Source organism: Leopardus geoffroyi, chromosome D4 (assembly GCF_018350155.1).
Source record: "Leopardus geoffroyi isolate Oge1 chromosome D4, O.geoffroyi_Oge1_pat1.0, whole genome shotgun sequence".
In the NCBI taxonomy this organism is placed as follows: Eukaryota; Metazoa; Chordata; class Mammalia; order Carnivora; family Felidae; genus Leopardus; species Leopardus geoffroyi.
In genome coordinates, this window is record NC_059342.1 from 90535455 (window position 1) to 90814139 (window position 278685).

The 278685-nt window shown below is 54.7% G+C and overlaps 6 protein-coding genes and 1 long non-coding RNA gene across 42 annotated transcripts; 5 read left to right on the plus strand and 2 right to left on the minus strand.

Annotated features, from left to right (window-relative positions):
• Positions 1 to 10526: 10526 nt before the first annotated feature.
• AK8 (adenylate kinase 8) lies at positions 10527 to 143097 on the minus strand. 6 transcript variants are annotated; one of them, XM_045467365.1, is made up of 14 exons: positions 142972 to 143097; positions 142238 to 142360; positions 137655 to 137739; positions 132187 to 132236; positions 129383 to 129496; positions 119679 to 119747; positions 96387 to 96468; positions 95568 to 95639; positions 94768 to 94968; positions 91487 to 91618; positions 83482 to 83571; positions 62964 to 63105; positions 11971 to 12051; positions 10527 to 10844 (listed from the first exon to the last, which is right to left on the minus strand). In XM_045467365.1, exons 2-14 carry the CDS (start codon positions 142277 to 142279, stop codon positions 10607 to 10609), a joined length of 1398 nt encoding a protein of 465 aa, XP_045323321.1. In that variant the 5' UTR covers positions 142280 to 142360; positions 142972 to 143097; the 3' UTR covers positions 10527 to 10606. The 6 variants fall into 6 exon arrangements, with proteins under 6 accessions (XP_045323321.1, XP_045323320.1, XP_045323317.1 ...); XM_045467364.1 differs by lacking the exon at positions 142972 to 143097 and having other exon boundaries at positions 142238 to 142423; XM_045467361.1 differs by lacking the exons at positions 142238 to 142360; positions 142972 to 143097 and adding an exon at positions 140433 to 140694.
• On the plus strand, positions 140629 to 149541 carry SPACA9 (sperm acrosome associated 9). Of its 13 annotated transcripts, XR_006709760.1 has the most exons (7): positions 141095 to 141238; positions 142431 to 142581; positions 145855 to 146033; positions 147611 to 147813; positions 148537 to 148684; positions 149260 to 149359; positions 149474 to 149541. XR_006709760.1 is itself a non-coding variant. In XM_045467376.1 (6 exons), the coding sequence occupies exons 3-6, from the start codon at positions 145890 to 145892 to the stop codon at positions 149302 to 149304; spliced, it is 540 nt and encodes a 179-aa protein (XP_045323332.1). In that variant the 5' UTR covers positions 141095 to 141238; positions 142431 to 142581; positions 145855 to 145889; the 3' UTR covers positions 149305 to 149541. The 13 variants fall into 13 exon arrangements, 12 of the variants coding, with proteins under 12 accessions (XP_045323329.1, XP_045323330.1, XP_045323327.1 ...); XM_045467376.1 differs by having other exon boundaries at positions 149260 to 149541; XM_045467377.1 differs by lacking the exon at positions 149260 to 149359 and having other exon boundaries at positions 141100 to 141238.
• An 888-nt stretch (positions 149542 to 150429) lies between these two features.
• Positions 150430 to 201359, minus strand: TSC1 (TSC complex subunit 1). 15 transcript variants are annotated; one of them, XM_045467389.1, is made up of 26 exons: positions 201233 to 201341; positions 190867 to 190929; positions 189222 to 189286; positions 186765 to 186788; positions 186010 to 186265; positions 183579 to 183764; positions 181647 to 181750; positions 180516 to 180668; positions 177944 to 178088; positions 176267 to 176421; positions 175824 to 175897; positions 169483 to 169658; positions 168667 to 168782; positions 168240 to 168351; positions 167635 to 167753; positions 165961 to 166030; positions 165208 to 165312; positions 164391 to 164949; positions 163320 to 163363; positions 162566 to 162732; positions 161515 to 161697; positions 160308 to 160418; positions 159299 to 159421; positions 156339 to 156526; positions 156095 to 156256; positions 150430 to 155723 (listed from the first exon to the last, which is right to left on the minus strand). In XM_045467389.1, exons 6-26 carry the CDS (start codon positions 183682 to 183684, stop codon positions 155159 to 155161), a joined length of 3537 nt encoding a protein of 1178 aa, XP_045323345.1. In that variant the 5' UTR covers positions 183685 to 183764; positions 186010 to 186265; positions 186765 to 186788; positions 189222 to 189286; positions 190867 to 190929; positions 201233 to 201341; the 3' UTR covers positions 150430 to 155158. The 15 variants fall into 15 exon arrangements, with proteins under 15 accessions (XP_045323345.1, XP_045323342.1, XP_045323346.1 ...); XM_045467386.1 differs by having other exon boundaries at positions 201204 to 201284; XM_045467390.1 differs by lacking the exon at positions 201233 to 201341 and adding an exon at positions 200900 to 200916.
• On the plus strand, positions 201331 to 202465 carry LOC123592419. The gene is made up of 2 exons (XR_006709763.1): positions 201331 to 201433; positions 201915 to 202465. It is a non-coding gene; the product is annotated as an uncharacterized LOC123592419 (long non-coding RNA).
• Positions 202466 to 219421: 16956 nt separating this feature from the next.
• Positions 219422 to 231178, plus strand: GFI1B (growth factor independent 1B transcriptional repressor). 4 transcript variants are annotated; one of them, XM_045467396.1, is made up of 7 exons: positions 219422 to 219595; positions 226113 to 226232; positions 226693 to 226830; positions 227273 to 227535; positions 228126 to 228263; positions 229283 to 229547; positions 230364 to 231178. In XM_045467396.1, exons 2-7 carry the CDS (start codon positions 226133 to 226135, stop codon positions 230540 to 230542), a joined length of 1083 nt encoding a protein of 360 aa, XP_045323352.1. In that variant the 5' UTR covers positions 219422 to 219595; positions 226113 to 226132; the 3' UTR covers positions 230543 to 231178. The 4 variants fall into 4 exon arrangements, with proteins under 4 accessions (XP_045323352.1, XP_045323354.1, XP_045323353.1 ...); XM_045467398.1 differs by having other exon boundaries at positions 219428 to 219595; positions 229382 to 229547; XM_045467397.1 differs by lacking the exon at positions 219422 to 219595 and adding an exon at positions 220961 to 221716.
• Positions 231179 to 248232: 17054 nt separating this feature from the next.
• Positions 248233 to 264310, plus strand: GTF3C5 (general transcription factor IIIC subunit 5). Of its 2 annotated transcripts, none has more exons than XR_006709764.1 (11): positions 248233 to 251086; positions 253218 to 253437; positions 254699 to 254897; positions 257869 to 258064; positions 259126 to 259230; positions 260326 to 260440; positions 260933 to 261013; positions 261198 to 261295; positions 262186 to 262272; positions 262931 to 263073; positions 263648 to 263761. XR_006709764.1 is itself a non-coding variant. In XM_045467411.1 (11 exons), exons 1-11 carry the CDS (start codon positions 250940 to 250942, stop codon positions 263800 to 263802), a joined length of 1542 nt encoding a protein of 513 aa, XP_045323367.1. In that variant the 5' UTR covers positions 248233 to 250939; the 3' UTR covers positions 263803 to 264310. The 2 variants fall into 2 exon arrangements, 1 of the variants encoding a protein (XP_045323367.1); XM_045467411.1 differs by having other exon boundaries at positions 262186 to 262268; positions 263648 to 264310.
• Positions 264311 to 266353: 2043 nt separating this feature from the next.
• On the plus strand, positions 266354 to 274097 carry CEL (carboxyl ester lipase). The gene is made up of 11 exons (XM_045467410.1): positions 266354 to 266486; positions 268523 to 268673; positions 268766 to 268888; positions 269001 to 269198; positions 269799 to 269929; positions 270093 to 270200; positions 270324 to 270441; positions 271574 to 271760; positions 271943 to 272146; positions 273073 to 273270; positions 273599 to 274097. The coding sequence occupies exons 1-11, from the start codon at positions 266421 to 266423 to the stop codon at positions 274008 to 274010; spliced, it is 1896 nt and encodes a 631-aa protein (XP_045323366.1). The 5' UTR covers positions 266354 to 266420; the 3' UTR covers positions 274011 to 274097.
• Positions 274098 to 278685: the final 4588 nt, after the last annotated feature.

Genomic DNA, 278685 nt, shown 5'->3' on the forward strand with positions numbered 1-278685 from the left:
CCAGGCACAAAGTACCAAGTCCGGAGAGGTTCTGAGACGAGGCAGGAGTAACCACCTAAAGAATAATAAGGAGGTGTATGATTCAGCTAACAAACGGGGGAAAACTAGAACTTTTTTTAAATAACCCAAAACAGGAGACAGAAACCTAAGATGGACTAGGCTGGGAAAATGAAAAGCAATTAAGATCATCGATTTACACCCAGTACAGCACTAATTACATGAAATGTAAATGAACAAGGGATCCAAGTAAAGCAAGGGTTGACAGAAAAACAAACCATGTTGCTCGGAAGTGATAAATGGAAAATATGTAAAAGTTTATAAAGTACAGAAGCTTTTGAAGCATGGAAAAGGTAGCTGAGGTTCCACTCTGCCCCCCCCCCCCCCCCCCCAGCCCTCAGGCCCCTTGCCATAGATTTTCCTTCTACACAGGCGATCAGGCCGACACACGGTACTTTGAAACCGTGGCTCATCTTGGCTCTGGCAATCTGGGGAGTGGGTTCAGGGGTCTGGGAAGTGCACGGCGGAGGTGCCCACAGGATGGGTTTCATTCCTGGGCTTGCGGGCAGCCTCCGTGTGGGTGAGCGGCGGGCGGGCGGGAGGTCCCTGCTGTATCTTCTCGGGGCTTGGGCACAGGAGTCTGGAGGGTCACAAACCTTCGGTGCGCAGTGCTGGTGTCCCTTCTGCACATCCAGGAAGCATTCCCTGCCCCCGTGCCCATGGCTCCTTTAGCAACGACTCTGGTGCAGCCCTGCGGGTGACCAATTTGCTCAGCTTGTGTTTGCCAGATAAATGTATTTCTTTTTTTCTTTTTTAAAGTGGTTCATATGTATGGTTTGTTTTTTTCTTTTTTTTTTTCCCCCACTCCCATCTTTGGAGAAGATTTTCACAGGATATAGCAAGGGGGAAAATTTTCTGCTGCTTCTCCCCAGCTCCCCAACACATTAAAATTCTGGTTCCACTGTTTTCTGGCCTCCATGGTTTTAAGTAATCTCCCCCACTAAATGTAATGTCTTTTGTTCTCTCTGCTTCTCCTATCTTTGTTCAGTTTGTCCGTGGCTTCGGTAACGGTGCTCCGGGTGCCGAGGCTGGGATTTGAGCTTCCTGCCTCGAGATCGATGGCTCTCTGTGGGTCTGAGGCCTTTCTCCAGCACAGGGGGCTCGCCTGGCCGCACCCAGAGGTGCGGGGGAAATGAACACCCCCTCGGGGAGCAGGGACCTAAGATCACAGCTCATTCTCATGGCCTGTTCTGGGGGCAGTGAAGGCAAAGCGATTGGTCCCAGAGGCAGCCCTACAGAGCAGCCGCTCGAGATGGGATTCCGGAATCGGTTCACTTGCCGGTCAGTTGGCAAGAGGTAGCACAGCGCTGGTGGGACGTCCCGGGAGCTACCGACAAGTGTGCACGCAGAGCAAGATCTCCCGGCCTCAAGCCGGGCTCCTGGTAACTCAGATCTGGGAGGAGGACCCGAAAAGACCCGAATCCCCAGATTCCCTGGAATCCCGTCGGCCAGCAGACTGGTTCCGTCCCCTCGCTAAGGGGGAGCGTCTCTGATGGCCAGGAGGCCTTGCTGAGGTCACCCGCAGCCTCACGAGATGGAATTTTCCCTCATCCAGATCTGTCTTCACCCCCCTCATCCTCTCTAGGTCAACACTGGGGTTGATTTCGGCCTCGGCCACGTGGGGAGTCGCAGTCACTGCCATGGGGGGACACGGCGGCCTCCCCGAAGGGCTGCGGAAATCAGGGAGTTTGGGCTGAGAGGGGGGAGACCAGAGGCCTTGCAGGGAAGCCTGCGGGCGTGGGAGCCCACTGGGGGACCCTGGCGAGGACACCTAGACGCCGTCCTGTATGGCGATGGTGGCCGATTGACGCCTCAGGCCGCAGCAGCCTTTGATGCTCGGTGCCAGCACGGCCTCCATGACAGCGCAAGGGACAGATGGGCAGCACTTGGGAATGGGCTCCTTGAGGCCAGAGGACGCCCCTCAGGCTAACGACAAGGGGTGGGCGCTGGGGTCAGCGAGCAGCTCAGTGGTGACCGTCCCCTTTAGGCCGGGCGTGAGGTCAGAGTTCCTGCCAAGCGATTGGCCTTCCAGGCGTCAAACGTGACAGGATCAGGACAGAGCAGAGGCCCAGCCATGGGGGCACAGAGCCGCTGAAGGTCAGGCGCTCTACCCACCACACCCGGCAGCCTTGTCACCCGGGGCTCTGTGACAACGGCTGACGAACCAGGAGGTCCTTACCGGTGGGACGGCCCAGCAGACAACGAGGGGACCATTTGATTTTAACCAAAAATGCCGAGGCAGCGGGCTGGAACGCCGTTCTGTGGTCATGTCCCCAATCCCGGGGTTCCCCTTCCGGATGGATCTCAGCAGAAGCCCCCCCCCCCGCCCCGCAACCTGCCACTTGCCCCGGTGAGACTCACCGGAAGCAGTCCTGCGGCTCAGGTGGGCTGTGGGGGTCACGTCACCCCGACAATGTACAGATCATGGTGGCGGCAGAACCCCGAGTCAGGGGTGACTTCAGCTCCGCTTCTCCGACTCTGTCCTCTCTGCTCATCCGCCTCATCCGCAGGCTGGCAGCCACACGCATCCCCGGAGGCGCGAAACTGCCCGGCAAAGTGGGGCCCGGCCCGGGTCGCACAGGGGCGGCAGGAAGGGTTTTCAGCTTATCAACTCACGCCACCCGGGCTACTGACCCTGCTTTTCCAGGGGCCCCCACGCTGTCCCACGCCACCGCGCCTTCCATGCCACCCCCACTGCTCACGTCCTCTCGGGAACAGGAACAGGCAGGTGTTTCGACTGCTGCCAGCGAAGGAGTGGGTGACACTATCCCCCGACAGCATTTCCTGGCCACCAACACGGCTGAGCTTTCTTGGCGCATTTGATCGGCTGTTCACGTTTCCTTCTGCAAAATGCCCCGTCGTGCCTTTCTCATTTGTTTCTCGTGGGTCACCTGCGGGTGTTGCCACTTAAGCCTGTTTCAAACGTATTCAGTTTTAGAGATCAACACAGAATACGTACAACAGAGGCCACAAACCATCGGTGTGGAGCTGTGAGTGTGCCCACCATGCGGGCGGACAGAGGATGGGTGCCTCGGCCCAGAGGGTCCCCGCGCCCATCCTCGGCCAGGGGCCCCCCCACAGCTGACCTCATCGCGTATGATTTGTCACCAATGGGTGGAGCTGGAGGCTGTAGTGTCAAGTGGAATAAGGCAGAGAGAGACGAATACCATGTGATCTCCCTCGCGTGGAATTTAAGAAACAGAACAAAAGAGCAAAGGGAAAAGAGAGAGGCAGACCAAGAAACAGACTGAACTAAGAGGACACACAGGTGGCGACCAGGGGGGAGGGGGGTGGGCGATGAGGGGACAGGTGTCGGGGATGAAGGCGGGCGCTTGTGACGGGCACCCGGTGACGCAGGGAAGTGCTGGGTTGCTAGGTGGTACACCTGAAACCAATATTATTACACTGCGTGCTGACTACACTGGGATTTAAATGAAAACTTAAAAAAGCAAAAACAAAACAAAACAAAAAAACAATTGATGGGAGACGTGTGCTGTTTCCAGCTTGGGGCTCCGACGATTAGAACCATGAGCTTCCAGGCACCCGTCTTTTTTGTGCGGTTCTCCTGGAAACGCCGGGGGGAGGGAGGAACCGCCAGGTCCCAGGGTGGCAGGCGTAGAAGCTACTGTGCAGGGCTCCAGAGTGGTGCCTCCAGAGTGGGGAGACGGGTTTTCCCTCCCCCACCCCAGCCGGGCAGGTGGGAGAGAGTCCCCTCCTTGCTCTGTGCGCCGAAACCTAGTGGGGGGTGTGTGCGTGGGCAGAGCAGGCCTCGCTGTGGCCGTGACTGTGACTTTGTGATCGATCGGCAGGTCTCTGATGACTGATAAGGGGAAGCGTTTTTCACGTTTCATTAACCGTTCCGTTTTCTTGTGTGAAACACCTGCTCCCGTCTGTTTCCTCTTTTCTACTTGGCCGCTTGGGTTTTGGTAATCCGTGGGAGTCCTTCACCTATTCTGGGCCCCGACCCCTGCCTGGTGTATTCAACGTATCGCAAATCTTTCTTCCCAGGGTCTCTCAGACCTGTGGGGACGCCGCGCTGGCCCTTCTCCCAGCAGAGACCTTTGTCCCTGAAGCTCTGGGCGTCTGCCGGGCTCACCCGTCTCTGGCCTGGTACTTTCTTGTCGTTTTCCGTGTGTATTTCCATTCTTTGTGTATTTCCACTTTTTCTTGCCACCTCGGTTATAATTTTAGAAGGTTTTTTTCTCCCCCCTATTTCATTCAGAGTATCACCACTAGGGCTTTGTGTCCAGAGGAGTCAACAGGATATCTCATCTGCCACATTGCCAGATATGGAAGTCTCCGGTTACTTTTGGATTTTTGTGTTCCCACCGCGAGGATCTTCCAAAAACAATGCGGCGAACCTCAAGGTTCAGGCCCCCACAGACCCTGGATCGACAAGGGATGTTTGCTAGCAAAATAGATCTCCAGGCCGACACAAACTTGCTGATTCTGGATCTGTAGGGAAGAAGCCCAGGACTCTTCGTTTTAGCCAGCATTTCCCATGATCCACCCCTGCTGAACGGCTGCCCTGGACAGATCGCCTCACCCAGCGGGCTGCTGAGGGACAAGTTACATTCTTCAGTGGCTAGAATATCCTCACCCGTAAAAGAATGAAGGTGGCTCCAGCCTCACACCCGACAACAAAATTAACTCCCAACAGACCACTGACCTAAATGTTAAGAGCCCAAACTACAGAACTCCCAGGAGAAAATAGGAGAGTCTTTGTGACTTTGGATCTGGTGAAGTCTTAGATGCAATGCCAAAACTACGAGGGGCAAGAGAGAAAAATAAATGGGACTTCATCAAAACAAACAGCTTCTGGGGCACCTGGGTGGCCCCGTCGGTTGGGAGTCAGACTGGCTCAGGTCGTGATCTCATGGTTCGTGAGTTCGAGCCCCGCGTCGGGCTCTGTGCTGACAGCTCAGAGCCTGGAGCCTGCTTCCGATTCTATGTCTCTCTCTCTCTGCCTTTCCCCTGCTTGTGTTCTCTCTCTCTCTCTCAAAAATAAACTTAAAAAAAAAAAAAAAGAACAACTTCTGTGCCACAACCAATGTCCATCAAGAAAGGGAAAAGGTGGGGTGCCTGGGTGGCTCGGTCAGTTGAGCGTCCGACTTCGACTCAGGTCATGATCTCGCAGTCCGTGGGTTTGAGCCCTGCATCGGGCTCTGCGGTGACAGCTCAGAGCCTGGAGCCTGCTTCCGATTCTGTGTCTCCTCCTCTCTCTGCCCCTCCCCCACTTGTGCTCTCTCTCTCTCTGTCTCTCAAAAATAAATAAATGTAAAAAAATTTAAAAAAAGAAGAAAGGGAAAAGGCAACTCAAGAACAGGAGAAAATCATTGCAAGTTGTACACCTGATCAAGGACTTCTATCTAAAATATATAAGGTTGGGGCGCCTGGGTGGCTCAGGTGGTTACGTGTCTGACCTCGGCTCAGGTCATGATCTCGCGGTCGTGGGTTCGAGCAAAAATGAATAAACGTTAAAAAAAAAAAAAAAAAAACTTAGGATGTATGAGGAACTCCTAATTCAGTAATAAAAAGACGACTCAGTTTTTAAACGGGCAAAGGACCTGAACAGACATTTCTCAAAATAAGGTCTAGAGATGGCCAGTAAGCACACGAGAAGACGCTCAACTTGAGTAGCTGACCCCCGCTACGCCACGGCTGCACCTTGAAAATATGCTGAGCAAAGGAAGCCAGACACAAAAGGCTACGCAGTGTGGGATTCCATTTGTAGATGTCCAAAACAGACACATGCAGAGAGAGACACAAAGGACCCTAGTGGTTGCCAGGGGCTGGGCGTGGGGGAAGGGGGTGACCGCTCATGGGCACAGGGTTTCTTTGGGACTGACAAAACGTTCTAAAACTAGGGGGAATGGTTGCACGACTGTGTGAATATATTAAAGACCAGTTATCCGCTTTGAGTGGGTGAATTCTAAGGTATGTGAATTCTATCTCAATAAAGTTGCTTTTTTAGTGGCTGGAAGGTTCATTTTCACGGCTCTGCCCCCCACTGCCTGTGCTGACAGAATTTCTGCCGTCTAGTGGCCTTGTAGACAGCATAAAGTTGTCGCTGCAGATGAGGTCCTCATGCCCGCCTATCTGCAGGTGCGGCCTCCCCATGAACGCGAAGCAGCAGGTGCAGTGGCCCCGGTACCTCCTGCCTGGGCCCGTGAACGGGTCCACACGTGGGGTCCCGCCTCTGTACCTGGAGACCAGTGGAGTGTCCTGGGCTGGTGCGTCACTGGCTGGTGACATGGAAGTTACCTGCCGTGTCCTCCTTCTGGCCTCCGGGCCCAGTATCGGCTGGAAAAGATTTGCACAGGAAATAGGAGCTTGATAGGAAAAACCGGACTCTACCGCCTGGGGCCTCACCGAAACCCAGTTTGCGGTTAAATGGAAGTGATCCGGCAGCGGTGAAACCTGAGCTGGACCCTCTTGCCCTCGGGGGAAGGAATGACCGACGAAACCAGCAGGTCAGAGCTTTACTGGCGAAAAAAACCAAGAGCTGTTTTGCTAAAGCAAGGCACCGGACGCGACAACATGGAAGGGCTCTGCGCGAAGAGAAATGGCCAGTTGCGGAAGGGCAGATGACCGCATGACCTCCTTTACAGGAGCTCCCTGAACCGGTCAAACCTCTCGAAACAGAATGGCAGGGGCGGGGCTGGGGAAGGGGCAGTGGGGCATTACTGTTCACCGGTGTGAAGTTTCAGCTACGCAGTAAGAAAGTTCTGGAGAGCTGCCATACAGCATCGTGCCTACAGCGACCTACACTGTATTGTGCACTGAAAATTTTCTTAAGGGGGTAGATCTCATCAGGCTTAGTGTTCTTACCACATTTTTGTTTTAAATGGAGCTTACAGGGCAGTAAATACAATACAATCTCGTTGGTGCTCATACCCACCTATCTATCCATCTGCCCACCTCCCCCTCCCCCCACCGCCTGTCTGTCTGTCCGTCCGTCCGTCCATCCATCCACCCCAAACTTCTGCCTCTACTCATCTCTAGTGAATGGCACTCAAGGGTTTTACTGTGGCAAGGAGAGGAGTTCCGCATCCTATGTGACACCGTTTGGGTATCTTACAGGTAACACTGCAATGACACAAATACAGTTATTTTTTTTCTACTTTTAAAAATGGAAGCATGTTCCACGACCAGCTAACACGTCACTTTTCCTGTGCCTCTGAATCCTCACCTGTGCCTCACAGCCCAGATTCCGGGTCACCTTCACCTCCCCCAAGGATATCGCCGTGAGTCCTGGCCTCGGAGCCTCTCCTGCCTCCCCCGCCTCCTGGGCGCACAGCTAGTCTGCTCCTAACCACACCACTGGGCCACAGAACCTGGTCTGACCCCTGACGCAAAAGAAGGGGAGCATGCTGGGAAGACGTGGGACCCGAGGGCAGAGATGGGAGTCAGGAACCATCGGAAATCAGATGGTCTCTCTTTTTCTCTCGTCTCTCTCTCTCCTTCATCTTTGCAAAATAGAAGCTTCACGAGGGCAGACATGCCGTCCTCCTCCCGGCGCGCCATGCCCGCTGAGAGCCCGAGGTGGCCTGTGCCTGCCCCTCTCTCTGCGGCTGTGCTGTGCACGGGCCGGGCAGAGCCCAGGCATCCTCTGCTTCCTACAAGGAGCAAGAGGAGAGAGTAGGCGTCTACCCTCGGTTCTCTCCCCAGATTCCTGGGACAGAGAAGCTGGCTGGCCCGGCTCAGGGTGACCAGCAGGTGTAACCCCAGTCCCGCAGCAGAAACACCTGTGGAGGCAGCAGGGTACCTCCGGCAGGCACCCCGAAGGGCCCTTGGCACCACCCGGATTTCCGCTGCCCGGGGAGTCGTGGGGGGGAAGGGGACAGGCACAGAGACAGCCCCGTAAGCCAGGGGGGCCCGCGCTAGTGGAGGGGACAGTTTGTGGTGACAACTTCCGATAAACGCGCTTGGAAAGGAACCGAGGCGCTCCTTTAGTGACAGGGCGGAAAGCGAGGTGTTCCCCCCAAGTTACCCTTCGTCAGACCTCAGTGGTTAGCTTCAAGGGCAGCGGGGGGATCTAGAAACTAGCGGGACGTTTGCCCTCCAAGCCTGGGACTGGGCCTCTCGGGGCCCCGCGGCCCGAGAACCAGCATGGCCTGGGCTGGAACTGGATGCTAATAAACTCCAGCCAGCGGGGGCAGAGGGCTGCAATCCAAGGAGGAGCCGGTCCGCAGCCCAGCGAGGGGCAGGGAAGCCTTGCTGTGCAAAGCGACAGGGGAGGGGCTGCGGTGGCCGGGAGGCGACGAATGCCATGTGCTCCAGTCGTTTCCGGGGGAAGCGATCTACACGATCTACAGGAGCCGAAACGTGTTGGGCCAACCCTGGCGGTGCTCCCCAGGCCGCCGGACACCCGAGGGGCGCGCCCGTGACCCGCGCGCGCGTGCATCTCAACGAAGCATCTCCACGTAGCCCGCGCCATCCCCGGGTCTACGGACGCCCGCAGCCCAGCCGCTCGGTGACACTGGTCCACGTGGAGCTCCTCCCCGAGCCACCCCTACAGACAGCCGAGAAAGCAGGTGCCCACGACCTCTCCAGGGCCTCCCCCACCCCTACCCCCGCCGAGCGCACTTGGAGGGCTGAGCCCTCCTTGCCACATGCAGCCTTGGGCAAGTCTTTTAAGTCGTCTGAGCCCCAGTATCCTCGCCTACGGATAAAAATAGTTCTGACTTCTGGGGGGAGCTGTGAATTAGGTGAGACAGAGTGACAGCACGCACCGTGTGTCCTGCCCTATTTTTGGCCTTAATATGCATTAGCTGGTTCCGCGATTCTGGCTCAGCATTGCCTAGGAGGCAATGACTATTTTGCTGTCATTTCACAAGGACTCAGAGAGGTGAAAGAACTTGCCCGGGATCACACAGCAGCACGGGGACCCAGGCTGCTCGGTACACGGCCCATACCCGTGGCGGACATCACCTGCCTCCCAGAGCAGGTTCAGAGCGCACAGAACTGCTCCGATGGGGCAGATGGCGGGTGGAGGAAGCGGAGAGGAAACGGCGCGGCCGGGCCCAGAAAGGAGGTCATCCGCAAAATGCGCATTACTACATAAACTAAAGAAGCGAATGTTTTATGAAGTCTTTGGCTAAGGGTTTATGTCCAAATGGTGTTTTGTGGGGAGTTCAGGTAAAGTGAGACCACATTCTCTGGGATCCGGCAGGCAGAGGGGTAGACTAGGCGTAAGGGTTAGCGTTCACAACCCAGCCCCGTGGTCTGGAACTGGAACAACGGGCAGGGGCCCGCTGCCTGGGAGGGGGGGGGGGGGACTCTCAGGGTAGACACCCTCTTTCCTGTGGGGACTGGGAAGGGAAGGGAAGGCCCCCGACTGGAGTTTCAGGAGGCGGTACCCGGTGCCTGAACAGGACAAGGACAGAGGGTTGAGGGCTGAGCCGCCCAGCCGAGGGGAAGGTGCGGAGGTGAGGAGACAGGCCACCTCTGGGACAGGGCCCAGGCCCGGGAGGCCCGACAGGGGCAGGTCTGGGGCACGCCCTGCCCGCAGAAGCAGGGGAGCAGGCAGGGGCGAGGGGGCGGGGCTTGGCCCCGTGCGTACCAGCTACTGGCCGTCCTGGTTACTGGCTACCACGGCCAGTATCAGGATCGGATCGTTGCCGGAGGGACTCGGGCCACCCCAGGCTAGAAGGGGCCTCACCGGTGAGGCCCGGAGCACCCGAGCGAGCATCCCCAGAGCCCGGCTGGCCCGGCCTGCTGAGGCCCCACAGGCAGAGAGCTCCAGGAACACCAGGTTCGGGTGTGGCCGTGGGTCCAGGGGACCTTAAGCAAGTCCCTTCCCCTCTGTGGCTTCAGCGTGCTTTTCTGTTGATGGGCACATCGCCTACATGACGAGGAGAGGGAATAATGGGAGGAGGGGGAGCCCACGGAAGAGGAGCGCACGGTGCCGTCCGCCCGCTGTCTACACCCGTGCGCTGTAAGCCGTGCCGGCCCCAGAGGCGCTGCCTGAAAGCAGGCCTTCTAAGCGGCTCTAGCCCATCCTCAGAAACAGTCCAGCGTGCCTGGAACTGCAAAGTCCAACACAGCAGCCACGGAGCCACCCGTGGCTGTTTCTGTTTAAGTTAGCAAAGGGCAGGTGAAATTCAAAAACCATCTCCTTGCGGGGCGCCGGGGGGCGGGCAGGGCGCCGTCGGCTAAGTCACACACTTAGCCGACCGAGCCACCCAGGGGCCCCCGAGGTGGTGGCTCTTTAAAACTCCATTTATTGAGAGCTTGTCGTGTGCCAGGGACTTGGCTGAGGGCTTTCCGGGCACCCCGCCCTCAGGGACGGCCAGCACCCCGGCTTTGGCTGTAAGTGAGGCTCCGAGGGTTCGGTGCCTCGTCCAAGGGCACACATCCCGGAGCCTGCTGTGCTCCACTGCCTCCCTGGGCTTTGTCCGCCCTGTGTTCCCAGGCCCCGAAACACGGCGGCCTTCCAGCGTCCTCACCTCCAGGACACCTGAGACTGCACCCAGCACACTTTATTGGCTTGGCTGAGGTTTCGGGAGGTTGGGGTGGGGGCTGACTTTGTTTCCCTGGGAAGCCATCAGGGGACTTTCCTGGGCAGGGGGTTAATGATCCCACTCTCTATGTATTCAAAGACCGTGTAAGGGTCCTGGTCCCCGTTGATGGCGATGGCCTGCCTGTAGAACTCCTCCAGGTCCGAGGAATGCCTGTAGAACAGATCCATTTTGAGCTTGACCTGCTCTTTAGTATCTTTCGGGTGCTGCAGGAGGCGGGCCTGGATTTCTACGGTCGGGGGCGGCTTGTACATGAGGTGGTACCTACGACAGAGGAGGGAAGCAGGTGACCTGTGGCCCCGCCCAGAGGGCAGGGGGAGAACGGGCCTTCTGTCCCACCGTTGACCCAATCGGTCCCCATCACCGCCACCAAACATTTACGGCACACCGGCTGTGTGCACACCCGTGGTGGGGCCCTGGTGCTCCCCCTGGAGCACTCGAAGAGTGGTCCCTGCCCTGGGGGTGAGGGTACAGGTCAGTGACCGGCGGACAGAGTAGAATATATCACCCCCCAGATTCCTTTCTGTCCTTCCTTCTCTTCCTTCCCTTCTTTCCTCCTTTGCCTTCTTCCTTCCAAACAGTATTTACCAAGCGTCTGCTGCCCCTCTGGCATCATGTCTGCTCCTGGCACAGAGGGGCAAGCGGGACGATCGTTGGCTCCGTGCGCATAGCGCTCGTGGCCGAGTGGGGGAGAGGGGCACTGTGACAATGAGTGCGGGGACAGCAAGGGCCACAGACAGTCACTGCTGGGCGGGACCCAGGGGCAGGGCAACATGAAGGCCACTGTGCTTGACTTGGGTCGGCGAGACCGTCCCCCAGCACCAAGGATAAGACATCAGCCTATGGTGTAGAAAATTCCTGGTATTTCTTTCCTGCCCCTCCCCACCCCACTCCGGAGTCCCGACCCAGAAACGTGGCCGGGGGACTAAGAAACGTGGCCTGCGTACCAGGGAGGATGGATGCTTCTAGCTCTTAGTGATCGTGGGGACTTTCAACTGCGTCTCAACGCAAACACAGTCATTGCACTTGGCCGGACCGCAGAATAAGGCTCACAATTCACCTCCGGTGACCGTGGGTCGGCCCCCAGGTGAACTGGTTCGCAGTCACATCTGCAGTGTGTCTTGGCGAGAAGAGGCCTTCGGAAGCGTCCCGGGGACACCTGCCCAATCCAGCCACTTCCCATGCTGGGGTCAGAACTGTTACTTGGGACCGGGAGGGTATTTCGCGTCGGACATGCATTTCCTGGCACAGGGACCACAGGCACTGCCCAGAGGAACTGGCTGGATGAACCCTCTTTCTAGAGTCTTCTGTCAGCGTCAGCCCCAGACCCATCCTGCAGTGGCCTCGGCTGAGCCCTCAGACGGCCAACCACCGGGAGCCTGGCACAAACCTTTCTCCCGTGACGGGATCCATTCTTCTCAGGGTCAGCCGCTCGATAATAGAATCTAACGGCACGTTCAGGAAAAACACCCTGCGGGGAGAGAACGACAGCACGGTCAGCTGGGGAGGACCCCGGCTGGCCTCACGGCACCTGAGAGCGGGGCAGCACCTTCCCCGCGTGCGAGTGGAGCCCCAGGAGCCGCCTCTCAGGGGCTCCGGGGACCAAGGTCTCCAGCGTCACCAGGGAGAGATACGGGCGAGGCCTCCCTGCCATGGAAGCTGGTTACAGCCCGCCTCCACCATGGACTTTTTTGTGTGACGCTTGGGCCACTCACACACCCTCTCAGCCTCCGTTTGCTCAGCTGCAAAATGGGGCTAATGATCGCTCCCTGGTGCTGACGATCTGGTGACACAAAGCGTGTGCCCAGCTCAGCGCAGGGCTTGCGCACGCTCGGGGCTCACACGTGGCAGGTGGTGCCATAGCGTAATCTCTACGATCGTGGGATAGCCTTCTCGAGAGTTCGGGCTCCCTGGCCGCCCATGCCCTCCCTCTTTCACAAAGGAGCCCCGGACCCAAGGGAGCAGGGCCTTCGAAAGTCAACAGCCCAGATCAGAGCCCAGCAGGAAAGACAGGGCGCCCATTTCTGATAACCCAGGTCCCCCCGAAATCCCTAGTGCAGATGGCCCAATCCCCCCCTTTTGGCAATGGGACCCGTTCTTTACATAAAACCCGAGGACAGAGGTCCTCAACCCCGGGTGATTTTGACCCGAGAAGACATTTGGCAACACAGGGGACATTTGTGGTTGTCACAACGGGGGAGGAAATGCTACTAGCAGCTAGTGGGTGGGGCCCAGGGACGCGGCTCAACATCCTGGGACAAGGGGGACAGCCCCCACCACGAGGACTCATCCAGCCCCAATGGCCATGGCGCCAGGGTTGGCAGATGGGACAGGGCGAAGGGCTGGTGCTCTGGGGGGGGAGGGAGGGGGGGTTGGCAAAGGGCCAAGTGTTCACGGCACCTGCCCTCAGGTCTAATCCGGGCCCGTCTTCTGGTGTGAAACCATTCCAGTTTGTTTTTAAAAAATGAACTTCTGGGGCGCCTGGCGGGCTCAGTCGGTTAGCCGCCCAGCTTTGGCTCAGGTCATGATCTCACGGTTCGTGGGTTCGAGCCCCGCGTGGGGCTCCGTGCTGACAGCTCGGAGCCTGGAGCCTGTTTCGGATTCTGTGTCTCCCTCTCTCTCTCTGCCCCTTCCCCCACTTGCGCTCTGTCTCTCTCTCTCTCAAAAGTAAATAAACGCTGAGAAAAAATGAACTTCTGGAACATTCCGTTGCTCGCTCCTTGCTGACTCACTCATCCTCTAATTCATACATGCATTTATTGGCTGTCCGTTGTGGGCCAAGCATCACAGTAAGCTCCCAAGTTGACCTGCCCGCTGTGTGGGCTGCGACACGGGATTCAGTGGGGTCACCATCAGGTTTGTGAGTTTGTGAGTTCGAGCCCCACATCGGGCTCTGCACTGACAGCTCAGAGCCTGGAGCCTGCTTCGGCTTCTGTGTCTCCTTCTCTCTCTGCCCCTCCCCACCTCATGGTCTGTCTCTCTCTCTCTCTCTCCCCCTCTCTCTGCCCCTTCCCTGCTCGTGCTCTCTCTTTCTCTCTCAAAAATAAATAAACATTAAAAAAAAAATTATTTTTACTGGTTATGAGTCACTTTGATCTGCGTCCACGCCTCCCGTTTGACTCAGATGAAGGACGTGGCCGTGGCCGACTGAGGACAGGGGCACAGCTGGGCTGTTCCTCCTGCTGTGCACGGTGGATACGCTCGCTGCTTCCTTGAGCTTACAGATGCCTGCTGATTGTCCCAACTCTCCCCGGGGAGCCACCGTGGTCCTTTCTCATCCTTGCGACTTGTCTGAAGTTAACTCATCCCGGGGCTGCAGGGCTGCGCACGCACCAGGAAGGCCCGGGCGTGGCCAATCGGGGCGCGGGCTCCTTGTGCCCAGAGCAATTGGGCACAATCAGCAAGCAAGCCGATCCAAGCCAGGCCAATGAGGGGCTGCACCATGGCTTGCCAGAAAGGAGCTTCCTTTTTGCTGGGGCTGCTGAGATGATGATAGGGGACCCGGGGTTGCCTGGGGCCTGGCCCACAGAAAGCCTACTTGACAGAGAGAGAGGGGGGACGTGGCCAGAGACACCGTTTGGGGCCCTGAATCAAGCTGTGCCTGAAGCCGACACACCCCTCAATATTTCCCTGGCACGAATACATAAATCTCTTCTTTTGCTTAAGCTGGTTTGAGCTGGGATTCCTGCAACTGTTCTCCAAAGGACACCTAATATTCCCAGTCTCCCCGACGCCCCCGGCTTCTGCCAAACGTGTAAACTTTAAAAAAAAAAAAAAAAGTGAGTCCCTGAGCAAAAGGCTCTCTCCTTCAAGGCAGGTTCTCCCACTGCCTTTCTTCTCTCTCCCTCATTCTGCCCAGGCTGTTTGCTTACGTTTGCTCCTGCCCGGTTGGCCAAGAAGGCCCTCCCGGGCGCCTGATGAGAGCGGCTGCCCGCCCTCCGCAGGGCGAGCGCGGTGGTTTCCCCTGCAGCCTGGGGGGGCCGGGAGCCTCGCAAAACCACCTCTTCCCCGCGCGGGTTCTTGATAATGATTTCCACCCACAACGAGCTGCAAAATAACAGCCACCAAATAAAACATGCGAGATCGGGGGGCGTCTGCACACGGGAGCACAGGTGTTTCAACGAGCTTTTATCCCTTACGCTCCAAACACGCAGGGCCCCCCTCCCACCCCCGAGACTTGCGAGGCCCCACAGCAACACCGAAACACGGCTGTCACCGTGGCTGGCGGCTGACGGTGCCGCTCTGGATGCCGACGCCAGTAGAAAGGGAGCCAGTTTGGAAATCCCTGATAATTGATGTTGCTTCATAAACAAACAAGCCCCAATTGAAAGATTTTTAACCCAGCGTATCAAGACTGCTTGTCGTCATTCAAGGGAATGACTTCTGAAAGGCTGGCGAGATCAGAGACACAAGGACACCAAATTGGTACTTGAAACACGTCGCTGGGAGAAGCCTCGCTGGAGAAGGAGACGTGCTTCCGTGCTGGAAGCTTCTGATTAGCCAGGCTCCTGGAGCCACGGCGCCAGAGCGGGGTGGCGGGCTGGAGTGGGGAGCCCAAGCCAGCGTGCGCCCCGCCCGGCCTGCGTGGCGCGTTCTGTGGCTCGTTTATAATCACACGGCCCGGGGACGGGGATCGGAGACGGCAGAGGTGGCCAAGAATACCCAAAGCGGGGCGCAGGGCAGAAGCGCTCCTGCTGTAGTATGGGGGTGCCAGCACTCGCTCACTGGGGGGGGAGGGGTGGGGGCACTACCTACTTTGGGGACTGGGGGGCTGTGCAGAGCTTCGGGCTGGTGGAGGCCTCGGGAGGGAGGGGGAAGGTCGCACAGCAAGGCTGAAGAAGCGGTTTCCAATCCCGCGGTTCCGGGATTTGTCTGATGTTGAGAATCACTGGGGGGAACGTGTCTGAAACACAGACTCCGGGCAGCCCCCTCAAGAGCTGCCGAAGCAAAACCTCCAGGAGAGGGGCTGGGACGGGTGTGTTTGTAGATCAGCAGCTCAGGCGACTCACACGCTCAGGCAGGTATGGGAACCGTGGTCTAATCCCAGGTCTCGCCCTTGGCCGCACCCTGGAACCATCGAAGGGGCTTTGGGAATAGTGAGGCCTGCGTCCCACCCCTAGAGGTTTACCTACAAGTGGCCCAAGGTGAGGCCTGGGAATGGAGATTTTGAAAAGCTCCCCAGGTGACTGTAGTATGTAGTCAAGGTTGGGAACCACTGCTCTGATCCAACCTGCTCAATGCACAAGATGGGGAAACTGAGTCTCAGAGAGGTGAGGGCTCGTACTCTGTCACCCAGGGCATTGGTGCCAGATGCCCAATGGCAGCTGGGATCTCTTGACTCTCATGGTACCTCCTCTGGCCACCCTGCCTGGGGCTCTGTTTGGGGAGCAAAGAAAGCTTTCTTCCTCAAAGACCTTGAAGCTTACCACGTGCTCCAAAGCTACATTTACTGGAAGCTGAAGGGGTGGAACTTTCTCTGGACCCATGTGTAGATTTGGTAAATGGAGAGAGGTGACATTCCATACTGACTTTAAATAGATATGGCATCCAGTACTGCCAGAGGCGGGGCCCTGCCCTCGTGAGCCTCTTGATTTCAAGCAATGAGACTCCACTAGGGGCAAAGCTCTACACAAAGCACCATGGTATAATTCCAATGAGATACCACCTCATACTCATTTGGATAGCTATTATAAAAAACCCCCAGCAAATGACGGGTGTTGGCGAGGATATGGAGACAGTGGAACCCTAGCGCATTGCTCGTGGGAAGGTAAAATGGTGTATCTGCTGGGTGTGGTTCCCTGAAAAAGTAAACAAAGTACCATATGGTTCAGCTGTTCCACTGAGTGTATGTCCAAAATGAGGGAAAGCAGACCCTGGAACAGGTATTTGCAGACCCAAGTTTGTAGCTGCATTACTCACAGTAGCCAAAAGATGGAAATAACCCAGATGTCCATTGATGGATGGGTAGATAAACAGAATGTGGTCCATACACACAATAGACTATTATTCAGCCTTAAAAGGGAATGAAATCCTGACACCTGCTATAACATGGATGAACCTTGAAGACGCTGCACTAAGTGAAATGAGTCAGACGCAGAAGAATGAATGTCATATGAGCCCACTTCCGGGAGGTTACCTAGAGTCATCCAATTCATAGAGACAATGAGTAGACGGCTCCCAACGAGGGTGGGAGCCAGGGTGTGGGAAGAGGGGTGGGGAGTCCGTGTTCAACAGGGACAAAATTTCAGCTGAGGAAGATGAAACAAGCTCAGGAGATGGACAGTGGTAAGGTCGCACAACACTGTGAATGTACTGACTTCTACCGGAGTGTATCCTTAAAAATGGCTAAAATAGGGGCGCCTGGGTGGCGCAGTCGGTTAAGCGTCCGACTTCAGCCAGGTCACGATCTCGCGGTCTGTGAGTTCAAGCCCCGCGTCAGGCTCTGGGCTGATGGCTCAGAGCCTGGAGCCTGTTTCCGATTCTGTGTCTCCCTCTCTCTCTGCCCCTCCCCCGTTCATGCTCTGTCTCTCTCTATCCCAAAAATAAATAAACGTTGAAAAAAAAATTAAAAAAAAACGGCTAAAATAGTAAATTTCCTCTTTTTTTATTTTATTTATTTATTTATTTATTATTTTTTTTTTTTTAATTTTTTTTTTTTCAACATTTATTTATTTTGGGGACAGAGAGAGACAGAGCATGAACAGGGGAGGGGCAGAGAGAGAGGGAGACACAGAATCAGAAACAGGCTCCAGGCTCTGAGCCATCATGAGCCATCAGCCCAGAGCCTGACGCGGGGCTCGAACTCACGGACCGTGAGATCGTGACCTGGCTGAAGTCGGACGCTTAACCGACTGCGCCACCCAGGCGCCCCAAAAAATAGTAAATTTCCTCTTACGTATATCCTACCTTAATAAAACATAAAGGTCTGTGGTGTAGTTTATAGACATGATGGTGAAGGCAGGGTGAGGGGCGGTTCTCTGGCCTCGAAGAAGCTTACAGTTTAATGAGGTTCTGAATACATACAGGTGAACAAAGAAATGGACAGGCCAGAGAATATGAACCATAGAATAGTCCTAATTCTGAACTAGGTATGATGCCGATGCTATAAAAACATTCAGAAAATAGAGGAAGAGAGGGGCGCGTGGGTGGCTCAGTCGGTTAAGTGTCCGACTTCAGCCCAGGTCACGATCTCACAGTTTGCGACTTTGAGCCCCATGTCCGGCTCTGTGCTGACAGCTCGGAGCCTGGAGCTTGCTTTGCATTCTTTGTCCCCCGGTCTCTCTGGCCCTCCCCAGCTCATGCTCATGCTCTATCTCTGTCAAAAATAAAAAAACTTAAAAAAAAAAAAAAAAAAGAAAACAGAGGAAGAGAGAATAGCATTTATTTTGTTAGGCAGCCTCTCCCTGATACAAAAAACCAGACAAAGACATTACAAGAAAACTGTAGACCAACAGCCCTCATGAATATAGAAGCAAAAATGCTCACTAAAATGTTAACCAACTGAATCCAGCAATATGTGAAAAAAGTAATAATTATAGCTAAGTGGGGTTTTGCTTGGGAAAGAAAAGTCTCACTCAACATTCAAAAAACAATCAATGTAGTTCACCCTACTATATTAGATTAAAGGAGAAAAACCATATAGTCATCTCAAAAGATGCAGAAAAAGCATTTAACAAGACTTTACATCAAGTCATGATAAATACTCTAAGCAAACTAGAAATAGAAGGTAACTTCCCCAATCCAATAAATGGTATTTACAAAAAAACTATAGCTAACATCATATTTAATAGTGGAAGACTGAATACTTTACCCTACGACTGGGAACAAGGCAAGGTTGTCCATTCTCAGCATTCCTATTCAACATCATACCGGAAGTCCTGGATAATGCCATACGACAAGAAAAGGGAATAATGTGCATACAAATTAAAAGGGAAGTAAAATTGTCTCTATTTGTAGATGATGTAATCATATGCATAGAAGTACCAAAGATCTTTGAAAAGGTTACAATAAAAAGTAAATTTAGTGAATTCACAGGATACAAAATCAATGTACAAAAAATAGACTTTCAAGATACTAGCAATAAACAACTGGAAATTAAATTTTAAAGTACCGTTTACAATAGTATAAAAATGAAATACTCAAGATATAAAGCTAACAGAATAAGATCTGTGTGCTGAAAACTACAAAACGCTGATGAAAGAAATCAGATTGAACTAAATGGGAGAGTTATACCATGTTCATGGACTCAGACACTCAATAATGTTAAAATGTCAATCCTCCCCTCATTATTTGATGCAATTCCATCCAAAATTCCAACAAAGGTTTCTGAAGGTTCTACACAATTCTCAAGTTTATATGGGGAGTGTTCCTGGAAGAGAACTGGAATCACTAAAGCAATGTTGAATGAGAACAAATTGATCTCAAGGCTTACTACAAAGCTACAGTAGTCAGGACAGCATGAGTGTTAGTGAAAGGTCAGACACACAGATCAAAGAAACAGTATGGAGACCAGTAATAATAGACTCACACAGATATGGCTACTTACTTTTCAGCCAAGGTGCCAACACAATTCAATGGATAAAGGTGTTTTTTTTACCCAGTGGTGCTGGAACTATTAGACGTCCAAATGCAAATAATGTTAGTACTAATCTTGACCCAGGCCTCATACCATACACAAAATTCAAATCATAACAAACCATAAACCTAAATATAAAACCTAATGCTACTAAACTTCTAGGAGACGATCTTTGTGATCTTGTGCTGAAGATTTCTTGATCGAACAGAAAAAACCGTGATCCGTAAATGAAAAAAAAAAACTGATGTTAGATTTCACTAAAAATTTCTGCACTTCAGAAGGCATTAAGAAAATGACAGCTATGCCATGGACCGGGAGAACATATCTGACAAATGTACACTCGCTAAGGGTTTGTACTCAGAATACGTAAAAATGTGAATTCCACGCACAACAAATGACATACGGAAAGACGCACAGATAGATCCCGAACTACCTTGTGTTTCCAAATTTGATGCTTCAATTGGGATGGTCTGACCTAGGAAAACAGTTTCCTGAGAAAGGCTCAAACTGTGTCCTCCTTCCACAACTTGTTTGGAGCCGGAGGGCTGTGCCGAGCCCGCCGGAAGGCAATGACGCTACCCCGGCTTTAGGTGTAGACCCGGCCTTTGCCATTTGAAGCCTCTTTTGGGGGCTGACACACACCCAGAGCTCACTGTTCCGTGTCTGCTGTAGTGACTCTCGGGTCAGTATACTCAAGGGGCCACCTCTAAAGGGGAACTTTGCAATGGCCACCACTGATGCGGGGAACCAGGGAGAAAAAGCAAAACGACACCGTGGATTAGCACTTGAATGACCTGCTCATCTTTTTTTATGTTTATGTATTTATTTTGAGAGAAAGAGGGGGTGTCTGTGCCCGAGCGCGCATGTGTGAGCTGGGGGAGGGGCAGAGAGAGAAGGAGAGAGAGAATCCCACGCAGGCTCCGCGCTAACGGCGTAGGGCTCCACCCCACGAACTGTGAGATCACGACCTGAGCTGAAACCGAGAGTTGGGTGCTTACCCAGGTGCCCCTGATCTGCTCACGTTCAACTGGGATGTGCGCACGTGACATCCCAGAGAGGTCGTGCCAACACTGAACCTGTCGCTCAACAGTCCTCATACAATGGCAACGCACGGGACGCTTGTATGGCACAAAGCAGGAGTGACCATTTTTTCTAAACTGGTCGGGACGAGAACCCCATCTAGTCCGAGGGCAGAGAGAGAGGCAGCAAATGTGTCTAGAGACAATGCACTGGGGGCTGCATAGAAGGTGCGAGTGAATTATGCACAGACTATCAAAATATTTTAAAAAAATGAAAACTAGGTCACCTGTAGAAGGATCCACACCCCTGAACACACCGGGTCTTAGCCGTCCGAGGACAGGTGCCGGCTGCCCTGTCTGCATTCTTTGTGCAGGACGTGTGGTAAGGGCCAGAGAAACACGCGGTGAACCGGTGGGTGTTGACCGTGAAGCCGTGGGAGGCCTGACGGGGAAGCGCCCCATCACGGGGACCGCCCCCCTGGCCCTGGGCCACAGGACCCTCCACGGCTGTCGCGAGAGACGCTGTGCCCAGGAGAGACGGGTGCTGGAGACAGTTTGGACACAGGGCCTCCCCGGAGCCTGGAAACGGCCCTGGCCAGGCTTGGAAAATTTTTACTAGGTGTGTTTTTTTCCTCTGACATGTGTCCAATTTGAAAACTAAAGGCCAAACATCTCCTCCTCATTTAAAAAACCCCAAGCATCCTCCCTCCTGCCCTCAGGCGGCTGCTGCGGGGCTCGCTCACCACTACCCACTCCTTAAAAAAAAAGAGGCTCCCGCTGGCCATTTCTTGTTGAAAAGTGTGCATAATTGATAACGGTAAATCCACCCTGGCTGTGTCTGAAATCTCTCCAGGGGCAAGAGGAACATTCTCTCTGACTGTCATTACCTGGTAAATTAGCGAGCTCCCTGGCAGTTTACCAGGCACCACACAAAATGCAGCGGTCTGGGTTTAAGGCGAATGACCCGGGGATCAAATTCCTGCATAATCGGTCTCCATTTTAAAGCCGTCTTAAAATTTCTGCCTCCCTCACCGCTGGGAAGAAAGAGAGTAATTCCTTTGCACACAGCCACCCGGACGCTCCCTAGACAATCATGAAATGCAAATCACTGCAAGTCAGAAAGTTCTGCCAACTTTTCCCAAGGAGAAAGGCGACGGAGCTTAAGGCAGAAAGGACAGCAGGGAGGTGGAAAGCTGGCCGCAGCGACGTGACAAGACCGGCCAGATCTGTGCCAGGCCCCGGGCGCCCTCTGGACGGGCGGCTCTCAGCCCGGAGACCCGGGGACGCGCGAGCACTCTACGGTTCCCGGCTGGGGTCTTTGTGGTGGGAGGCGGGCCCTGTGTCCCACCTTGTCCCCCACTTTGTGCGCTCACCCACGCTCACCCAGCCAGTCAGCCATCAGTTCCGGGTGGCGGGGCCACACGGGTCCACACTCCTGACTCCCTTCTCCCCTGGCCACCCTTTGGCTCCGGGTCTGTGTTTGCGGGGGGGCCTTGCTGATTCCCTCTGTACGCGCATGACACGAAGTTCCTGCATGTTCCTGGAAACCCGCCGTCTTCCTCGGGCACCGGCCGGCCCCCCTATGCCTTCCAGCTTGTACCCAGAGCTCTGGCTCGGGGCCGCCCTGACGGAAGGAACGTGGGTCCACACTGATCCGCACTGAAGTCTGCCAGTGTGGACAGCAGTCCAGATCCACTGGTTAAGCGGCTGTTCCGAAAGAACGTGTGAGCTGGTGAATGTTTTGTCAGTGCCCCAAGGCGTGGCTGACACATAGGTACTCTGTCACATCTCCCGCCCCCCCACCCCGCGCCGCTCTTTTTTTTAAAAGTTTATTTACTTTGAGAGAGAGAGAGAGAGAGAGAGCGAGCTGGAGAAGGGCAAAGAGAGGGAGAGAGAGAATCCCAAGCAGGCTCCACACTGCCAGCGTGGAGAGCCCAACGTGGACTCGAACTCATGAACCTCCAAGATCATGACCTGAGCCGAAATCTAGAGTCACAGGCTCAACTGACTGAGCCACCCAGGCGCTCCCAGGACCGCTCCCAGGTCCGCCCCAGAAAGAATTTGTGGGGCACCCGGGTGGCTCGGTCTGTTAAGCGTCCGACTTCGGCTCAGGTCATGGTCTTACGGTTTGTGAGTTCGAGCCCCGCGTCGGGCTCTGTGCTGACGGCTCGGAGCCTGGAGCCTGCTTCGGATTCTGTGTCTCCCTCTCTCTCTGCCCCTCCCCCGCTCACACTGCATCCCTCTCTGTCTCTCAAAGTAAATAATAAATGAAAAAAAAAATTTTGTTTAAAGAAAGAATTTGGGCCTCAGCGGTAAGGGGTGTGGTCAGCTGACAGCCTCTAGCTGTAACTGTCTTCAGGGACTTGAACCCTGTGTCGATGTTTCTGGCGTATTTGCTGAGATATAATTCACCCCTTAAAAGTATACAGCGTATGGGGCGCCTGGGTGGCGCAGTCGGTTAAGCGTCCGACTTCAGCCAGGTCACGATCTCGCGGTCCGGGAGTTCGAGCCCCGCGTCGGGCTCTGGGCTGATGGCTCAGAGCCTGGAGCCTGTTTCCGATTCTGTGTCTCCCTCTCTCTCTGCCCCTCCCCCGTTCATGCTCTCTCTCTGTCCCAAAAAAAAATAAATAAAGGTTGAAAAAAAAAAAAAAGTATACAGCGTAATGATTTTTAGTGTAGTCAGACTTGGGCAACCATCAACACGATCTAAGTTTAGGACATTTTCATCACCTGCAGGGAAACCCTCTGCCCGTGGGCGGTCCCTCCTACTGTCCCCCCTCCCCCCTGCCGTCGGCTGCCATGGCTGTATTTTCTGTCTACGGATTTGCCAATGCTGGACATTCCGTTTAAATACAATCATTCAGTATGCAGCCTTGCAGGTCTCCAGTTAGGAGAATTGATGGGGGGTGGGGGGGGGGGGAGGGACCCTCGGTGGCTGAGCCTCGCTCTGGAGCTCCCTGCGGGGCTGGAGGAGTCCAGGTCGGACCTGCCTCCTGGCCTCCTGGCTCCCCTGCCCCATCCCGCGTCAGCCCCTTTCCCTGCTTCAGCTGTTGGCTTTTCATCGAGCTTGTTACGCTCCCTTCTCCATCTCAGCGTCTGCTTCCTGAGGGGCCCGACCGGTGACGTGTGCCCTGGGAGGTAGCAGGAGCCTTAAATAGTCAGTCCTTTTTGAGTGAACCGCAGCTTACCGTCCCCGCGCGTACCCCCCCCCACCACCGACGGTCAGCTTCCGAGAGAGGAGCGTGGCCAAGATACGGGCTCTGAGAGCAGAAAGATCTGGGCTCAAGTTCTGGCGTCACCTTCCAGCTCGCTGCGGGACCAGCCATTTTGCCCCCCCCCCCCCCCACGCCTGTTTATGAGGATCACAAAGAAACAGGACCTCACCAAGTTATTTCTGGGATTAAGTACAAGAATCCATACCAAGAGCTGAGCGCGTGACAACAGCAGGATCCCCACGCGGGCCTCCCTGCCAGGCGCTCTTCTAAGACCCGAAGGTCTTAGCTCAGGTCACCTCCTCGTCACAGCCTTACAAGGGGGAGTATCACCTCCGTGACAGTAGCTGAGAAAACCGAGGGGCAGAGAAGTCCAGCCACCTGCCAAAATTCGCCAGCTGGGAGGTGGCTGTGATGGTTAATTTTATGTGTCACCTTGAATGGGCTACAGGGTACCAGATATTAGGTCAAACACTTTTCCGGGTGTAGCTGTCAGAATATTTGGGAGATTAACACTTACGCTGGGGAAAAAGGAAGCAGACTGCCTTCCCTGCTGTGGGTGGGCCACATCCCGTCGGTTAAAGAAGGCCTGAATAGAACAAAAAGACTGACCGTCCCCTGAATTCCTCCTCTCTGATGGCTTCAAGTGTGGGGTGGGGGCTGGGGGGCAGTGGCAGATAACCGCTGGTTCCTGTCTTCAGATCTAATGAGGTAGGAGGTGGGATCGACATTATGTGCCCTTATCCTCAAGGGTCGCCAGGCCCCACTTCCGCTTCCTTCAGGCCAAGGCCTTCCTGCCTTCTGGCTCTTCCCGGGTCTCAAGCCACCCAGCTTGTGCTACCTCGCCCTGCAGATCTTGGGAGTCGCCAGTCTCTACATCGCATGAGCCAATTCCCTATAATAAATCTTTTTCTCTGTATGCAATGCACATCCTCTTGGCTCTGTTTCTCTGGAGAACCCTAAGACAGTGGCAGAGCCTGGATTCAAACCCGGGAAGTCCACTCTAGTGTCCGTGCAGTTGACCATCTCAATCCATTGTGAATCTGCAGGAGGGAAGGAAGGGAGGGAGGGAGGGAGGGAGGGAGGGAGGGAGGAAGGAAGGAAGGAAGGAAGGAAGGAAGGAAGGAAGGAAGGAGAAAGGAAGGAAGGAAGGAGAAAGGAAGGAAGGAAGGAGAAAGGAAGGAAGGAAGGAGAAAGGAAGGAAGGAGGGAAAGAAGGAAGGGAAAAAGGAAGGAAGGAAGGAAGGAAGGAAGGAAGGAAGGAAGGAAGGAAGGAAGGAGAAAGGAAGGGAGGGAGGGAGGGAGGAAGGAAGGAAGGAAGGAGAAAGGAAGGAAGGAAGGAAGGAGAAAGGAAGGAAGGAAGGAAGGAGAAAGGAAGGAAGGAAGGAGAAAGGAAGGAAGGAAGGAGAAAGGAAGGAAGGAAGGAGAAAGGAAGGAAGGAGGGAAAGAAGGAAGGGAAAAAGGAAGGAAGGAAGGAAGGAAGGAGAAAGGAAGGGAGGGAGGGAGGGAGGAAGGAAGGAAGGAAGGAGAAAGGAAGGAAGGAAGGAAGGAGAAAGGAAGGAAGGAAGGAAGGAAGGAAGGGAGGGAGGAAGGAAGGAAGGAGAAAGGAAGGAAGGAAGGAAGGGAGGGAGGAAGGAAGGAAGGAAGGAAGGAAGGAGAAAGGAAGGAAGGAAGGAAGGAGAAAGGAAGGAAGGAGGGAAAGAAGGAAGGGAGAAAGGAAGGAAGGAAGGAAGGAAGGAAGGAAGGAAGGAAGGAGAAAGGAAGGAAGGAAGGAAGGAAGGAAGGAAGGAAGGAAGGAAGGGAGGGAGGAAGGAAGGAAGGAGAAAGGAAGGAAGGAAGGAAGGGAGGGAGGGAGGAAGGAAGGAAGGAAGGAAGGAAGGAGAAAGGAAGGAAGGAAGGAAGGGAGGGAGGGAGGGAGGAAGGAAGGAAGGAAGGAAGGAGAAAGGAAGGAAGGAAGGAGAAAGGAAGGAAGGAAGGAGAAAGGAAGGAAGGAAGGAGAAAGGAAGGAAGGAGGGAAAGAAGGAAGGGAAAAAGGAAGGAAGGAAGGAAGGAAGGAAGGAAGGAGAAAGGAAGGGAGGGAGGGAGGGAGGAAGGAAGGAAGGAAGGAGAAAGGAAGGAAGGAAGGAAGGAGAAAGGAAGGAAGGAAGGAAGGAGAAAGGAAGGAAGGAAGGAGAAAGGAAGGAAGGAAGGAGAAAGGAAGGAAGGAAGGAGAAAGGAAGGAAGGAGGGAAAGAAGGAAGGGAAAAAGGAAGGAAGGAAGGAAGGAAGGAGAAAGGAAGGGAGGGAGGGAGGGAGGGAGGAAGGAAGGAAGGAAGGAGAAAGGAAGGAAGGAAGGAAGGAGAAAGGAAGGAAGGAAGGAAGGAAGGGAGGGAGGAAGGAAGGAAGGAGAAAGGAAGGAAGGAAGGGAGGGAGGAAGGAAGGAAGGAAGGAAGGAGAAAGGAAGGAAGGAAGGAAGGAAGGAGAAAGGAAGGAAGGAGGGAAAGAAGGAAGGGAGAAAGGAAGGAAGGAAGGAAGGAAGGAAGGAAGGAAGGAAGGAAGGAGAAAGGAAGGAAGGAAGGAAGGAAGGAAGGAAGGAAGGAAGGGAGGGAGGAAGGAAGGAAGGAGAAAGGAAGGAAGGAAGGAAGGGAGGGAGGGAGGAAGGAAGGAAGGAAGGAAGGGAGGGAGGGAGGGAGGAAGGAAGGAAGGAAGGAAGGAAGGAAGGAAGGAAGGAAGGAGAAAGGAAGGAAGGAAGGAGAAAGGAAGGAAGGAAGGAGAAAGGAAGGAAGGAAGGAAGGAGGGAAAGAAGGAAGGGAGAAAGGAAGGAAGGAAGGAAGGAAGGGAGGGAGGGAGGGAGGAAGGAAGGAAGGAAGGAAGGAGAAAGGAAGGAAGGAAGGAAGGGAGGGAGGGAGGAAGGAAGGAAGGAAGGAAGGAAGGAGAAAGGAAGGAAGGAAGGAAGGAGAAAGGAAGGAAGGAAGGAAGGAAGGAGAAAGGAAGGAAGGAGGGAAAGAAGGAAGGGAGAAAGGAAGGAAGGAAGGAAGGAAGGAAGGAAGGAAGGAAGGAAGGGGAAAGGAAGGAAGGAAGGAGGGAAAGAAGGAAGGAAGGGAGAAAGGAAGGAAGAAGGAAGGAAGGAAGGAAGGAAGGAAGGGGAAAGGAAGGAAGGAAGGAAGGAAGGAAGGAGAAAGGAAGGAAGGAAGGAGGGAAAGAAGGAAGGAAGGGAGAAAGGAAGGAAGGAAGGAAGGAAGGAAGAAGGAAGGAAGGAAGGAAGGAAGGAAGAAGGAAGGAAGGAAGGAAGGAAGGAAGGGGAAAGGAAGGAAGGAAGGAAGGGGAAAGGAAGGAAGGAAGGAAGGAAGGGGAAAGGAAGGAAGGAAGGAAGGAAGGAGGGAAAGAAGGAAGGAAGGGAGAAAGGAAGGAAGGAAGGAAGGAAGGAAGGAAGGAAGGAAGGGGAAAGAAGGAAGGAAGGAAGGAAGGAAGGAAGGAAGGAAGGAAGGAAGGAAGGAAGGAAGGAAGGAAAGAAAAAGGGAGGGAGGGAAGAAAGGAGGGAAGGGAGGGAGGGAGGGAGGAAGGGGAAAGGTGAGGTCTCTGCCTCCCACTGCTCGGCACAAACCAGGATCCAACGCACGCTTCAGCTGCAGCTGTCTGGGGCTGGGCTGCGCAGAGCCCCAGGTTCAGAGCCAGCTGGAGTCAATGTCCTTTTTCTACACTTCAAACAGATCAGCTGGAAGGGATTCAGGGCAAGCAACGGGGCAGATGCCAAGGAGGCCTCTTCGTGTGCCTTCACTTGTGGTCCAACCTGCCATGGGCGACCCCCCTACCACCCCCCATCCCGCCGCCCCGCGCTGCTCCGGGAGCAGGACTTTGCTCTCAGGACCAGAGCGCAGGGTGTGGAAGATCTGGTGCCCTGGGCCACCTGGGAAACCAGTGCCTCTCCTCGTCACCGGTCCCAGGGGACAGGGAGCACGGGGAAGGGTAGGTGAATTCCTTTCAAGGTTTCCTTTCTCAAAGCCAGGCTCTGTCGGGGACAAACGCCGTGTCCCTGAGCAAGAGGGACATAACCACATCCGGACCCCCTCAGCCTCGCCCCTTCTCTGCCCACGGTCAGAATCGCCCCCCTGGACTTTTCTCCTCTATTTTTTAAGGTGCCGCAGAGAAGTTTCTGTTTTAACGCCTTCCACGGCCGGGGTTTCCTTCACAGATCTCTCCCTCTCAACGTGGTTCACTTCCTGGCTTCAGTTTTAATGCTTTGGCTCTCACCGTCATCACGGTCACTGCCAACACTTACATACTTCCCCTACGTGCCAGGCACCTGTACTAAGCGTGTGACACATGCGTGTTGTCCCATTCAACCGCTTCAAGAGGCACGTGACCCCAGTCCTGTGATCCTGCCCATTTCAAGGATCAAGACCTCGGGCCCCCCAAGAGGTCAGGTGATGCCTGCAGGCTGGGCTCCCGGTCTGGCCGCTCTAGAACCCTCCTTCTTGCCCTGCTGCCTTCCTATTCGTGAAGTAACTTGGCTTCGTGCCCTGCGGTTTTAGAGCATCCCGAGACTTCTGCTGAGAATCAGGGCACAGAGAGGGAACCCCGAAGCAATCTAGGAGAGCCAGCGCAGTGGGGTCGGGGCGACGCTGCCCGCGCACCCCAGCCTCAAGGCTGGCCGGACCCCACCTCGGACCCCCGTGGGCCAAAGCCACCGCCTCATCTGTGCGCGGGGACCCCCTGTGCGGTGCCTCGCTGGGACGCCGCACGCAGCTGCCTCTCAGGGTTCAAGATAAATCACGTGGATTCCAGAAGCTACTTCATCCCCAATCACAGCTGCCTCGCCTAAGGAATCCGCCGCCGTGTTTGTTAAAGCCACACTTTAATTACTCCAAAATTATGTTAAATCCTTGCATAAATATTGCAGCGGCATCTTCGAAGAATTTCATTACAGTAAAGTTGGGTTGCTGCCAGAGCTCTCGGTTAAAAAGTAAGAGGAGAACAGACACAGGCAGAAAAGATAGATATTGTTTTCAAGATAAAAAAGGCAAGGGGGTTGGCCTTTGTCAGATCACCCGGGTGTCAAAGAGAAACAGACTCCTGGGAGCAGAAATCTCCCATTTTATAGACTCAAGGGGAAAACCGATCCCCTTCCGCCCCCCCCAATCTATTAGGAGTTTACTTCTCAAAAAACCTAAATCCGATTAAATATTAACAAGCAGTGGTATTAATTAATGGGGAAAAGTCCATCAAGAGAACCCCAATATGTTTACAGTGTCCTCGGGAAACTGGGAAAATTCACAATCAAGTGTGTAAATGTTCTAAAAAAGGGTCCTGAATATTTTATGAATATTTGTCATAAAACAGAAATAATAACCACTGTGCAGAGCTATTAGAATTAATATTTATGCTGCCCGCCATGAAATATTCATGGGGACAGAGAAAGGGGGGCCCGTAAGACAAGAATTAATTTACATTGGGCTCGGTTTACCCGCTGGCTTGATGTTTAAAGACGGTTGACAAGCCTCCGTATGAATCCGCCAGTCACTTCCCGCAGCCGGTGGAGTGGAGGGGGTGGGCGACGGGTCCGGGCTGCTGACAGCTCACAGATTGAGTTTCTGACAGCCCTTAAAAAACCTAAACGGCCCCCCACCTTTTTTTCCTTATTCCATTGCCCAAGGCGCTCTGTTCTGCCACCATGCATCCGATCTCCCCTTCCATCTGCTGAAATTAACGAATTAATGAGCGCGATACGCTTTACAGTGGGGCCCTATGAATGTTTACAGGCGATTAAATTATAATGCGGGACGGCTGTATAATTCATGAACCAATTAAAGGAAGTGTTAGTTGATTTGATGGGATGAGGTCGTACAAAATGCATTTAACTAATGGGGAGCCACGGGCTGCCGAGGGCCGGCTCCCTCTCTCGGATTACGCGGCTAATTGCTGCACTTTATGGGGCTGTCACTGATAGCCATGCATATTTCATTGTTCTCAAATACTTCAATTGTGTGCGTCCGTGTTGCGGCTGTAATACGGAGAAGCTGGGCCAAACTTGGCTGTAGTTACAGCGGCCGGGCTGTGGCCTCGGCCGGGAACCTGAGCCCCGGCGTCGGATGTCCCCGCCATTAGGTGATTAAAAGGGCTCGGGATGCGGCCAGCTTTTGTTTTACTAACAATTCCGGACGCTGGCTCCATGACAGTGGCCACACTGGGGCCCTGACCCCCTTTCTGTGGGGCTGGGTGAGGAGAAGTCTGAAGCACCCGCGAGCCAGGTACAGGGCCCCCGGGGTCACCCGGGTGAACGCCCTGGGGGATTCTGGGCCTCCTGGGTGATGGGTGGGGGGCGGCCTGCACCCTGGGCATGGGCGTGAGCCACGGGTTTCCTCTGGCCGACTTTGTCCCCCGGCACAGGGTGGCCATTCAGGGCTTCGTTAAATGCAGTTAGTGGCAAACCGGGACCCCAACTCAAGGCTCTGTCGTCAGAGGTTGGTGCGTGCTCAGGAGGAAATGACAGAGAAGAGGAAATAAAGGAGGAGGAAGGTCATCCTGGTGCTCAGAGCCGCCTTCCTACAGGCCGGAGGACAGAGGGTTTCCCAGCTAGAGCGGCAGGGGGTCTCGTGCAGGGAGCTGCCGCCTTCACTGTGGCAAGCCCAGATTCTGTGCGAGGCCGGGGCATACGTCCGGCCCCTCGAGACGGTCAGAGCCCTGCCGGTCAGTGGATCTCAATAGCCAGCCACCCGGCCAGTCCTCTGATGTGGCTGTACTCTCTGCCTTCGCTCGAGGTGAACACACACACACACACACACACAGGGGCTCACACCGGCAATCTTTCTGCTCCCGCTTCGGCACCCGGAACTGTGAGGAGGGAGTGGCCAGTGACTAGAGGCCACACTCCCCATCGACAGTCACACCCTTGCTCCACGCTGCAGGCCCACGTGGCCGGGGCAGGCCCCGGGCCCTCCGTCTCCAAGACGGGGATGGGGAGAGCAGTATGGGGCGGAGACAGGAAGCACGAACTCATGTGCTCAGTGTGGCGTGGAACAATTGCCCACGACGTTCTAGCCAATACTGTTACCATGTGACAACAGAGGTTCCAACGTGCCAGGGACGGAGGCTGAGCTCCCCCCTTTTCTCCTTCACAGGTGCTCACGGCGGCCGGGGTCAGCCTCCGCCCTGCGACTGCATGGGGGATGCCGTGCTGTCACACGAAGCAAGCAGTCAAATCCACAAGCCTCCTGTTTGGGGAGGAAAAGGCTGCAGGGACCCCGGGACCCCCGGGGGAGAAGAGCGTCATCACTTTGAGGGTGGAAGAAGGGCCAGTTATCGATCGGCAGAAAGTAAGCTAACTAAAATACCTAAAATATCTCCCTGGGGCCTAATCTTAAATGCTACCTTGAATTGGGTGGCCAAGCTGGATTTAAATGCATTCTGGTTTAAAATAAAACCAAAGAGGGTCGCCTGGGTGGCTCAGTCCGTTAAGCGTCCGACTCTTGGGCTCAGGTCATGATCTCATGGTTCATGAGTTCAAGCCCCGCGTCAGGCTCTGTGCTGCTGGTGTGGAGCCTGCTTGGGATTCTCTCTCTGCCTTTCCTCTGCTGGCACGCTCTCTCTGTCTCTCTCTCTCAAAATAAATAAATAAACTAAAAAAAAATTAAAACATAAATAAAACCAAAGTATCATTTATCAAGTGCCTACCGTGTGCAACCAACGGTCCCAAAGATTTGGCAGACGTGACCTTATATTACCTTGCAAGATAAAAATTAGTATTCTCAATGCACAAATGGGGGAAACTGAGGCCCAGAGAAGCCGAGCATCTGGGTTCAGGAATTTCTTCCGACTAAATACTAGTACAAGTACAAAGATACACAGGCAAGATTTCCCACGGCTAAATTACTTAAAATAGAAAAACACCAGATACACACAAATGTCCACAAACAGAGGAAGCCTTAACAAATACTCATATTCTGCAGCTTTTAAAAGAAATAAGGTAGGGGCGCCTGGGTGGCTCAGTCGGTTAAGCGGCCGACTTCGGCTCAGGTCATGATCTCACGGTCAGTGAGTTCAAGCCCCGCGTCGGGCTCTGTGCTGACAGCTCAGAGCCTGGAGCCTGTTTCAGATTCTGTGTCTCCCTCTCTCTGACCCTCCCCCGTTCATACTCTGTCTCTCTCTGTCTCAAAAATAAATAAACGTTAAAAAAAAAATTAAAAAAAAAATAAGGTAGATATAGGGTTTTAACATGGGAGGGGAGTCTAAGGCACAAACTTAGGTCAAAAACAGGTTCTACAACAACCTGCGTCATATAAGGCTACTTACATTTAACAAGAGAAGTAAATCTAGAAGGATATGCAACAAATTGGCAGTAATGATTATTACGTGGGAGGGATCAGGGGAAATAAAAGGGCTCTTTATACACGTCTCCTTTTTTTTTTTAACAATGAAAATGTACCATTTCTATAAGTAAGAAAAACACTAATTATAAAATCACAAGAAAAAAGAACACTAGAATCACAAGAAAAAGGTTATTTTAAAAAAGGAAAAGCATCGGGGCGCCTGGGTGGCTCAGTCGGTTGACCGTCGAACTTTGGCTCGGATCATGATCTCGCGGTTCATGAGTTCAAGCCCCGCGTCGGGCTCTGTGCTGACGGCTCGGAGCCTGGAGCCCGCTTCCGATTCTGTGTCTCCCTCTCTCTCTGCCCCTCCCCCACTTGCACTCTGTCTCTCTCTCTCTCTCTCTCAAAAACGAATAAACATAAAAAAAAGGAAAAGCATCCATTTTACAGGGAGACACAGAATCCAAAACGCCCAGGAGCCCCAACATCCATTTTAATCTAACGGGGCCAGAGTCACACAGGATTGGACCAGCCTTTCTTGTGTGGATCACACAATGCACAAAACTATAGTTTAACGTGCCTGAGCCAGGCCCCCTGACATTGGCACAGAGTCGGTGCTGCATTTCACGAGTGGGCAGACCAGAGACCGGGACCCACGAGGTGGTGACCCCTCTAGGGGACAACCGGCAGCATGGTCCTGGGTGCAGATTGTATCTCTTACTCAGGCAGCGGCCCCCGGTGCAAGAGGGGCCAGGTGAGAAAGTCTGAAGCCCTAAACCAATGCCTCTGGTTTGGGAAAATCGGCTTATGTTCATTCATTCATTCAGCAAAGATTTACTCAGTGCCTATGTGCTAGGCACCAACTGTCCCAGGTACATGAATCTAGCGGCCAAGGAGCCAGACATGTCCCTGCCCTCACCGAGCTTACTCTGGACATTTACGCACATGAGGATAAAGACTACCTGTCCCTGGTTCTTGGGGTTGATCCCCCATTAAAAGATTAGGATATACAGGGGCGCCTGGGGGGCTCAGTTGGTTAAGCATTCGCCTTCAGCTCAGGTCATGATCTCACAGCCCGTGAGTTCCAGCCCCCGCGTCGGGCTCTGTGCTGACAGCTTGGAGCCTGGAGCCCGCTTCGGATTCTGTGCGTCCTTCTCTCTCTGTCCCTCCCCAACTCGCACTCTGTCTCTCTCTCTCTCTCTCAAAAATAAATAAAGGTTAAAAAAAAAAAAAAGATCAGAATGTAGTCTGAAAAGACCAGCTTGCAACCAGCAAAGAGATGAGTTGCCTGGGTTATTTGGTAAATATGATTTGGGCAAGGCGAAGGAAGTGCACCCTAAAACCCGCATGCGGGGGATAATTCTCCGATGAAATGGCTGTCGTTACGCAGACGATATTTATAGCGTTTGCCAAGGGCTTAGCACGCTGGATACACAGCGTTATCTCGTGGACTCTCCTCGTGCAGGAGGCGGGGGCGACCCTTACGCCCCACTTGACAAACGCAGGAACTGGGGCTCAAAGTGATTAGTGAACTTCTCAAGGTCACATCCACCAGTAACAGCCGTTTTCAGCTCAGGTCCGCGGAACACCCCACTCTGAGCCGTGACCACCGGGCACACGGCCTCGCTGGATGCTCCAGTGCAGAGCACCTCGTGATGAGTTCTGGCCCCTCACATACGCCTCCTGGCATCACACGGAGGCTGTCTAGACGAAGCCCTCACGGATCTCCACGCGAGCCTGCGACATAGGTGTCAGCGGCATCCCCGCTTCACCGATGAGGCGGCACGCTTCCCTACCCGCTAGCGACTCACCCAGGTCGACTCGGGACCCACAGCCGCCGGGAGCCGGCATCCAGGCGGCCACCGCGGGGCTCCCGAGTGTTTGCCAAATGCAGGGACTTTTCCAAGCGGGCCACCTGCATGAGTGTCTTTACTGGTTCTCTGGAGGCACGTCTGTTCCTTTATTTTTGAGTTTGTACTTGAGAAATTCACATAGGTTAACCATTTTAAAGCGTGTGATTCGGTGGCATTTAGGACGTTCACAGTGTCACCTCTCTGAAGTTCCAGAACATTCCCACCCCCCTAACAAGAGACCCAGTGTTCGCCAACAACTCACTCCTGACCCCCGCCTCCTGCAGCCCCGGGCGGCCCCAAGCCTGCTTGTCTGTCTTGGTAGATTTGCCTGTTCTGGACATTCCACTGAGTGATGTCCTACAATATGTGACCTTTTGTGACTGACTCACTTCGCCTCGTGCGTTTGACGTGGTATTTACTCCTCGTGAAGTCTTCAGAAGCAGTTCTATAACCTGGGGCCCATTTTGCCGATGAGCAAAGCGGAGGCTCAGAGGGAGGAGCGAATTTGCCCCCGGCCACGATGCCCGTCCAGGGCAGGGCCAGACGCCAGCCAGGACCCCCGGACTGAAGAGCCCACAATTCTACTGGCTCCCTGATGATTCTGTAGGACGATGTTCTCTTAAGGTGATTTCTTTCAAAATGGATGGACGAGCATTCGCACACGCTAAGCTCAGGCCCTCGGTGCCGGCGGCTCGCAGACCCCGTCCCCTGCACGGCCCCTGGCTCCTGACTCCCTCCCCATGGCCTCCTTGCTGCCTTGGAGCCCACCCTCTGCACAGGCTGGTTCTGGGCCTCGAACGTGCAGCTCCCTGGTGGCCACGGGGCCACCCCCACTGGGTTCAGGCCTCTGCTGACATGTCTGCTTCCGGTGCCCCCAGGAAGGAGCGACACCCCAGCCTCTCACATGCCTGCTTTGTCCCCTTGAAGCCCTCCTCCCTGGGGACCATTACGTGTACTGTCCCGTCCTGGGGTCACCTGATCTGTGCTGTTCTCTGCCCTACTGTCAGCTCCTAGAACCGTCCTGGCACTCAGTCGGTACTCAACTAATGTTTGTTGACTGAACTGTGTTGTCCTCAAAAGCCTCGTCCTCAGAACAGAGGGAGACTCTTGGATGGGTAGGTTGGAGCTGAGGGCCACTGAGTGGGGCCACCGCAGCCAAGGCCACGGGAGAATGGCCGCGAAGGGCGCGCTGTGGAGGCAGGTGGTCACGCAGGGCAGGCAGGGTGGGCACCGCATTTGCCCTCTTTTCGTTCCCTCCATGACCTACTTCCCCGCCTTCCTCTCCCACAACATGGGCACTCAGCACACTTTTCACTGAGTTTCTTTGCCGCGCCTGGGCCCCGGGGCCCCTCCTGTCTCTTCCGCCAGCCAGCCTCCCCTCAGGGCCTTGGCGGGCCTCCACCCCTCATCTCCTCCAAGGGCCGTTCTCTCCAGCGCAGAGGCTGCAGAGGCCTTCCCGGCACAATTCAAAGGACTTTCCAGAATGTTCCATCTCAGGGAAATCCTGAGCTACATTCCAAAAGGCCACTCTCTCTCTTCTCAAGTTTCTAAGTAGGATAGGAGGCCCTTACTTGTGAGCCAGCAAAGACGCAGATCCAGATTCAAAGAGCCTCCTCCCGGTGGATCCCATGGGGACCCGGTACCACCCCGTGGGAGCAGCTTCAGAGAGGGGCTTCCTTAGCCCCCAGCCCCTCCCAAACCTGCCCCTAACTCCAGGCTGACCTGCAGGTGCATTAGCAACGCAACTTAGGAACCAAGCTGTGGCCTGGACTTGACCGACGGCACCCAGAGGCTGCGGGCCGGGGAGGCCGCACCCGCACGAAGGCCAGCCTGCGGCACCAGCAGCCCCAACCTACCCATCAGGGTCCCCCTCTGTTCCGAGCACGAGGCTTTGAGGACAACACAGTTCGGTCAACACACATTATTGGGGCACCCCCCTAATTGCCCACTGCAAACAAACCCGGGGTTAAACTGTTTATCTGGGTAAGCTCCTGGGTTAAACTTCCTAATGAGCCCCGGACCCAGATGCTGAAACCCGAGTTTCTAGATCAAGCTTTTCCGCGCCCTTGGCTGGGGATACAGGTCTGCAATTTAAAACGTCTGGGTGTTGAGAGTTGTCTGTGAATGAAATCTGTCATTTGAGTCCAGAAGCCTAGCGGTCCTGCCTGCCATCTATCCTGAGGGCATCTCCCCCGGGGCCCGGGCACAGGGCTGCCCTCAGAGCAGGGTGAGCGCTGCTCAGGTCCCGGCTGGCACGGGCTCCCGTGGAAACGTTGTGTTCACTGCCGTGGCCCCGGGAGTCACAAGGAGCCTGATGCTAGGAGACGTGAAGTCACCTGCAAAGTCACGCCCTCCTGAAAGTTCTAGCCCTTACCCCCTTCACCGCCCCCCGCCAACCTGCGTCTCCTCATTTTGCCCCTGCATTGTGGAGACCCCGCCAGTGGGCCCCGCAGGACAGGATGGGAACTTGTCCACTGTCCCAGGCTCTGCTCTGCTGGTGGCTCGGAGCTCACCGAGGGGAGGGGCTGGAGCCCCTCCTTAGAAGGGAAGTGTTTTCTGTGGGAGGAGAGGCAGTCACCCTGAATGGGAATAACTGGTCCGGGTCAGTGCAGCCGAGAAGGGAGCCTCTCTCTAAAGGACCCGCTGCGGGCACGCCGGGTTTGCGGCTCCCCGAGGACCCACCCAGCTCAGCCCAAACCTGGGCAAGCGGTGAAGCAATGATGCGGACACATCTCTGCGGCACCTGCTCACAGGACGGGGGAAGGTGGGGATCGGGAAATGGGAGGCTCTGAGCAGGTTATGTTCTGTGATGTTTCAAAGGGACCTCGGCAGGAAGATGCATTTCTGTTCCAAATAACAAAGGCCATTTGCATTCCGTTACCGTTGCGCGGGACCACAGATACAACTGGGGGCCCTGCGGTGGGGCGAGGTCCAAGGTGACGGGAGGGGTGGGCCAGCACCCAGCCAGCTCCCTCCGCCCTGACTCACGAATGCTTTTGAATGATTAGGTTTTCCCCGGAAGATCAAGTTCTGCAGGCAGACGAGTGGCCTCGGACCAAGGACGGCCTCCGATTCTCAAAGATCCCCGCGGAGAGAGGTTTATCCCCGGGTCGGCTTTGGCTTTGTCTCTCATGGCCACCCCTACAGACGCCGCCAAAGTTCCTTCTGTCCAGACGCCTGCCGGTCCACTTAAGTTCTGTCCCCCTGCGTTTTCCTCTCACGGGACATACGAGAGTTTGTTCTTGTACAGAGAAGGATGAGCCTCCCGAAAAGAAGCCCCCGGGGTTCTCACGACAAAACGTCACCGCCGGCAGCTCCAGCCAACTGCCTTCCTTGGCGTCGACACAAAGGACCATGTTCGGCACGAGGTCTCTCCCGGAGGGGTCCTCAGGGTGTGGAGCTCTGCTCCCCAAAGGCGGGGCAGGGGTTGGGGGGAGGCGGCAGCGGGAAACCCACGGAAACGTTTGTTAAGTAAATAATCTGCATACTTTAAAACTTTCACTGCGCTCGGTAAGAGTCCTTTACTCCAACTTCCCACCAGTCGCAGGGAGGACGGGGGTGAGTGGGGATCAGCTGCCGGGGGGGGCGGGGGGGGCGCGCTCCAAAACGTGCATCGAACCCCAGCCACGCTCTCGCCAGACTCGCTGGGCCCTGCTGATGCAGACTTCCAGAATCCTTGTGGCCAAGCCAGGGGGTGATGCTTGTCCCAACTTTGGAGCTTCCAGAAGCACCGCACACTCATCACCTCATTTATTTCTTACCACGCTCGCGCCTCCGTCACCAAGCCCAGTCTGTACAGCAAGGGAGGCACCTGCCCGAGGTCCTGTGAATGGCAAGGCGGGATTTGAACCTGGCCAGGCTGGGCCCCCAGCTGCTGCGCGTGGTGTGGGGGGCGGGGGCTCTTTCCTTCCCACAGAGCTGCCAGACTCCGGGACAACAGGTCAGGGGGCTCTGAGGCACCCTCTCCACCCAGGACAGCCTTCCCCGGCACCTCCTCGTGCGCGCCTGGCTGCCTGAGGGCCGACTCGGTGCCACGTTCCACTGGAGTCCAGAAAGCGCTCCATGGGCCAACGTGACCCCCGCCCCAGCCAATCGCACCCGTGCCCCCCTCGACTCAGATATGGGAAGGGCAAATAGGCCGAGGCCCCGTGTGACGCAGCTACCCAAGGCAGTGCAGCCCCGCATGAACGTACCCGCCAAATTAACGTCTGCACGCCCATAAAACGGCTCACTCAAGGTCATTACCGGCCCTTCATATATAACTCACCAGATTGGTATCTGGAGAGTTCTGCCTGGCTGATTTTCTCTGTTCTCCTAACTACTCCACAACTAAATGTTTCACAGAGCCATTGCTTCCCCCAAATATTTATGTTCTCAAATGTTTATTAGCCTCTCCATCATGATCAAGATTTTATGAGCACTCTATACCGACTGTGAACTAAATACGTAATTTCGGATCCATCAGACTCCAGTTTGGGGCTACGTTTGTCTCTATGACACCGTGGCAGTTGCTGTGGGCACCAAGCAGATGACAGCTGAGCACCCGTGTCCAGGGGCAGCCAAAGGGACTGACATTTCAATCCCGGAGCCATCACCTGGAGTGGTGCTTCGCCGCCACGGGCAGGAAAGAAATTTCCACGGCTCCCTGGCATGGCTGGAGGGTTCTGGAGCAAGAGGGGAAGTTCAGGAGGGGCTCCTCCCTCCCCCAACCACCTCCCCACCCCCCATCTTCATTCCACCAACACCACGGTCTCCTGCCCGCCATCCCCGGGAGAGAAGGGCAAGACGGCCTTGTCCTCTGCCGGGCGACCCCAGCTCTCTCTCTCTCATGGAGCCACAGGGCTGTGCCAGGGGGCGTCCTCTGCAAAGTACAGAGGGAACCGCAGCTCACCAAGCCAGTACCCAAAGTGGTAACGGTGACAGTCAATTACTCACATCTACCCACCGCCCTCATGGAACCTAACAGTGACTTTACACCACACATGCGACCAATTCCGCTCAGCGAATGAAGGAAGGTGAGGTGACCAGAAGAGGAACCAGCTACCGCCTCCGGGCCTCTGCCCTGCTGTTCCCTCTGCTTCCGGGGAACCCCTGACAGCAGCTTCCCACACACCCGTGGGGCCTCAGAGCTAAGCAAAGCGGTCTGCGTTATAAGCAACATGTTTACTGGTCATATCCCACCCCCCCCCCCAGAGCAGGGCCCCCCTCCCCGGAGGGTAAGCTGTCCGTCCGTCTTGCTCAGTGTCCCAGCACACAGCACGTGCTCACTGAACAGATGTCAACAGACACCGACTCAAGCTCTCGTCTCTTTGACGCCCCAAGCTCCTGCCTTTGATACTAAACCTACCACTTCTAGAAAATGCCATGGCAATGCCAGCCAGCAGGTGGTCCCTCGGGAACTGAGCGGACCCGCGTCCAGATGGGGCTTGGCGCCCATGCTTTTCCCGGATGCACATCTGGGGAAGGATGAGTGACCCTGGCCTGCCCCCTCCCACCCGGCCGCAAGACGGGCAGCCTGAGCCGAGGGCAGAGTTTCCAGAGACGTGTCCTCCCTAAAGGCTAAATGTCGGGGACCCACCCCAACCACAAGGCGGCCGTGCACGCTCCGTGTGGCAGAGATGGTGGAGTACGTTAGCCTCCAGCTTCTTAAGGAGGTGGCGTGGGTCTTGTGCAAATGACTTTCTTTCACAATGGACCTTCATGTTCGTAATAAGCCTGTCATGTTTTAGCTGTGAGTCAAAGCTAAAAATGGAAATAAATATCATTACTTAAATACGCTGCATCCAAATCGGAAAGTAACTGTTGTGGGCAATACAACCATTCATTGATTGATTTATTTATTTTTAAATTTATATCCAAGTTAGTTAGCATATGGTGCAACAATGGTTTCAGGAGTAGATTCCCTAGTGCCCCTTGCCCATTTAGCCCATCTGCCCTCCCACAACCCCTCCAGTAACCCTCTGTTTGTACTCCATATTTATGAGTCTCTTATGCTTTGTCCCCTCCCTGTTTTTATGTTATTTTGCTTCCCTTCCCTTACGTTCGTCTGTTTTGTCTCTTAAAGTCGTCACATGAGTGAAGTCATATGATATTTGTCTTTCTCTGACTGATTTCACTTAGCATAATACCTTCCAGTTCCATCCACGTAGTTGCAAATGGCAAGATTTCATCTGTTTCAATTGCCGAGTAATACTCCACTGTATATATATATATACAGCACATCTTCTTTATCCATTCATCCATCCATGGACATTTGGGATCTTTCCACACTTTGGCTATTGTTGATAGCGCTGCTATAAACATTGGCCTTAGAAACAGCATCCCTGTATCCCATGGATAAATACCTAGTAGTGTGATTGCTGGGTCGTAGGGTAGTTCTATTTTTATTTTTTTGAGGAACCTCCATACTGTTTTCCAGAGTGGCTGCACCAGCTTGCGTTCCCACCAACAATGCAGAAGAGATCCTCTTTCTCTGCGTCCTCGCCAACATCTGTTGTTGCCTGAGTTGTTAATGTTGGCCATTCTGACAGGTGTGAGGTGGTATCTCATTGTGGTTTTGATTTGTATTTCCCTGATGATGAGTGATGTGGAGCATTTTTTCCTGTGTCGGTTGGCCATGTGGATGTCTTCCTTGGAGAAGTGTCTATTCATGTCTTTCACCCATTTCTTTACTGGATTATTTGTTTTTTGGGTGTTGAGTTTGATAAGTTCTTTATAGGTTTTGGATACTAACACTTTATCTGCTATGTCATTTACAAATATCTTCTCCCATTCGGTCAGTTGCCTTTTAGTTTTGCTGATGGTTTCCTTCGCTGTGCAGAAGCTTTTTATTTTGATGAGGTCCCAGTAGTTCATTTTTGCTTTTGTTTCCCTTGCCTCTGGAGACGCGTTGAGTAAGAAGTTGCTGCGGCCAAGATCCAAGAGGTTTTTGCCTGCTTCCTCCTCGAGGATTTCGATGACTTCCTGTCTTACATTGAGGTCTTTCATCCATTTTGAGTTTATTTTTGTGTATGGTGTAGGAAAGCGGTCCAGTTTTCTCAGCACCACTTGCTGAAGAGACTGTCTTTATTCCATTGGATATTCTTTCCTGCTTTGCCAAAGATTACCTGGCCATACGTTTGTGGGTCCGTTTCTGGGTTCTCTATTCTGTTCCATTGATCTAAGTGTCTGTTTTTGTGCCAACAACCATTCTTGAAAGGAAACATTTAGACATATTGTAAATCCATCATTGATCCTAAGGGAAAAGATACGCTCCCTGACACACTGGTTCTGTGACGTCAAGCATTTTCCACAGCTTGAGCAGGTGCATGGGTCACTGAACTGCACCATGAACTTGGGCGGCTGCAGGGTTGCCGTTTAGGTGCCCCCTGTGGTCCTGCGGCATATCCAGGCTTACGTGGAGCCTTTGTTTCTTGGACGGTAGAGCTGTTCCCAAAGCACACACCACCTTCGGCTGTACGATTCTTTATCTCCACCAGTAAATCAGGAGCCCTCAGGCACTTTGGTAGTGCTCACCGAAAATAGAAATGCAACCACAATTCAGCTTCCACCTCCAGGATTTTACCCTATAGGGAGAGTCTTCTGAATACACAGAGCCATATGTACTTTTATTGTAGCACTATTGGCAAAGTGAAAGAAAGGAAACAGTCTAAATGCATTTCTTTACTTTTTTAAAATGTTTATTTAGTTTTGAGGGACAGTGCAAGAGAGGGGGAGGGGCAGAGAGAGAGGGACAGAGGATACCAATCAGGCTCCACACTGACAACATAGAGTCCGATGTGGGACTCACACTCACAAAACTCGTGAGATCACGACCCAAAACAAAGTTGGACACTTAACAAACTGAGCTACGCAGGTGCCCCTAAATGCTTTTCAAAAATGCTTTTCTGCTAAATAAATTACTGCACAGTCACAGACTAGAATGCTATGTAGCCATTAAAAAGAATGAGGAGCAGGGGCACCTGGGAGGCTCAATCCGTTGAGCGTCTGACTTTGGCTACGAAGCCTGCTTCAGACTCTGTGTCTCCTTCTCTCTCTCTGCCCTCCCTCGCTGTGTTTTCTCTCTCTCTCAAAAATAAATAAATAAACATAAAAAAAAAAATGAGGAATAGAGCCATATGTGCTATGTGAAAAAAGTCTGCAGTTACAGCATTAAGAGAAAAGAGACGGTCAGCAAAGTATGTGGTACGTCTCCATCTACATAAAATAAATGCATTTACTTATCTCTTAGCTATTGATGCAGAGACATTTTCTTGAAGAATGTTCAACCAACTACGAGCAGTGGTTGCTTCTAGGAAAGGGAGTAGAGTTCTAGGGTGAAAAGAAAGCTTAATATTCCCCCCCCCTTTTTATTTTGACACATTTTGATATACAAAAATAAGTTATGTAACATACAGTCACTCAGTCCCCAAATGTTTGTTGCTCACCTACTATGTACCAGGCATTGTTACTTTAGGAGCTATTCACCAAGTATATTGGTGAGTAAAACAAATATTGCTTTCTTGAAAAAATGTCTATCTGGGTAGATACATTCTTTATATATATATATATTACATTCTTATGTGTGTGTGTGTGTGTGTGTGTGTGTATATATATATATATAACCTACACGAGAAATGCATTGCTCCAGTACTGACAAAATGCTCCAGACCTTCCTAACCAGTCCCTTCCTGTCTATTCCGACACTGGAAGAAAACCGCCGTCGTGAATGATTAAAGGTGTATAAAAGTACCTAAACAATGCATTAGTGTGCTTGCGGTGGTATCCTGCTAAATATGTTCTTTCACAACTTGCATTTGTCCTCAGCGTTATTTTTCTAAGATTCCTCCCCGTCGACATGCACAGCTGTAGTCTACCCCTCCTGCAGCCGCGTAGCATACCATCTGCTGTGATTCGCCCAGGATCTTCTGCACAGGGGTGTCTTCCCCAAGGTGTTTTGCTCTCACACACAGTGCTGCCACAAGCATTCATGTGCAGGAGTGTTTGGGGGAAGGAGGGTCTCACGGTTATGCTTCAAGGTATTTACTAGCAATAGGACCGTTTGGATTTTCTATTTCTTCTAATGTCAATACTGGTAAGACTTTTTTTTTTTTTTTCCTGTGAATTTATCCATCCTATGTGTCTAGATTTATTATAATAAAGTTCATAATATTTTATATTTATGGCTCTGTCCCCTTTTGTATGCCAAGTGTTGTTTATCTAAGCCTTCTCTACCTTGCTAGAAGTGTGTAGATTTCATTGATTTTTGTCAAACAATGCACTTTTGGCTCCGTTGCCGGTTTTTGCACTCCTGATTTCTATTCCTGTGGTCTCTCTCTCCTGCCACTTTTGGGTTTATTATTTTTCTAGCCTAAGTCAGAGGCTTAGACGATTAATTTTCAGTTGTTCTTCGAGATTTCTTTTTCACTGGCTATCCATGGGTACTCTTTTGATTTCTGACTCCTGTCAGTTAGAAAACTATTCAACTTTTTAGTTGTATGGATCTGCGGGGCCGGTGATGCCATCCCTTGAATTTTAAACAAATGTGCAACGACTGCGTGTGTGAGCTTGTTGCTGCGCTGCTTGTAACAGAAAAAAAAACAAACAAAAACAAAAAAACTGGAGACAACGTAACTGTCTGCCACACAGAGGGCATTTAGTACATTATCAGGGGTGCCTGGGTGGCTCAGTCGGTTGAGCGTCTGGGACTTCGAATCGGGTCATGATCTTGGGGTTTGTGGGTTCGAGCCCCGCGTCGGGCTCTGTGCTGACAGCTCGGAGCCTGGAGCCTGCTTCGGATTCTGTGTCTCCCTCTCTCTCTGCCCCTCCCCTGCTTGTACTCTGTCTCTCTGTCTCTGTCTCTCTCTCTCTTAAAAATAAACATTAAGAAAATTTTTAAATACATTAGATACACCTGGACTATGTAATCCTGAACACAAACTATTACTACGTAATAGTTTGCATGGTGTGATACTTAACAAACATTTAATGAGTTGTGGCTTTATGTAATGGTAAAGATGTCCACAATATCTTGTTAAGTGAAAGAACAAATTCCATACAGACGTATACGTGATGTTACTTCTTGTTTTAAAAATTCTGGTTTCAAACTCACTGGAGAACAACCTGGGTTTTAGGTCACTCACACGGCTTCCACGGTTCCTTAGCTGGCTCAGTCACCTAAGTTGTAAGCATCGCAGAGTCCCTGCCTCAGGGACTCTTCTTCCCAGAAGAAACATGGGCCAGTGGGCTCGAGTGCCACGAGGGAGAAGGGAGGGGCCAGCCAAGCACGTGGGAGGGGTTCCCAGGCAAGTTTCCCCAGGAGGTGACAGGTAAGAGCTCCACATCCCATCCACAGGGGTTGAGAGAGGGCCTGAAAAGGCAGAGCAGTTCTGGGGGCAGGGGACGTGGGGCCGGGCCAGGAGCACCCGCCCGCCCCACCCCACCACGCCCTGCTGCGGACGCAAACTTCCTGCTCTTGGCCTCTTTGGCCTCCTGTTCCATGTGGCGTGAAATCAGGGACCTGAACCGGTCGGTGATCTCCAAGGATCCTTCGAAGTCTGAGCTTCTCTGCTGACATTCACCAGTTGCGAGGGTGACGCCGTGCTGAGTCGGAAACGTCCGGGGGAAGCTGGAAGCTTCTAGCCTAGCGGAACCCTCTCACTCCCAAGGCAGGGGGCCCGGCCTCGCTCCGCAGGAGCTCCACGCGTGTGAGAGGAATGGATGGATGAGCGAGAGAATAAATGATTAAAGAGCAAGGAAAATGTGCTGCTAAGTGCGTTCACAGAAGGGCGCGAGCAAGGTTTTGCAGGAAGACTTTTCCACGGTGGTTCTTCCAGGTGATCGTGAGCTAACACAGCCGGGTGCTGGGAAGAAAACTCAGCAGCCGGGGCGCCCATCTCCCATTTGTGACAAAGCTGAGCTTTTCTGCCCACTGCCACTTGCCACTCCTGCGAGGTAATCAGATCGCTGTTAATTAATAAAGCTGTCAGGTGAACCGTCCTCTCTGGTCATTAGTATCCTTCCAGAAAGAGAATCCTGCCGACGCCACCCCATCCGCCCCTCGGCTGGCGGCTCAATTAACTTAATGCTATGCAAATGACAGGCTCGGCTCATCATTAGCTTATAGCCCACGAATGTTAATCGCATAATTGGGCCTTCAACAGGGTAATTAGACACGAATTCGTCCATTAGTCTTACAAGGCTAATTATTGTTGAGAGGGGAGGGGGATGGTCCCAGAGCTCCGCAAGAAGAGGGGCATCTGGTTAAAGCAATCATGGGGGGGACCTTCTGCCAGGAACATGGCAGTCGAGGCCCATCTTCCCAAGGAAAAGGGGACCCTGGAAGGGCCTCGGGTGCCAGGCATGACTGCAAGGTGGGCAATGGCTCACCGCCCTGGTGGGCTGGGACGCGGAAAAGAATATGGCATTTAAAACCAAAAATGGGACGCCTGGGTGGCTCAGTCGGTTTAGCATCTGACTCTTGACTTCAGCTCGGGTCAGGATCTCACTGTTTGTGGGTTCGAGCCCCACATCCGGCTCTGCAGTGACAGTGTGGGGTCTGCTTGGGATTCTCTCTCTACCGTCCCCCCAAATAAATAAACTTCAAAACAAAAAATAAAAGTAATTAAAATCGAAACAAATAAGAGTATGGCCAGCCCGGGGCCAGGACGCCTGGTTCCAGCCCCCACTCACTCACAGTGAGACCTCAGTCAAGTTGCTTAGTCTCTCGGGGCCTCAGTTTCTCCCTCTGTGCAATTTGGAGGATGTACTAGAAGGCCACCAGGGGCCTTCTGGTTTGACTTCCATGGTTTTGAAAGCTCAGAGCACTGGCTGGGACTGGGGGCGGGACAGGAGCGATGGCAAACCTTGCCGGGGAGCCAGAGAAGGTGCTGGGGGAAGCCGGGGGCTCCTTGAGCAACGCCCGTGTGCGACCGGGGCAGCCACGAAGATGTGACTGAGGTGCCCACTAGGAGCCTGTGTGAGTTTGCTTAGGCTGCCACAGCCAAGGCCCCCACCGGCCCCTAGGGGCTGAGGGCATGCTCTAAAATTCCTACTTTTAAAAAATTTTTAATGTTTATTTATTTTTGAGAGAAAGATACAGTGTGAGCAGGGGAGGGGCAGAGAGAGAGGGAGACACAGAATCGGAAGCAGGCTCCGGGCTCCGAGCTGTCAGCACAGAGCCCGATGCGGGGCTCGAACGCACGAACCGAGCCACCCAGGCGCCCCTAAAATTCCTATGCTGAGCCCCGGTTCCTGGTATTTGGAGACAGAGTCTTTACAGGAGGCTCTGACCCCATCTGGTGTCCTGCAAGAGGACGAAGTGTGGACACACGGGGCCCTGGGGACACACGAGCACATGAAGAGGCAGCACCAGGGTTGTCTGTGGGCCGAGGGGAGGGGCCTCCGAGGAGACAACGCCTCGATCTAGGACTCCCGGCCTCCAGAACGTAGAGAAAGTTCGCTCTGCCCTGCAAACACCACCGTCTGTGGCGCTCTGGTGTCGCTGCCCCGGGACTCACACAGGCTCCTAACAGGCATCCCCGTCTCCCCGTGTCCAAAACCAAGCCGGCGGCCCCTCGAGCCTGCTGCTCCCCTGCCTCTCATGTCGATGGCCAGCCCGCGCTTCCCAGACGCTCCGGCAAACACTGCAGAACTCTGCTCGAAGTCTCTCTCTCTCTCTCTCTCTCTCTCTCTCTCTCTCGCATGCCCCGCATCCAACCTGATTGCATCTCTTCTCCTCCAAAATACAGTCAGAGCCCGACTACCTCCTAATAGGCCATAATAGGCCATACCTCCTGCATGGCCACCGCCCTGGGCCCATGGCACCAGGCTCTCTCAGCGGGATTCTTGCCCAGGGCCTCCCACCCGCCCTCCCCGCTTCCTCCTCCACCCTCGATCTCCTGCCATCGCCCACCGTCCACGCCCTCGTCTGCCCAGTCCCTCCAGGGCTCCCACCTGACTCACAGGAAAAGGCCAAGACCTCCAGGGGCCCCATCCACTCCCTCGCTCCTCCCTTCCCACTCCATCCCCAGTCCTTTGGCCACGATGCCTCTTAAGCTTGCCAAGCTCACTCCCACCTCAGGGCCTTTGCACTCACTGTTTCCTGCACTGCCCTTCCCCAGGTCTTCACGCGATGGCTTTAAACCTCTGCTAACGTGTCCTCTTGGCAGAAAGGCCGTCCCGGGCCAGCTTTTACCCAACATACCGTCTCCTCCTCTGCCTCCCCACCGCCCACCTTCCTTACTCCCCTTTTTCCTGCTTTACCGCTTTCTCTGGATCTCAGCCTATTAAGGATCTGTCGACTGCATGTGGCCATTTCCCGCCCCGACTAGAACGTAAGCCATGTGATGGGAACTGTTTAGCTCTCATTTCTCCTGGCTTCCCACAGCTTCAGCAGTACCCGCACGTAACGCATCTTCTGTGAATACGTGCTGCCTGTCAGGACAAAGTCACTCCCATCTTAGCTCGGAAAAAAACTGACGTCCGGAGATCCTAACAGCCCGACCAGGCTCACAGAGCATGAAAGGGGCAAAGCCAGGCTTCCAGAGCCTCTGGTTGAAGCACCATCCTGTGAAGCGGCTTCCTATCACGGGAACGATGTACAGAGTCCCATGAAGGTGCAGAACAAGGAGAAGCATCAGGGGAGGCTTCCTGGAGGAGGCGGAGGTGGAGCTAAGCCTCGTAGAAAAGGTAAGATACAGACAAAAACCGATGGTGTTCTGAAAGAAGCCAGTCACGAGCAAACACCCAGTGATTAGAAAGCAGGAAGGAGGCAGATGCGTTCGGGGTGTATGGGGCACGAGCAGGAGGGGTGGGTGGGAAAGACAGATTTCTCCCTCTCCTGGTCCCCAGCTTCCCTCCGCTCCGTGAGCAGGAATCCCAGACCTGGCAGGTCGTTTCTCGAGGCCTGCAGTCCTCTCCAGGGATCTAGAACCCACGCTTCATGAGACAGAGGCCCGGGAGAGAAAGGCGGGGGCGGGGGGGGCGGCGGGCACCGTCGGGGCCCCGGGATGGAGGCTCTGCTCCCGAGCCCAACGGGGTGTGGGGGCGTCTGGTGCATCTGCTCGTGGGGGCTGGGTGTGCGGTCTGGAATCTGCAGAGACCCCAAAGCCCACAAGGCAGCGAAGCCCAGAGTTTCACGATCTCAGGAAAAGTGGAGCTGAACTTCTGTTTGTGGAAGACTTCCTTAAAAAGTTTTCCTTTTATTAAATAATTTCTGTGATATTTAGGGAGGAGAGTTTCGAGCTCGCAGGCGTCTGCCACCTGGACCTGGCGGAGGCCCAGGCTTTTACAACACAACGCCCGGGTTCACCGGTTCAGCACTTTATTTACGCCTCGGAGGAAGATGGAAAATTGAAGTACGCTCTGATGTCTCCCAAAGTCTCCTTTGGGTAAAGAAAAACAAACATGATATCTGCAAATCATTCCGGCGTCTCAGCCTGTTGCCTTACTCGGGGAAATGACTTGAAACGAACGGTTGAGCCTCGCGCCTGCCAAAACTGGGGGCGTCTCCATCAGAACCAGACTCAAATGCCAACCACCCCGGGCTCTGTTCTGTTAAAGGTCACCTGTCATTCTCCACCCAGGCATGGAGATTGCTCCGGAACTCCGATCGCCGTGGCGGGGAAGACATGTTTGTCTTCTCTGATGTCTTACTCACCGCGGGCGCAGGCCTGCCTGTTACGGGTTGGGTAAAACCCACTGGACCCCTAATAAGGGCTTAGCATCCACAGGTGAGAACGAGATTGAGACGTGCTCTGCCGCGAAGGACAGTAAGCCTTGATGGGGGCCGGGGGGGGGGGGGGAGAGGTGACACGAGGGGGATTTTCTGACTGTGCAGGTTATCAGACACTGAAATAGGAGGTCGAGAAAAGTTGTCACTTTCTCCCAAAAGGACACGTTCACCCGGAACGCTGTGCCAAACGCAGAAGGTGGCAAAATGACCCTGGAGATCTTTCGTAGACTCCTTACAGACAGCGGGGAAGCCGGGCCGACACGGCAGGAAGGACCGGGCGCTCTCCGAAAATTCTTAGGAAATAACTTTTACCGGTATCGCCTGGTTAAGGAATAAGCTGAGTGTCCGTCTTTAACTAACAGAATTACCCACCAAGAAAATGCCACGCGGCCCCTTGTTGTATGTCTGCCCTGCCTCTTCCTAAAGATCCCCAGACAGCACCGACCCCACCTCTCGAGGTTCCTGGTCTCTCGCCACCCGCACACCGGGCAGCCCGCCTTCAGAGCCCTCAGCTGCCCGTCCGGGACGGCAGAACCACGCCTGTGGTCGCCTGGATGGCAGGCTCGCTGGGAATCACTGTGTTCTTCCCTTCTGATAAACCCCGGAGGCCGCAGGGGAGGAGTTCAAAGGTAACGTACATCGTTGACGTGGCTTCAAAAGCAATTGCTCTCATGCTCTCAAAGGCAGACGACAGACCTAGCGACAGACGGGGGTTAACCCAGGAAGCAAGTGGCACGGACCTTCCACATTCGCTCAGAATCCTCCTCACCAGATTTTCTTATGCAAACACTGCAAATAAGTGCTAAAATGTCAACGGTCCCCAGGCTGGAAAATAATGGAAAAGCCTTCCTTTTTTCCCCTTCGGCTCTTCTTTACTGGAAGATGAAAATGCGGTGGCCGCAGGGGCCGTGGGCTGCCGGCCCCTTCACCACCATTACGGGCCACGTCCTGGGGGTCGAGGCCCAGGGGTGCTCGTCCTTCCTTCCTCCAGGCCGGGTGATCCAGCTGCCGCCTCTGGGAACCACGGCCTGGCCTCGCCTCCAGCCCCCAAGGTGGCCACCGAATTCCCATCCCCCACTGGGATTTAGGTGGGCTACAGGTTAGTGCCAGGCTGCTCTCGGAGCCTGCGGGCAGCGTGTGAGCGGCCGGGCGCTAGCGACAGTGAGAAGCACCGTGGAAACCTAGCTGGTGGCCCGGGAAGATGATGCCTCGGGCACGTGGGGGCCGCCGGTGGATACGAAAGTGAGGACAAACTGGTCCACAGGACAGTGCCAGGACGCCAGAGCGCGCACGGGCAGGGCTTTCAGACGTGCTGGGGGGTCACCGCACAGTGGACGAAAGGGCTGCAGGGGTGGATGAATGGTCTTTGGGCCGAGCTTAAACCTCCTGAGGTTTGTCTCCCAAATCGCACCTTAACCGTGGAAGGTGGAGAAGGCGGAACTGGGCCAGGCCGGCACAGGACAGGTGCGACGCAGCATCTCACAAGCCCTGCCTTGACCCAGTTTCAAAGTCTTGCCTGGGAATTCTCAATTTCCCTTCTGACATAGCTTGCTGAGTCCCCTCCACTCCCACCACTTCCCTACGGGGCTCCCACACTCCATCTGGGGACAGCCCCTATGCCCTGTCCCCCCCCAGATTATTTAAATTAGCCAATCCACAGAGAGCTCGCAAAACCCAGCTGCCCACCCCCCCCCGCCCCCTTGCCATCTGCAAGTGGCCACACGCAAGCGGCCTTCACCGCTCAGCGTCTCTTACCCGTCCCAGCGCAACCCCCAGTGTGGCCCGTGTGGCAGCCACCTCCTATTTGGAACTGTAAGTAAACAAAAGTTCTGCCTCCCATCTGAGTGTCACTGTGTTGTGTCCAGCCGTCAAAAGAATCTTTAAGCTGTGGGGCGCCTGGGAGGCTCAGTGGGTGAAGCAGCCGACTTCGGCTCAGGTCACGATCTCACGGTTCGTGAGTTGGAGCCCCGCATCGGGCTCTGGGCTGTCAGTGCAGATCCCGCTTCGGATCCTCTGTCCTTCTCTGTCTCTGCCCCTCTCCTGTTCGTGCTCTCTCTCTCCTTCTCAGGAATAATTTTAAAAACATTAAAAAAAAAAAAAAAAGGATCTTTAAATCGTATAAAACGACAGGGGTCTCCAACAAAAGTGCGATTTGTTTTTGTCTATTTGCAGAATCTTTCTTTTGCCCCACGCAGCGTGCCGCAGAGCTGGTGAGCAGGGAACCACCTTCCTCTGACCAGAGGGACATGGTCACAAGGGGCCACAAGGCCTCGCACCTGCCATCTCGGTGAGCTCCAATCTCTCTTCAGAAGCTCTGATCTCCATGGACAGGCTTGGAGTCCCCAGCACATTAGAAATAAGCATGGTTCGCTCGTATGGAGCCCCCGTGATGCCAGGCTCTGTGCAGAGGGTTTCCCTACGCCATCTCCTCGAACCCCTCCACGTGATGTCCTAAAGGTTCCCGCCCCTGGTTGTCGGTTGAGGAAACTGAGGCACAGAGAGGCTAATAACCTGCCGCGGGAAAGTCAGGTTTCGATTTGTAATCTATTGGCAACATCATCTTGGCTGCACAGAGCATTTTCCAATTCGTAGACCCCTTCCATCCATGTTTTCCCAGCAAATACCTACTTGTGTCCGGCAGAGGGTGAGGTCAGAGGGTGGAGTTTTTACCCCATGAAGGGCACTGAGGCTCAGGAAGGTTAAGTATCGGGGCGCCTGGGTGGCTCGGTTGGTTAAACATCCGACTTTGGCCCAGGTCATGATCTCGCGGTTCATGAGTTTGAGCCCCGTGTTGGGCTCTGTGCTGACCGCTCGGAGCCCGGAGCCTGCTTCGGATTTTCTGTGTCTCCCTGTCTGGCCCCTCCCCGCTCGCACTCTGTCTCTCTGTCTCTGTCTCTCAAAAATAAATCAATGTTAAATGAACATTTTTTAAAAAAGAAAGGTTCAGGGCGCCTCAGTGGCTCAGTCGGTTGGGCATCTGACTTCGGCTCACGTCACGATCTCGTGGCCGGTGGGTTTGAGCCCCGCATGGGGCTCAGGGCCTGGAGCCTGCTTCAGATTCCGTGTCTCCCTCTCTTTCTCTCTGCCCCTTCCCCACTCGCACTCTGTCCCTCCGTCTCTTAAAAATAAATAAACATTAAAAAATTAAAAAAAAAAAAAAAAAAAAAAGAAAGGTTCAGTAGTGCCCCGACCGCTCGCCCTCGAGACGTGAAGTAAGTGTACAAAACCACGCTGCGAACTGTCGGGCACCTTTGGGGGTGGGAAGGACGGCGCAAAAGAGGCAGCTGCCCAGTGTCGCAGGACAGAGGACAGCCGGAGAGGCGAGGCCGTGGTCTGCCCCTACTCCCACCCCCATGTGCCACGCTGTCTCTGTCACCCTTGACCCCAGACACGCCGTTGAGACAATCGCTACTTCCTCCAAAGCCTTTCGAGCCCTCCCCAAGCCACCCTCGTGGAACAAAGTCAGCGGGACCTGGGGAGCCTGGTGTGACGGCGGCCCAGTGACTCCGCTGTTAGGAGGGGTCTTGCGGCTGACGGTCTTCAAGAGAGACCTCTCCGCCAAAAACAAAGGCGCCCGCAGAGCACACGGGGAACGATATGTATTCCAGCCCATGTCTGGTAAACTCTCAGACTAAGGCGGCAAGGCAGGGTCACTTGGGTTCTATTAGCTCAATTAATGAGGAGTAAGATAAGGCTAACACGCTGCTCGTCGGGCGGCTCAGCACAGAGCTGGAGTAATGGAGTTATTAACCTCAGTCAGCCACCGAATTGCGCGGCCGATTCCAACTCCATTTCCTGGTTCAGGCCTCCATTAATGGGCTGTTTATTATCCCTAATCCACGTAAGGATCAGCTGCGGAGATATGAGAGCTTCCTGGAAGGACCGAGTGATAATAAAAAAGAGAGAGAGAGCAGAGGAAGGTAAGAAATCCCCTCTATCTTGCATTTTAATTGTTCTCCAGTCCCACTGCCGTCTGTCCCCCCGGAGCTCATAGCGCCCTTCTCACTTTGGAACACGCTAGAAAAGGCAAAGCCATCGTCCAGGGCTTTCACTGTGTTGTCCCCGAACGTACGGTGTCATACGGAACTCAAAAGAACAAGTTTTGAAATCAAATTAGAGAGCTCCGGCGTGGAAACTACAAACCAGTTCAGTTTTTACTTTCACAATGCCGTCTCACTCCACTGTCTCATATTTTGCAGAATCAAAACCGAGAAATCAAACCAGCGTTCAGCAGAACAATTTAGCAACACCCATTAAACGCCCTGACGGTGACCCTCCGGTTTGCCTGGCCCCACGAGGTCCTTCTGGACAAAGGGCGAGTGCCTCTCGGTCTTTTTCAGGGTCATTCTCCTGTGCCACGTGCCGCCGGCTGAATAAGGAGCCAACTGCCCCAAGTTCAGCCCACCCCGATCTTTAAAATGCCTTCGGTGGGTAACAAAAGCAAACAGCTACTAGAGGAAAAAAATATTTTTAGGCTATCAGGAAATCATGCGTGCCAACCCATAACGAGGAGATACAGCAAATACGCCCTGACGGCCATCCCTTCTGAGTCCATTTGCCATTTTGGTTTCTTTTTATTTTGAACAGGAGTTCAAAATCACACGAGTGACTACCAGAAACGTTTTGACGCTCCTGACTATGTGAACGAATCTGCAGCCCGCCCATGCGGGGTGTGTGTGTGTGTGTGTGTGTGTGTGTGTGTGTGTGTGTGTGTCTGTGGGTGTAATACACTATCACGCACACACACCCTGTTTTCTCTCTAGGACGGTAGTGCCGTGAGGGTGAAAAGAGTAGAGGCTATTGCCCCGTTTGACACATAGGAAGCAGAGATGACAGTGTTTTTCAAGCCGGCCCGCTGGGGTGAAGGTCAATCACATCGCAGAAAGGACAGAACGGAACCGCTCGAAGCAGGTGCTGGGTTCAGGCCTGGTCTGTTCCGTGGGGTCTAAGGCTTCCCCAAGCCAAGTGCCTTTCGCAGAAAAAGCCTGCTTTCTGGGGCCCTTGAGAGGATCTGCAGTGAGATGTAAAGAAACCCGTAATTGGCACTCGGGTATCACCCTCATTCTCAGCAGGATGAGGAGGACGGTGGGGGTTGGGGGGGGGGCAGGGGAACCAGGGGGGAGGAAGTGTCCTCAGAGGGAGGGATTCTCGTCAGCGCCAGCGGCAGCCTGGGACCGGCCCGAGATGTCCCTGGCCTTGCTTCAAGGGTCTGGCCCCCAGACATCGGACGCGCTTCTCTGGACGGGGGTGGGGTTCCCAGCCCCTAGGGGCCTGGCGCTGGTGTTTGCCAACCTGCTCCCCTCCCTGGTCTGCCCTCCGCTCCCTGGAGGAAACAGCCATGGGTTTAGCAAAGCCGACGACGCACCAGGCACCACGCGGGAGCCGAACGCAAGGAGTGGGGACCGGTCACTGCTTTCCCAAGGCTCCTCTGGGCTCCTCTGGATGTGGGACACCCTGACCCGCTAGTTTACAAAATGATGATGAATAAAAATCCCAAAGCACCACCACTCTCTCGAAGGAACCCTGTGAGCAGTTTCCCATTTGCATACGAGGAGCTGGGACACAAAAGCTCGTCTAAAACCTGGTCCTCGGGGGGGATTGCTTTACAGACCCCAAAGTTAGGGCACCGAAACAGAAAAAGACAAAGAGTAAAGAAGACCGCGTCGTAAATAAATTCCACTCGCTCAGCCGGGGTCCCCTCCTTTACCCTCTTCCCCAGCGATTTCCAAGGAATGCCGAGGCAGCTCTGACCTCGGGCTGGCCTCGCAGCCAGACAGGACGGGGGGGGGGGGGGGGGGGGGGGGGGGGGGGGGGGGGCCTTGGCTGCCCAGCCACGTAGCAGGGGAGGGAGGTTCAAGGCCACAGCTTGCCCCGCCCCTCTTCGCCCCACTGAGGGGGAGGGAGGGGGTGCGGAAACCCAGCCTGTCTGCTCCCCAGCAAACTTCCCGACATCAATCAGAATTCTCTACTCCCTCTCTATGGTAAACATTAATTTTCAAGGGAAGGACCGCGCCACAAACTTGCTGCATGAAATGAATTATTTTACGGCCAGGCGGAGGGCAGAGGCTGGATACAGCCTCGGAGAGCTCTTTCTTTGTTTCTTTCTTTTTCTTCTTCCTTTTTTTTCTTTCTTTTTTTTTTTTTTTACTATGATGATGTTTTAACAAACTTTATAGCCCATTTTATTTTGTTCTCAAATAACTTTTTCTCCTTCTTTGCAACACATCAATTACTTGGTCTGTTTCCCTCACCGTGTGATGTTGGAATCTAGAGATTGATATTGCTTGGCAGAATATAATTTAGTATTATGTGCCACGGGTTTATGAGGTAGGAGTCAAACAAAACATTGCGTTTGAACACTATCCATTTATTAGCTCTGAGAAGAGATTTATATTTGACAAGGAGACAATAACTTTGTTTTCTGATAAGCCAGAGAGGTCTATTTCGGTGTCCGACACGGATCAGCTTCTCCTTCTCCAATAACTCTATTTACTGGCATGAATATATTTTAATAATAAAATTGATATATATGTAAATTTATTTTAATCTAATTTCATCGAACCCTCCTAAAAAAAAAAAAAAGAGGCTTTGTAGATTGTTTTCATGTCTGAATTATAGATTTCTGTATCGTATTCCCAGATTGATTTCTAGGCTATAATTCTGCCAAGGTTTCCTCCTGGTGTCAGAAACAGCAACGCCACAGCTAGACTGCTTTATAATTGGCATCACAACCGAGCCAGAATTACAGCCCCGATATTCATGCCAATGCCAGGCGGGCTCATTTTAGAATATTTCTCACTTTCTCAGCCTGGATCTGGACTTGAAGGTTTATGGCTAAAATTACCTTCTGCATTAATCATAAAAATGTTAATTGAAGGCTGAGGTGGGGGGGGAATGGAGTAGTCAGACCCGAGGCGGAGGAGAAGGAGGAGAGGAAAATAAGGAAAGGTGATGGAACAGGGGAGACGATGAGACCTGTGTTGGAAACAAACATGTTTTTCCCTGTTTGGCCTCCGCCCTGGGGGTCAAATAAATTAAATCAGCATTGTTTACTAAGTCTTTAGAACCTGAGTTTATTGGTGAATGGAGAAATACTCCCTCGCAAACCTGCCCTAAATCAGAGAACTTCTTGAGTATTCTCCCCGTGTGCTTCTGAATAAACACGGTGCCCTCGCCTGTCGAAAACTGCCGTTTCCTCCCTCGGGGCTCAGAAGAATCGAGCATTGGATCCTTGCCTCCAGCCTCCCCCAAAGTGACCGTTCTGCAATTTCCCAGAGCCTTTCATCTTCAGGTAGATGACCCCCTTGCACAGAAGCTAGCCCACTGGCACCCTAGTGTGTTAAGCTGCCAGAACACGAAGGGTGGACACTTAGCCCCATGGCCCTGTGGCCCCTGGAGGTCCTCAGACAACACAGGTAGTAAGACAGGAAGCCCGGCCGTTTGCCGCAGAACCAGACGTCTCCGCCTCCCGCAGGAAGCCCTCCGGCCTCAACTCTAGGGGTTGAGAATGCCCCCCCTCCCAGAGGGCCGCCTCCTAATCCCCAGAATGTGGGAATCTGTTACTTCTCCTGGCAAAAGGGATTCTGCGGATATGATTCAGATAAAGACCCTGACATGGTCAGATTATCCCGGATTTTCTGGGTGGGCCCAATCTAACCCCGTGGGTCCTGAAAGCCTGAGAAGTGTCCCAGCTCTGGTCAGGGGGAGACGTGACTATGTCCGCGTGTGCAACGTTGCTGGCTTTGGAGACGAAGGGGTGCAGGGGCCAAGGACGGTGGGCAGCCTCCTGGAAAGGGTGAGGAGATGAATTCTTCCCAGAGCTTCCAGAAAGGGACACAGCCTGCCAACTACTGATTTTAGGCCTACGGCACTGGGTGACGATAGATTTGTGTTGTTTAAGCCACCAAGTTTGTGGGGATTTATTAAAGCAGTCGCAGAAATAAAATAATATACCAACTCATGCCATTCTTAGGCAAAAGACAGGCCTATTATTCTAGGACAAATTGTTGGCAAAAGACAAGCATCTTGGGACCCAGGGAGACATGCTTCCCAAAAAATGGTGATAGATAGATAGATAGATAGATAGATAGAAAGGAAGAAAGAAAGAAAAGAAAGAAAGAAAGAAAAGAAAGAAAGAAAGAAAGAAAGGCAGGGAGGGAGGGAGGGAGGGAGGAAGGAAGGAAAGAAGGAAGGAAGGAAGGAAGGAAGGAAGGAAGGAAGGAAGGAAGGGAGGGAAGGAAAAAAAAAATAGAGACAATGAATACCCTTTGGAAGAAATATTACTCCAGGAAACCTAAGCACATTTTTCAATCAAGACTTATCAATACACTCAACACAATTTAGGAAAAACAGACTCTACCGTGGAAGAAATCATGGAAAAGGTGCAAGATAGAAGAGGAGATGAGCAAAAGCTGACAGACGTAAGGGAGAAAATAAAGGGAAACATAAAAACATTATAGAGGGGCGCCCGGGTGGCTCAGTCGGTTGAGCGTCCAACTTCAGCTCGGGTCATGATCTCACAGCTCATGAGTTCGAGCCCCGCATTGGGCTCTGTGCTGATGGCTCAGAGCCTGGAGCCTGCTTCAGACTCTGTGTCTCCCTCTCTCTCTGCCCGCCCCTGCTCGTTCTGTCTCTGTCTCTCTCTAGCTCTCAAAAATAAATAAACATTAAAAAAAAATTTTTTTTTTAAAGCATTATAGGAAAGAAAAACCAGGGGCCATGAGACAGTAACACAACAGAACATAGTTGAAGTTATCATGAAGGACAGATGGGAAACGAACAGGACATGAAAGCTACTAGAAAAAAATCCCCAATTATGGAAAACAGATGATAGCTATCCGACACGCACACGAGTGGTCTTCCTGGAGAAGAGGGCCAAGCAAATGAGCCAGGAAAATAGTAATATGTGTACTAGAAGAATGTCCTCCCGAAATAACGTACCCGGATGGGATGCATAAGATCTCAGGGAAAAGTCATCAAGAGAAGCAAGACTGAGGTCTAGCCAGTGTAAATGAACTTGGGGGGTGGGGGGAGAGCACGCGAGGGCACCCAGACAGAAGACGCACTTGACCCACCGCCCCCGGGGAACTCCTGCAGCCCCAGAGACGGCCGAGGACAGTGCGGAAATGATACAGGAGTGCCGGTGGGGAAGAAATTTGACCCAACGGTTCTTCACTTTGCCAGATGTTGTTCACAAATAAAGGTAACAGGAAGGCACTCTCAAACGGGCAAGAATTTAGGAAGTCTAGCATGCACGTGCCCCGGCTGAAAATGCATCACAGACGACCCATTCAAAGGAAAGACGAATCAAAATTGGTAAATGGGGGGTTGCGTTACGGAAATAGCTGATGTTGAACTCTGAATCCGGTTGAAGACAGGGAACTAAAAGCTCACAAGCGTCATAATTATTGCCGGAGACAACATCATCGTTACACCTCTAGAAAGAAACGCTTAGCAATCTTAAAAACAGGAGTGTGTGTCCCACAGACCGGCACAGAACAGCCTGAGGACGTGTGTCCCCGCCTGCCCCTCTTCACGACAGAGAGTGGACCGGCAGGGGCGAAGAGGGAGCACGTGGGGGAGCACTCTCTCTTTCTCCTGCACGTGACAGTCGAGAGCCTCTGTTTCATTTGACAAAGTGAGACGCACAAGCCTAACCGTGTATATGAAACGTACACAGCGTGCCGGAGACACAGACCACCGTCCACACGGATTAGCGGAGAGAAGAGAAGGTAACAGCTGCAGTAAGAAAAGTCAAAGAAAACACAAACCAGGAAGAAAAGACTCAGTCGGCGGACGGGTGGAGCGTGCGACTCTTGATCTCTTGGGGTCGTGAGTTCGAGCCCCACACTGAGTGTAGCGTTTACTAAAAAAATAAGTAAACAAACTAAAGAAAAAAAAAAAGATGGAAAACCCAGGGTGCCTGGGTGGCTCCGTTGGTTGAGCGTCCGACTTCAGCTCAGGTCATGATCTCGTGGTTTGTGAGTTCGAGCCCCACGTCGGGCTCTGTGCGGACGGCTCGGAGCCTGGAGCCTGCTTCGGATTCTGTGTCTCCCTCTCTCTCTGCCCCTCCCTGCTCATGCTCTGTCTCTCTCTCTGTCTCAAAAAATAAATAAACATTAAAAAAAATTTTTTTTAAGACGGAAAACAAAGGAAGCCCCAGTGAAGCATAAAATAAAGTGATAAAGGCAAAAATAGGTGGGATATTTTCAGCTATTCAAGGAATTAAAAAAAGCAGGTTGAGTAAAAAGAACACATTAAGCCCAATTTCATTCTGTCCGCACGATAACAAAAAATAAGGGAAGCAAACTAGTTGAAACTAAAAGTGGGGGTTACACAGGCGCCACAAAGAGGCCGCGGGCTGAGTTCCAAGTACGAATGTCACCTTGAAACACGCACCAAACTGCTTCCTCCCAAAGCACACCCCCCCACCCCCACCCCGCGAAAAAAATGACTCAAGGGGCTCTAGAGACCGACCCGACGTGACAGAGAGAACAGAGGAAGGGGACACGGACACAAAATGTCCGGGGCTGGAAAGCAGGTGTGCAGGGGGCAACCAGCTGCAGAGACCCCAACGGCCAACCCTGAGTCAGCAGTGGGAACGGCTGAGAACAAACCCAGCGTTCACCAGCAAACCCTCAAAGGCTCAGGCACAGGCACCACTCTGGAACCGGCGGCTGAAAAAAGGAAGGGCTGGTTGAAGAGATTAAGCCCCAGATCCCCTCCTCGCACCGTCTTGCTGGGCCAGTGTCTCTCCCCCTCCACTTGGGTGGAAATGGAAGGTTTCTGCTCTAGAGAAGGTATAGTTCAGGCTCCTTGGGCCGAGGAATGCCAAGCACAGGTCAGAGCTTGCATCTGTACCGAAATTAGGGGAAATAAATAAAAAATATGCACATGGCACTGCAGCATGAGATGCCTCCTTCCGTTTCTGCCTGCCTTCCACTGTCCTGCTCCCCATTGGACCCCAGAACCTCACCATCCGGCAGGAGGCTGAACGAGTCCTCTTGGACAAAGCTGAGCAGCATGGGGGAGTTTGGCGGAGGGTTCTGCATAAATGGCCCCGAGAGACCGCCCTTCCATGAAGACAAAGTCCACGGGCCACAAGGTCCCATCCACTAACATCTTAATCCCCTACTCTGACACTGGAGCAAACCACCAAGGGTGACCTGACATCTGAAAAACAATCAGACCGACAAACCAACAAGAGAATCTACTGAGAAAGGATGAGGCCAAGACAGACAGAACCTTGGAGCACGTGGCTGGCTCGGCTGGTTGAACGTCCGGCTCTCGGCTTCGGTTCAGGTCATGATCTCACAGTTTGCGAGTTCAAGCCCCGCATTGGGCTCTACGCTGACAGCGGAGGCCGCTTGGGATTCTCTCTCTCCCTCTCTCTCTGCCCCACCCTGTTCTGTCTCTGTCTCAAAATAAATAAGTTAAAAAAAAAAAAAAGACAAAACTTTAACAGAAAGGGGAAACCCCCACCTCCTGGAATAACAAGCCTGTCACGAACATTTCCAGAGAGAGAATAATTCATTTAACAAGATCAATAAAATTTAAAAGGAACATTCCAGATTAGCTTCGGGGACAACCAAGTAAACCAGACCCACACCAAAGAAACGAATGAAATCTTATAGTGAAGTTTTACGACCCTGGGGATAAAGGAAAGATCTACCAAGTTCCAGAGAGAAGAAAAAAGGCCACGTACGAAGAATCAGGAATCACACTGGCACTGGGCTTCTTAACAGCAATTCAAAATGGCGGAGGGAAAGCGACTGGGGTAATTCCTGGCCCCACCAACCGACCCCGCAAGTAGGAAGGTAGGATAAGGGCACTTCGGGCCGTACCAAGTCTCAAAACATTTATCTCCCACACAACCTTTCTCAGGAAGCTACCGATGGATGTGCTTGACCAAAACGAGGCAGTAAGCCAAGAGAAAGAAAATCGGGAGACGTGGAAACAAGCTTCCTCATGTGGGAGGGGGGCGAAGGGAACCTTCGGGTGCTCGTGCACGGGAGCATCGGGATGACTGTGCACCCGTGGAGGGGGTGGAGGGGGACCTCTTCAGTCTGGAACAAGTGTGTTGAGGACATGACAGCCTCCTTCTGTTAAAACCACCGTTTTTTAAAATTTATTTTTTTATGTTTATTTATTTTGAGAGACAGAGAGAGCAGAGGAGGGGCAGAGACAGAGAGGGAGAGAGAGAATCCCAGGCAGGCTCCGTGCTGTCAGTGCAGAGCCAGATACAGGGCTTGAACTCGAGAACCGATGAGGTCATGACCCGAGCCGAAACCAAGAGTCAGACGCTTAACCGGCTGAGCCACCCAGGCGCCCCTCAAACCACCTTTTTAACTCGAGGAACGGCTGGAGGCCAGACGGAGGAAGAGTATGGGGCTCGGAAAACAGGAGAAGGACAAAGAAACTCCCGTGATGCCACAGTGGGTAAGTCTGACAACAGCCATGCCGTCAGCCAAGAGGAAACAAAACAAAAAAACAGTCCAACCGAGAGAGAGGAATCAGAGGGAAAGAAAAAGCCTGCGGCCGACAGATTACATAGCCTGACGGACCTTGTGGCAAACTATTCGGAGGGGCTCTAATAAGGAGTGGAACTAGTTAGCACATAGATACAAAGAAAGGTAGGCAAGCGAAAAAGCAAGGTGATTGTGAGCTTCAGGAACGACGAAATAAGAAAAATTTAAAAAGGCAAAACAGACCAAAAGGCATGCCTTCCGGTGGAGCTGGCCCCCGAGAGAGGCTGTTCTAGAAGAATCAGCGTGTGCCTTCTACCTCTCTGGCCAGAACCTGGGAGGTCCTGAGGCAGACTGCAACACAGACTCTCTCTCTCTCTCTCTCTGTCGCCGATGTTTTGCTGCTGAGGAGGGGCACAGGGGGCGCTCAGACACCCGCGGTCGTGTCAAAGACGGTCACTTCCGTCAGGGCGACATTTCACAAGGAACACAGCGCTGACCCAAGCCTTTGTGAACTGCGTAACACGGCACCGACACACATAAAGCAAAAGCTGCAGGAAATAAGGGAACAAGAGAAATTAGTAAAAATGCGGTGCTAGCGGGAAGTCAGCAAATCAGTCCTTGACAGGATGACAGACACAAAAAACAAACACAGCAATGAGGAGACAAGGACAGAGGGGATCGAGGAAGACCTAAGGGGCGCCGGCTGGCTCAGTCAGGGGAGCATGTGTCTCTCGATCGAGGGGTCGTGGGTTCGAGCCCCACGTCGGGTGTACAGATGACTAAAAAAAATAAATAGACTTAGAAAAGAAAAAGTGTGACTTAATAACGTATATTTAATTCTATAACTTCAAATTTATTTATTTTTATTTATTTATTTTTTTAATATATGAAATTTATTGTCAAATTGGTTTCCATACAACACCCAGTGCTCATCCCAAAAGGTGCCCTCCTCAATATAACTTCAAATTTAAAATACACATTCTCGGGGTGCCTGGGTCGGTTGAGCGTCCGACTTCGGCTCAGGTCATGATCTCGCGGTTCGTGAGTTCGAGCCCCACGTCGGGCTCTGTGCCGACGGCTCGGAGCCTGGAGCCTGCTCTGGATTCTGTGTCTCCCTCTCTCCCCCTCCCCTGCTTGTGCATGCTCTCTCGCTCTCTCTCTCTCTCTCTCTCTCTCTCTCCCCCTCTCAAAAGTAAGCATTAAAAAATTTATAAAATACACATTCTTTCCAAATACTGTCGAATAGCCTTCCACAGAATGCCAATAATTTTTATTTTAAATTCGAGGTTGCACTTCCACAACCTCTCCACACGCCACGTGAAGATAAAAAGCCAATAACGAAAAGCTGAAATGATAACAATAAGATGCCAAGTACCTAGAAATGCAAAAACTCTCCCAAACCAAGTCGCAGTCTCTGCTACAAGGGACCCCAAAACAGCCAGATACCTAGCAGGTTCCTTAATAGTTGCCACCGTTTGCAGGTTAGGACCAACCAGAGAAAGCCACATATGGTCCCCCGGCCAAGCACACAGGGCGCCCCGCTTCGAGGTGGCCGCCCCCCCGACCCCGCCTCCCAGGGCAGCAGCTCGGGCAGGGCGCACCCGGGAGGCCTTCCCGCTCCGCTGCCGGCCTCCGGGCCTCTGCCGAACCCGAGCGGCGTGGCGACTCCCTCGCCAGAGCGAGCTCAGACTTCTTAGCCTTGCTTGTTCCCACTGGAACCCCCCTCGTTTCCTCCCACAATACACACAGTGACGGCGTGCTCTCCGGTGCACGTCAGCGGAGGAGGAACGCCATGTTCCACGACATTGGACGCTGTTTTGGAACAAATGGCCAACCATCTGGGGAGGAAGTGCTCAGCCCGTGCCGCATACCCGCATCAGAATACATGTCCGATGCACCGAAGGTTTAAACGTAAACCGTGCAAGAGGAGAAACGGCAGAAGGAGACATCCGTTCACTGGCACAATCCCCTGGGGAAGGCGAGGCTGTCTGGGGTGGGTCGCCATTCACGGGCGAGGAAGTTCGGGTCCCGCGAGGTAAGTGGCAGAGCCGGGACCTGAACCCAAGCCTGACTCCTAGTTCACGGGGCAAACGGGGCGGGTGGCCGGGGAACGGGGGGGAGGGGGGGGGCGTCGAAGAGCCATGCCACTGCAGGGGCAGTGGAGCTTCCGGTAAACCGCAAGCTGTCACCGGGACCTCGTCGGCCGAGCCCCTGGGGAGGGGGTGCCCAGTGGCAGCGACCTTCGGAAGGGGGCGGCTTACCTGCTGGGCTGGTGGCCCAGGCTGTGCAGCATGTGCGCCTGGTCCAGGTCTCTCGGGAAGCCGAGCAGCACCCACCCCTTCTGAACGCTGTCCTGCTGGCTCAGCCTCTGGTCCAGCACCTTCATGATGATGCTGTCAGGGACTGCAGGGAGAGGAGGGCGGGCGGTCACGCTGTCATCCTGGGCACCGCTCCTGACCCAACGGGAGGGTGAGGGAGCATCGGCGGCCTGGGGGCCGTGGGTTTCCTAACTTTTCTTGACTCTGGATTGACCTGGTGAAGGGTCGGGTTTGGGTGGACAAGGCTGCGGGTGCCCAGGTCCCTCCCAGGTCCCAGCAATTGGAGGAACGCAGGCCGTGGGAGAAGGGAAACCGCACTGGATGACCTTGACCTTGACCTTGACCTTGACCCTCCCCTGACCTTGACACGATGCCGCACCCATCAGCAGCCAGGTTAGTCCCCGTTCCTGCAGGATCTGGTTTTGTTGCAGCAAGAGGCTTTTCGGGGTAACACAGCAGGCCCCTGGTGAAGGTTTACTCTGGATGTTTTCTGCTAATTTGCGACACATACGCAACCCCTGCTTCTCTCCTCCCCCTGCTTGTCCCCTCCTTGATGTCTAGAATCAGATCTCTAGAATTGCAGCTGTGGTGAGAACCAGAGACTGAAACACAGTCTCAAGGAGAACGAGATCTTGAGAGGATTCTTGTTTACGTTACCGCAATTGACATTTTCCCAAAATTTACACCTCGCCTCTCAGACTCAGTAAACGTCCTATGTTGCTGATGTACTCCCTTCGAGCAATTTGCACTGCATTTCCTGCACTTTGCACTCATTTTTCCAGAAATACTTGGTAAATATTACCCGTGTTTGCTACGGATGTGGCCCCCGACGAGCGGGCTTCCTTGAGTTGCAGTGAGGGTCTTTGGCAGCTTCTCAGGAGACGCCCAGCCGCCATGCCAACCGGCCATCCGTGCGTCGGGCAAGTGGCCCTGGTGCACACATCTGGAACCTGCCAAAAGGCCCCAGACTGACGGCCAGGTGAGCACGCGGGTGAGAGAGGCAGAAACAGCCGTTTTCCTCTAGGGCCAGGACGTGCTGGTTACGCTCTTGACCAAAGGACCAAAAACCTTATTTGAGAGATTCACATTTCCCTGAATTTGTCCCTTCCCGCACCTTCCAGCCTTTCTACCCCAGGCCCGAGGAAAGATCAGAAAAGGGCATTCGCCCTAGAGAGAACATCTGGCGTGAACGAGAAGTTGATGCAGCTCATCCCCTCTCTTCCCCCTGCTTACGCCTGCTGCGGCTCCCCAGTGTTCAGAGGATAAGAGCAGTCCCCTCCCCCAAGGCCAGCAGTCCCTTTTAGTCCCTGACTCCTGACTCCCTCCCCGGTGACTCTCCCCCAGCTCTTCACCTCCCCTTGAGTCTGCCAGTCCCTCCTTCCAGAAAGCCCCTCCCCCACACCTTGCCTGGGGCAAGACTTTCCATTCAACCTTCAGGGGCCCCAGTGGAATGGCCCCAGGGGTTGCAGCCAGGTTGGGTTACTTCACTTGCTACCCTCGTCATCGTCATCGGCTGTCCTCTTGTGATGTCTGCCTCTCCCAAAAGACACTGGAAGTCTTTTCCATGAGGAAAAAGACTTTTCCAGGAGGGAAAAGACCACGCCCACCTCATTCCCCACCCCATGATTAACATAGTGCCCAGCACGCAGTAGGTGTGGAATAATAAATAGACCAGAGGCTTCTTTTTTCAAAAGCTCCACTGCAACTCACCAAACATGTTAAAAGCAACTTGCCCAGACTCTGGGGAGCCCGGGCGGGAGAGAGGAGAGAACTCGGGCTTGAGGGGCACACAAACCTAGGGTCTCAGCCCTGCCCTCAGGTGCCGCCGACCGACCTCAGTTGGTCACTCGACCTCTCCAAGGGTCAGCTTGCTCACCTGACAAAAAAGGATGACAGGATCTGTCCCCACGGGGTTCACGGTGCACACAAATTTCCAGGCACGTGGCAGCCACTCAGAGATGGTGGCTGATACGTTTCGGTTCGGGAGATGTATGTTAGGAAGTAAAACATACTGAATGTGTCCACGTGTCCCCCGTGGTCACGGTGTTCTGAGAACAGACTGCTGGCCGGCGATGCAGGAGGCCGGCTTCAAATGAGCCTTGAGACTTAAAGACAGAGACCTCGGGAGAGGCTCAGGCAAGCTCCGAGAGTCATAACGTCAGGGCTTGTCCCCCAGGCTACAGATCCCTGTTTACACAGGGTATGTTGGCTCTCACCACATGGCCCCGCGAGGATTTCGGGTGCGGGGAGCCAGCACTCCGATCACCGTGTGAACAAATAATGCATCTGTTCTCTGATCTGGGAAACCAGTGCCTTGTTTCAGGATAAATACAGATTAAGCACAAAATGGGTTAAGAATCTGTCACACAGCTTTCCAATCCTAAATATTTACGAGTGTTTTCACCTAAATAAGAAACTAATACAGAAAGAAGCCCTTCCCAGCGATCTGTCCAGTGGATAGTTACGGAGCATCCGTGCTGTGCCAGGCACTGTGTTGGCCACTATAATACACGGCAAGCAAGGATCCAGGGGCCCTGCCCTCCCAACGTTTACATTCTAGAGAGGGAGACAGCGCACAGATACATAACCACCGCGGAGAATCATAAGTACGATGAAGAAAACAAACCAAGTGATGGGAGCCTGCTGGTTTGGGTCCAGGATGGCCTCTGGGCAGGTCACATCTGGCTGAGGTCCAAATGGGAGTCCAAGTGCACAAAGACCCAGAGAGTATGTTGTAGGAAGACAGGATGGCAAGGGCCCAGGCCCTGAGGCTGGAACGATCTGGACACATTCAAGTTTCAGAGAAAGGGCCCATGGGGCTGGAGCTGAGTGGTCCGCGGGAAGTGAGGGCAGACAGGCCCACGAGGCCTTCAGAGGGGAAGGGGATCTGGGCCACACACAGGCCATCTTGGGAACAATCGTGCGTTTGCCTTCATTTAGTCAACGAACCCATGGGAGTTAATCTCGGGATCCTGGACTTGGCCGCATTTGCACAGGGACCGGCCATCTTGTGGTATCCGCCAGTGGAGTCCCCAGTCGGGGTCCCCATGCCCCAAGGATGTGGCTAATGAAAAGCACGATTTTCTAAGTGGTCACCGCAAGGCTCCGAAGAGCAAAAATGGACGTCATATAAAGTCCGCGAAGAGCCTGGGCTGAGGACCCTGAAGGAAAATCGCCAGCTAACAGCTCCAGCTTTGTAAGCCTCTAGAGAGGAAACACCTTTTGCTGAGCCCCCAAGCGCGGAGCCCTTTAAGTCTGGGAATCTGAGCAGACGGAAGGTGCCACAAGCCTCCGGCAGTTCCCTGTCAGAGTCAGGCTGCGGTGAGAGGGGCCCTTGGCTTCCCTCTCCCAGTCCCGATTCCGCCCCCACCTGCTTTGACACTCTGAACCTCAGTCTCTTCTGCAGACTGGGAAGGCGGATGGGCTGTGCTCAGGGTGGGGTGGGGGAGCTGCAAGGAGGATTTGTGATACGGCTGCCTTTTTTTTTTTTTATGTTTATTTATTTTTGAGAGAGAGAGAGAGAGAGAGAGAGAGACAGAGCACAAGCAGAGGAGGGGCAGAGAGAGAGGGAGACACAGAATCCGAAGCAGGCTCCAGGCTCTGAGCTGTCAGCACAGAGCCTGACGCGAGGCTCGAACTCACAGACCGTGAGATCATGACTTGTGCGGGTCGGTTGGACGCTTAACTGACTGAGCCATCCCCTGGGTGCCTCTAGCTGTCTTTTAAAAATATTTATTTATTTTAAGAGAGAGAGAGAGAGAGAGGGAACAGGCGAGGAGCAGAGAGAGAGGGAGACACAGAATCCGAAGCAGGCTCTGCAGGAGAGCAGAGAGCATAAGGTGAGGCTTGAACTCACGAACCATGAGATCATGACCTGAGCTGAGCTGAAGTCAGATGCTTTAACTGACTGAGCCACCCAGGTGCCCGGTACAGCTGCTTTTATAAGCATTCCTTAGAATAAAACCCAGAAAACTCCCCTTTTAGTTGCCTGGATCAAGTGTGAGCTGACAGCCCAGGGGTCCACTCTTGCTTGGCAGTGATGGGACCTCCCTGAACCTCAGTGTTCTCTTCAGTGGCACCTGCCTCACTGGATGTTGTGGGACCGGCAGATGACTCATTAAAGATGCCAGATCTGGGGCGCCTAGGTGGCTCAGTCGGTTGAGCATCCGACTTCCGGCTCAGGTCATGATCTCACGGTTTGTGAGTTCGAGCCCCACGTCGGGCTCTGTGCTGACGGCTCGGAGCCTGGAGCCTGCTTCCGATGCTGTTTCTCCCTCTCTCTCTCTGCCCCTCCCCTGCTCGTGCTCTGTCTCTCTCTCTCAACAATAAATAAACATTAAAAAAAATTTTTTTTTAAGTAAAATGAGGGGCATCTGGGTGGCTCAGTCAGTCGAGCGTCTGACTTCGGCTCAGGTCATGATCTCACGGTCTGTGAGTTCGAGCCCCACGTCAGGCTCTGTGCTGGTGGCTCAGAGCCTGGAGCCTGCTTCCAATTCTGTGTCTCCCTCTCTCTCTGCCCTTCCCCTGTTAATGCTCTGTCTCTCTGTCTCTCAAAACTAAATAAAAATTAAAAAAAATTTTTTTTCAAATAATAAAAAATAAAGATGCCAGATCTGTTAGAGGTCTTCTGAAGGGCCGTGTGGGTGTATTTTTAGACCCTTCCCCAAGTTTATCCAGATTCCCAACAGATGGGCTACGATGAAGCCATTGGGAAGAGTACGGGACCCTTAAATGTCAAACTTTTTGGATTAAATCTCCCCTGAGCTTAAACCTGACTTTAGGAGAGTGCTGTAGGTTTGACACAGGCTTGCCCATGGAGAAGGGGCTCCACTAGGTAATGAGCTTGCTGGCCAGTGACACCCCGGGTGCATTCAGGCCTCGGCTGTTGGGGGTGAGGGCTGGACCGGGCCAACATTTGCTGACTGGCTCCAACGGTCAGGCCCTGTCAGAAAGCAAGCTGTGCTCCAGGGAGGACTGAGCTGCTCACCTGCAGCCTTATCGGGGCGGCGGGGGCTGCTCGTGAGGCTCGGAGACCTGGAGGGAAGGCCCTGGAAGGTCATCCCCTTGACCTCTCTCATTTCAAAGTTGAAAAACTAAGGCCCAAAAGGGTTGTGGCTTAAATGACCTCGACTGGTGAGAAGTCTGACTCCAGGGAACAATGGAAGACGGGATGGAAACACAAAGAGACTCCTTTGGAGGGGGGTGGGGGGGGGGGGAGTTTGCAAAGATTTCTAGAGGGAATTTCCCAATTTGTGTTAGAAGTTCAGATGTAGGGGCACCTGGGTGGCTCAGTCAGTTAAGCATCTGACTCTTGATTTTGGGTCAGGTCATGATCCCAGGGTCCTGGTATCGAGTCCTGCATTGGGCTCTGCACTGAACGTGGGCCTGCGTGAGATTCTCTCTCTCTCTCCCTCTGCCCCTCCCCTACCTGCACCCGCTCTCTCTCTAAAATAAAAAAAAAAAAAATCCTTAAAAAAAAAAAGTTAAAACGTACATGCCTTTAGACCTAGTGATCTCATTTATAAGAACTCACACCTAACATATAATAGCACAGGCAGGAAAAGACATGCGCCCCAAGGTGTCCATCTGAGAGTCATTTGCAGTGGTGAAGATCAGATGCGATCTACGATGACCTCAGCAGAAGGCGGGTCAAATAAAGGATGGCCTGTCCATGCCACGAGAGGTTATGCCACCTTCAAAAACCGCTTACGTTCACACTAACTTGGAAAGAGGGCTCTGGCAGAAATCAGGGGGGAAGCAAGTCAACAAACGGCTTGTATGATGCGGTCTAATTGAAATACATGCTGGGGCACGTGGGTGGCTCAGTCGGTTGAGCGCCCGACTTCGGCTCAGGTCATGATCTCATCAGCTGATGAGTTCGAGCCCCACGTCGGGCTCTGTGCTGACAGCTCAGAGCCTGGAGCCTGCTTCCGATTCTGTGTCTCCCTCTCTCGCTGCCCCTCCCCTGCTCGTGCTCTGTCTCAAAAATAAACATTAAAAAAAATACACGTAGACTGTGTATACACACAGCATACACACACACTCGTGCACGCACACACAACAGAGTGGAGGGTCCCTCTTATGCCCTGTGAATCAGACCCAACCCCGCACAGAGCTCAGGGCCCTGGAGTCAAGAGAGGCAGGGACACAAGCTGGTATCCCGGCTGGAAAGGTACAAGGACACGGGAGACACAGGAGGCGGGGCTCCAAGGGGTGGAAGGCACATGTTTCCGGGAAGAAGGTGAACCACACGCTGATCCTGACTTTGAGCCAAAACCAAAACCAAAACAAGCCCCTCGCCGCAGGAGTCAGGGAAACACAGACCCTCAAATGAGCATTTCTCCTCCTCCGTGACTTTGAACCGCTAATTATTGGTGCATGATTGCTGCCTCGGGCCCCACCTTCACCCCACCCTTGAAAAGCAGGAACCTCGGTAAAGTCAGGCGCTGTGTCTGGCACGTGGTAGGCACTGAGCAAACACACATTTTGAATGAATTAAGTGAATGAATGATGAACGAACGAGCGAGTGAATAGCCCCGTTTCCCAAACTGGAAGGCTCTTTGGTTCCTTAGGTGTTTGTGGCGGAGCTATGGATTGTCCTTCCAAGCACGGAACCGGGTCCCGAGGCAACGGAAGGCCACCACGGGCAGGCTCTCAGCGACCCCTTCAGCTACACCACGACCCAGACGCGGATTCACGAGAATGCGTGCTGATGTCTGGGATGCGCTTCAAAATAAAACCCTGTTTTGGGGAGGCGGCGGGACGGGCGGGCGGGGGTGGGGTGGGTTGGGGGTCTTTGGGGTGGATTCAGACACAACAAGGCAGCACGAGCTCGAGTGGGTCCCCGATACGGGGGTGGGTCCCCATGGCTTCGTTCTTTTCTTCTCCACTTTTTATGTATGTTTGAAGGCTTCCATTTTAAAAGCGGGGTTTTGTTCAAAGGAAATTATTTCAATGCCTACAGGAGGCTGAAAAGGCCACCGTGAGAGGCTGCTGGAAAGGGACAAAGGACACAGTCTCCCCGGAAGGCCATACTTGACCCCATTAGTGGCTCTCGCTTAGGGGGGCCTAGGGGTGCGGGGTGGAGCCTCCCTCCTCCTGTTACCACACCTGCTCCTGGAGGCTCCAGATCTGGCTATGTGCCCAGATCTGCCCTTCTGGGGTAATCTGGGAAGGTTGCTCAGACCACCCCTCTCCCCCGTCAGCCTCTGTCCCTCACTTTGCGGGGAGGGGGGCTGCGAGGTCATCTCCCAGCACCAGCAGACCCACATAACACGGAGGGTCTCCTCCACGGAGATGGCCCGCTCCCCAGAGGGGGCCGGGAAACCTGAAACGAAACACGGCCACCCCTGGGCCTCTGGATGCTGCCTCCCAGGCCTCCAACCTGAGCATCCCTCCTGGCACGCTGGGCAGTCCGGGGGTGAGGGGTGAAGCCCGCAGAACCCGCCTCCAGCGCCTTTCCCCAGGCCCACCCCTGCGGCCCCCTACCAGGGATTCAGCTCCGCACCTTTGTTTCGATGCTGCCTTTTTTTTTTTTTTTTTTTCCTGAAGGCTATCCACTCACTTCCCCAACCCCACATGGTCTGACCAGCCAGTTCAGCAAAAACGCAGCTTTTCGTAACAGAGCTCGCTGGCTGTGTTCTGCTGAAAGTTTAAAGGCTCCTTGATAATGCTGTCCATTTACCCTTTTCCCTCCTCTCAGATAGAGATTTTCAGCGCAGCCTAAAGTCTTTCTCCATTGAGTCAGGTGCCTCAGGCTTGATTTCCAGACTTGGCAGTTAACATCTTACCCTGCGTGTAAGCTACTGCCGAGGGCTACCTCTCCGGAATGTCCTGTCAACCCTGAATTTAGCAAAGTGCAAGATACGAATATCCCATTATTTCATAAGGCCACACCACCTGGTTTCAGGGTGTGTGTGTGTGTGTGTGTGTGTGTGTGTGTGTGTGTGTGTGTTTCCTGAAGATCTTCCATAAAAGATGGCAGTTCTCACATTGACCTCGAGGTTATTAAAATCTCAATCCGTTTATTCCCTGCCGGCTGGGTTTGCTTGGCACAGGGGTTGTGAGGAACCCTGGTCACAGGCGAGAGGCTCCTAGGCCCTGAAGGGATCCTACCTGGTTCCCTCCCCCCCCCCCCCCCCCCCCCCCCCCCGCCAGCTCTACCCAGGACACCGGGCCCACCCTCTGTCTTGAAGGGAAGGCTAATTCCTGTTAAAAAAAAAAACCCAGCCCAGGTCAAGTTCCCTCTTGCACCTCAATCCTGCAAGGAGAAAGTAGCAATTGAACGGGCCCCCATGAGATGCACGTACGGACTCTTCCTCCCCGGCCACAGATGTGACGTCTGTCACCCTCAGTCAAGTCCCGCTCAGAGAGCTGCTGAGTGGGAGTCAGGGAGGAGCCGGGGAGAGCACCGAGGCCGGCTGGAGATTCTCCAGTGGAAACGGGAGCCCAGGGGACCGAAGGGCCTGGCTCCTTGCCCAGCCTGGAGCGTTCCTGCGGCACCACACTGCCGCCTGCTGTCCCGTCCTGGCATCCGCTCTCGCTGGCCAGTTAGCGTCCCTGCCCTGGGACTCGGCTGCCGGGCTGGGCCCCACAAGGCTCCAGTAGAACGAAGGAAACCGTTCCCGCAGTCAGTGCTTTTAAGGTGATAAACACCAAGGCCGATGGCTATGCCCCTAATAAGTTTGACCCTCCTCCCCGGCTGGGGCAGGTCAGAAAACCGCTGAGGGGGCCTGGGTGGCTCAGTGCCTGAGCGTTCGACTCTTGATCTCGCCTCAGGTCATGATCTCACGGTTCGTGTTTGAGCCCTGCGTTGGGCTCCGCGCTGACAGGGCAGAGCCTGCTTGCGATTCTGTCTCCTTCCCTCTCTCTCTCTCTCTCTGCCCCTCCCCTGCTCAAGCTCTCTCTCTCTCTCTCTCTCTCTCTGTGCCCCTCCCCGTTCTCTCTCTCTCTCTCCCTCAAAAATAAATAAACTTTAAAAAAAAAGAAAGGGCTGAGTACCTCATCACTCACCCTACACGCTACGGGCACACAACACACCCTTACACTCACGCTCAGAAACCCACATCTGCGTGCCACACACACCCCTACACACGCACCCTACACGCGGACACCTGCATGGACACACGGTGCACACGCTCCTAGGCAGGCACTCACCTGTAACAGCCCTACAATCCACTCCACCCGCCTACGACACCCCCGCCCCTACGCTATACACATACATTACACACCCACTTCACACACCCCCCCCCCACGTGCACGCCATGCACGCTGCACCCGCCCCTAGGATGCGTGGTCTGTACCCCGAACCTGTCTACACACGGCCCGGCACACAGCACCTACCCCTCGCCCCTGCGCACCCTACAGCTACCCCGCGGCCTCCCTCCTTCCTCAGGCCCCCCTGACATCGAGGTGAAGGGGACATCTGGCGATCCGTCAGCATCCGCGGAAAACTCCGCGTGCGCCTCTGGTTCCCCCCCCCCCCCACATCCCGACACGGCCCCCGGGGCCCCCTGGCTGCTGCTGGAGGCCGGAGGGAGAGTCATGGAGAAGGGCAGGGCTGCGAAGGAGAGAGGAGAGCTGCTTTCCTGTTTCTCGTTTCCTCCTCAGACGAGGAGGCTTGAAGGAAACGGGCCCCTGCCCCAGGACATCACCATCCCTGTGGTTCAGCAGAAGCTAAACCCCTACCATTTCTGGGAGACTGTTGCCCCCCAGATGGTACTGATTCCAGGCGGCCGAGGCCTGCGCGGGCAGGAATCTCGAGTGGGCCCTGCAGGGCCCGCCGAGCCAGAAGCCGGGGGGCAGGTGTTCCGTCAGTGATGCTGTTTGTTTATTATTTACTGCCACCTGCTGGCCCACCATGGGAGCTGCGCCCCAAGCGAGCATTTAACAAGCTCAAGAGGACGTTTCTGAATCGGGTCTGGGAGAAAACGAAGAGACACCTGCAAATTCTTCCGCGGGGGGCAGGCCCGCCGGGTAGTTTGCCTCCTCGGTAAACTCAGGTCACTTACTCCAGACAAGCTCCTGTCTTGGTGGGTCTGGGTTTCCCAGGCCCAGGATGGCTCCAAAAGTCCGTATGCTAACGTCTACATTACTCAACGACAGCACTTAAAATCGCTGGGCAGACGGTGGTGCCAGGAAATAACAATTCTTTCAATATTGGACTTCTTTTTTTTTTTTTTTTTTTTCAAGTCCAGAAAAGTACATTAGCCCTGGGGCTCTTGCCAATTAGGAGGATATTCCGCACTTCTCCTCCCTCGAAGGGCGGCTGCCCCCTTTCTATCACTTTCCATCAGCCCCCTCTCTGCCTGTCTACTCGGGCGAAGACCAAAGACAAGACGGGGGTGCCCACACCCCACGGGCGCGTCACAGCTGGGAGGCACGGCCTCCCACAGTGGACACTCAGTTTGTCTACCGAAGTGTAAGATGAGAAAAAAAAGAGCCCATTTGAAAATAGACATTCTTCCACAAATAAATGCCGCCTCACCCGGCAAACTAATTACACTTTTAGTAAAAATGCTCACTCGGGCCCGCTGTGTCTAACAATTTGATAGCTCGCCGTTCTTATCTCAACACACACCCTTACGTCTTTCGGTGGAAGATGCAAGTTACCCCGGGAAAGGAGGAGAGGCAGCCAGTCTGCACGCGGACCAGGCTGTTCTAAAGTGCAGGGTGCTCACGTCGCTGTGCCCTGCAGGGGAAGGCGCTTAAGGAACACGCTTTTCCTTCCGCTGCAATGGAGCCGGGGCTCCGGACCGGCTACTCCCCCCACATCCCACGGGCGGTGACAACGCCATCGCCCACGTGACCTGTGACAGCAACATGAGCAGCTAGGGGGAAACCGGGGAACAACCACAAGCCATCTCTTCTGGGATGGAGAAGACAGGGTGGCACGTTTCCTTAAGAAGCACGTGTGCTCTCGTGCTTAGGCTGAGCTCGGCTCTCTTCTAAGCTTGTATTTGTTCCCATACAAGTGCTAATTCACGTAACCTTCACGACGGCCCCATTTCACAGATTGGGAAACTGAAGCACAGAGAGGGGACGTAACCTGCCCAAGGCCACACAGCTGACAGCTGACGGAGCCCAGGCGATCTGGCTCTGGGGGCCACTTGCTCATCTCTGTGCTCCCCACCTGCGTTTCGGGGGAGGGAACAGCATGCATTCTGCCCCCCACGCTGCACCTCTCCCGCAGTGTGTGCCCCTGGGTGAGTCCTTTTACCTCCCAACCGGGGTTTCTTCCTCTTCAAAGGAGGACTGGACTGTCAGGGCTCTAGGCTATCTGCCAGCCCCCACGTGGCACGTGGCACGTGAAGTCATGCCGCTGCCCCGATCCTGAGCATCTAGGAGGCGGTCGGCCTGCCGCAGGCGTCCCAGGACGCAGCCGATCCCGACTAACAGAAACGCTCAACTCCAGCCTCCCCTCCTGTGGTGGGCGAGGGATGCCCCCTCCTCCCATCGAGAGGTGGGGGCCTAATGCTCTCCTCGTGAACCCGGGCTGGTCGTATTGACCAGCCTGATGAACAGAACCAGCTGGAAGCTTGTTCTGAGACCCCTGAGGCCGGGTCACAAGAAGCCCTGTAGCTCACATCATCCTCCGCCCCAACCCGGGACTCCCTGGAATGCTCGTTCTAGGGGAAGCCGGTCACCTCATAAGAGGGCTGACCAACCCGAGGCCGCCGTGCTGGGAGGAAGCCCAGGCTAGCCGTGCGAAGAGGCTGCATGGACACAGATGCCCGACCAGCCCCCGGTGGTCCCAGGCACCAGGCACGGGATTGAGGACTCTCGGACACAGAAGCCCCAGCCGACGCAGGAAAAGCCAAGGAACCAAGCTGACACCAGAACTGAGAACCAGACATAGGGCTTGGGGATGAGCCGGCCTAGCGAGCTCCAGCCACCGAAGCCGTGCCAGCTAAGGTCCAAGTCAGCACGGAACGGAGTCCAACCGTCCCTGCCACGCCCAGCCGGAAACCCTCATCCACGAAATCAAACGCGTAATAAAACAGTCTTCATTTTATGCCATTAACTTGTCAGGCAGCTGCAGTAGGTAACTGGGGCACCAGGCGTGTGGCAAACGGGGCCTTCGCCAGTTCCTGGTCACCACAGGGACCGAAGCGGGCAGCACCATGGGAAAAGAATGTCGAAACCCACACGTGAAACGTACACGCGTACCCCACGGATCCTGCTCCTACTCCCGCTGCTTCCAGTACGACGACGACGATGCTAACACGAATCAGCTATTGTAACGGCCTGTGGCGTCAGGTGTACTGTGCTAAACGTTTTACAGACGCGATTTCAGTTTATACACCTCACAACCCGATGCCTTCGATACTGTGGCCAGCTCGCCCTGCAGATGAGGAAACTGGCTCTGGGTGGCCTGGCCAAGGTCGCACAGCTGGGAAGCGACAGAATCTGAACCGGGGTCACGCAGTGTTAAGTCCTGAGCCCTATCCTGTAGCCGCTCCCCCGACCGTCCAGGAGTGACCGCTGCTGGCCACCTCTCCGGAAACTGCTCAGGCTGCCTGCTGCCTTCCGTCCCCTGCCCCCGCCTTGTTCCTCTAGACGAACGGGGTCTCTCCTAAATGGAGGTGCAGGCAGAGAAGCTTCTGGGTCCCAGATGCCGCGAGGCGGGCCTCCCCGGTATTGCCCCACCATGCCGTGCCGGACCAATTGCTGGGTGCCCCCTCATTCATTCATTCACTCATTCGTTCATCCATCCATCCATTCATTCATTCATAGACATGAGCTCCCGCTGTGAGCCAGGCTGGTGCTGGGGACCGAGGAGCAGATCACTGGCTGGGCACAGCCTCAGCAAAAATGTGCGGTGTGCGGTGTTGCGAGGGCAGACACCAGGGGAGGGAGAGGTCCCTTACCCCCCCCTCCCCCCATAACCCAGCCTTGAGCAAAAGGCAGGGGCGTGAGATCACATCTCACCAGCAGTCAAGATCACAGGTAAATCAATGTGTGCATTCGAGGTCTGAGGTGGGAGGTGAGGAGAAAGGGGTCTCTCCCCTCCCCTGCCGCCTCCCCTGCACCCCCTACTCATCCATCACCTCTCACCCTCTGCCCCTCTGCCCCCACCCCACCAATCCCGTCTCTACCCCCAGCCAGCGTCCACCCACCGCCCTTCTGCCCCCTCATCAGCAGAGCAGGTAGGCAGGTGCAGGGCTGGAGCTGTGGGCCCGGTGCTTCCCTCATCTATCACGGCGGTGCCAAGCTCCCTATGGGGATGCCTCAGCCCACCTTCTGGCTGGCAAATCCCCACAAGCCTCCTGTCCCTGATCTGTTTCGGGGATGCGGCAACTGTCCCAAGCGGGGGCCCCACAGAAAGTCACTGGGGGCAGCCGCCCCCTGGACACCTCAGGCCCCACTCAGCCCAAGGAGAAAGCAGCTGGTGTCAGCTCCCCATCGAGGACATTCCGAGAGGGAAAGGGACTTCGAGCTGCACCTGCCTCGGGGGGTGTGAGCGGCCGCCCGGACGGCTGTACCGGGAGGCCTCCTGGCTGGAGAAGGCTGGGGCCTCCGGGTCTGGCCTGTCGCAGACGATTTCACAGCTGAGTGGGTTGGAAGCCACCGGGGCTGCCCAAGGAGGGGAAACGCTTCCAGAAGCTCTAGTCAGAGTGAGAAGGGCAGCATGCACTTCTGGGCTCACCTTAGACTTCGCAGAAATGTCTGGGTTTTGTCTCGTTTCGTTTTGTAATCAGGATGCCAGGCACATAGCAGGCACTGGCTGGCCGTGCAGTCCAGCACACAGGCCAGCGGCTGTCCCGCTTCGGTGACACAGCTGGCGGGGTAAGAATGGCACTAGACGAGCCCCACTCTTGGGGGGGGAGAGAGGTTTCGCCGAACAGATGCACGAACGGGTCGAGGGTCCCTCACTGCCTCAGTTTCCCCACTGGACTGGCCATAGAACGAAAAGCTTTTTCACCTTTAGGTGACAAACCTTTTGATGATGTCCTGGCAAAGCATCATTTTAATGACGTGGAGAGCCAATGCACACTCCTGCAATGAAAATCTAGTTTACACAAAAAAAGAAAAAAGAAAACCAAACAGAGAGCCGGACCCTCTCGGGGCACGAACCTGTTGATAGACGGGGCGCCGGCCCCCTTTTCTAGAACCGTCCTCGCTGACGGGCCCTCTGGCCTCGGAATGCAACCTCCGCTTGGAGACCTGCTGTTCTGTTGGGCGATCTTGGCCCTGGCTCCCTCTCGGGCTGAGAAAGTCTCCTACCTAGTTTCCATAAGGAAATCTTTGTAGCGGTCCCAGCGGAAAAGTCAAAAGTTTGACTTGAAAAAAAGGAGCTACTTCAAAAGCATTGTCAGACCGAGGTGAGGGTTCCTTTAAAATGCATAAATTACAGGGGGCGTCCATTAATCAACCTATTGGCAGCCCCCCGCCAGTGGGAGCTCTGGGTGGGGGTGCGGGAGGGACGTGTGGGGACACATCCGGGGGAGGTGAAGCGAATAAGATACACGCTGAATAAGAGAGTAAATTAATGTGTTTATTACTTACTGCCTGGACTGCGTGCATGTGTGTGTGTGTATGTGTGTGTGTGTGTGTGTGTGTGTAGAAAAATGAAAGAAAAATGTAGAGTTTTTTTTTCAATAATAAAAAGGGAGTTGCACTGCGGGGCCCCTAAAGCTTGTGAAAAATTAAACTCGACGGATTCAAACTGTCCTATTTCCACTTCAAAAGAGATGAGGCGCTGAGCGCTTCCCAACTTGTCTTCAAACGCCCAGCACCCTAGAAAGTTTCTTTAAAAAAATAAAGGCTCCTGTTCCCCCAAGCACTGTACCGGTTACTGTGCCCACCGTCTCTTCCTCTTCTAATTATACCCCTGTGAGTCTATTAATCAACTGGTAAATTATTTAGAGAGCCGCGCGCTGTCTCGCGCTGGTACAAACACGCCGCGTGCAAAGCCCTCCTTGCAGCCGGGCAGAGGTCCCTCGGGCCTCCCCTCCGCGCCGAGGCGGGCGTGCAACCCGCCCGGCTACACCGAGCAAAACAAGCAATCCGGGCCCGCTTACCTCCTCAGACGGGAAGGTTTACTTTGTCTTTCAACTCGGCAAGTCCTTGCAAGTTTCTTAACAAAAGGGAAAAGCTGGTCTATTGTCGAATCTTTAGTGTGCATTTAGTGATGAGAATATTAATTCCCCCCTAAAAGGGGGCGGCAGTTCGGCGGGAGCTCTGATCCACGCACCCCCACCCCCGCCCCTCTTCCCCGAGGAGGCGGACCCGCGGAAGGTTCCCGCAAACACTTGCGATCGCGCCGGTTTGGCGCCGGTTTGGCTGGTGCTTGTGAGGAGGTCTCGTCTCCGGAAGGGGTGATGAGCCTCGCATCGCCCCCAGACCTCCCGACTCCGCCAGGGTTCCGTTAGGCCTCCGTTAGGCCGGGACGGACCTTCTCCAGACGGCAACATTTGGGAAACAGGAGGGCGGCGGGCGGGCGGGCGGGGGCGCAGGGATCACTCTCTAATGATCCGTCTTCCGCGGTCCCTTTCCTACGCGTCAGGACTGGCGCTCTTAGGGGAAAGTTATCACACCAATTAAATGGCTGTTTTCTCATCTGGAAGTCAGTGTACGTCTGGCGTGAGCACCAAGGAACCTGGGCCCTCTGGTAATTGAACTGCTTTAGCTGCTGGTGGGGGGAGGTGCCGCGGGGTGGATCGGTGATAGGGGTGACAGGAGTTAGGAGCCCGTTGTAATCGGGCCACCAGGCTGGCTGGCAGGCGTCCTGTAAAAGACTAGAGGCTGCCTCCAATGCCCCCCCCCCCCGGTGGGGAGGCGCCGTCGCGGGCGGTCCCCCCGACCTGACAGTCCCACAACTTTCCCAGGGCAATGCGGTCGGATCAAGGCGAACAGCTCACACACTTAGAGCAAAGACTGAAGCCAACAAGGACAAGATACGCCTTTGGCTGTTTTTAATACCTTCCCAGGGTAGCTGTTCTCTAGAGAAAGCCCAAGCAACGGTCGAGAAAGGAAACAATTACCAGAACCGGGTAGAAGGCGACCCTTCTGAACCAAAGAGACGGTGCTGTAGTGCTAATTAGACCCAGCAATCTAGAGTGAGGTTGTGTCCACCGCCAACGGCCTGTGGACCGTACATTCTGGCTCACATACCCGAGGGAAGAGGTAAAAAGGAACCATGTGCAGACTTCTTTCTGATGGCAAAGAGTGGAGGCCGGCGAGGAAGGCTGGCTTTCGCATGAGGTGCAAACTGGAGAGAACCAGATATTCCGATGGGCAAAGACAGAATTGGGGCCTCCCTTGGAGACGCTCTGGGCCTCCAGTGTTAAGAAACCCCACCTTCCACAAGACCCTTTGGTGGGCACGGAGCCCCAGGGAAGGGGCTGAGCACCTCATCTGGAGGCGGTGACCACCGGGAGTCACCAATGATCTAGGCAGAGTTGAGATCGAGTAGTTCCCACGCCTGACTTCGGGGAGAAAAAGCTCTGGCACGCACCGCCATCGGTCGTACTGGCAACAGAACCCATCGGCACCAACCATCGAATTTTAAACGCTTTGTAAACAGCTGAGAACGGATCTTTCCCCCCAAAACCCGGACTAGTTTTTACTTGTTTCGTACGCACGTAAAAGTGACAGGAGCTTCCCGGCAGCTAAGCCTGCGTGATTTAAGGCCCGACCCCGGCGCCCGGTGCCTGGGATGGAGGTTGCCTGCCTAAAGGAGGCTGCGTGCAGACCCTGGGGGATAAATTTGAGTCGGAATGAGTTTAGGAGGTCAGACCCGTATATCTCAGAGTCCAGGCCACAGAAGCAGCAGCTCCCGAGCCTTCTGTCCGCGGTGCGGTCGCCAAGAGCCTAGGATCAAGAGGTTTCGGACGAGCTCTGATAGGCCCCTGGGGTCCTCTGCCCAGTAAATGTGCAGAGATGGGAAAACAACACTTATTAATTTTGCTGCTGATTCAAAAGAAGGAGGTGTTGGCAGCACCTGTGAGGACAGAAGAGCACATAACCGAGTCTGCAGAGGTCACGCCTGGGACGTCACATCATGAGGCCCCGCGGGGGGGGGGGGGGGGGGACTAAGAGGAAGTGGCTCCACAGAGGGGGTGGGGGAGACGGCGTCTGGATCTACTCAGCCGCACTGGCGATGGCGGTGACGGTGACCACGAGGGTGGCGGAGAGGTGCCACGGTCGCAAAGCTGCCCGTCTCTGGGGCTTGGAGCGCCAAGGTGAGTGGAGAGAGGGCAAGAGCCTGTGACGGCGGGGGTCCCAGGGAGAGACGGGCGGGAGGGGTGGCGGGCAGGCCAGCAGCCAGGAGCACAGGGCAGGGTCCCCAGCGCAGGCAGTGTGGCACCCAGAAGGGCACCGTCTGGTATGCGGGGTGGCGGGGTGAGTTTCTACAGCAGGGCGGCTGCGGGGTAAGATGCTCTGCCGGTGACATCTGCTGGTGACATCTGCCAGCTCTGCCCCAGGGTGATGAGGCCTCCGAGCCCTCGCAGGAGTCTCCGCCCCTTTAGCCGAGCTGGCTGAACCCTCTGGATTGCACACGTGTGGAGGAGTGGCCGGGTGCTCTCCGTGCTCCCAGGAATCGCTGCTGGCGCCCCGGGGAAGAGATGTCTGAAACGCGCCTAGGCTTTGAAGAGGGAAATTCGGATGCCTCGGCAGGCCCCCAAGAGCAACGGAAGAGTGATTATTCTCGTTCTGCTGCAATTCTGCCGACGGGTCACGGTGTAAGGGGACGTGCCTCGCTGCTCTCAGCGTGGGGGGGACACCTCGGAGCCCAGGGCAGCACCCGGGAGAGGAACTCTGCTCCCCTGCTCTCTGCCTCACTCTTCCCCAGAGAGGAGACGCATTCGTTGGACCGGCTCCGTCCTCCCGGCTCCCTTCCTCCAGCTGGCCGGCCCTCGTCCCCACTGTGCCCTCCCCACTCCTGGCTGCACTCAGTCAGGCTCCCCCCGGGGCAGGTCTGAGGCCAGTCGCCCCGTCCCCACCGCCAGGGCTGGGCCATTTATCAGGAGGAGGCATCTCCATGGGCTCGGCCCCAGGCCTGGATGGGGGAAACCGTGTCCGGAAGCCCAAATGTGCCCTCACGGCCCTGCCACATTCTCCACCCGAGGCCCGCAGAGAACTCTGGGTCGGCCCCCCCAGTGGGCTCAGAAGTCAGCCCCTGCAGTGATTTGCAGAGAAGCCAGGCTGCGGTCGGCTGAGCGGAGCTTCCGTGTTCAGCGTGACCTTCCCTTCAAATCCGAGTTCGGTCGGAATCGTTTACACTGTCTTCTTCCCGTTTCAGCCGGTGGCGAGCGGACCCCCGACCTGGCGGCTCCAGCCCTGCTCCCGTGCCCTCCCGGGCGCGTGGCTGTGTCTGCGGCTTCCGCACGGCCCGTAATGACACCCGGTTAGTGGTGATGGGTGTAAACCCTGTCCGTTATCCCTGCGAGATTGGGATTAGTGAAACGCCAGAATTTATTGCTTCCGTTGAGAACACACAGCAGTGGCAGCTGTTGTGTCTTCAATTCCGTAGCGAGTGCAGAAGCACAGAGCTGCACGTCCAGACCAACAGGGTGCAGAGGGGACAACGAAGGGCGGAGCCTTGACCATGGAGGCTGCCGGTCCCCCCGGCTTTACGGGGACAGGTGCCCTCAGTCTCTTTGGTGGTCACCAAAACTCCCCGAGACAAATAATAATTCTGCCTCTTGCCCACCACTGCAAACTGGGGGTTTGTTTTCAGTGGTCGGGGAGCGAGAGGTCTGACGGGGCACCAAGAGCTGGCTGTGAGGACAGAGGAAGGGCCTCTGGGAGCCCGAGCGGCGACGGAACAGACTCTCCCGGGAGCCTCCAGGGGGAATCGTGGCCCCATCACACCCTGGTTCCGGAATTCTGCCCTCTACAACTGCCTGGTAATAAATGCGTGTTGTTTAAAACCACTAAGCTTAGGGGCGCCGGGGTGGCTCAGTCGGTTAAGCGTCTGGCTTTGTCTCAGGTCATGATCTTGCGGTTCGCGAGTCGGAGCCCCGCGCCAGGCTCTGTGCTGACAGCTCAAAATAAAGAAATAAGCTTTAAAAATAGACAAAGTGATGCAAATTTGTTAATTCACTACATTCGCCCACTTGCCCGGCAAATGTTCTCTAGGGTGCTAAGAACCAGCAGCACCCACCCCGGCGGATGGGACACGGCGTTGCTGGAGGGAGACTGTGCCCGAGTGTGCCGGGCCCTCCATGGACCTGCCTGCCGCATGCAGGTCGCTCTCCGACAGCCCGCCTGCCGGGCACGTGTGTGCGCGCCACATCCCGTGCGCCCACAGGAACCCTGCGACCCGGGGACTCCTGTCCCCAGCTCACCACTGAGGCCTCGGGCTCTGACAAGGGCTGCACGGCTCGCGGGGGCGGCTCGGGGGTCCAAACCAGACAGGGAGGTGCCAGCGCTCACACTGGCTTGCAGTCCTGCCTGGAGCTTCCTGCCTTCACTCGATTTACACCCCAGTGACGCAGGAATGAACGGACTCCCTCTCTGCACAGATCACTGTGTCCAAAGGGTCTGACCGCACTTCACCTGACCCTCACCCTGGGGGACGGGGGCATCTTCTAAGGGGGGGGCTTGGGAGAGCCATGCGAGGACGGAGTCGCAGGTGTCCCCCCCCAGCTGGCAGATCAGGAGCAAACGGCCCGTCTCCTGTGCTCCCCTCCACCTACTCTATCCGGAAGAGGGTAGGGGACGGCAGTGAGCACTCCGCTGGGAGGGCATCCTCGCCAACACACGCCCTCCCCCAAGTACGTGTTCACACACACTTGGGGGACAGCACAGAGGAACCACACCTGGTGCAGGGCAAGAAGATGTGGGTGCAGGGAATGCCCTGCCGCGGGGGAGGGGACACCGGGTCCGGAGGAGCTCAGACATGAGGTGGCCACGTGGCCTCACGGATCATCTTGGGCTCAGGAAATCGAGGCAGAATGATCTCAAAGGTGCCCTGGCTGGGGGCTGACCGGCATTGCTCTCAGACGGTACATCGCAGAAGGGCCTGGAAGGACGATGTGGCCCGGCCTCCCCCCTCGAAGCCCCCGAGGACCAGGGGCCGGTGGACCCTTGGATCTGCAAAGCTGTCTGAACCTTCTGGCTTTTGACTTCTGACTAAACCAGAGTATTTGTCCGCAGTATTTCTGTATGGCCAGCAATAAAGGCTGTGGGCAGCTCCGTGGCTCTCAATCTTAAGTGTCAGCAGTTACGAAAAGCATCCGTTCTCGAGAAACAGAAACAGCCCAAACCTCTAACACATGGTGTCCACAACCCACCCGCCAAATCGGGACACGGCTGGAAGCCTGCGGGCCCTGCCGGTGAACGAACACAGAACCTCTGCTGTCAGGAAAGCGCAATTTCCATCTCGCAGCCACCTTTCCGGGGCTGAGCCCCCCCCCCCCAGTGCTCATGAGCCCCACACGGAGTGATTTGCCGCCCCCCCCCCCCGCCCCGAGCCCATAAGGCTGTGGCAGTTGAGACGAGTATGACCTACCTGCCATCTTCTTTTGAAAATAGGGCTGGATGAGCTCGCCGACTTTTGACTTGTCTGCTACTGCCTCTTTCAACAGTTGCCCACAGTGGACTGGAGGAGAGAGGAACAGAAAGACACCCATGAAATTTTAAACAGAAGGAAGAATGAGAAAAAAAGAAGCCCCGGTGCCGCCTGCCAGGGGGGAGAAAAAGGTCACTGAGAAAAAATACAAAAGGGTTTTTCTGAGGGTGGGGGTGTGTGTCCAAGTGAGAGCAAATATCAAAAAGGACCTGGGGAATAAAGAAGAAACCGAGGAGGACGGCTCGGAATGAAAAGGCACGTATCTGGCAGAGAACAGATTGAAAATGGACGGTGCAGGGGCGCCTGGGTGGCTCAGTCGGTTGAGCGTCTGACTTCAGCTCAGGACATGATCTCACAGTTCGTGGGTTCGAGCCCCGCGTCGGGCTCTGTGCTGACGGCTCAGAGCCTGGAGCCTGCTTTGGATTCTGTGTCTCCCTCTCTCTCTGCCCTCCCTCACTCATGCTCTGTGTGTGTCTCTCTCTCAAAAATGAATAAACATTGACAAATTAAAAAAAAAGAAAGAAACCAGAAACACCCCTAAAATGAACTGGGAAAGGTGAGTGTTTAAGGCAACAACCATCACCAAAGATTGATCCCTCAGTGACAATGTGCTTAATTTGCCGCGTGAAGGACAGCAGGGATCACATCCAAAGCAGCTGGCAGTGTCCCTCACTAAGGGAACATGGGTGACGACAAAGGCTGATGGTGTACCTTCCTACGTACCTAGCGGTGTGCTGGGTATGCAAAGAGGTGGACCAAACCGTCCCGGGGTGCAGAGCCCTAGGCAGCCAAGCTGGGATTCAAACCCACGTCTGTGTGACATCAAACCCACGCTTGGCTTCCCGTTCTGGCCAGGAAGGAATGGCAGATGTCGTGTGTACCCTCTGTCACAGAAAGCTATAAAACTGGGACACCTGGTTGGCTCAGTCGGTTAAGTGTCTGACTTTGGCTCAGGTCTCACAGTCCGTGAGTTCGAACCCCGCGTCGGGCTCTGGGCTGACGGCTCAGAGCCTGGAGCCTGCTTTGGATCCTGTGTCTCCCTCTCTCTCTGCTCTCCCCCACTCTCTCTCTCTCTCTCTCTCTCTCTCTCTCTCTCTCTCCTCTCTCAGAAATAAATGAACATTAAAAAAAAAAAAGTTAGGAAAAAAAAAAGAAAGCTATAAAACTAAGCTAAAGATGGGAAACCGTTCTTTTCAGGCATTAGACCGCCGACTTCACAGAGCTGTGAACCCTGAGAGAAGGGAGACACCCAAGGGAGTCCCACCTTCACCCTGGATTTCTACTTACAAGCACTTTCCAGACCTTAGCACAGGAGAAAGGGAGCCAAACACAGCAGTGGGAAGCAAAGGCTGGACCGAGCGCTGGAATTGGGGGAACGGGGTGATGGGGAGAAGGGAGCCGTGCAGAGAAGGGCTTCAGAAATCCTCATGGGGACTCACTGGGGTCTTCGGTCAGTGCAAAGCAGCACCTATGGCAGGTGAGAACCTATCCCTACCCCAGGCCTGGCAGAGAAAAGCCCCTGGGACGTTGTGAGCCAAGGGAGAGGCAGGGAGACGCTGGTGCTCTGACAGCCAGAGCGAGAGACCGTGTGACCGTGCCCAGCACCCAGTCACCCGAGGTTCTGGGTGCAGGGGTGCAGGGGTGCAGGAGCCCACGAGCGTGCACACTTGGGGCTCACCTGAACAAAAACTAAAAGCCTCCACCGGATCAAGCTGATCCTGTAGTGAATTAACTGCCAATTAGCACTCAACTCCTTTTTTTTTAATTTATTTTATTTTATTTTATTATTATTTTTATTTTTCATTCTTTTTAATATGAAATTTATTGTCAAATTGATTTCCATACAACACCCAGTGCTCATCCCAACAGGTGCCCATCACCCACTTTCCCCTCCCTCCCACCCCCCCATTATTATTTTTTTTTAGAGAGAGCTGGGGAGAGGAGCAGAGGGAGAATCCCAAGCAGACTCCTCACTTAGCACTGATGTGGGGCTCGATCCCATGACCCAGGGATCACGACCTGAGCCAAACTCCAGAGTTGGACGCTCAACCGACTGAGCCCCGCCAGGCGTTCCTAGCACTCAACTTTTAACTTACTGTTCTTTTTAAAAATTTTTAATGTTTATTTATTTTTGAGAGCGAGAGAAAGTGAGCATGAGCGGGGGAGGGGCAAAGAGAGAGGGAGACAGAGAATCCAAAGCAGGCTCCAGGCTCTGAGCGGTCAGCACAGAGCCTGACGCGGGGCTCGAAACCACAAACCGCGAGATCATGACCCGCGCCGAAGTCGGATGCTTAACCGGCTGAGCCACCCAGGCGCCCCTTAACTTACTGCTCTTAAAGCAGAACCACACAATCCAGACTCTCAGCATGTGAGAACCACAACGTCTAGCATCTAATGAAAAACTACTTGAGATGCAAAGATCCATCAATCAGGAAAGTGTGACCCCTACAAAGAGAGAAAACAGGCTATAGAATCAGATCAAGAGGTGACCTGGGTGTCAGAATAAGCACACGAGAACTGAAACCAACTCTCGTTGATATATTTACAATTGTAAAGGGAAAGACAGTTGAAATGGGTGAGCAGCTGGGGAATCTCAGCAGAGAAATGGAACCTATATAAAAGAACCAGATGCAAATTCTAGAAACTGGAAAATACAATATCTTACATGGAAAACATCGTTGGATAGGTTGCAATCCATGAAGCGGAAGACAGGAAGACAGGTCATACAGTATCCAAACCAAAGCAAAGAGGAAGTAAAGGGAGGCCCGGAAAAAAGACTAGAACCTCAGAGACCTGGAGGGCGGTACCAGTCAGTGTCACGTACATGCAATCTGAGTTCCAGAAAGGAGGGAGAGGGGAAGGAGGGAGCGGTGACACAGAGAGGCAGAAAAATACATTTGAGAAAATAATGGCAAGAGAGTCTCAAAATCTGATGAAAAATATTTCAAAATTTGATGAAAAACATCAATCCACAGATCGGAGAATCTCTGAGACCCAACCAGAATAAACCCAAGGTAAACCACACCTTGACACATCATAGTTGAGTTTCTGAAAAGTAAAGACAAAGAGAAACTAGTGAGCGCAGCTGGGTGGGGAGACGCTCTATACATGGGGGAACAATGATAAAAATAACCTGAGTTCTCATCCGAGGCAACGCCGGCCGTAAGACAACGGAATGCCGTGTTTAAAGCGCGAAGAGGAAAGCCTGTCAGCATAGATTTCTATGTGCAGCAGGAACATCCTTCAAGAATGAAGGTGCAATACAGACATTTTCAGACAGATGAAAGCGGAATTTGTCGCCAGCAGACGTGCACTACAAGAAATGTTAAAGGAAGTTCTTTAGGCGGAAAGAGAGTGATAGCGGGTGGAAATTTAGACCTAAACAAAAAAGGGTTGCTATGTGTAGGTATATCACAGGACCTTTCCCCTTCATGCTTTCATGGAAAGGAAGGAAGGAAGGAAGGAAGGAAGGGAGAGAGAGAGAGAGAGAGAGAGAGAGAGAGAGAAAGAAAGAGAAAGAAAGAAAGAAAGAAAGAGAAAGAAAGAAAAAGAAAGAAAGAAAGAAAGAGAAAGAAAGAAAAAGAAAGAGAAAGAAAGAAAGAAAGAGAAAGAAAGAAAGAAAAAAGAAAGAAAGAAAGAAAGAGAAAGAAAGAAAGAAAGAAAGAAAGAAAGAAAGAAAGAAAGAAAGAAAACCAAGTGACCAAAGCAAAAATAATTACAATATACTGTAGAGTTTATAACATGGGGAAGTAAAATGTACAACAAAAACATAGCACATAGGACGGGAGCAAGGTAAATGGAAATACAGCACCGTAGGCTCTTGTATTACACACAAAGAGGTAGAGCATTAATTCAAGGCAGACTGTGACAAGTGAATGATGCTATGTGACCCCTAGAGCAGCCATGAGCAAAAGAAAGCAAAGACATATAGCTAAAAAGGCAACAGAGGAAATGAAACGGATTGCTAAAAAGCACTGGGTTAATCCAACAGTTGGCAGGAAAGCAGAAACAAAGAAGAGGTAACGGAAGACAAAACACCCAGGACGGGAGGCTTGACACCATACTGAAAACTACTTAAAATGGACACGTACTGAACATCTCGATTGAAGGATGAAAATGTCATTTACAAAAAAAAAAAAAAAAAGCAGGATACAATTATATGCTGTGTACAAGTCACATATTTTGAATGGAAGACACAGATGATTTAAAAGAGAAAAGACAGGAGGCGCCTGGGTGGCTCAGTCGGTGAAGCGTCCGACTTCGGCTCAGGTCATGATCTCGCGGTTTGTGGTTTCGAGCCCCGCATCGGGCTCAGTGCTGACAGCACAGATCCCACTTCAGATCCTCTGTCTCCCCTCCCTGACTCACATGGCTCTCTCTAAAAAATACACAAACATTTAAAAAAAAGTGATAGATTTTGGGGCGCCTGGGTGGCGCAGTCGGTTGAGCGTCCGACTTCAGCCAGGTCACGATCTCACAGTCCGTGAGTTCGAGCCCCGCGTCGGGCTCTGGGCTGATGGCTCAGAGCCTGGAGCCTGTTTCCGATTCTGTGTCTCCCTCTCTCTCTGCCTCTCCCCCGTTCATGCTCTGTCTCTCTCTGTACCAAAAATAAAAATAAAAACGTTGAAAAAAAAAAAAATTAAAAAAAAAAAAAAAAGTGATAGATTTTAAAAATTATCTTTAAAAAAGAAGAAGAAGAAGAAGGAGGAGGAGGAGGAGGAGGGGGAGGGGGAGGGGGAGGGGGAGAAGACAACGACGATGACGACACAGCAGTCCTCAGCGTACATGCTCCCAGGAACGGAGCTTCAAATAACATGCAGCAGAAACTAGCAGAGCAGGAGACTCACCCACAGGCAGAGCTGGGGATTTGAACAGATCCCTTTTGGTAACTAAACAATAGCAGCGAGAAACCCTGAAGGACACGGAAGAACAGAACAACCCTATCAGACATCTTCTCCTAATTGACATTTGTGGAGCCCTGCCTCCTACAATGCCAGAACACATATTCTCTTCTAGTGCACATGGAATTCACCCCGCTGAGCCACAAAAAAGTGTCAGTACATCTCAAAGGACTGAAATCGTACAAGGTAGGTTCTCTGAGCACAGAGGAATTAGAAGTCGAGACTCCCCTGCCCCACAAACCTGGAAAAACCCCAAATATTTGGAAATTAAGCAATACACTTCTACATCATACACAAGTCAAAAAAGAAACCACAAGGCAGATAAAAAAATGTTTTGAACCGAATGATAAAACGCAACACATTAAAATTCTGTGAGATGCAGCTAAAGAAGCACTTAGAGGAAAACGCGTAGTGTTCAGTGCTTGTATTAGGAAAGAATGGTTTAAAGCCCCTGCCTCACTTCACGATGTCCCATGAATATGGGATGTCCCCTGTAATAATCTTCTCTCTCCTAACGGGTCCCGGGACCAAGGCTGGGGACACGTTCAGACCTGGAACCAGGTGGGACAGCCTTGCTTGCTCCCCTCTCCCAGCCTGGTCGTGCACCCGGATCCATACATTCCTCTCTGGTTCTTTCTACATCTTCCCTGTCTGCGTGCCAATAAAGGGCACCGCATAGAGCGGGGACTCAACGAGGGCGATTATGACATTGTAATAAAATTCTTCACGGTTGTCTCTGGTTAGAAAATTAACGCTCGCTACAAAAAGAAAAAACCAGAATTGTAGGACATGCCACTCCACAGAGACAGCCAGTTTGGCGCATGCATGTTCCTTCTGATGTTTTCTGAGCATACACTAACACACATTGTAAACGGAAGGGAGATCATCCCCTGAACACTGTTGAGCGGACTGGCTCTCCGCCCCCTCTCTCATTTAACAATATATCACGAACATCAAGTCACTTTACAGGTTCCTTTTCAATAGCTGCCCCTTCACGTTGATTCATCATTAAATAATTAATGCTCCAGTGTATGGGTTTCCCACAGCTTACTTAGTTATCCCCCTTATTAACAGAGTTCGGGGTCACCTCTCTTCCATCATGCACCCTCACATCTCTTGTTCGACATCTGAGTGCTTTGGTAGAATAAAACCCACGGAGCGAAATCGCTGGGCCAGAGCATGCGCACGGTTCACATGTGACCCCACGGTGCCTGCTGTCTTTCAAAAAGTGCCTTTTTATACTCTCAACCAATTGTGAACACGAGTGTTCCAATCAACCCTGTTGGAGCGAACGTTGGTTTGTTTGCTTGTTCAGAGCTGTTTGCCCACAACCGAAGAGTCGGGAAATGGGGACATGAGAGCCGAGCCAGGGGGTGGCCACAGGGGAGCCCGCCGTTCCCTGAGCTCTGGATGTAGACGGGCCTCGCGGGGTCTTGTACTTATCAAGAACGCCTTCGAGAAATGCGAACTTTCTGAGTCAGCTGGATTAGCAGAAAAGGCCCCCACGTGGCTCTTTAGCTACAAAACAGAAACCGTGATAAGCTTGCTCCGATCTTCCGTTTGGGAAAAAATCTAGGCCTATGATTTCATTTTTCGTGATTGGTACGTGGAAAGCAATGTGAATTTAAATACGTTTTTCTTGAATGACTCTGTGTAAACAAAACGGCACAGTGACGACGATTTCCGTGAGGCCTGGCGCTCTACCACTGTTGAGGCTTTCGGAGCCTCCCTCGGCCGCTCACGCTGTTCTCACCGCCAGTGTTCCAGCCCTTCGTACGACAGTCCCCTCGATAAACACGTGGGTGCAGCGGCCGACAGACTGGTGCTCACTCTCAGCAAAGACACCACAACCGTAGCTGCAAATTGAGCCTTGTAATAAGTCAAGAGGTAAAACCAAAAGAACAAGTTACCTGAATAATTTGTTTTGTTTTGTTGTTGTTGTTTTCAAATCGGCGCAAGCCAAAGCATTTTTCACCCTGAGGCATCCAGAGTGCCTTTCCGTACTCATCAAATCAGAGCACTACCGTTTGGTATTTTCACGAGGCTACTAGTACGACTATTTTTCATTACTAAACAGAACAATCGCTCCGCTCCCTATCTTCACGTCCCGGGTAGGATTTTCGTCGCTGATTCCCGGCTGGTCTCAGTGGCTTTGGAACTTTACGTTAGAGGCCACCTCCTTGAAAGGCGTTTTCGTTCGAAACTTGATCCTTCTGGGCTGGTACATATACATCCGTGCTTGTTTGTATACATAGATATTTGCGGGGCGTATCTGCAGGATTTGGAGACGTATATATGCGTATTTTTACATTTGGGGCGCGGGCCTCGTTTTTCCTCCACAGCTAGAGGTCACTCGGGCTTGCGGAGCATTTATGAGAAGCGGCGGTGGCAGTGAGGGCGGCCCTTTCGCTCCTGGCAGCCGCATTGTTGTCTGTTCTGCTTCTCCCTCCTTTCCGGCCTTTATCCCCCTGAAGGGAGGCTGGCATCCGAGACCGCCGGGGGCCACCTCGGGACAGACCCGGAGAACCGATTTCAGTATTTCCCTCTCCTCCTGGTAAAATATTTATTGAAACTGTGCGAGCTTTCGAGAAGCCTTCCTCTGGTTCAGAAATTGTTTGCCCGTAAACCCGCTGGCCTGGGCTGGGGAGCCAAACGGGACCGGAGAAAATAAATCCGCAGCAGAGCTCCAGATTATGCGAGAGCTGTGGCTTCCAGGGAGACTGCAGGGGCCGGAGGAAGCGCCCCTGGTGCAGAGCACAGAGAAACCACTGCTCCCAAGGAGTGAAATATGATGACTAGAAAATGCATGGGCTCTTTGGGCGGCGGACGTGGTTTTATTGGTTAATGTTTTTATGGCCATATTCTCTGTGAGGAACCATCCCTGCGAAGACGGGCCTGAAAACTGTTGACGGCAGAGAGCGAGAAAGAGAAGCAACACTGACCTCCTTCTCACCACCCCCACAAGGTGGGAAGGCTTGGGAGGGCAGTGGGGGAAGGGGGGGCGGGGGCAGGTTCTGGAAACAGGGCGCAGCCGGGGCACTCACCGTTGACGAGGCCGTATTTCTGGGCCAGGAGGGCAGCCTGCAGACGTTTCCCACTGCCCACGGGCCCGCAAATCAGCACCCGCGGGGTGAACGGGGCATTAGATCGATGGCTGGTTTGGGCATAGGTCAGAGCTGGAAAGAGAGGATATGGGCATAGTAAACTCAGGTCCTAAAGGAAGGGAAACCAGCTTAAGGCACCTGCGCTCACGCTCTTAAGAACAGTGACGATTTCTCCCGTTTACAGCCGCGTGGAAACCCCCTGGGCGGCTGCCAGCCGCCAGCCGCCACGGGGCGAAGCTATGGGGAAGGAAATCTGCTTCAGGCCTGGGCACTAAGGCAGAGGGGGGCAGGGGATCCGGAGAAGCCACCTCCGAAGCACTGTCCACCCTGCGGTTCCTCTAACACCTGTGCTTCCCTCCTGGTCGACAGGGGGCTGGTCCCAGCACACAGGATGCACAAGGTTGGGTTGGGATGTTTCCACACTGACCCTGGGCCGAGCCTCTAGCCTGAAGCTTGGAACCGGGCGTCTCCCAGTGTCAGATCTAGACTTTGATAAATGCATCAGGCCTGGAGGGGGCCTCGTGCCCGGGGACTTCTAAAGGACATGGGTAGAGAATAACTTGCGGCTGCGCTCCAGTGACACCAACTTTGTTGGGAGTCTCCAAAGAGACAGTGACCAAATAGGTCCCAGGAGTGGGCAGATGTGGGTGCACGGCTGGCCCGTGGCACGCCCTGGCATTTGAATGAACAAAGAGGGGGAGGCACGGGGGCCAGCGTCTCCAACACTCAGGCGACTCAACAGCAAACCAGGTCACCCCTGACCTGAGCACGGGGGAGGGGCTGTGCAAGCAGCCGAGGAGGCCATTACAGGGCAGCTTGGCACCTGCTGATGCCGAGGGCCGGTGCCAGCTCCCCAGCCACCCATATCAGAACAGGTCTCCCTCTCTAGCCTTGCCTCCTGCCAGGGACCCAGACCGTCCTGCGCAGGGTCGGCCACGGACGGCCCTCTGGCGGCTGTCCTGCCTTTGGACGGATTTAGCTCTAGCAAGGGGCTGAGCCAACACGCGGCCTTTAGGGACCCAGCCACCCCCGAAACCAGGGTGTGTCAACTGCGTGCTCGTGGCATTTTGGGCACATCCCTGGTCCAGGGGTTTGGGCACACCTACCAGGTGCCAGTGGCCCACTTCCAAGTTGTGACAACCACCAATGTCCCCAGGATAGAAGTGGGGGGCCCATGAGAAGCCCTGGGATGTTCATTGTATGAATTTTGAGCTCTCAAATCTTTGTAGGATTTTTTTAACTGGAAGGATCGTTCTAGAGACCACAACTCCCCCCTTCTTTGGAGATCGAGGCACAGGTAAGTTAACCGACTGTCGTAAAGGTGGTGATTCTAACTGTCTTCATGACAACGTCATACCTACCAGCGTGTGTTAAACACTAAGCTAAATAAACACTCTGCGGACTTCGTCTTATTCGATGGGTGCAGCATTCCCACGAGAGATGTGTTACGTTCTTGCCCCGTTTTACCAGGAGCTGGCAGGGCTGGGGCGATGCTCCCACGCCTGCGGCTGGGGTGACATTTTCAGCCCCTGAGAATAAGCTGGAGGCCATTCAAGCAAGGCCCCTCCAGCCTCAGAACTTCCTAGATCCACGGCCATCTGAAATGCACAGACACTACGGGCAGAGAAGCCTGCTTACAAATGATGCTTAATTTACAGTAAATAACTAAGTTAATTAGAAGTAATGATCCCCCAGACAGTCTCAACATCTAATTATTCTTTTTAAAAATATGTGGTTGCTGGATGCACTGCAGAGAGATTAAAAAAAACAACACAGAATTCCGCACTCCAATTTTCAATGTATCTGTCTGCATTATTAATTAATAATAATTAATATTCAGACAGTCACATTTTTATTTACAATTCCAGGCATGAATTCTTTATGAACGATCATCTGAACTTTTAAATTTAATTAAGTGATTTGGAAGTAATTAATGTGTAAATTCAGAACCGTGCCATAAGATAAATGTAGCGGCTGTTTATCTTCACAGTGCTGTGTAGATTACTAAAGACCCTTCTGAGATGCAAAATCACTGGAAAACCGTAAGGTGTCCACAGCCCGGCTTGTAAAGTGGAGACATTTTCTAGACATCCCCCCGTTGGTTGATTGACCTCCTCAGGGAGCGAGGCCGCTGTCCCTGGGCTGTGAGTCCAGCAAAGGCCACGGGCAGATGGGGGCCAGGGGGGAACTGCCAGGCCAGGGAGCTCAGAAGCCCTTCCCCCGCAAAACAAAACTTTTCTTAAAGAGATTTGAGGGAATGCGCCCCAAAAGGCCATTGTCGGCTATCAAGTGTCTCAGATCTCCGTGCTGGCATTTTTATTGTGTCATTTCCTCAGCATTGCCTAGGAGGGGATAATCGGATGCGGACACACTTCTGAATGATAATTCAGCTGCTCTGGGATCGAACTAGTCCAACTTTCCCTGGCCTTCTTGGACAGGATGCCAAGGCCCGACAGCAATGAGGTCTGATGTTTACGGAGTGCCTCTCCGCACCCGTGCTGGGCTCGCGGCTATGGAGATGTGATTTGCGGACTCCCATGTAATCCTCACCCAAGCCTGGGAGGAAGACAAGATTTCTGTTCCCACTTCAGGGATGACAAAACTGAGGCCAAGAGGGGTACAAGGGTTGCCGGAGACTGCCCAGCTGACGTGTGGTGGGGACGACGTGTGAACACAGGGCCCCCGGCCCCGACGTCTCCGGGCTCAACCTTCACCCTCCTCCACACGGCTGTGCGCACACATGCACCTGCTTCAGGTGCTTTCTGTGGACCTTTGTCACTGCTCCAATGACAGTGCAGTGTGGGGGGTGGGGCCACTTCCCCTGCTCTGCATGGACTCACAACCCCTGAGTTGTGTTGCCCGGTTTGTGTGTGTGTGTGTGTGTGTGTGTGTGTGTGTGTGTGTGTGTGCGCGCGGTGGCCGTGGGTTCTGTGCGCATGTCTGTTTTAATTTTTACAAACTTTCTCTTCCTTCCCCCTCACCCCCAGGGCCAAACTTCTTGCCCCCGTTGTCCCTCCCGCCCCACCCCCTCATTATCAAATCTGCTGGCCATGCCGATCGTAGAACGTTATTAGCCCAGGGAACCTAGGCCGTCCAGGACTTGACTCCCAGGGTCTCCGGCACATCCTGGTCCCTGGCATCACTGCCACATTAAGGGACCCTAGGACGGGAGGGTCACGGACGGCCAAGGTGCCCGGGAAACCCACCGCCTGTGTGTTTACCCTGGTAGAAGACGTCCATGCACGGCTGGTCGGCGTTGATGACTTTCAGGATCTTGGGGTAAGCCGGAAGGATCCTGATGATGTTCCTGTGGTATTCCAGCAGCTTCCGTGCCGTCTCCAGCTCTGAGATGCCCTCTGGCACCACCAGCCGGTTCTGGATTTCCGCTTCGGGGGGCCAGTCAAAGGTGGTGTGATAAATCTCTGCAAGGGGACAGGCGCGTGGTTAGAGTCACCCGCGGGGGGCCGCCGAGGCCACCAGGGTATCTGGCCGGGGGGCTTGCCGTCCAGGGGGCCGAAGCCTGGGAGCCCGCCCGGAGCCGTGCGGATGCGCTTTGCCTCCGGAGCTGCTCTGACGTCTCTGTTAACGATAACAAAACGCCGAGGGTTCTCAGCACGGCGGGAAGGGAGGCCACGACTTCGGAGCACGTGCTCCAAGCCGGGCACTCTGACGGACCCCACCCGCACACGCTCGTCTTCACAGCCATCCGATCACAAGGCACGGGTCACCCCGTGTCCAGGTGAGAAAACCGAGTCTCGAAAGGGGCGGGGCCAGAGTCCACAAACCCAGGTCTGTCTGCTGCCCCGACTCCTCCGGGCCGGGGCTTACCATCTCCCACGGGTCTAGCCCAGCCCGCCACACTGGAGCACGTGCCCGCCTGTGCGGCCCCCGTGTGGCCCTCTGCGGGCACCCCGAGCGGAGAAGGGCTCAGTAAATGGGGGGTGGGGCTGTCGGTCACTCCAACCGATCACTGAACACCTCTGAAACCCCATGGAGCGGGCAGGGGGTGGAGACGTCCTACCTCCCGTCTGAGGGTCGATTCTCTTCCCCAAGTTTCTCTCAATCAGGACGGTGTCTGGAGAGCTCAGCACAACTGGACAGAGAAGGGAGAGAGCACAACCAGGCAGGTTGGGCGGCGGGTCCCAGACACTGGAATCTCGGGGGCTGATAACCTGTCTTGCGTCTCTCTTGCTATGTAACGACCACCCCCGACGTTCCCTTAGAGAGGTCTGCTCAGCACCCAACCGCGAAGGCACAGTCTCAGGCCAGCGGACAGCCCACACTTGAACGTCTCCTCTAACAGTTTTCACGGTAACAACGCGATGAGCAACGTCTTGGTGGGAATGCTCTTGCCACATTTTGGATTATTTCCTAAAGAGAGCTTCTCAGAGGTGGGATTCCCGGAACAAGGAACCACCAGGGTCAAAACAAAACTCCATTTATCTTACTTAAAATTTTTTTTTAATGTTTTTGAGAGAGAGAGAGAGGGAGACAGAACATGAGTGAGGGAGGGGCAGAGAGAGGGAGACACAGAACTCGAAGCAGGCTCTAGGCTCTGAGCTGTCCGTACAGAGCCCAACGTGGGGCCTGAACCCATGAACCGTGAGATCATGACCTGAGCCAAAGTTGGACGCTTAACTGACTGAGACACCCAGGCAGCCCTAAAACTCCATTTTTCTGAGAGCGATCCCCAAAGGCCTTTAGCTTTATAAAATTCAACTGTGCTGTCCTTTTTCCTGCTGGGTCCTGGCTGGCGCAGGGCTGGGGGGGGCACTGGGAGTGGGCAATACAGAGCAGGGCATTCCCTTCTGGGGTCTGGGGACAGCCACAGGCTACTCACTGACGTGTCTGGGGGTGATCCCGAGGGTCTGGATCATCAGGGCCTGCTCCCGAGTTTCAGGAATGCCATCCAGAATCCAGCCCTAGGCAGAAAATTGAGAGGTACTCATCTATCTTTACTATTTAGATTTTTTTTTTTTTTTGGAATTATAAAAGGAATATGATAGTGTTATTTTAAAAAACTGGAACTTTTAAGACAAAAGAAAGTAAATGTTTCTGATAGCCACATCATCCACCTTAACAAGTACTCTTGTATTGTTATATTCCCTTCTTTTTTTTTAATGTTTACTTATTTTCAGAGAGAGAGAGAGAGAGAGAGAGAGAGAGAGAGAGAGAGTGGGAGGGGCGGACAGAGGATCCCAAGCAGGCCCTGCGCTGACAACGGTGAGCCCGACACGGGGCTGGAACTCATGAACCCTGAGATCATGACCTGAGCCAAAGGTGACTACACACTCAACTGAGCCACCCAGGTGTCCCTATTATATTCCCTTCTGAATCCTACATTTGTGACCATAATCACAACATACATATTTTGTGTCCTAATTTTTTCCATCACACCTCACAGCCACCAGAGCACTTTCTCAAATCGGCACGCCTGCCCATTGCCACCATTTTCAGTGTCTACCACATTCTGCCCAATGAACATGTCACGGTCGCTTAAACACGCCCACGACAGAACATTTCAACTGCTAGTGATTCTTGCCATCATAAATAACGCTGTGATGAATGGTGCTGTGCCTATGGCTCTTTCCACATTGTGGATTCTTTCTTTTTTTTTTTTTTTATTAAAAAAATTTTTTTTAATGTTTATTTTTGAGAGAGCAAGAGACAGAGCATGAGCGGGGAGGGACAGAGAGAGAGAGAGACAGAGAGAGAGAGACAGAATCCGCAGCAGGCTCCAAGCTCTGAGCTGTCAGCACAGAGTCCGACACGGGGCTCGAACTCACCAACCACGAGATCGTGACCTGAGCTGAAGTCGGACACTCAACAGACTGAACCCCCCAGGAGCCCCTCTTTCTTAAAGAGAGGTTCTCGGATGAGAGATCCTGGGAGAAGGAATCGCTTGAGTCCAAACAAAACCCCACTTTTCTTAAGAACAAGCCCCAAATCTTGGAGCAGTAAGCGAACTGAGTTCAAGTTACTGTTCTGTAGCTAACTTGTTCCAGGGCTGAAATCCCTCAGGCTCCAACCCCTTCTGGGTACATACAGTGAGGGATCTGGTCTAGAACATTTATCTTTTTTTTTTTTTTAAACTTTTTTTTTTTTTTTCAACGTTTATTTATTTTTGGGACAGAGAGAGACAGAGCATGAACGGGGGAGGGGCAGAGAGAGAGGGAGACACAGAATCGGAAACAGGCTCCAGGCTCTGAGCCATCAGCCCAGAGCCCGACACGGGGCTCGAACTCACGGACCGCGAGATCGTGACCTGGCTGAAGTCGGACGCTTAACCGACTGCGCCACCCAGGCGCCCCTAGAACATTTATCTTTATGAACCATGTAAGTCCAGTTGTGAAAGAAACACACGACTGCTGGATGTGATGTGGAGGATGCCAAGTCACTGGTAACACCACCGGCCCAGAATAGCCACTGTTGACACTTTGTTGTAGCTCCTTCCAGCCTTCAGTGGCTGGCATCTTTTTCCTGGCAGGAAAAGGAATCACACTGTGCATACTATCTCGTGGCCTGTACTTTTCATACAGCAAAAACATTTCTGGAACATTTTCCCACGTGACACAATGCTCCCCTTCCGGAAGTTTCCACAGCTGCCGGGCATGAGGTGAACTGACCTGACAAACGTTAACCAATCCCATATTGTTGTTGATTTCGTTTCAGTCCTGTTTTTCACCATTATTTTTAAAAACGCTGTAAGTGTATCCTGAGGCACACAGAATATTCTGGAAATAGATTTCTAACAGTCAACACCCTCTTTTGTGACTTGACACATTCCGCCATGTTGCTCTACAGAACTGCCCTGACCAGCGTAGGAATCAATAGCAGGTCACTTGTTGCCTGTATCTTTGTCAATGTCGGGCATTATCTTGGGGGGAAAATCTGTCCAGCCAAGTAGAGTACTCCATTGCTGCTTTAATTTACGTCTCCTTGATCGTTAGTGAGGCTCCATATTTTTTCCACATGTTTATCGGTAATTGAATTTTTTTTTCTTTTGCAAAATGTCAATTCATACGATCTAGCGAGTTTCCTCTTGGGGTTTCGTCCTTTTATTTATTCACAAGAGCTCTTTACATAAGAAGAATGCACCTATTTTGGCACACACTACCACAGACCCTTTGAGGCAAACAATGTTGCCGATATTTTTTGCAGATTGTCTTTGACTTTCTAAATTTTGTGTGGGGGGGCTGTTTTTTACCACATAAATTTTTGGCCAAGTCAACTAGTGCCTCTATGCCTTCATTAATTTCTTAAATTATGCAGGAAAGCACTCAGCCCCCGGAACCCTGGTTTCTAGAACTAATGAAGCAAAAGTGCAAAAAAAAAAAAAAAATTTAACAGCCTTTTCTTGATCTGGTGTTGTATGGATGTGCAAAAAGGCCTTTCTCACGGCAGAGGCCCGTAAATATTCACTTGCATTTAAATTATGTTCTCTCAGGCTACCTGGGTGGCTCAGTCCGTTAAGCGTCTGGCTTTGGTTCAAGTCACCGTCTCACGGTCTGTGAGTTCAAGCCCCACATTGGTCTCTGTGCTGACAGCTCAGAGCCTGGAGCCTGCTTCGGATTCTGTGTCTCCCCCTCTCTCTGCTCCTCCCCTGCTCACACACACACTCTCTCTCTCTCTCTCTCAAAAATGAATAAATATTAAAAACATTTTTTAAATAAAAAAATAATAAATTGTGTCCTTTTACGATTTTACTCCTTACATTTAAACATTCAGTAGAGGCGCATTTTATTTTGAAAATGCCATGATGCTGTGGACTGATCTCCTTGTGGCTCACCAACTGGGCCAATCTCATCTGTGAAACAGCCTGTCATTTCCCCTCTGAATACCATTTTTGTCACTGTCTGAATGCTGATGTGATGCTGGCTCTGGCATCTTCCTGCCCGTAGACTCTTGAATCATCCTTATACCATTTAAAACAAAATTTTTAGGGGCGCCTGGGTGGCTCAGTCGGTTGAGCTTCCGACTTGGGCTCAGGTCATGATCTCACGGTTCGTGAGTTCGAGCCCCACGTCGGGCTCTGTGCTGACGGCTGGAGCCTGGAGCCTGCTTCGGAGTCTGTGTCCCCCTTTCTCCCCACCCCACCCCTGCTTGTGCTCTGTCTCTCTCTGTCTTTCAAAAATGAATAAACATAAAAAAATTTTTTTAACACATTTAAAAAAAATGTTTTTAATGTTTATTATTGAGAAAGAGAGACACAGAGCATGAGCAGGGGAGGGGCAGAGAGAGGAGGAGACACAGAATCCAAAGCAGGCTCCAGGCTCCGAGCCATCAGCACAGAGCCCGACGCGGGGCTCGAACCCACAGACCGTGAGATCATGACCTGAGCTGAAGTCGGAGGCTTAACCACTGAGCCACCCAGGCGCCCCTTTTTAACAAATTTTTTAAAGTAATCTCTACGCCCGACGTGGGGCTCGAACTGAGGACCCTGCGATCAGGAGTCACATGCTCCACTGACCGAGCCAGCTGGGCACCCCTGGAATGACATTAAATGTGTAAATAAATTCATGAAGAGTTGACAGTCTCACAGTATCAATACCTTATCTTCCCTTTTGTCTAAACTGTTGTTTTATGTCCCTCAGCAATGTTCACGTTCAACAACTTCTGAAGTCCTTTCAAGTCCTGGGAGTCTAGAGTTACACACACACCCACACACACTTTTTAATGGCTTCGATCTGATGTCCCGATACAAAGTGAGCTTTGGAAGAATTGAAACAAAGCAGGAAACCCTTGGAGCCTCCACTCAGCAGCGAGGGGGTCAGGTGGCCACCCCGGAAAGCCACAGTCTCTGACACTGGCTCTCAGGAGGGGACCCCCGCCAGAGACCCTCCCCCTCCCCCGTGTCATCAGGAGAACTTGGTTGCTTGAAGGTCAGAGGGTGGACTTTGGGGGGTGAACTCAGACTCAAGGTCCTTTACAACCCATGACACCTGATTTCCACCACACCGCGTGTTCCTAAAAACGGAGCTAACCAGAAAAGGGCCTGCATTTCTTCAATATTAAAATATTTAGGTTCCAAAGGCCTCCGCTGACAGTTAAAAAAAAAAAAAAAAAAAAAAAAAAAGCGAAACAAATTTACAGAGTAAAGAGTGCTGAAAAAAATCAGGCATGCCTTCATTAATTTCTTAAATTATGCAGGAAAGCGCTCAGCCTCCGGAACCCGGGTTTCTAGAACTAATGAAGCAAAAGTGCAGAAAAAATTTTAACAGCCTTTTGCTCCCTCAAGTCCTTGTTAGAGCCGGCCTAGAGCCGGGCTGCGGCCCTTAAGAAGAACAAACACCTCAGATGTGCACCTGCCATGGGAGTCGGGAGTCGCGACGTCTGCGAGCTCCCGGCTCGCGGCTCTCGAAGCCAAACCAAAATTTTCTGAACTTGAGCTACGTTCAGACCCCCTCAGTTTTTCTTTATTTGGGGGGGGGGGGGTAGGGGCTGGGGGCCCACCGATCGCCTCTTCTGGTACGGGGCCGGGCAGGGGGGTGCTGGGGACCGTTTCGAGTTCCTTTTTGAAGCTGGGAGAAGGTTGGAGCTCCGGCTCTGCTCAGCACCGAGAAAGACCTCGGCGTTTAATATTGCATTACCGAGCAATCATTATCATCTCGCCCATAAATTGCAGCTGATATCAGTATGTGGTCCAGAGCTTTTAGAACTATTCAGGGGAACAGCTCTCACCGACTTCTCGCTGGAAGAGAGCGGGCCTACCAATTACACAGGAAAAGTGTAGCAAAATGAGGAACATCTCCCTAATTAGCCTGGCCTCACTTGTGCGTCATTCTGGGGCGGATGTGACATTTTTAAAAGAGGGTGGGGGGGGGGCTCTGAAGGGAACCCCAGGCCACCGGCTCCCCGGGGTTGCTCTCCAAGACTCAGGGGGATGGTGTGATCACCCAGGTCCTAAGGTCCTCAAGGGACCCCTTAGGGCAGCACGCACGCGCTCTGTGGCAAAGGCAGCCATGGTGATTCCTCATCCCCCCGGAACCCCAGTCAGTCCTCCCCGGGAAGGGAGGGTGGTGACCGAGGCCTCCATATGACAGGGTGTAGGTCCCTGGGCGTCCTCAAGATGGAAACCCCGGGCGGGGCACTGAGCTCTTGCATTTATACAGATGTGGGCAACTACCCAGTTGCAAAATGGACCACGCTTTCGGGGGGTAGGTGGGGGGGGGGAGGGACACTGCCATTTTGGCCGAGAGCAACTAAATGGCCACCGACTCTGGCAAAGCAAGAAGTCATAAATCAGTAAATAGCGCCCGGCCGGTGCCACGATGGCACACGCTCGTTAGGTTTGTGGGTCCGACTACCAGGAGTGGCTGAGCGCGGAGGTATCCGTCAGTCCCTAATTAGAATACATTATCCGTCTTCCTGACACTTCAGTGAAATGTCTATTCCGCTCTGGAGCCGCAGCTTTGTTCAGAGCAGGTTAATTGATATTCTGATGCCTTCGCTCGCCATACCCCCGTGGCTCGGTTCTGTTTTATCACACATCAAAAAGGCCGTATGCTCAGGGCACCCCATGCACCAGCACAGAGCCGGAGGTCTGCACAGCTGCGAGGGGTACGGTATCACAGGAGGGACAAGCACCGAGCAGATGTCACGGATGAGAAAAAAAAAAAAAGGGAGCGAACGCAGCCAGCCAGCCTGGGGAACTTGGCGAGGCCCAGCGGAGCGCGGCCCGACGCGGAGCGGGCTGTCCTGCTCTGTGTGAACACTGGCCTTCTCTGCCCTCCTGACTATTATTAAAGCACAATTAGCAACTTCGCGCGGTAAAACGCCCGCCCTCCGGGCCCTCTGCCTCTCCGATGCATCGTCCCCCGCTCCCCTCCCCTCTCCACCAAAGACCAGAGCGGTGTGCTCCCCCTGGGAGGCCCCCTTGCCGGCTCCCTGCTCCAAGTGGAGACCGTACCAGACCGTCCCTGGAGCCGAGTGCTGATTCCTCACGGTCCTGAGGGGGCGATCTGAGGCTGCAGATTTGGACTTGGCGAATCAGATTCACTCAGCTCCAAGTCTGAACCAGGGGAAGCATCAAAAGATCACCACAGGCCCACCAGCTACCCCTCGTTTTTTGTTTTTTTTTTCCCCAATGAAATATTATGTGATTTCCCAACATATAAAAGAAGGAGAAAGGAGAGATGGCACCAGCCAGAAAGAAATGCATCTGAGAAGGTCGAGTTTGGGAAACTGACGTGTCCCAAAGGCGACCCGAGAGAACAGGAAGACCGTTTTGATGAACGGACGAAAGCTGGAATCGAATTGCCTCAGTAGCAGTTCCTTTGGTTTATACAAAACCACGGGCACCTTCGGTCTGCCGTGTACTCTTAGGACGCCTTCCGTATCCAGCTCACCCGAAAGACGGCCGGCGAGGATTTTTGTTTCCAAGTTGAGCCTCAAACAATATGCAGTGCCTGCTGGCATTCCTGACCGCATTCAAGTATACGCATGCAGCAGAGCAGGTCGTTCCTTAACTCGCTCCTCCTGGCCGGCCCTGCCTCCAGCAAGGCGTGCCCCGGGCTTCTGTGCACGGCCTAGCAGCAGGGCACGTGCTCAAAGGGGCACGCGGGGGCCACCGCTCTAAATAACCGACAGTGTCCATCCCACCGTTGTTCATCAGCGACACAAGCGTGGCATTTCACACAAACATGCGGATCCGGGCCAGCTGGTAGTCCTAGGTCTGCAGGTGAAAAGCCAGAGAGCTCCAGGGGGTTAAAACCTGGGACAGCACAGACGCGACTGTTCCCAAATAGCTAAAAAAGGTATTTTAAAGTCGAATTTACGTTAAATGTCCCTGGCGCCCCCAAAGATCCCCTGCAGAGGAAAACCCAGTTTGAAGACCACCCTGTTCTGTCCCCAGACGGACCAGTCCCATTCCACCCCCCCCTCCCCCCCCCACGAGGCTGGGATGTCACCGAGGCAGCCCATTAGAGACATAACTCACTTCGGGGTATAGCATCTCGTTCTCAGGTGCAGACACAGCGGCCATGGTTGGAAACAAATGAAATGGGTAATCCAACCACATCCAGTTAATGGGGCCATTCCGCTTAAACACTTTATGGCACGTCCGAGGTGTGGTCCCACCTCCTCCAAAATGAGACCTGCCCTTTAGGATGTCAGATTATCTGGAGGGTGAAACGTAGGGGCTTTGGAACCGGCCTGTGCCACTGCCAGCTGAATGACCTCCAACCAGTCACCTCAATCCCTCTGGCCTTGCTCTCCTATCTGCAAAGTGGGGCAGTAACCGCAGTCTAGCCCGTAGCTGTTGGGATACTTAAATACGGACTCTAAGCAAGTACCCACAAAACAAGGCACGGTGCCTGGCAACAAAGAACGGGCCGGCTTCAGCATTATAATTATATTATATTATAATATATTAGCATTATAATTCTGAGAGAGATGAGCTATGTTCTTTTTCTCTACCTACCCGCAAGAAGGAATCCTATGTAAGTTTGCAGAACTTAATACAGATAATTTAGAAAGGTGGTCTCTCGGAATCAGGAATAACTGACATTCTGGATGTGACCTGAGGAAAGTGGTCCAGTTCAAGACGATATGAGGAAAACACGTTTGGATTAGAACGAGGGGAGTCCGGTGAGCGGTCTCGGCGCCGGCAGACCCGTCCCAGAGCACTCGAGGCCATCTGCCATCGCCGGGCCGGGGGCCCTCCCCAAGGATGAGCAGGAGCCACACGGGACCGCAGGTTGGGGTCCAGCACATGTGCAAACAATCATCACGTTGTTACGATGGGGCAAGATCCATTCACTCATTCACTCCCCCATCCATTCATTCATTCATTCATTCGGGTATTTACACACACCCTGTGTTTCCATACTGGAAAAGTCAGCGGGCCTGCCCCTGGGGGTGAACCGTCACCGGCTTCTTTAACCGACTGCCCCAAGTCTGTCTTACTCATTGCTTTTCCCAGCTGGCCCTCTGACTGGTGACTGTGCAAGGCCTTGAACGTCATCTGTGAATCGAGAGGAAACAGACCAGGTGACCTCTACGTAGGGCAAGTGTAAGATTTATGGTCTAACAGGGCGCCTGGGTGGCTCAGTCGGTTGAGTGTCCGACTTCAGCTCAGGTCATGGTCTCGTGGTTCGTGAGTTCGAGCCCCGTGTCGGGCTCTGTGCTGACAGCGCGGAACCCGTTTCAGATCCTCTGTCCCCCCCTCTCTGCCCCTCCCCCACTCGTCCGTACACGCGCGTGCTCTCTCTCTCTCAAAAATAAATAAACGTTACAAAAAAGATTTATGGTCTAACAAAGACATTTAAGGGTGAATAATAGCACGTTATTAATAATCATGCAGGAAAAGCAGGCCTCCACAGGACCAGTGACCACAGGACCAGTGACTGACTCACCTCTCCCGTGCTTTGAGCATCACAGCGTCACTTACTTTCAGTCCCGCATCTTGTTTCTTGTCCTGCGCCCCTGCCGGCTCTCTGAGATCAGGAAAGGAAGGGGCGCCCCCCCCACCACCAAGGGGCAGGAGGGGCTGACAAGGACCCCAAGTCTGATCAACAACTAGAATGACTCCTCTCCGGGGAACTCCCAAGCACAGCATGACGGTCGAGTGCACAGAGCCCCCCGGGGCTCACCCTCAGGGACTGCGGTGTCCCCCGTCCAGACCCCAAACGGCTCCTCCGACCTCACCTCTTCCTCTCCGTGCCAAGTTCACTGAACCAGGCACAGCCCCACACCGAAGCAGACAGCCCTCGGTTCCCGCCTCCCCTCAAGCTGGAGCTCTCCCCTCGTCCTGGGACCCCCATGCTGCCCATCAGGGCCGCGGGCAGGGAAAGCACTGGCCACGGAGGGAGCCACGGCCGGGTCCAGATCGTGGCTCCTACCTCGCGGTCCTGTAGCCTCAATTACCCAGCCCCGAGCCTCAGTGCGCTCATCTGTAAAGTGGGGGCGGTAAGAACCCCCTTACAGGGAAAATCACTGAAACGGCTGCACGAGGTCGCCGATGGCAAGTGTGACAGCAGAGTGCGAGTGGCAGTAGGCACTTCACACACACCAGTTCCTTTCTCTCCCCTGACCGCAATCGGGGCGCCAGGGAAGCTGCATTCCCACAAGACTGAGAGAGGCTGAATCCGCAAAGGGGTGACTTCACAGAGCTCGTTCCAGATCTCACAAGGAGGCAGCACCCTGGGCGACACTGGGAGCCTGCACGAGGAGTCCCTCAGGCTCCGGCACCCCATCCCCAGTGCTGCTGGCCCCTGTCCTTCCGTCTCCCCTGCGTCGGGTCACTCCCTCACGAAAGCGCCCTCCCACCCTTACTCCCTGTGTCCCAGTCAACGCAGCCTTCTCCCTCCGCTCACTTCTCAACCCTCCGGAGGCTGGGGCCACTCTTCCTCTTCCCCATCTTCCTGAACTCCTCTCCTCTAGGGTCCTCATCCTCCACCTTTCGCTTCCAGAGACTGGACCCCCTGCCGCTCCTCCAGGAAAAGCCCCGCTTGGCCAGTTGTTGCAAAGGGAAGTGTGAGAAAACCCGTTATATCTTCAGAGAATGAGAATTCACCAGATGCTGGGGGGCGCCACAAAGTCTCAATAAATGACAGGCATGCCAACGGGATACGCACTCGCTCTTGTATTCTGTCCAATACTCTGATTTGTAGTTAGTGTTACAAGTAGTATATTTAAAAAAATTGTTTTAATGTTTATTATTGAGAAAGAGTATGAGCAGGGGAGGGGCAGAGAGAGACAGAGCATGAATAGGGGAGGGGCAGAGAGAGAGGGAGGCACAGAATCGGAAGCAGGCTCCGGGCTCCGCCCTGTGAGCACAGAGCCCGACGCGGGGGCTCAAACTCACAAACTGTGAGTGAGATCGGGACCTGAGCCGAAGTCAGACGCTTCACCGACGGAGCCCCCCAGGTTTCCCCCTCCCCCCGCTTAAGTAGTCTGTTTAGAATTAAAATTGGGGGTAGTGAATACGTGCCCGCTCACACCCACGCGACTTTCCGCGTTTCTTTCGAATCCCATCGGCTAATGGTAATGAGCCAGCTGGGCACCCCGGGACCCCCGTCTCCCAACCATGTGACTGTTTCCTCTTCTGCAAGACAGGCGTGCTGGGAAGCGCCCGCCCTGCTGGGGTTGGGGGCCGCATGCGACGACACACACACAAAGAGCTAGCACGGCATCTGGCAGGTGCTGGAGGAGTGGCGGTGCCCAGCGCGTCCCAGCCTCGGGCACGCACCACGCTGCTCCTAGTGGGCGGCCGGCCGAGGGCCCGAGGACACGAGGGGCTGCCGCCCTCTGCTCTGGCCCCCCGGCCGGCGTTTCCGGCTCCGCTCCACCTCCGAATCAGCGCTCCACCTGCCCCAGGTGACGTCCCGCTGGTCCCCCGTCCGATCCTGTTTCCAACACCACCGTGCCTCTCGACACTCTCTGCTGCTCCAGGGTTACGGCCGCCCAAGCATCAGACTCGGTGCCGCATCCCTGCCACCCGCTTCTCCTCCCAACAACCGTGAGAGGGACCGTCACGGGCTGGGCCTGCAGACAGCTGGGCCACGCGTGCCATTAACGGGCCCTGAGGCACGCCACCCGGCCACCTGGCCAAGCACGGCCTCAACTGAGGGTCCGGAAACATCCCCCAGATGAGGGATCCCGGAGGGTACACTCACCGGCCCTCCTCGGAGCCCTGCCTCACCGTGACGCGTACCGTAAGTTTTCTGAGTGGAGGCTGGGCCGCCCCTCCGACGCCCTGCGATCCTAACCGTGTCTGTGTTCGAGGAGCACACGGCCCCGGGCCTCAGCAGAGCTGTTGATCAATAAAACCGCGCTCCTCAGAGGATGCAAGTGACATCCATAAACCCGCGAGTGTCAACACAATGGCAAGAAAGTCCTGTGTTCCTCCCGTCAGAGGGTGAAAGCCGGGCGATTAATGCCAGCCCGATGACACCACAAGGACAGATAAAACAAACAGCCGGTGGTTCTGCAGACCAGACTCAGGTTCCTCTACTCTGCCAGCGTCTCCACCATAAATACTGACTCGCGTTATGGGCAGGGAGGCATAAATCTGTGCCTAAAAAGGGACGAGGAAAAAGGCTCCAGAAATCTGCCAAGTCAACTTTAAACTTTTGGTTCCGCGGCCAAAAGTATGCCGCACCGACCCCTCCTCTCTTAACTGAGAGCCTCCGTGACGCTAAAGGGGATAAAGAAAAGAAAACCAGGTCAGTCTGGGAACACAGAGTGTAATTCTGCATTTTATGTGCAGTAAACCCCCCACCTCGGGCCTGGCACAGGGCTGGTCGGTGTGGGGCCGGGGGTGTGAGCCTCTTCCGGTGAGCGCCGTGGACCTTCCCCGCGACCAGGGACATGGCGAGTGTGGCCAGAGTCTGGCTTTTGACGAGGACACTCTTCAGCTCAAGGAGGGAGATGATTGCAGACGTTCTGGAAGGTCTGTTTTCCTTTAGGTAACACACGTTTCCCACCTTGGGATCGGCAGCGGATTTCTGGTGCCGCGGCCTCCTCTCCCGTCGGGTGGGAGGACGGCAGCACTTACCCCCCACCTGCACCGCCCACCACATGTCCACGAAAGCGGGCACCACGTCCTTTGTTCCCTTCTGTCCCCGACGCGACAGAAAGCAGGCCGTGCGTGGCGCACGGTGGGTGCCCGTGAGTCTTAGTCGTTGACCCCTTCGTAGGACAGTTGTGTGGCTCCCGGGAGAAGATGCCTCCCGGCTTGGCACAGTGTCTGGAACGTATCGTGTGCTGCTAAGGACTGGCTAACCGTTACTTGTGTCTGTATCTTGAGGGACCAGTTCTGCTCTCTGCTGCCTGTGCTGCGGCTTCATTCGGGCCTTCGTTTTTATGCTTCCTGATCTTTACCACAACGAGACCACAGGCCCGATGAGTCACAGGGCAAGTCCGTGTCTTTTGAGCTCACTGAAGTCGAGGCCTGATTACATCCCAGGGAGATAACACACGCCCCCGTGGACGTGTTCGGGTTTCCACTCCGGGCATCTGGTGGGCGCACTAGGAAGACCTGACCAACTGCTGGGGGCTGAGCAGAGCCGGCTGGACTCAGTGACCCGGGCGACAGGCGTGCTGTCCCCACGGGCCCCCGTTCGGTGCACCAGGGGCGGATGCAAGGATGCCGAGGTCTGGTCTCCCTTAGTCAGAGGGTGGCTTCCCCTCGGATTGGGGCTCTGAGCATCATGGCTGCGACACAGAACACGACTGAGCAGGGCACCGACCGCCAGCTGGGCACCGAGGGGGCCCGAGCCCTGTCTCGCTCATGCTAAAGGTCTCTGCCCGAGTTCTACGAACTTGGCTTACGTTCGGCCTCACGCCGTACCACCTTTCGAGCTAGTCCTAACCTCCAGGGGGTAGAACTCATCCCCAGTGCAAGCTCACAGAATCAGAGAAAAACCAACGCACGTGGACAGAAGTAGGAGACGGACTCCAGCTGGTTTTTAAATTCCATTGATTTTTTTCTTTTCCTCCGGCCTTACATTCAAAAGACTGCTAATTCTCATCCGTGCGGGCTGTGAGGATGTCCCAGGACTCACTCGAGTAATGATTCTGACCGCACGCTGTGCCGGCGGGCCACGAGCCGGCCCCAGAGGCGCACGGGACTCCAACGAAGTGAAGCAGGAAGCAGCAGCAGCCTTCTCCGGCCCGTCCGTGCGTGATCTGTTTCCAGCCACTCACCTTGCGTGAGAGAAGCCTCTTCACCTGCCCAAGTGGACCTCAGAGCCGAGGGCTGAGCCCTTGGCTTGGAGATCTCATTCGACAGGGAGAGCGAGATAGCCCAGCTTCGCAGATGGTGCACCGCGGCCCCCGGGGCCCACGCGGCCCACCTGCGACCTCAGGAGCTTCACACAGGCCTGTGCTGAGGCCCGCGTGGCTCTCCCCCCACCGGGTCCCCTTGGCTCACCGGCCCAGACCCGCCAGGGACAGGCCCGGCCAGCAGAGGCGGACACAAGCCATCTGCGGGGCCCATCAGTCACCTCTGAGGCTCGGAGGCTGCTGCCTTTTCCTGGGTGATCAACTCCCACCGTCTGACAAGCCAGGGTCATCGGCTTCCAGCCTTTCTGTCTCCAACGCACAGCGGTGGGAGGAAGGTGACCACACATCACGACATTTCTCCCTGGTCTCTTAGCCAGGATTTTCTCACCCATGGTCTCCCAACTCAGTCTGGTTCTGATGACACAAAAACGCCTTTGTCCAGGGGTCTGCACAACAGCAGAGACCCTGGCCCGAGCTGGGCCCGGCAGCCAGGTGGCCGAGAACCTCGGTGTGATAGTGGCTCTGACTTCGGCTAAGTCCCTTCTTCCATCTGGGCCTCAGTTTCTCCTTGTGTAAAAGATTTTTTTTTTTATTTTCTTTAATGTTTATTTATTTTTGAGAGATGGAGACAGCATGAGCGGGGGAGGGGCAGAGAGAGAGAGAGGGAGACCCAGAATATGAAGCAGGGTCCAGGCTCCGAGCTGTCAGCACAGAGCCTGACGTGGGGCTTGAACTCACGAACTGTGAGATCATGATCTGAGCCGAAGTCGGACGCTCAACCGACTGAGCCACCCAGGAGCCCCTAAAAGATTTTTTGTTTAAGTTTATTTACAGATTTTAAGAAGGAGAGTGTGCACACGTGCACACAAGCAGGGAAAGGGCAGAGAGAGAGAGGGAGGGAGAGAATCCACCCAGGCGCCCCTAAAACAGTGTCTTTAGAAATCATCCTGTCTAAAACCTTTCACAGAAAGCGGGGTGCCTGGGTGGCTCGGTTGGTTAAACATCTGACTCTTGATTTCAGCTCATGCCATGATGCTGGGGTCGTGAGCTCGAGCCCCACATCGGGCTCTGCACTGACATCCAGGAGCCTGCTTGGGATTCCCTCTCTCCCTCTCTCTCTGCCCCTCCCCCACTCGTGTGTGTGTGTGTGTGTGTGTGTGTGTGTGTGTGTGTGTGCTCTCTCTCTCTCTAAATAAATTAATTAAAAAAAAATAAAGACACTGTTTTTAAAAAATGGTAAAATGAATTGGAATCCCTCCATATGGTGCACTTTTATGATATGCCTTTATTCAATACTTTAAAATCAAGTGTCCTGGGGGCACCTGGGTGGCTCAGTCGGTTGAGTGTCCGACTTCAGCTCAGGTCATGATCTCACGGTCTGTGAGTTCGAGCCCCGCGTCAGACCCTGTGCTGACAGCTCGGAGCCTGGAGCCCGCTTCGGATTCTGTGTCTCCCTCTCTTTCTGCCCCTCCCCCACTCATGCTCTGTCTCTGTCTCTCAAAACTAAACAAACATTTAAAAAAACTTTTTCTAAATCAAGTGCCCCGTTGGCTGACCCTCATTCTAGTCGATTAAAAGGATGATGAGGGAAGACACAGGAAGTCTGTGCACAGGGCACCAAGACTGAATTGGAAGATGGTCCTCAAACCTTGAACCCCGGAGGCTCGGGGCGCAACACCACCCTGGGGGTGCAGCAGTTGAACTCGACAAGCTGTAGGGGGCCACGGCCAAATGTGGAATTTGAAAGCACTGATAACGGAAAACAATTTGAAGATGTGATGAGGAACGTCACTAAACAGTCTCCACAAGTTACGTAAACCAAGCCAGGGCAACAATCCAAATATCCTCCCCAGAGAAGCCTTAGGACAAATATGTTCCTGTTGCTGAAACCTGTTCAGACTGGACGGCATAGTCACATTGTATTTTAAGCACCTTCCCTCCCTGGGCCACCAGCCAGCTGGGATAAGATTTCACTTCCCTGGGTACAGACTGGGGGAATCACCCAAGCGGCATTCTCTCATTCATTCACTTTGCGAATATTTCCCGGGCTCGGAGCTGATCGCTGCTCAGCCGGGTTCTCTGCGGGGGCCTCACAGGGCAGCAGTCAAGGTGGGGGCCGGGCTGCGTTCTCATCTGGAGGCTCGACAGAGGAGGAACCCGCCTCTGAGCTCATTCTGGCCGTTGGCAGAATTCCCTCCCGTGCTGCCGTATGGCTGACTTGGGCCCTGGCTTCTCGCGGGCTGGAGGCTGCCCTCGTGAGCCTCTCCAACACTGCAGCTGACTTTCCAAGCCAGTAAGGAGACTCTGTCTCTCTGGTCCACTCGGACGAAGTCTCAGATAATGTAACATCATCATGGGACTGACCCCTCCTCACCTCTGCCCTCTTCTGTTGGACCTGCTCCCACTCAAGGTGGGGGTTACACGGTCACGGACACCAGGGGGAGGGAAACCACCGGGAGTTCCCCCCCCCAGGGTCTACGCCCCACGCGCAGTGTGCGGAGACCCCGAGAGGGGGCCACACAGGTGAAGCTGGAGGAGGGGTGAAAGGCAGCGGACACGAGAGGAGCAGAGGGACGGAGCTGGGCAGCGGGCAGGCCCAGGCCTCCAGCGCTTTGAGGATGGACGCCCGAGAAGGCTGGAGAGCAGCAGGGGTGCGCAGAGGTGGAGGACGCCGTAACATTTGCTTTAAGTAGACAAACACTTCTCTAGGTATAAAATATAAACATCCTTTCGAGGGAGTGTTCACATCAGTTGCCTCCAGGAAGGGAGCCGGCGGCTGAGGGGACTTGGGCGCCTTTGGAATGTTGAGCCGTCTGAACGTACTGCAGTCGAGAAATGAATTTGTTCATTTTCTCGAAGCCATCCCTGAGGCAGCGATATGCAGAAGGGGCCGGGAAGCAAGCAGGGTAGCTGTGGGGAGGGGCTAGGTCCCCAAGGAAGGAAAGGGACCTCAGTAAGCCAAACCCGGGAGAGCACTATGGCTCTGGAGAAGAAAAGGCTTGTAATCTCTCTGGTGTTAGAGCCTTTTCCTCCACGTTTCCTGAACTCGCCGCCTCATTCAGCTTCCCTCCGCCCTCAGAGATGTTGCCTGAAGAGCTCTCGGACTTCTAGAACGTGGCTGTCCCTAAAGAAAGGCCATGGGTCCCCAACAGATAGAGCCCATGTCCTTTTCACCGTTCCAATACAAAGTGCTAATTTGTCTTTCTCCAACGCATTTGCTGGTCACTTCAAAGAGATTCTTCAAAGAGATTGCATTAGACCAAAAAAAGGGAAAAGAGAAGAAAAAACCCCCAACATTAACTACAGAATCCTGATGGGTTATGATCGCATTACTTTTCCCTGAACACTATTCCCTGCTTCCTTTTTGTGCTCTAAATTACCAATTCTAGTCCCTGTGTAGCTAAATAATAATAATTACCATATAAATGAATATGCATATGTGTCATTTTTCTCCCCTAAAAGCAAGAAAGCCTGTTTATTTTGGATGAGGGTTTGTTTTGTTTCCAAACAACCAAAGCACATAATTAGAAGCCTCACCTCTTGTTCTTGAAGTCCTGTCTCCGCCGGGAAGAGATGAAAAAGGTACGGAATGCCCCTTGAAGCTCAGAAGGAATTTTAAAACAAATTAAAGGAGATATTTCTCTGCGCTGCAGGTAACAATGGCTTGGACGGGATCAGAATCAGAACGCAAAGGCCGGAAGGGGCTTCGAAGCTGAAGCTGGGCCTGGCCGTTCACGGACAAGGGCGGCAGGCCTCGTGAAGTGGGGGGACACAGCGTGCACTGGGGAGCCAAGAAGACAGTGGCCAACAGCAGAACTCCGCGTTTGCGCTTCTGTTCTGGGACGGGCCGTGGGACCCCCGGCAGGGCACACAACGTCTGCAAGCCTCAGCCTCTGCAGCCCTAAATGCAGTGAGGGCAGGGCCTCCTCTACCAGGCTGCTGTCAGGATGCCTGAGGTCACGGACGCGGCCCTCCGCCCTCCGCTCCCATCGGGGATCTCCGTCGACGGCCTCACTGCAGAGGCGCCCTGTGCCCCTGCGGTGTGGTGTTGTGGGCCAGGTGCCAGGCCAGGCGCCCCAAGTCGCTGCAGTCCAGGCACCCTCCAACCACCATCACCAACACAGTAACAACGATATCACTAAAATCATTATACATACCAAATCAATAGTATTAAATCAGCCAAGAGTATTCATTATGCACGATAGAGTCGTACGGTACAACAGAACTCATAATAATCTCACTTACGCTAGAACTAACCGACAACTCTAATAGTAAATATCATTGCCATCTTCGTGATGGTGGCGGCTGTTGGCGAGGACCAGGGATGCCTGGTCTTACGCTCTGTCCACACTGCAGGTGCTGGGCAGACCAAACTTTTAGGTAAGCTCAAGAGGGTTTATAGAAGTTACATGCGTGTTTCAGAGACTAACCTGGGTCACTGAGGGCAAGATTGGGATGTGCAGTTGAAGTCACAGAAGTGAGAAGCACCAGCTTTGCCCCAGAAGCCATGACTTCGTGACTTACGGAGATTAAAAAACACACAAATGAAAAGCGATATGAACAAAGCAGCCCGGTCCGGCTGGAGCCTGTGTCCGGACCCAGTGCCCGGATCTCCGAGGCATAGTTCAAGGTGGTTTATCTCCCCTGGGGAACGCACCCAGTGACCGAACCCCACAATTCCACACTTCTGAATTCCAGGTTGAACGCTTATGCACCAGAAACAGGCAGTAATTTACGAAAATAACTTACACAAAATAACGTTTCTACGTCTTCAGATTGGGTTGGGTAAAGCCTGGCCCGAAGCCAAAAGGAGGGTCTGAGTCGAGAAGCTGAGTCTGCCGACCTGCCTGCCAGACCCGGGGTCTTTTCTTGTTCTCGCAGTCAGCTGGGTTGGGGGGCTCCGGGCCTCTCTTGCACCAAGGCAGCCAGGGGAAGTGAACACTCTTGACCCGGGAGCAGAACAGCCAGGACATGGCAGTTCTGGCTCGAGCTCCTGGATCATGAGGTGGTGTGGCATCGTAAGCATCTTAAAAAGAAATCTGGGGGGTCCTGGCTGGCTCAGTCGGTTGAGCATCCAACTTCAGCTCAGGTTATGATCTCACAGTTTGCGAGTTCGAGCTCCGTGTCAGGCTCTGTGCTGCCAGCGCAGAGCCCGCTTCGGATCCTCTGTCCCCCTCCCTCTGCCCCTGCCCCACTCGCTCACGCGCGCTCTCTCTCTCTCTCTCTCTCTCTCTCAAAAATAGGTAAACATTAAAAAAAAAAAGAAAAGAAAAGAAAAGAGGGGCGCCTGGGTGGCTCAGTCGGTTAAGTGTCTGACTTCAGCTCAGGTTATGATCTCACGGTTCGTGGGTTCGAGCCCTGCGTCAGGCTCTGTGCTGACAGCTCAGAGCCTGCAGCCTGTTTGAGATTCTGTCTCTGGCTCTCTCTCTGCCCCTCCCCTGCTTGTGCTCTGTCTCTCTGTCTCTGAAATAAATAAATATTAAAAAAAAATTTTTTTTTAATAAAAAGAAAAAAAAAAGGAAATCTTAAGGGGGTGTGGGGAGATACTGCCGCCTGCCTTTGCTGATGCCGAGAACCACCACAGAGCTGCCCCCACCGGGACAGCCTTTGGGCCGGGGAGCAGTTGTGGCTCGAGAGGAGGCCACATCGCTCAGGGCGAGTGAGATTCCTGGGGTAGGAACCCAAGGGTTACTCCCTTCCACAGCTACCACGCCCTGGTTCCAGAAGCTCTCAGCATCCTGGACCAGCCCCACGTGCAAGGCTGTCTCTGGCTCTCTTAAACGCAGCCCCCATCCCGCGGCCAGGTCCCAGTCCCAGTGACTCGGGTACGCTCATGCCCAAGGAGTAACGCCCAACATTCGGCCAAACGGGGCCAGCACGGCCCTAAGCAGTAGAGAAGCAGCTTGGCCCTGAAGCGGGAAGAGAGAAACAGACCTGAACGCTTCCAGCCTGGTGATCTGCAATGTAAGAGTTTAATTTGACTTGGCAAACTCATTATCAATTATGGATTAAGGCATAGAGCGTTTTGTCCGGAAAGTGCCGGCCCGTTTCTAGTCACTTAGGAGGCCCTCCCCTCCCCCTTTATTCCTGACAAATGACTGTTTCCGCACCTCCCAGATAAAAGAGAGGGAACCTTTGAGAGGGTGACCGACTGATGGGTCAGTTTTAAGAAGAACCGATCTGAGGTTGGTATGAAGGGGGGTCCGGGCCTCGTTCTGCCTGCCACCCTCCCTCCCCGCCCCCCGCCAAGACAGCCCCTCCACAGACCACGCCGGCCCCATCTCTGGAGGTTTCTGTAACAACCTGGCTCTCCTGGCCCGGCTAGTGGCCCTCACGGCCCTTCTGACAGCTGGCCCTCCTTTGGGCACGCAAGGCCGTATCCGACTGCAGCTGGTGAGCTCCAGACCAAGGGACCCCCTTGCTCGTGGGGGGCTGAGGCAGAGGGAAAGGGTCCAGCAGCAAAAACCACATGGTGCCTGCAACAAGGCACTTGACTGGAGCAGGGGGAATTGAGCCAGATGGGCTTGGGAGCAGGTGACAAGTCTTCAAATGAGCCTATGGCTAAGGGGCCTTTCTTCTAGCACTGCTGGAAGGTGGAAGTTTGCTGTGTGTTGGGGGGTGTGTGTAGGAGGCTTTATTTCACTTGGGGAGGGGTGGGAGGGAGAACCTTGAGAGAAGGCAGCAGGCAGGGCAGGAGGGAGGCTGGTGCTTGGACCAGGACTGGGCCGGGGAAGGGCTGCCCCCAGGCCTATTGGGAAGAAGAAACTGAGGCCGGCCTCCGCTGAGACCTAACCCAAGGGGGTGGGGGTGGGAACTGGGTCTGGAGGAATGAAGGCCCCCTCCCTCCAGGCTGGACACGGAGCCCGGGTCCTGTCTCACTTTCCTCCTCTAGCGCCTTAGTTCCTCCTGGCTCACTGGGGCCACATGACCCCCAAACCTCACTGCTCCTGCCCCAGAGGAAGGGGCCAGATCAGACAGGGCGGTGGACACAGAGCCTCAGGGAAGTTAGGGAATGAAGGGCGGGGTCCCTGGTGCACGAGGGGGGACGTTTGCTTTTTATTTGGAAACGAAGAGAGAAGGCAAAAGCGTTTTTCATAACGGTGTGACAGTAGCACTTGGAACAGGGGTCCGGAAACTAGGAGTCCCGGGCCAAATCCGCCTGCTGCCTATTTTTGTAAATAAAGTTTTATTGGGACAAACCGTGCCCTCTCATCTCTGTACCACGTATGGCTGCCTCCACATTACATCAGAGTTGAGCAGTTCCAACACGAGGCCATACGGCCCACAAAGCGTTTCTGGAAAACGTTCGTCTATCTGCAGTTTAGAATGGCCTCTGAACTTGGGGCACTGGCCTCAGCCAGGCAGCAGGAGACCATCAGCTGACTGGGAACAAGCTGAGGTCTGAGGAAAACACACTGTGCAGACCAGCTTTCGAAACCCAGACTGCAGCTGATCTGTGGCTCGTGGTCTCGACTCACAGGGCCGAGGACCGTGCAGACCAAGCCGTGACCAAGTGTGACCAAGTGTGAGAACTGCTGCTTGCTCACCAGCACGCTGGAGAGGTGCCCGGGGATCTTTCCAGAGTTGGGCCTCTCAATGAATTTTTAAGCGAGCGAGTGAGAGAGAGAATGTGTACAGATACACGCACATTAAAACAACGCAGGCATGTAAGCCATGTTCTGGGCACGATGAGGTTGGCACAGTCCGCCCGCTCACTCCTTCTGAGAGCAGCTCTGATGGGTGGGCAGCATGCATGCGGCGGCTACTCGAGGAATCAGAAAAGTATACAGTAGTAGGTGAACTGGGGAGGAAGAACAGAATTCAAAATACCACCCAACCAGCACCCCCACCCGGCCTTTGGGCAGCCTGAAACTGAGCACAGGTGACAGGGAGGGCCCGAGAGAAGGCCAGGAGGGGCCCTCACACCCGACCTGGGCGGTGAGAGGGGGGATTCCTGACACTCGGACGGCGGGGAGATCTCTGTGTGTTTCTCCTTCCTGTTTCCTCGCACCCCAGGCCCCAGGCAAGCCTACTGCGGTAGGGGTGCCACGGGGAACCCACAGGTGCCCGAAACCCTGAGGGGGCGGAGGGCCTTTCCTCTGCAGTCCCTAGAGACCCGGACAAAGCCCCGGTAATGTTTCCCTCTCTGTCCTCCTGCCGCTTGGCCCCAGTCTCAGGTGCAGTCACGGGAAGACTGTGGCAGAGTGGGACAAATAAAGTCCCCGCTTTCTGGCCAGAGGACCGAAAAGAGGAGCACCAGGGAACTGGGCGTTACCATGGAAATGGCAGAGCGAGGCGTTCAGGAAAGCAACCAAATAAAGACGTCTATGGACTCGTGGGCTCCCTCCCAGCTGTGCGTGCAAGGGTCTGACCCTAGACAGCTTTCCAAAGACATCGAGGGCCGAGCCACGGCGCAGACCGCTGCCCGGGCCCCACTGAGCGGCACACACACGGCACAGAGCCTCAGGGAGCCGCACGGCACTCGCAGAGCCTTTGTACACAGAACCCAGATGGGAACCACAGCACAGAGAAGGTGGCTGGAACTGGCGGCCTGAGCCCAAATGAATCAACTGCCCGCGAAGACAAGAGTATCAACACCCGCCGTAGGATTCAAACAAGACCCAGAGTCTCAACAGCAAAAAGAAAAACGCCCGGGATACAGAATCGCGCAGCCCAAGGACAGCCGCGGATGTCTCAGACCTCAGACATCGCCGCTGACGTGACTCAGGCGCTGGAGTCAGCGAGGCGTCTGAAGCGGCTGGCTTTAAGCCATGACGATAACAACAAAGCTCCAACGAGTAAACGGATGGACAAACAGAAAGTCTCAGAGACAGAAGACAGCGAGAAGAGCCCACTGGAATTTTGAAAACCGAGAAACACGGCAATCCAAATGAAAAGCTCGCAGGATGGGCCCAGTAGGAGAACAGAGACGGGAAAGGAGGGCCTCACTGAGCCTCATAATCTGGTCCGCGACAGAGGGGAGAGAAACAGAGAACGGAGCCTCGGCGACCCTGCGGGGGCCGCAGAACTACTGTTCACACGAGACAGGGAGACATGGGTGCAGAAAGCCTGAAGAACCTGTAGAAATGATGGCCCAAACTGCCCCAGTTTGGAGAAAAATGTGAACTTACAAATTCAAGGAACTCAACCAATCTCCAAAAGAACGAATCCAAAGAAATGCATGCCAGCCATGTGGTAACTGAACTGCTGGAAACCGAGAACGCAGAGGACAATCTGGGAGGAAGTCGGGGAAAGGGACACGCTGCTTGGGCGGCTGTCCTTCCACTAGAGACCATGCTGGCCAGGAGGAGGCGGGACCCTGCGAGGCGTGAGGAGAAAGAGCTGGGGATCTAGAATTCTGAATCCGGGGACAAATATCCCTCAAGAATGAAGGCAATAGGGGAGCCTGGTGGCTCAGTCCGTTGAGTGTCCACCTTCAGCTCGGGTCACGATCTCACAGTTTGTGAGTTCGAGCCCCGCGTCGGGCTTGCTGCTGTCAGTGCAGAACCCGCTTCGGATCCTCTGTCCCCACCTCTCTCTGCCCACCTCCCATTTGCACGCTCTCAAAAATAAACAAACATTTTTTAAGAAACACACAAGAGATATATTAAAGTGAAATACTTTAACGATGGTCAAATCGGGATAAATTGGACTTCGTTAAAATTAAAACCATTTGCTCTGTGAAAGCCACTGACATGAAGACAATAAGACTAGCTGTGGACCAGGAGGAGAGGCCTGGATACTACACGGTTTAACAACCCTCAGTGTCCCCATCTGCAAAATGGGGGAGTCATAGCACCGACCCAACAGAGCTCCTCTGAAGACCCAAGGAGTCAGTGTGTGCAAAGCCCTCCCATGGTGCCCATCGTTCCTGTTGCCCCCCATCTGCCCCTCCAGATCCCCCCCGCCCTCTCCAACCCCCTCTGTGCCCCAGGAGGTTGACCTCCATGGATGGGCTGCTTTGTCTGGACGCCTGCCCTCTGGCATCGCTGGGTCTGGCAGCAGAGAGTTGGGGGTACCCCCAGTTCTCCCTCTGCCCCGTCGGATCCAGGAGTGTCCAGCTCCCTGTGGGGCTGGTCTCAGGGGCTCGTGGGTTACCTGAACTACCCCCTACTTCCACAACGTTCCTTTGCTTAAAGGCTCTCCTGTGACCCCTTGGGATGGGGCCAGCTCTCTCCTAAGACCCCCGATGGGTACCCTAGATTGCACCTGTTGTCTGGCTCCATCCAAGGTGAAATTCACACACTGAGCTTCACGGAGCTCTGGGTCGTCTGTCTGACCCTTCTCTGCAGGCCCCGGGTCACCTCTGTGCTAGGACCTGAACCCACGCCCCTCCCCTGCCCTTCATCTGGTAACAGAGCCCCTCTCCCTGGGAGCCCCCCAGCCGTTCCACGCGGTTTCTTACCCGCCTGATGCAGTCCTCCTCACTCACACGTTCCTGAATCAGTCTGACGAGCAGGGTGCTGGGCACCTTCTAAAGGAAAGACGACACACAGAATGAGGGCCTCAGCCCGCACACTGGGCCACAAAGGATGTGTAAGTGGCAGCCCAGCGGGCTCAGCTGAGGAGCCGGCCGTGTGGACACAAAGGTTCGCTAGTCCCTGGCTGACCGCCCAGTGGCCTCCGTAAAGTCCAGGCCTGCCTTGCAGCCCTCCCCCCGCCACCCCGTGCTCCCCACCACATGTGTACACCTACCTCGACCCTCTTGCTTATCCCGTGCCCCCGCCCAGATGCTCCCCCCACCCCACCCAAGTGACTCTGGGTTCCCTCAGGTCTGTGGCCCAAGTGCCACTGCCTGTAGGCCGCCCTCCGTGACCCTCCCCAGGCTGGGCTGGGGGTCGCCATAATCCCGGACGGCAAACTCTGTCATTGCTCTAACCACACGGCCTTCTGGGGGTCTGCTCATGTCCATCTCCCCAGAAAGTTTCAAAGTTCCTGGAGGAATGGGACTGGCTTACACAAGCAGGGAGAAGCAGAGGCTGAACTTGAACCCCCTCAGGGCAGCCAGAGCCCCGCCCCTTAAGCACCAGCGATGGCAGGTAAGTGGGGGGGAAGGGGGGACAGCCTGTGCAGGTAGGAAGTTAAGGGCGGCTGACCTTCTGTCTCGCTTCTGAACTTTCTCTGGCCAGTGGGGGGGAAGGGGGGACAGCCTGTGCAGGTAGGAAGTTAAGGGCGGCTGACCTTCTGTCTCGCTTCTGAACTTTCTCTGGCCAGAATCAACACCCCAGTTTTTACAACCAAGTCTTGAAGGCCCCAGAGCTGACGCCTGGAAAACCTCCTCCCAGGTGTCCCCTTGACCCGAGATCATTAAAAGCTGGTGCTTCTCGGGGCGCCTGGGTGGCGCAGTCAGTTAAGCATCCGACTTCAGCCAGGTCACGATCTCGCGGTCCGTGAGTTCGAGCCCCGCGTCAGGCTCTGGGCTGATGGCTCAGAGCCTGGAGCCTGTTTCCGATTCTGTCTCCCTCTCTCTCTGCCCCTCCCCCGTTCATGCTCTGTCTCTCTCTGTCCCAAAAATAAATAAACGTTGAAAAAAAAAATTAAAAAAAAAAAAAAAAAAGCTGGTGCTTCTCCATACACACCCCAAATGCTTGGCCAAGGCGGACTCCCAGGCCAGCCCCAGACCGCTATGTCAGGGCTGAACCAGCCCCCAGGGGGGCGGGTGGGGGGCTCCCGCCAGGCACAGATGAGGGCCCTTGGGTGTGCACTGGGTGCACAAGGAGGCGCCCAGGTGGCGAGAAATCTACCTTTCCTTCCCTTCCCCAAGCTGGGGACCCTGGAGTGGGACCATAAGAGAGAGGGGGCAAACGCTTTTCCCTAACTTCCCAAAGTATCCACTGGGGAAAAGCCTGGATCTTTCATTCTAGAGGTGGCATTTGTGAGGGTCCGGAGACACCAGATCTGCCTCCGGAATGCTGTCGTGTCTGCCTGGAGTGCGGTCGGAGCGCCTGGAGAGACTGGGAGATGGGACACGGCGGCGCCTCTGGAACAGGCTTAGAAACGGGGCTTTGGTAAGTGCTTGTGCATGTGGCAGAATGTGTCCATGCCTCCCTTCCGCTATGTCCTGGCAGCGAGCATACGGCGAAGGGGCTCAGGACGGCTCCCACGCAGCGGAATTCGGAGGGAACGGGGCACCGGCGCAGGCGGAGAGAAGCCAGGGGACGGGGGAGCGATCCCCAAAGGGGCTCAGCTCCTGTGCACCCAGCTCCTCCACATTCTGCAGGTGGCGCCCTCACCTGCCTCCCCTTGAAGCTGTTTGGATGGGTCCCCTGACAAGAGCAGGCTGCACTCGGGCAAACGAAGTTCGGCGCTGAAGGACCTCCTTGGGGACACAGCATTCCGGGTAACTGGCTCACAGGGCAGGGACAGGAGCTGGAGGGAGAGGAGGCCGAGGGCTCTGAAGCCCTCAGACAGAGTGATTTCAGAAGGTTATGTCTGGTGTCAGGGGGAGGATAGGCCAAGTGGGTAAAGAACGTTCACAGGGAGACCCTTGGGCGGCGGGGGGGGGGGGGGGTGGCACTGATTGGTCAGGGACTCAGACACTCATGATTTGGGCCCTGACCACCCGCTGAGTGACACCGGACGAGTCTTCAATACTCTGAGCCTCAGTTTCCTCGTTTGTCAGTGAGACAAAGACAAGGTGCCTCAAAGAGTTGCCGTGAGGATAAAACGAGGCGGTACGTGTGGCGAGCCTGGGACGCGCCCAGCCCCCAGCGAGGGCTCAGCACCGCGGTCATGATCGCCCCTGAGTACCCTTAATATACCCTGCATGCTGCTTCCTCAGCACGGGTCTGGACAAGCAGCTCCACTCAAGGGGGGCACTGATGCCTGGTCTGTGTCACCTCCCACTGTAGCGCACGACCAGGGGCCCAGACCTCTCCCCACTCACGCTCACATCTCTGACAAAGGATGTCGGAAGTCAAAATAAATCCCAGACACGCAGGCCTGCTGCTGGGGGTGGGGGATTCTGGGAGCAGAACGCAGATTCACCCTCAGCATCAGGGCTCGCCTCCCCACCGCTTGCCCTGGGCTGGCTCCGTTCATGGTCAAGCTTCCCACTCTTGGCTACATAATGGCTGCTGCAGCTCCAGCCAGCTGGGTGACCTTGGGCAAGTCTTGACCTCTTTAGGCTTCACACACCTCATCCAGAGAAATGAGCGGCAATTCTGTAGTTTTTCCTTTTATTTTTTTGTCCCTCATCCATACACCCTGCCTCCTGTAACGCAAAGAACCCCCAAAATTCCTTGAGGAGCCACCCTCGTGCCCCGCAGCTTGTATAGTTTCTGTGGGGTCAAGCCCACCATCAGATACAGCGGGGGACCCTAATTGGTCCAAGTTGATCGGTATATCCCACTGCTGGCCACTGTGATTGCTTCAGACGCTGCCCATGTCCCAATCCTGACCAAGAGGCATCAGGTCCAGGACGTGGGGTGTAATCACCAGGGGCAGGAGCCCTCGCTTTCCAGCGGATCCAAAGCTGAGGGGCTGGAGCCACGACAGGCACTTGGCAGGCGTGAGGGGAGCGTGAGGACACGAAGCCAGCACAAAGGGAGAAACCAGGTCTCAGCTTCATCAGAATGGCTTTTCCACGATGTGGAATTGGAAGAGGAAGACAGAGCAGACGGCGAGAGGGTGAGGGAGGGGGTTCCTCTGGGAAGCATCGGACTTGTCTGTGTCCACTGGAAAGTTCTGGGGCCACTACGGTTTCTACTGAACGGACGGCGAAAGTTAAGAGCAGGAGTGAGCAGGAGAGAGAAAAGGGATGAGTGTATGACACATCGAGAACGAGGAGGCCAGAGAGGCGAGAGGGAAGCGAGCCAGCATCCGGTCCCTGGCTTCGGCACCTCGGAGACACCTGTGTCCTTCCGTCCGCCCTCTCCCCCCACCTTGCCAATTTCTTGCTCAAGCCAGTCATTCCCCCACCTGGAGGTGCACCCCTGGAGAGCTTGTGAGAGCACAAGTCACCGGCCCCACGCCAGGGTTTCTGATCCAGTGGGTCTGGGGTGAAGCTGAGAATCTGCATTTGTAACAAGTTCTCAGGGATGCTGAGGCTGCTGGTCCGGCGACCACACCTGGAGAGCCACTGTCTTAAATAAGCAAGCTCCAGCAGCCAAGAGCCCTACCCCGCTTGAGAGAGGCTGCTGGCAGGGGCCGGGGGGTACCTTTCTGCCCCACCCATATCCTCTTAGCTCCTCCGGGGAAACTTCCCCCAGCTGGCTGGGGAGGGGAGGGGGTCAACGGCGGGGGGCAGCCCTTTCTTGTTCCTTCCCGACCCCAGGCAGAGTCAGTTTCCATCCTGAGGCCCATTTCCCTTGAGACTTGTCTCCTGTCCCTGACAACACCCATTCAGGAGGCAGCAAACAGGTACCGGGATGGGGCGGGGGGGGGGGGGGGGGTAGCCCAGGGGGAGAGCCGAGGGGGGTGCAAGGCAGTCAAAGAACAGGGTTGAAAGGAGACAGGTCCAGATGGGGTACAGCACCCGCAGGGGTGTGCCCGGCAGGGGACAGGCCCCTAACTTTGAGCACGGCCCCTCCCGGGCGCCCCCCGCCGCTCCCCGCCTTGGTGCTGTCTCCATGCCAGCTTTGATGTGTCACGTCAGCAGCGGGGCTTCCACGGGGCGCTTCTCGGAGTCCCTGCCAAACTGTCTTTGTAGGAATCAGACTCCCTCCTCCCAGAGCTCTGCTGTGCTCTCCCACCCCGGTCCCGCAAGGCCTGGCTTTGTGGGGAGACTCGGGGACAAACCGACAGAGGCCAGCGAAGGCCCAGAGGGTCACCGAGAAGTCCCAGATCAGATGCAGGCCCCTGGCCCCCATCTCCCTGCTTTCTTGTCATCAAGGCTGCGCTGGCTCCTGGCTGGACCTCGCTTCTCCTTCCAGCTTCTTCTGCACGGGGCCCTGGGGCAGAGCCACCGATGTGCTGACCTCAGAGGGGCCGTCCTCCCCTGAACGACGCGACGCTGGGCTGCTGTTCACAGGCGGCCAGGTGCAGTGGAAGCTGGCTCTGCCCCCTGGGGCCCCTCACTTCACTGATCACACCTGGGCTTCCTCACTGGATGGCAGGAGCCTGCGTGGTCCCATCCCTGGGCCCCACCCTCTGTCCCCTCCTGCCCCGTTGTCGCCTTGGGTGACACTTGCTCAAGAGTCAGAGACATCTCAATCTGCAGCATGAATTTGCCCCGGGAGCAGAGGCAGGAGGGGAATTGTTGAGACTCCTTGTCGCCCCCTGCCAGGCCCCCTTCCTCCTACAGTGCTGCTGGTGGGGGGAGGGAAGCCTGCACTTGGACTTGAGCTCACGTTAAGACCTGGGCAGAGAGTCTTTAAAGACAACTCTCATTTTAGAGTTCCTGCTGCTTCTCGGGGCTGTCGGTGCAGGTCTGGATGGCAGGCACTCTCGGAGCTGTGACACAGAGGGTCACAGAGGGAGATGGCCCAGAAGAGACCCTGTGGTGGGAAAGGCCAATGAACTTCACCGTCACCTTGAGTGGCTAACTGGGGACACGAGACAGCGGGAGGGCCCCTGCGCTGTGCGGCCCCCAGGACGCAGAGCAGCAAGGTCCCAGAGGGGATGGCCGGAGCTGCCGGAGGCCAGCCCCGCCCGGGACCCTCAGCAGTCCTCCGAGCACTGTAATCCTGTGTGCAGAGGCATGGGTTCTTTCATTTGGATACTAAAGAAAATGGTGACTCTGGCAGCTGGGCGCTTGGGTACATCGGGTTACACCAGATTTTTACATTTGTAAACAGAACTGGAGTTAGTAAACAACACTGAAGTTAGAAAGAACCCACTCTGGATCCTGCCCGTCTGACCCACCGGCCTTCAGAGTCTAGGTCACTTATTCATTCAACAAACACAGGCTGTTGTGCTCTGATACAATACCCGAAGCGCGAAGAAAACTTGATCTGGCGATAATGATCGTGATGAGGAAGGGGAGTGGCGCTTGGGGTGGGTCCCCCAGGGACCATGTGAGAATTCCCCGGGGAGCATTTGAAAAATCCTGATGCCTGGCCCCAACCCCGGGGCTTCACACTAAACAAGTCCGGCAGGGCCCACGTGAGCCTAATGTGCTTCAAAGATCGAGAACTTCCGGACCAGGCAGCCGCTCAGGGAGGTTTACAACTGTGTATTCTTCCTGCAGGGATTTCAGTGATAAAGTTCTTCCCCCCCCACCCCCCACTCCCGCCCCAGGAGAAATGAAACCATTCCAGAACAATCACACTCAGCTCCCGCTGCACAGAAATATCCTTCCAGTGTGGGGACTCTTCACCTTCCTGTCACCTCCTGTGTGGTTAGAGGCGGGACTTGGTTCTGTTCCCCGTAATCTCCCAAACCCCAGCAGGGCCTGCACTGGGCCTGAACCGACGGAGGCACCGACTCGCAGGCTCATGCAAATGCAGGGTCCGCACCTGACAGCAGGAGCCTCCTTCGCTCTGGTGCCCTGGGCTCCTGCCGGCCTCCCCCTTGCTCCCCACCCCACCCCCAGGGCCCCCTCACCTGGGGTTTGGAATCAGGGTGGGCCTAGAGAACGGACCAGAGCAGGCAGAGAGGGGAAAGGATCTGCCAAGACAGGGTAAACTGAGAGCAAAGATGGCCTCGGTCAAGGCGGAGAGGAGACAAGAAACACCTGCCCAGGGCGGGGTTTATACCCAGAGTGCCCTGGGGCCGGAAGACTCTGAGAAAGCTGCCTCCTCGGGCAGAGTTTAGCCCTGGCCACATCCCGGAGAAAGACTGATGAGTTTTCGAAGTGTGACTGTGTGTGTCTTACTTCCTTCTGGACAGTGGAAATAAGCGAAGGCCACCCAAATGGAAACAAGCAAGGCTACGAAGTCCGGGCTCGCTCTGGCGGGGACTCACCACGTCACTCGGGTTTGGCAGAGGCTCAGAGGCCGGCAGCGGAGCGGGAAGGCCTCCCGGGTGTGCCCTGGCAGCACGGCGGCCCGGGCAGCGGGGGGACGGCCACCTCGAAGCGGGGCGCCCCGTGAGCTTGGCTTTCTCAGGTTGGCCACACGTTGGAAGGAGGGACAAAAATGAGGGAAGCTGTCCGTTATTAATCAAGCCCGGGCCACGCGGGGCTGACCGCCACGGGGTTATCGCCGGGCTTCCTGGATCACGCTAGAGGCAGCCGTCTGACTCCCCCCCAGTCTGCCCTGGGACCTGCTGGCCTCCTGAGCTGGTTACTGAGCTGGTTACTGAGACAACGGGCGGGTTTTTTCCTGGGCCGGCTGCTGCAGGCTTGGGTCAGAGCCCTATTTTTATATACGGTCTGGTCATTGCCTGGTCCATCTCTCAGCAGACAGAGACCAGAACAACCACGGATGAAATGAAATGCTGTATGGGTTTTTCTCTCCAATAACCGGGGAGCAGGGCGATGCCGGGGAGCACGCGGAAAGAGATGCCGTGAGCAGATACTGGTTTAAGCCGGCGATGGGCCCGTGAGGGTTCTGCTGCCTTTCTCACAGCCTCTATCGTTGCAATAGTTTATAATAAGCGGTTCCAAACAAAAGCGCTGGTTCCAATCCCTGGTCACCTTGGATACCCTCAGGGGTATGGCCGCCTGTGCGGGTTTTGTGGCACTTTGCCCCTTAAGAAGGCTTTTCCTAGCACTACTGTGGCCACGGCTCCGTGGACCCCCTAAATCCTGCAGCCTGCGTGCTCTTCAGCCATGAGTCAGTGCCTGGTACTCAGTCCCTGCTCAGAGAACACTTCAGGGTAAGGGGATTAGTCAGCCAAGCCCCCGACTGCACGAAGCTTCCAGGCCCCTTAGCCTGGATCTCCCCCACGTCCCCCAAAGTTCCCAGGGGCCTGGAGAAGGAGTTCATCTTTGGGTCTCCCGTGGCACCGCGCTACTTCCAAAAGGCTGTAAAGGGTTCCCAGCCCGAGGGCGATTTAAAGACGACCCTCAACCAGAGGCCAGGCCTGGCGACGGCCACCTGCGGCCAGGCCAGGCCACGCGCAGCCGCCCTACGCACACCGTCCTGGCTCTTCAGAACCTCTCACTCCTTCATCAGTCCTGACAGCCTTGCCTTTCATCTTCCCCCCACCCCCCCGCTTCCAAGCCAAGGAACCCCGATAAGACACCCTTGAAAGCACTCCGATGTGGTCTGAAATATGCTGATAATTAGCATAATGAAACCCAGGAGGAATTTCCTTAAAATCCTCCCCTCTGCTGAATTTTATAAACCTGATAAAAGCATCTTTATCCTGGAAATAAGCCTGCCTCCCCTTCCCCGAGAGGCTGTCTGAAAATGACAAAACCACATCCCCACCCCAAATGCTGGCGTCCCCCCACCCATAAGCACACACTGATTCCTGCAAACCTGCAGGGCCGGGGAGCAGGCCTCTGAGAGCCCCCCCGCCCCAGGCAATGGGGGGCAGGAAGTGTTCCGGATTAAACATATTCAGAGTCAGCTCGCAGTGGTGGCGGCTGACCTTGCCGAAGGAGATCCTCCTTCCATCAAGTCGGGGTAACCGGCAAACTTGGGGTTGGGAGTCTGCCCGAGTCCCATCCCTCGTGCCTGACAACTGCCCCCCGCCCTGCCGGGGCCCTCCCGGTCACGTGCCCCCGTGGCCTTGCCGAGCCCGCTCTGCACACCCCTCCCCAGAGCTGGCTGGGCCCTGCAGACCCCTTTTCCTGAGCACTGGGCCGTGGTGCTGCTTCTGTGGGTGGTTGAGCCAGGGAACAGGGTGGGGGCCAAAATGACAGAAGAGAAAGCTCTGGATGGAAACACAAGGTGAAGCGGCCTCAAAGAGGCGGACAGTGGCCAGGGGCGGTGCCCAATTCCGGCTGCGGGGCCAAGAAGGGAGGTGGTACCTCCATCAGGGCCCAGGATGTGTCCCCCACACGGCCTCTCCTTTTCTGCCCCAGGCAGGGGACGAGGACAGGTTGCAGCCCGCCAGACTGTTCCCCGGCTTCTCACCCCAACTGCTCTGGGGCAGGGCTCTGGGGTAGGCCTGAACCCGCCTTTGCCCTGGGTCACTGCTTCACTGGTGCCGGTGTGGTGGGGGTGGGGGGAGGAGGGGAGGAGAGGGGAGGGGGGGAGGAGGGAGGCCTGGGAAGCACGCAACAAACACAGGGATTCTTTCCATTCTCAGAGTCTCCAGAAAGAATGCCCCAGAGGGCATATCCCTGCCGCTCTGGTCTCAACACACGTGTCCCCCAAATTCATATACTGAAACCCTAACCCTCAAAGTGACAGAATCGGGGCGGGGGGAACTTTGGGAGGTGATCAGGTCATAGAATGGGATTCCTGCCCTCACGGAAGAGACCGCAGAGGGCTCCCTTGCCCCTGCACCTTGTGAGGACACAGTGAGAAGACGCCCTCACCAGACACCGAACCTGCTGGAGCCGTGATCTCGGACTTCCAGCCTCCAGAACTGGGAGAAATAATCCCTGTGCTTCCAGGCCACCCAGTCTGTGGTATTTTGTCACGGCGGCCCGAATGGACTAGGAGATCTGCTCACATCCCAGAGGGGCTTATGAAGAAATATCTCCAAGTTTCTAACTCGGAGTAAAGACAAACAGCATGAGCAAGCTCTATATTTCCCCCGGGGAAACCAAAGTTTCAGACGTGGGATTGGTGAGATTTTTAGGATCAGGACACTCGGCGCCCTGGGGGGCCAGCCACAGATGTGTGTGAGCCGGATGGAGGGGTGGGGAGGGCGGCCCCTGCGCCCCCGGGGCCCCCGAGGTGCAGCGCGCCTGGTCCGTCCACCGCGGGGACGGCGGGACGACGGCCCCGAAACCCCCTGGCCGGGCCGGCGTGGCTCCATTCTCTGTGGACGGACCCCTGCCTCTCGGCACCCACGCGATGGGGTGACCCTGGGAAGCAGCACGGGCCAGGGCCGCTCCATCAGCGCAGAAGGGTCACCTCGCGCCGTCAGCAACCCCTTTCTGCCACAAACCCCTCGTCCCCACACCCGCCAGGACACGCACCCTGCTTAAGAGTTCTCTCCTTCCTTCCAGCCCACGCTGCCTGTGTTTCAGTTTACCCCCAGCACTCCCCTCGCTTGGTCCCCGAGGAAATGGAGACGTGCTGGGGGTGGGGGTGGGGGGCAAGGGGGACCGTGGGAGCCCTGTCACCCCGTCTCCCCTTCCTGCCGCCCTGGGACCAGCCCTACCGTCATGTTCTCGTAATGCCTCCTGGCACCCGCAGCCAGAGAGGAAAATTCTCTTGCTGTCAGGTTCTCCACGGTGAGAAGATTGCTGTTGAGATGTTTGCACAGCCACATTGCCTGAAGAAAGAGCCAAAGAAAATTTCAGTGAACGCTGTAATTAAGAGGACTCCGTTAAAATGCCCAGGCCCTTCCGTATTCTACTAGAAAAGACTGGCCACAGGGAAGCATAACTGCTTTCTGGCTGGAAGGAGGCCACCCAGGGGGACAAGCCCACAGAGCACCCCCCCCTCCCCAGCCTGAGGAGGCCACCCGAGTGTTCTCTCTTTTTCCAGCAGCCAGTGATTACACGGAGCTAGAAAGCCCACGGAGGGGCCCTGCTTGTAGCTGCCTTGACGCGCCTTCCCAGCTCCTCAGGGCCACAAAAAGGTTACAACAGGAAATGAAGGGACAGGACCTAAACATGGGGCACAAACATATTTTCTTAGATCAGGAAATGATCTGACCAAATGAATGTTTAGTTCATTGATGACTACGTATACTCTACAGGGAGGAATACATTTTAGGGAATAATAATGTAATGAAATGCTCTTAACGGCAAGATTATACTGATGGCCATTTCAGCATCGGGATGATTCAGAAGGCCCCGAAGTCCCCCGGGGCAAGTATCAACCTTAATTCTCTCTGTTCCTCCTGCTGGGAGACGTCAGTGATGATAGCCCTGCAGGGCTCTGTCTGGATTATATACTGTATATCATCTTACTATAAAATTAGATTCTGCGTGTCCCCACATAGTGGTCAGACGTGGGGTAGCGCATTCACCAAAAGCTGAAACAGCAGTGAGGCGCGGTGGGCCCTGACCTCGCCAGGGGGCAGAGCCGATGGCCTCAGCCAAGTTGGGACTGGACGAAAGAAGTTGTCTGTGCTCACCACGCTTCACGAATTCTACCCAGCAAATTCACCAGAGATCAGGGAGGAGCTGGAACTGGGGTTAAGCGTGGGGCGGGGGGGGGGGGGGGGGGGGGCTGGGGGGGAGGTGCCCAGAGTGCCAACGTCTCAAAGACAAAGGCCCTTTGCCAAAGGAGACCCCTCACCCTGAGTGACCCGACTCCGCCTTAACGTGGCTCGGGAGCCTGTCTGTCTCAGGGCAGAGGCTACCACCTCGGAAGTGGTTTCAAACGGCTTCCTGGGCCTTTTCCCAGGAGATTCTGATCAGGCAGGTCCGGAGGGGAGTCTGGCACCCGCCACCTTCCAAAGCACCCTGGTAACGCTTGTGGCTGCCAGGCCTGGGGGCCCTGGGTTTCTAGCAGTAAAACAGCGTGTTAGGTTGGGGGGACCGTAGAAAGGAGTGAAGGCTGGCAGCCTGATCCTCAGGAACACAGTAGGAAAACTACAGACAGACAAGCAGAAGGACAGAGGGAGGGATGGATGGGCAGAGGGGTAGACAGAGAGACAGACACAGCGCTAGGATACAGACGACTCCTGAGCACAGCAGATGCAGGCCAGCTCTGGCAAGGATCGGCCGTCTTAATCCCTTTTCTGAACACAGCCAAGTGCCAGCTCGTCAGGGGACACAGCCCGCCATGTCACCCAGGCCCGGGACGAGTGCTCACAGTAGTGGCACAGTCATCAAGGAAGAGTTGACTGAAGTCCACTAGCCAGGCTTTTAAAAGACAGAGTTCCAGGGGCACCCGGGAGGCTCGGTCAGTTAAGCGTCTGGCTCTTGATTTCAGCTCAGGCCATGATCCCAGGGTCGCGGGATGGAGTGCCGCAACGAATTCCACCTCCACTCTGCACTGAGCATAAAGCCTGCTGAAGATTTTCTCTCTCTCTCTCTCTCTGCCCCTCTCCCCTGCTCATGCTCGCTCGCTCTCTCTAAAATAAAAAGTCAGTAAAAAGCAGAGTTCTGTCTCAGATGATTAAAACGTTACAAAGTTTTGACACTCAAAAAAAGGAGTTTAAGGTTAAAACTGTAGGCAGGACGAAGCACACCAGCTTCAGGACTTAAGCCTCCAACTTAAGACAAAGAAGTGGGTACGATGAGGCATCTGCTGTATCTTTAAAGCCATATCTAAAGTGGAAAGGGAATCATCAAAGCAAACACGGCAAGATGATAAATTCTGGAAAATCTGGGAGCTGAGTATCTATGGTGCAGTGTCTATGCTTTTCTGATTAAACAGTTTCATAATTAAAACTTTAAGAATGAGGGGCGCCTGAGTGGCCAGGTTGGTGAATCGTCCGACTTCAGCTCAGCTCATGATCTCACTGTTCGTGGGTTCGAGACCCCATGTCGGGCTCTGTGCTGACAGCTCGGAGCCTGGAGCCTGCTTCAGATTCTGTGTCTCCCTCTCTCTGCCCCTCCCCCGCTCGTGCTCTGTCTCTCTCTCTCTCTCAAAAATAAACATGAAAACAACAACAACAACAACACTTTGAGAGTGAATCTAAAGATTCCGTGTCAAAAGTCTCTAGACGCTGGTCTGCTTCTGGAAATTTATCCTAAGGAGGTAACCAAGCGTGTGCAAAGATGGTGCCCCCGCGGCCCGAGAAAACCCTGGAACATAGATCCCAACTGTTGAAATAATGCTCACCCCTGGATGGTTGCAGAATTATACTTTTGTGTTCTGTGCTTTCTAGGCTTTCTACGAGGCCTGCTTGCCGCCTCTCCTAATAAGAAAATAAGTTAAAGAAGCGGAAGGGAAGGATGAAGAAACGCTCCGTTGTGCTGAGAACCCGCGGAGGGGCGGCCCGGCTCCCGCTCTGCAGGGAGATGAGATATTACGGCATTACAACACTTAATATGATGCACTTACTATAGTTGTTTTCCCCGAGGCGGGTGGACCTAATATTACAATCTTCGGCACTGTGGAATAGAAAGATTTGAATGTCACCGCTCGAAATGATAAAGCAAGCTCCGTGCCCGCGGTACTGCGGGGGTATTCATTTCCTTCCTCCCCAGATTTCATTTTCTGCGAGTGACACGGTCGTTTGTAACCCAGTGGCTCAGGGATGGTCTCGCCATAGAACATACTCTGTATGTTTAGAGAGGTAAGTGATCACTGAGATGGTTTATTTTTCTGTCTCCGAGGGGACATGGACACGGTAACTTGTTTGCTAAACTAATAAATATCAAGAACAATTGGGATTTCGAACACCATAAAGCATTTTAAACAGGGACTTTGTCTTGGGGACACGCTCTCAAATAAAGCTGTATTTTATGTAAATCGACCTTCCAAGCTTTGTTTTATATATATTTATGCCTTTTTATTTAGCAAATTGTATTCCCCATCATTTTACAGAGGGAAATAATGGGGGAAAGCCTGGGGTGGATCGGGCCAGATTTATAAAACCCCAGATAGGAGAGCCTTTGTTTTCAAATGTGGGCATTTCCATGCAAATGGCTTGCTTCAGGGTCTGAGGCTTTGGGCTCTGGGAGGTTGTTGGCCCCACAGAATTCCTCAAGATGGGGGTCGGGGGGTCAGGGGTCGGGGGTCGGGGGTTGGGACGACCGACTAGGTGCTGGCCCACTGGAAAAGACCAGACCAGCATCTCAGGAAAAGCGCTGGAAGGCATGTGTTCTTGGGTCAAAACAGGATTCAGGACATGGTGTCTGGACAGATGAATCCATGCTGATTCCTCCAAGTGCCACCTTGACTAAGCCACCCCCGGCCGCTAAACATGGAGGGCCAGGAGCACAGAACAGAGGTTGGGAAGGCAGGCCTATCCCCTCACCGCTGCTGGCCTGACCCCTGAGCCAAGGGGACAATGAACAGGTGTCTCCCAACGCATCTGAGCCTCTGATGTCTACACGCAGAGACCACTGCTGCCAGGGCCCCAGGAGGGCACCTCGTCCATGCTGAGGACAACGGACACGCGTGCCCTTTTAGTGTGGCAGTGGCCACAGAGAAGGAACTAGGATCCATTTGGCCCATGAGCTCACGATCGGCACACGGCCGCCTGGGTGTAAATACAGAACTCTGTCCAAATTCACGGCACCTTCTCATTTGCCAAAAGCACGGAAGGACGGCTGAAGCTGATCCGCTCGCTGATTCACTCGTCGAGCACCTCGTCCTCGCTCGGCACTGGGACCGGGGCTGCCGAACACAGCAAGCGGGGCGCGAGGGGCTGCGTGAGACGGGAGCCAGAGGGAGTGGCCATCCTCTGCTCTCTCCTCAACAACACGACAGGCTGTACCGACGTCCTGGCTTTCTGCTGCTGCTTTGACGGGTGTGTGTCCCCAGTGGCTTTAGAGCACTGTCATTTTCTACGTCTGGAAACGTTTACAAACCTGGTCCGTTGGCCCCAGTGATGTGCGAACTTGCTTCTCAGGAACCCCACATCGTTCCCCCTGGTGGTGATGGGAATCAGAGACGTGGGGGCAGGAAGGCCCCGGCCTACTGGCCCAAGGCTGCCACGCTCCAGTTCAGAAAGCCCTGCACACACTTTCCTCTCCGAGGCAGGCTCAGCCGGGACGCCTCCGGCCCTCCCCAGTACGGCGGACACAGCTTCCAGTGTTCTGCCGGCCAAAGCCACAGTAAGGGAGCACCAGAGGGCCCGGTCAGGCTCCTGTGACCTCCGCCCAGCCCCCTCTCTCGATTCTAGCCACAGGCCTCTGCTCAAGCTCCTCAAACTCAGGCCAGACCCAATGGGACTCGGGGCCTGTGGAGCCCCGGGAGAAGGAGCCGCACCTCAACAAGAGCGTTTTGGGGAACGAGCTGACTCCCAAGTCACGCATTCATCTTGACAAAGTTACGGGGCTCGGAGGCTGCTGGGGATGCCCTCCCCTTCCAGGCTCCCGTAAGTGGCACCCAAATTGCACACATCTCTGAAAATGCTTTAAAAGGGGGACATCCACGGCCTTTCTCCCCATCTAATTTCTCGCACACATTTATGTGATTAATTTCAGTTTCTTAAAATCTAACACCTTGGAACCCCAGCTCTGCTCATGAGTAATTATTTATAAACAGTGTCATAAAAGGCTGCTTGACTGCCAAGAGTAATCAACTTCTTCAAACCACTTCAAAGGAAATCAAAAAACCTTTCCATCCACAGATCCTTTTGAGGTTTAACTAGGAGCATGATTTAAAATTCACAAGAAAACCCTTAGGTATTGGAGCTCTAATACACAGCTTTCTTGGACAAACGTTTGATAAAAAACGCAACATACCATTATATACACCATCACCTGCTTTAATATTGCCCAGGGCTACTGTAAATGCTCACTTTGTACTAAATCTGCTTTTCTCGAGGCGAAGGGGATGCCAGCCATGTGCCGGGGGCTCCCCTCGTTCCCTCATGTGCGTGCTCACCGGGGTGAGTCCGGAGCCTTCTTTCGGTCTACACTAGCCACCGGCCACACGAGCCCCTGCCCGCCCCACCCCGTGCCCAGGAAGCAGAAGCGCTGAGCGCCCAGCTTCCAGGAAACACGGGCCGCTGCGTGGCTGGAAGGAGGCAAGACGGCCTCCCTCACTAGCCCAGGGAGGCAGAACCGCTCACTGGACTTCAGAGGGCCTCCCCTTGTCCACTGTCCTCTTCCAGAACACACAAGAGAACACTCACAAAAGCATGCCCTTCTGCCCAGCCTCCCCTCCTTCCCCCATGTCCTGCCTCACTTGTGGGCGGACGCCTGGGCACGGGGAGGAAACCTGCAGATGTCCCTCTCTGTTCTTCACCTCAGCGGTTGGGCCTTGAGCACAAAGGGCAAAGAGATTCCAACATCCCTGAGAGCTGCCAGCCCCGGGCCTGGCAGAGGCGGTGGAGGCCTGTGGGGACAAATCCACCCCCCAAAACAGTGGTCACTGGGATCCGATGCCTCTACTCCCAGAGGGAGCATCGGGCCAACACCTCGGCTCTAGCTATTGAGGAGGGCAGGAGGCCGGCCCCCTGCTAGAGCCAGACGACGCAGGTCTGGCTCCTTCGCCCCCGGCTGGGAGCGAACAGGGCAGGTGCAGCACGGAGAAGGAATGGAGGCTCCGTGGCGGGCGGAGGAGGCTGTAAGGCCAGCCCGATGGCGTCGGCCGCACCAAGTCTAAAACAGAAAGATGCTGGGGAAGCGACAGTTCGACGCTGAAGATTACACGTGCACACAGAGGGGCAGGATTAAATATGATGGGAACCTGCCTCGAATTTCCGGCTTCAGGCTGGCGGTGTGAGGACACGGGACATGGCACACGTGGCCCAAAGTGAATCTTTCAAACCAGCAGGACAGAGCGGTGCCGCGGCCCGGCTCCTGAGAGTTCAGATGGTCGTGTTATTACCAGGCACAGTCTTTAACTCAGAAGGATCTGGCGAAGGGTCACGAGTGGGAACTCCCGCGCCCTGTCGTGGGCGGGGCGGGGGTCAAGGCCTTGCCAGTCCCGCAGCCGGGCCAGTGCCTGGGGCGTCCTGCCCGCAGCTGCCATCCCGACGTCCGCAGCCTCCAGCCCAGTCACCCAAGCGCGCCCAGGTTACAAACGAGGAAGCTGAGGCCCAGACGGAACAATGCTCTCTCGCGGTCTCTCTACAGTCTGGCAGGAGTCAGGGCGATCGGGGAACCGGTGGAGCCCTGGTGGAGGCCTGGCAGGAAGCGGGGGGCACTTCCCTGAACTGCGTTCACGTTACGTTAGCTCTTGCTTTGCCCCCATTTCACCTTGACCTTGCTTTTTTAATTTTTTTTTTTTTCAACGTTTATTTATTTTTTGGGACAGAGAGAGACAGAGCATGAACGGGGGAGGGGCAGAGAGAGAGGGAGACACAGAATCGGAAACAGGCTCCAGGCTCTGAGCCATCAGCCCAGAGCCTGACGCGGGGCTCGAACTCACGGACCGCGAGATCGTGACCTGGCTGAAGTCGGACGCTTAACCGACTGCGCCACCCAGGCGCCCCACCTTGACCTTGCTTTTAACTCCTGCTTTGCTTTCTCTTCACTTTCGCTTCTGCTTCAACTTGGCTTTGCTCTGCGATGTGTTGGTGCTGATACAAGAGAGCCGAACACGGCGGGCAGGCTGCTCCCAGCGGCCCGCAGGCAACACCGAGCCCCCGTCCAGACTCGGGGTCGGGGGAGGAGGTGGGAAAGCAGACACATCCGTCTCCGGCAGGGGAGGCCCGGCTGGTGAGCTTCGGTCTGCGGCCGGACCCCCGGGAAGGAAGGTGGCCTAACCGCCACCCGCACCCCGGTGCCATGTGATAAACAGCCAACCGGAGAACAGAGGCCTCTTAGAAGGGTCTCTGTGGGGCAGAGCGAGCCCCACCAGGAACACACGGTGGCCAGGTGGGCAGCTCAAGAGGGTGGTGCTCCCGGCCCACAGGTGCCCACGGCTCCGTCTGCACCTGGGGCACGTGGGCTCACGGCCAACGTCAACTCTCAATTCTGCCCACCCAGAGAATCACACAGGGGCACCGCTGTGCTCTCCGGGAGCCACTCTGCTTAGGTTGGCGAGATGGCGCTGGGACCCAAGCAGCCCCTCGCTCCGATGCTCTGCGGCCAAGCCTGGAACCGCGTCAGGATCGGCGGGCGGGGGGCACGCCGGAAAGGCCAGGTGTGCGTGGTGCACCTGTAGGCCTGGAGTGTCCTCTCTCTCACCTTCTTCTGTTGTTGTGTCTTGATGCATCCTTTCTCATCTCAGGCCTGTGAGCCCCACCACAGGGCATCTCCGGCCTCTGCCCTTCTCAGCTGCGCCAAGCGCTAATTTCACTGGCGAGCCGGTATCTCCTTCAAAGCGGCCAGTGCTCCAGTGAAGAGACACATCAAAGCTCGCAGACACCAGTTCTCCCTGACAGCTCACACAGGGTGGGAATGATCCTCCACTTGGCAAATCGACCGTGGAAGGGAGTGCCCCTCTCTTCTCTCTGGTTCTGGGCCCTGGCTTTGGGTCTAGCCGACCTGCACTTGGGCCGAGAGTTGGGGAACTCTGGCACGCGCTAACGGGCACCAGCGATGAGACCATCAGGAAGACCCGAGGGCTGCATGTCTAGGTGGACCGGAAACCAGATTTACACCTGACGTGTGGAGCGATCACAGAGTTTAAAGCCAACAGGCGAGATCAGATGGGGCACACGAAAGCGTTAATAATTGATTCCATGGGCCTTTCGGAGGTTTTCGTTTTAGAAACTTGGCAAGAGAACTCTTTAGCCGTGCCCCCAAAAGGAATTAAGTCATTTTTCAATGAGCCACCACCCCAAGTTGTCAAAACCCCTCCCTTCAGACGCAGGGAGGGCAGAGTGGTCCATAGCGGTTGGGCAGGAGCGGGGGTGGGGGTGGGGGAGGGGAGGTAATGGGAGAGGAGGCCCGTCAAGTGCTCACCATTATTGTTGTCTCGTTGCAAGTGACTGATCATGAACAGGATGGGGTCCTTGGGCTGGTGGATCAGGAGTTGCTCCAGCATGTTCTGTGGGCACAGGGAAGACACCCAGGTGGTTAACACCTGCATGGGCACCAAGGGACCTGGGCTCAGGTGGCCCAGCGCCCTGGTCGCTATCGATACCGGCTATGGGGCCCGATCTCTCCACTGCACCCACCAAACAGGCCTGCAACTTGGAACCCAGCCACTGCTACAGCTGGATCTGCTTCGATCCCCATGAGCAGAGGAATGAGGGAAGGGTCGTGCGGGTATCACAGAGGCACAGGGAGGGACCACATCCCAGACTCAGGGCAGGCAGGCCCAGGCAGGGTCCTCTCGCCGCAGTCCCTCCATGCTCCCCGGACCAGCCTTCTCTCAGTTCACCTTCTTCACCATGTTCATTTGCCCCGAGCCTTAGCAGATGCTGTTCCCTCCTCTTGGAACACTGTTCCCCACGTCCTCAGGTCTCAATGGAAACACACCCTCCTGATCACACCCACTGGATCAATCCTGTCCTATGCTCCTGCAGTCCCCTACATCCGTTATTGCCGCACCCTTGTCTCAGTGCTGGGCACACAGTAGGTGCCCAATGCCAAGGTCTGCCGGGTGACATGGTCATCACTGCTCCCTGTGTTCCTCCAGAGCGGGACAGAATATTTACCAGCCAGAATATTTACTATCCTGGGATGGTCTGGCCATTTAATTCCAAGGAAAACCAGCTTCCACGGTTCCAGAACAAGAGGCACGGAAGTGAACTAGGTAGCAGATAGGAGCTGGGCCGGCACCGTTAAAGAGCCTCCATCAGGGACAACCAGGGAGGGGCTTTTGCCTTTCAGGGGCAGAGGACGTGTGCCGTGGACGAGAGCACGCAGCTCTGAGAAGCCCCAGCTCTGCTCTGCACCCCGCCAGCAAGTGCCTTCCCTTCTCTGAGCCTCAGCTTCCCCAGCTGGTGGAGTCCCAACGGGACTAGCTGACTCTCACCGCTGAGATGGTGGGAGATGATGTTGGCGGTGTCACAGATGAGTGTTTTTAATTTCACTTTAAATAGCTATGTATCTAATGTGTGCTAGAAACCCTGCGATTTCAAGGCTATAGCTCAAGGAGAGGTAATATTACTTAATTTTTTTTTAAGTGGGTTGATTTAAAGAAGTGATCAAGTTAGGGGCGCCTGGGTGGCCTGGTCAGTTACGCATGAGACTTCAGCTCAGGTCATGATATTGTGGTTTGTGAGTTTGAGCCCCACATGGGGCTCTGTGCTGACAGGGCGGAGCCTGCTTGGGATGTTCTGTCTCCCTCGCTCTCTGCCCCTCCCCTGCTCATGCTCACAGTCTCTGTCTCTCTCAAAAATAAATAAACATTTTAAAATGATTAGGTTAAAGCGGAGAAACATGGTGATAAAATTTCATGGAATAATACACCAAAAAAGAAAGAACTGCAGGTAAAAATGGACGAACCCCAAGTAAGGACTGCCGCGGCCTAGTTAATTGTCTTGGACCAACGTCAACGTCCCAGAGTTATGTTAGATAGCATTCGGGGCGGGGGTGGGGGAGCGGGAGTTGGGGAAGGGTACATCAGAACTCTGTACTCTCTTCGTAACATCCTGAGGGTCTAACATTGTTTTAAAAAGTAGTGAAAACCGTGGAGGGAATGCAGAAATGACTAAGGACTGGAAATACTGATTAGGAGCTTTTTCAGGCTGCTCTTTCCAACAATCAAGCTGAGCTACACCAGGTTCTCTAGAGCAGACCACGATACCCCCAGGAGCTGGCCCCACTCTGCCCACCAGCCAGTGACTTGTAACTCAGCTAGCCATTTTCTTTTCTTGGCTTGGCCACTCGGTTGCAGAAAAATCTCTCTGCCTCTTTCAGTTGACCCTTTCCAAAGGAAGCATATGTTTGCCGGAGAGATGGAGACTCGGGGTGGGTAGTCTGATCTCTGCTCTCACGTGCGCGGGTCAGAGGCTCCAATGAGCACAAGCGTCACCACAGTGGTGCCTCCGGGGACAGGGTATATACCTGGAGGGGCAAATGCTCCAGAAACTGGGCTCCGGCTTCCCTGTGGCCCTCAGAACCTCTGAGTGGCAGAGAGCTCTTCCAGTCCAGCTCCTGAAAGCCTTTGCCTCCAGGAGATGCAGAAGGCAACCAGAAGGGGCAGGGTTTTGCCAAAGGTCATACAGGGGATGAGGGCCCAGTCGGGTCAGAAATCCAGGATGAGAGGCTGGGGGCTGCTGGGAACTCCTGACCCGAATGAAGAAGGGACATGTGGGAAATGCTCCTGTCCGAACCATAGGGCACAGGGCTGCTGTCCCAGGAGGTGGCCATCTCAGGGGATGGTGAGGTCACCTTGAAACTCGGACACTCCCCAGCTTAGAAACCAACACGGCAGACGGACTGGGGACTGTTAGCGCCGAGGGGCCCCCTTGAAGATCAGCTCTTGCAACCCAGCATTTCATAGCTTCGAGAAAAGGAAAGAATGGGACTTGGTCCAGGCCATTGGGCGAGCTGGCGCGGAGCCATGACCAAAACCTGACCCGGTGGGCTGCCCCCTTTCTTCCCTCCTGGGTCCGCAGGACAGGGGCAGGGGGCGTCCTCCGACCGAGGCATCTCTCAGGGTCCCAGCTGTACAGGAGTCAGACACCCACCCATCCCCCCCAGCAGCGGGGTCGCAGCCGCGCACTGCTACCGCGACAGAGGCTCCCGCTGGCGCCCGGTGTCGCGACAGGGCGGGGCTGCCCGGGTCACCTGCATCAGCTCGAATATGTGGTTCGCCTCCCCGTATTGGGGCATTTCCGGGGGTATGCGGTGAGGGGCGGTGGTCGCGTCCATGCCTCCGTGCGGCGCGCCCGCTCCCTGGAGACCGCCGTCGCTAGGGCCGCCGCGCCGTCGCGTCATCAGCGTGCGCCCGCCCCCTGGAGACCGCCGTCGCTAGGGCCGCCGCGCCGTCGCGTCATCAGCGCGCGCCCGCGGGGCTGGAACCGGGCCTCGTTCCCGGCTCAATGGCCCGCGCGCTCAGCTGCGAGGGGCAGGTGCTTCCCTGGGGGCGGGTGCTTCCCCGTGGCGGCCTCGCACTGCGGTCTGTGCGTCTCAGGAGGTGGCCCTCCAGCCTTCTAGGACCAGAGGTGCCCCCAGGAGGGCCCCAGGTGCCGAGACGCCCAAGGGGGAACGTCGGCCCTCCGTGGGGGCGGGAGGCGGGGTCGTGCGCTGGTCCCGCCGTCGCGCCCCGACCCGGGCGTTGGGCGCTCCGCGGGCCAGCCCGGCCCTACTCTCTGGGCCTCAGTTTTCCCACCTTTAAAGCGAGTAGAGGTTGGGGAAGGCTGTGGAAAAGGTAGGGGAGTCCCTGGGGCGGACGGGAAGGCGGGGGCTCGCGGGGCGAGGCAGGGCTGCCACGTGACCCGGTTGCTATGGCACCCGCGGGAACAATCGGGCCCGCGGCCCCGCCCCACCCACCAACCCTCCCGGCCCTGGGAAGAGCCCCTCCTGGGCCCCAGACACCCTCGGAGGCACTCGGGTTTCGGGGAGCTCTGTGAGTGAAGGCCGGCCTAGGACCAGTAAGGTTAAAGCGCACCACCCCCCACCCCCCCGCCGAGCCCTGGGGGGAGGAGGGGAGGGAGCGGAAGGAACCCCGATGCCGGCCCTGGTGGGTGGGACGTGGTGGAGGAAGGAGCGCTTCGAATCGCGTCAATCCCCAGCGGGACTGGGGCAGCCTGGTATGGGACGCGGCGCTGAGCTGGGAGCTCCAGCTTTTGTCTGTTGCCATTTTTAGAAGGAGCTGCCGGTCTTGAGCTGTGTTCTTAACAAAACTATGGGGTAGGTACATGATGGACGGGGCGTCTGGCTTCTGTGATACAGAATGCCCCGGGTTCGACTCCTGACTCCACCCGTGTGAGCCTGCTCTGGGCGCCTCTTTCCTCCCCTGTGAAGTGGGGATTATGGAAGGATTCCGTGAGCGCATATGCCTGAAGTACGGGCTCCTGGCGTGTATTAAGGGCACGGCGCATTGGGGCTACTATTTAGTAGTAACTTCATTTAATATTTGCACCAGCCCCCAGGAATAAGTACCTTCATTCCCATCTTACAGGTCAGAAATTGGAGGATCGGAATGGTGAACAAATAGTTGACCGTAAGACCTGGGGCAAGTCATTTCCCATTTTTGGGTCTCCTTTCTCATCAGTTGTAGACCATAAAGCGTTAGAATCAGAAGGCCCCTTGAAGATATTCTAATCCAATCGCCCTTGTTTTATAGATAAAGTGAGGTCCAGAAAGGCGGAAACTCTTGGCCAAGTTCACTCATTAATCAGAGGCAGAGCCAGGGCTGGCGTCTTGACTCCTAGCCAAAAGCCTTCCCCAGCAGCCACCAAGTGCCCAGAGACATGCCCTCCGACTGTAAAAGGCTGCAAATCCGCCTCGTCCCCTCAGGACCGCTTCCTCAAAGCGCGCACACCTTGGTTGGCTTGTCAAAGCCAACTGCAAAGACAGCTGGGGAAGAAAAGGAAGCCACCCCCCCCCCCCCCCCCCCCCCGCCCGAACAAAGAACACAACAACCAAACCTGCAATTTGCACTGGAGAGGTTCAGTTTGCTTCCTGGACATTTCTGAAATGACTTGCCTTTCTCCTCATTTATTTTAAGCCCTAGGCGCTTTTCATACCACGATTTAATCTTCTTTAGCAGCCTGGAAAAATACAAATCAATTAAAGCCTAAAACCTATTGGGTAATCATTTTTTCCTTCCTCCTCCCCCAGATCGAGAAGTGCCTGCACCCTGTGCCTTTCATCCAGACTAATTTGGCTGCAGTAACTCGTTCAAGGGACGATCACTTTGGATAGCTTATTACAGCTCTTCTCACGACATTTCCTGGCGTGCATGTCACAAGTCGCTAGGATCAAGAACCAAGTCAGTTTTGCTCTCAGGGGCTCTTGGGGCCACCAGCCAAGGTCGTGCTGTATCCTTGGAGAAGTTGACAGCCCCGGGAAGCCCCGGGAGGGTGGCAGGGAGCCAGACAACGCAGGGCAGGCCCCTGAACACTAGGGGAGGGGGGAGCAGAGAACATTCTCTGCAAGTGGAAACGAGGCCCAGGGGTCCAGCTGGTGCGTGACCCCTAGGAGGGCTTGGGCAGCTTTTTGGGCATTTGGTATCCCCTCCACCCCAGCCACCCACTCCCGGCCTTGGGTCAGTCTGATGTCTGGCATGTCTGTCTCTATGGACCGTCACGGAGGGAGGGATCCAAGAGCCCAGACTTTATAAAGTGAGGCAGAGCTGAGTGGGGAATCCGGGCTTGCTCACTTCTAGCGGGGTGACCTCAGCTTCATCGTCTGTCACGTGGGGATCATCAGGTACCGTTGGGAGAGCTGTGGTGAGGATTCCATGCATGGCAAGGGTTCTCCTAGAGCCCCGTCGATAGTCACTGCCGTGGGGAGGGTTGGGGCGGGTGTTCAGGACCTCACTGCAGGCTGGAGCATGGCTCTCGTCTGCCCCCCGCCACCCACCCACCCACCTCCGGAAAGGACCTTCCTGCAGACCGCACTTAGCCCTTCGTCCCAACGTGCCCATCCCACTGCCCTGCTTCCTTTTCCCTTTGGCAGCGCTCTTATCCACAACACTGTTCGGTGGCTCATCCTTGTTGTCCGCCTCCCACTCTGAAAGATAAATTCCAGGGAAGAGGGGCTTGTCTGTTTAGTTCCCTGCCGTGTATATAGCCCAGCACTCAGAATCGGGGCCGGCATATGCTAGGCCCTGCAGAAGGGGTGAGTGAACAAACGAATGGAAGCCTGAAGTCCTTCTGACCCCTCTGGCCTTCAGGGGTTCTCCTAGCTCTGCCTGACGCTTGGGGGTTCCCCCGGCCTGCCCTGCCCACTGCCTCCTGCATTTGCTCACAATAGTCCCAGGTCACCCCCTCCTAATGCCCCTCCCCCCTCCCCCCTCCTCTCCTCTCCCGGAGCTCAAGCCCTCAGCAGACCCTGCTGCTCTCAGGGTGTGCACCGTGCCTGTTGTGGCCTGCTCCTGCCATTGTGTGCACACTGTGTAATCACAGCAGCTTTGGTTGCTCTGACAACCAGGCGCTGCCGCGTTCCAGGCTCCGGGCTGCACACGTTCCGCCTGCACCTCGCACGGTGCTCGCCCCAAGGCCCGGAGGCTGCGGCCGTTACTTCCCTCTAGCGCATTAGCGCTCAGAGGCTCACCCCAAGGCCGGCCGGAAGTAGTGGAACCAAGATCTGAACCCAGGACTATGAATAGAGCTTGAGTTCTTAACCACCAAGCACAGCTCTGAGCCTTATGGGGAAGGCCAGACTGAAAGCACAACCCCCCCCCCGCCCCCACCCAGAAACCCACCTGTGTGCTGTGCTCTGACCTTTCTTTTTTAGAAGCATTTTTTTTATTAACTTATTGTTTTATTTTTTTTAATTTACATCCAGATTAGTTAGCATATAGTGCAACAATGATTTCAGGAGTAGATCCTTAGTGCCCCTTATCCATTTCGCCCGTCCCCCCTCCCACCACCCCTCCAGCCACCCTCAGTCTGTTCTCCATATTTATGAGTCTCTTCTGTTTTGTCCCCCTCCCTGTTTTTATATTATTTTTGTTTCCCTTCCCTTACGTTCATCTGTTTTGTCTCTGAAAGTCCTCATATGAGTGAAGTCATATGATTTTTGTCTTTCTCTGACTCTCTAATTTCACTTAGCATAATACCGTCCAGTTCCAGCCACGTAGTTGCAAATGGCAAGATTTCATTCTTTTTGATGGCCGAGTAATACTCCATCGTATATATAGACCACATCTTCTTTCTCCATTCTCCCGTCAGTGGACATTTGGGCTCTTTCCATCCTTTGGCTATCGTCGAGAGTGCTGCTATAAACATGGGGGTGCATGCGCCCCTTCGAAACAGCCCACCTGTATCCCGTGGAGAAATTGTGCTCTGACTTTTCTAGGTCTTCAACCCCCAAGTCACTTGTAAGCCCTGGGCCCAGACCAGGCAAGGCGAGTCATGTGAAGGGGTGCCCCAAACTCCAATAATCAAGGCAAATCACATTTAAAAACATCAAAATCCATGCAAAATCCACTTCTGTCGCCAAAAATATAAAGACGGGATCGGTTTTACTCGTTCCTTCTGCCTCGGGCTCCAGTATGGCGCAGCCGCAGACCCCATCCCGTCTTTAAAATCCTGACGCTTTGCGGCCTCCTCTTTGGTGTTAACTTTTATTTCTTTAAATAGCACGTTAAATGTTTTTCCCTCGCTCGACTGCTGGGTTTTCTGGTGCCTCACCCTGGCCCAGGCCCCCACCGCACCCCCCCAACCCCGGCGCCCCTTCCCACTTGCCCACTTCCGGCAGGGGGCTGAGTGGGCAGGAAACCAGTGTCCTGCCCAGCCCGGGACCAGGCCCACCCCCCTGGAGCCGCAGCTAGTGCGAGCAAACACAGGCACTGTGGCTCCCAGGGGCGGCCTGGGCACTGCGGCCGAATGCACTGTGTTGTATTTACAGTAGGCCTGCTGAGGTCCGTGGGGTGCCATCGTCTGGGCCTAGCCCGCACAGGTCAGCTCCCAGCCCTCCCCAAGTTCTCGGAGTTGCCGCTCCCGTCGCGTCCTGGAGGCCAACTTCTGATCTGCCCTTGCGTTTCCTTTCGTCCCTCTTTTTGCCACAGAGATGCCCTCCCTGCTCCAGCCCTGCTCTGGGCTCAGGACGCGGAGGCCGACACAGTGGAGGGAAATGCCTCCCGTCTCCCTCAGGCCTCCTCCTCTCCACCTGGGTGGGGCCTCCCAGGAAGCCTGGAGCGTGTTCTTCCCCACCCCTGCCCTTGCCAGGTGTCCCGGCCCCTTGCGCCCGCCAGCACCCCTGGCCTTGGCTTGGCCTCCTCCGACCCGTTCACGCGGAGCACGTCTGGTGCCGTGGGTGTGGGTGTGGGTGGGCGTCCACAGTGTGGAGAAACTGAGGCCCAGAGAAATCTTTGGCCACACTTGAGGGAAGGAAGTCATGGTTCGTGGCAAAGAACGTGTCCTTGGAGGGAAAAGGGACTTGGGTCCTGGATCGCCTGGGGGATCTGGAGTGAGTGCAGGAGGGAGGGGGGACGCCGAGAGGGGCCGTGGGCATGCCAGTCTGACACTCCAGAGCGGGGTCTGCAATCTGGGGCCTCATCGCTGTGTTCTCCACCCCCCTGCCCCCACCCCGGCAGATTCTCGTCCTCCTGTAAAAGGACTGAGGAAGACCATGAATGAGGCGAAGGAGTCCCTGCGAGGCATCGAGCAGAAGTACAAGCTGTTCCAGCAGCAACAGTTCACGTTCATCGCTGCTCTGGAGCACTGCAGGGAGAACGCCCACGACAAGATCCGGCCCATCTCCAGCATCGCACAGGTGGCGCCTCGTGGGCTGGCGGGCGGCGGTGGGGCCGGGCTCTTGGGGACCTGCCGGGCCCAGCGACTCCTGGGCGACACCTTGCATGGAGGGTGAAACGGCTGAGGCCCGGAGAGGGCAGGCGTGTCTGTGCCGGGATCAGGACTCAGATCCTGACGAGGCGGGAACGGGCCCTTCGTTCCCTCACCACGTATGTGAGTAAATACCAAAGTGGGCTGGAGACTCTGCCGGCCAGGGTTCGGTCCCGGCTCAGCCACACGCCCCCTCTGTGACCTTAGGCCAGTGAGTCACCTCTCTGTGCCCCAGCTGCCTCATCTGGAAAAGACGGGGTGTGCGGATTTAAGGAGCTCGTGAGGGAGCCGCTCAGCCAGTGTCTGACGCCCGTGGTCCCAGCAGTGGGATCCCATTGGGGTTTGAGAAACCGACCCGCCAAGCACCTCGCGCCTCCCGTTTGCAGACATTGTCACCTGACCCGGGTCTCCCTGTGAGTTAGCTGCCATCCCAGTTTGCAGGACCTGGAGGCCTGGAGACGGAGCTCGCCCTTCTGGAAGGCCAGCTGCTCACAGCGCTGGCGGGGCGTGGGGACCAGGGCTCAGAACCGCTTAGGAGAAGCACACAGGCCCCAGAGATAGCAACCCCTGCTGGCAACATCCTTCAACAAAAACCCTCCCTTCCGCTGTGCGTGAATATTCCTCCCAGATCTTTAACGTGAGAAATTTTAAACCTACAGAAAATACCCTCTTTCCCCTGAACTGTGTAGGAGTAAATCAGGCTCAGACTTCCAGGGAGGGGCATGGCCGGGTTTTCAGCGTCAGGATGGAGCATGTGAGACCCCTCCCCGCAGCCGCGGCTCAGAATCTACGGGAGCCAGAGTGACCCCGCCCCTCAGACGCACAGGGGCGTGGCCTTCTCACCCAAGGTTCAACGAAGGGCCTTGACAAACAGTGGCCCCAGGCTCCGACTCTGCATGTGAAGTGTCGATTCTCGGCCCTCACCTGGCACCCACCCCACCCCCACCCCCACCCCCGGACCTGGGTCATCCAAAGGTGACCTGCCCACACACAGCTGGTGGCGCAGGGACTCTGCTCTGTTGCAGTTACACCGGCTGGCAGGCTCCTTCCCGCCCTCCTCGGGCCCCCCCGGCGGCTGTCAGAGCCTCTCCCCCCTCACAAAGCCGCTGTTCTTGGAGCCATTCGGATCATTTGGGAAGACGTCCCTGAGCAACCGAAAGGCAGCTTGGAGGAGGGAGGGGAGGCCCCCGGCAGGGACCGGGAGGGGAGGGGAAGCGTTCGTGAAATGGGCCAGATATTCCCGCCGGCACCAGGCGTGTAGGCTTCTGGTGGGGGTGTTGGCAGACCCAGCCTGCCCAGCGCTCTCGGGGTGCCTGGGACACGCAGTGACATTAACTCTACGTAGTGACCTGTGAGTCCACATGCCTCAATGTGCCTGCATCTCCCCTGTGACTCTGGGAGGGTACGAGGAAGTGGGGGGGGGGGGACGCTCCTGGATGTTTGGTCCCCAAACCAGCTGGGGGCCGGTGGTACCTCCTGAGAGCTCGCCCCACCTGGCCCCTGCAGGTGCAGAGCTACAGGGAACATCACTGCAACAACTCCACGGACCGGCGCATTCTGCTCATGTTCCTGGACATCTGCACAGAGCTAAACAGGCTGTGCCAGAACTTCGAGGCCCTGCACTCTGGCACCCCGGTCACCAACAACCTGCTCGAGAAGTGCAAATCCCTGGTTAGCCAAAGCAATGACCTAAGCAGCCTGCGAGTGAAGTAAGTGGCTTCTGGGCCTGTCCCGGAGGCGTCAGCAGCATGCGCGTGTGGGGAGGGCGGTGGGGTGAGGATGGGAGGGAGGGGTCCCACAGGAAGGAGACTTCTCTCCAGAGGACAGGAATGTCGGGACTGATGGGTCATGTGACTACTGTCCAGCACCACCCCCCGCCCCGAGGTGGGGAATCTGAGGCCCACCGATGTACCCAAAGGGCCAACCCAACAAATCCTCTTACTGAAAACAAGGGACGCTGAGGCCCCACATACAGTGGGACACAGACGAGCCAGCACCGGGCAAGGGGAGGGGGAGTCACAGAGCAGATGTTCCCAGAAGCCCACGGAGAAGCAGGACTTCTGGAGCCCGTCCCTGTGGGCATCTGGGCCTCAGCACCGCCCAGTGTGGCTCCTTCATTCCGAGCCCTGGGGAGTCCTCAGCACAAAGCACCATATTCCGGAGGATGCTGTTTAGTTACTGGGGATAAGGAGAGTCGGAGGGACTAAGCACATTTTGGAGCCGTTACGGGTTTCCACGGCCCCTAATCCGGGTCTCTACGACCACAGGCCAGTGGTTCAAGCATCTTGCCTCTCTATGCCGGGACTACCTACGGTTCGTGGCCCCGAGAGCCCGCCGAACCACAGCGTCCAGAACCTCCCCGGGGATCGTAATGTGTGGTCAGGATTAGACAGTGCCCCGGTCTGGAAGAGCCCCCTCTTGCCACCCTGTAGGTACCCTCACGATGTGGTGAACCACCTCAGCTGTGACGAGGCTAGGAACCACTACGGAGGCATCGTCAGCCTCATCCCCATGGTCCTAGACTTGATGAAAGAATGGATCGCCCACTCGGAGAAGCTGCCCCGCAAAGCTGTGCAGCACGTGAGTGAGCCCCAGGCACGCCAGGAAGCCACCGCAGCAGCCGCTCCGCCTTCCCGGACCATGAGCACCCAGTCTTGGTTAAGAAAACACCAACTTAGGCAACTTACAAAAGACAGCCCCAAACCAAGGGGGAAAGACAAAGGATGTCCAAAACCTCCCTGGAGACCACCTGGCGGGAAGCTGTAACTCAGAGCTGGCGCCCTGCTGAGCCCCGTGTGTTGGGAGGGGGGGTGCCGACTCTTCACTTGGGCTCCGGTCATGGCAACTGCCCAATACACCACTGAGAACCTGTCTCCCTCTCGCTCACTTTTAACTTCTCACCGCTCCACACCTCTGGGCTTCAGGCTCTGCGCCCACTTCCAGTGTTGCCGGGAGAGGCTGGCGAGAGCCGGGGCACTGGCCCGCCTAGGCGCTCCGGGAGCTCCAGGCCAGCGCCCTGCCAGGCCCGCCTCTCCAGGCAGAGCCACCAAGCGGGAGGCCACAGGGCTCCTTTCCCGCCGCCGCGGCCACTGTAGGGTCCCTCCGTCCGCCAGGGTGCTGGGGGCCGGCGCGGTAAACTTCCTCAGTGTCATTAGGTGTCTGGACCCAAGGGGGAACGAACCTGCCTCTGCTCTCCTTAACTTGGGGGAGGGAGGGAGGCCATGAGAGGGGCCGGATGGACTCTGCGGCTCCCAAGTAACACAGTCCCCTGGTTTCCGGGGCGCAGTCAAGGCCCTGACATCGTAGCCTGTGTCTCTGGCCTCCGAGCTTCTGCAAGCACTGTCTGACTGTTGGTTTTTCCCTTCGCAGGGGGCGACTTAGATTCTGTATTCTTGCTTCCTCGGGGGCGACCGTCAAGAATAAAAAATGTTCTCCCACCTGTCTGCCTGGCTTGGTTTCCTGGGACCTCTCCCTTAAAGAAAACTACGCTTACCCTAAGACATCAGAGGACACCGGGCAGTAGGCTCACAAGCAAAACCGCCAGCAAAGAGCAACCACTAGAGATGGGAGTCTGCTCTCAGGAGGTTGAAGCCACAGCACCCCCCCCCCTCCCCGCCCCAGGCCGGCACGGTAACTCCCATAGTTAGAGCGCACTGGGACGAGAACCCGAATAGGTATCAGGGTTCTGCGACAAAATTAAAAGCTGCCACCTCCCAGTCTTTATCTCAAAGGAGCTGCTTCCGTCGTTAAAACGGTCAGAGCGTACCCATTTCCAGGGGCAGCTGGAAACGTACGTTCCAGGGAAGGGACGGTGAGGCGAGGCTGGATCTAACAGTTGTTTCAGGTGGTTTCCCGCCTTCTTCCAAACACCTGGTGACATTATGGCGGCCGCCAGCTGCACCGTTTCCTTGACACGCTCACAGAACACAACGGCAAGGCTCAGGGTTGGTAAGCTCTCCGTGATCTCGGTGCCACCTGGGCTCAACCCAACGGCCAGCCAACCCCTTAGGGCGGCAAGCACGCTCCGAGCGCAGGAGGGGACAGCAGCGCGGGCCCGGCAGGCTGTCCGGCCTAGAGGGTCTCGGGGGAGAGGGCACCGTGCCACTCTTCGGGGGCAGGCGGGAACGTGAGGCGGATAAAGTAGGATCCGTGGTTGTGTGCCAGGTAACTTTCTAGAACAAAAAGGGTCTGACAGCACCTCCTCCAGCCGCTCGGGGTAACCAACCAAGCCAGACCTGAGGCTTCTGCATCTTTGGGTGGGTCCCTAGTCCGCCTAGGACCCCCTCCGAGGCCAGCACGGGTCACTTCACGTCAACGCAGCAGAGTAGTGCAAAACAATAGATTTTTATTTGTTCACAGTTAAACACAAGCAACTGCCTTGACATTTTAGAACATCCTAAGAAGGACAGCAAACCCTTTTGATTCCAACTCCCATTCACTAAGATTGTACCATTTTCTCTTGCAGCTCATGTTTATGGCATCTGACGTGGATTGTTTGACATGCTTTTAAGATCGAGGCGGGAAGGTTTAAACCTTTTGACGAGAGAGGACTTTCTCAAATTTAACTAAAAGCAATCAATTAAAAAAACTTTTTTTTCCACTGATGGGGACCCCTTTAAACTGCAAGTTAGCCACATGTGGTTGATCCATGATTGAATTATAAAACTAGATTACGTCTTAGCAAAATCTGTTCCTCCGTAATATGCTTATGGTCCGCAGAAGTCTTCTGAAAAGTGATCACTGATTCTTTCTAGTGCAAAATGCCCGGCCGCCTCTTGATAAGCAGAAGTTTCTGCTGCACAGAGCAGCGCGTACCCTCCTGTCCAAACACTGTAGCAAGGTGGGGGAAGGGAGGGGGGCTCAAACTCTCCGGGGTCTCCTCTAAAAGATCTGTTCCAATGCGTCAACTAGTCTACGTATCCCAGAGGGTGGACCATTTGGTAGCAATGGGAAGGGAAGGGGGCAGAGAGCTCCTCTGCCTTCATTCATTGGTTTCAAGGCCAAAAGCGGTCGTGGGCACAGGCTTCCGATGTCGCTACAGCCACTCTTCCCTCAGGTGAGCTTGTGCAGACCGTAGACGGCGGGGAAAACACAGATACCCCGCTCTCCCCGCACATGTCACAGAGTCACGGACGGGGACACTGGGAACAAGGGTCACAGCAGCAGCCTCAGGGCCGGGCCCCGACCTAAACTGGCTCTATCCCTCTAGAGAAAAGCGCCATCCGGTGCGGTGGATTCCTCCACGGCATCAGGGGAGGGGAGGGCTCACGGTACAGAGCTGGGGCGGGGGGGTGGCGCGTAAACAGGTACTCAGACATGTTCCGGAGACACGTCCTGGCACTCGCTGCCGGTCAGTTTCGAGCGTGTGCCTCGAGAGTGAAAGGGCAGCAGAGGAGGTGTGCTGGTGGGGGCCGTTCCACGAGCCCGCTCTCTTCCCCGCACGAGACGTGCTCTGGGTGGGGTGGGGCTTCTCCGGGGACCACTCTGAAGAGGGGCTGGCCTGTCCCCGAACATCCCAGGGCGGGTGGCCCTCCACCTCAACTGTGCTTCTGGACCAAGCCTGCCCTCTGCCCACACCCCCCATAACCTGCCCTCGCTTCCGCCCACCTCCCGGTGCTTTCCGTCAAAAGAACGGTCATCTTGTGGCTTCGAGTGGTAGGTTCTAGTATTTGGTAAAAACTCCTGCTGGCTAGTCACAGCACATGCTAGATGCTCTCCACAGAAACGCCCGTTTTATTCGGTGAGCCTGAACCCCTGCGGCCCGGCTCACAGGGACCCGTCGCCCCACTGTCCTAGTCGCCCCCTTCTACACGACTGTGAGACCCTGGCCTTTTGTGACAAAAACACTGGAAGCTACACGGGCTGGGGCAAATGGGGACGGAGCAGGGTCCGGGGTTTGGTCCGTTGTTGGGATTCTGCCCCCCCCCCCCCCGAGGCGCTGCCCTCCAGGCCGGCCGGCCGGCGGCACAGTGGGCTCTGTTCCAGCATCCGCAGCGTCCAGTCTACCTGCCCGGGAGAGCCGCGCCCTCTCCCCTGCACACGGTCCGCTGCTGCGGCTCACGCGGGAGCTTACCGGTCCTTTCTCTCTGCACACACGGGGCCTGGAAAGAACCCTCGGCTGGCAAAGCGAGCGAGGTCACGTCAGCCCGCCGCACGAGGCCGGTCCTAGCACTCATCCTCGAGGAAACCTTTAAAACCCTCTTGCCCCAAGAAACGACCTTTGTCTCCTACCTTTGTTTTCTGACTCCCGGATAGATCTGTCTTCCGGTGCTATGCTAACCAAGTTTACAGGCTGCACGGCAGAACCCCGTCAAAAGCTTTTTAAAAATCCCTAAAAGCTCTGAGAGAGGTCCACGTGCTCATGTCCCGTGGCAGATTCGGGACCACGTTTTCTCTATGGAGACCACGCTGCCACTCTCCCCCCCCCCCCCCCAAATGATACTGTAGTGCTCCTTTTTAAAACAAAATTCATGCTGCCCAAGAAGCAGACTCTGGCCTCCTCAGGGCCTTTGCCGACCCCGGTTAGTGTCGGGCGGGGAGCAGAGTAGGTTACGCACATGGGCCAAAGGGCTCCGAGGTGGACAAGCTCTGGGGCCGCCCAGCCCTGCCGTGTGCGACAGAAGGCTGCTCAGATGGTGTGAAGACATGCTCTGGCCCTGACGCTAATCATTCCGAGACATTTGCCCCACCGGTTCCCGGGCCTGAATTCTCTCTCTGGTGTTCCTCTATCACCACCCTCCTATCCTCAGAAAGACTCGCGGCAGCACGATCAAGTGACCTGTTGATTCCTGGCGAGTTTATCATTTTCAAAACTAAACCAAACCTTATGTTGACTCGAGTCCTCTGCAACATGCGAGCCTCCGTTTGGAAGACGGGTAACTTCAACGTGCCTCCAGGCCTCGCCCCGCCCTGGCTGAGTGAGACACACAGCCTCCTAGAACCCAAAGGAAGTGGAGTGCAGCTCCTTGGGCTGACGGCTGGGTTGCAGGCAGGTGCCGAGGGCCCTGGGCACGGAGACCGGCCCGCGGAGAGCCCCCTCACCACCCTGCCGCCTGCTTCCCTGTATTTTTACAATCTGCCCCGTTTTTAAGGATGTTCTTTCTTTCTTTACATTGGCCTCTGCCGTTACCAGTTAATCAGGGAAAGGGCTTTGATCGAAGCGCCTGGTGTCTCTGTTTCGTGGCACAGGCCTCTTGGGCTGGGGGAGGGTGAGCATTTTGACCTGGTTTCAGTACTTATCCTGTAACATTTTTTTTTCCTTTCTGAATTTGTTCGTGCTTTCTTTTTCTAAAAAGGAACTAGGAAATAGGATGTATTCGGTTTTAAGCTTTCCTTTGGATGAAGCTGAATTAAACATGTGGGGTTATTAAACAGTCCACAAGGGACATCCAGCGGCAACTGTGGGACTGAGTGGGGCTGAGCATACTGGGGCACACAGCCTCTCCTGGGCTGGGAACCGGTCACACCTGAAGATCCTGTCCTGAGGAGGCCCCTGCACCTGTGCCGTCGCGGTGACACAGGGTCTCTCGTTACCTAGCCCCCTCTGGTCAGGCTGCTAGAATATTTACTGCAATGCTTTACAAAAAAAAAAAAAAAAAAAAAAAAAAAGACTTTTACCCTCACGTGCTGGAAGCTTCTGGATGCAGTAAGATTTCGTACCATTACAGTCCGTCTTTTCCCTCTTCGTGGCTGAACCCTCGTATACTTTTAACTAAGAGAATAAAAAGAGAAAACCCAGGTTCATTGGCTCTTTCCTATGAGTCTCTACTCGCCTCAGCTGGGACACTAAAGCAACAGCTCTTGGGCTTCCAGAAGTTACCTCGGGAGCCTCTGTTGAGTTCAGGTGCCGGGCTGGGGGCATCTCCCCCAAGCACGCGTGGGCCTTTGTCAACACTCGCCAGGACGTGGCCCTAAAACACTTTGCCATTACTGACGTGGAGCGGGGGGAGGGGAGGGGGCGCAGCAGCGTGCTCCCCGGAGAGTCGGCCCCGGAAAGCTAGGCTGGTGTGAGAAAGCTGTTACCTTTTTGGTGGTCTAGAACGCGTAATGGCAAGGCAGCTCCACCAGCCTGAGAGGCAATGGTCATTTGAACGTTAAAGAAACTCTGGGCCTTCAGAGCCTTTCCGCCGCAGCATCACCGAGAAGCAGGCACGAACGAGGGACTCACAGGAACACAAAGGGAGAGAGGCAGATGGATGGAGGGGTTGAACCACGAGGCTCAGCTGGCACAGTCCCATCCGAGGGGCAGCTCCTGGTCCCCAAGAGCTTCTCGGGCAATGGCTCGAGCCACCACCCGCCTCCCCTCCTGCAGAGAACGGTTTTACCACCCCACGGCAGCCTGGTTGAGCAGTCGCAGCTTTTGAACAAACGCCAAATAAATAAGAGGTAGCAGGGAAGGAGGGACAGACATTCCCAGAGAGGGGGACGGGCTCCACGGTGCCAGCTATGGACTTCTCTAACAACAGACATTTGTTCACACACAACTTTCTAGGAAGCTTATCAGAACCGCCAACAGAACGTTAAGGGTGAATAAACCTTTGTTTGGCTAGATCTGCTGCTTTAGATGCTGAACTTCAGAACCAAAAGCAGGGAAAAAGTCTCACGTAAAAAAGCTTCCACGTGAAGGTGACCAGCTTCGCGAGCCACATCCTCGTGGAAAGGGACAAAACCAGACTTACCTGCAACACCACCAGTGACCTGGGCTAACGGAGAGCCAACCCATTCTCTGAGTTTCGGGAAAGGACAGAGTGGTGTGTTAGACTCAAAGATTAAATTTGGCCTCATATTGCACACGTTCAAAGGGCGCAACCACTGCGGGGGAGGCAGACAGTGAAGCCACTGAGGAGCACGGACTGGCCCTCGGATTAGCCCACACTGCTGGGTAAAAGAAAGACAGGGCGGGGAGCGGGTCGAGGGGAAAGTTAAGAGGCATTTCAATGCCAGATCCAAAAACCGTTCTGCATTCAGTCAACTGTGAAGAGGACCCCCAGCCCCTTTCCACGGCGTGAGCCAGCCACCCAGACCCTGGAAATGGGGAGGCCTGGGGACGTGCATTCACACCTCCCGTTCTATGCCAGCAGCCTGCGAGTTCACACCGATTGGCCGTCGTCCTTCGCTGTGTTCGTGGTGGGTCTCGTTGTAGTCCATGATGTGAAGCTGTCCAACACTGTCCGGGGTCGGGGGGGACGGGTGCGGGCCGTCTAGGCTCGGGGGGGCCTTGCCTTCCGCACCCGGGTCTTTGCCCGGTTCTGTCTTTAGCGTTTCAGAAAGGCTACTGATGGTCACGCTGTCCTCGTCACACTGGCTCTCGCTCTTATTACGAAATAACTCTCGCGCCTTCCTGCCCAGGAAGCTTTTCGAACTGGGAAGGGAGCCGACGGTGGTCGGGATGCTGGTGGCGGGCTCTCCCGTGGTCGTCTCCCACCGACTGCCAAACGGGCCCGCCCTCTGGCTGGGGGGCTTCTCCGGGGTCGAGAGCTCGCCACTGCCGCCCCCTCTGCTTCCACCGCCGCCCCGCACGCCAGCGGGCCTGGGGGGCTTGGTCTCGCCGTTGTGGCCAGGTGCCTCTTCGTTGTGCCCTGTTACAGAATCCGAGCAGCCGTCCTTACAACAGGCAAGCCTGTGAGAAAGCCGGGGAGGACAAAAGGGGTGGCGTTGGCAGCGCCTGTGTTCCGGAGGCACGCCCGCGGACACTGACCGCCACGCTTCAGAACAGAGAGCCTGAGCGTGAGGTCTCAACGAGGGAAACCGAGTCACGGTGAGGGACAGCAGAGGAGATCGCACATGTGAGCACTTCTGTGACCACATCCAGCGATTCAGGGCCAAGGACAGGGACGCACAGAGGCCGCTGGGAGCCGTGAGCAAAAGGAAACCAAAGTGCCACAGCCCCGCCTGATCCAGGGGGACGGCTCCTTACGCCCCACGACACGGGCCCCGTTCTGCTGCTGACACGGCCGAGGCACAGGCCGCTGGCGCCACCTCTGTTCTTACCTTTCTTCTGCCGCTTCTGCTGCTTCTGCTTTTTCTTCTTCAAGCTTCTTCAGGAGGCTGTCCTTCTCCAACCTGCCGTATAAATCTAAGATCTCCAACTCAAACACCTGGGTGATCCTCTTCTGAGCCTCATACCTGCTCTCTGCCGCCTGCAGCTGTCCTCTGAAACACAGGCGGCCCCAGAATATAGGAAGCTTTGCTTAGCGCACACATCGCGGCAGAAACCTTCCCCCGTGGGAGTTACCTGGCCTGGAGTTTGACATCCTCTAAATATTTCTTCTGTTCCAAAAGAAGGTGGTCTTTCTTGGCCAGGTGAGATTCCAGTTCCAAAATCCGTTTCTGAGAGGTGTCGAGCCTCTGACTCTGCTGGAGGACATGGCTTCTGTTTTTTTCTAGTTCTTTCCGATATGCAGCTTTCATCATTTCCACTTCCTAAAAAAAAGAGGTGGGGGGGGGGATGAGTGGAGTTCGTCTTTTTAGAAAACGAACATGCCACGTCCATGTTGGAAAATCAAGGCGATAAGCACTGAGAAGGTACTCTGGGCCAGTCCTGGTGGAAATCTGAATTAGTACAACTTTTTGGAAAGTAAGCCGGCGGTAAGTATTAATCTAATACCCCTTCCTAGAAATCTACCCCTGAGGAAACCATCTGAACCACAAACAGACATTTGGGCACCAAAGGAATCATCTCAGCAGACGGAGAAGGGCAAAACACTGGAAGCACCGTTAAGTCAACTGTCAGGAAAACAGTTAAGTGAGTTAAAGCCCATTTCGTAAGTTTTTAATAAACTTACAGTTCATACATCAGTAAAAGGATTTTTAAAAAGCAAACTATAAAGCCACGCGAATAGGATCGACTATGCAAACATTGACACTCACAAGCATCAAACGAAACTAGGCCAACGTTCAGTTATAGTTTCAACATACTGGTGTCGCGGCTCTTTTTTGGTGTGCGTGTTTGTTTCTTTTCCCCTCACCCTGACGAAGGGGAAGCTGGCGGGCATGGCCCGGCCTGGCAGGGTTGCTCAGGCAACACGGCACTGGCAGATCAGGTGCCCCATAAGGTTTGGCGATCCCGCCAGGCAGATGGCCGGCCTGCTGACAGACTAAACCAGCTGAACCCAGGACAAGTGCACACTCACGCTCAGAAAAGACACAGAAAGAACGCTCCTCTAACAAGCGTGTGTTACATTTGCGTTGTGCGTTTTTACCGTGGAAAGATACACATATAACTTACATAGATTTGTTTTTCTCAAAAAGATACACCATAAGGAACAAGGCAAAGAGCTTCCATGGAGGTGGGCCTCAAAGAATAAGGGTGAATGCTTTCTTGGCGTGAAAGGCCACAGATTTAAGCTCAGAACTGGGCGCCAGATCACATGGCCATGCTGGCTGTGCCCAAGGGCTCCAGACTTGCTCACGTTAGGTGAACAAATCAGACCTCTGACATAAATGACAGCAGTTCTTCATGGAGAATCAAAGTACGGAACTCGGAACATCCGCGTGCTTCCACTAACCCTCCCGGTCATCCCGTGGCGTGCTACACCAACACCTACCGGCCATGCCCAACCTCTCAGATACCCACCCCACCTCCCCCACTTGACTGAACAGCAGAAAGCCTGACTCCAGGCCCAAGGGCAAATCCTGGCAGGTTCAAGGCAACGACTGAGCTAAGGGTGGGCACACACGACACAACCCTGGCTGATAACAAGGGTGGGACGTCTGGTGTGGGACCCGCAGGAAGCGTCCTCTCCTCTTCCGTGGGACGTCGTGGGGTCTACCTGTGACCACTGCACCCGCAGCTCACGCCTCGCAACCACCAGCACAGTGAGTCCGAGGACGAGGGTGCCGCGATGGGTCAGGTAGTGCCGGAGACGGAAAGAACTGGGTTTTGTTTTTGTGGTTTCTTGCTTTTAAGTAACCTCTACATCCAACCTGGGGCTCGAACTCACAACCCCGAGATCAAGAGTCACATGCTCCACCAGCTGAGCCAGCCAGGCACCCCAGAACTGAGCTCTTTGATGCTGTCCCTAAATTGCTGACTTGACCAACCCAGGACTCACCTGCTTTGGGACTTCTTGTCAAGCGAAATAAATAATGCAACTCCTTATCGTTAAGCCAATCTGGTTCCTCTTGTTGTTACTGCTTACAGCGGCAGGCATCCTGACTGCTACAAGTCAGGGTCAGCACGTCCATTTCAGGGACGATGAAACGGGGCCCAAAGAGGCCAGGTGGCCTGCTCGGGGCCCCAAGAGTACAAGCCTTCCAGCCGAAGGACAGCAGCACAGAGGCCAGCCCAGCGGCACTCTCGGGGGCGTCAGGAATGCGTATGAGTAGTAAGGATGTTCGGGGCTGTCCTGTCCTGAGGTCTGTCTCCCCTCTGTCTTTTCCAAACCCCTTAGACTTCCAGAATGACTGGTGGCTGGTTTCTAGAGAAAGTTCCACACTTAAACGTCCTACTAAAGGGAGTCGGAGTCTGATAGCTGAGAGGAGCTGAGGAATAAGGAGTAACTCTATTAGGAAAATTACATCTCTCTGCTCCTAAGCCTACTCTGTACATTTGGCCCAGAAAGATGCTTTACAAAGCACAAGCCCGAGAAATCCTGAAAAGAAAGCCTGCGTGTGATGGAGAAGTTAGTGACAGGAAGCATCTGAACATTTACCATTAAAATTCCATTCCAACTCATTCCCAACTCGTTCGCTAACATTACCCGAGGCTATTTAGAAAGTGACACAAAACTTCTGCCTCAACACCACGGGTGAGTTGCTAATTAACGTAAGATCATCCCGATGCCGGCCTTGTTGCCAGAACTGAACCACGGTCTGCTGAAATTAAACCCAACGTTGAAAGGAAGAAAAGTTACGTACACTGGTATATGCCCCCGGTCCTGAGAGTTCTGTTCAACAGAAGTGGCTCCCCGTCCCTTCCTTGTCTCTCTCCCTCCGTCTCTCGGGGAGGGCACGGGCAGAAGAGAGACCCTGCCAGCCACTGTGTACCCACTCCCGCGAGCTGCTTTCACTTGCACCGACCTAGTCTCACAGCGAGCCAGCTGGGGGACATCAGCTCGTGCGACGGCCACGGACGCTCACCCCAGCAGGCCGGCGGGGGCGCGGGGGGACGGCCGCCAAGAGCGCTGAGCGGGCCCCCAGGAAACACCGAGCCCCGCCCCCGCCCCGGGCCTGGCTCCCCGAGCCCGGGCCTACCTTTGTGGTGTCCGAGTGTTTGTTCTGCAGCTGCTCCAGATACAGCTCGTTGACCTCCCCAAGGACCAGCAGCTGCCTGTTCAAGAACTCCATCTGCTGCTGGACCGACTCGCTGTTCGAGAGCTGCGACCACAGCACAGAAACAGGCAAAGTGAAAGACCCCGCGACACAACGCAGGCCAGTGGGCATCAGAGAGCACCCAGCCAGGAGCGCGTGACCTCAGGGGCCGGGCACGAGAACCGCTCCCTCGGCTTCCAATCCCCTCACACGACGGCTGGCGGGGAGGAAGGCACATCCAAGGGCAACGAAAACGGGCAGAAGAGCACTTCAAAACTGTGCTGTGCAAAGGGGACGCAGCCCAGGTGCATGTCATCAGAGCGGCCACCCACAAGATGCCCGGAGAGGACAGGCGTGCGTACGACAGTCACCGCAGGGACACGATGTCCAGGGTTAAAGCCCAGGAAAACTCACTTATTTCCTTCATAAGTGATGCAGTGAATCCCAACAAGGGAGGGATCCTAGCTCAAGAAATCTCTGTGAACCAACTTTTCAAGTTTATGTAAACGAGGATTTAAAAATAAGAGTTCCGCAGCGCCTGGGGGGCTCAGTCGGTCGAGCGTCCGACTTCGGCTCGGGTCACGAGCTCTCAGTTGAGGAGTTCGAGCCCCGCGTCGGGCTCCGCGCTGACGGCTCGGAGCCCGGAGCCCGCTTCGGATTCTGCGTCTCCCTCGATCTCTGCCCCCCTCCCCCCCCCGCCCCACCCACTTGGCTCAGGCCAGACAGATGTGCTGCGGAGACCGTCCTGCACACTGGAAGGGGTTTAGCAGCACCAGGCCCCTGCCCGCTCGGTGTCGGTAGCACCAAAAACGCCTCCACACATTGCCCGGCGTCCCCTGGGGGGGTGGGGCCGGGAGGCCAACCCTGGGGGGAACCCCGGCCGCCGGCCCCATCGGAAGGAAGCGCGCCAGCAAGCTGTGTGAGAACAGACCCCGCCCGCCCCATTTCTTACCTTCTGGGAGACCTGACTGAGCAGCAGCTCGGTATGGCACACCTTACTGTTGGCCTTCTTCAACTCCAGACGCAGCTCTGCGATCATGTTCCTGCAGTCCTCCAGCTTTGTCTGCCCAAAGACACGGGCCACGAAGTTACACAGAACCCGCGGGCCACGGCACCGGCCCACAGACAAGCGGGAAAGCCCAGGTTCCCTACTGCTCTACTCTTCTCGGGCCATCGGGATTTAGTTTCTTAGTTTCAAAAATTCAGCTACGGTTCATTTCTGGAGTTCCTGATTTGTTTGGCAAAAGAACGAAAAGATCTTGGACCCCAGACTCTGCACCGCAGAGCCGTGGGGCTGTAGAGCAAACTCACAGCGGCGCCATGAGGAGACTGTGAGTGTTTGAGGGAAACGCAGTGACATCTGTCGGTCACCGTGCGCACTACGCCCCGGAGGCAGTTCAGGGTTTCAGGATCAGATGTGCTCGCTAGTCCCTGGGGATGATGTCATATCTTTGCAAAGCAGGGTTCGGGTGTTTGCGGGGATAAAAATCGCCCTGTGAAAACCAGCGTGAAACAGGAAATGAGGGCGCCAGTCTCCAATGTGATTCCAAGATCTGAGACTCCACGCAGTGCCAGACGGGCAGGCACGGCACTGGTCAGTTATTGTGGACATTTAAAAACGAAATTTAAAAAAATATAAATTGACGTGTGTGATTTTCTTTTTTTTTTTTTAATTTTTTTTTTCAACGTTTATTATTTATTTTTGGGACAGAGAGAGACAGAGCATGAATGGGGGAGGGGCAGAGAGAGAGGGAGACACAGAATCGGAAACAGGCTCCAGGCTCTGAGCCATCAGCCCAGAGCCTGACGTGGGGCTCGAACTCACTGGACCGCGAGATCGTGACCTGGCTGAAGTCGGACGCTTAACCGACTGCGCCACCCAGGAGCCCCTGACGTGTGTGATTTTCAAACAGCGACTGCGTCATCAGGACGTAAATACTAAGTCGCTCAGATCTGCTCTGTCTCTCTTGGCTGTGGAACGCCAGGGAAGTTCCCCAAACGCCAAGGGAGGCTTGTAGGAACCAAGAGAGCTGGGAAGCCCTGCCTGACGCGAAACCCGCGTCCGGTGGCGTCGGAGACAAGAGCCTGCGTGCTGGCTGCGACGGACAAGGCGCCCCGGCGCCCTCCCGCGGCTGCCCCCGCCCGGCGGCCGCCCGCACCTGCAGCTCCTGGCTCTGGTTGTAGAACTCCTCTCGGTCGTGCTGCAGCTGTCTGATCTGGCTGTGGAGCTGGGTCACCATCGTGTCTCGCTGCTCCTGCAGCTGACTGTTTCTGGCTTGTTCCTTCTGCAGACTGACCTTCCATATCTGGATGTCCTCCTCTTGTAACTTCAGCTGGTCTTTCTGACGGGGACCAAGGATGTGATCATTTTAGCCGCCTGCCACCGTGGGCGGTGAGGCTCGAGGACGGGGCACACTGCGGATGTCTCCTGCAGACGGCCACGTGCCACCCTGCCACGGGAACCCCGGGCCCAGCGTCCGCCAGTTCACAACCGTCCAGCGAGGCTCGAGGTCAAGGGTTAAGCAATTTCACAGTAGCAAACGGATCACAAGATGCCGGAAGAAATTTTCCCAGGGGCCGACTGCCCCCAGTACCTTCAAAAGCCCTAACCATCAGCTCTGGTGTAAGACCTCTCATACACGCTATCAATTAAGGTCACTAAAAACGAGGAACGTTTACTGACTACCCACCCAGGCACCGCACAAGCAGTCACGTGACTTCTTTACGTTTTAAAAGGCAAGTGCTGCCGTTCTCATTCCCATTTTACAGAACGGCTAACAGAGGCTTCGAGAGGCTTCACCACTTTCCTAAGGTGGTAAGTGGTAGAGCCACGGTTCAGCCTCCAGGTCAAACTGGCTTCTCAACTGTGCTACAAGATTTTTGCCATAGAACAGCTTTAGGAGAGCCGGTTTCATATTTGGAGAAACAAAATGATCCGTTGGCCCTGTTGTCATCACAGCCAATTACGCACAAACAGGTCCCTTGTCCCACGGTGTCCAAGGGTGGCAAGCCAATTAGGAGATCCGGCCGGTCACGTCTCGGCCTCAGAGACCGAGCGGCGGCCCCTGGCCCCACGGGGAGCACAGCTAGGCCTGAACCCCCGGGCCTCGACGCAGCTGCTGCTGTTTGTAGACCGTCGTGCTGACACGAGACCACACACAGCCTCGGCCGAGCCGCCGCCCCAACCCCCCCCCTCCCCCGGATGCTCACCATGGCGGCATTGTGCTCCTCCAGAGCCGCGGCCCTGGTCACCCGACGGAGGAGTCGCCTGTTCCGGAGAGCGTGCTGCTGCCTCTTAAAACGCTCATAGAGCAGCTGGTTGTGCAGTAAAAGCAACTGGTTACGGAGGGTGCGGATCTCATCTGAGGGAGGAGAGCCTGATTTTAAAGCAGAGGGAGGGTGGCAGAGATGCCTTTTACAGAAGGTTCGATCAAGACCCTCCCGTGGCTACTAGCCCAAGAAACGCAATTCTTCGAGAAACAGATCAGCACTCCTTTTGCACATGACCACGTGGGTCTCGGCAACAGCCATTCGTTAGAAGGGGAAGACGACTCACTACCCATCTCTGCTTTAAAGGAACACAAGAGGGTACGATGCGGGAGGACTCCCGGGGACTTTCCCACACCGTTACTCAAGGCTCCTCTCTTCCCTCCCCTGTCGTGCTCTCCCCCAGGCACGTCTCTGGTACCACTGGCCTCCCTGGGGTCTTTTCGAGGGAAGCCCGGCAGGAGGGCTGCACGTTCTGCACTCCTACTCACAGGCACTTGCCATGTGCCACGTGTCAAAAGTAGGAAATGCTGGCTTCCCAACACCTGACACGCTAGAGGCCGAGCAGATATGCCAGCTGGAGCCGTAGCAAAGGGGAGACCCGTTCCTACAGCGCACGCCTCCTCCAGGGACAGAAAAGGCGGCAAGCACACAGGACCCACACGGGCTGGGTTTGGGGCTCAAGTAACAACTTTACCTCCAAAGTGGGTCCAGTCGACAGACTTGCTGGGTAAAGACAACCTAGGAAGAAAGGTTTGGGGTGAAACAAAGTTACCGAGCTCGCCTGGGAAACCTCCTCCAGGCCTTTCAGTGCAGCAAGGCTAGAGCCCTTCCTTGCGGTCAAAGCATCAGAGGGATAAGAAAGTTCCAATCGCCAGGGCCGTGGGGAGTTCGAGGCAGCAGCATACATCGGATGCAGGGCCAGCGCCCACACCAAGCAGGACCCCGTCTCCAGGGTGGAGGGGCCCTCGCTCAGTGCGCGCTCAGGCCGGCCTTTGCTCGGCTCTCCAAGGCGACGGAGTGATCAAACACACTGCCGGCTATTTCAACCCTCTGCACTGCACTACACGGGCAAGTAGCCAAGTTTAAGGAGAAAGTAGGTAATTTACCTGAGCGTGTTACACCACATCTCCTTCAAAAAGAGAAATCTCTTGTCAAATTCCACCTGAGGTTATTATATTAGAGACCCTGTTTAGCAACAGCAGAGGATTTAGGCTCTGGACTGGGGATTCCCTTACCCCCTCCCTAGCTAACCGGTGCAAAGGGTAATAAATGAAGGGTTGGAACAGTGGCTTGGACAGGATTCTTCTAAGAAACCCTACGTGTGAGTGCGGGTGTGGAGGAGGGGGCAGGCCACCCCAGCCTCACATTGAAATGCTGCCGACTTTACCTTCCCTCCAAGGAGCTGTGTCACCAAAACAGAAAGAACAATCTACAGCTAGATAAGGAAACGCCGGGACAAACCTCCCTGTCCCACCTGAATACCACAACCTCATCCTCCGATTTTCGGAGCAGCCGTGAATGTGTCTGAGCCTCGTCACGGTACGGCGGCACGGGTCGGCGGCCCCGGGACCGCCGAGGTCAGGTGCGCGTGGACGCGACACAGTCCCACACACGCAGAGGCGCCAGACTGGAAGGGCACTGACAGACACGGGGGAGCCAGCTGCCTCCATGAGCACGGGGAACGAGTCCCGTGTCCGTCCCTGACTGCCTGTATCTCCTGATGAAACCGGACATTGAAAGGGAAGAGAACGGGCCAGGGCCTTACCTGTTCAGCTCCTTGCTGTGTGCGTCCGCTCCCTGCTGTATCAGTCTATCCAGTATTTCCGCTGGGGAGGTAGAGGGCGCACGGTCTTCCTCCGCGTTTCCTTTCACTTTCTTTAACAGTTCCTTGGTCTTCTTGCCGACGAAGTGATGGGCGGTCTTTGGCAACGCCACCTCAAAAAGATGCTCGTAAGGGGGAGGCTGCCCACTTCCAAGGCCCACGCCCCTCTGAGGCGGGATTTTACAAGGGCTGGGAGTGAGGATGTTGGTCTCCAGCGAAGCCTGGCGCTCCCTGTTCCCGGCAGGGCTCTCGCTGGTGCCTCCACAGGGCAGATCTATGGGAGTAAAGGCTTGCTTTGGTGCGTCAGGCCCAAGCTTGTCCAGGGAGGAGTTTAAAGGCTCAGGGTTCACACTGGTGCCGTGAGCGACGGAGGCAGCCGAATGGGTCTTCCGAGGGCAGCCCTGGAGACTGTCCCGGTAGAAGGGAGAGTCGAAGCCTCCTCGAGGAACCAGGAGCTCGGCGTCAGCTGTGGTGATCTCGGAGAGCTCTTTAGATATTGCCGCTGAGAGGAGGGAGGGAGACAGGAGGCGCCACTGTAAACGGGCCATCTGGGCGAGGCCGGGCCGTGCGGGGCTGTGTGATGCCGAGTGCCACCCGGAGCGACACGTAAGACCCAGAATGAGACTCCCATCTTCTACCCCCTAGAGAAGAAAAGCCCAGCAAGCCTGGGAGCGTCGACACTACATCCCGGTTTTAGGGCACAATGAGCGCTTTGTCATCGAGTGGCGATCCCGTCCAAGCCCAGAATCCCACACCTCACCTTCTTCTTTATCTTTTTCAACACTATCTTCTTCCGAGGCCAGGTCCCCTAAAAACCCTGGAAGGTCACTGAGAGTGACAGAACCTTTGCTGCCAGATAGCTCTTCTAAAGAGAAACAAAGACAACGCGAGTCAAAAAAACACACTGGTAACCCCCCCAACCGTAAAGCTGTTCCACTGCAGAAGAGGGCCATCACGACTCGTCCTGCCGAGTGCATCAAGGAGTGCTCGGAGCGGCTCTCCCTGGAGCTACTCCAGAAAGCTATAATCAAGGGTCTAATTAAAGGTATGGAAAATTAATTCCACAGAAAATAAAATCTTTTTTTTTTTTATAGTTTTATTTATTTTGAGAGCAAGCAGGGGAGGGGCAGACAGAGAGGGAAAGAATCCCAAGCAAGCCCTGCACTGTCAGTGCAGAGCCCGATGAGGGGCTCAAACTCACGAACCGTGAGATCACGACCCGAGTCGAAACCAAGAGTCGGATGCTTCACTGAGCGGCCCCCGGGCGTCCCTAAAATCCTCTATTCTAAGGTCTCAGGGAACAGATAAAACCGTCTGACCAGTGCAAAACACAGGCACTCCACTGCAATAGCTTAAAAGCGCTTTTTTGGATGTTATTATTAGATTGGTTTTTAGAACTGATTACGTTTCATTATCTCTGGGCTTCACCGTTTGTGGTGTTCCAGAATTTTCTTGTTTCCACATCTAACCCAAGAGGAGACAAGCAACGCCTAGCGTTACCCAGAGACCTTACCTAATCCTCTGTCATTCGGAAGATGGTGTTGTCTGTGTAGACAGGGCCTTGCTGAATCTGTTCTCTCTTCCTGAAAAGACAGGCATCATTTACGTGACAAGGCAGGAAACTGCGTACGTGTTCTCTTATGTAAGAGAAATACCCTAAAACGCTAAAGCGCTAACACGTTATGAAGGAGTTTCAAGTTTAGCTCAGTGGTTCTCAAAGTGTTTGGTACCAGGATGCCTTTAGAGTCTTAAGAACTGAGAGTTCCGTGAGCTTTTCCTTTATGGGGTTCTATCTATTGATAGTCAACCGTATTAGAAATCAAAAGAAGAAGTTTTTAAATACTTACTAATTCACTTAAAAAGAACAAGCCCACTACGTGTAAACACGAACAACATAACCTTCCATGAAACGCGACTACAGCTCCCAACACAGAACAGTAAGAACTCGAGTGAGAAGACTGAAGTGTCCTCCGTGTCGCCAGCTGTCCTGGCTGAACGGCAGATTGCCGCCCTGCCTCTCCCTGTAGCCCTGCCTCGCGCTACCCTGGCGACACCGCTAGGCCCGTGTTAAGCAGCCACGCAAAGACTTAATCTTTCCTATCACACCGAGACCTGACGGAGTCATTTCGTGAACTTAGGTACAGCGTGGACTCTGAAGCCGTGGGACCTGCCCTTCGTCCCGTGTTCGAATCCACTGGCCTGCTCTGTACCCCGAACGCACCTTGACGTCCGCCGCCTCTGGTAACGCCACACGCGGAAACATTCGAAAGGCGCTGGCTCGCCACGTGGCGCAGAGCTCCCCAACGTGCAAATATTCACCACGCGACATCGAAAACTCAATTATTCCCCAAGATCCCCAGGACTTTCCGGTCTCATCACAAAAGTCTCGGGGACACCATCCAGATCATGGTAGCAGAGAGCAGCCGTTTCGTATCCTGACCTCGCCTGAGAGGCGAATTTTATCCCTGGCAACAAAGACTGTGTGTCGTCTATTTTGAAGTGACAGGCTCAGCTGGTCACGTAAGCAATGGCCTGTCTCCTACTCAGGTCTACGTAACCGCAGTCTGTCTGTCTGTCAACCGTTCCTTCAAATAAAACCGGCGCTCCATGAAAAACGCAGCTGGTCCAGCACCAACTCAAGTAACGGCACCAGTGCCCATGAAGTAGCTTGTGTTTTATCTCAGAGAATCGTAAACGTACGTGGTCTCAAGGGTCGCGATGTCATAAGATTAATCACTTTTATTGCTTTCTATAGAGACTCTTAAGGTACTGGTGTTTTTGGTTTTTTATCTTCCCCCCCTTAAACTGAAGAAACACGTTAAGGAAGAAGGAGGCAATGCCCCCGGACGGTTTGGTGCCCGCCCTGATGTGTGCCGGGGGCCGGCTGTTCCCGCCCACCATACTGCACGCGAGAGCAAACGCCGACCGGGTCAGGAGGGCAGAGCAGGTCAGTATTACTGTGAAGGCAGTCGACCTACTGGGTCCCCGAAAAGGGTTCTGGGGTCGCGGGGTCAGCAGATCACAGCGCGAGAGCTGCCCTTTAGCCAGTATTTCCGGTTGTTCTGATCCAAACCCATCACGTTTCAGGTCCAGACTCCACCTGACGTAACAAGCTTCCTTCCCAGGGCGAGGCTGCCCGTGGGTCACTGTGCGCAGGCAGAGGGACCGCAGGCAAGCGCGAGCGTACCTTCCTGGGGGGCGTGGCCGTGGCCTGCAGGACGGATGGGTGAACGTAGTCGTCCGGGTGGCAGAGTGGGGCTGGAGGAGGAGAAGTTGCTGGGGTTCCCAGAGGAGTCCCTTTTCCACCTGTTCACAGACGACACACACACCATCACTAAGCCTATTAGAAAACTCTGAATTTTTTCCAACTGGACTGTAAAGAAAGCCGCCAGCCTTAACTTTCTAGGGATCTAGAGTTGTTGTTTTGGTCCACCTTCTATGTTCTTAAAAGCCCCAAGGTTCGCATCAAGCGTCAAAAACAGGTTTACTGGGGCACCTGGGTGGCTCAATCGGTTAAGTGTCTGACTTCGGCTCGGGTCATGGTCTCATGGTTCTCGAGTTTGAGCCCCACACCAGGTGAGCCCTCGTTTTTTCTCTCCGCACCCCAACTCTCCTCCCTCCCCGCCTCTCGCTCGCTTGCGCCCTCTCTCTCTCTCTCAAACAACAAAACAAAACAAAAACAGGTTTACAACTGTCAGCAGCCCAAACTCACTATCGGACCTAAGAGACAGTTCCTTGCCCTACCCAGCAGGCCCAGACCAAGCAACCGAGTGCAGCCTCAGACACACGTACCAGTTGTACCAAAGACTTTACTGTAAGGGTGTGACAGGTCGGGTGGGACGTTTCCAGGAGAAGTTGGAGGAGTGGTCATACCACAAACCATAGATGGGCTCCAGAGAGTAGCCTGGGAAGTTAATAAGGCACGTCAGCAATGAGAAATGAGCACCAAGCCATCCCCAAGCCTTATTCTATCCAAGACGAAACAGAAACAGCATCTTATTAAGGCTCTACTGTGAGACAAGACGCATTCTGTAAATCTAGACTCCAAGAGAAACCCAAGTGGCAACAGTAACTAACTGCCCTAATACCACGCATCCTTGAAAACAAGTCCTAAAATGAGCAGTGTCAGATTTTCCCAACCATATGCTAAATCCCGACCCAAATGGGCAACTTCCCCAGCAAGGAGAGAAGCGAGCAGGCACACTCTTTAACACCATACTTGTGGCGGCTCAGTCAACAGCCGTGTTGATGGGGGACTCAGAGTCTGAGGTGGCTGCCCGGGCGTATTTAACAATGTCAGCCGAGAGCTGGAATGAGGGGTCGAGGTAGCACTCCCTACAATGAAAGGGCAAGAGCACAGCAGGTTAGTGTGTGACTTTAGATTATTCCGGAAAAGAAAAAACTTACGGCACTTTAAGCCATTAGATGATATTCACATTTAAAAAAAAAAACTAAGGGGACTCCCAAGGCACCAGGGACGAGGTAACGTCTGCACGGCTCTTTAAATGCTCTTCGGAAATCAAGTTCAGTAAGGGCTGATGTCCAAGGAAGCTTCGGCGGGGAGAAAGCACAGAGAAGGCACAGCCGGGATGATACCCGCAATGGGTACTGCCTATGGAGAAGCCCACCTTTTCTAGAAACCGATTCTACGTCGTCCAGACTCACTGGAACTGGGTCAGTGCTACAGCCCGCAGGGCCTCACTACAACTGCCTGTAATGAATGTAGAAAGACCCCCTGCCTAGAAGCCGAGTATTTTTCCTTTTCGGAAACGTGTTAAAAACCCACTCCCAAGTCTGCTGGCAAACTGTCAGGTGGGAGATACAGGAGATGGAGGATGCGGGACTCTAAATTAAATGGGACAGAGGAATTCATCAGGAGAAACTGGAGGTGAATTCTAATTTTAAATATTTGGGAAACCGTTCCTAGGAGCTGAAGTGAAGTCTTACTCCGGGAAGAGACAATGAAGTTGACAAACATCCACAGTGTTCTCCAGAGACAAAGCTGTACAGCAGTAAGAACCGAAGTCACTCTCACCACAGCTATTCTGCGTGTCGACGTAAGGGCTGGCGGCCACATCGGCCGCACGATGAGGAAAGTGTGCTGACACCTGGGGGGACACAGAGTCGCCGTCTTCATACGAGGCTTCTGTGGGGTCCAGAGAGATTTTGGCACACTCTATCACAACATCGTGCGTTTCTAATCTCTTCCACCTGGAGAAGGCAACACAAGTTAAGAAATGCAAGGTGTAATCCATTTTCTCAAACAACCAAAGGCTTAAGAATGCTAACTCGGGGCCGGGCACAGAGCTAGGACCGGCCAAGGACGAGGCTGAAGCATGCCAGCCCAAAGAGTAAACGGTACTGGCACGCTAAGAATCAGACCTAAGGCCTCCCTATTTAAAATCAGGTGACATCAGATTATCAGAAACGAATCTGAAACCAAAACGTCATCAACAAAAGACTAGAAAGAGCCTCAAAAGAGAACAAACTACACAGAGCGGTCGCTAGGGGGAAATCTCCCTCAGAACAGAGGGCATCGAAGAACAGGGAGACTTGGAAACTGCCAGGGAGCAGAAGTCAATTCGAGGTCACTAATCGAAGGCTGGGGAGTTCTAATCCACCGCTAGACCGGAAAGACGCCACAGAAAGACTCAAACCCAGAGAACGCCCACGAGAACGTGTTTAAGATCGTCCAAAGATTCCTGTCACATGATCCACAGTTACACCTCTAGGCTTTAGCTTACGGAAATCGACACACATCAGGATGGACGATACCCAGCACAGCTTATGGGGCAGAAAGAAAAAAAGAGATAACCCAAAGTCAAACCACGGAGACATATTCTAGAGAAGAAAAATGATCATACCATCATGAAAAAGCATGCTTTCCGCAGGTCAATGGCTGCCAAGAGTCAGGAAGGACACCGACCACAAAGGACACGAAGGAACCTTGCGGGCAACGGAACATTCGTTATCGTGACGGGACTTTTGTCAGAACTTAACAAAACTACACCTTCCTAAAGCTGATTGGAAAAATCACGTTTCCAAAGATTCAGTGACATAAGATGGTCAGGGTATAAGCTTAAATGAAGAAGGGATTCAAAACTACTCAGAGATATGCCCACAAAGTGATGGATCTGACCACACTAAGTATTCCAACTAAAAAAACTGAAGTCAAGAGTGATAGTCTTTCCCCTTTCCACCTGTTCAACATTTGCCAAATGTTCTACAAAGCCCTAAGGATGAAAGCAGCATCCACCTGCTCAGAACAAACTTCCTTTTAGACCACGTAATTTCGCTATACGGGTTCCTAAGTAAGTAGTAATCCGGCAAGACTCTCATTTTCACGTTCCCAACTTTACAGAAAAGCAGCCCAGCACTAAGGGCACTCTGTGGGTTTACCCCAACAAAACATCTACTCCTCCTCCACAACTGTTCTAGAACGTTCTTCAATCTGAGATGCTGAAAATGGGATCTCAAATACAGAACAAGAGTCCAGGCCGTAGGCAGCATCCCCAAGAGGAGAGCCGTTCGAGGTCACTGCCACACATCTGGTCTACGCGGGTGCTCGCTGTCCGTGGCGTCTGTGTGTATGGGCAGCAGCCTCCGCCTGGTGTGTTCTCAGCGTGACCGGCAAAGGGACGGAGTGAGAGCAAGGGTCGGGCTGCTTACGTAGGAACGTCGATTTGAGAGAAGAAAGTGAGAATCGTAACACAGTAGGAATGCGTTCAGATGTCTGACTTCGTCATGAATACGTGCACTCACAGTATTTTCCTCGATTCTTAAAGGGACTCTCCGTACTTTAATCTCTCTGAAACCGGGAAGTAAAATCTCATCGGTTGGGTGTCAGTTTTTGTGGCATCTTTTTTTCTTTCGAGGGCGAACATGAAACAGAAGTACTCCGTGGCATCTTACCTTCAGTCAGATACGGTAGTTGCAAAAGCCTTCGTAGGATTAAAAGGCCCCTCCCATGCCACGCCCCTCAAGCGCTTTGGCAGCTGTTTCCAATTCTGTCGGCCGAACTGGTACCCTGCCTGCGTATTTCTAAGTATGCTCTGAGCTCTCAATTTCCTGATGTACAGATCACATATCATCTGTTAACTTCCTATGACAGTAGGTGACGAGGTAGGCCACTTCCCTACACCCTTTTCCCTCCTCCCCGATGCTCTCAATAGATGTGTATCATGTGTTGGTTTATTCTCAAGATCGGTTTTCGACAATCATTATGGCTATGTAAGTACTACGCGTTAGCCGAAGAGCGTAACACGAGATTTCCCTTTCTGTTCGATTTAGTTTGTCCCGGAGGTTGGATTTTTCTGTTTCTTTTCCTCAGTCTTCTGTGTATCTATTATAATTCTTCCTAAATTTACTCTAACAGCTCTGAAACAATGCCTAATGTAATTTTTACATAACGATATGCAAATAATCTGCCAGAATTATTACCCTCTCTCTAAATAGCTCCCTTCTGGAGCCCTCTCTCTCCCACGTCAGTTGAGACCGGTTGTTCTTAGCACTGCAATGCAGTGTTATCCCAAGACTTCCCTCGACCACGACCCTAAGTCAGGCCCCCTCGTTTCCTGGACCCTGTGTCTCCCCCGATTCTCCTCTCCTTTTGATGGGACACGTGCTCCAGTAGTTAGCTGAGGAGGGGAAGGTGGGAGGTGAACCGGAGTCCTTGCATAGCTCAAAGTATCACGCTGGACAGGCAGTTTGGCTGGTCTAGAATTCTAAGTGGAAAACCCTTTCGTCTCAGTTAGTCTCAGAAGCTAACACCATTCCGACTTTATCCTCATGATGCATTTTGGTGTTTCCTCTCTCTCAAAGTTTTGTCCCTGGTGTCCTGAATTCACCACATTGAGACTGGGGAGCATTCTTTCTCACTGGTTGCGGCCGGGTGCCAGGCGAGCCCCTTCAATCTGGAAACGCGTGTCCGTCTGGAGATTTTCTTCTACTATGTCTTTTACAACTTCTTACCCCACAAAAGTTTTCTCCTCTCTTTTTAAAACTCTTTTTTTATGAGATGTCAGACTTCCCGGACTGGTTATTTTAAGTATCTTTCTGCTCAGAATACTCCTCCTCTCTATTCTTTGATTCTGTTTTCTGAGACACTCTCAACTCTATCTTCCAGGACTTTTGTCAAGGTTATCTACTGTAGTAGCTCTCATTTTTCATTTTCAAGCGCTCTTTCTCAGTCTCTGAATGTTCCCCTCCGTGGCACTCTGACCTCTCCATGTGCTCAAATGCCCCATCTCAGTGGCTACGGCATCTCTGTATTATCACGGTTCCTTTCTAGTCCCTTTTTCTCTTTAGGTTGGTCTCTTGTCTTCTGGGTTAGAGCTTTCTCCAAAAGCCAGATGACCCCTGCCTACGCGAAGGGACCAAGGCTCTCTAAACTGGCCTGGGAGACTTCCAAGTTCATATCCTAGACTGAACATACTCCTCCGACTGTACAACCTCCCAAACCCACCAAGCCTACAGTAGGGATTCGTTTCTTCTTAATATAAACCTATGAGAAGGAGAAGAATGGGAGAAGAGAGAGCAGCACGACAGGTTCCTGAAACCGGAAGGCAGACGGCCCAGAGGTAACCGACACCGCCAATCCATGAAAGCAGAGCCCTAATCTCCCGCTGTCTCAAAGCTAAAACTCAACCTGACTCATACTGCAGAATCCTTCAAAAGGTAAAGAATTTTTACACATCAAGTCCTTCTGGAACTGGAGAGGAGCACAGGTAGACAGGCCAGTTAGCATCGGGACGATAGGGTGAAAACTATTTGAGGGGCAGTTAGAGTCCCGAGGTCCCCTCCCTGACTCTATGCTCCCGGGCAGCAGAAATCTGGGCTATTCTCTGGAAAGGATAAGACACGGTTTCGGGACTGAGCTACTCCGGAAAGAGTTGAGGGTGTGAGTACCACTCAAACAAGGGAACTAAGTGAGCGTGTCCACTCTGGATGTCGAGACCACCAGCCCCTCCCACGACCAGCCTCTTCTCCTCGGTGGTGGCCAGCCCCTCCCCAGGCTAGAGATCAGAAGACCCTCCTCCACAAAAACTCCGCCAGCAAACTCGATACTGGCGTCAGTATTTCCAAGCGATGCTCAGGTTGACACATGCGGGAGCTCAGAGGCAGTGAGCCCCACCCTGTGAACAGATCTTTCTGGCTCCTTACCCAGACGCAGGCAGACTGTCAGATCTTTGCAGAAAGCCTCGAAGACTTCAAAAGAACAGGACTCAATGGATTACACAGGGAACAAACAACATTCAGCTTTCTCCAAGACGTGAAAGGCTGTAGCCCTGAAACCCAAAACAGCTACCGTAAAGAGGAGCATTCGGAGAACCGTAAAAAGCTCTCAGACGTTCAAAACACGGCGCTAGGAATGGGAATGTAGCCGCGACAGGACTGAATGCTAAAAACGAGGAAACCTTTAGAAGGAGCCAAAGAGCAAGACACAAGAAAACAGGGGAGCAAAGAAAAGCAAAGAACCACTCTCTGAGGCCCCGATCCACATACCAACAGTGCCAGCCAGACACGAGGGAAGGAAATCGAGCACGAAATAACGAACGAGAGTTTCCTAAAGCCTAAAGATAAGAGTTTCCAGATTGAATAATGAGAACAGACTCTGACCAGGAAGTGCCAGAACGTGAGAGCAAGGAGAAGACTCTCCAGGCTCCCGCAGAGAAGAACACAGCAACACAGCCGGCAAGGAGTGAGAGCAGCTTTGGATTTCGACGGCAACACTGGCGGCAAGGTGGCGATGGAATGACGCCCCCCGAGGGCGGGATGACGAGGACTAGAGGTGTGCATCCCGCCGGGCAGCTGCTTCCTTTCTCTCAAGGCTACGAGAGGGTGCGCTCCATGAAAACAAGAGCAAACCGGGGAAAAAAGCCACGAGACGCAGGGGAGGGCAGGGAGGGGCAGAACGAAGCCGTGCACGAGGCATGAGAGACGGCCACGTCCCCGCTGCCACCGCTCTATCTGCTTAACGGAGGGACACAGCGTGCAGGCGAGCCCGGCCCGGATGCACTGTGCTCAGTCGGTCCTGATTCAGCCCTGACCAAGGCCCCGCTCTCCCTTCTCTGCCTGGATCGGCCCCCCAGGAGGACACTGCTCTGACCCGCTCCTGGAGGCGGGCCACCGTGAGCCGAGCCACAGCTGCCAGGCTCCAGCAGCACATCCAGGAGCCGGCCTCGCCACGGGCCTTGCCAGATGCGCAGACTCCAGTGAGCCCGGGTTCTCGGGACTCATTCGGGAATGACCTTGCCCACCGGCTTCCCCTCCAGAGGCTCTGCTGAACTCTCAATGAGGGAAGCCGGGTGGACGCTCAGACACTGGGCTCTTCCTCGCGTCTCCTGCACACCTTCATCTAATGGTGACAAGACTGCCCTTTCCTCAGCCTGGCCTGGCCTCCTAATCAGCTTTCCAAAGCCCAACAATACATGTGGTCAAACTCTAAAGAAAAGAAAGAACGATCCACATAAAAGCAAGAACAGTGGGCTCCCTCGAGTGGGACAGGGAACAGGGAGAAAGACGGCTGGGAATGTTCATCTGTGACGCCAGGCGGTGGCTGCACACACAGGTATTCACGTGATACGTTAAACTTTACACACACACTCTGTCTCCCTCTCCACAGCCAGCATCTCTCACACACAGTAAGTGGCTGTACGGTGACTGAGGCTCCGAGTGGCAGAGAGAGGGCCTGCGGGGTGAGGTTCGCCGTGAGAGGACCGGGCAGTGGGAGATCCCCAGATGTCGGCATCTGTGGACCAGTTTCCCCAAAAGGGGTTCACGCCTCGGCCGAGGGAGCTGTGAGCCAGAGAAAAGTTGGGGGAGGAGCTGAGCTTCTCACAGATCCACGCGGAGAACGTCCCTCCCTTCCCTCCTCAGTCTGGACTCAGCCCTGCCCTCCCCCACGCCAGGTATCCTCAAAGAGGAAGCCTCCAGGTGCAATTTCTCCAGGGAGCACACCCAGAAACTTCTCAGGGTCCCACGGAGGATGGCAGTGGCCTGCTTCCACGCAGGCGGAGTCTAACAACTCAACATCCACACTTGCCACAATCCGCTGGTTTTCAACCACACACCGCATGGCCTGCCTCACACGGTCACGGGCACCACTGAGCTGGGAGCCTTCCCGGGGTTCTGTAGGACAGCTGTCCGCGCTGCACCTGCCTCCACTCTGCGGAAAGAGTTATTCTCTGCCTGTGAGGAATGTGTTTTGGACTCATACAAAGTTTTAGCTGTACCAGTCCTTCAAAACCCTGATTCCCTAAGTAGAAGGGCTTCTACTTCCAAATAATACCTCCATCTAGGACATCGCCTAGATTACACGATTAACCTGTCAGGGAGATGCTGCAAAATTCTGAGTCGCCGGCTTCATTTCTATACCTTCGAGGGTCCAGTTCGTGGTCCTTGGATCCAGTCACTAATTCCGGGTGAATTCGCACATGCTCCATCATCGGCTAGAAGAGTTTGGGGTGACAAATTACAAAAAGCTCAATCTCTGCGCTATCTCCACACAATGGAATATTACTTGACAATAGAAAGGAACGAGGCCCCGACACCCGCCACAGCCTGGGTGGACCCGACACGTCACACCGCTCCCAGAACACCACGTACAGGGTGCTTCCGTTTCTGGGAAACGTTCGTTCGTTGGGACAGGCCGGTCTACAAAGGCAGAATGCACGTCAGCGGTTGCCTGGGGCTGGGGCTGGGGCTGGGCGGGGGAAGCTGAGCTTCTGCTCAAAATCTGTCTACCTCTGAACACGGAAGCCCCAGCCGCGGGCCGCGTGCACGGGATGCGGAGTATCAAATGGGCGGTCTTCACTTACCCTGACCACCTCTTCAAAAGTGTCCAAGTTCTCCTTCATACTGTAGTGAGAGCGTAGAAAGGAGACAAAGTTGCAAGGGTACATTCCATAGAGGCGATGAAAAAGAGCGTAGACGCTGGCGTGGAGATGGACAAGATAGATTTCCGTCACGTGGCCTAAAACGGGAGACCGCAGACAGGAGACTCAGCCGGACGCGAGGCGACGTGTGCAAAGTGCAAATCAGGCGTGAGCACGTGGCTGCCAGCACGACCTGTGGTCACTTACCGCCACCTCGCTCCAAAGATAGCAAGCGAGCGTGTTGGGCTGAGATGCAAATCCGAGCACCTCCGACACCCCCGTCTAGAATCCATCAGTGGCTGCCCCTGGCCTTTGGATACACTCCAATCTACCGAGAGTGACCCATAAAGGCTCCTACTGATCCAACCCCTCCGGTCCTCTCCAGTCTCCACCCGACATTCTCACAACACTGACCTTTCTCATGATAATCAGTCTCCCTGAAATTTGCTGTGGTTTGTTTTAAAACCTCTTTTTAAACTTTAAGTGAACTCTAGGCCACACACGGGGCTCAGACTCACAACCCTGAGATCGAGAGGCTCACACTCTACCGACTGAGCTGGCCAGAAGCCCCCTCCCCCCGTAAAATTTGTAATGATACTTCTCCACTGCCCTGTTCAGCAGCGTTTCTTGAGAACGGCACTGTCTCGCTCAGCCCTGGGCCCTCAGCGCCTGGTACATCACAGGAGCTCAAATACTGGCCGAACGAATTGACAGATCCTTTTGCAACCGGTGTGTAGTCTTAGCTATGCAGATCTGTAACTACAGAGCGAAAAACCTATTATCCAGAAACCAGCCTAAGGAGCTGAGAGCGGGAGAAACTCAGCACTTAGTTCATCGAGTCTCACGCAGACCCCGCAGAAAACCCAAGGTCCACAGCGTCCGCAAAGCTCCTCCCTAACAGCGGACAGACCACCCTTTTGCTCCCAAGAAGAGCCTACTGAATAAGCCAGCATCACGCGGGTCCTGCACTTGTTACTAAATTCCCTACAGGAAGCTACAGCCTCCGGTGTCACGTGGCTTAATGCTTCATGTTTGCAACAGGAGTAGCTGGTGCCAGGCTCGCCAAAAGATCCCAAGTATCACAGGCCCACAGCTTCGGAATCATTTGATAGAGCTGGACTACCTGCCAATATGGGGAAAAAATCCCACCACGCTCAGAACGAGCGCCCCACTCGGGACACACCGCGTTTTCCCTCCTCCTCCTCCTCCTCCTCCGCATACAGGAGACAGGTTCTCAGAACCAGAGGTTTGCGTTTTGTGACAAGAGACCAGCAGAGGAAGACAAAAAGGTTCCACAAGCTCAGTCCTGTACTGCCACGACATGGATTGAGGGTGTTTTGATAAGACTGAAGTTTACCGACAACTAGGAAGTTTTACATCCTACCAGTCTCTCTGACAACTGATCCTTCTAAGCCGGCAAAATAAGGAAGGCGTCCCACACTCCTGATTCTTATTCGTGCTGACAGTGGACGCACCCAACGTATTTCCTCAACTGGTTAGTGACGACCACCCATGCCAGCGAGAAAATTCTACCTGTCCTTCCCTTACAGCTCATGACCTGTTAAATCGGTAAAAGCATCTACCTGGTAGGGAACAACAGCCATGTAAGGACACCTTTACCTGGTTTCTTCAGGCACCACGACGAAAGACGGCCAAAAATATCAAAGAAATCATGAAGGTGCTGTTTCCCCGACTGTGGAATCATTGGTAGCATGGTTATCAACACTAAGACACCTGTTGTGAGGACAATGACATCGGTGTCCACCTGCAGAAGGAAAGGTCGAGCAGGAAGAAACACCTGTCAGGCCCAGCATTCGGATCAGCACTATCAACACACAAAGAAGCTGCTCTAAATTCTAAGGGGATCACAAACTAGAGCCCCACCACCACAGACTCGTTTCCTTATCCTCCAGGTTGGGGGGAACAATACTGAATCAGACTTGACTGTACTGAGTCTGATGCCCCTAGATAAACCCATCTGGGAGAGGAACTTCAACCTGACCTGAGGACGCCCAAGTCCTCCAGCCTGAGGATGCTATACTTACAAGCACTTGGACAGAAGCATGACAGGCTGCTTTTTAACAGAACAAAGGAACGCTACTGGTTTTGTTCATTTAACCAAATCCAAAAATATTTACTTTTTAAAATCAGTTTCAAAAAACGCTACATATTGTCGAGTAGTTGACTTTTTAAAAAAATTTTTTTTAATGTTTATTTATTTTTGAGAGAGACAGAGAGAGACAGAGCACGAGCGGGGAAGGAGCAGAGAGAGAGGGAGACACAGAATCCGAAGCAGGCTCCAGGCTCCGAGCTGTCAGCACAGAGCCCGACGCGGGGCTCGAACCCACGAACCGTGAGATCATGACCCGAGCCGAAGCCGGACGCTCAACCGACTGAGCCACCCAGGTGCCGCACGTATTTCACTATCATTTAAAGGATTACAACAGAAATATAATTTAAGAAAAAATTAGCGTTATGCTACCAAGTCTATTTAATCGCTCAACTCCACAGCAGCATTCACAGACCAACAGATAAAAGAAGACACGGTGACCTCTGACCACGTCTTTAGTTAAACAGCAAGTCCTGTAATTTTAGGCCAATTGAAGACAGTCGACACAACACCCAACAGATTGAGTCAACTCAGAATAGCTACCGCTGCTCACCTGACCCCTCACTAAATCATGGATGTTTGCCAAGTAACTAGAATTCAGATTTAAGAAACGAGATATTGATCAAAAGACTGCCATGCAGGCTAAGACATTCGTTATTCCCATTAAAAAAGGAAATCTACGAGTCTGGAAATAAAGTCTCAAATAGATTTAGTTGTCACATTAAGCACTAAGCCTTTCGTCATGGCGGGTATCTATCTAACACGAAGAACGCAAAATACTGGTAGTTGAATCAAGACTACATAACCAGTTCCAGTAAAAAGGACTAACCCTAATTTGGTCGAGGAAAATAGTCTAGCAGGGCCTGGCTAACAGTGCCGGAGTAATTTTAAAGTTCACCCATTTGGAAAAGGTAAGTATTTTACAATCTGAACTAAGCTGTGTGCCTCAAAATGGAGTTATAGTCTCACCAAAGTCATTCACTTAAAAAAATTAAGTTTTTAAAATCGTTCCTATTTTTTTCTTAACGTTCAATGCCTGTTTTTACGATACCCTACCAATGTGACTCCTTGGGATCCACCTCTAGGGATAATGAAAGTTACCCTTGTTGGCAGAGACAAGAATCGATCTGTCGTATCAGATGACCCAGAGGTACTGCCACCCAGAAACAGATACTGCTGGATATTTTCACGTCTCTGTGAGGTACAGGCAGTAAACATTCACCACATTTTCTTATTTTATAGGTAGGAAACAAGTCCAGGAATTAGAGCAGATTCAGCAAATAGCCTTGAGTATTTCAGCAAGCCACTGTCAAAACTAAAACCTAAAGTTCTATTCAGGTTGTGACTCACTGTGTAGACAAATTGCACTAAATTTAGTGCAAAAAGGAGAATGCGATTCAGTAGGCCTTCTATCAACAAAACTGTAATTACAGCTGCAACTAAAACACACTCCCAAGTGGTTAAAAAGAGCACTTGGCCATTTTTCTACTCGCTAAATGAGAATTTAGAAATAAGGGCTCCCCCAAAGAGAATCCAGATGCTTAACTGAGGGAAGACCGGACAACGATGGAATCAAAGAGGGCTGGGATTGGGGAGCCTGGGTGGCTCAGTCGGCTGGGAGTCCGACTTCGGCTCAGGTCATGATCTTCAGCTCTGTGAGTTCCAGCCCCACATCGGGCTCTGTGCTGACAGCTCGGAGCCTGGAGCCTGCTTCGGATTCTGTGTCTCCCTCTCTCTCTGGCCCTCCCCCATTCATGCTCTGTCTCTCTCTGTCTCAAAAATAAATAAACGTTAAAAAAAAAAAATTAAAAAAAAAAAAAAAAAAAAAGAGGGCTGGGATAACGTCGTCTTGAACCGACCTGAAGTGTTGCCACATTTGCTTGGACAGAAGATATGGGACCGTCACCGGGACGCTCGGAGGACTTACTGAGTACCAACCGTGGATTACCTTATGTTCCAGGAAAGCCAGACACTAAAAGTTCCTAAACCCTCAAAGTCTCGCTCGCTTGCTTCACAGTTACCGAGACTCGCAGAAACGACAATCAGAAAGCCGTTCCGTCCCAACCCTGGCACGCATCGTACCTTGAGACATTTGAGCAAAGAAGGCAAAAGAGGTGCTTGAGACAGCTTGTGCTTCCAGGGCGGCTGCAGCCTGATGACGTGGCCCAGCAACGACAGGGCGGGCAACCGCGAGGCGGCTCTGCCCACACAGTCGTTCATTTTGTCCAGGAGGTGCTGAAATGTAAAAGAGGGGACGCGCGTCTCAGCCAGGCTGGGAGGCAGGGGGAGGAGATCCTCACGTGAACATATGGAGGTCACACGAACCAAGGTTTACTCCAGCCCCTCGAGACCTCGATCAAATGAAAGATTTTTAAAAACCACACTGGCAAACGAAATACGGTTGTGTTTGGCCTGAGACAAGGCAGTCAGTTGGCAAGTCTAGAAAAAAGGGGAGCAGGCTCCTTCCTGGACCCTCTCGTCAAGTGCAAATCAGCCACTTCTTCCAGTACCCGCTGGCCCCAAGCCTGCGGAGGGTCGCTGAAGCTGGGAGGGATCCCGCGGTAGCCCCTTACTGCCGCTGGAGCCCCGTCCGCGTGGTTTGGCCCCAAATACAAATCAGGTGGTCGAGAAGTTAAAACTCAGCCCAGAAAAACAACAAAACAAAACAAAACAAGACACACTGGAAAGGGCACACGGCGGCAAGGCCTCCGAATCCTAGTGAAGCCACTAGCATTGAGGATCTCAGCACTTACCAAAGTCCGCCATCATCCGCCACCCACAAAAATAAAACACGGAGGAGCCCTCCAGGCACCTGGTGCTCGGCAAACAGGACTCGTCAATCAGCCCCGTCAGCCACCTGTACCACAGATTTCCCCACGTTGATTGAGTCTCAAACCCTACTGCCAGCATGACGGGATCATGGGTACCTCATGGGTCAAACTGTCAGTGGACAATTACAGCACGGGGACGACAGGCTTTCTTGAACAGCAACATCTTAGGACACCTATGAAATATGCTTTCTTTTGTCAACGTCTCGGGAAACATAAATTCTGCAAATCATTTTCCTGTGTAGTTACAGTGCGGGAATGGGATCATCTGTGTTCTGGAGAAGTCGAGGCGGCAAGCTCTCAGACGGCACAGCGGGTGTGCGCAGAAGCCGTCGTGCTGGCAGAGAAGGGATTTGGCGCTCCCCCACGACGCCCCAGCGGTTACCTTATCGTGCGGCTCTTGCAGGGTAGTCAGGATGTGCAATACCGGCTGAGAACTGGTTTCCAGGTAATAATCCACCAAGGTGTTTACGAGCATCGGACCACGGTCTGGACAAAGGAAAGGGCGGGTGGAAACAGTTATTTCCTTTAGCGTTCTAAACTTACCTCACGTGGCGCCTGGCACAAAATCCAGAAAACGTTTCCTCATGTGCTACCCAAAGTTACACAGGGCATTCTATTTTTGCCCCCTTGAGTTAATTTGGGTTTAACGGGATAATATCAAATTTACCTGCCTAAATATCCATAAAAGCACTGAAATGCTAGCTTCTCTTTTTATTGCTTTATTGCTATAATTATAAATTCGTAGGGGCGCCTGGGTGGCGTAGCAGGTTAAGCATCAGACTCTTGGTTTCGGCTCAGGTCCTGATCTCACAGTTCATGAGATGCAGGCTTGTCGGGCTCTGTGCCGATGGCACGGAGCCTGCTCAGGGTTCTCTCTCCCTCTCTCTCTGCCCCTCTCCCACTCATTCTCTCTCCTTCTCTCTCTCTCTCTCAAAATAAATAAGTAAACCTTTAAAAAATAACAGTAAGATACAATAAAATTGTAATCAATCCACGTCCATTGTTAACAATTCAGGTTACACGCAAGTACGTAAAAGGAAAGTGCCCTCCACGACCAGCCTCCCAATCCACTCTTCTGAGAGTTTGGCACACACCCCCTCACAAACCTTTTCCTACTATGCTAACCACACCGTGCGCTTGCGTGCGTTCACGTCCATAGTCACACGGTCCGCGTATGTGTGTGTTTCTCCCACTTAACAACGTGTGGGCACCCTCCCATGATGGCACCTCTGACCTACTTCATTTTCCTCACTGACCTCCTGGCGCTCCATTGCCTGGCTCTGCGTGAGAAATTTAACCAGTCATCTACTGAAGGGTACTTGGGTTTTCCGATTTCTCCAAGGCTATAAGGAAATACGGACTCGTTTGGTTTTTCAATGCTTATTTGTTTTTGAGAGACAGAGGGACAGAGCCTGAGCAGGGGAGGGGCAGAGAGAGAGGGAGACACAGAATCTGAAGCAGGCTCCGGTCTCTGAGCTGTCAGCACAGGGTCCGACACGGGACTCGAACCCACGAGCTGTGAGATCGTGACCCGAGCCGAAGTCCAGCGCTTAACCGACTAAGCCATCCAGGCGCCCCTGAAATTCAGACTCTTGTTAAGTGGGACACATGGTACGTGCTTTTCAATTGGTGATGGGGACCCCAAAAAGGCTGAACACTAGTTTATTCTCCTGCCAACAGTGCCCATTTCTATAATCAGCATTTGATTTCTATCAACCTAGTAAGCAAAGAAAGGTACTATTTAAATTCATATTTCTCTGATTAAAGACAGGGTATGTTGTTGTTTTTTTTAAAGTTTGTTTATTTATTTTGAGAGAGACTGACACAGCGCAAGCAGGAGAGGAGCAGAGAGAGAGGGAAACAGAATCCCAAGCAGGCTTTGCGCTGCCAACACAGAACCCAACTCGGGGCCCAAACCCACAAAACCGTGAGATCATGACCTGGGCCAAAACCAAGAGTCGGACACTTCACCACCGGAGCCACCCGGGCGTCCCAGGTTATGCACTTTCATGCTAGCAATCACATACATGATTTCCGGACGAAATGTTCCATCTGGCCTCTGAAAACACTCGGGTGGGTGGAGTAAGGGAGGTGAGGTGAAACAAGACGCTGAAGCTCGTGGGGTCAGCATGTGACTCTTGACAGGTTTACGTGTGTATCTGAATATCACCGTAATTGAAAGCTTAAAGCGAATCCACCAATATGTGCTCTGTCTCAGTGGTTTAAAGACTCTCCTTAGAAGGTGAAACCCCGAGTCAGCAGAGTGTAGTCGCCCCGAGGGCAGAGGGGCCGAAAGGGACACAAAGCCACTTACCAGAATTGAGGTTCTCTTTAAAGACGGCTGTTACGTCGTCACGCACGCTCAGCACGGGGGAGTCCAGCATGGAGACGAGCTCCCCGATGTTGGCTTGCTGGGCCATGGTCTTACGCGGGCGTGCTGTGCCGGGTCCGGAACGCGCACTACAGACTCTGCAGGCTCTTCATGGGTGCCACTACCAGACTGAGAGGAAGGAAGAATAACAGCGTGACAAAACGGCCCCACCTCCCCCCCCCCCAAAAAATGACCGCAAGACACACCGGCACGCGTGTCCAATGCAGTGAAAGTTCGCCCAGAACGCTGCTGATAAAAGCAGCTAGGGTGTGAGATTAATTCTCTCTGACCCATTCGTGAACACAGTCGTGTGGAACGCAACAACCAGAGAGAGACGGGAAACACTGGTACCTGTCAGAACCATCGCAGCAACTTAATACCACGACCGAAGCTAAGTTTTTTATTTTCCTTCCTACTTCTGATCCTACCTCGGGTTTCGGCTAAGACGATGCCTATGTTTCAAATCATTGATCAAAAGAGTAGGTGAACGATTTTCGGAAAAAGCACTGAAAACATACCATTTCCCTCTCGACACTCCCTTCAATGTCTAGAAGTTAGTATAGCTTCTTAGGTCACAGGACCACAGGTTCAACACCTCATTTCAACCAGGGACCGCTTCTCAATTTTTCGTACAAACTCCTCGCCCTAGGGGTCTATCACACTCGAATGCCACCGGTCACAGGGAAAAGGCCCTGGGCGGAGGGCAAGCGGGGAAACCGTGCACCCTCCAAAGACTCAGTGCCTCCTGGTGCTGGAGATGCCGCCTCACCCTTCCGTACAAAACAGCAGCTCATTCTCCAGGCGTCACTACCCACATTTACAATTGTTCTCTTCTCTCTGCTTGGGTCTCTAAAGGTGCATTTTTAAAAACAAAACCAGTTATCATTTAGGAGACAGGAAGTGCACACCTTTTACACACATCACTGAATACAGTCCTTATATTGGTATCACGCAATTGGTTCCTCCGTCCCCATTTTACAGGGAGAGAAACAGCGATCAAGACATTTGCTTGGGGCTGCTAAGCTGGCAAGAAGCAAAACCAAAAGAGAACTGAAATTTAAACCCAGATCTGCTTGACGGTAAAGCCCTAAGCCCTTAAATGTGACACGAAGCTAACTTATGGTTTTGACCCTCACAACAATTCTGCGAGGTCAGCAGATACCCTCTTTTACAAATGACAATATGGATACTCAAGAAGAACAGGTAACTTTGCCAAGGTCACATGGTAAAGCAGAACTCAGATGGCTCCACTCCCAGACCAACGACTGTCTCTGTCCTCTGCCACCACGTTGCCTCCTCCTGGGGCCTGTCCTGGAGTGAGCTGGAGTGGCCGCTCCCCAGCGTCACCGTCGACGGAAACCACCCGGGATGCCTATTAGAGATGCAGTCTCCTGGGCCCGTTCCAGAACTGAATTTGGGGGTTAGGAACCTGCATTTTAATAAGCACGCTGGCAGGAAACACTACGCTAAAGAAAGATTCCACTGAAGAGTTAAGTCCCCCTCCTGTAAGGATGCCAAATTTAAAGTACCAGTGACCCCAGAAACTGGTGAGTACTTCCTATCACCTCTGCTCTCATTTAATTACAACCTGGCAGTAGTCACTGATTTGCCTCTTGGCAAATCAGAAGTTCACGAGCCCAAAAAATCACTTAAAATGTCTACATGCAGGGGCGCCTGGGTGGCTCAGTCGGTTAAACGTCTGACTCTGGATTTCGGCTCAAGTCATGATCAAATGGTTCAGGGGCTCAACCCCCGCGTCGGGCTCTGCGTGGACAGCATGGAGCCTGTTTGCGATCCTGTCTCTCCTTCTCTCTCTGCCCCTCCCCTGCTTGCACATGCGCACTCTCCCTCTCTCTCAAAATAAATCAACAAACATTTTAAAAATGTCTACGTGCATTTTCGATAGCTAATCATGATGCAGGAAGTTGCTGGCTCACAGCTACAAATATAAATCTTATAGGTAAATCACAAAGAAGTCCATTTCAAAGGGCTTACAACTAGTCAGATTTTCTTGTAATAGAGTTCAAGGCTGAAAACAGAAACAAATTTCACCTTGTGAGTGAGATTAAATTAAATTTAAAAGTGAGGAAAATATCAACCTGTCAGGGTTTATTGTCCACTGAGAGAACTGAATGAGAGAACGTACGCACACACTTGGCACAAATAAACACTCCCTGAGTAGTGGCCACATATTTCAAAAAGAAAACTAGTAAAAATCTTGGGGCCATCATTTTCAAGGTGACTTTTTAACAGCACATTTCTCTGGCTAGCCCTCACATTCACTCCTACTCCAGGTAAACCACAAATGATCCCTCAGATTTAAAAGCATTTTTGTCCCCAAGTTTGGTTCTGTTCCAATAACACTGCTACTTACCTAGTCTCAGTATAGTGAGGCTCTGAGTTTGTATTTTGTATATTCAGAAGACAGTAACGTCAGAGCTGGTCCCCCAAATCCAGGCAGCCCAGAACACAGAGTGCCAGGAGTTCAACTCCAAACAAAGATGGCGCTCATCCAGTCAACTTGGCCATACCCAGGGCTGGCCAGCCTGGGCTACCTCGCTTGCTTTTCAGTTTGTAAATGTCATGTTAGGGGTCAAAGTCTTGTCTCTGGAGCCTGTTCTTTCCAGATACTTTACAGAAAGCACAAATAAGGTTTCATTGTAAAACACATTAGTATATTTTTGGCAATAAGCTTTTCTCCTTGGTTCTAAGATTCTATCTTTCAACCGTATTTTTTTAATTCCCCAGAGAAAATATAAGTCTTGGGTTTCATGGGAGGTTCTTCATTTAAGTGTCCCAAGTTCAAGGATTCTGACGTTCAAAAAAGCCCTCCCAAGGGTTTGTTTCATCATGAGCTTTTGAAATCAGTCCCGTGATTAGCGTATCTCTTTTAAAACTCATTCAAATATTTCTCGAGGGGCTAAGTGCAGGGTGCTGAGTAGGAAAGACAAACTTAGCACATGCAATGGAGAATTAAATGCGGGAGAAGGGAGTGGAGGGGGTTCGGTGTGTGCACAGAGTGGGGAAGGGGCCAGCCAAGCCTGTAAGACACACTTTGCAGTCTGGGGAAGATGGACTGGAAAAGTCACCCGAAGGTTAACACCACAGGCACCGGAAGCATCAACTTACAGCTGTGAAAGTCTCTCTCCCGTTCTGGAAATAACCAAGTACAAAAAACAGGAGTCACGAGAAGCTGAAAGTCAAGACCTAGGTTAATACATTTCTGTAACCTACATGCCAAAGCGGTATTCCACTTAGTCAGTGTGATCATCACTGGCCGCGTGCCACAGCACAGTGCTACAGACAATGCTACTCGCATTAGGGAGCAATGACTTTCAACAGCCGCTCCCCATGCCAAAACCTGTCACTCTGTCAGTCTTCTGGACCTCAGGAATACGCACGGCCATCGGTCTGAAGCCAACATCAAGGTGACATCCTCGACTCCTCCACTGGCTCTTGTCCTCCCCTCGGATCTGTCAGCAAACCCACGATTTTGCTGTCCCTTCGTGGCTCCCGTCCAAGCCCCATCACCCTCCGTGCTACTCCTCCCGCCTATATTCCTGCTCCCCTTCCGATGCAGTTGCCACCAAACAACCACAGGAGACTCTGAAATGGGGAAATCAGAATCCATCACCTGTTTAGGTCCATGCAATGGCTTCCCGTGGAGACCAGAAGAGCCGAACCCACGAGCGGCCGGACGGCTCCCTGTGCTCTGGCCGGTTGTGAGCCCTCAGCCGCCGCCTGCCTCCTCTTGCTCCACTCTGCCTCGTCATTTCTCTGCTCTGGTCCCCGTCTCCCAAAACCCAGGAAAACTGGTGCTCCTGCTGCTGCCCCTATCCCTGGGATGCTCCTCCCCCAGATCCTTGCATGGCTGACTGTCACTGAGGTCTCTACTCAAAATGTCACCATCTCAGAGAGGTCTCCCCTGAGCACCCAACCGAAAGCAACAGGGGGGGTTGTTAGTGACTGCCCTTGAATCGACCAAGCTTAAACTTTACAACCGGTCATCAGATTCGATCACACAGGATACTTAGTATGATCTCAACTCGCATGGAAGATAGGGAGTCACCCGAGTTTAACTTTAGTCTCTATATTTGGCCAATATCTGGCTTTGGCCTTGGTCTTTGGAACCTCTGAAACTTGAACTGCCTACTTCAGCAGCATTTCTGGCATCCCTGACTGTGTGTGATCAATAGCTACGTGTTCATGTCGTAACCATTATATCTAATCTACGCGATGTCTATAATGTGGACAAGGCGTGCACTTAGAATTACTGTTAGAAATCTGAATATTCACTCTTAAATAAAGGTAAAACACTCTAGCTGTAACATCCAAGCTCAGTGTTTTACAGTTTCATTACAAACATGTATTTATTATAAAGATAAAAGCTTTAGCTGATGAACATGGCTTTTTTTTTTGAAGATTTTTTTTTAATGTTTATTTATTTCTGAGACAGAGAGAGACAGAGCATGAGTGGGGGAGGGGTGGGGCGTGGGGGGACACAGAATCCGAAGCAGGCTCCAGGCTCCGAGCTGTCAGCACAGAGCCCGACGCGGGGCTCAAACTCACAGACCGCGAGATCGTGACCTGAGCCGAAGCCGGACGCTCAACCGACTGAGCCACCCAGGCGCCCCTGAAGGTTTTTTAAAAATGTTTACTTACTTTCGAGAGAGCACAAGCAGGGGAGGGGCAGAGAGAAAGGGACAAAAGATCCGAAAGGGGCTCTGCGCTGACAGGCTGACAGCAGCAAACCCAATGTGGGGCTTGAACTCACTAACCGTGAGATCACGGCCTGAGCTAAAGCCGAATGCTCAACCGACTGAGCCACCCAGGCGCCCCTGAACGTGACTTTTATGTTCAGAAACAATCAAGAACTTTCAAATGGTTAAATATGTTAACTAATAATATGAATATTAAGGAGATAGATTACATAGATAACTTTACAAATAACAGCAATTATTCTCTGAGCCAAATGTTTATAAAATTTTTAATAATAGATGGCTAAACAGAAATTAAATTGCATTTTAATTCTACATTTTATAGAATTGTCTTATAGCACTTATTACAAACAAAATGAGCTTTTAAAGCTGCATTTAATTTATAGTCTTAATTAGTAGTCTTTCAAGAAAAGTAATATTTGGGAATACTTCACATCTTGCAAGGATGAATGAAAAATGTCAACCTGTCACCTCAGTTGTAAGACACGAAAAAATCCAAAAATCACAGTCAACAACATCCCTGAGAAATCATCTTCAAGCCAAATATAAAGACTATAAATAGTATAAAGAAAACAGTGTTGGGGCGCCTGGGTGGCGCAGTCGGTTAAGCGTCCGACTTCAGCCAGGTCACGATCTCGCGGTCCGTGAGTTCGAGCCCCGCGTCGGGCTCTGGGCTGATAGCTCAGAGCCTGGAGCCTGTTTCCGATTCTGTGTCTCCCTCTCTCTCTGCCCCTCCCCCGTTCATGCTGTCTCTCTCTGTCCCCAAAATAAATAAACGTTGAAAAAAAAAAAAAAAATTAAAAAAAAAAAAAAAAAAGAAAACAGTGTTAAGAAGAAACTGAAATCCCCTAGCACATTTTATACTCACTAATCAAATTTCAAAGCGTACTTTACAAAAATGCTTTAGGAAGACAAGGTCTTGTGGTTCTGTGTCTACGAAGGCCAAAAGAGTAAACCCAAAAGCTTGTCAAGATGGTGGCTACAGATTGCCAACAATTTTGAGTAGCTGAAGACAAAGGATCTGCGAGGCTTGCCCAAGCTTTGATCCCAAGATACAGGTTCCTCCTAGAAAACAATCTTCCGCAAACTTTCCTGAACTACGTTCTGCTTTGTCCAAAAAGGTTAGTGATGGGCTGACGGTAGTGGCTGAATGCAGCATCCCGCATGCAATGCAGCGACCGCAGTAGCAATCTAACTGCAGGTCCTGAGGAAGTCATCTTCCTACACGAGAACTCCAAACTTTACAAACCTAGCTACTAAAATGTCATGCAACTGCAATACTAAATTTGCGACTTAGGATGTGTGCTACTCAGCTTGGGCCCCAATCATATGAACACCACCGCTTGACAATGGGTTCTAATTCATATGCCGCGGACTTGTGAAGAAGGGCGAGTGTGAAGAACACGCAAAAACACTGAGAATGAAGTCACCCTCCGAAAGCTTCCCCTACTTGTGAGAGAAGGACACTTCCGCCCTGTTGTTGGTCCACAATCTGTACGAAATTCCTCTTTGTGAACAGACAATCAGTCTTGAAGGCAAGAAATCCCCACTTTATTTCACAATTCCTGTGATGTAAGGTGAGGCGGACGATGACAGGACATAGTAATTGGCAACAAGTGAGCCATCAAGTGAACCCCATCAGCTACACACGGAGAGAGACGGCAACCAAACACCTCCCCATCTTCCCCACATCTTCCTACAGACGCACACAGTGCTGTTGCACTGGGCACTCTTGCTGGTAAACTCAAAATTACAGCTCAGTGATACAAGTAACGTCACTAAGACCAAATTCGCATCCGCAAAAGTGCCAAAGCCTCACTATTTATGAAGAGTATATTCTAGGACTTTGAAAATCCTCCAGTCCTAGAGACCACCACGTCCTATAGTCCATCTCCAAACACTAATTAAGACGATTAATAAGTAAAGCCATGTGAAGACGTAAATGCTAATTCACCGGTTCGGGGGTTCTCGGCGCAGGATGTACATTAGAATCACCTGGACAGTTCACAAAGTCCGGATGCCCAGGCCCCACTCCAGAGCAGGTGAAGGGGTGGGGTCGAGAGGGTCGAGAACCTCTGCGTTAGTCAAATGACTCGCCCCAACACAATGGCTTCAGTTTAATCAATTTAATGTAGTGGTTAAAACCGAGCTTCGCTGCTAAGATGACCTGATCTGAGTCAACACGTCCACCGAGCAGCAGCTAAACAACCTTAGGAAAAGCAGATAATATCTCAGAGCCTCGTTCCTCATCTGCAAAATGAGGATACACCAAAAGTGTGGCTGTGAAAAAGAAAATAGGTAACACGCATAAAGCACTTAACACAGTGCCTGGCACTGAATAAGCAATTAATAAACCACGGGGAGTTTGACAAATCATCTCATGCCACAGGAGGACCAGTACCTAGCCAGTAGCTTAACCCAGAACCGTTCAAACAAGTACACGTCTACACAGTCACGCCGGTGAGCGATTCCCGTCCATCTCCCCCAACCACTGGACTGAGTTGATACCTTACCTGTTCTGGGGACAATTGGTGCTTCGGCTTCCAGTGCTGTCAACCTGGTGTCTTTCATGGTCACTGAAGGGAAAAAACACACATATGTGGACAACAATCTTACAGTGAACTGAAAACCAGATGCAACGAGGGGGAGGTTAGGGCTCATCTGGTCCAAGCTGCTTCCTGCCCTAGCCCTGACAGGTGGCCATCTGGTTTCCACTGGAACGAACATTTACAATCGCTGGGCACACGTGCCCCTCTCTCCCTGTCTACATTTCTGAACAGCTGGTTGCTGGAAAATCCTTTATATTGTGCTGAACTTGGAATCTCTGTCTTCTGTTAGCTGTTTATTCGAGCTATACACAAATGGGCAGGATGGGTTCTAGAATCACACGATTCCAAGTTGCAATCCAAGCTCTGCCAGGTCATCAGCTGGGTCACTTCTGGCTGCTTATCTTAGCTTCCTAACATCTAGCCTTGTTACCTCATCTGGAAAGTGAGAACAGCGGCCTCTACCTCAGGAGGCTGCCTGGGGGGTTACACGGGGTAGAGCCCTGGCACAGCGCGGGGCAGAGTCATCACTCACACGGCCTGGGGACTCAGGCCACAAGAGCAGGAACGGTGCCAGGCGCAGGGCACCTAGCGGGCCTACACCTCCTCATCGCCTGCCACGGCCCCCTCCCGCCCTACAGCCCACCCCCCACCCCGGCCCCCAAGCTAAGCATTCACCCTTAAAATGTCAGCTTATACATCTGCCCCATCAGAGAAGGCTTCCCTCCCCTCCGCTCCCGTGCCCCAGACTAGGTCAGGTCCCCTGTTATGTCTGCTTAGCAGCCTATATTTCTTTGTGTCACTTGCCACAACCCAATTAAATAAGCGTAATTAGTTACTGAACATGACTCCCTCACTAGAATAGAAGTTGCATCCAGGGAGGGGCAGGAGCTCAGTCAGTAGCGTATCTCTAGCGGCTACCACGGTCTCTGGTATGGTTGACTAAAGGGTAGGACTTAAAATATTTCTTAAATAAATGCACAAGGCTGAATTCTGCCTTCGAAACAGCACAACCTGAATCTCATCCTTCCACGTGACAAGCATAAAATACTTGTGAACAGCTATCATTTTTCTACTTTCTTCCCCTTTTTAACAAAACTTTCTGTCTTGGCAATTATCTCATATTAAATAACCACATAAAATAGGCATATACGTGTGTGTGTATATATTCCAAAGTGTTTTTTTTTTTAACATTAATTTATTTTTGAGAGACAGAGAGAGACAGAGCACAAGCAGGGGAGGGAGAGAGGGGGGGGAGACACAGACTCTGAAGCAGGCTCCAGGCTCTGAGCCATCAGCACAGAATGGAGCTCAAACCCACAAACCGTGAGTGAGATCATGGCCTGAGCCGAAGCCGGACGCTCAACCGACTGAGCCCCCCAGGCGCCCCTATCCCAAAGTGTTTTAAAATGTGGGCCCTTTAGGGGCGCCTGGGGCGCTCGGTCGGTTAAGCGTCCAACTTCAGCTCAGGTCACGATCTTGCGGTCCCGTGAGTTCGAGCCCCGTGTCAGGCTCTGGGCTGATGGCTCAGAGCCTGGAGCCTGCTTCCGATTCTGTGTCTCCCTCTCTCTCTGCCCCTCCCCCATTCATGCTCTCTCTCTCTCTCTGTCTCAAAAATAAATAAAAACATTAAAAAAAAAAATTTAGGGGCGCCTGGGTGGCTCAGTTGGTTGAGCGTCCGACTTCGTCTCAGGTCATGATCTCCCGGTCCGTGGGTTCATGCCCCGCATCGGGCTCTGCGCTGACAGCTCAGAGCCTGGAGCCTGTTTCGGATTCTGTGTCTCCCTCTTTCTCTGACCCTCCCCTGTTCATGCTCTCTCTCTATCTCAAAAATAAATAAATGTTAAAAAAAAATTTTTTTTTTTTAATTTAAAATGTGGGCCCTTCGAACTAAATGTAGGTACAGTGTAATCATGAGCTGGCAGCCCCATGAGGAGCAGGGATTACCTGTCTGGTCCCCCAGTGGGCACCCCGGGCCTACTGCAGGATCTGGCAGAGAAGAGGCAAATATACCCTGTTCGGGTCAGCAAAGATTTCACCACCTTCTCCGGTAGCCTTTGCGGAGTGGGAAATAGAGCGAGAAAGCTGAGCCGCACACACTGCGCGCGACGCCCCGTCAGCGGGCGTGCGAAAGCCCTTTGCTGAACTGTGACGTCAAAGTCGAGCTAGTGGATGGAGCAACTCTCTAACAAGTAACAGCTCTTGCCCCAGACGACCGGGTAACTACATTTCCTTGTGGAGCACACTCTAGCATTAAAATCCAACGGCCCTCGGTGGCATCGTGCAAGTGTGTGTACTTCCAAAAAGGCCAGCCAAACCGTTCAGACGGGGAGTGCTTGCCTGGCCACAGTCACTCCGTCAAGTAAAGAACCAGAATTGAAACACAGAAGCCTCTACTATTCCGCATCTTAAAATCAGCTGTAGTCCAGTGAGTCGTACAGACTTCCTCTTACAATTAATCCTAGTTGGATCTTTTACCTGCCTGACAAGGAGTATCCCAGGGAAGGGTGAAATTGGGATATACACAAGATGAGATCTCGTAGCCTGCCCAGCCAAGATCGCCACCGTAGACAAAGGGACTGGCACGGGAAATCAGAATGTTTTTTGTCCAATGCTCAACACGAAGACTTCTTTTTTTTTTTTTTTTTTTAATTTTTTTTTTCAATGTTTATTTATTTTTGGGACAGAGAGAGACAGAGCATGAACGGGGGAGGGGCAGAAAGAGAGGGAGACACAGAATCGGAAACAGGCTCCAGGCTCTGAGCCATCCGCCCAGAGCCTGACGCGGGGCTCGAACTCACGGACCGCGAGATCGTGACCTGGCTGAAGTCGGACGCTCAACCCACTGCACCACCCAGGCGCCCCACGAAGACTTCTTAAATTCTTTATCACTAGGCCAAAAAACGGCTCATCGTAACAAACTGTCATCAATCTAATGTCGACAAGTCAAAGGCCACCTGCCATTATTTATATTTTTAACTGCTTATTGACTTATCCATTTATATTTAAATCCTGCCCTATGGAGGTACTGCTAGGTAACATCATCCTCGTCAGGCAAGTGCAATGTGGCCTGTGAACTCCCTGATCAGAGGTGAGGAATGTTGAAGACCCTCTTTAAAGCTGTGGATGGAAACACCTTCAGAGCATAACAGGGTCGAGTCACGTTCTTAATCTTCAAGAGCCAAATCAAAAAAGAAACATGCCCCCAGATCTAGATGTTTCCTCTTTCATATCTGACTCAAAAGACGCATTCTCACCGAGAGATGGAACTTCCTACAAGCAGTCTTTTTGAATGAATGAATGAATGAATGAATGAATAAAGGGTAAGTCTGAGGAAGAAGAGGGCTCTGTGCTTTTAGTATTCTGAGATTAAACAGAAAGAGCTCAGGTCAATTTGTTTCCATAGTTCACCTTAATTTCATTCTTAAGGTGTTTACAGAGAGATGGCTTATATACTTAGGATTACACTCAAACTCCAGCTTAACAGGCACGTACAGCTGCCATCAGCAGAACCCTACACACTTTTTTTCACATCCCTCTGTCCTGGGCAAGGTGCATTACACGCTGTGAGACAGCTAAGAGCTATGCATCCCTTTATGAAATACCTAAAATGCCTTTAGAAAGTATTTTATCTGAAAACATCAGTCGAGTATTCAGACTTTTGGCAAACCATGCCAAGGCATCACGCGTGTGGCCTTCTATCCCACGATGCCTTAGAACTGCAAATCCCATCAAATAGGTACCTGCATAACCTACCGCCTGAGACGATTTTATACATGCTTGTCTATAAGGTAAAAATGAAGGCAGGTGTCTCGTCACCATAACTTGCTTCCCATGCTCAAGTCTTTCATCTAAAAAATTCAAAGACAATTCAGATACGGGTTCAGGCACAGACGGACTACTTCACAGGACAGGCAGATCAGAACCAGCACTCCATTATGTTAATAATAAAGATATCAGCAATAACGATACGCTGGTACACCACTGCGCTCGGCGCTGGCTCAGTAACAGTCTCGGGTGATTTCCTCGAGCAATCTTCCACCAAGTGAACAAAGCTGCCTTCAGCACAGATGCATCCAAAAAGGGTAAGATACTAGCTGCCACTCCCTCTTCCCACGACACACAGGGAGGAGGAGAAGGGGTTAGGAAACACCACTCCGCATGTGAGCGTGAAGCACAAAACGTGTAGTTGTGGCTGACTTCCCCGCCCTCGCAGCTGCACACCCTCTCAAGGTCACATGAACCGGGCCAGGGGAGCTCCAGATTCGCCATTCAGAATTTTTGCCATTAGGGACCTGGAAGGACAACTTGCTGAAGCTTATGCCCCATTTCAAAGGTGAGTCTTGTAGAACTTGTCTGTAGGGACGGAGCTTGGTCTCAGTAAGATATATCTCTTCTATAAATAATAATGTGTCTTTTAGCCTGAATCAAAATTATTTACCAAGAAAATACACATCAGACAAGTATCATGCATGTTTCAAACAGCCACTCTACCGAGCTTCCCCTAAAAGAAATCTGAGCAAACTGCAAGATTTCTTTAAGTTTCAAGTTCCTAGGACTAAAACAGAAATACTCCCAGGAAAATCAAAGGGCACAGGCTTTGACACTTCAGGATAGTGGTTCTCAAATGTGGTCCCAGCAACAGCAGCATCACCTGGGGATTTGTTAGAAATGCAGACCCCTGGGCCTTGTGCCACACCTCTGAATCAGGAACTGTGAGGGTGGGGTCTTCTGGGGGATTCTGATGCCCTTATTAAAGGTGAGAACCACTGGCCCAGGAAGCAGAAGGATGAAGCCAAAAAACACTGAAAATATAAATTTGGGGGCGCCTGCGCGGCTCAGTTGGTTAAGCGTCCCACTTCGGCTCAGGTCATGATCTCGCAGTCTGTGAGTTCGAGCCCCATGTCAGGTTCTGTGCTGACAGCTCAGAGCCCGGAGCCTGCTTAAGATTCTGTGTCTGTCTGTCTGTCTCTCTCTCTCTCTGCCCCTCTCCTGCTCACACACACTCTCTCTCTCTCAAAAATAAACATTAAAGGGGTGCCTGGGTGGCTCAGTCAGTTGAGCGTCCGACTTCGGCTCAGGTCGTGATCTCGCGGTGAGTTTGAGCCCCGCATCGGGCTCTGTACTGCAGCTCAGAGCCTGGAGCCTGCTTCGGATTCTGTGCCCCCCTCTCTCTCCGCCCCACCCCTGCTTGTGCTCTGTCTCTCTCTGTCCTTCAGAAATGAATGAACATAAAAAAAAATTTTTTAATAAGTAAAATAAACATTTAAAAAGCCACAAAAATACACATATATATTTAATATATAATTTTAAAAATAATTTGAGGTTCAAAGGGAAAAAAATACATAGTGCCTAAACCTTGGAAAAAAGCCCAGTGGAATTCTGCCAGGTGCTAAAGGTACCAGCACAGACTGAACTCCAAGCCTGACAAGCACTTAGCAAGTTACATACCTGAGATCTCCACTTCTAATTTTTTTTAATGTGGCATTTAAGTCGAATTCCCTGACAAGTGTAAAGAATCATTCAATGTAGAAGTTTAACAAGATGATGTACAACCCAAACAGTACACAGGTCCACCTCTGAAAGGCTTGGGCCTTTCCCACCTACTGGTTTAAAAAAAAAAAAAAAAAAAAAAAAAAAAAGTTTTTAATAAAGCCCAAGTCCATTTTTAAGAGGAGTAATCTGTCTAGAATAATCAGCTGGGCTGCAAGCTGGGTCTATAAAGTTCCTGAATGGATCTGTATGAATTGTTTGGTGGTGACAGGACAGGAAGGGATATTTGGTCCAAAGCTTCCAGCAGATTTTCAGAGGGGAACTGAGGCGCCCCAAAAGTTAAGAACCACTAACTTATGAATGAGTTTATGAGATTAGCGGCTCGTGTCATTTATCAAAGCGAAAGATGAAATGTTTGGGCTCCGAAGCCAACCAACAGGGTTCAAATCCCGGTTGAGAAGCTGTGAAAGTGACCTCAGGCCTCAGTTTCCCCATCTTCCTCACCTGTCTCTAAAGGCTGTGGGAAGAGTTAACGGGGATCATGCATGTAACATAGCACCGTGTCAGGCACATAAGTACTCAATAAATACGAACTTGATTATAACAATATTACTAGTAAATGAAATGTATTGCTGGGTACATGAAGCTTCAGTCTACCCATGTAACAACTTGTATGTGCAACATTGATAAAACCATTCTATAACTCGAAATGGATACACTTCATGTTTGCTGCTGTGCTCCCTGAACTATTCAAAGTAGCACTGGTCTTAATGCAGACATTAAGGTCACTCTATCTGTTCTTTCTTATCACCCCCTACTAAGCCTCCCATCAGCAACAGAAAGGCAAAACTGTCCCCGGTTACTCAAATAATGCTTCGTGGTCTCTCCCACCATTATCTTTACTTTAGAAAGTGACCTGTGAATTCTAGGCCAGTCACTATCAAGCCTTGTTTCGTATCAAAGCTGGGGTTTTAAGGCACTTTACTCATTAGATGCTAATCTGAATTCATTCAACCTTAAAAAGTTTTCTGTTACCTTTTGCTGGTTCCCAGGACAGAACAAAAGTTAGCACTGCACAAGGGACAAGAAGAAACTGGCGAGGTCCTAAGATCATATATCTTTAATATATAAATATATATATATATATATATATATATATATATATATATATATATATATATATTTTATTCTCCCCCCCAAAAACAGAGACATTAGATATTAAATGACTAACTTCTAGTAACTATAGGCTTAAAAAGTAAACCAGAAAAAGGATAATCTCAAATTGCTGATGGCAGACCTCTTTCAGACCAATTTAAATGGCCAAAAATGAGGAATATTGTCAAGCAAACTAAATTATACTAAACACAGGGGGGGAGATCTCAAGTGTGAGTATATGTTAATTATACACACATATATTTTTAAAGCAAAAAGCTACAGGTTTGAATGTTACTGAGTATACTTTGCTTTCATGCTTAAGCTCAGCTCCTTACATGACAAACAAAACTAATATAAATAAAACCAATCTCTCAAAGAGAGATTTATAATGTGAAGAATTTACAGGGGGTTACCTCTTAAAGCATCATGTGATACAAAGGAAAGGATACAGAAGTCATCACTCACTGGGTCAGGCTAAGGGTCACCAATGTGCTTAGTTATTTTTAAATTTTTCATGTTTATTTATTTTTGAGAGATACAAAGACAGAGCACAAGCGGGGGAGGAGCAGAGAGAGAGGGAGACACAGAATCCGAACTAGGCTCCAGGCTCCGAGCTGTCAGCGCAGAGCTCGACGCGGGGCTGGAACTCACGAACCGCAAGATCATGACCTGAGCCGAAGTTGGACGCTTAACCGACTGAGCCACCCAGGCGCCCCAATGTGCTTAGTTATTATAAAGCCGTAAACACTTGGAGTCAATCAATCGAGTCAGAATGTTTAACTGAAGCCCCAGGAGGACTTGAAATCCCAGAAATTCAGACTTAGAAACACTCTAATTCACAAGCCAACTCTCTTACTTCACAGACGAAGAAGCTTAAGCTTAGAGAACTTCGATGGCTTGTTAAAAGTCAAGAGCTATCTGATTTTTAGCAAAGGCCTAAAACAGTTGATGCATCGCTGTACTTGGTTCCTCTGCATCCAAGAGTATACTGTTAATTCCAGGAAAAGCTAGTCCACTGTGGCTCTGGAACCTGGAACAGAACATACCTGTACCCTAACAAATGGGGAAAGAAGGACAGAGCTACGGGATCAAGTCAACTGTAATTCAGAGCCCAAAACTCACCCAGCACTACACACCCACCGAAGGGTAGAAACTATCTTAGGAAATGCCTTTGCAATAAATTATACATCAAAGGAAAAATAGCCAAATTGACACTCGAAGCCACTGGTCCTCAACCTCTGGCGTACATCAGAATCACCTACAACTGCCTCCAAAATATATACCCAGGGTATCCTTGGAGACCAAGCATGTGGGCCCGTGTACTATGGGGCTGGACATCTGCGCATGGAGGTTCTGACGAACACGACTGCTTGAGATCGCGTGTTCCCGGCGATTTTGGGATTCCGTAAACATTACACAGACAGGTGTATCTTTGATTTGCCCTGGGAAGACTGTTCAGTTTCGGCCCACAAATGACACCAAGCATGCACAAAACGCCTCGGATTACGCCGCAACAGTAGCCGTGTGACATGCCCTCACTCTTAACCCAGGGAGGAAGGGTACAAGCGAGTCACAGGACTCGAGACACTCCAAGTTAGTGAAGCGGGGTCCTGAAGGCCTGTAGCCGCCCAAGAGTCTGTCTAACTAGGAATTTAGAAACACACGAAGCCCTCAGGACCCGAGGAAATGCACGAAGGGAAGAAAGCTTCCATCATCCACCTTTCCAGGCACCTGATGGAAGAGGGTTTTAGGTAAGATATTAACTTTAGTAAGAGGGTATTTTCATTTTACATCGTCCATAAATACCCCTTAAGTTTACGGCAGGGGGTTAGGGGAAGACTTGGCTGCTCCCCAGGGCAATAGCGGAGAATGTTTCAGCGTTTCTGAGGGGCTTCATTTGCCTGATGCACGACTGTTACCGGTACATTTCCCTACACAACCCTAAATCAGCCCTCCCATTTGCATACTCCACGTTTACTCAGGAATGTTCAACTTCGGAATCACAGGTGGCTGCTCGGCAAATCAAGGGCTCCCCGAAGACTCGGTTTGATAAACGCTTCCTGAAATTTACAGCCCCGCCTCGCCGGCGTGTTTGAATTCCGATGACTCCAAGTGGATCCCGAAATTATAAGTCAAAGCATCTCAGAAGAGTATTATTCTATTCTAGTACTTTTACAACTTACTCTATGCAAAGCGAAGTGCTATTTCCAGGCTTTCTATTAACAAAACAAAACAAAACAAAAAAACAGCAAGGATTTTAGTAGGACTCCTTTCCGCGGTAAACGTGTCCTTTTCCAAAAACATCACACACTTGCCGGCCTAATTTAGACGCACGTGTTTACAACACAAAGGCTGCCATCCCAAAGGAGGCTCAGGTGTAGGAGCCCCTATAGCTGTTGGAGGCCCCATAGCTGGACACAACGGACCCCTCTTCAACACGAGACGCGCACGTGCGGCACGGGCACCTGCGCACCAACTCCGGCCGATCGGTTCCGGCCACTTAGTTCGAATGACAGGCCGGCTCCGGTCAAGCGACATCCACACGGACCAAGCGGGAGTGGCAACAAGGCCGGGAGCACAGGCTTGGAACCCACAGCCCAACACCCTGCAGACGGGACCCTGGGCCACCAGCCCCAAGCTCTCTGGGCCTCAGTTTCCTCCCCTGGGAAATGGAGGCGTCCACAGCGGCCGCCTCTCCCCTCCGTCGCGGGGACTGCAGGAGAGGGCGACCGCCGAGCACCTACCCGCCCGGGGAGCGCTCCACGAACGCGAGCGCTTGCTCTCGGGAGGGCCGCGCCCCCCCCGCCGCTCCCCCCCCCGCGCCCCCCCCCGCCGCTCCCCCCCGAGCCCCCTCCCCCCCCCCCCCCCCCGCCCAGCCCCCGAATCCAAAACACACGCAGCACAACTCGCTCGCGGGAAGCACAAAGAGCTTTAATCCTCCAAGGTGTCTCGGCCCGCGGGCTCGTCGTCCTCCAGTTCCGCAAACGAATGAATGGGCGTCGAGGAGCGGCTCCGCAAACAGCTAGCCGCCGCCGAGGCTTCACCTCGGCCGCCTGGGAGGTAACTGTCTCTGACCGTCAATCAAACACCCACGGGCACACGCGGAGCGAGGCACCCCAGTCCCGCAAATTTCAGCGGACGCGCCGGGAGTGCGGGCGAGTCCCCGATGCCCACGGGCTGCCTCCATTCATTCTCCGCCCCACCCCCGGCCCCCCCTCCGGAAAGCCCCAGCTCCAGCCGCCCTCCCCCACCGGCCCTGCCCCTCCGGCCGGGGGTCTCTCCCCTGCCCCCCGCACCCCGCGGGAGCCTGTCACCCCGCCAAGCGAGGGGCTGGCGAAGGGGCCCGCCTCACCCCTGCCCTCGGCACCGCGCCCCGGGGGTGCAGCCGTCCCCTCGGCCGCCGAGGAGGGGCGAGATGCTGGTCCGGCCCGCCTCTCCTCCCCAGGGACTCTCGCCAGCTCTGCGGGGCCCCGCCAGAGACAGCACGTAATCAGAGGGAGGGGACAGCCCTCCGGACACCCCTTCCCGGGCTTCCCTCTCCAGCAAGCGAGCCCCCTGCCCCAGCCCCTCGGGGCCCCCCCCGACCGGGGTCGTGGTGCCAGGGGTGCCCCGAGAAGCCCCCGTGGAAAGGAGGGGGGCGACACCCCCATACTCACCCACCGTCTCCTCCCCCTCAGCTGTTTACCTCACAGTTCCTCCAGCCTACAGGGCGCCGCCATCTTGGACGTACAGCACCTCCCCCGTCGTGAAATGCCCACGACCGCTGCAGCCTCCGCCACGAAAAAGAGTGCCCAGCTGGGTCTCCCCTCCCCCTCGACCCCAGCGGCAGATGACCGCGGCCGGCAGCCCCGTTGGACGGAAGAGGCCGTCCTGCTCATTACTGGTGGTGAGAACCGGCCGAGAAAGAGCCCAGGAGAGTTTGTAAGGTCGGGGGGGGGGGGGGGGGCGGGGACGGGCGGAAGGATCCCGAAAGGCGGCCGCTGAAAGATCTTGTGACTCTGAAGGAGGCGAAAAGAAGGGCCGGCGCGGCGGGAGGAGCCACGCGAGGGAGCGAGGGGCGGGGCTGAGGTCACGTGCTCGGGCGGGCGGGGCCGTGCAAGAGGCGTAAACAAGGTGGCCCGGCTGGGTGTGGTTGGGGTGCTTGCTGCCTTCCCCCTCGTCCCCTCTGCCCTTGCAGACCCAGTTGTTCCCTGCCCCCCGGCCCCCTTCCCGGGGTGTCTCTCTCTCTCTCTCTCTCTGTAACCCGCCGCAGAGCCGCGATCATGTTTCCCAAAGAGCCCCTGGGGCCCGCGTGGGTGAAGGGTCCGCTCTGGAGCCTTGGAGGAGTGGCTTTTCACTCCATCCGGGCAGCCTTCGTTCCTTTGCAGAATATTCGCAAAACCCCACCTCTGGGACTGTGAAGAAAGAACCACACTGGCGTCTGCCCTCAGGTTGCCAACGCCTCAGACCTGATCACGACAGTTGTGGACAACCACCCTAATCGGAGCAGACAGCTTTGAAATGAAGCAGCCTTAGTTCTGTCCCTTCTATTTCCTAGCTGTCTATCGGCTAGACCTGACAAGTCTTAAAGTCGGCGGGGGCCTCAGTTTCTTCCTCTGGGAAATGAGCATAATAGCATTCCTCAAGTGAGAATTCAAGCCCCGAGCATAGTAAAATGCTCAACAGGTGATGTTCTTTATCAGAGGCCAGAGCAGCATGACAGAGCAGGCAGAGAGTGAGAGATGAGCCTAACGGAATTTGAAAGGCTTTTTGAAGGAGTGGGCACCTGCTTTGTTTTTAAAGGAAAGGTAGGTTTTATGAAATAGAAATGGGAGAGGCGGTTGGGAGGCCGAAAGCACCAACGAACAACGAATCAAGAGCCTGGAGGCAGTAAGTGCTGGGTGCCTTCTGGGAATAACAAGTTTTGTCATGGGAACCAATTGGGTCACAATGCCAGGCAGCTTGTGATACAAGGGGCCAGGTGCATCAGTGGCCAGGACAGTGGGTGCTGTCGGAATTCGGAGAGGCCCGGTGTAGTCCCAGGTGGGGCTGCTGCTAGCTTGTCTGGTGCTTTGTGAGAATCAGACACCCCTTCTGAGACCGTAGCCCATGTGAGCAGAGCCCAGGGTGTATTTCAGCCCTGTCCTCTAGCCCCCGATCCTCCTGGATTGAGCAGTGCACAGCCTTTATAACCATGCTGGTTTATGGGGAAGGTGGGCGTTGAGCTGGGGACTCAACCAGTCTAACGTGGTTATGGAGGCAGTTGGGGGAAGCCAAGAGTTCTTGATTCAAACGGACCAGAGCTTGAGTGCAGGTTTCTGCTGTCCTACGAGCGGACTCAGCCTTAGTTTCCTCATCCACAACGTGGGGTGATGATAATGTCTGCCGAGTGGGGATTTGTGGTTGAATCAGTGAGACGTTAAGATATTAACTAGGGTAAAACCTAGTTCCAAAAATGTTACTTCTGGGGGCGCCTGGGTGGCTCGGTGGGTTAAGCATCCGACTTCAGCTCGGGTCATGATCTCATGGCCCCTGAGTTCGAGCTGTCAGCACAGAGCCCAGAGCCTGCTTCGGAGTCTGTGTCTCCCTCTCTCTCTGCCCCTCGGCCACTTGCACTGAGATTCTCTTTCTCTCTCAAAAATAAAAAAACATTAGGGGCGCCTGGGTGGCGCAGTCGGTTAAGCGTCCGACTTCAGCCAGGTCACGATCTCGCGGTCCGTGAGTTCGAGCCCCGCGTCGGGCTCTGGGCTGATGGCTCAGAGCCTGGAGCCTGCTTCCGATTCTGTGTCTCCCTCTCTCTCTGCCCCTCCCCCGTTCATGCTCTGTCTCTCTCTGTCCCAAAAATAAATAAACGTTGAAAAAAAAAAAAAACCAAACTTTCATTTAAAAAATAAAATAAAAAAACATTAAAAAAAAATTTTTTTTAAATAAATGTTACTTATGTTACCATGTTGATTGTGTTCATGGCCAGCATCCATCACTCCCAGGAGCTGGTCCACCAAATACTGAACTCTATGTAGCCACCCAAGGGCCATCAGCTTTGGGGGGGGGGGGGGGGAATCCAGAGATGAAAAGGTTGGGGGAAAAGGGGAGGGATCTGGTTTCTCCACAAACCATTTGGCAGGAAGGACTACACTGCCTTTGCATGCACGCCAGGGCCGGGACTCAAGTGCATTCAGAGATTTCTGAGTCCAGGGATTGGAGGGCCCAGGTTAAGGGGCGGAGTCGAGGGCCAGGCACTGCCCTAGAGTTCTGACCCAGGAACCTCCCTCCCTCCCCCCAATTTTCCTTAGCGCTCTGACCTCATCCTGCTGGAATGTTCTCCTCCGTGGAAGGGAGCAGTGATCCATGGAGCTCATCAACTCCTGGCCCTCAAGGGGGGCCCGAACTACATTGTTACTGTTTATACAGTGTCTGGAAGAAGAATGGTAATTGTTCTCTCAATATGGACCACCAGGGGCTTGTGACAAGAGGCCAGAAAGAAAAGGCAGAGGCAGCCCAGCCACCATCCCCAGCCGCTCTTAGTCCAGGCTACCTGGATATTTTTTTCTCTAAAAGTCATGGGTCGCCTGTCTGAACGTGACAAGAAACAAAGGAGCTGAGCCGGTATAGGCAGGTGGTGCTGACCCGATAGACGGGGTAGTCTTCCCCTGCATTAGTCTGTGTGACGTCTCCCCCTCCCCTTCCAAGGGACAACCACAGTACCACCCTCCAGCCACGGGGGCACTTGGACCGGGCCTGGCCAATCCCCATCATCTAGCCAAAGAGATTGGCCGTTGGACACGTGACTTGAGCTGGACCAATCAGGGTGCTTCCCTGAGTCTATCTATGGATACTAAAGAGAGATTGTGTCTTGCCTCCGGTCACTAAACCCAGATGAAGAAGCTGTGACCCTCCACGTCCCCATCTCCTACGACAAACTCAGAAGTCCAGCCAAATGGTGGAAAAGATCTAGATGGAGACCAAGACGGAGATGGAAAAAGAAATATAATTCGCTATCTCCCGAATTTTCAGAGTCCTGGAAAAAAGCCTGCTTTCACCCTTCTGTATGTGGCCTCATGCTACTCACCCTGCCTCCAGTGGCCACACATCTCCTACAGGGCCAAGCCCAAGTTTCTGGCAGTAGCCTCCACAGAGCCCTGGAACCCCATCTCAGCAGCAGCCCCTCGCTGTTTAGCACTGTGTCCAAAAGACCAAGATTATATGTGTATACACTATATACATATATCACCACGCACATATCTATGCATGTACTTTTAACTTACATAAATGGTTTATGTTTGTGGTGGCAATTTGTTTCTGGCCTTTTTCCCCACTCACCGTTGTTTTGAAGCTCCGTGCATGATGCTCTGTATGCATCTAGCCAGTAGCTTCTTTTTTAAAATTTTTTTTTTTCAACGTTTATTTATTTTTAGGACAGAGAGAGACAGAGCATGAACGGGGGAGGGGCAGAGAGAGAGGGAGACACAGAATCGGAAACAGGCTCCAGGCTCTGAGCCATCAGCCCAGAGCCCGACGCGGGGCTCAAACTCACGGACCGTGAGATCGTGACCTGGCTGAAGTCGGACGCTTAACCGACTGCGCCACCCAGGCGCCCCTAGCCAGTAGCTTCTAATGGCTGACAATTATTCAGCGATACGGATCTACACTGATCGGCCCTCCACTCTCCCAGGGAGGGACTGATACCCACGGTGCCATCCGAAACACTGGGAGGAACATGCTGTACTGATACGGCTGAGAATGTCTTTGGGGTGTATATCTAGGAGTAAAGATGGTGGACTTAGCTTTGTTGTTGTTTTTAGAGAATTTTTTTAAATTTTGTTGGGGTATAATTGATATACCAAAAAAATGCACACATTTAATTGCACACACATCTGGATGGCTGCCCACAAAGGCCCACACCCATGATACCATCACCACAACCAAGGTACTAAACACACCCGTCACCTCCAAAAATTTTGCACGGACTTACCACCAACTTGTTCTCCAGAATGGCTGCCCCAGTCTACTGTCCACAAAAATGCCCACATCCCTGCCAACACTTGGCATCGACTGGCTCTTTCATGTTTTCAGTAAACTAGGGCTATACTGACACGTTCTTATTTTGTTTTGTTTTTAATTTTGAATGTTTATTTTTGAGAGAGAGAAAGCACGCACAAACGTGGGCACACGCGTGGAGGAGAGGCAGAGAGAGGGAGACGGAGGTTCCAAAATGGGCTCCACACTGACAACAGAGAGCCAGATCTGGGGCTCGAACTCACAAACCGGGAGATCATGACCTGAGTCAAAGTCGGACGCTCAACTGACTGAGCCACCCAGGCACCCCTGACATGTTTTTGTTTAATATTACCACCCTCTATTAGTGAGACGGAGCATTTCTTCATATTCTTGTTAAGCTGTGGGTTTCTTCCTCTATGAATTGCTGATTCTTATCTTTTGACCATTTTCCCAATAGAGTTACTATCTTTCCCTTGTTGATTTGTGGGAGCACCGTCTTTGTTTTAGGTGTGTGCCCCCTTGTTGGCTACAGATATTTCCAATGTTTCCCCCAGTCTGTTATCATCCTAGTAACTGTAACTGTATTGTATTACATTGGAAGAGAGGCATTAATCGTGATGTTATCAAACTCATCTCCTTTTTTTTTTTTTTTTTTTTTTTTTGAGACTTACACTTTGGGTTTTTTTGAGGTTTTGCTTAAGAATGTCCTGTCCTGGGGTGCCTGGGTGGCGCAGTCGGTTAAGCGTCCGACTTCAGCCAAGTCACGATCTCGCGGTCCGTGAGTTCGAGCCCCGCGTCGGGCTCTGGGCTGATGGCTCAGAGCCTGGAGCCTGTTTCCGATTCTGTGTCTCCCTCTCTCTCTGCCCCTCCCCCGTTCATGCTCTGTCTCTCTCTGTCCCAAAAATAAATAAACGTTGAAAAAAAAAATTAAAAAAAAAAAAAATAATAAAAGAATGTCCTGTCCAGGGGCGGCTGGGTGGCGCAGTCGGTTAAGCATCCGACTTCAGCCAGGTCACGATCTCGCGGTCCGTGAGTTTGAGCCCCACGTCGGGCTCTGGGCTGATGGCTCAGAGCCTGGAGCCTGTTTCTGATTCTGTGTCTCCCTCTCTCTCTGCCCCTCCCCCGTTCATGCTCTGTCTCTCTCTGTCGCAAAGGTAAATAAACGTTGAAAAAAAAAAAATTAAAAAAAAAAAAAAAAAAAAAAAGAATGTCCTGTCCAAGTGGTGCCTGGATGGCTCAGTTGATTAAGCGTTTGACTTCAACGCAGGTCATGATCTCACAGTTCGTGAGTTCAAGCCCTGCATTGGGCTCTGTGCTGACGGCTCGGAGCCTGGAGCCTGCTTTGGATTCTTGCCTCCATCTCCCACAGTTTGTGAGTTGGAGCCCCACATCAGGCTCCCCACTGTTGGCACAGAGCCTGCTTCAGATCCTCCTTCCCGCTCTCTCTCTGCTCTTCCCTGGCTTGTTCATGCTCCCCACCCCCCACCCCGTCAAAAACAAATAAACATTAAAAAAAAAAAAAAAAAAAAAGATTGCCCTTTCCAGGGCGCCTGGGCAGCTCAGTCAGTTAAGTGTCCGACTTTTGATTTCAGCTCAGGTCATGATTTCATGGTTCGTGAGTTTGAGCCCTGCATCACGCTCTGCACTTGACAGTGTGGAAGCTGCCTGGGATTCTCTCTCTCTTCCTCTCTCTCTGTCTCTCCCTGCCATCTCTAAATAAATAAATAAGTAAACTTTAAAAAACAGAAAAAAGAATGCCCTTTCCAATCCTTTTCTTAGTCAGAAAGGAGAATTGGCCTTGGTGGCCACAGGTGGGCAGTAACAGAACAGATTGCCTGGTGAGGCCAGAGAGGCCCAGGTGAGTCAGGATCCTGGGTCGACAACCCAGCCGTGTGGCCTGGATGAGTCACTGGGCAATCTCGGTGTCTCCACTGGGAAAATGGGGATGAGACCAATACCTTAAATACCCAATTCTTAGGGTTGCTGGGACAGCTCGGTATGAGACACATGTCAATGCTCGGAGGGTGCCTGCCACGGTGTGGGCGTCAATAAATATGGTTATTGCCGTTACCTGCTGTATGAGTGTCCTCCGACTGCCCTAACAAATTACCCCAAGCAGGGGGGTGCTGAAAACAGTAGAAATGTATTCTCTCACCATTCTGGAAGCCAGAAGTCTGAGAGCAAGGCGTGGGCAGGGTTGGCTCATTCTGGAGGCTCTGATGGAAGATGTGTTCCGTGCCTCTCTCCTGCCTCGTGATGGTGCAGCAGACTTTGACCTTCTGTGGTCTGTAGCTGTGTCACTCATGTCTCTGCATCTGTCTTCATGTGACCTTCTCCTCGGTGTGTGTCCGCTTGTCTTCTTATAAGGACACCAGTCACCGGATTCAGGGCCCACATTAACCTACCATGATTTCATCTGAACTGCACTATACCCGTAAAGAGCCTATGTCCAAACAAGGCCGCATTCTGTGGTTCCAGGTAGACATGAATTGGTGGGGGTGGGGGGGGGGGAGACACCGTTCAATCCTCTACACCTGCTTTCAAGGAGCATAGAGTCCAGCAGATGAGATGGCAGAGGGACTGATCATCCTGTGATTCAGAGCCAGGTCCAGCCCAGGAATAACAGGCAAAGTGCCTCGGACACAGAGGCTGTACTCACAGTGACGAGGGCCACCTACCCGTGGGGATGGGATTTCAACCTTGCTCCTGGTTCAATCAGGAATTTGCTAAATGGTGAGAGGCCAGATGGGCTGTACAGGAGGAAGACCCAGCTTCGAGCAAGACCACCTAAGACCGTTTGTTTAATGAACGGTCACATTTAAGATATGTGTGAAATCGAAGATAAGCAAGTCAGTATATGGAGGGCCTCAAGCTAAATAAGAAGCTCGAATTATATCTGGAGGCAATGAGGGGGCCCCAAAGGTTTGAGAGTTTTCTGGAGAATATGGGCAAAGGCTTAATCTTGACTTTAATGCCTACTAATTTAACTTTGGAATGCGGGGCTGGCTGTCTCCTTGGACAAGCCCCATCACACCTCAATCTGCCCCTTGCAATGCCGCGTGCAGGGCCATATTCCATAGTGTGTTTCATTTTAGTCTCACGGTCACTGTGAGACTTCCCCCCTCCCCACAAAGCATGGGCATTCACAACCAGAGGTTCTATTTTAGCCGGGCCTCCTCTGAAGAATATGCAGTGATCATTTGGAAAACGATCAGGTTAGATCCCTACCTCACACCCTATGGCAGAATAAACTCGTAAGGAGCCAGAGCTCCAAGTGTCAAAAGTAAAACCATACAAGTGCCAGAAGAAAACAACACGAGTGGGTTTTTTGTACCCGGGAATGGAAAAAAAAAAAAAAAAAAACAACTTTCTAAAAATGGCCAAAAAGAAGCAACAAAAGAAAAGCCCGACAAATTAGGCGGCCTCCCCCAAAGAAAACAAAACAAAACATCTTTTGTGCGGCAAAGAGGAAACTAAGCAAAGTCAAAAAATAAATCAGCTGAGAGAAAATATTTGCAACTTACACCACAAGCCTCCTAATATATACGGAGAACTCTTGGACTCTTTAAAAAAAAAAAAAACCACAATTATTTCATAGCAAAAAAAAGGGCAAAAGACATGGGCAGAAAGTTTGCAGAACAAGAAATTGTAATTGAGTTCAGACTTCTGGCCTCCAGAACCACTGGGGAATAAATTTCTGTTGTTTTAAGCCACCCAGTTGTGGGCATTTGTTACAGCAGCCCTCAGAAACCTATACACTGACCATAAAGAGGAATTTCTATAATTTAATAATACACTGAATAAATAAAAATCTATGACTTTATAGCGATACTCAAATTTTAGGAGAAAAAAAGAGGAGAAGAGAGCAAAAAGATCCAATTATGCCAACACCTTCTGATGAAAATCAGCAATTAAATAGAAAAGATTAGGGGCACGAGGGTGGCTCAGTCTGGCTCTTCATTTCAGCTCAGATCATGATCCCAGGGTCATAGGATTGAGCCCCAAGCTGGGCTCTGCACTGAGCGGGGAGTCTACTTGGGATTCTCTCTCTCTCTCTCTCTCTCTCTCTCTCTCCCTGACCCTCTCCCCTGCTCGTGCTCTCTCTCTCTCTAAAAAAAAATTAACTAACTGAGGGGCACCTTGGGGGCTCAGTCACTTAAGCATCTGACTTTGGCTCAGGTCATTCAGCTCATGATCTCACAGTTTGTGAGTTCGAGCCCCACATCGGGGCTCACTGCTGTCAGCATGGAGCTCACTTCAGATCCTCTCTCTCTGCCCCTACCCCACTTGCTCTCTCTCTCAAAAATAAATAAATGAACATTAAAAAATTAATTAGTTTTTAACAAGAGAGAGCAAAGATTAATCGTTTACATACCTCATATTTGTTCGTTTAATGAGGGAAAGCTCTTCTCTCCAGAAAGAATGCCAGATAACAAACATAGAAGGAACGGTAGGATCCGAAGAATCACCATTTGCAAACTCCAGTGAAGGGACTGACTCAGGCCAGGACCAGCAGTGGATGCTGAACCCATTAGGGAAAGACTGTGGGGGAGACAGTGCTCACATAAGGACAGTCCTACTCCACAGATTGCTTCTCAACTCACTTTTATTTTTTTTTTTTTAATGTTTATTTTTGAGAGAGAGAGAGAGAGAGAGAGAGAGAAAGAATGAGCGGAGGAGGGGGGGAGAGGGAGAGGGAGACACAGAATCCTGAGCAGGCTCCAGACTCTGAGTTGTCAGCACAGAACCCAATGTGGGGCTCGAACCCATGAATCGTGAGATCATGACCTGAGCCGAAGCTGGACACTTAACAACCGAGCCACCCAGGAACGCTTTGACTCACTTTTATCATGGAGAGAACCAGCTGTCACCACTTTAACCAGCTGACCAAACTGGACATCCTTAAGGTGGGGCAGCCTGATATTGGGGATGTTCAATACCGTGCAGCCCCCAGCTATGAGGGAGGGGAGTAGCTGTACCGAAAACATCCCACCTGAATCTACTCAAGCCTTGGCCCCAATTTCCAGCCAGCATGGGGATGGAGGTACAGGTTCAACGGCACCATGAGAGATAGACAAATCCAGAAGGCAGGACCTTCCACCAGACCGGTCTTGGCTATTATGGGGGAAACACAAAAACAGAAACAAAAAACCCCAAAAAACCCTGCAAACAAAATCAGCATCAAAAGAAAGGGGTAGGGGGCGCTGTTGTGTCAAAAAGGACACTAAGGAAACCAGCAAATGCCGTGCTTGAAATTGGGCGAGATCCTGATGTAAAAGAGCAACTTTAAAAGGAAACCGGGGGGAACAGCAAAAAATGTGAACACGGGCAGGATATTCAATGGTACTGGGGAATTATTGATAATTCAATAACTGTAGTTACGGGACGATGTAAGGAGTATCTGTTTTTAAGAGATACTCACGTATTTATGGGTGAAGTGTCGTGAAGTCTGCAATAGACCTCCGGAATGTTTTATCAGAACAAAACGTATTTATACATGCGTGCATATGCATATAGAGAGATAAACCACGCTTGGCAAATGTAACTATTGTTGAATCATGGTGGTGGATATATAGGTGATCGTTAGACGTGTTTCATTTACTTTCTTGTTTGAAAATCTTCGCAATAAAAACTTGAAAAAAAATATTTGAAGATCGAAAAAGAATTGAAATGGGCAGCGCAGGAAAAATCTGTGATCCCGGCACCTCCACTTTTCCCATCTGTGAAAACGGGGGGCTGGGTGGGATGGTTGGTTCTTAAACTGTGGTAAAGTACACATAACACAACATTTACCATCTTAACCCTTTTTAAGTACCCGGTTCAGTGGCCCGAAGTACATTCACGTTGTTGGGCAACTATCAGCACCATCCACCTCCAGAACTTTCTCCTCTTGAAACTCCATCCCCATTAAACATTTAACTCATTTCCCCTCCCCCCCCAGCCCCTGGCACACCCCGCCCCCCCCCCATTCTACTTTCTGTCGCTAGGATTTTGACTTCTGTAGGCCCTTCATATGCGTGGAATCATACAGGATTTGTCCTTCTGTGTCTAGCTGCTTTCACTCAGCATCATGTCCCTTACGTTATCCGTGTTCGTCCTTTGTTGTTGCTTTTAATGCATATTTATTTACTTTGGAGAGAGAGAGCATGAGTCGGGCAGGGGCAGAGAGAGAGGAAGAGAGAATCCCAAGCAGGGTCCGCACTGCCAGCGCAGAGCCAGACGTGGGGCTCGAGCCCACAAACCGTGAGATCGTGGCCTGAGCCGAAATCGAGAGTCAGACGCTCAACCGGCTGAGCCGCCCAGGTGCCCCCGTGCGTGTCCTTTGTAATCTACAAACCACTCATCTTGCAGAAACGCATGGACATAACACCACCTTTCAAGGACATACTGTCTGAGTCACGAGGGCACTGGGTCGCCACCCTCTGCCCGGCATCTAGGTCGCTTTCTGGGGTGGAGGAGACCTTCCTGCACACTCATGGGGTGATAAGAAGCAAGAGAAGGAGAAAAATGCTGTCCTTTGGGGGCTCTGATAAAATGGCAAGTTGAAAATCAGTGAAGGCAGCCAGTACATGCAAAACAGATGTCAGCTGGGTACAAATCCCAGGAGCTGGAAGGCTCCCTCCTGTGGATTCTGTGCAGTCAGCCTTCAGGACATTCCTAGCGCCGACGGGCAACGGAGAGCCGGCCCTTTCCCAGATGTGTGTGAATTTCTAGTCCTCTGCAAAGGCGTACGCGTGCCTTCCTGTGGCTTCCTGCTTCTGTGTTCCCTTGAGGCTTTGCTTCCTGGGTCTGGAAGCTTCAGTAAAGCCCCCAGGTCCAGGCAGGCGTGGGAGGGACACAGGACCTCTCCCTGCTTAACAGCCTCAGCAAACTCCTCTTCCCCGGGGAAGCAAGGCCACCACTCGCCGGGGCTTGACTGAAGAGGTTAGGACCCACCGGGAGATCGTCACACTCCCACGGTCGGCTGGTGCACAAACACGCACACATATTCACATGCACACATATTGGTGCACACACACACACACACACACGCGCGCACACCACACGCACTGCTTGCACAGACTTGCATACACACCTTTCATGCTTCGTGATCCTGTCATGTGCCAGGCGTGGTGCTGGGGAAACACTGGGCGGTAGAAATGGGGGGCTGGGGGGACCCATCCCAGGGGGGATCGGACAGATCGCCCACACTTATCTTGTGCGGACTTGGCTCTGGTGTCAGCCTCGCCCGAGGGTCGCTTCTTGGTTTTCCATCATTCGGTCGATAACCAGGTGGCAAAATGCTCCCGCGGACTAACAGGGACGAGGCTTGTGAGGCCCCTCCGCCCTCTCGGGCCCAGGTAGATGATCACAAAGCTTTCAGTCCTTCCTCCTGCCTGCAGCTCCTGAGCGAGCGTCCTGGGAGTATCCGGGGAGCGTGAACGTGGAAGTCATCGGGCGTTGAATGAGCAGTAACCAAACGTCATGTGTTTCATTAATAATCAACCTGCCATGTAAATTAGCACAGCCCACGTCATAGCAATCAGGCTGACACCGCCCTGTTTTTCTGCCTTTTTTCCTTCTTTTAGGTCCTCAGCAGCTAAAGCTGCTCTTGACTGTCTCATTATAAAGAGAGAAACTGCAGAACTCTATCCCCAGCTACTGAATATTTCTGCTGAGAAACAATAAGCCACCCCTACAAAGCGGTTTCATTTATAAACGTTTTTGCATGGGTTACCTCGTTTGCCACCTGCAACAACCCCGGGGTAGTTTTATCCTTGGCCCCATTTCAGAGATGTAAAGTCTGAGGCTCAGGGGAAGCTAGTGCCTGCTCGAGGTCATGCAGCTGGTTGTGAGTCAAGACCAGGCTGCATCTGGACGCCAGAACGATGCTTCCATTTCACCCCAGTGACTGGAGAATTAGACCTCCTCTCTGCGGATTGCCACTGGGGATTTCTGTTTTATCAGACGCAGATGATACACCGAGGTTAAAGGCAGTGAAAAAACAGTCACCATTGTGAAGGGCTTGCAAGAACATTGGGAGGCCAGGGCCCCAGTCCTGGCTCTGCTTTGTAGGCTTCTCCAGGCCTCAGTTTCCTCTTCGGAAAGCTTCCGTGGCTGGATGGGGGAATCTGTGGCTCCCCCGGCTCACCAGTCCCCAGCCGCCTCCTTCCACGGAGTTTCCCAGTTGCTTGAGGGAAATTGTCGGAGACCTTCTGAGGAGGGTTCCGGGGGAAAAGTCACTGTCGGGGCGGATGGAGCACGTCCGTCTTGGGGTCCCCACGTGCCCTGTTTGACACCCCCACCAGGGTTGCTGGGAGGTACCAGGCAGGAACGCAGGCCCTTTCAGGCTGCTGGCCCACACCCCCTGCCTGGGCAGAGCACCCCTCCTTCCACGCTTCTCTGAGGCAAACAGACCACCTAGTGAAGTGAGTGCACCCCGCCTCATGGTCTCCCAAAGGGTGTTTCTTGTCTCCATCTGGAGATTCCTGGAGGCAGGAGGGTTGAGCTCACAGATTGGGGGAGGCATTGCCTGACGGTGTGGTACTCAATAACAAAGGATCAATAAAGATTTGTTCGAATTGAAAAACATTATAGGCACGTATCCATTTGTGGAGAGGGGAGAGAGAGCCTGGAGAGTGGGAGTCAGAGGGAGGGGGGAGGGAGGAGGGAAAAAGAAACTAAAAGAACACATATCGGGACATGCATACTCTTGCTTTTTTCTTTCCACTCTGATCTCTCTTGTAATTTAAGCCGTAATTAGATGAATGGATGGGTGGTTGGATGGATGGATGGATGGATGGATGGATGATGGATGGATGGCCGGACTGAAGGTCAGAGGGTTTCAGGCTGGTTTTTGCCGCAAGAAAAGGAGGCAGGAGCGCCACCGTGTGGCTGTCTGGTGAATTGCTTCATCCGGAAGAGCAGGGCGCCTGGGTGGTGGGGCTGTTGGCCCTCAGGGCACCGCCAACCGCGGAGTCGCGAGTCGCAGGCTGCGGGGCTCCCGCCACCTCAACTGCCTGCAGCTCCTGGCAAGCAGCCTGGGCCAGGAAAGAGCTCCACAATCTCCCTGGATGCCTTGAGTCGCAACAAGACAGAGGATGGGCGCTTTTCTGGTAGAGGAGGGTGGCCCTACGGCACAGGGGCCCTGGGGCGCCCCACCACCAGGGGTCCTGATGTTCCGGGGTGGGTGGCCTCAGCTCACGTTTGTTGCATTCTGCATTCTGTGGCCATTCTAAGCCAAGGCCAGAAAGGTGCCTGAGGTGACACTGCTGATGCTGTGTGCCGGGACCGCAGCCTGGACCCTTGCTTCCCACCCGGCACGTTCACCGCCCTCATCTCCCTGGCCGCCCCCGAGCCCGCCTGCACGCGTCTGCGATGTCGCCACAAAGGGTAGGGGGGCTGTGCACACTGCCCACTGCCGGGCCCTCGGGTAGCAGCGGCTCTCGCTTCTCCAGCCTGGCTGTGCTCCCTGCAGGCCAGCATCAGGAGGAGAGTCTGTGCCGTGGCCGGTGAGAGAGGGCTCCCTAGCATTCCTGCCTGTGGGTGGTTGCTGGTCCCATCGAGAAGCAGCTGAGTGCCCACTGACAAAGAATCCAAGGGCCGTCATGGGTGGTCCCGGGGATTGTGGGCATCTGGGAAGGCTTCCTGGAGGAGGTGAGAGCAGAACCGAGCTGAACATGGGAAAGGGGAAGGGCAAAGGCAGGGACTGGGATTTGGTCTCCAGCAGGGACTAGACGCAGCATGCCCAAGTGACAAAGAAAGGACGCTTAGAAAGTGGAAGGTGGGAGGTGGAAGCCATGGCCCAGGCACCTTCCTGGCCTTATTCTGCGTGGTGACAACCGCTCTCTCTACTCCCGAACTCACCCCTGCCTCCTGGAGGTTGGGGCAGGAGGATCGGCCAGCCCTGGCCAATGAGAGACCCCGATCCCTCCCACTGGCACGGCGATTGGTGCGGGGGCGATGGCTTGTGACCGGGCTGGGCCAATCAGAGTCAGTCTGGGGCCTCTCCTTGAAACCACCGAGAAAGGGGCTTGCTTTCCACTGGGGTTTCTAAGATCGGGGACCACAGCCGACCACGTTGGTGATCTCAGCCCCAGGATAAAAGCCAACAGAGAAGAAAGCAAAGCTGAGAGATGGAGAGAGACGGATGCAGGCGTGGATTCTCCACTCGTTCATTCATTCACTCTGTAAAAACACCACTAGGCAAACTCTATCCCTGCTCCTGTAGGGCTTCCATTCGGCGTGGGCAGTCAGGCCAAAAATATATATGAGTAAATACAAAGGCGATAAGTCAACAGGACAATTTCAGATAATCATGAACACGAAGAAGAACAAAGGGTAGGATGATGGGGCAGAAAGTAGCTGGGGTGGGAAGGTCTTGCTTTAGTTGCTGGTCAAGGAGGTCTCTCTGCAGGGATGACATTTCAGCTGACCCCGGAACGAGTCAGCCATGGGGAGATCTGTCGCAAGGCCATCCAGGCAGAGGGGACAGCAGATGCCAATGTCCTGAGGCGGGAATGAATGAGATCTAGACAACATCGTCCGAGCATCTGGATCCAGCCATGCCTGAAGCTGAGCCTTTTCCGTGACATGAACTAATGGTTCTGTTGTTGTTACAAATTGGGTTTCTGCAACTTGCTTTGTAAAAAGTGCTGTCATTTGAAAGAGGTCTGACACCGAAAAACATTGAATGCTGGTCCCTGAGGCTGAGATTTGTGTCTTGTTAGGGAAAGGGAAATCACTGAAGGTTTTTAAATCGGGGACGAATTTTCCTGACCTGCTCCTTCTTTCTTCTCTAGGCTCATCTCCCCAGTGTCCCACCCTCCCCTCCCCTTGTCCTGCCCTCTACCCTCCCCCCGTACTGAACTTGGCTGCTGTCAGTTCCCTGGAGGTCCCGCCTCCAGCTCTTTGACCATGGTGTTCCTCTTTTGAGACAGTCTTCCCTACTTTCCTTCTCCCAACGAACTCAGCCTGGCAGCAACCTAGATATCACTTCCACCAGCTTCATTAACTCTCCTTACTCCCCAAGTCTGGGTTCGTTTCCCCAAGCCCGTGCTCCTTTGTATACCATATCTACACCACAGCACTCATCAGCCCGATTTATAAATTTCGGGGTACTGTGTCCCACCTGCCTAGACCAGGAAGGAGCCCATGACAGCTCCTGTCTAGTTCTTTATATATAAATATATAAATATATAAATATATATATATATAATTTTTATTTTTATATTATATATATATTTTTTATGTTTTTTTAAATGCTTATTTTTGAGAGAGAGAGAGACAGAGCATGAGTGGGGGCAGGGCAGAGAGAGAGGGAGACACAGAATCGGAAGCAGGCTCCAGGCTCTGAGCTGTCCGCACAGAGCCCGACACGGGGCTCGAACTCACGAGCTATGAGATCATGACCTGAGCCGGAGTGGGATGCTTAACTGACTGAGCCACCCAGGCGCCCCCTGTCTGGTTCTTGTTGGAAACCCCAGCATCCGGCCCCTAGCAGGCACTCGATAGACATGTATTAGCGAAGACGGTTATAGACTGAATGTCTGTATCCCCCCAGAATCCATGTTGAAGCCCTGATCCCCCAGTATGATGGTATTTGGAGGTGAGGGCTTTGGGGAGGTAAGTAGGTTAGATGAGGGTGGGAGCCCCTTGATGGAATTAATGTCTTTATAAGAAGAGTACAAAAAGCCAGAACTTGAGGAGTCTCTCATTCTCTCTCTCTCTCTCTCTCTCTCTCTCTCTCCATCCCTCCCTCCTTCTCTTTCTCCCTCTCTGACAAGTGAAAACTCAGCAAGAAGGTGGCCTGACTGCAAACCAAGAAGCTTGCCCTCACCAGAAACTGACTCTGCCGGCACCTTGATCTTGAACTTCCCGGTCTCCCTGCGAGAAATAAACGTCATTTAAGTCACCCGGTCTGTGGTATTGGGTGGCAGCCCAAGATGACCAAGACAGGGAGGAAGCACCGAGGGAAAGAGGGCAGAAGGAGGAGCCCGGAACATGACAGGTGTCAGTGGTAACTTGAATAAATGAGTGGAGGACCCAGCACAGGGCTGCTGGAGGGATTTAGCCCTTGGGAGAGGCTAAATGAAGGTGCTTCATTGCCACGGCTGCCTGCTAAGGCCAGGGGTGTTGGAGGGCACCCGGGGGCTGGGAGGTTTCAGACGGCAAGGGCCTGCCTGATGCTGCATGGGGGCTCCGCAGGCCTGGACCCTGCTGTCCCGCAGAGGGGTCCCAGTGGCTCCCGAGAAGGCCTGCTTTCATTTCCATTCCGGGCTGGGATCCTGGTCTAGGAAGAGAGCCCCGGAGCTGGTTACTAAAGGGGGGAAGATAAAGTTGGGGGATTACAACCTTAGAACAGCAGCTGGCCTGCGTCTACCCATCTCAGCAGCTTTACCCCAAACAACCAAACACCCCAAATGCAGAAAGTGGTGGGTAAAGGAAGCCACAAAGAACCGCGAGACCATTGACTATGTCAATAAAAGCTGCGAGAGAATTGGGGAGGCTCTGAATAAAATCACACTCGGTGGAAAAAGAAAGACCCACTGGTTACGCAAAACAGAACTTTTTAAACATTTATTCGTTCTTGAGAGACAGAGTTCCTGGGGAGGGGCAGAGAGAGAGGGAGACGCAGAATCCGAAGCAGGCTGCAGGCTCCGAGCTGTCAGCACAGAGCCCGACGCGGGGCTCGAACTCACGGACCGGGACATCATGACCTGAGCCAAAGTGGGACGCTTGAACCGACTGAGCCTCCCCAGGCGCCCCTGCATAAGCAAAATATAGATGTGCACATATAATACGTGAGGATGGGAAGAAATGGGAATTTGTTCTTAATGCCCTTGGATTATTTTTTAAGTTTTCTGTATGATGACACACAGTTCTAGCTGACTGTCAGCAATGTGCAAGATCCAAAGAATACTCCAGATGTTTCTACACTCTCTCTCCACCAAGGAGAGACGGAGGGCCGAGGGCCGTGGTCTCCTGTGTGCGCCCTGCGTGCTGGGACCCACGCCCCCTGCGGCGGGAGCAGGCCCGGGTGACCTCGAGGCAGGACCCAGTCGCAGAACAGCCTCGCCCAAGACCCCCTTTCTCCTCCTGTCGGTCTCATCGGACCTGCGTGTTACCTCGGGGCTTCCTGTCTCCAAACTTGTTTTCTTACGAGGGAAACATAATCTCTCCAGCGCTGGGCTGGGAAGGCATGCAAATCAGCCTAACAGTGCTCGGTTTTGTGAGTTCTCCTCTTATGCAAAACCTCCTGAAATAAATCAGTCATCCCTAAGCCGTGGGAGGCTTGAGGGGCACAGGAGGGAGAAGGTGGGGGAGCAGGGGATGGGGCCCCAGCCTACCCCCGGGTCTCCTCGAGGCCGCCAGATGGCGGCACGCGCAGGGCCTGGGGCCCAGAGTGCAACCTGCAGGTGGCCGAGGGGCTGGCTCGCGGGGCAAGCGCCCGCCCCGGGCTGCTCCTTCCCCTGGGCTGGGGTCAAGTCCGGGGAAGCGTGAATTTGAACTTTCTTCTCAAAGGTCACCTCTGCAAGGACGAGTGGAGCCTCTCTAGGGGCCGTCTGGGTGGCTTTGGAGCCCCGCGCTCCTGGCTTGGGATGGAGGGAGAGAGACAGAGACAAAGGAAGGAAGGAGGAAAGTGACGAGTTTGTACAAAATCACGCGTACGAGGCAGCACTTTATTTTCACGTTAATTTCTTTTTAATGGGATGATTTAGCCGCTCCTTTCTCTTCCAGCAGGTCTGGGGCGCGGAGGGGCGCAGAGCGCGGCTCCCAGGGCGGAGGGCTGGCGGGGCGGGAGCGCCGTCGGGCCCGGGAAGCTTTGATAAGCAAATGCCGGGGCGCTCTCTATTGGCTGCTCCTTCACCGCCAGATTTTGACACAAATAATCAGATTGAAAATCAAGGAGGGGAACAGAAGAGGGAAAAAAAAAAAAAAACAGAGAGAGAGAGTGAGAGAGGGAAAGGGGAAAAAAAAAAAAAAGGAGAAGTATCTATTGGAGCAGAGTCCGAGGTTGACAGAGTGGAGCCGGTCCCCGGAGAGGCTGAGTGAGGTTCCCACCAAGACCCGTGACCGACCCGGACGCCAGGTGAGGGCTCCATACCAGCCTTTTCTTTTTAGATTTGCATGTGTGACTTAGGTTGTTTCCAGGCAGGTTCCCGGGGCCCTTCTGCAGTCATGGGGAGAATAAGGTGGGCTCGGAGATCTCTTCCATGGGGCGCAGCTTTCAGTGTTTGAACCGGCCGGGGAGAAGGCAGTGAGAGGCAGAGCCCGTATGGGAATGACGCCCTCTGCCAACCGTGCATAAGTACCCTTTCCAAAACCCCATCGGGTCTGCCAAGGATCACCTGCGTGTGCGAGGTCATACCCACACCCCGGATCTCCCAGGGACCTGGCCAGAGCGTGGGGCGACACTCCTTGAGGTGCCTGGCTTGGGGGGGGGCAGCCTGGGGCACAGCTGGCTGTGTCCCCCCCCCCCACCCAGCCCTCTGAACTTGCCTTGTCTATAAAACAGGAGTGAACCCCAGTTCCTGGGACACTGAGAGTGAGTGCCCTCTCATCCAGAGCCTCGTGAGGGGAGAAGGGAGAGTGCCTTGTCCGCTGCCCTGGCCCCCAGCCTCCAGGAACGAGAGGGCTGTAGGAGGGCACATGTCGTCTCAGTCTTCTCTACCTAACTTTGGAGAAAAACCCAAGTTGAGAGTCTGGGCGTCTGGGGTGAGGTCCCCGCTCTACAACAGGGCTTGTTAAGGGGGAAGGTGGTCCCTAGAATCTCTGTGGGTAGCTGCTTGTGTACATTTTTCTGAGAGAGTCTGAAGTTTTCACGAGTCGCCTAGAGGGGGCTAATGAATTTGCAGGCTCCGAACTTGGTTCTGGTACGAGCTAACTGAGCTGCACCTGCCCGCGGGGCTCACGCCTCCTAATATTTCTTCGTAAGCAACGGACGGGGAGAAGATTTCAGTCTTAGTGAGCTGGCAAGTTTCTCGTCCTCGGAGGTGGTACACAGGGGACCCTTTATATACGGAGATGTGTGAGATGGCCTTCCAGCTCAAGATCTGGGGGTCGGTATGCTGGTTTCCCTGCAGAACGTTCCTGGGGAGCATCAGAGACCCCCATCTGGGTTGCGTCTGACGGATGGAGTTAGTCACAACCAATGCAGAACATTTTCTCGAGGTTTTCAGGAGGGTGGGTGGGGTGGGGGTCCTCTTGGAGAACCACAAAGACTCCCGACGTGTCTGGGGCCAGATCGCCACCAGGAAAATCGCCTGATCACATGTGATCTCGACCCTTTTCGGCAACAACAGAAAACCTCACCCTCCTTAATTTAGAGGGAGGTTTTTTTGTTCATTTGCTCTCAGGCATTCAGACCGATGGGAGCTGCTCCAGTTCAGAGATGTTGGGGAAACGTGTTGTTCGCTCATTTGTGTTCTCATTGTGGTAAAATACACATCACGGGAAAGTGACCGTTTTCACCATTTTTTGAGTGTGCAGTTCTGTGGCATTAAATGCATTCACAATGTTGTGCAACCATCACCACCGTCCATCTCAAGAACTCTCTTCATCTTCTCAAACTGAAACTGCCCTTTCTGTGTCTATGAATCTGACTTCTCTGGAGACGTCGTAGAAGCCGAGTCCTATGACATTCGTCCTTTCGTGACTGTCCTATTTCGCTTACACGTGCCCTCAAGACCCATCATGTTGTGGCAGGTGTCAGCACCTCCTTCCTCGATACGGCCGAATAATGGTCTGTTGTATGGAACGGCCGTATTTTGTTTGTCCACCCCCTGCTGATGGACATTTGGGTTGTTTCCTTCCATCTTTTGGTTATTGCGAACAGCGCTGTGATCAATTTGGGTAGACAGGCATCTGTTTGAGTCCCTGCCTTCCGTTCTTTTGGGTGTAAGCTCAGAAGTTGGTTCACTCAGGATAATTGCAGTCTCTCAACGTAAGAGGAAGACGGGAGAAGTGCTTGCAAATTTCAAATAAGAATAATGACCGCTCTCCGCGCGGGGCCCCTAACACCGCCCCGGACCCATTTCCCCTGACTCTTACCTGGAAAAGGGTTTTTAATTTTTGTTTGTGTTTCCCCTTGAGTCACGTCTTTAAACAGAAAGGAAGTCTGAAGCGTCCTCTATCACTGACTCTGAGAAACAACGGAGTCTTACCCAACCCTCCCAAAAAGGGAACCCGGGTGATGAGTTTCTCAGTCAAGGTAGGTCAGTCCCGCGTTGAAGGTCAACAAATTGTGCATGGGATTTTAGAGCAAAAGGGAAGTTTAGAAATCTCTTAGTCCAACGGTCCCTTTTGAGAGATAGGAAAACCAAGCCCCAGGTTGGAGGCTGACGTGGTCAAGCTCAAGGTCGCAAAATCAGCCCCAGCCCCACGGGAGGCCCGAGGTGCCTCGTCGTGGGGAAATCACAAGCCTGCGGCTCTGCGTCCGCCTGGAAGTAGGGGTGTGGGGCTGAGATTCTGACCCCGGGGTCGGGGCACCCTCTATCGGGATCGAGGGTTTTGGACGAGATGTTAACACCAAGTCTCTTTCCGGAGGCCGATACCATCAAGACCTCTGTTTCATGAAGAAATCTTAGGGTTCTTTCACAATCTCTGCTCCGAGCCCTTTCTCAGAACCGTCGAGTGAATCAAAACGGTGTGGTTGTTAATTAACTACAGTATAGGTGATTGGTTCCTGTTTTTTTTTTTTTTTTTTTTTTTTTCTTTTAAACTCAGCTAACAGGGGCCAAAAGGAAGTTCTCGCGGTGTGTTTGCCCCCACGGGCGCTTAAAGGCTGGGCCATGAGGCTGGCTGTGCCTCCCTGCCAGGCTGAGCTGAGAGAACTTTCTGGGGAGGGAAGGGGAGGAAGCTGGGGACTCTGAGGGGATCACCAGAATGGGCCCTGAGGGTCGCCTTCCTCCAGCCGGGGACCCTGCAATCCGGGCCCCCTTGCTCATGCACTTGAGCTGTCCTGGGTTCTAACCGGTTGACCTCTATGGGGTCCTCAGGCTCTGAGCCCAAGGGAACACCAAAGCTTCCTGAAGGAAGTGTTTCTCACCTGCTTCTCCACTCAAAGCTCTTCAGGAACCCACGTGGAACTTCTGGGTTCTGAAAAAACCCAGAGGGATCAAAAGAATTGGATTCCCCCCCCCACCCCCATCTCGCCCCACCCACCAGCCTTCCCTCCCTGCTCCAGGCGGGCAGAACCACAGATGCCCACGGGCAGAGCCCTGGGCCAGGAGTTCAAGTCCCAGCAGAACAGGAACACGGGGCCTGGACAAGCCACTTTCCTCTCTCAGCCTCAGTTTCCCCCTGTGAGCCTGGAAGCCAACCTTGTCCCCAGTGGGTGTCAGTTTGGTGACATCATGCACACCAGGGAGCTTCAAATGCCTTCCTTAGCGTGCGGAAGGAGTTCCCTCTGCACAGAGTAAGCACCCGCCCGGTGGTCTGACGGTCAGGAGCATAGAGGCCTTGGGGGGCGGCCTGGGATCTGCTGGGGATCATGAGCCAGTCTCTAAGCCTCCGTTCCTCCTCCGTAAAATGGGGCAGTAGCAACTCAGCCCCCAGGTCAGAATTAACCGAGCTAAGGCCACGCAGAGGCTGGCCGCAAGAAGGATCTCCTGGGATTCCAGCACTGAAGCTTTAAGGCCTGCCTTTGGTTCTGACTTCCTAATAAGATACTATATAAAAATAATAAATCATCTTTTGATGGAGAGACCATGGTCCCTTGGAGGCCTCTCCCCGCCCCCCCCCCCACCGCCCCAGAACAAAAAGCAAAAAAAAAAAAAAAAACCAAAACCCAGTCCCCACCTCCCCCTGTGTGTGTGTTGGGGGGGACCCCCGCTGGCTCTGCCTAGGGTCTGGCCTCCCCAGGGGGTTCCTGGGGCCAAGAGTTAGAAGGGGAAGGAAGGGGGCTGTGAGGAGCCCGGGCCGGGGAGGGGGAGGGGCAGGAGGAAGAAGACTGTCCCCGGGAGATAAGGCCACCGCAGGCTGCCCGACAAGCCTGGGGGGGGCCAACAGGCCAGGCAAGCCTTGTGAAGGCAAAATCTGACAGCTGGATGGGACCCCAGGGCCTTCAAGCCCCACCTCTTCGTTTCAGATCCCAGAGGGGAAGGGCCTGGAGCATGTCCCTGGTCCTGGTCCAGGGCTCAGCCCTGTCCTCAGAGTGCACCTGCTTTGGGCGGGGTACTGGGAATGCAAATGGACAGGCCAGGACAGGATGTGGGCTGTGCCTGCCTTCCTGAAGCTTCTTCTCCCATGGGCTGAGACGCCACCACCTGCTCTGTGCTCCTGCAGCCCAGGCCCCACGCCAAGCACTTTGCACATTTGTTTGCAAGGAGGTCCTTTCTGCTCCAACAGTCGCAGGAAGGTGGGTTGCGATCCCCATTTAGCAGATCTGGACACGGAGACCTACAGTGAGGAGGGCAGGGCCTAGGATGACCCGGGAGCAGAAGGGTCTCTCCAGACTCCCGATGCCCTGAGGGCTCTGGTGAAGGGCAGGCAGGCCTGGGCACAGCTGGGGGGGTCCGTCTCCTGCCTCGTTCGGGGTCCTCCCTGGGGGAAGGAGTTCCTCCCTGGGCCTGCTCCAAAGGCAGGGATCCAAGCTGCTCTCTCTAATCTCCCTCCTCCCAGCCGGTTCCTTGCCTTGGCCTTATCACCCAGCCCTGGCTGTTGTTGGAGCAGCTATAATCCTTTTCCCGCGCTTGGCCCTATGGTCCCTGCAGCCCTCCGTGGCTGCTGGCCTGGGGAAGGGGGTTCCTGCTCCAGTGCCCGGGAAAGGGACCGGCAGAGGAGCCACCGGGAACGGCATTGGCAAAGTATTTCCTGCGCCCCTGCCTGGGCATGGCATGGGGGTGAGGAGGAAGGAGCACCACCCAGATGCTCTCTGTCTCCCAGGAGCCCTCAAGGGAAGCCGGGACCATCAAGGTGTTCTGGCTCTGCCGCTCCCGGACCCCCGCCCGGGGCCAAGTACAGGTCCCTTACTGATTTGGGCCTCCTGTCTTCCCCAACCCCCTGGCCGCTGCCCACTGCTCGGTTCCTGCAGTTGGTGGACATTGGCCTCCTTCTCCACGTCCAGCCTCCCAGTAGGGTGCACTGGTGGTCTTCTCCGGCCTTGAGCCCCACGTGCAACTCCAAGCCTCCCCTCCACCCCCATGCAGAGAGAAGGCTCCTCCCTCTCTGGGCCCTGGACTCCCGGCTGGGGCCATGGACAAGGGGCGGCCCTGCTCTGGCTGCATCGGCACCAGGGTAATGCGGATTTGCTATTGGGGTGGCCCTGATGCAACCTGCCCGCCCCCCCGTCCCCTCCCCACATGAGAGACCCTGGCTGGCACTAGGCACCTGGGTGCCATGCCTTACAGAAAAGGCAGTAGGCCCAGAGAGGTTAAGCATCTGCGCCCAAAGCACACAGCGGGTGAGCCGAGATTCTAACCCATGAGCATCTGACTCCAAAATCTGCACTCAGACCACCCCTTTCCGTGGCCTCCAAATGCAGACGCCACAGGGGTGAAATTCAGCTTTCTGGCTGTGGGGTCCACGGGGGAGACACCCCTGCCCTTCCTCCTCTGCTCCCAGTGCAACTCAGGGCGTGTGGACAGGAGCAGGCTGACCCTGGGGGTTTCTAGAAGGTGGGTGTATCAGTTTCCTGGCAAGGGAGCAGTAGGGGAGGGAAGGTTAGGATTTCTGCCATAGGAAAGTACTAGAAACCGGGTGGCTTAAACACACAATTCATGCTTGCAAGGTTCTGGAGTCTAGAGATCCAAACTCAAGGTTTCAACAAGGTCAGTTGCCTTCTGGAGGAAGGAATCTCCAGATTCTGATTCGTGGATTTGAGCCCCACGTCAGGGTCTGAGCTGACGGCATGGAGTCTGGAACCCACTCGAGACTCTGTGCCTCCTTCTCTCTCTGCCCCTCCCCCACTCTCTCTCTGTTTCTCTCTCTCCCTCTCAAAAATAAATAGACATTACAAAAAATGGGTGGGGGGTGCCCTGGGTGGCTCAGTCGGTTAAGCATCCGACTTTGACTCAGGTCATGATCTCACGGTTCGTGGGTTCGAGCCCCACGTCGGGGTCTGTGCTGACGGCTCCGAGCCTGGAGCCTGCTTGGGATTCTGGGTCTCCCTCTCTCTCTGCCCCTCCCCCGCTTGTGCTCTGTCTCTCTCTGTCTCTCAAAAATGAATACATGTAAAAAAAAAAAATTAGAAAAAAATTTTTTTTTATCTGCAAAGACCCTATTTCCAAATGAGGTCACATTCACAGGTTCTGGGGAGTCATGAACTTTTTTTTTTTTTTTTTAATGTTTATTTATTTCTGAGACAGAGCATGAGTGGGGGAGGGGCAGAGAGAGAAGGAGACACAGAATCCGAAGCAGGCTCCGGGCTCCGAGCCGTCAGCACAGAGCCCGACGCGGGGCTCGAACCCACGAACCGTGAGATCGTGACCTGAGCCCAAGTCGGTCGCTCAACCGACTGAGCCACCCAGGTGCCCCAGGGGTCATGAGCTTCCGGGGGACACTATTCAACTCAGGACAGTGGGTTCTGACTACAGGAGGCGGCTCCAAAATACAGAGAAGGTTGTCCTCTTGTCCTTCCCAACCGTCCTCGCCCTCTCTCCGTGCAGGTGTGGGGTGTGCGCTCACAATGCCACGCTCCTTCCTGGTAAAGAGCAAGAAAGCTCACACCTACCACCAGCCCCGCCTCCAGGAAGATGAACCCATCTGGCCTCCTGCCTTTAGCCCTGGTGAGTCAGAGCTCCCCTGCTGTGCCCACCCGGGGCTCCCTGTCCCCCGTGTTGGGAAGTCTGCAAGCAGGGGGGGCACGGCATATGTTGGTTGAACGAATGAATGAATGCACCCGTCCCTTCTGGCCCCTTGGGATGACGGAAGCTTCCGGATTGGAGCTGGCCCTCCGCAGCTGACATGTGGGTCCTAACCAGAGTCAGAAAAGATCTAGGGCTGAGCTCAGGTGCTCAGAAAACTAAGCCTGGTCCAGTTTTCCTTCTGGGTCCCCTTTGGCCTCAGCCCTGCTCCCCCCATCCTGGGGCCCGGTCAGGGCTCGTGCGCATGAGCAGCTGGGGACAGCAGCAAATGGGTCTCTGGGTCCCCATCATCTTGGGAAGGGTGTCTCCCGCCCCACCCCCTGCTCCCTCTGGACTGCCCAGAGCTGTGGCCGGTGGCTCTGATGGTCTTGTCTCCCCACAGGGGCCAGGGACCAGGTCCTGAGCAACGATCCCGTCCTCAGCACCCTGTTCCCGAACCAGCGCCTGGCCTGGACTGACCTCAAACGGGAAACAGAGCTGGAACTGGACCAGAGCCTGACCAGGACGGCCTTGGTGCCAGGTAGGCGGGCTGGGACCCCCGGCCATCCACAACCCCCACCCCTTTCCGCCCCAACCAGTGCAAGTGGAAGGAAGGGTGGACGGACTCTGGAGTCAGGAAAGAGCGACAAGGTCACCACCCAGATGCGATCTGAGCTCTCCAGCTTCTGCCTGGCCCCCTCTCGGACGGGGAGCTCATACCCAGCTGAGAGCTTCTGTGTGGTGGGCGGGCTGGTACAGTGGGTGAGGTGGGCACTCTGCGGGTGCTGAGGGCGTGTTTCCGGGGTGAAAAGGTGAGGAGCCACAGTGAGGACCCAGGCCCGCTCCCACAGGAAATATTTGGGTTACAGACCCAGACCCTCAGCGTGAGGTCGCTAGGTGGGGAGGGGTGGGGAGTGGCGCCCTAATGATAAATAAATGAATCGCCACCATACATGTGTAGACACGCGTCCCGCTCTCCACAGAGGGCCCCGCTGTAATGCCCCGATCCCAGGACAGGGACTCCGACTCACCCCCGTTCTACAAGCCCAGCTTCTCCTGGGATGCCCTGGCCTCCTCCTATGGCCACAGCTACCGGCAGGCCCCCTCCACCATGCAGTCTGCCTTCCTGGAGCGCTCCGTCAGCCTGTATGGGAGCCCTCTGGTGCCCAGCACTGAGCCGCCCTTGGACTTCAGCCTCCGCTGCTCCCCGGGCATGGACGCGTACCACTGTATCAAGTGCAACAAGGTAAGCAGCTGGGGAGGGGGCGGCGGTGGGGGGGGGGGGTGGCTCACGGGCCCTGCTCTGCATCCCCTCTGCAGGTCCCTGGCAGGGGCAGGCATTCACAGCCGGGGGTTCCCTGTGCTGCGAATCTCGGGTCCTTTGGCGGGGTCAGGGCTTCAAAATGCTCGTCCCCATCGTGGTGTTTGAGCCCTGACTGGCCGCACTTGACGCGCCTGAGCCCTGGGACGTGGGTGAAAGGCTAAGGTTCAGAGAGGTTGATTCACTTGCCCCAGAGCACACAGTAAGTAGACGTCAGTACCAGCGGGCTGACTATTCGGCCTCTAGAGAGGGCCGGGAGGGACCTTTTACATGCCCCCACAGCCCCCATTTTAGAGACAGGAAACCGAGCCACAGAGAGGGAAAGGGACCTTCCCAGGACACACAGCAAAAGCCAGCAGAATCGGCAACCCCGCGCTTCCCCTCCTTTATGCCCGTCTGTGCCTGGGCACGGAGGTGGAGGGGTGGGGGCGGCCTTGGGACCCCAGGCCCGGCTCCCCATCCGCAGTACCCACCCCTCCCCCCCGCCGTGGCCTCATGCTCTGCCCTGCCCTCAGGTGTTCTCCACCCCACATGGGCTCGAAGTGCATGTCCGACGCTCCCACAGCGGGACCCGGCCCTTCGCCTGTGACATCTGTGGCAAAACGTTCGGCCATGCCGTGAGCCTGGAGCAGCACACGCACGTCCACTCCCAGGTAGGCAGCTCGCCAGGCACCGCCCCCCACCCCCGTCCTGCTCTCTGCTGCCCCCAGGAAGCCTGGGAGCTGTGCCTGGGTCTCTCGCCCTGCCCCTGAGGGTGACACAGACCAGGGGTCCTTCCCTCCCCCATCTGGGTCCTCCAAATGTGCTCTTCCTAAAAATGATATATATTTTATATATATATAAAATGATATATATTTTAAAATTTGTTCTTTATAGAGAATGTTTGTTCTATAATGCTCGTTATGTTACAGTTTTCCCAAAACTGTATATAATATATACAATTATAACAAACTTCACTCCCTGATGGACCAAATCAACCTCACGTGCCGTTGGAAGAGGCTCCTGGCCCAGTGGGATTTCGGGGGGCACAGAGATGTCTGTGACACGGAGAAATGATCCTGCCCTCTGGGTGATCAGTGCAGGTGTCCTCAGCTTTGAGGCTCTCGACTTCGAGAATCTTGGGGTCGTGCTTCAGTGTCCGTCTTGTCCCACGTAGCCCTTCTTGAATATTCCATTCCAGGGAAAGCACCCGAAATGACCGGAGTTGCTAAGACCGGAGTAAATAGAAGCTGAGGCAGGAAAGGCAGGATATGGTCATGAGAGCTTGTGAATGCAACATGTGCTCAGCTCTCCACCCTTCGAGGTCATGACTGCTGTTGTAATGTCCAGATGAGGAAACTGAGTCTCAGCGGGGGGGAGGGGGTGGTTAATGACTTGCCTGAGGTCATGTTGGCCTATAAGGGGCAGAAGCCAGAATTGGGCCCCAATAATACAGACCCTTAACCACAGTCCACGACGATGCCCCAGATCAGTCGGTCTATCAGTCAGTCAACAAACGCATGTCGAGGCTTATTTTGCGTGGGATACTGTAAAGGTTCCAGGGAAAAACCCACAGGAGGCCACTCAGGCCCCATGTCTCGGCCCCCGTTGGAAATGCAGAAATGGGGGTCTCTGGGTCCTCTCCTCCAGGCCCCGTTCTCGAGGCCACCCCAACGAGTGTCCTGTTCCTCAGGGGATCCCGGCAGGGCCCGGTCCTGCACCCAGCGTGGCAGTCCCGGGTCTCGAGGCCCCGCCTGCGCCTGACCCCCCGGGGCCTCGTTTCCTCCGGCAGGAGCGCAGCTTCGAGTGCCGGATGTGCGGCAAAGCCTTCAAGCGCTCGTCCACCCTGTCCACGCACCTGCTCATCCACTCGGACACGCGGCCCTACCCCTGCCAGTTCTGCGGGAAGCGTTTCCACCAGAAGTCGGACATGAAGAAGCACACCTACATCCACACCGGTGAGGCGCCCCGGGTTCCCCCGCCAAGCCCGCCCCTGCCCAGGCGCAGCCTCTGGGTGCCCCCACCCTCCTCTGTTAAAAGGTCCCCCCCCCCCCCCGGTTCAGCCGAGGGGGGTCAAGTTACACAGTGAGGGGGCGCTCCCCTCCTCGCGGAGGGCCGGACGCACGGTGCTATTTAAGCACACATTGAGCGCCTGGGAAAAACACCAGGAAAGAAACGGCAAACGTGTGCTCTCTGGGTAGAACTGAGAAAAGCAGGCGACTTTGTCTTTCATTCCTTCATGCCTCCAGCCATTCGCTCCCTGGCTGCTAAGCGAGTGCCTCTGTTGCACCAGGTGCCGGGCACGTTGACAAAACAGGATGGACCCAGTCCCTGCCTGATCTCAGGGGGCGTAGGGGGTGACAGAGTTACAGTATTCCGGTCGGGGGGTGCAGGGGGTGACAGAATTGTAGTATTCCCGTCTCCCTCTTATTTTTTTAATGTTTATTTATTTTTGAGAGAGAGAGAGAGAGAGAGAGAGAGCACACAAGCAAGGTAGGGGCAGAGAGAGAGAGGGAGACAGCACGGAGCCCAACGCGGGGCTCGAACTCACAAACTGCCAGACCGTGACCTGAGCCGAAGTCGGAAGCTTAACCCCCTGAGCCGCCCGGGCGCCCCTCCTGTCTCCCTTTTGTAGCTCCTTTCGAAAGTGAACGTAGGCGGGCCGTGAGATAACACATGGTGAAGTTCGGAGAGCAAATGCAGGGCACCGGGGCGGGGGGGTGGGGGGGTGGCCTGGCACCAAGGCCCTTGACCCCGTCCTTGCTGCCCCGCAGGTGAGAAGCCACACAAATGCCAGGTGTGCGGGAAGGCCTTCAGCCAGAGCTCCAACCTCATCACCCACAGCCGGAAGCACACTGGCTTCAAGCCCTTCAGCTGTGAGCTGTGCAACAAAGGCTTTCAGCGCAAGGTAGACCTGCGGCGGCACCGGGAAAGCCAGCACAATCTCAAGTGAGGCTGCACCCGCCCCCGGCTCCGGGCCAGCCCGCCCTGAGGTCCCGAGACCCAGAGGGAGGCCGGCCTCATGCACCCCCCACCCCCACCCCGGTCCCCTGGAGTCAGCACCGGACGGGAATCTTGCAGCCTGCTTTGAGACTCACGAAATTGCTGTGTGACCTCGAGCAAGTGGCTTTCCCTCTCTGGACCGACATGTTCCTGCGGCAAAGGGTGGGGACTGGGTCGGGTCTTTTCTGAGCTGAAGTTGTATAGAGATCTAAGAGCTTGGGCGCCTTCCCCAGGGCAGAGCCCAGAAGGCCAGTGTAGCCCCCTGTGGACAGGGGGAGGCCGAGAATAGACCGGAACTGGGACCCACAGAGAAATCTTCCCCCTGCCCACTGCCCTTTGTGCTGAGATCTGGTTTTCAGCGGGCCTCTTTCTGGCTGCCACAGATGTCCAGAGCCGTCTCCTGCCCCAGAGGGAGGCCCGACACCCCTCTGCTTCAGGCAGTGCTGCTGGCACTCAGCCGGCCATGGGGGTTCCAGTTCTGCTTTGAGGCCATGGGGCTGGAGAAAACAGCAGTTACCGCCATCAAAAGCCTGTCCCTCTCAACTGCTGTAAATCCAAATAAAGACACAGATTTATTTACATTTGACCCGCGTCTAACAAGTGCCTAGTGGGTGCGAGCTGGCTTTGGGAAGGGATGGTAGGGAGCTTGAAAAGGCAGAGAAGGCGGGGGCGCCTGTCTGGCTCAGTCCGAACAGGATGTGCCTCTTGATCTCGGGGTTGTGAGTTCGAGCACCACGTTGGGTGTGGAAATCACTAAAAAAAAATCAAAAGCTAAAAAAACAACACACACACACACACACACACACACAGAAAGCTGTGGAGTTGCTGGCAGACAGGTTGGGGGACGTGTGCTCAGTCCAAACTGGTGAGCACTGGAATAAAGTGTAAGAGGCCCTTGGGGCAAGGTTGCCGGGGAAGGGGGAGGCTAATGCCGTGCGAGCAGGTATCTGTTTTCTGGCTGCTGTTAATGAATTACCGTGACGTTAGTGGCTTAAAACAATACGAGTTATCCTCGTGCGGTCCTGGAGGTCAGGAGCCCCAAATGACTCTTACGGGGCTACACCCAAGGGGTTTCCAGGGCTGGAGCCTCCAGGGGAGAGGCCGGGGGCCGCCCTCAGCTTGTGGCCGCTTCATCCGTCTCGAAAGCAGGCCTCTCTGACCCTTGTTTCCACCTCCTGCGTTATGCTTCTGCCTGGCCTCCCTCTTGTAAGGACGCTTGTGATCACATGGGGTTCACCTGGACGATCCGGCATAATCTTCCCATCTCAAGGTTCTCGACGTCATCGCCTTGCCATGTGCTGAATAATGGCCCCCAAAGATGACACCCGCGTCCTAATCCCTGGAACCTTATATGGCAAAAGGGACTTTGCAGATGTGGTCCAGTGAAGCTTGACGCGGCCCTTCACTAGCTGTAGAATGTGACAGAGGGTCCTTGTCCATTGGGAGGATTCCCTGAGGCCGTGCAGCAGTGAGCAGGGCCATGAATGTCCTGCCCATCCTCTGAGGCCCACTCAAATGCTGCCTCCTCCATGAAGCCTCCCTTGGTTATTCCAGCCAGGAGCTCTCCCACCTCTGAAGGCTGAGCTCTTTGGGCTTCCCAGCTCAGGACCCACTGAACCTGCAATGGTTGTATGTGGGTCACTTTCCCCTCTGCCAGAAGGTATTCTCTGGGCTCCAGCCCTCAGCACCAAGCCCACGCCTGGCCCACAGCAAGGGGACACTTCGGAATGAGTCTCCTCCAGGTACCGAGTGGGACCCAGGGTTCCCACACACCGAGTCTAACCCGCACAACCCTCTGCAAAGGAGGTGTCATTATCCTACACAGCAGGCAAGTGCAGAGCTGGGATTACAATCTGATTCAGGGGCAAGATGGCAGCGTTCTTCAAGTCTCTGTTGACCCTTCCTCCCAATGACCCCGGCAGAGGCTTCCCCCAGACCTCCCATCTGCTTGAACCTGTGGGGTCCTGAGGCCTCCTGGAGGATGGCAATCCCTCCTCCTAGGCTCTGGGTCTGGCCAGGCAGGACCCCTCCACACTTCATTCCAGAGGCGTTTCCTGTTTACTGTAGCCAGAAGTGCCCTGGCAGGTGTATGAAGCAGAGGTAAGGGGTTGAGATTTGCATGGGAGGGTCGTCTGGTCTCCCCATCAGGCTCCCAGTTTGTGGGGTTTCCCAACAAAGTCTTGGAGACCATCTGCTTCCTCCTCTCCCCCAGTCCATGGACACAGAGGGACCCACAGAGGCAGATGGGCATGCCCAAAGCCACACATGGGGGCCAGGCCTGGAATGGATCCGTGTCAGGGGCCAGGGAGGGTGCTGGGGACACACACACACACACACACACACACACACACACACACACGGATAGGGAGCTGCTTTGCATGTTCTTTGTTTGCTAAACAAAGCCACACCAATATTAGGAATTTGGCCACTTCTGCAGCAGGGCGGGGTGAGAAAGAGAAGCCGGGCTCCACGACAGACAGACACACACGTTTCTTCATCCGCGGGGGTTCCAGAGCTCCCTTCCACCGAGCCCCCCGTGGTGTGGGGGCTGGGGGACAGTGGAGGCCGGAACCCCGTTTGCACGTTGCTGAGAAAGGGGGCCAGTGCGGGCAGGTGAAACTTGCTTCCTGTCCCAGGGGAGAGAGATTCAGCCCCGTGTGGAGGGGCCTGGGGGTCGCTGGGGGGTTGGGGGCTGCTCCGCAGATGCGCTGAGCCTAAGAGCCATGCCGCCGCCCCTTCCAAAGTCCGCACCCTCGCACAAGCCCAGGGCTGTCGCAGGCAGGGCCGCGTTCCCCGGGGAAGGCTCAGGAACCAGCACGTTGCCCGTCGTGAGCTCCCCGTCCAAGTCCTGTCTCCTTCAGGACCCGGGCTGCGCTCCTCGCCCTGGGCTGGGGGCCGCTCGGCCGGCGCAGGGGAGCCCCCCCCCCCCCCCGGGCCCATCCTCCACTTGCGATCCTCTTCTGCCGCCTACCCGCTCGGAAATTTCCACGCCTGAGTCACAGCGTGTGAACCGGAGGACACTGTCCAGCCCTGTGAAGACCGCCCACGGCTTCCCTTTGCCACATACGGGGACAGGAGCCCAGAGAGGGGAGGCCGCGGCCCAAGGCTATTAGCCATCGAGGGGAGGCCGCGGCCCAAGGCTATTAGCCGCGATGGCGCACAAAATCCAGCCTAGTGGCCCCCGGGGCCGTGGGATTGATTACACAACCCTAGGGGGGCTCTGTTTACGTAGGATACCGTGCACATCGTGGCCTCTGAAGTTATTTGGTGACCGCTGCCCTGACCCCGCTGCTGAAAGGCGGGTGGGCGTGGCCAGGGGCACGGGACACTTCAGGACGCCCTCAGCAACTCCACACAGAGCACCGATCTACTCGACAGTAAGTAACAAAATTAGTGTTAGCATAGTTTACTTTTTTACTTTTTTAAATTTTTTAAATGGTTATTTATTTTTCTTTTTTTTTCTTTTTTTTTTCTTTTTTTTTTTTCAACGTTTATTTATTTTTGGGACAGAGAGAGACAGAGCATGAACGGGGGAGGTGCAGAGAGAGAGGGAGACACAGAATCGGAAACAGGCTCCTGGCTCTGAGCCATCAGCCCAGAGCCTGACGCGGGGCTCGAACTCACAGACCGTGAGATCGTGACCTGGCTGAAGTCGGACGCTTAACCGACTGCGCCACCCAGGCGCCCCGGTTATTTATTTTTCAGAGACAGAGAGAGCACAGGTGGGGGAGGAACAGAGAGAGAGGGAGACACAGACTCCGAAGCAGGCTCCAGACTCCGAGCCGTCAGCACAGAGCCCGGCGCGGGGCTCGAACCCACGAACCGCGAGATCGCCACCCGAGCCGAAGTCGGACGCTTAACCGACGGAGCCCCCCAGGCGCCCCAACGATCTTAAAATATTTTAATATTGAAACAAACCAGCCACGTTAGGGAACAGAATGCAACACCAGGATTAATTTTCGGATAAAATGTCGTGTTAGCGATGGTAACTTCGGGCCACATCTAGCCCCTACGCTGGGCAGTTCCCGTGGACGTGGCCACATCCCACACGGCAGCCAGGCCCTGCCAGCCCTGGGACCAGGGCCCCAGGAGGACAAACTGGGAGATGCCCAACGGAGCCCTCCATGGAAATTACTGATAAGGATGTAAATGTGTCTCCCGGGGTCAGCCCAGAATTCTTGTGTGGTTGACTTGGCCCCAACCTGTCCCGGCTGGTCCCCACCTGCCCCCGCCCAGGGTGAAGTGCACTGGCCTGGAAGGAACAGATGGGCCGAGGTGAGGAGGCAGGGTGCTGGGGCAGTGGAGTAAGTGGAAGGATCTAGAAGAATAGGACCTATTCCGAACATTCCCAAGAAACCAAAGGGACTTCCCTCCAGCCCCTCAAGAACCAACCCCCAGCCCCTCACCATCATGACCTAGCCTTCACCGCCCTTGAGGGCTCCCACTCAGTGTGGGCACACACTACCCCAGAGGGAAGGGGCAGGACCAATAAAGGGAAAGGAGTGGGCAGAGAATTGAGGAGACAGGATCAGAGAAAGAAGACCTGGGCTGGCCCGAGGCATATGAAGCCAGCTGGTCACCAGCAGTAGGACAGAGCCTGGTGTGGGCTAGGGACAGTGTAAGGGACCCAAGACCCACAAGAATCTTCTAAAGGCACGGGAGACCTTGACTGCTCAGGAGACCAGGGCAGGAGCTCAAGACAGCTCAGCTGAGCTTTAGAAAGAGGATTCGGTGGGGGGCGCCTGGGTGGCTCAGTCGGTTAAGCATCCGACTTCGGCTCAGGTCATGATCTCGCGGTTTGTGGGTTCGAGCCCCGCGTCGGGCTCCGTGCTGACAGCTCGGAGCCTGGAGCCTGCTTCCGATTCTGTGTCTCTTTCTCTCTCTGCCCCTTCACCTGCTTGCACTCTCTCTCTCTCAAAAATCAATAAACATTAAAAATTTTAAAAAAAATAAGAGGATCCGGTGGGTGTCTGGAGTGGCCTGGGGAGCTCATGAGTGGGGTGCTGATGCCCAGGCTGGTCAGGGAGGAGAGGGCTCCCCGAGAAGGAGGGAAGGACACACAGAAGAATAGCCAGGTCATTCCAAGCCACCTTCCTGGAATTCTAGACAAGCAGCAAGGTCTTTCCCCCAAAAAGGCCTTTAGAGAATTCTTGACGCCTTGCACACGAGCCTTTGCCCACACCTCTGCCTGGAACACCCACTTCCCTCCCGGGACCCGTCTCTCAGCCTGAAACCTGGCTCAAGTGCATTAAAGCTGTCAGCCACGTGTGCTCGCCCCAGGACCTTCCATTTCTCCCCCAGGAGTTTATGTTAAAGGAATGGTTGTGGGGGCGCCCGGGGGGCTCAGTCGGTTAAGCGTCCAACTCTTGGTTTGGTCTCACAAGGTTTCCTGGGTTCGAGCCCCACGTCGGGCTCCGCGCTGACAGCCCAGAGCCTGCTTGGGATTCTCTCTCTCCCCCTCTCTCTCTGCCCTGCCCCTGCTCTCTCTCTCTCTCTCTCTCAAAATAAATAAATAAGCTTTAAAAAATGGAAAAAAAAATTAGTTGTGGATGGTCACACAGATTAGCTCCCAGAGCATCTTCTGAAGCCCACTGGTGATAGAAAAGAAAAACAAGGTGAAGTTTCCTTAGTCGGATTAGTCGCAGTGTCCTAATCTCCGACGAGAGGAGATGGGCTAAGTGAGCTGTGGGGCATCCAGACAACGGACGTCGTACGGCCATTAGAAGGAGCCCCCGCGTGCCCCGCGAGGCCTGACCAGAAGGGTCCTCGGGGCTGCGGCGGAATGGAAAGCCTGTTCTAGCATAGCCTGCCGGTTCCGTGAACCTGCGTGCACCTGCGGACCCTCAAAGACACGGAGCTGAAGAAAATCCGCCCACCACTGGTGACACCTCTTTCTGGGGGCTGGGAAGGACCGCTGGACCGCCCGCCCTGTCGGCGCTGTCTCTAAAAGCAAGGAGACTTGGACTGGTTGTGTGTGTGGACTTTTCCAGCTGAAAAAAACTTGAGGAGGAGATCGATTTTGCGGAATAAAGGGGTCGACACAGGGAGCCAGTCACGATCCCTGAAGTGAGAGGGCGGTTTAAAAATCAGTATGCGCCCTCCGATTCCATTTTGTCCCTCACACGCGCGGAAGGAAGCTGGGGAGGATAGGGGACGGCGTTATCGACAGCCGCTCTTGCTAAGCAAAGGGAGCTGTGGATATTTTCTCCCTGTATTTTTCGGCGTGTGTGTTTCATTTCTCGGCAGTGGGCGCGCATGATAACATGATCGCTAGAGTTAAGAAAGGTGCTTCCATCGCTCAAACATCATTTCCCTGCTTTGAGGTTTGCCTTGTTGCACCTCTGCCCCCGACCCTGCCGCCCACCCTGCAGGCTCCCCGTCGCCGGACAGGTCCTTTTCTCCTTCACCAGTGTGGGAGGGCTGGCCCCCGGCTCCGCAGCCCTGGGAGTCCCCTCCCAGCAGGCACTGGGTCCAGTCCTTTGCGTCCCGGCCCCCCACAAGGTCTCGAGTTGAGGCTCCCCTGTGGCAGGTGGGGTGGGACCCCTAAGGGGAGGCCCCTGGCTTGGGGGTGGTGGGGCGGACCCTGGACGCGCAGCGCTTCCTCTTGGCCTTGGCGATGGGCCGGACCCTCCCACGCGCCTCCCTGGTGTCCAGCTCTGAATGGGCCCCAGACGGGAGCCAGGCGGGCCCCGGGGGTTCTGACGCTGGGGACCAGCTGCAGGAAAGCAGGAGGAGGGAAATCTGAGGCAGGGGCATGTGCCGAGCGGCCGGGGCTCAGGTTTAGCCTGATAAGTTTATCACGCGGTGCCGGCTGCCAACCGTCGGCTTGGAGCAGGCCAGCGGGCCTGGGCAGGAGCGCGCTCCCAGCCGATAGCGCCTTCCAAGTGTTATCAAAGGCCCGGTGGCCCAGGGAGCGGGAGAAGCGGAGCGGGACGGAGGGAGAAAGAGACTTGCAACCATTTCACCCCAACGACAAGAGCCAGGGAGGGAGAGGGCCCCCGAGGTGCCTTGGGGGGGGCCCTCGACATCCCAGCTACGCCAGCAAACACAGTTAGGAATTAGCCTCGTGCAGGCTGGACAACCCCACTTCTCCCTCGTCACGGATGCTGCCGGCGGCCCTTCTGCAAGGCCTCAAGAAAAAGTCTCCTTTTCTGGAAGGTTCTTCACCCCCGAACACGTGAGGGAACCGGGGGGGGGGGTGGTATTTCTCCACCATTCTTGAGAGTGAGAGTCAGACTCAGTCTAGCCCCCCGAACGCCCAGCCTGGGGACCGGTCACCCCCTTGGAACCACCACTCAGGATTCAAATGCCTCATCATCCCTGCCTCTCGCGAATGAGGAAACGGGGTCTCAGTGAGTGCAGACGAGGGGCAGGGGGACCAGGACTGGGGGACGGGAGGGACAAGAGGCTGAGGCCTGGTGACCGCCACCCCCCCCGCCCCCCCCGCCATGTTGGGAGGGAAGAAACGCTCGTGGCCACGAAGGGGAAGTTTCTCCCCAGCTGGTGCTGCTCCGGGCCACGGCACAGGGGCGCAGACAGACTGACTTCGGCTGTGAAAGCACCTGTCGGGGACCAGGGAGACCCCGAGGTCCACAGGGCTATAACTGGGGGGCAGGCGTGGCATCACAGTAGACTTAAAAATTCCCTTTTCTAGACTTTTTCTTTCTGCGTTTTCCGTGAAAGAAAAGAGCGGACAGCTGTGCTCCCGAGAGCCCACATGACAGCCCAGGCCCGTGACCTTCCAGAGGCACATGCCACAGGCCAGGCACCATCTAGGCCGGCGGGGAAGCTGACACAAGGCCTGCCCTCAGTGGGGACGCGGAGGAGAAACAGAACAGGGAGGCGGGGAGGGGTGTCGACATGGGGGTCGCCGGTTCCCCGGGTGGCCAGGGTGGGCCTCATTGACAGGGCTAATTGTTCCCTTCCTCAAGAGGGAAGTGGGGAAGGAGAGAGCCCCAGACAGAGTCAGGAGGCTGGGGCATCAGTCTGGCCCCTGCTTGGCCAGGTAACTTTCAGGCACTGCCCTCTGGGCCTCTGTTTCTCTTGTCTGTAACAACGACACCTGTGGTCTTTAGAACTCTCTAGATCCCGTCTGCAGGCTCCAGGGTCCCAGATGTCACGTCATCAACTCTTGAATGCCGGGATAGAGAGCTGGGGGTGATACCCGGCGGCTTGGGGGGCCTGCGGTGTGCACGGGGGCAGGGCGAGCGTCCGCACGCAGGGCGCGGCTTCAGACGGAGGAGGCCTGGGAAGTGGTTCCTGACACGTTCCTGCAACTTAGGCCTCTGCCACGAGTGTCTCACACTTACTGAACTCAGAAGTGCAAGCACTTTACAGGAACGAACGCTTCGAGGGAGGCGTCATCATCCCTGAGTTCCTGGGGGGGAAACAGAGGCGAGGCCGGAGAGGCGAAGCGACGTGCAGGCACCCCGGCCGTCACCGGGGCCAGCCCTCGGGGACCCCTCTCAGCCCTGAGCCGCCGCTGTGCACAAATACAGTTGTTGTTCTTGCTGAAGGCTCTGACTTTGGAGCCCCGGCTTCCAGGCTGGCACCTGGGGCCCGGCGTCCTCCCTGCCGTCGCATGGCGGGCTGACCTGGGCTCGCGGGGCCACCCCTGCGGACAGCTGGAGCCACAGACACCAGAGCGAAGCTCGGAGCTATTTCTGCAAAGGGTGACTTGGGACTTCCTCCCAGATCTCTTAAAAATAAAGGGGTTATCGTGGCCCTCAGGCTCCTTCCTCCACACAAGTGAACCCTGACATGATTTCTGGGGAAGGCCTGAGCCCCCGGGCCTCCCTCGGCCCAGCGAGGACTTATCTCTGAGCTCAGTTGGGCAGCAGGAAGGGAGGGAGGCGACCACCGCGGGCAGCTCTTCCTGCCCCAGAAGCCCCTTTTGGGAGCAGCGGGGGATGTGGCCACTGACTCAGGGGCGTCAATCACCCCTCTGCCCCGGCCTGCGGTTGCCCACCAGACTCTGAGGGGAATCAGAAATCAGGGAGCAGAGAGCATTCTGGGGAAGTTCCAGCATATCCAGCCTGGCCTCTGCTCCAGACCCTCCCACTGCATCCAGCAGGACCCCTGTCTCTGTCTATGGCCCAGCATCCATGCTGGTGGCACATCTGTCTCCACTAGACTGCCAGCCCCTGTGGGCACCTGAAGATCGGCCCCTCCCTGCAGGAAGAGTGAGGGGCAAGGTGGAGGGACCAGGTAGGCCCAGGCTGGGGCCACCTCTCCCTGCCACCGGGTAGGCTGTGCGGCAGAGAGAGGGGCCAGGGGCCCACCCACACCCTCGGGGGATCTCCTCCCCCCTGCAGGTCTCAGACTTTTAGTCCCAATAGAGGGCAACTCTCAGGGTCCTGAGGAGCGAACCCCAAGACTCCGTTCCACAAGCATTTGTAGGGTGTCCACTCCGGGCTGGGCCCTGGTGGGGCAAGAGAAAAGGCAACTAGGAGACGGTAAGAGGCTGAGGGGCCACCAAGCCCAGCCCTGGGGCCAGAGAAGTCTTCTTGGAGGAAGCAGACGTGTGAGATACAAAAGGAATTTGATCTGTCAAAAGTGAAAAGAGCTGCCCCAAGCCAAGGAAACAGTAGTACAAAGGCCCTGGGGAGACAAAGGCCTCAGGTTGGCCCCTAGCGACACTCTCAACCTGCTGGGGGCCTGGGGGCCACCCAGCGCCCCCCTTGGGCTGCCAGAGGCCAATGCGTAAAGCCAGGGTGACTTAGAGGGTCCCGGGAGCCGTCCTGTGGGAGCTCAGTGCCCAGCCACATTCGCCCTGCCTCACCGTTGGCACTCGTGGTCCCTGACATCCAGTCCCCAGTGGCTCACAGAGTGCCCTCCCGTGGCCCAGTCCCCCTCTGGACTCCTTTGGGAGGGAGATTCAGGCTTCCAGAGCTGAGTGTCCCCAAGGCACTCTGCAGAGGCCAACAATCTTAGCTGGAAACCGTCAGGGTTCGGGGTTTCCTCCTGGCCGGCTCCCCAGCGCCCCTCAGCTCAGCCTCAGACTTATCACTGCCCTCCAGCTGTCTCGCCCCCAAGCCCCCTCCAACCACCTCCCCCAGATGATTCAGCAAATCTTCCCTCCCTGGGGGGAAAACAAGGGTGAAAAAAATCACAATGTCAGATTACAAAGCCCCAACCGTAGGGCAGGCCCCTGGCAGGGAGATAAGGGTCCCCCGCTCCCGCCCTCAAGCCCTCAAAGCCCCTCGGGTAGATAAACCTTCTAAAGCAGCAGCCGGCTGCTGCAGGTGCCAGGGGCAGAGACCCAGCCTCGGCCTCGAGGAAGTGTGGCTGAGAGAGACAGGTCGCTGGGTGGCCCTGCAGGGCCCAGGGCCCCGGCCCCGGACAAAGAGGAAGCACCCACGACTGGTGTTGCCATCACGCCCCTCGCCTGGAAGGGAGAAAGAGAAGGGCGGGGGCTTTCTCAGAAAGTTCACTGGGAGGCTACCCACAAATGCCCTCCACCCCGGGTGGCCCTCTGCCAGTGCGGCCTGCAAAACGTGCTACAGGCAGGGCCCAGCTGTGCTGAGGAAATGGAGGCACCAGGCCTCACGGGAGCCTAGGGCAGCTGGGTTGCCACTGACAGGCCCGGAGCCTCCTCTGGGGAGGACAGGGCAAGGCCAAAGTCGGCTCGGCCACGTCAGCCTTGGAGACCTCTTCAGGGGCAGTCCTGGCTCTCCAGGCTGGAGTCGGGCCAGACCGGGGCCTCCCTGGGGCCTCAACTCCATATCCAGAGACCTCTGGACGTGGGGAGGAGGCTGGGGAAAGTGAGGCCACCCGGCCTCCCTCCACCAGCACAGACAGCGGGCTTGACAATGGGTTTGCAGTTAGGCCTCGTGCAGGGCTCTGTCACCCAAGGCAAGTCCCTTCTCTGCTCTGGGCCCATTGCTTGTCTGTAAGATGAGAACGATAATAAAATTCACCGGCAGATCTGTCCCGGGGAGTCCGTGGGCACACGTCCAGCACGAGTGTCCCCAGCCAGTCTCGGGTGTCTGTTTCCACGGCTGGGGGATCAGCATCTGGTTGGAATAGGAATGACTCGGGGACAAGTGCTCACACGGTGCTTGGCACACAGGGCCAAGTGTCCAGCTATCCAAGCGCCTGGCTACCTCCCCTGCTTTATCTGGGGAAGTTTGCGGAGGTCATTTGTCAGGGGACGGCGAGGCCGGCTAGTGGGCATCTGTGACACAGAGAGCTTTCCAGGTGCAGGCCTGATCCCCAGGGCCCTCTGCCTATTTTTTTTTTAAACGCTTATTGATTTTTGAGAGACAGGAAGAGCCAGAGCATGAGCAGGGGAGGAGCAGAGAGAGGGAGACCCAGAATCCGAAGCAGGCTCCAGGCTCTGAGCCGTCAGCACAGAGCCCGACGCGGGGCTTGAACCCACAGACCGTGAGATCATGACCTGAGCCGAAGTCGGACGCTCCACCAACTGAGCCACCCAGGGGCCCCCGTTACGTATATTTTAACGCCAGAAACAAAGCTGGTGGTTGCAGGGTGGCCTTGGTATTTGCTGAACAGAGGCTCGGGAACCAGAGCCCGGCCCCAAATGGCTCGCAGTCCGTGGAGAGGCCCCTCCAGGCGGGCCAACGGAGCAAGGGGGCCCTGCTCTGGGCTGGAGCAGGGAGGGAGCTGCGGGGCTGCGGGAGAAGCTGCGGGGAGACCAGCTTCTCTTGGGGGTCAGCAGCTGAGTACTGAGCAGGGAGCAGCACCGGAATCCCGCGTCCTTCTCTTTCTGCCAGACTGGCTTTGCCTGCCTCTGGGCCTCCTGGAGGGCTGTTCCCGCTGCCCGGGAGGGGGTCCCCTCAGTTCTTCACCAGACTCGCGCTTTCTTCATTCTACCCCCATTGTACCCTGTAAGAGACATGCCTCATAGTTACAGACACCCAGCAACGGCCCCATCTGGATGCCGATCACAACTGTCAGTAAATAGCTCCTTGTGCCACTGACCGAGCACAGTCTATGAAGGTCTCATAGCGTCCCAGCACTTAGCAAAGAAATACTTTCAGTGGGTGGGTGGATGGGTGGGCAAACAAATTAATGGGCTTGGCCTTCCACCCCCCCCCCCCAAAGGGGCTGATGCACGGTGAGTGCTCAAAGCTTGAGACAGGTAAGGCTGGGGGTGAAGGGACACTTCCTAATCCTTTGCCCCTCAACCTGAGCCTGTGTGGGTTGTGGACCTATCCCTCCCACCCCCATGTCAACGAGAGGATACTGGAGACCCAGCCCAGGGCTGCAACTGGAGGGCAGCATCTCCACCCTTAGGGAAGACAGAAGAACCCTCTCAACCCACCAGCTGATCTGGTCAGCCAAATGGCACCCTTTGTCCACGCTAAGCACTTCGCGCGTAGATAGCCTAACGGGGCCACATATCCCTCCCGGCAGTGGCACTGAGGCACAGGCTTGTCCAAAGTAGAACTTTAAAGAACCTCTTCCCCGTCTGTCTAAGCTGATGGCAAGCCCTGCCCAAGAAATTGAGGGGCGTCCTGATTCTGCTGCTCTCTCCTGGGACGCGCAGGTCTGGCTGTTGTGTCTCCCCCTTCACCTCCCTGCGCCCCCTCGCCCTTTCTTGCCCTGCTCTCCTCGCTCCCCACCTTCTTCCTTCCTCCCTGTATGCATGTGACCACATGGGTCATCCCTCCCTGCTTCTCAGGGTCCCTGACCCCCTAGACTGGCCAGGCTCGGGGTGGTCCCCCTTCACTTGCTGAGGTGTTCCTCCGCTCGTCCTCACCCGGTTAGGTGTCTGTCTGCCCGTGAAACTGGCCAAGGAGACCCAGCCCCCAACAGTCAGGCCGGGGTACCGCACGTGGGGGGCTTTTCAAAGTGTGAGGCAGACACCCCTTCTCAGAGGTCACCCCCAGCTGAAGGGGAAGGGAGAGCAAAGGCAAGGAGGCCCGGGGACGGGGGCCAGGAATTGGGGGGTTGGGGTGGGCAAAATGTGTGTGGTTGGAAGGAGGCAGGAGAGCCAGGGGGAGCTGGACCCCCAGACGCTCCGTCAATAGGGAGCCACGCCAGGTACTGAGGCGGCCGGCGGGGAGGGACTGGATTTGCGATCCAGGGGAAACAGCGCCCCCTGGCTTCTGCAGGGAGAAGGTGGTGCCGCCCTGAGGCTGAGGGAGGTGAGGCTGTCCAAGGGGGGGGTCCCCGCAGCCCCTCAAGATGAAGCAGCCTCCAGGTCTAGGGAACCCTGGCAGGCGGGTGCTGGGGAGTGCCCCGTGACCCGGACACAGCCTCCTGGCCTCACCCGGAGACAGATTACAAAGGGCGCAGGCCCTGATGGGGAACCATTTGGTGACGTCCCACAAAATCACAGGTGCACGTGCCCTTTGACCCAGCAATCTCTTACGGACCTCCAGCCCGTGTGTGAGAAACGACACACAGCAGTGATTCATTGCTACGCTGTTATTTGCAAAAGGTTGGAAACAACCTAAGTATCCCTCAAAGAGGGTCAGTGGAATAAATCATGGGCCAACCTTACAGTGGAATAGTGGGCGTCTGTTCAGAAAAATGAGGAAGCGCTGTGTGAATTGATGTGGAGTCACTTCCATGATATATTGCCAAGTGAAAAAGGAAGATGCCGAGGGGAGTGTAGAGCGAGCTACCATTTGTGGTCAACTAATTTATAGTTGACTTTAACAGATCGAGGAGTCCCATTATCTCTCCAGGGAAGCCAGTATATGCAACTATTTATTAGGGGGGCAAACAGAATAATAGCCCATTTGTGGGTTAGCTGTGCACATTTTAAAGGGGGTGGAGACCACGTATATATATGTATATACATATACACATATGCATATACAGTTTTGCTTACGACCGTGCAGATTATTTCCAGAGAGATAAACGAGAAACTGATAACATTAGTCACCTCGAGAGAAAAGATGATCTTAGTGATTGCAGAAAGGAGTTGGGAGCTGGCTTTTCCTTGTAGGTTTTGGTGTCTCGGAGTTTGAACGATGCGTATTATTGCCCAACCCCCTGGAGGAAAAATGTCAGGGGCCAGTTAGAAGCTGTTCACAGGGCTAACGCTGAGAGGTGATGTGAGCTGAATGGGGTGATAGAAGCGGTTGGGAGACGATGGACCCCTGATTTAGGGGATGGAGTGGACCACGTGGCCGTGGATGGACTGGGGGACCAGGGAGCGTGGGGAACCCACGGTGACACCCAAATTGTTGGTGTTTCCATTCCTGAGAAGGGAATCCTGAAGGAGGAAGTTGGGGGGAAAGAGGTTTGTGGAGAGACAGAGGAATCCAATTTGGGTATCATCTGTCTCTTCTCTCCTTGACTGTCCAGGACCCCCTCCGCCTCCTTCGTGGAGAAATTTCCCCCTGTGGGTGGTCTGGGGGGAGGGCAGTTTCGAGCACCACCCTGGGCTTGCCTACCTCCCGGAGCCCTTGGGCCCCAGTCTGGTTTCCCTGTCCCGTTGGTGGGGTGACTCACTACAAAGAGAACCAGACAATTCTTGGGGTGATTGGAATATTCTCTGTCGTGACTGGGGTGGTGATTGCATTTGCATATTTGTGACTATACTGAACTACTTAAACCGGGTCTGTTTCATTGCATATAAATTATACCCCCAGACAGCTGCTTTAAAAGTACATATGTGTTTTTTATATAGAATACTTACACATTATATATTTTTATATGCAATATATTAAAAATATGTGCATATTACGACGGGATGACAATAGTGTAAAACGCAAGAGGGGTCTGAATGGGTCTTTGCGTTGCTAAGGAAGTGGGAAAAGTATCAATTTACACTTGGCTTTCATAGAACAAGGATTCACACCATAATCTCTACGGTGACCAGGAAAAGTGTGCCCAACTATTTAATAGAGGGAAAACAGAATAATAAACTATAACGAGTATAAAAGAGGAAGTGAAAGGGGACGGGAAGACACGGAACAGGCAGGACAAATAAAAAAAAATAGGAATATAAAAGATGTACGCCCAAATTTATCAGCATTGCATTAAATATAAAACCATTAAACACTCCAGTCCAAAGACCAAGGATACTGGGAGGAAGACCAGAGCTATATATATCCTGTTTACAAAGACACACAAAATCTAAGCAAGTAGAGAGACCGGAAGTGATAGAAAATGATATATACCAGGGAAACACTAACCAAAACACATCTCCTGTAGTGATGTCAGTATCACACGATTCAGACCTTCCTAGAGAGGAAGAGAAACATTTCGGGACGACTGCAGGGCCATTGCTAAGTGTGTATACACACCACAGCGCGGACCTCAATTAGAAACAAAATCGGGGTGCCTGGGTGGCTCGGTCAGTCGAGTGCCAGACTCCTGATCTCAGCTCGGGTCTTGATCTCAGAGTTGTGAGTTCAACTCACATGCTGGGTGTGGAGCCTGCTTAAAAAGAATAGAAAAAGAAAGAAACAAAGCAAGATTGACAAATCTGAGAGGAGAATAGGCGAGGTCACGACTGCAGTGGGAGGTGGTAACACTTCTCTTAGAGACTGAGCAGACTCACACACACGTGTGCACACATGCGCCCCAGGAAGGACCGAGGACATCGTACCCGACACGTTCTTTTTGGATGTACCTGGAACACTTCACAAGGCTGACCATAAAACAAGTCCCAATAAATTTCATTTTAAAAGATTTGTTATCTATTTTGGGGGAGAAGGGGCAGAGAGAGCGGGAAACAGGATCTGAAGTGGAATCCGTGCTGATGGCAGAGAGCCCGATGTGGGGCTCGAACCCATGAACTGTGAGATCATGGCCCGAGCCCAAATCAAAAGTTGGGCGCTTCACCCACTGAGCCACCACCCAGGTGCCCCTGTATTATCACATTTTGATAAAGAACTTCCACTCTAAGTGTTGACGAGAACCAACTTCTCTGCCTCCCATCGTGTTTAAAATGTGGCGAAACACACATGACATAAAAGTCACCATCTCCACCGCTGAAAAAAAAATGTTTTTTAAGTTTATTTACTGATTTTCAGAGAGACAAAGTGCGAGTTGGGGAGGCGCAGAGAGAGAGAGAGGCAGAGAGCATCCCGAGCAGTGCTCTACACTGTCCGTGCACAGCCCGATGCAGGGCTCGCACTCGGGAACCAAGAGATCACGACCTGAGCTGAAGTTGGACGCTTACCCACCCAGGCGCCCCCATCTTAACCATTTTTAAGGGCACAGTTCGGTAGCGTTAAGTACACGCACAGCGTTGTGCAGCCATCACCACCGTCAGAACCTTTTCATCTTGCAAACTGAAACCCTAGATGCATGAAACACTAGCTCCCCACTCGCTCTCCTCCCACAGCCCCTGGCAGCCAATGGTCTACTCTCTAGGTACTTCAGGTCAGTGGAATTAGACAGCTTTGGTCTTTTTGTCACTGGCTTCTTTCACATGGCAGAACATTCCCAAGGTTCGTTTATGTTGTAGCACGTGTCAGAATTTCCTTGCTTTTTTAAGGCTAATGTTCCATCGTAGGGGTGGACCACATTTTGCTCACCCATCATCTGTTGATGGACATTTGGATTGCTTCTGCATTTTGGACGTTTAAAAAGAATTTTTTATAACATGTATTCATTTTTGAAAGACAGAGAGAGACAGAGCGCAAATGGGGGAGGGCTGGACAGAGAGGGAGACACAGAATCCGAAGCAGGCTCCGGGCTCCGAGCTGTCAGCACGGAGCCCGACGCGGGGCTCGAACCCACAGACCGCGAGATTATGACCTGAGCCAAAGTCGGACGCTCAACCGACTGAGCCACCCAGGAGCCCCTCTGCTTTTTTTTTTTTTTTTAAAGGTTATTTATTTATTTTGAGAGGCAGAGAGCACGAGCAGGGGAGGAACAGAGAGAGAGAGGGAGAGAGAGAATCCCAACCAGGGATTCTGTCAGCGCAGAGCCTGATTCAAGGCTCAAACTCATGAACCGTGAGATCACGACCTAAGCCGAAATCAAGAGGCGGACACTTAACTGACTGAGCCACCCTGGTGCCCCATTCAAGACTCTGCTTTTAATTCCTTTGGGGGCACCTGGATGACTCAGTCACTTAGGCATCTGACTTCAGCTCAGGTCATGATCTCACAGTTCATGAGTTCGAGCCCCACATCAGGCTCTGTGCTGACAACTCAGAGCCTGGAGCCTCCGGATTCTGTGTCTTCCTCTCTCTCTGCCCCTGCCTGCCTCAAAAAGAAATAAAACTTTAAAAAACTGAATTCCTTCGGATATTTACTCAGAAGTGGGATTGTGGATTATGTGGTCATTTGACATTTAATTTTTTGAGACCCTGCCATACTTTTGCCCACAGTGGCTGCACATTTTCCATTCCTCTGCTGGAACCTTCCAGACTGGCTTCTGGCTCTGACTGCTAGACTACCTTTGGCCCTGGACCTTCATATCACAACACACCAGACAGGTGTCACGGAAGGTGCTAGAGTGTGTATGCCTGGGAGCCATTCCTACATAGGACGGCCGGCGACAGATGAACTGTCAGTACCCAGATGCGACTACGGACCACACATATGTATTCCACGCAATCCACACTGAACGTACTCCCAACGGGACTTCCCCTTTGTCAAGTCCCTTAAGTACCTGTGACCACTTCAATGCCTCCCAACACAAGGGCAAGTGGGATGGAGGGCAGGGTAGGTAGAAAGAGACAGTAGTCTTAACCGATTGCAGTTAAAATATCTTACTGTTTTAATTTTTATAAAAACAAACGCCCACGTGAACACAATGATAAGGCACCTCCCAGAGCCTTGCGAAAAGGTACCTGCAATCGAGGGGCCCTGATGTCTCCCATCCGGGTGCTAACCAGGCCCGACCTTGCTTAGCTTCCAAGATCAGACCAGATCCCGCCCGTTCAGGGTGGTATGGCCATAGACCCTGATATTTAAATTTTATTAGTGTCATTGTAAATTTGCCTCTGCCTGGCACATTTGTGAAACTATTTAACTTGGCAACCTAAACTCCATTTATGAACGACCTTTGAAGTTCAGTACTGTACTTAATTTTGCTTTGGGATGACAAGCTGCCTAGGGAGGGGAAGGCTCCTGGCGACAGTGGGTCCCACTTTCAGCTGAAAAGAAAACTGAAGCCTCTGAATAAACCCCACTTCCCGGGTCCCCATCGGTTGCAGCGGTGGGATTGTGCGGGGGAAATTCCTGGACTGGGGAGCGCGTGCAAGGGTGTAGAAGGGGCGTGGCCTCCCTGCGGTCGGACGTGATCGGAAGCTGCTGACCCCGGCTCAGCACAGGACTCCTGGGAAGCTCTGTTCCCTGCGCTCACAGCCCATCTCTCCTCCTTCGGCGGCCACTTCCCCTTCTTCCGGGTGTCATGGGCACCGATGACCACCAGGTGGCGACGTTGCCTGCGAGGACGCTCTGTCGCCATCGGGTGGTCAAAAGTGAACACTACTCCTTCTCTCCAATTCTAAGGCCGTAGGGAGAATCCAGCCCCCGCTGGAGAGGAGTTTAAACACCTGTGCGCTTCCCAGACTGACCCAGCGGCCCGGAAAGGAATATTGATTCGGGGGCCCACAGAAAACATTTTCCAAAGCCCTCCATGCCCTTCGCTAACACAGAATCAATAACCTCCCAAGCCCAGGGCTCCCCGTAGAAGGGGCTCCCCAGCCAGGACTCAGTATTGACTCGTGGGTACCAAATGCATGGGAGTCTGATATAACACACCGATTTATCGATTTACAATTGTAGGGAGGGGTTCAGTCCATATGCCATTTAGCGTCTCCCTTCTGGAAAATGGAACAAACCACCAGAAAACTGCTTGGTGAGCATGGAATGAGAACAAAAGGACACGAAAACCTTGAAGGAAATTGCATCTCAAGGCGTGAACAAATGTGGAGGATTGTCCCAGCCTCACTGCACTGAATCTTCTTTGGTGATAGCAAATGCACCAGTTCCTGCCAGAGAGGCAGGTCAGGGACTGCCAAGTCCTCACATGCGGGGGCCTTTCTTTCATTTTAGGGGACTCCTGGCTGGGTCTTCCAATTATAATATAATGACATATATTTCACACCCAGCTTACAGGTTTTTCTTTTTAAAATGCATTTAATGGCCTTTGCAGCCGTTTATGCAGCCTCCTTACATCCTCTAGAGCAATGAAGTAAATCTCCGTTTGATTTAAAAATCATTTCAGAAACCTAGGGTACCCACATCCAAGGGGTCCCCTGCTTTTTTTTTTTTTTTTTTTTTAATTCCTCCTAATATTCGCAAATCCAGCCCCTTCTTCCCATTCTCACTGCCACTTCCCTGGCCCCGGGCAGCATATCTTGCCTGGATTATGCAGCGTCTCAGTGGGTTTATCTGAGCGGGCTTCTGCCCTCTCTGATCCATTGTCTACACCACAGCTAGAGTCTTTTACATGCACAAGTCAGATCAAGCCACTCCCGGTATAAAACCCTTCAACATCGCACTCAGCCGACAGGTTGGACGCACACATTTTTAGGCTCTGTCTGGCATATGTCGACCTCTGACCCCTCCCTCAATGTCCCCCAGTCTGCTCCCTACAGTTTTGTCCTCTGTCACTTCCTGGAATGGGCCATGCCCCTCGCTTCAGGGTCTCCCACAGGGCCGCTCACTTCATGCTCCGCTCCTCTGTTAGGTTCTGAGTAGTTCCCAGCACACGGTAGGCGCTTAATAACTACGAAACGAGGGACTTCACGCCGCTTTCCGACCCGAGCTCCGGGGTTTTTCTGTGCGTGGACGTGAGGAGAGCATTCAAAGCGCAATGTCTTCACGCTGGCACTTCCAGGTCCACCTCCCCTCGCCGCCGGAGACTCCTCCCCGGAGCAGCCGGCAGGAGCGGGTGCCGGACCCCACGAAAACCCCTCGGCGTTCCAGTCCGGAAATCTACTCGGCGCAGGGACTGTCCGTCGCCGGAAGGCGGGCCGGAAGTCTGACTCGGGCCCGCCCCCGAGCCGTCATTGGAAGAAGCCCTAGGAAGGGGCGGGGACCCGGCCCAGTTCCGGCCCAGTTCTGGCTCTTCATTGGGTGAAACCTAAGAGCTAGTAGAAGGGGCGGAAGCTGGCTTCCCCCTGACGCTTCATTGGCTAAAAGCGAGAACTGGGCGGTGTCTTACAGTCCGAGTCCCTCTTGGGTTGCTGGGAGCGGCAAACCGTCGTCCCGCCCCTCGGGGTACTCTTCATCATTTTAAACACAGAATTGAGGACCAGGCGGTCGATCACCCCGAAACCTTGGGGCCTCCCCTCGGGCCTTTGCTCCCAGAGGCCTCGAGTCTCGCTAAGCCCAGGGATGTAGAGAGACGCGAGCAGCGAGGGAACCCGGAACAATTCTTTGGCGGAACCACTGCGAGAGGCCCCTAGGAACGCGTGGAGGGCCGGACCGCGACGAGCCGGACCAGACGTGCAGGGATGGCGGCGGCGGACGTGGGGCCAGGGACCGCGGTCCCCGTGGACCTGCGGCGCGAGCGACGCATGGTGTGCGTGGAGTACCCAGGCGTGGTGCGCGACGTGTCCAAGATGCTGCCGACTCTGGGCGGCGAGGAGGGCGTCTCCCGGGTGAGAAGCTGGGGTGGGAGGGGGAATCGCGCGGGGGGGGGGCGGAGTCGCGGGACCTCGGCGGGAGGGACCGCCCACGGAAGTGTGGTTTCCTTGGTAACGGCGCTTGAGCGGGGCGCTGGGCGGCCAGTGGGCGGGGACTTGCCTCGGAGTGGCGGGAGCGACGGGAGACCCTGAGAGGGGCGGGGTGTCCTTTCCGTCCCCTCCTCCCGGGAGCCGCAGCCTCGGCGGCGCAGCCCGAGCGCAGCTCAGCTGCAGCCTCCGCGGTGTGCTGGGCTGCCCTGTTCGCATTCACAGAGAAGACCCAAGCGCCGCGGATCAAGACCGCTGGCCAACGGGACAGGGGATGAAGTGTGTGGTTAGGGTTAAAGATAGTAATGGCTAGCAACTTCTTCGGTATCAGGCTCAGTTCCAGGTGCTTTACTGACGTCTGATCCAAATTAGAACCCTGCCCAGTAGCCACTGACGTTGTCCGCATTTTACAAGGAAACCGAGGCAATTTGTTTAGGGTCTGCAGGAAAATAAGGGAGCTGGGATGAATTCTTGCCTTGTGCAAGGCTCCGGGGAAGTGCTTTTCCCTGCACCAAATATTAACATGTCTCTTCTGTAGAGAGTCCTTCTCTGCCCTAATTAAAGTGGCCTTAGAGTTCATACCTGCCTCTTCAATCTGTTAATTGCAGTCTGAAATTGTGTTTTAACGCGTTTATTGTCCGTCTTGGTCGCTTGGCTCTGAGACCGTAAACTGCATGAGAGCAGGACTTGGTCTCTCTTGTTTACTTCTATAGTCCTAACATCCATAACAGTGCCTTCTTCCAAAATACTTGTCAGATGCGTGATTGAATCCCCACAACAATCCAGGGAGTTAGGTACCATTATTCCCACTTTTCAGATAAAGATACCAGGTAAGAAAAGCTGGGTCAAAAAACTCCCGCGTGGTGCAGTGGGGGTTTGAACTCCTGCATTTCTGCCCTCTGAAGTCTGAACTCTTACCTGCTGCTTCCTCCTCCTTAATGAATATTGAAAACCTGTCATTAAGCACAGGATGCCATAGAGGCTGTTAGTCACGTTTTGCTGTTTGATCCTGATTTATTGACTTTACTGTGGTACTGACAGAATCCTTACTGTCAGTAACCTCAGGGATATTTATAACCAACTACAACGAGAGCCTTTGAGAAGACACTGGTCATTGGTTCATTCTGTCAGTGCTTCTTGTGCACGTCCTCTGCCAGATCCATGTCTGGGGTTATTCCCAGCCTCGTGGTCTCATAGGCCAGTGTTTGGCGAGAAGGGATTCCTGAGGGTTGGGCCTCCTTTTAACCTTCTTTCCCTCCACGTTTCCTGAGCACCTCCTAAGGGCCAGGCTGTGTCCTTAGTGTTGGGGAGCCAGCAAACTAGAGAGCAGATGATCTGGGCTCAGTGAGCATCATTGGTGTTTTCATACGCACACAGCTGACACTACTCTTACCCTATGTGGGCGACACGTGCCGAGTGGTTACCATGACTTGGCAGACTGAGTGCATACAGCAGTCCTGCGAGGGGGTGCTGTTAGGACCTCGTTTTAAGGAGAACGAACCAAGACTTCAAAAGGAGGAGTGATACTTAGCCATATTTGTGCTTGTTCCTAGTTGATTCCATTTCCTTTGGACCTGGAAACATTTGCACGGAAGTCTGAATAGCAGGACCCTTTGGAGCAGGTAGTTCCTAGAGTAGGAAGGTCAAGACAAGCCACTCCCCCTGCCAGCCTCACTTCCTCCATGGTAAACTCAGGGATGAGAAGACACCCACACCCCCCCCACCCCCCGCCGCAGTCTTGCTGGGAGAGGTGCAAGACTGCCCACACCAAACAGGCATCTGCGAGGTGATGGCTTCACTTAACTGGTAGTTATTATCTCCAACTTTCCAGCCTCTCAGAAGGGAGAGACGATCCTCATTTTCTCTCCTACATAAAAAACAGATACCCAGATTTGAAAAATGGGTCTTCTGAGAACTAAAAGCTCAGAACGAAACATCAGCTTCCTGGCCCTTCCCTCGTCAGCTGGGTCACCGTCAGGCTTTTGTTGAGACAGGAGCAGCTCCCTGCCAGCTGCTTAGGCGGTCACTGCTTCACTGTCTTCCTTGGCCTTTGCCACAGATCTACGCAGACCCCACCAAGAGGCTGGAGCTGTACTTCCGGCCCAAGGACCCTTACTGCCACCCGGTATGCGCCAACCGCTTCAGTACCAGCAGCCTGCTGCTGCGGATCAGGAGGAAGACGAAGCGACAGAGGGCGGTGCCGGGTCCTGGGGCCCACCCCGAGGTCGCATTCGACATCGAGATGCTTGGCATCATCTCCACCATTTATAAATTTCAAGGTAACTGCAGCTTACTGCATTGGCCTATTTCAGGACCTGTGCCCACACTCCGGCAGGTACTCTGTGGCTCATCCACACGGTGAAGAGGGCCATATATGCTCAGGAATCGGGTGGGGCATGAGCGGAGCGGGACAGTGCGGGCCGTGGACTGTGGGCTCACTGCTGTTCCACCTTCTGCATTCTTAAGAAGAGCTCGATTCTATGAGTAGTCTTTTAATTTTTAAGGCCATTTTGTAGGGCCAAATAAAGCTGATTAGCAGGCCTCCAATTTTTGACCCTCAGGGTTATGGAAACTTCCCTAAGGCTTGACCCCCTGCCGGTCTTGCCTCCTGTCTGAAGCCTTCCCAGATCACCTCAGCCCCTTGGGACCTCATGTTCCTTTGAACTCTTGGCCAATTGGGTGTGTCCCGTGGGGCCCTCAATCCAGTTTGCTACCCATAGGGAGCCCCAGTGAGGAGGCAGTAAGGGATGGGATGAGGAGGGCGAGTAAGGAACAGCAAGTCTGTTTGGGTGGGTAGCTTGGCTTCCCTCAGCCTCGGGCTCTCGTGCAAACAGTGTGGGGCCCTGGTTCCTTAGGCCCTCGTGGAGGGTCCGGGTCAGGGGTGCCGTGAAGGGGCTGGTTCGCGCACACGGGAGGCACTTGGCAGGTTACTAGCCGAGCCTTAGGAACGTGTGGTTGCAGCTGCAGTTCTAGGAGAGAATCTGACCAGAATAAAGATTGAGAAGGAAGAGGGGGCTAGAAAGTGGCAAGAAACGAAACCAGGGCCTGGGACCCCTGCGTTGGGCATTTTGAACGTCAGTCTTTCCGGTGGAACGTGGTAGTCACCGAAGAGGGCCGTCCTTCCTGGGGCAGGGTCTTCCGTGATTCATCTTCTGTCTGTGTACTTGAGCCAGCACCCCTTGGCTCAGCAGCACCGCCCCACCCGGGAGCTCGTGGGAGGTACAGCATCCCGCAGTGTTCGGCAGGGTCCCCAGTGAGGCGTGTGCACGTTACGTACGTTTCAGGAAGCATGGACCCAGACCGTAGCCTCACGTCCCACATAAGCCCTCAGCCCCTCCGCGTGAGTCCAGGTGCGCAGAGTCAAGGGCACAGAAGCTTCCGGAAGGGTGTCCTTTCGGCTCCCGCCAGCATTGCCTGGCAACGCCCACCGCACGGCTCCCTCGACGCCTCCCAAGAAGACGTGGGTGTGGGTGCGTAGCAGCTGCCAGTTCCTGGGAGGGGGTAAGAGGGTGTCCGCCATCTGGCCCCCTGTCTTTCCAGGAATGTCCGACTTCCAGTACTTGGCTGTGCACACGGAGGCGGGCGGCAGGTGCGTGTCTATGTATGACAAAGTGCTCATGCTAAAGCCTGAGAAGGAGAGTTTCTTCCACCAGGAGCTGCCGCTCTACATCCCCCCGCCCATCTTCTCTCGGCTGGACACCCCGGTGGACTATTTCTACCGACCGGAGACACAGCACCGGTAAGCCCCACCCCCCCACCCCCACTACGGCATCAGGGTTCAGAGCAAGGGCCCTGCGGTCACAGGGCCTGGGTCTGAGGCTCACATCTGCCACTCACGAGTCAGGCAGCCAACACTGCTGGCTTCGCTCAAGCCCGTGGCTCCAGTGCCTCGAGACACAGAGCAGCCGGTGACTGTGCCCCAGCTGGAGGCCTCGCTCCGAACTCCCCGCACCATGGAGAGTGAATCAGGATGTCACCCTCAGCCTTGAAGTCCCATCCCCAAAAGCATGAAACACTTAGAAGGGTGAGTGCCTGGCAGAGTTTGGTAGAATAGGCAAGTGACCAGTCCATTCGTAGGGAGGTGGCTAATGGAATCACAGCCCTTCTGTGCCAGGGAGCCCCACGTGGCCTCAGACAGCAGGCTCGTGGACTGACGTGGCATTTGCCCAGGGTACCTCGCTCTGTGAAGAAAGCAGGCGTAGGAGCACGTCCTATAGCATGAAAGTAAGCTGTGGCATGATCTAGAAATCTAGAAAGATCTGGAAGATTGGGCCCAGAGCAGTTATCTCTAGAAGGTGAGAGAATGTTCTTTCCTCACTAACTCTTGCCATCAACAAGCACTGACTGCCTGTTGTGGCCCGGGGCGCTCCTCGGAGCCTGCGTCAGCGTCAGCCGAGAACAGCACAGCACATAGGAGGTCCTGTGCTGGGCGGGGCCGGGAGCTGGATGGAACACAAGCAGATGATGAGTGAGCAAGGGGCCCGTGGCCTGGTGCACGTCTCAGAGGAGATCAAAGGGGTGTGGGTCATAAGGGGCAGTGAGTGGGCTGAGGGCTGGGGGCCCTCAGAGGGGCTGGCATTTGAAACAGACCTGGGCGATGACACAGCTGGGTACGTGAAGATCCAGGGAGAACGTTCTAGAACAGAGGATTGGCACATGCAGAGTGGTCACAGAGTGAGCCTGGGGGCGTGGTAGGGGTGAGAGTCTCATGGGCCATGGTAAGGGGCCTAGATTTGGTCCAAAGGAGAAGGTATGTCCTCTTCCTTTAACAAAATACGGAGAGTTCCAGACATAGCCCAAAGTAGTGAGAATTGTCTAGTGGAGGCCGGGCTGCGGTAGCAGCTTCAGCGGCTGGCACCGGTCTGCTGCTTGCCCGAGCTCGAGCCCCAGCCTGGCAGCGCGGCCTCGAGAACGCACCCTGCGTGCCTCCTGCGGGGAAGGGCTTGTTTTCTGACATGACCCTGCTGAACCTGCCGCTCGCCTTCCATGTTCCCCAGCACCTTCCGGCACCGGTCCGCTCGCAGTCTCCCCAGCCAGAAGCGGGCCACGCGGCAGCCTCTTCGCGGCCCTCGGCCTGTTGGATCCGTAGCCCCCACTCCCTCCTGACCGCAGGAGCAAGTGGTGGTTAGATGGGCAAAACGTGACAGAAACGTGGAAGCGGAAAGGGTCAGCCGCGCCCTCCCGGCCCGCAACCCTCCACATGGGATGATGGAGTTTTCCGTGTGTGTGTTCTAGTCGGCTGTCCTTGGCACAGGAGTTTTAGGGGAGAGACCATGTGCATATTTCTGAAACGTTCTGATTATTTTTATCCCACAAGCATTTTACTCTCAGAGTCAGAGACGGACAAAATACACAGAAGAAGAAGATAGGCCTTCTGCACTGCTGGCCCTGGCTGGCAGTGGCTGAGTCACCCTCTGTCCCCTAGGGCCAGTAGGCAGCTGCTCTGAAGCTTCTGACGGGGTGATAAGGGAGGAAGGCTGGCCGCCATGTGGTTTATCGATTTTCCAGCAAATGGAAAGAACCTGCCTTTCTTCCCAGGGCCCCCATCGATCTTTCTGCCCTGCTGGCCCCTCTGTGGGTCCAGGGAGGTCCGGCTTCCTACAGGACGACGGGCAGAGGAAGGCTGGCCTGACGGGGGTCCCTCGTCCTTGAGGAAGTTAGCAGGGAGTCCTTTCCCTGTGCTGACGGGCCCCGGCGGGCAGCCGCTCCTTGCTGTGCTCTGGCGGTGGGCTGCCAGGGCTGGAGTGAGCCGCCACCCGTGCCTTCCCTCTTGGGAGTGGTCAGGGTCTCGAGGGGTAGCCTTGAAAAGCGGGTGATGTTGTACCTGTTCAGGATGGTTCCTAATGGAGTCACGTTACAAAAAAAGGCACAGACTTGCTCCTGTCTTTGTAATTGTGTTTTCCAGTGTGAAAAATCACTCTGTTCCTTGTAAGTATACAGATGGTTTGTACTCGTGTAGAAAATGAAGGTAAAATGGAAACAAATTTAAAAGGTAGCAATCGCCTGAATGAACACCTATGATGTCCAGGCCCACTTTAAAATGCATTTCAGAAGAATCTCGGGGTTTGGGGTGAGGTACAGATGCGACGGCAGTCACTGTCGGAGCTCGTGCTGGATTGCGGGGCTTCTGGAGGCTGTTCTCCCTGCTTTCGCCTAGGCTTGACATTCGTGACCTCCCCCCTCAGCGACACAGCCGGGCCTGGTGCCCAGCGAGAGACCTGAGCAGACGTGGCGTTAGAATGCTCACTCACTTCCAGCCTCTGTGCTGTGTGATGGTAGTTCGGTAACGTCCGTCTTCCCTGCACCTGCCTGTTGCAGAGATGCTTCTGGGCCGAACGTGCTCTTTCGGAGGGAGGCAGGACAGGCGTCACGGGGCCCCTGGCCAGCCTCCCCGGGTGGGAGTCCCGGCTCTGTCCGCACGAGCCCTGACTCCAGGCGGCTTTCTGGCTGCTGTCGGTTACCTCGTAGGAAATCGGTTCCTTCCTTGTGCAATTGTTTTGGGGTTAAATGAGCGAATCATAAAAGCGTGGCTGTTGCCTGACAGCTGATCAGCCGTGTCCTGAGTGGCCGCGCCTTTCCCTGACCTCACTGCTCCGCCTGACGGGCAGGCGGCTGGCGTCACAGCCCGGGGGGCTCCCTGCCTGGTCCGGTCAGGCCCGTGCCTGGGGTCTCCTCGGCACCCGGGCCCACGCCAGCTCTCTCTGCCCCAGGGAAGGCTACAACAACCCCCCCGTCTCAGGCGAGAACCTGATCGGCCTGAGCAGGGCCCGGCGCCCCCACAATGCCATCTTCGTCAACTTTGAAGAGGACGAGGTGCCCGTGCGGCCCCTGGAGGCTGCAGTGCAGACGTGGAGGAGGATCTCCACCAACCCGGTGGACCGGAAGGTGGAGGAGGAGCTGAGGAAGGTGAGCTCGGGCGGCCTCCTCGCGGACGGCCCCCCCCCCCCCCCACCATCCCTCATCATTTTGCCTTCGGCTGTGCTGACTTTTTAAAACCGGTTCGTCGGCACGTGGGAGCTTTTCACCTCCAGATGTCACACGTCAAAGCCACGCCGGCACAAGCCGGTCCCTTGGGGGCGCTAAGCAATCGGTACCTCGTCTGCTTGTGACTTCACAGTGGCGCCCGGGTTTGGGAAGCCTTCGTTGGAGCAAGAAACCACAGGGAGCACCTCCTGTGCTTCATCCCCAGCGTGCTGGAGGGGACCGAGTGGCCTTCTGCCCGTCCCCTGGCTGGCAGGTCCTGGGAGAGCCGTGGGGCCTCTCACTCCTGCCTCTACGGGCACAGACGGCAGGTTCTCAGTGAGACCACGTTGCTGCTGGTCGAGGCTCACCTCTTCCCTTGCTGAAGCAGACTGTTCCCTTGGGGTTTTTTTCTTAAAGAGACGGTGTGGACGGACACCTTTCTAGCGGTCACTGGTCGCTGGAGGCGGTACCTGGGGGACCGCTGTCCGAGGCCCTTCCGTGTTCTCTGGACACAGTCCAGTCCGCAGCCTGGCGTAGGGCGCTTCCAGCCCTGGCCCTGCCATGCACCAGCCACACTGGCCTCCTGCGGTCCTCTCTTGGGCCCGGCCGTCCGCTTCGGCCTTTACGATAGCCCAGCTCAGGCTCCACCCTCTAGGCTGGAGCTGCTTGGGGTCCCAGGACACTGGCGTGTCCCCCTCTTGGCCCTGCCCTGGCTTCTTTGTTCATCTGCCTCCCCCACTGCCCTGTGAGCTGCATGAGGACAGAGACCGTGTCTTTCGTGGTCATTTCCGGACACAGAGGTCCCGCAGCCACACCTGACCTGTGCTGGGTGTGGCCAGGCCCAGAGGCTGCCGTGTGCTTGTCAGCAGCCGCTCTCTGCCAGCTCCTCCCCCAAAGGGTCTGCTGGGGGCCGGGCCAGTCCGGAGAGGCAGAGCCGGTGGGGGGGAGGGGCGGGAGGCTGCTGGTGTTCATCCCGGTCTCTGCCTTGACCCCCCCTCCCCCAGCTGTTTGAAATCCGTCCCATCTGGTCACGTAACGCTGTCAAGGCCAACATCAGCGTCCACCCTGACAAGCTCAAGGTTCTGCTGCCCTTCGTGGCCTATTACATGGTGAGTGTCTGCCCAGCCTGGCACCTTGGGTCCCGCCAGGATTGCCCTGATCTCTGCTGTGACCTCCCAGAGCCACGGCAAAGCTGGCGGCTCTGTCCTGGTGCCCCCGGGAGGCCTGTTACAGCCCCAGGCAGGTCCCCTACAGCCTCCTCAGCAATGCTAGCCGTCCCTCGGCGATTTTAGGATTAGAGAGTAATCGCATAACTTCTGAATAAAGGGATTGTATGCTTTTAAACGATCTCACATCGAGAACCTTCTAAGGACCAGGCGCTGGGTTAAATGCTGTGTACCTGTTACATCCTTTGTTCTTCCCTGGGGGGTGGCAACAGGATTCCCTTCTTCCTCTGAGGCAGAGCCAAGGCTCAGAGAGGTGCCTCGATGTGCCAGGGTCCTGTAGCCAGCACGTGACACAGCCACTGGGACCCCAGCCTGTTGGGCTGCAGAGACCAGGCTCCCTAACCACAGGGCCCCCAGCCTTGGCTCATTCTACCCGGGCAGAGTGGGGTGGGGGTGGGGCAGACCCACCTTGGACTCGGTCCAGGAGGGCACGGAGATGAGGTGTCATTACTGAGGTTGCCAAAGGTGCTGGAGGAAGGCGTCCTACCTGCCCAGGGTCCCCACTTGAAGCACTGGGAGGCAAGCCTGAGATGTGACCATAACAGCGATGACAGATGGGGCACGAAGAAGGCTCATCCCTCCTGTGCTTGGACCCCAGACTTCAGAGAGTGGCTGTCTGTCTTTTAGTATAGGCTTTCTAGACATAAGGGCTTCAGGAGTACTGTTTGGGGACAGTATATCCTGTCCATTAGGATGGCAGTAACATTTATTGGGCACTTACTATGTGCCAGGCACCGTGGTGAAGGCTCCCGGGTCATCATCTCATTTAATCCTCACAGAAACAATGGAAAAGGGGGCTCCTGTCCTCTCGAACAGGAAGACCCAAGTGGCCTGCCCAAGGTGACAGAGCTGTACCCGGCAGAGCCAGGGTGGGGTTCCAGAGCTGTGTCCCCAACTCATGTCCCCCCAGGCCTACATCTCTGAGGGAGCCAGGGACCAGCCTTGGCCCCACCCCACACTCCTGCCTTTTGTCCCCAGATAACAGGCCCCTGGAGAAGCCTGTGGATCCGATACGGGTATGATCCCCGAAAAAACCCAGATGCCAAAATTTATCAAGTCCTTGACTTCCGAATCCGTTGTGGAATGAAATACGGTAAAAATTACTAACACCTTGGTTTTCTTTCCCTCTCTCAATGTCTTTTTTTCTACAGCATTCTCTTCTGTAATGGGAGTGTATCCCTATGGCGAAGATAAAAAAGTCTTTTCCTCCTGGGTGAGATCTCTGCAGAATAGCAGAGAGATGGGGATCCCAGCCTGGGTCCCAGCTCCACCGTTGGCCTTCGAGCCGCTAAACTCGTTATCCGTGCACTCGGTCCCTCCCCCTGTTCTGGTTCCTGCGGTGGGGGCCGGGCACCCGATACCGCCTGGTCCCCAGGCCTGCAGTGAGGCACCGCATGCAGAGCGCCAGCACGCAGTCCCGTGTGGTCGATGCCGTAAGGGTGGCCGCTGGGGCCTGGGGGCCTGGAGTCCCCTTCTCAGGAGCCGGCCCCAGCGAACCCTGGTGTGCGACTAGCGCAAAGCCACTTCTGATCGCCAGGAGGGCCCTGCACCCGCATGCACCCGACACGCCCTTCCTCGTCCGCAGGTTACGCCCCGAGTGATATGCCTGTCAAGGCCAAGCGCAGCACCTACAACTACAGCCTCCCCATCACTGTCAAAAAGATGCGTAAGTGCCCGGCTCGCCCTGTGGATCAGGCTGATTGGCCCTCACGGAGACGCTGAGGGAGGTGGGCATCACCATGCTGGGGTGGGGTGGGGTACGGTGGGGCTTCCCAAGGGGCCAGCGCTCCAGGAGGGGTGGGGAGAAACGTCCTCCCGGATTCCAAAGTATTGTTGCTGTCCCCTTGCAGCCAGCCAGCTCGTCACCATGCACGACCTGAAGCAGGGCCTGGGCCCGTCAGGGACAGGTGGCACGCGGAAATCGACCTCTAACAAGTACAAGCTCAAGGTGGGTGCCCCTGAGCCCCAAAGAAGAGCATCCGCCTGCCCGGTTGGGGGTGCGGTGGACCGTGGAGAGGAGGCACCCCCCTCGTGCAGGCCAGATGCGCGCACACACACTCGCACATAACGCTCGTCTCCCAGGTCGAGGCCACCAGGAGGGGCTTTGACCGAGGCAGCTCTTCCCACTTGGTGCCTCTGCACAGCTCCCAGCTTCCAGGATGGCCTTGGGGAGCACAGTGAGAGCTCAGGGTGTGAGCCGCCCAGCCCCGGGGGCCTTGAGCATCTGGGCAAAGAGGCAGTGGCCGGTGTCAGCGGGGAGCGCAACACCGGCAGCTGTGCGTGGCTGCCCTTCGTGAGCCCATGGCCGCCACCTGGACCGGCCCGGCGGGGCGGGTGCCCACACGCACGCGGGGCCACGGCAGACCACCTGGCCCCGCTGTGGGGGGCTCATGGGCTTACGGGGTCCTTGGCTCACCGGACGTGGGATTCCGTGGGCCTCCCGCCCACTCGGGCTGCTGTGAGTTGCACCCCCAGCCTCGGCTCAGCTGTCTCGTAGGGGACACGTGCCAGGGGCACGTGCAGCAGAGGCGGGGAGGGCGGGCAGCATGCAGGGCAGCAGAACAGGACCGGTTGGTAGGAGGCGGTGAGGAATGAGGGCGCACCGCGAGGGCCCACGAAGCTGGCACGACAGCCCGCGCCATACCGCGGCCGGCCACGCAGGCGGCTCAGGGTCGCGGGGGCCGGGGGACCCCTCCTGGGGAGTCGGAGCCTCTGCGCGCCTACTCCCGGCCTCTGGCCTGTCTGCGCCGCCTGAGTCCAGGGGAAGAGCCGGGCCCGCCGGGTGCGGACTGGCCGGGGCGAGCTCCGACCCACCTTCCCGCCCTGTCCTCTCCCCAGGACTCGGTCTACGTCTTCCGGGAGGGGGCCCTGCCGCCCTATCGCCAGATGTTCTACCAGTTATGTGACCTGAATGTGGAAGAGTACGTACGTGAAGGGGCCCTGAGACGCCAGGGTGAGGAGGGCGGGGCTCGGGACCAAGGTGTCCCGAAGCTGTTCCGCTCGGCCCGTCTCGGCGGGAAGCCCCGTCCAGGGCGGTGGGCACCACGGGGCTCCCGCGTCAGCCTGGCGGCCGCCGGGAACCATTTCCGGGGTCCGCCTGGGCTGCACCTCTGAGCTGCGGTGCCGGGCTGGGCGCCGACGTGTCTTGCGGTTGAGTCTTGGGCCTCTCCCTCCTCTGCCCCCGTGGAGGTCTAGGACCCGGTGCCTGATCCTCCCCAGCGGACCAGAATCCCAGGAGCCTTTCACCCAGTTCTTACGGTGTTTAAAGAAGGGGTGGGGGGAGCTGGGATGGGAAGAGACGGGAGCACGTCAGACACGGCCTGAAATCTGGTGAGGGCCGGGGGGTCTCACAGGAGAGCGTGCGCGGCCGCATCCCGCTTTGTGCGCACCTTGGGGTCGGGGGCCACGCCGGTTAAGGACCTTGGCTGGGAGTGTCCAGTGTCCCATGGGTGTTCGGTCCTGTGCTCACGCCCCCGCGCGGCCGTCCGAGTGCTGTTTTTCCAGGCACGGCCCCACCTCTGCCAAACCCTTACGGCACCTGTGGGCAGAAAGCCCACCCGAGACGCCGTGTCCTGACCCCCAGGTTACAGAGAATCATTCACCGCAACGACGGGGCCGAGAACTGCTGCACAGAGCGAGATGGCTGGTGCCTCCCCAAGACCAGTGACAACCTGAGGGACACCATGTCCCTCATGATCCGGCAGACCATCCGCTCCAAGAGGCCTGGTGAGAGCCGATACGGGGTAAAGGGATGCCCCGCTCTGGGGACAGAGCAAGTCTCCCTAGCGGACCCATCCCCCAAGAAATTGCACCCGGGTGGAATCGTCCCACCCCCCGCCAGGAGCCGGTCCCCCGGCCTGCCCACCAGGTCTCCACGGGTGGGAGTCACGGTGCTCAGCCTGGGGGCTAAGGCAGGAGACGGGCCCGGAGGACCGGGCTGGAGCAGGGCTGGTGCTGCCATCGGAGCCACCGCTTTGTGCCCTGACACCACCCTCCCTCTTCCAGCCACGTGTGGGCACGTTCGGCCTGTCTTCTTGCACTCGGAGAGCAGGGGCAGTGGGTGTGGGGGGGGGTGTGAGGAAGAGGAGTGGGCACTCCTGGTCTGCGGGTGTGATGAGGGGTGGGGGAGAGTGCGCCCCCAGAGCGGCTTCCTCAGGGCTTGAGCCCAGCCGCCCATAAGTGTCAGTAGGCCTCCAGGAGCCTGATTGCTGGTCTGGAGGCTGGGACCACCAGTAGCTGGGCTGGGGGACACCGGGGAAGCCTGTGCTGGGACACACACGGCCTTGTCTCCCGGCCCCAGCTCTCTTCTCCAGCCCGACCAAGGCTGATGGCGGGAAAGAACAACTGACGTACGAGTCTGGGGAAGACGAGGACGAGGAGGAGGAGGAGGAGGACTTCAAGCCATCCGACGGCAGTGAGAACGAGATGGAGACCGAGATTCTGGACTACGTGTGACGCAGACCTACAGCCACGGCTGGGCCTCCTTGATCAGACGAGACTGGTAACGGTGCCAGGACAAGCCGTGGCTCCCCAGTGTTGCCCACAGCAACCAGAACGGCCCTAGGAGACCCCTCAGAGGAAAGCTGGGACCCCGGCACTGGGTGCCATTGACCCTGGTCCTGCCCATCTGCCCCAGACACCTGCTGCTCCGGGATGCCCTCTGGCCCGGGGTGCCTGGGGACACCTCCAGAGGTTGTGACCTGGCTCTGTGCAGCTGTGAGCCAGCCCGGTGTCCAATGGGCTGAGCCAATGGCCACCACCTCTCTATGGCTGAGAACAGCTGGCGGTGGAGACGATGTGGCCTGAAGACGCTGCTCTTGCCTTGGAGGTTATGGCTGATGGCAGTCCTGGCGTAAGGAAACTATTCCGCGGTCACAGACGGGCGAAGACGGCCCTTGCATTTGGATCCCATCAGCCTGGGGCCCAGCTGGAATCGTCCCGATCAAATACACTTTCCCAAGGAGTCTTGGTGTCTCAGTGGAGGCGGGGGGGGGGGTGGCGGATCGGAGCCACAGCGGAGTTTCCTCTGGAGGTCGGGTGACTGCGGCTCAAGTACGTACGCGTCAGGCCGCAGACGGTCCCGCAGCCTCGAGCCGATCCCTTACTGCTTCTAACGGGCGTGTTCTTGAGAGGCTCGTGGGGAAACCGACCCTGTTGCCTCTGAGCTCCCTGCTGTGTAGCCAGAGGGGGTGTGTGTTCCTGGTGGGGCCGAGGCTGCCCTCCCTGGGGAGCACTCCCTCCCGTGCGGGCCGCCGTGCTGCAGGGATGCGTCCAGTTGCCCCCTCCATCAGCCTGCAGACCGGGCCACCTGGTGTGACAAGTCCCTAAGTCACTTTGACTCTAAAGTCAGGTGCCTCCGGTAAGCCTCAGTCTGCTGACCAGGCTCCTGGGCAGCCCCCTCGGATGACAGATCACGAGCCCCAGTGGCTCACAGTTGGCCTAAAGTGGCCAGTCCTGGGAACCTGCCTTCTGGAGGAGAAGCTGGCCAGGCAGGACTGCCCCAGAGGGCCCCACTCCCTGCTGCTGGGGACCAGGAGGGGCCCCCTCCCCCCTCTCAGAATAATTGCCTGTGGAACACATTCTCGGAATAGCCGGACAAAAGGCACAAGTTAACAAATACGTTTCCTTGTCCTGGGGCAGCACGCGAGCCCTTCGCACCCGTGTCCTCATGCTGCCCAGCTGAAGCCACACTAGTCCCGGCCTGGCCCGCACAGCCCCTTCCCCGTGTCCGGACTCCTCCCACCTGCAGCTGCCCACCTCCCCCCACCTCTCCCCACCCCTCTCCAGCCTGTCGTCCACTCTGCGTCCCAAAAGGTTTGGATCTGGTGGACAGGCAGGCTTGGTGACAGCAGCAGGCATGATGTCAGGGGGGCCGTGGCCTGTGTCAGAAGCACTGGCTCCCGGGCGGCACAGGGCCTACTGGGGCCCGGTCTGAGGGGCTGTTGGACAGGGCTCTGGCTGTCCCCTGGCTCCTGAATGGGCCCCCGTTGCTGGAGGTGGTTGTGCAGCGGAGCCTGAACATCCTCCGTGAGCGGTGACTCTGCAGGCGGCCAAACTCAGAGGCACAGTCTTCAGGCCTTGTCCATGGTGGCCTTCCCACTTAGTAACCTTCTCTGACTACCGAAGTCCTACACGGTCACAGGAAACGGTAGTGGCTGTGTTTTCTATTGCCACCTACCTCTGCTCTGTTTTCTCCCCCTCCCCGGCTCTCTGATCTGTCCCTTCCCTTGTCCGTCGGTTGGTCTCTGTCTCTGCTTGGCTTTGCTCCAGGGTCTTTGCCTGGCCCATTTCTGGGGCCAGAAAGCCCAGCGTTTCCCTTTCCTTAGGGAAGCCCTCAAGGCTGGGCTGGAGCCCCACTTCCCGCTTCCCGTGGGCCTCCTGAGCCTCTGGTCTTCCCGTCCCAGGACTTGTGCTGAATGTGGGGTCTCCCCCACCCCAAGGGCAGGATCACCTACGTTGCTCCGGGTCCCCACCCCCAGTGGGCCTTTGGTGACAAGAGTCAGCCACACCCACCTGTGTCCCAGAAGTCCCATGCCCGGTCCCCTACAAACTCCTGTTGAGCTGGGGCTGGGGGGCAGGTGGGCCGTGGAGACCAAGCATGCCCATTTCTCCAAGGGTGAAACCAAGCCCTTGTGAAGAAATGAGCCAGAGTGCAGGGCAGTGGGCCCCCCGCCAAGCCCAAGGCCTTGCGGCCGTCTACCCAGTACCACCTGCATCTGCTCCCAGGTAGGCAGTGACCTGCACAGGTGCGCTGTGGGCACCAGGGCATTCGGAGCAGCCAGCCCTGGGAAAGACAGACTGTCCCTGCACCCGTGTGCGTGTGTGTGTGTGTGTGTGCGTGCACGTGTGTGTGTCCCCTACTGTGTGACCTTGGCCCAGCCTGAGGCTGGCTGGAAACAACAGCTGTCTCAGCCCCGGGTACGCTGCATGGAGTGTGGCCAGCCTGGAGGGAGGGCCGGAGGTAGGAGGAGGGAGAGGGGCCCTCTGCGGGCAGCTGGCAACTCGGAGGCTGGCTCCAGCCCCATAAATACGCAAGGGGCCAAACCAGGGCCACGCAGAGGCGGGCACACACCATGGGGCGCCTGGAGCTGGTCGTCTTGGGCCTCGCCTGCTGCCTAGCAGCAGCGAGTGCGGCCAAGGTAAGCGAGAGGCCGGCAGAGGGGGCAGGGGCCCCTCAGTCCTCACTAAGCCAGATCTGGAAGCTGGGCACAGGGCACGGTGGAGGGAAGGCAGACGGGCAGAGTCTGCGGCAGAAAGAGCCAGCCTGAGAAAGAGACCTCGACTCTCAAGACAGCATTTCCTGGGCACTTGGTGCTCTGCTCACGCTGCCAGATAAAATCCAGGATGCCAGGTTAAATTTGAGTTTTTTTGGTGCAAAAAGGGGCTTTTATTAAAGCATGGGGACGGGACCCCTGGGCAGGAAGAGCTGCCAAATTTGAGTCTTCTATAAAACATGGAGAGTTTATTGTAGGAGTATGTCCTGTACAATATTTGAGATATACTTGTACTCAAAAAAAAAAAAAAAAATCCATCTATGTGCAATTTAAACGTAACTGGGAGCCCCGAATTTTTGTTTCCTGAGTCTGGGAACCTGACCCACAGCGTCCGTCTGGCTCCTTCCTCTCCAGAGAGGTCGCTGTCCCCTTTTTATAGAAGGGGAGATGGGCCCAGAGCAGGTGAGCTATTTGTTCAATGTCACACAGCCACCGGTGGCTGAGCAGAAACCTGGAACCCCACTCGGAGTATGGTTCCCAACATAACCTCCATCTCCCAAGAGGAAGTTGGGAAAGTCCGGAGATCTCCTTGAGGGGGCGGGTGGGGGGGGACGCGGGAGGGCTGCCCTCCGTAACCGCCCTGCTGCAGCCTGAGGAATGAGGCGGGGAAAGTGCTTCGGGACGAAACCCCACAGACACGCAGCCCCCGTGTCATTCTCACCCCTATCCTGCCCTTCTGTCCCCGCTGCCTCGGGACCTGGAGGTTCAGGAGCTGCCCAGAGGGGATGCTGTTGTCTTTTTGGGCCGGGGGGGGGGGGGGGCGGGCAGGGGCTTGTCTGAGGGCAGAAAGGACCAGGACTGCCCCTCAGCGCTCCAGCAGCCAGCACCACCCTCCCACCTTGCCACCACGGCGAGGGTACCTGGCCCTCACCCCTCACCCGGGAGCCTCAGGCCAATCTCCGTTCTGAGAGGCGACTTCCCAGTCCCCAGGCCCTGACCTGGCCCACCTCGGTGCCCCAGTAGCCCGAAGCCTGGAGGCCTGAAACAAGGCTGCTTATCCTGAGATGGAGAGACACGGCTGGGAGCAGACCTGCACCTGCCTCTGGGTCCCTCGCCCCACCCTCGGCACCTGGCAGGAACTCCGGCCTCCGAATGCAGCTCCCGCCTCCCCACTCCCCTGTTAGCCTAGGCCTTACAAGGTGCTGGGTCCCCGCCTGGGCATGCGGGGCTGCCCCGCCCTCGCCCACCGGGAACCTAGTGCAGGTGAGAGCCAGGAAGCGGAGACCTGCCACCGGACCAGACGGATGGGGAGGCGGCCCTAGGAGGGGATGAGAGCCCGGCTTTGAGGTCGGGCAGCTGTTTCCCTCAGGATGACTTCCAGCAGGAAAGTCTCCGTTTCCTCCTGGGACAACGGGGAGATGAACGCCAGCCCCCAGGACCCCCCCTAGCGAGGATTGGATGCATTGGCCGTGCGGGGGCAGGCTCAGTGCCAGGGCTGGGGACACAGCAGTGGTTCCGATGGCCCGGGGGGCAGAGGTCTTTCCCAGCAGTGAGAACTCGGCACGGGGCCACAGACTCCAGGCCAGCTGGACACTGGGGGGGGGGGGAGCACAAGGGGGGCCGTGCTGCTGTCTAATCTTAGAGATGGGGAAACGCAGGTTCACGGTCACAGCCAGGTGGCCGGAGCCGGGATCCAAACCCACCTCTCCTGGCCTACTCGGAAGGCTTCCCAGGGTGGGAACACGCTGGTTGAAGCAGCTTCCTCCCAGATCCAGGGAGCGGGACCCCCCTCGGGGAACGAGGGCAGGCGGCAGGGGCCTCGGTCTCGGGTGCGGACGGGCCCCTCCCCGAAGCTGTCTCCCGGGAGCCTCCGGACACCCTGGGGCGGCTCAGGTGGCCCCCACCCCCACTCGGGAGGGAGAGCGGCCCGAGCCCACCTGAGCCTCGGCCTTCACCCCCAGCTGGGCGCCGTGTACACGGAAGGAGGCTTCGTGGAAGGCGTCAACAAGAAGCTCAGCCTCTTTGGCAACTATGTGGACGTCTTCAGAGGCATCCCCTTCGCCGCCGTCCCCAGGCCCCTGGAGAACCCGGAGCGGCACCCCGGCTGGCAAGGTGGGAGCGGGCAGGTGCTGGCGAGGCCCCGCGCCGGGGGTGCCGGTGGGGGCGGCTGCCGTCCTCACGCGGGCCCCGCTGGCCGCCCACAGGAACCCTGAAGGCCAAGGACTTCAAGAAGCGTTGTCTGCAGGCCACCATCACCCAGGACAACACCTACGGGGAGGAGGACTGCCTCTACCTCAACATCTGGGTCCCCCAGGGCAAGAAGGAAGGTGGGCTCGCCCTCCCCGAACCCTGCAGGAGGCCCCCGAGAGCAGCACAGGGCGCGGAGGGGAGCCAGAGGGGGGCACGCGGGGTCACCGGGCCTGCTCTGCTCTGCCTTAGTCTCCAGGAACCTGCCCGTCATGATCTGGATCTACGGAGGCGCCTTCCTCATGGGGGCCGGCCACGGGGCCAACTTCCTCAGCAACTACCTGTACGACGGGGAGGAGATCGCCACTCGGGGCAACGTCATCGTGGTCACCTTCAACTATCGCGTCGGCCCCCTGGGCTTCCTCAGCACTGGGGACGCCAACCTGCCAGGTCTGCTACACGTCTTGGGCACGGGGAGGGGAAGGAAGCACACCTGACCCCGTGAGCTCTGAGCCCCGTGGGGATGCCCCTCGACGCCCCTCGTGCTCGAGCAACTCCTGACAGTCCCCCGGGAAATCCGATTTGCAGAGCCAGAGGGCTGGAAACGGGCCGTGAGATGCGGGAGCCCCTCGGCAGCTGCAGTGAAAGAAAAGAGACTGCCGGACAGAGAGACAGACAGGCAGGGTGGGACCCGGAGAGGCCCAGAGGAGCCAGGGACACGGAGGCCAGTGAAAGAGACAGAAGAGAGGACGAGGTGGTGACACAGAAGCTGCAGGATAGACAGACAGACATGGGGGGTTGTGGCAGGGGGAGAGAGAAGTGAGCAGGCCGGCCCTCCCCCAGCCTGAGCCCCACATCTGCCCCAGCACCTGACCGGACCAGCTCCCGGGGGGACCATTCAACATCCTGGGGCTCAGCCAGGGTCTCTGCTGCCGAGGCCACTCTCATCCCACCCACGTGGATCGTACACCTCGTGTGGGCCAGGCCCTGGCACCCCCAGCCCCGGCCAAGGGTCCCCGATGAAGGCCCACCCCCCCACCCTGCCCCCAGGTAATTACGGCCTCCGGGATCAGCACATGGCCATCGCCTGGGTGAAAAGGAACATCGCAGCCTTCGGGGGGGACCCCGACAACATCACCATCTTTGGAGAGTCAGCCGGAGGTGCTAGCGTTTCTCTGCAGGTCCGGGAGACGCCTGGAGGGGGGACCCGCCCCCCACGGTGTGAGAGGGGGCCTCTGGGGGCAGGGAGGAGGGGGCCGGAACTGATGCGTGGGGCGTCCTTGGCTGAGCCCGGGGTGGGCAGGTGGGTCGAGGCCTCAGTGACAGGGCCTCTGTGTGTTGCAGACCCTCTCTCCTTACAACAAGGGCCTCATCCGGCGAGCCATCAGCCAGAGTGGAGTGGCACTATGCCCCTGGGCCATCCAGAAGAACCCCCTCTTCTGGGCCAAAAGGGTAAAGAGGGGCCGTGGTAGGCAGGGAAGGGGCCTCCCTCCTTCCCACTCCATCCTGACTCTGTCCTCCTCTGCCTGGAGCACTGGCCTCACCTGCCTGCCTGCCCCCCCCCCCCACCCCCAGATCGCCGAGAAGGTGGGCTGCCCGTTGGACGACACCGCCAGGATGGCCAGATGTCTGAAGGTCACCGACCCCCGCGCCCTGACGCTGGCCTATAAGATGCCCCTGGCAGGCATGAAGTGTGAGTGGGGGCTGCCGGGCAGGGGAGGGCGATGCTCCTGGAGAAGAGAGCAACTACCAGGTCCGAGGCGTGGCCCTGTCACCAGATGGCTGGCATCCCTAGGCAGCTTGCAGCCAACCCTGCAGGCTGGGTGGCCCCGGCTATAGGAGGAGGCGGCCACAATTTCTTCTTATCCTCCTGGGTCCTGACCCCTTTGAGAAGCTGATGAGCATTTGGGTCCCAGCCCCCACGGCGCACACGGTTTTAGGGGGATGCACGGACCCAAGACCGAGCGCCTCTGTACCAGACGACTGGTTCCTTCCCCCGCCCCTCATTCAACGCTCAGTGAACCCCCGCGGCACAGCGTCGCCGGAGTGCCGGGGGGGCCCCCAGCCCAGGGGGCTGGCATTCGCTCTCGCTCATCCTTTGATGTTGAGTAAGAGGCCCCCTCATTTTGCACCTTTGCCGGACGTGAAATAAAACCGTAAGTGCTAAGCAAACCCGAAAGCCAAGCAAACACGTGGCCCCAAATGCAAACCAGCTGTTTCCTCCGGCACGCACTGGAGGGAAAACAGGCTAGGCTGGGCCTCCTGAAGGCCGGGGCCTCCACCTGCCCCGAGCCGGCTCTCCAGTCCCTTCGGGGCCAGTTCAGGGATCTGGGGGACCATGCAGACCTGGCACCGTTTCTGGCGGGCACACCGGAACCCAGCCCAGAGAGGGGTGCCTCTTTGTCCATCGGTCCCCTCAATTCCAGATCCTCCCCCTTCCCGATTTAGGCCCAGTGAGAAGTGAGGCTGGTGGGAGGACAGCCTTGGCCTCTAGATCAGTGGTTCTCCCTCTGGGTGTTGTGGCCCCAGGGCACGTGCGGCAGAGTCTCGGAGACAGGTTTGGTTGTCACACTGGCATCCCGTGGCTTGGGGTCAGGGATGCTGTTAAAAGTCCCGAAGGGCGCTGGCCGCCCCGCCTCCCCGTGACGTGGAACGATCCGGCCCTAAATGCCGGTGGCGCTGGACCCGAGGGAGCCTGGTGTAGATCAGAGGGGGCAGGGGTCTACACCGCAGCCTCGCTGGGATGGAGCTGACTCTGCCCCAGAGGCTGAGGGGAGGGGCCTGTGGGTACCGGAGGTGAATGATCCTGCCTCCCCCCCGCCCAGATCCCATGTTGCACTACCTGGGCTTTCTCCCCGTCGTCGACGGCGACTTCCTCCCCGATGACCCCGTCAACCTGTACGTCAACACGGCCGACATCGACTACCTAGCAGGTACCAACAACATGGACGGCCACGTCTTTGCCAGCATCGACATGCCAGCCATCAACAAACAGAAACAGGAGGTCACCGAGTAAGCAGTGGGTGTGGGGCCCCCGGGGGGCAGTGCCCAGGGGCCGCCGAGGGAGGCATCAGCAGAGATCAGCGCCGAGCACAGGAGTGGGGGCGGGGGGGGGCGGGGGACAGTCCGTGGGGGCACAGATACCCTCCCACCGGCACCGGGTGGCGGGTCCAGTGCTGGTGTGGTCCCCGCAGGGAGGATTTCTACAAGCTGGTCAGCGGGCTCACCATCACCAAGGGGCTCAGGGGAGCCAACACCACCTTTGACATCTACACCGAGCCCTGGGCCCTCGACGCGTCCCAGGAGACCAGGAAGAAGACCGTGGTGGAGTTCGAGACAGACATCCTCTTCCTGGTGCCCACCAAGATTGCCCTGGCCCAGCACAGAGCCAATGCCAAGTGAGGACCTGGGCAGGGAGGCTCCCTGGGGAGGGCCACCTGGGATCACGCACCTTCGCCCTGAGGCCTCTCTGCTGGGTGGCTCACGGGTGTCTGTGAGGCCTGGGAAGGCCGTGCCCGCACCACCTCTTTGCCCGGACCCGACAAGAACTGAGAGAGCCCCTCCTCGCCTCCCAGCCTCGGGGGGCTTTACCAAACCCTCCCGCGATCCTCTGCCCAGCCCAGTGCTGCGTGCCCTCCCTCACCCCACAGTCCTTCCTGCTGAAAAGTTCTTTGAGTCTCCCCTGCCTCCCTTGTGCTGTGGAGAAGGAAAGGACACAGGGCGGTGAGGATCTCTGTTATGTTTCAGCTTTACCAACTTTCAAAGTAACTTAAGACTGTGGCCGCGTTAAACAAAACAAAACAAAACAAAACAAAACAAAACCTCCGTAGAATAATAGCCAATGAAAATAAAAAATAAGTGAGGAAGGCTTCAAAAGTAAGAAGATAATATTATACCTAGAATCTAGAACCAAAGCTTTGCAACAACTAAGCGATAAATGTAGTTCCGAGCTTCCTGGCAGTCAAGGCAAAAAAGGAAAACATCCAAGGGCATACACCTTGTCCAGTTACATAAAGATACAAGTTCACCTGCAGAGAAAAAAGAAATCTTTCTTGATAGCGAATTACAGGAAGATGCCTCAGTTTGTTTTGTGGAGGTGAATTATAAATACAACCGAGATCGTAGAACCCACGATCCACGGGTTTGGCCCCCGGCTTTCCCTTCCCCAGGTGTCAGGATTCTTCATGAATCTTGGGGGGATTCCCCAGATCCTTCCCTGCTGCCCCAGCCCGCCCCCCCCCCCCCGGCCCCCCAGGCCTCATCTCTGGGCTGACGCTCCGGGTGAGCCCCTTGCAACTCGGCTGGTCTCCCCTCCCTTCCCCAGGAGCGCCAAAACCTACACCTACCTGTTTTCGCACCCCTCTCGGATGCCCACCTACCCCAAGTGGGTGGGGGCTGACCACGCCGATGACATCCAGTACGTCTTTGGGAAGCCCTTTGCCACGCCCCTGGGCTACCGGTCCCAAGACAGGACCGTCTCCAAGGCCATGATCGCCTACTGGACCAACTTTGCCAGAAGCGGGTAAGGAAGGCGGGGTCGAGGCTGAGCCCAGGGCCTCCTGCCCCCTTGCCCTGCAGGCCTGGGTTCCTGTGCCCTCACTTAACCTCCCCGAGCCTCGGTGCCTCTGTCGTAGGTGTGGATAGAGGTACTGCTAGGCCCCGAGACCTGTGCCTCTTGGGGCTCACGCCCAGCCAGTGCCCAGGACGTAGTGACCTACACCCTGATGGTGGGGTCGGTGCAGAGGATAGAGGACTGTCAGGCAAGCCGGGGCCCAGGTGGGCTAGGGACACAGGTCTCCAGACTCCTGTGAGCCCCGAGCCCCCCAACCCAGCCTTTCTCCTCCCTGCAGGAACCCCAACATGGGCCACTCAGCTGTGCCCACACACTGGGATCCCTACACGGTGGAAAGTGACAACTACCTGGAGATCAACAGGAAGATGGATGGCAACTCCATGAAGCAGCACCTGAGGACGAATTACCTGCGCTACTGGACCCTGACCTACCAGGCGCTGCCCACGATGACCGGAGACGGGGCCCCCCCGGCACCCCCCTCCGGGGACTCGGATGCCGCCCCCGCTCCACCATCCGGGGACTCCGACGCCGCCCCCGCGCCCCCCTCGGGGGACTCTGACGCCGCCCCCGCGCCCCCCTCCGGGTCCGACGCCGCCCCCGCGCCCCCGTCCGGGGACTCCGACGCCGCCCCCGCGCCCCCCTCCGGGGACTCTGAAGGGGTTCAAATGCCTGCAGTCATTGGCTTTTAATGTCTTCAGCCCCAAGAAGCCGTAGGGTGAGACCCCGGCGGCCCACTCCCCTCCAGAGCTCTTCCTGAATAAAGCCTCATCCCTCTCTGGTATCTTCCTTTGCTCTCTTGGCCCCCACTGCAGGACACAGGGCTCTCAGTTACGTGGTAGCCCCAGGCTCTGGGCCCACCGCCTTTCCCCATGGTCTCCCTCAGTCCTGAAGCCCCGGGAAGTCTGGAGGGCCACCCTCGCTCGAGAGAGGAGGACACGGGTTTGAAGAAGTGAAATGTCAGAGCCAGGACCGGGCTTCAGGCGCCGGGCTCTCTGCCCTGGGCCGCTGGTTCCCAGGGGGCAGGGCCGGCGGTGGCCGCAGCTGAGAGAGGAGCTGGGCTCTGCAGACAGTGCCCCCCACCCCCACCCGGGACCGGTGGAGTCCAGCCACGCCAAGCCCTCTGGGGCATGGGCAGTGACCCCTGGATTGTAGCCGGGGTCTGGGGAACTGGCCCGGGGACAGAAACCGGCTCTGCTTCCGGCTGGATGCAAGTCGAAGGGAAGAAAGCATCACACTGGAAGGTCAGAAGGAAGAGGGTGTAAGAGGCCTGGGCCCTGGGTGGCTCTGGCAGAGCTGGTTGGGGCCGGGGGGGAGGGGGCGGGAGGCAGAGGTCAGGGCCATTCCCACATCTGGGCGTCTGGGCCCGGGCATCGTGCCAAGTGCCCAAGTGCTTAAGCGGTCTGACCTCACCATGCCGCACGAGGTGGGCTCCGAGAGGGGGACATGTGCCCCAGGTCATCAAAGACTCAAATCCAGGAACTCCAAAGCTAGTGCTTGAGACGATATTGGGGAGCCTCCCCACCCCTCACCCATTCTTTTCTCTGTGGGGAGGTGGTGAGGGTTCACAGGAGAGCGGATTCTGGAGTCCTGGACGGCTCTGCCTGGTGGGACTGGGGACAGCAGCACAGGGGGACCAGCCAGCCACTCTTTCCCTCTCTAGTCACAGATTGAAGACTGAGGCCTGGGCCCCACGTGGCTGAGCTGGACAGGGGGCAAACCTGTGTGCCCCGTCAAGGAGCAGGGGGCACTCGGGCCGGCCTGTGGCCACCTTGGCTACCCTGGGCTTCTGGCTTGGTGGGGGGCTGTCAGGTGTGTGAGGGGAGCGACCCTCGCAGCCCTGTGGCCTCTAGTGGTGACTGTCCCTGCTCTTGGCCAACGGAAACTCAAGAATGCAACCACAACGTGTCTCTCCACCACATTAGCATACACACAACTTTCCCTACGCGCTTGTACCCGCTGGGTCTGCTCTCAGGAGCCTCCTGACACAGTAGGAGAAACCCGTTGGACCCCAGTGCCTTTGACCGGCCCCGGACTGGCCCTGGGATGCGGAATTCTCGCCCTTGTTTGTGGGGGGCGGGGGGAGGGGAAGCATAGTCGTGCCTGCCTGTCATTCAGGAAATCGCATCCCTGAATGGCCAGGCCGTGTCAGAGTGGTGGGGGCATCGGGGTCCAGGTCCGGGCGGAGAAGACCTTTCCGGCAGAGGCCGGCCTTGCACTATGTCTGGGGGATACCTGCAGGTCATCCCACAATTCATCTGGCTTTGGCCTTTACAGGTGGTATCCAGAGGATGAAGTTGAAAATACAGTTGACCCTTGACCAACGTGGGGGTTAGGGGTGCCGACCCCCCATAGAGAACTTTTGACTCCCCCAAAACTTAACAGCCTTACTGTTGACCAGAAGCCTCACCGATAGCGTGAAGTCATCGATTGACACGTATTTTGTATAGGTATTTCAAATGGTCTCCTGGGGTGCCTGCTGGCTCGGTCGGTTGAGCATCTGACTTCAGCTCAGGTCGTGATCTCGCGGTCCGTGAGTTCGAGCCCCGCGTCGGGCTCTGTGCAGACAGCTCGGAGCCCGGAGCCTGCTTCGGATTCTGTGTCTCCCTCTCTCTCTGTCCCTCCCCCGCTCATGTTCCGCCTCTCAAAAATGAATAAACATTAAAAAAAAAAAAAAAAGGAAAATCATAAAGAAGAGAAAATATGTTCACAGTACTATTGTGTATTGGAAAAAAAAAAGCTGTGAGGAATTGGGCCCGCACGTTCAGACCCGTGCTATTCAACGGTCAACTATGATTACCGGAAGTGCGGCCCTCTTTCTACCGTCCCGCAGGAAAGGTTCAATGCACCCATCTCCTCCCTGACAAAGCAAAGCACAGACGTGGACAAAGAACTAACCCAGCCATCCAGGGTGCTTCAAGCTCTCAGGGCTCTGGCCTACCTACCCTTTAGGACAATTTGGCGTCAACACGACTGAGCCTATCTATGTGCTGGTGATGGCCCGATACTGGACCTCAGAACCACGTGGCTCCAGAATTCGTCTTGGCCAGGGGTGGGGGGTGTGGTGGTCTTTCACTGGCAGGACGCTTATCCCCACCAGCATTCAGCCGGGAGTCATCAGACCCCAGCCAGGATGAGCAGCCACCGTGAGGCCGGCAGGGAGAGGCGGGGGGTGGGGTGGGGTGGGGATTTTTAGCGCGTTTCTGGGCAAAATCAGTTATATGTAGGGTTGCAGGGAGGCTGAAAATCCTAGCTCATAGGTAGCAGAAATGCTTACGGAACAAGGCTCAGCTGTCGCCTTCAGGCGGCATTACAAATCTTTCCCCCAGATTCAAAGCAAGCGGGAGGAGGAAATCTAAGGACAGAGGCGAGGATCCCAGGAAGAATTCAGTCCAGGTAAAGGGCTGACCACGGGCCCCTAGAGAGAGGTGCCTGACCATAGTCCACTGGCTAATACACTCCTATTGCAAATTTTTGATCTGCTTACAACCCCACCCACCCCCACCGCCACTGCTTAGCGCTGATGGAACTCAAATTTAACCCTGAAATCCGTAAGTTCCTAACTGGTGGTCAACAGAAACCCCAATAGAACAAGCAGAAAATATTCCCTCTTCCTCCAAAACCATAGAAGGGCAGCCACCGTCCTGGGTCAGGAAATGGTCTTTGCAAATGTCGTTCTTTGAAAATCGGCATAAAATGTATACAACATAAAATATGCCAATTTCACTACTTTTAAGAGTACAATTCAGTGATGTGAGGGCCGGTCACACTGTTGTGCAACTGTCACCATATCTAGTTCCAAAACTTTTTCATCACCCCCAACTGAAACTTTGTACCCATTAGTCAATAACACCGTCCTCCCTTCTCTCCTCCCCCACCCGAGAGTCTCTTCTACTTTCTGTCCCAATTTGCCTGTTCTAGATCTTTTCTTTAAGTTTATTTATTTTGAGAGAGAGAGAGAGACTGAGGTAGGGGCAGAGAGAGAAGGAGAGAGGGCAGGCTCTACACTGTCAGTTCACAGCCCGACATGGGGCTCGATCTCACGAACCGTGAGATCATGACCCGAGCCGAAATCAAGAGTTGGACACTTAACTGACTGAGCCACCCAGGCAACCCTGTTCTAGATATTTTTTTATTTATTTTTTAACGTTTACTTATTTTTGAGAGATAGAGAGAGACAGAGCACGAGAGGGGAGGGGGCAGACAGAGAGGGAGACACAGAATCCGAAGCAGGCTCCAGGCTCCGAGCTGTCAGCACAGAGCCCGACGCGGGGCTCGAACCCACAGACCGCGAGATCATGACCTGAGCCGAAGTCAGACACTTAACTGACTCAGGCGCCACCCCCTTTTTGTATATTTGTGTTCAAAGTGAGTCTCTTTAAATACAGCGTATTGGGGCGCCTGGGTGGCGCAGTCGGTTAAGCGTCCGACTTCAGCCAGGTCACGATCTCGCGGTCCGTGAGTTCGAGCCCCGCGTCAGGCTCTGGACTGATGGCTCGGAGCCTGGAGCCTGTTTCCGATTCTGTGTCTCCCTCTCTCTCTGCCCCTCCCCCGTTCATGCTCTGTCTCTCTCTGTCCCAAAAATAAATAAAAAAAACGTTGAAAAAAAAATAAATACAGCGTATTGCTACAGCAATTTTTTTTAATGTTTATTTATTTTTGAGAGAGAGAGAGAGAGCATGAGCAGGGGAGGAGCAGAGGAGAGGGAGAGAGAGAATTCCAACCAGGGTCCACACTATCAGGATAGAGCCTGACGTGGGGCTCGATCTCATGAACCATGAGATCATGACCTGAGCCGAAATCAAGAGTCGGATGCTTAACTGAGCCACCCAGGCACCCCTCTTTGCATCTTTTTGAGGGTGCCTTGTCCACGATCAATCGCTTCTTGCTTTCAGGATTGTCTCCTTGTCTCTCAGCAACTTGATTATCACGTATCTCTGCGTGGCTCTCTTGGAGTCTATCTGCTTGGAGTTCAGTGAGCTTCTTTGTGTGTAGATCTGGGTCTTTCGTCAAATCTGGGAAGTTTCCAGCCATTATTACTTCAAATAATCTCTCTGGTCCCTTCTCTCTTCTTCCTCTGGGACCCCCTGTCTGCCCATGTTGTTATACTTGAGGATGTCACCGCAGTGCCTCTGGGACTGTTCGTTTTTCTTCACTCTTTCTCCTTTCTGCTCTTCGAGGAGCACAGCAGTGTCATCGTCCTGATCTTCAAGTTCGCGGATTCTCTCTTCTGCCTGCGCAACTCTGCCACTGAACCCCTCTAGTGAGTTTGTCAAGTCTCGTACTTTGAACCCCTGAGTTTTTCTGTCTCTGTTCAACTTCCCATTTGTTCTTACATCGTTCTCTTGATTTCCTTTAGGGTTTTTT

Coding starts and splice junctions, on each gene's coding strand:
- CEL (XM_045467410.1), top strand. CDS start 266,421: ATGGGGCGCCTGGAGCTGGTCGTCTTGGGCCTCGCCTGCTGCCTAGCA. Junction 270,442..271,573: donor GCCCCTGGCAGGCATGAAGT/GTGAGTGGGGGC, acceptor CCCCCCGCCCAG/ATCCCATGTTGCACTACCTG. Junction 272,147..273,072: donor CAGCACAGAGCCAATGCCAA/GTGAGGACCTGG, acceptor TCCCTTCCCCAG/GAGCGCCAAAACCTACACCT.
- GTF3C5 (XM_045467411.1), top strand. CDS start 250,940: ATGGCGGCGGCGGACGTGGGGCCAGGGACCGCGGTCCCCGTGGACCTG. Junction 258,065..259,125: donor TGGAGGAGGAGCTGAGGAAG/GTGAGCTCGGGC, acceptor CCCCTCCCCCAG/CTGTTTGAAATCCGTCCCAT. Junction 262,269..262,930: donor TGTGACCTGAATGTGGAAGA/GTACGTACGTGA, acceptor CCTGACCCCCAG/GTTACAGAGAATCATTCACC.
- AK8 (XM_045467361.1), bottom strand. CDS start 140,582: ATGACGCGACGGCGCGGCGGCCCTAGCGACGGCGGTCTCCAGGGAGCG. Junction 95,640..96,386: donor GATCACCCCCAGACACGTCA/GTGAGTAGCCTG, acceptor TTCTCTGTCCAG/TTGTGCTGAGCTCTCCAGAC. Junction 10,845..11,970: donor GATCCCGTCACGGGAGAAAG/GTTTGTGCCAGG, acceptor CCTCTGTCGTAG/GTACCACCTCATGTACAAGC.
- TSC1 (XM_045467384.1), bottom strand. CDS start 183,684: ATGGCCCAGCAAGCCAACATCGGGGAGCTCGTCTCCATGCTGGACTCC. Junction 169,659..175,823: donor CACGAACTGGACCCTCGAAG/GTATAGAAATGA, acceptor TGCCTTCTCCAG/GTGGAAGAGATTAGAAACGC. Junction 159,422..160,307: donor TCAGTCAGGTCTCCCAGAAG/GTAAGAAATGGG, acceptor CTGTGGTCGCAG/CTCTCGAACAGCGAGTCGGT.
- GFI1B (XM_045467396.1), top strand. CDS start 226,133: ATGCCACGCTCCTTCCTGGTAAAGAGCAAGAAAGCTCACACCTACCAC. Junction 226,233..226,692: donor GCCTCCTGCCTTTAGCCCTG/GTGAGTCAGAGC, acceptor GTCTCCCCACAG/GGGCCAGGGACCAGGTCCTG. Junction 227,536..228,125: donor ACTGTATCAAGTGCAACAAG/GTAAGCAGCTGG, acceptor CCCTGCCCTCAG/GTGTTCTCCACCCCACATGG.
- SPACA9 (XM_045467378.1), top strand. CDS start 145,656: ATGGTTCGTGGCAAAGAACGTGTCCTTGGAGGGAAAAGGGACTTGGGT. Junction 146,034..147,610: donor CCATCTCCAGCATCGCACAG/GTGGCGCCTCGT, acceptor TGGCCCCTGCAG/GTGCAGAGCTACAGGGAACA. Junction 147,814..148,536: donor CTAAGCAGCCTGCGAGTGAA/GTAAGTGGCTTC, acceptor GCCACCCTGTAG/GTACCCTCACGATGTGGTGA.